The sequence below is a fragment of the Miscanthus floridulus genome, chromosome 11, assembly GCF_019320115.1.
Source record: "Miscanthus floridulus cultivar M001 chromosome 11, ASM1932011v1, whole genome shotgun sequence".
NCBI lineage: Eukaryota > Viridiplantae > Streptophyta > Magnoliopsida > Poales > Poaceae > Miscanthus > Miscanthus floridulus.
The window spans coordinates 49772660-50055489 of NC_089590.1; the positions used below are offsets into that span (position 1 = coordinate 49772660).

The 282830-nt window shown below is 45.9% G+C and overlaps 17 protein-coding genes, 4 long non-coding RNA genes and 14 pseudogenes across 37 annotated transcripts; 29 read left to right on the plus strand and 6 right to left on the minus strand.

Annotated features, from left to right (window-relative positions):
- The first annotated feature begins 15357 nt into the window (after window positions 1–15357).
- LOC136494562 (uncharacterized) lies at window positions 15358–17296 on the plus strand. Its single transcript, XM_066490714.1, has 3 exons — window positions 15358–16478; window positions 16574–16904; window positions 16990–17296. Exons 1-3 carry the CDS (start codon window positions 15432–15434, stop codon window positions 17124–17126), a joined length of 1515 nt encoding a protein of 504 aa, XP_066346811.1. The 5' UTR covers window positions 15358–15431; the 3' UTR covers window positions 17127–17296.
- A 419-nt stretch (window positions 17297–17715) lies between these two features.
- LOC136491917 (uncharacterized) lies at window positions 17716–21420 on the minus strand (annotated as a pseudogene).
- Window positions 21421–22226: 806 nt separating this feature from the next.
- On the plus strand, window positions 22227–25072 carry LOC136491918 (5-formyltetrahydrofolate cyclo-ligase, mitochondrial-like). Its single transcript, XM_066488117.1, has 6 exons — window positions 22227–22533; window positions 23075–23212; window positions 23276–23437; window positions 23632–24587; window positions 24774–24870; window positions 24950–25072. The coding sequence occupies exons 1-4, from the start codon at window positions 22227–22229 to the stop codon at window positions 23724–23726; spliced, it is 702 nt and encodes a 233-aa protein (XP_066344214.1). The 3' UTR covers window positions 23727–24587; window positions 24774–24870; window positions 24950–25072.
- A 25916-nt stretch (window positions 25073–50988) lies between these two features.
- On the plus strand, window positions 50989–58665 carry LOC136490652 (uncharacterized; annotated as a pseudogene).
- An 836-nt stretch (window positions 58666–59501) lies between these two features.
- LOC136491919 (aspartyl protease 37-like) lies at window positions 59502–65710 on the plus strand (annotated as a pseudogene).
- Window positions 65711–66348: 638 nt separating this feature from the next.
- LOC136490654 (gamma-glutamylcyclotransferase 2-3-like) lies at window positions 66349–68252 on the minus strand. The gene is made up of 8 exons (XM_066486861.1): window positions 67946–68252; window positions 67777–67853; window positions 67555–67605; window positions 67132–67188; window positions 67006–67046; window positions 66854–66925; window positions 66656–66735; window positions 66349–66572 (listed from the first exon to the last, which is right to left on the minus strand). The coding sequence occupies exons 1-8, from the start codon at window positions 68055–68057 to the stop codon at window positions 66499–66501; spliced, it is 564 nt and encodes a 187-aa protein (XP_066342958.1). The 5' UTR covers window positions 68058–68252; the 3' UTR covers window positions 66349–66498.
- A 536-nt stretch (window positions 68253–68788) lies between these two features.
- LOC136490658 (F-box protein FBW2-like) lies at window positions 68789–71255 on the minus strand. The gene is made up of 2 exons (XM_066486864.1): window positions 70812–71255; window positions 68789–69549 (listed from the first exon to the last, which is right to left on the minus strand). Exons 1-2 carry the CDS (start codon window positions 71249–71251, stop codon window positions 69030–69032), a joined length of 960 nt encoding a protein of 319 aa, XP_066342961.1. The 5' UTR covers window positions 71252–71255; the 3' UTR covers window positions 68789–69029.
- Window positions 71256–71382: 127 nt separating this feature from the next.
- Window positions 71383–76069, plus strand: LOC136490653 (zeaxanthin epoxidase, chloroplastic-like). Of its 2 annotated transcripts, XM_066486859.1 has the most exons (16): window positions 71383–72062; window positions 72488–72650; window positions 72754–72828; window positions 72909–73009; window positions 73106–73221; window positions 73353–73564; window positions 73653–73744; window positions 73952–74066; window positions 74291–74394; window positions 74573–74618; window positions 74704–74768; window positions 74884–74973; window positions 75060–75114; window positions 75232–75320; window positions 75410–75497; window positions 75649–76069. In XM_066486859.1, the coding sequence occupies exons 1-16, from the start codon at window positions 71563–71565 to the stop codon at window positions 75751–75753; spliced, it is 2016 nt and encodes a 671-aa protein (XP_066342956.1). In that variant the 5' UTR covers window positions 71383–71562; the 3' UTR covers window positions 75754–76069. The 2 variants fall into 2 exon arrangements, with proteins under 2 accessions (XP_066342956.1, XP_066342957.1); XM_066486860.1 differs by lacking the exons at window positions 75410–75497; window positions 75649–76069 and having other exon boundaries at window positions 75205–75303.
- Window positions 76070–76250: 181 nt separating this feature from the next.
- On the plus strand, window positions 76251–77850 carry LOC136490657 (mitochondrial uncoupling protein 3-like). 2 transcript variants are annotated; one of them, XM_066486862.1, is made up of 2 exons: window positions 76251–76943; window positions 77562–77850. In XM_066486862.1, the coding sequence occupies exons 1-2, from the start codon at window positions 76578–76580 to the stop codon at window positions 77610–77612; spliced, it is 417 nt and encodes a 138-aa protein (XP_066342959.1). In that variant the 5' UTR covers window positions 76251–76577; the 3' UTR covers window positions 77613–77850. The 2 variants fall into 2 exon arrangements, with proteins under 2 accessions (XP_066342959.1, XP_066342960.1); XM_066486863.1 differs by lacking the exon at window positions 77562–77850 and adding an exon at window positions 77441–77458.
- A 68-nt stretch (window positions 77851–77918) lies between these two features.
- LOC136490655 (mitochondrial phosphate carrier protein 3, mitochondrial-like) lies at window positions 77919–102187 on the plus strand (annotated as a pseudogene).
- Window positions 83110–83951, plus strand: LOC136491920 (mitochondrial phosphate carrier protein 3, mitochondrial-like). The gene is made up of 2 exons (XM_066488118.1): window positions 83110–83397; window positions 83754–83951. Exons 1-2 carry the CDS (start codon window positions 83110–83112, stop codon window positions 83949–83951), a joined length of 486 nt encoding a protein of 161 aa, XP_066344215.1.
- Window positions 85930–86939, plus strand: LOC136491921 (mitochondrial phosphate carrier protein 3, mitochondrial-like). The gene is made up of 3 exons (XM_066488119.1): window positions 85930–86235; window positions 86574–86706; window positions 86821–86939. The coding sequence occupies exons 1-3, from the start codon at window positions 85930–85932 to the stop codon at window positions 86937–86939; spliced, it is 558 nt and encodes a 185-aa protein (XP_066344216.1).
- Window positions 97002–97834, plus strand: LOC136491922 (mitochondrial phosphate carrier protein 3, mitochondrial-like). The gene is made up of 3 exons (XM_066488120.1): window positions 97002–97298; window positions 97447–97466; window positions 97585–97834. The coding sequence occupies exons 1-3, from the start codon at window positions 97002–97004 to the stop codon at window positions 97832–97834; spliced, it is 567 nt and encodes a 188-aa protein (XP_066344217.1).
- Window positions 102188–104501: 2314 nt separating the features above from the next.
- Window positions 104502–116371, plus strand: LOC136490673 (zeaxanthin epoxidase, chloroplastic-like; annotated as a pseudogene).
- Window positions 116372–118448: 2077 nt separating this feature from the next.
- Window positions 118449–121111, plus strand: LOC136494757 (uncharacterized). The gene is made up of 3 exons (XR_010768694.1): window positions 118449–118612; window positions 118701–118874; window positions 120120–121111. It is a non-coding gene; the product is annotated as an uncharacterized lncRNA (long non-coding RNA).
- Window positions 121112–121431: 320 nt separating this feature from the next.
- LOC136494643 (uncharacterized) lies at window positions 121432–122523 on the plus strand. Of its 6 annotated transcripts, none has more exons than XR_010768650.1 (5): window positions 121432–121527; window positions 121653–121731; window positions 121795–122064; window positions 122198–122397; window positions 122489–122523. It is a non-coding gene; the product is annotated as an uncharacterized lncRNA (long non-coding RNA). The 6 variants fall into 6 exon arrangements; XR_010768649.1 differs by having other exon boundaries at window positions 122480–122494; XR_010768647.1 differs by lacking the exon at window positions 122489–122523 and having other exon boundaries at window positions 121653–121739; window positions 122198–122482.
- Window positions 122524–124841: 2318 nt separating this feature from the next.
- On the plus strand, window positions 124842–129554 carry LOC136491923 (mitochondrial phosphate carrier protein 3, mitochondrial-like; annotated as a pseudogene).
- Window positions 129555–132363: 2809 nt separating this feature from the next.
- Window positions 132364–144325, plus strand: LOC136490674 (zeaxanthin epoxidase, chloroplastic-like; annotated as a pseudogene).
- Window positions 144326–146433: 2108 nt separating this feature from the next.
- LOC136494820 (uncharacterized) lies at window positions 146434–148352 on the plus strand. The gene is made up of 3 exons (XR_010768708.1): window positions 146434–146592; window positions 146681–146854; window positions 148100–148352. It is a non-coding gene; the product is annotated as an uncharacterized lncRNA (long non-coding RNA).
- A 1276-nt stretch (window positions 148353–149628) lies between these two features.
- On the plus strand, window positions 149629–150681 carry LOC136494837 (uncharacterized). 2 transcript variants are annotated; one of them, XR_010768710.1, is made up of 4 exons: window positions 149629–149712; window positions 149776–150044; window positions 150178–150534; window positions 150615–150681. It is a non-coding gene; the product is annotated as an uncharacterized lncRNA (long non-coding RNA). The 2 variants fall into 2 exon arrangements; XR_010768709.1 differs by lacking the exon at window positions 149629–149712 and having other exon boundaries at window positions 149751–150044; window positions 150615–150676.
- Window positions 150682–152825: 2144 nt separating this feature from the next.
- LOC136490667 (mitochondrial phosphate carrier protein 3, mitochondrial-like) lies at window positions 152826–157913 on the plus strand (annotated as a pseudogene).
- A 2428-nt stretch (window positions 157914–160341) lies between these two features.
- Window positions 160342–172320, plus strand: LOC136490659 (zeaxanthin epoxidase, chloroplastic-like; annotated as a pseudogene).
- A 1950-nt stretch (window positions 172321–174270) lies between these two features.
- LOC136490668 (mitochondrial phosphate carrier protein 3, mitochondrial-like) lies at window positions 174271–179362 on the plus strand (annotated as a pseudogene).
- A 2446-nt stretch (window positions 179363–181808) lies between these two features.
- On the plus strand, window positions 181809–188655 carry LOC136490665 (zeaxanthin epoxidase, chloroplastic-like). Of its 5 annotated transcripts, XR_010767836.1 has the most exons (17): window positions 183872–184621; window positions 185007–185169; window positions 185273–185347; window positions 185428–185528; window positions 185625–185740; window positions 185872–186083; window positions 186172–186263; window positions 186455–186569; window positions 186792–186895; window positions 187074–187119; window positions 187205–187269; window positions 187378–187467; window positions 187554–187608; window positions 187726–187814; window positions 187904–187991; window positions 188143–188311; window positions 188388–188655. XR_010767836.1 is itself a non-coding variant. In XM_066486873.1 (16 exons), the coding sequence occupies exons 1-16, from the start codon at window positions 182034–182036 to the stop codon at window positions 188245–188247; spliced, it is 1932 nt and encodes a 643-aa protein (XP_066342970.1). In that variant the 5' UTR covers window positions 181809–182033; the 3' UTR covers window positions 188248–188655. The 5 variants fall into 5 exon arrangements, 4 of the variants coding, with proteins under 4 accessions (XP_066342970.1, XP_066342969.1, XP_066342971.1 ...); XM_066486873.1 differs by lacking the exon at window positions 183872–184621 and adding an exon at window positions 181809–182449 and having other exon boundaries at window positions 188143–188655; XM_066486872.1 differs by having other exon boundaries at window positions 183870–184621; window positions 186172–186260; window positions 188143–188655.
- Window positions 188656–188797: 142 nt separating this feature from the next.
- LOC136490671 (mitochondrial uncoupling protein 3-like) lies at window positions 188798–191366 on the plus strand. Its single transcript, XM_066486876.1, has 2 exons — window positions 188798–189436; window positions 190656–191366. The coding sequence occupies exons 1-2, from the start codon at window positions 189071–189073 to the stop codon at window positions 191190–191192; spliced, it is 903 nt and encodes a 300-aa protein (XP_066342973.1). The 5' UTR covers window positions 188798–189070; the 3' UTR covers window positions 191193–191366.
- A 181-nt stretch (window positions 191367–191547) lies between these two features.
- On the minus strand, window positions 191548–193361 carry LOC136491924 (probable fucosyltransferase 7). The gene is made up of 2 exons (XM_066488121.1): window positions 193193–193361; window positions 191548–193105 (listed from the first exon to the last, which is right to left on the minus strand). Exons 1-2 carry the CDS (start codon window positions 193359–193361, stop codon window positions 191613–191615), a joined length of 1662 nt encoding a protein of 553 aa, XP_066344218.1. The 3' UTR covers window positions 191548–191612.
- Window positions 193362–222753: 29392 nt separating this feature from the next.
- Window positions 222754–224719, minus strand: LOC136490989 (probable fucosyltransferase 7; annotated as a pseudogene).
- Window positions 224720–227345: 2626 nt separating this feature from the next.
- Window positions 227346–229364, plus strand: LOC136490672 (mitochondrial phosphate carrier protein 3, mitochondrial-like; annotated as a pseudogene).
- Window positions 229365–232812: 3448 nt separating this feature from the next.
- Window positions 232813–233723, plus strand: LOC136491926 (mitochondrial phosphate carrier protein 3, mitochondrial-like). Its single transcript, XM_066488122.1, has 3 exons — window positions 232813–233019; window positions 233357–233489; window positions 233605–233723. The coding sequence occupies exons 1-3, from the start codon at window positions 232813–232815 to the stop codon at window positions 233721–233723; spliced, it is 459 nt and encodes a 152-aa protein (XP_066344219.1).
- A 1670-nt stretch (window positions 233724–235393) lies between these two features.
- LOC136491927 (mitochondrial phosphate carrier protein 3, mitochondrial-like) lies at window positions 235394–236399 on the plus strand. The gene is made up of 3 exons (XM_066488123.1): window positions 235394–235696; window positions 236034–236166; window positions 236266–236399. Exons 1-3 carry the CDS (start codon window positions 235394–235396, stop codon window positions 236397–236399), a joined length of 570 nt encoding a protein of 189 aa, XP_066344220.1.
- A 1558-nt stretch (window positions 236400–237957) lies between these two features.
- Window positions 237958–238640, plus strand: LOC136490661 (mitochondrial phosphate carrier protein 3, mitochondrial-like). Its single transcript, XM_066486865.1, has 2 exons — window positions 237958–238383; window positions 238456–238640. The coding sequence occupies exons 1-2, from the start codon at window positions 238081–238083 to the stop codon at window positions 238465–238467; spliced, it is 315 nt and encodes a 104-aa protein (XP_066342962.1). The 5' UTR covers window positions 237958–238080; the 3' UTR covers window positions 238468–238640.
- A 584-nt stretch (window positions 238641–239224) lies between these two features.
- Window positions 239225–245828, plus strand: LOC136490662 (mitochondrial phosphate carrier protein 3, mitochondrial-like; annotated as a pseudogene).
- Window positions 245829–248196: 2368 nt separating this feature from the next.
- Window positions 248197–255135, plus strand: LOC136490664 (zeaxanthin epoxidase, chloroplastic-like). 5 transcript variants are annotated; one of them, XR_010767835.1, is made up of 17 exons: window positions 248200–249170; window positions 251486–251648; window positions 251752–251826; window positions 251907–252007; window positions 252104–252219; window positions 252351–252562; window positions 252651–252742; window positions 252934–253048; window positions 253272–253375; window positions 253554–253599; window positions 253685–253749; window positions 253859–253948; window positions 254035–254089; window positions 254207–254295; window positions 254384–254471; window positions 254623–254791; window positions 254868–255135. XR_010767835.1 is itself a non-coding variant. In XM_066486867.1 (16 exons), the coding sequence occupies exons 1-16, from the start codon at window positions 248662–248664 to the stop codon at window positions 254725–254727; spliced, it is 2022 nt and encodes a 673-aa protein (XP_066342964.1). In that variant the 5' UTR covers window positions 248197–248661; the 3' UTR covers window positions 254728–255135. The 5 variants fall into 5 exon arrangements, 4 of the variants coding, with proteins under 4 accessions (XP_066342964.1, XP_066342963.1, XP_066342966.1 ...); XM_066486867.1 differs by having other exon boundaries at window positions 248197–249170; window positions 252651–252739; window positions 254623–255135; XM_066486866.1 differs by having other exon boundaries at window positions 248201–249170; window positions 254623–255135.
- A 62-nt stretch (window positions 255136–255197) lies between these two features.
- Window positions 255198–257973, plus strand: LOC136490669 (mitochondrial uncoupling protein 3-like). Its single transcript, XM_066486875.1, has 2 exons — window positions 255198–255895; window positions 257174–257973. The coding sequence occupies exons 1-2, from the start codon at window positions 255425–255427 to the stop codon at window positions 257708–257710; spliced, it is 1008 nt and encodes a 335-aa protein (XP_066342972.1). The 5' UTR covers window positions 255198–255424; the 3' UTR covers window positions 257711–257973.
- A 135-nt stretch (window positions 257974–258108) lies between these two features.
- On the minus strand, window positions 258109–261567 carry LOC136490666 (probable fucosyltransferase 7; annotated as a pseudogene).
- Window positions 261568–282830: the final 21263 nt, after the last annotated feature.

Sequence of the window (282830 nt, forward strand, 5' to 3'; positions counted from 1 at the left end):
TGCACTGTTTTGCTCATAGAATCGTCATTTTAGCTCCAAATCAACTCGTTCAAATTGTGTTAGTTTTGTAATTTCATAATCTACATGTTAGTACCACTGTTAATCATGTTTGCAACTTTTAAATTTCATGGTTAGATTTGATTAAATAAATTGCTATAGGAAATCCCGTTTAAATCATAACTTTCGCGTATTAGCTCCGTTTTTCGTGAACTTCGCGTTGCCATGATCATAGCGAGACGTAGATTCTTTTCATAAACATTTTAATTTGTTTTTCTATACTATTGGTGTACTGTTCTAACTATAGTATTGTTTGTTTTGCATGAATGTTCCTGGAATGTTGTATGTTGCTGTGTTGGTCATGTTCAGACGGTGAGGAGAACGTTGGTGACCAGGAGTACTTTGATGACCAGTAGGATCAGCAGGAGTTTGCTAACCAAGGCAAGTATAGCATGGGCCTATCTTGATGTCTTATTCACTTTAATCATTCACTCATGTGCATGTGTCTAACTTTGATAACCATAAGGACATCCTAGTTATTTGATGACATGTTCCCTTGATTCCTTTGGGTTAATTGCATATGGGTAAATTGCTAGCGCTCTAACTGAACATGGTCTATACAATGGTTAATGGTTCTATGGAACTAAAGGTAAAACATGCTTTATAACAACTAATCCATAGGGCAAAGGAGCAAATGACTTTCGATCATGTTGCTCTTGGCCCTCTATAAGGACTTATCTGTCGGCAAAAGCTGGGACTAACAGTGCAACCGTGAGAGTCATATGGCTCTGACTTTAGCTCAGTAATAGGACCTTTTCTAGCTTGTTAGAGGTTACCTTTATGGCACAAAAGGGGCTTGCCATGTTGGGTATAGGGCTGCCTCTGTTCCTATGTGTATAGCCACGATGGATATGTGCCATAGGAAAGGGGGGGTTCCTACATCTGCCTACCGAGGAAACCTAGCAGCCCTAACTTGTTAGAGAAACCTATGAAATGGCTTTATAGTGTACCCTACCCGCTCACCTTGGCAGTGACATGGGAGTAATTAACTCGGGCATATGGGAATCACGACTCACGGTGAATGTGCACCACCTTTGCAGAGGGTTACAAACTATTATAACAGCCGTGCTCACGGTCACGAGCGGCCCAGAAAACTCACAGAATAATTGGTTACTCATTGTGGTTCATTTATGATGGTATACAATGATAATATGATGCAAATGATTCTGATATTTGCTTATGTGGGTTTAAATGGGAGCTTAAGCATAACTTGATTATACTTGATAATAAAATTTGGACTTACTAAAAGTGCTAACTGCAGTAAACCTGTGTCATCCTTTTTGAGCTTCATAACCTCATGTTATCTTGTTAAGTACGGGAAGTACTTACGCTTATTTACTTTCTATATTTGGATAAAAAAATCCCGGATGGGTAATAGATGACAACGTGTATGAGGAGTTTCCTAAGGATTATTAGGCTTGTGGTCAACTAGTTGACCTTCCCTATGATGGAGTTCCACGAGAGAGTTTACATTTTATCTTTCGTTGTGTTGTGTAAGACTATGTGTTGTTATTAATCGTGATGTAAGATACACCGTGATGATACTTTATATGATTTGTCAACTTGTGTGTGTGACTAATCCCTGGGCACACATGAGTTTAGTCCATTCAATTTTATCCTTAAAATTGGGTGTGACAAATTGGTATCAGAGCCGTGTTGACTGTAGGACGCAAGCCTAGTTAGAAATGGTCGTTTTAGCATCTTTGCTCCTCTGGTTTCATGCTTACTGTCTTATTCTTGTTATTTTATTAAAATATTTATGCTTTTCATACCTTAATCTATTATATAAAATTGTTGATTCTAATTCTATCTCACTTTAAATCTATAGATGTCTCATAACCCGAAGACCCCCTGCCTCAGCACTGCAGGCTACCGTGCCTTGTTCACCCCCCGTGCTCCACAGGTGGAGAAGGAGATTGTGATCATCTCCGATGATGAGGAGATGGCTACCTCGACACCTGCACCTGCTCCTGCTCCAGCTGTCGCACCTATCTATCCTACTATAGCTACCCTAGTGGAGTCATCAACTACTTCACCTACACCTGTGCCATCCCTAGCTGTCCCTATGGTGGATGAGGAGATAGGCTAGATGTGCAAGTACTATTTCAAGCTAGCCCCGGAGATGGCCTACTACCACACCCTCCTTACTCATGTGCTGGATGACTACTACCCTGATCTGCATGCCTCCATCAGCTATCATTGTGCAGGGTACCAGCTTCCTTTGGAGGCAACCGTTTAGAAGGTAGAGCTGGTTGTCACTGCTTGGAATGACATAAAGAATGGACATGAGGTGGAGACTGTCCACTGTGCCACTGCCAGAAGGGCCCATGCATTGGATGGCATGGAAGATGCAGCGTAGGACGCCTACATCTACTACCATGGTCATCGTTTTGAGGCCATGAGGGAGGATCATTTTAGGTTCCTTCCTCGCAATGATCATGAGGGTAACTGGCAGGTCTTGGCACCACCAGAGAGTGACCCAACTCTGGAAGCAACAGTGCAGCATGTCCATGACATGCAGGGGGTAGATGAAGTCAAGGGAGAGTTGTGTGCATCACAGAGGGTCGAGAGACGCCTCCAGAAGCAAGTTGATGAACTACGTGTTCAACTTGGGCAGCCACCGATCTACAAGAAGAAGCACCGGTCGTTCACCATGATTGACACCGCCCCATAGGTGTTAGGTGCCTTGTTTAATGTTACAATGTTGTTAGTTCGTAAGTCATGTCTAGTCTTGTTTGGTCTTGTGAACTTTAATGATTAGATGTTTTTAATTGTGAACTTGGATGATTTGGAGTTTGTTTGATTGCTGGAGGTTTGTGGGCATGTCGACAACTTCCCTAGGTTTGAACCTTAAGTTTAGATGATGTTCTTAATGTAGATGTGTTTGTTTTATCTTATCTCTGTTGTGCTGATTTCTGAAGCAGCCTATGTTCTTTATTTTGTATCTCGAAATCTGGGCTGCCATAAATTCTGAATTTTTTGTGGAGATATCTAGACTTCTGTACCTTTCCAATGTCTCTGGAATCACATCAATAGCTGTTCAGGTTTGTGAGATCTAGCTATCACAAGTTGAGGTTTCTGCGCAGACTGGAACCCATAACAGATTCGGTTTAGCTCTATTTTTGACCATGTGTATGTCCGAATCTGTAAAAGTGATCTAAATAAAAGTTGTAGCTGATCTCCTAAGTTTTCCAACCATTCTTGGTACACCTCTGTTGGATCTCTGAAACTCGAGTTATAATAGATTTACTGAACTGTTGTATTTAAATCTTGTCCAGAAAATTTTCAGCATTGTTCCTTATCTTTATAAGCTCTCTATAAATGGGAAATCTCTAAAATTTTGCACATTTGTTGGAAAGCAGATGGCCGCAAGAGGAGGAAGAGTCAGAGGCCGTGGTCGTGGATGTGATGCTCTCATAAGTCCACCACCACCGCCACCAGTGACTATGGAACAATTGATGGGAATACAAGCGCAGTTGATGCAAGCTATGATGTAGTGCTTGGATAACGAACCTACAAGAGGACCACTGCCTATTCAGGTCAGAGATAAGCATGGAGAGTTTATGAAGGGTCACCCACCGGTGTTCACCCATGCCTCAGACCCTATGGAGGCAGATGATTGGTTGCATGCTGTGGAGAAGCAACTTAACATAGCACAATGCAATGATCTTGAGGTGTTGTATGCTTCTGGTCAACTTTAGGGAGCAGCTCAGGATTGGTGGGATTCTTTCCAGTATGGACGCCCCAACAACGCTCCTGCTATCACCTGGCAGGAATTCAAGGATAACTTCTGGTCATATCATATCCCCGATGGACTGGTGGAATTGAAGCAAGAGGAATTCAGATCCCTTAAGCAAGGATCCATGACTGCGGCGGAGTATCATGACAAGTTTGCTCAACTGTCATGCTATGCTCCAAATGATGTAGCTGAGGATAAGGAGAAGCAGCGCCGCTTCCTCAAGGGACTTTATGATGGCCTGTAGCTCCAGCTGATGTCCAACACCTATCTAAACTTTCAGTCTTTGGTGAACCGTGCTATTGTGATTGACGATAAGCGCAAAGAGATGGAAGCCAAGAAGAGGAGACTTCAAGGGCAAGCTTCTAGAAGCAACACCCATCCGTGTGCCTATCCCTAGTAGGGTTTTCAGTAGAGGAATCAAGGATCATCTAACCAAGGAAACCGTGGTCAGTATCCTTAGTGTAATCAATTCCAGCAACGCCCTTAGTTTTAGCAACAGTATGGTAATCAGCGTCCCCTACAACAGACAGGCAATCTAGCAACACGCTAGGGAATGCCCAACAATGCTCCTGTGAAGAGTGGTGCACCCAATAACCCCAATGCATGCTACCGCTGTGGAGAAGTAGGTCACTATGCTCATCAGTGTCCAACGAAGCAGAACTAGCAGGCTCCTTAGAACTAGACTGGCAACTAGAAGTTCAACGCCTGACCACCTCACACTGTGAAGGTGAACTATGTGTCGTCTGATGCAGCTCAGGAGACACCCGAGGTCATGTTGGGTACGTTCAGCGTCAACTCTATCTCTGCTATAGTACTTTTTGATTTCGGTGCTTCGTATTCATTTATTTCCCAAGCTTTTGTTAGAATGAATAGCATACCTTTATGTGCCATGAAAAAACCCATACTAGTAAATTCACCAGGAGGTAGTATGTCCGCTTCTTATTGGAGTCCCTCAACTAGCATTTCCTTAAGGGGGTAGACTTCAAAGTGAAACCTATTGTGTTGAGAACAGCGGGAATTGATCTTATTCTAGGAATGTATTGGATGAAACAACACCGGGCAGTAATTCAGTGTCAGGAGAAATCTGTTGTTGTGACATCACCCAATGGAGATAGAATTTGTGTAGAAGTGGTAGTGCAAGCTCAGCTAACAGCCACTGTGAATCAGTTGGATGGTGATGCCATTGAACAAGATCGTCTTGTGGAGGAGTTCCCGGATGTCTTCCCCGATGACTTGCTAGGTATGCCACCTGACCGAGACATTGAATTCATTATTGAATTATTACCTGGAACTACACCAATAACTAAACGTCCATATAGAATGGGGGTTAATGAATTAGAAGAGCTTAAGAAACAACTAAAAGAGTTGCAAGAAAAAGGTTTCATATGCCCTAGTTCTTCCCCATGGGGGGCACCTGTGATCTTTGTGGATAAGAAGGATGGTAGTCAACGGATGTGTGTGGATTACTGTTCACTTAATGAGGTTACAATCAAGAATAAATACCCTATGCCTAGGATTGATGATTTGTTTGATCAGTTAAGAGGAGCCTATGTGTTCTCCAAGATTGATCTTCGCTCAGGATACCGTCAGCTTAAGATTCAAAACTCGAACATACCCAAGACAGCATTCACTACACGGTATGGCTTGTATGAGTATACCGTTATGTCTTTTGGATTGACCAATGCACCTGCATACTTTATGTATCTGATGAATAAGGTGTTCATGGAGTTTCTTGATAAATTTGTGGTGGTATTCATTGATGACATACTGATATTCTCCAAGACCGAAAAAGAACATGCTGAACATATAAGGTTAGTCTTGCAAAAGCTTAGAGAACATAAGTTGTATGCTAAGCAGAGCAAGTGTGAGTTTTGGTTGAAGGAGGTCTCTTTTCTGGGTCATGTTGTCTCCAATGGTGGAATAGCAGTGGATCCAGGCAAAGTACAAGATGTGTTGAATTGGAAACCACCCACCAATGTAAGTGAGATTCGTAGCTTTTTGGGATTGTCTGGATACTACAGGAGATTCATTGAAGGTTTTCCAAGCTTGCTAAGCCTATGACAGCTCTATTGGAAAAGAATGCTAAATTTGTATGGTCGGATAAATGCCAGGCAAACTTTGATGAGCTAAAGAAGAGATTGACTACAGCTCTAGTATTGATTTTGCCCAACTTAAGCAAGAACTTCTCTATATATTGCGATGCATCCCATTTGGGCCTTGGATGTGCTCTTATGCAAGAAGGAAGAGTGGTGGCATATGCATCTAGACAATTGAGGAAGCATGAGTTGAACTACCCTACTCATGACTTAGAATTGGCAGTTGTGGTTCATGCTTTGAAAATCTGGAGATATTATCTAATTGGGCATAAGAGTGATATCTATACAGATCACAAGAGTTTAAAGTATATTTTTACCCAATCAGATCTGAATCTGAGACAACGTCGTTGGTTAGAATTGATCAAAGACTATGATTTGGAAGTGCATTATCATCTGGGAAAAGCAAATGTCGTAGCTGATGCACTTAGCAGGAAGAGTTATGCTAATGGACTTAAGATGACATTTATGTCAGTAGAGTTGTGTGCCAAAATGGAGTATCTCAACTTGAGTCTTGTCACTAATGTAATGGAATTGGTGATAGAGCCTACATTGGAGCAAGAGATACGCAAAGGTCAATTGGAGGATGAAAAAGTAAAAGAGATAGCGAAGAATGTTGTGCTTGAAAAGGCACTAGGATTCAGGATGGATGAGAATGGTACTCTTTGGTTCGGAAAGAGGATATGTGTACCTGAAGTGAAGGCTATTCGTGATGCAATTCTGCAAGAGGCCCATGAGTGTGCTTATTCTATACATCCCAGAAGTACGAAGATGTATTTGGATCTCAAGGAGAAGTATTGGTGGTATGGTTTGAAGAGAGATGTGGTAGAGTATGTGGCTTTGTGTGACACTTGTCAAAGAGTGAAAGCTGAGCATCAAAGACCTGCAGGATTGCTACAACCAATGAAGATTCCTGAATGGAAATGAGAAGAAGTTAGTATGGATTTTATCGTAGGTTTGCCCCGCACTCAAAGAGGTTATGATTCAATATGGGTAATAGTGGATCGACTCACCAAGGTTGCTCACTTTTTACCAGTCAAGACTACCTATACGGGTGCAAGGCTAGCAGAGTTGTACATGGAAAGAATAGTGTGCTTACATGGTGTTCCCAAGAAAATTGTGTCGGATAGAGGCACTCAGTTTACATTGCAATTCTGGCAGAAAGTACATAGATCTTTGGGGACAAAGTTGAATTTCAGTTCTGCTTACCACCCGTAAACTAATGGACAGACTAAAAGGATCAACCAGATTTTGGAAGATATGTTGAGAGCTTATGCACTACAGTATGGTAATAGCTGGGACAAGAGTTTACCATATGCTGAGTACTTGTACAACAACAGTTACCAGAAGAGTCTCAAGATGGCACCTTTCGAGGCGTTGTATGGACATAAATGTAGAACGCCTTTGTTCTAGAATCAGACTGGTGAAACTCAAGTGTTTGGACACGATATCCTTAGAGACGCACAAGAACAAGTGAGAATGATTAGAGACAACTTGAGAGTGGCTTAGTCCCGACAGAAGAGTTACGCTGATACTCGCCCTTGTACTTGTTCTTGTACTTGTCTTTCTTGGGCTTTGTGCATTGATGTGCTAGATGACCAAGTTCTCCACAATTGTAGCAATCCATCTCCGAGATTGGCTTCCTTCTAGAGCTTGTGAAGAACTTCTTCTTGCCATTGAACTTGATGCCACTCTTGTTGAGCTTCTTTAGCATCTTGGCGGTTGTTTTCACAATGAGAGCAAGGCTTGCATCATCACTTGAGCTCTTATACTCAAGTCTTGCTTTGCCCTTCTCTTGGCTAGCCTTGAATGTCAAGTCTTTGTCTTTCTTCTTGTTAGAGGATGAGCCATCTTGAGGTGTGATGTGCATGTACATCTCATGAGCATTGATCTTTCCTAAGATTTGTGTTGGTATAGCGGTGGAAAGATCACCTTGATGAAGCACGGTCACAATATGCCCATATTTATCAATGGGGAGGACACTCAAGATCTTTTTTACAACATCGGATGGTTGCATTTGAGTGAGTCCAAGCCCATTGACTTCCTCTACAAGAACATTCAAGCATGATTATATTTCATTAGCACATTCTTTAGGAAGCATCTCAAAAGAGTTAAGCTTTTTCATGACAAGATGATAGCGTTCCTCACGCTCACTCTTAGTTCCCTCATGGAGTGCACAAACGTCCGACCATAGTGCATGGGCGTCTTTGTGGTTCCTCACCCTGTTGAACACATCTTTGCAAAGGCCTCTAAAGATGGTGTTTCGAGCCTTTGCATTTTATTTTTCATAATTCACCTCATCGCCTTGTAGGTGTGTAGCATCCTGGGGTTTTGGGAAGCCTTGTGAGGCGGCTCTAAGTATTCTAATATCTAGAGCTTCTAGATACGCCTCCATGTAGATTTTCCAATATGGAAAATCATCCCCCTTAAAGATAGGAGGAGGTCCATCCCCGTGAGACATCTTTCTCTAGGCGGTTAAGCCTAAATACGTGAGCACGAGGCTTCGATACCAATTGAAAGGATCAAGATGCCCAAGAGAGGGGTGAATTGGGCTAATTCTAAATTTTTTTTTATAATAATTAAGTCCTATGGTTAGCTCAATTAACCCCTTATGCCTAGAAAGTGTTTCTATTGATCTATCGCACAAAAGTTTAGCAACCTATGTTCAAATCCTACTCTGACATGGCAATTCTATGAATATAAATGGCAAGAATTGAATTGCTCAAAATAAATGCTCAAAGTAAAGAGAGAAGGAGGAATGCGGCGATGTTTTGCCAAGGTATCGGAGAGTCACCACTCCCCACTAGTCCTCATTAGAGCACCCGCGCAAGGGTGTAGCTCCCCCTTGATCCATGCAAGGATCAAGTGCTCTCTACGGGTTGATTCTTTGACACTCCGTCGTAGTGAATCACCCACAACCGCTCACAACTTGAGTTGGGTCATCCACAAGCTCTGCCGGATGATCACCAAGCTCCCAATCACCACCAAGCCGTCTAGGTGATGGCGATCACCAAAAGTAACAAGCATGAACTCTCACTTGACCACGACAAGCCTAATGAGAAGGGTGGATGCACACTTTGCTACTCTTGATCTCACTAATGAGGGCTCTCTTTGGGATTCTCAAATCTCAATCACCTCACTAGGACCTTACTTTTCTTGGCACTCACAAAGGTGTTTCTTAGCTGTTGGAATGAGCAAAAGTACCCCTATACACGAATGGAGGAAGTATTTATAACCATGGCTGAAAAACGAACCGTTATGTGCCTCTGCGAGGTGACCGGACGCTTCGGTCTGTTCTCCCCGAACTCCAGTGTTTAAGTGGTGACCGGACGCTGGACAGCGTCCGGTCGTGATTTTTCCTCTCTGGAACCTTACTGGAGTCGACCGGACGCTGGGACCAGCGTCCGATCACTTCACCTCTCAGCGTCCGGTTGCACCAGACGATTTCACCTTGATCAAATGAACTGACCGGACTCTGCGCCAGTGTCTGGTCACCTCAGAGCCAGCGTCCGGTCAGTATTTGACCCTCCATTCACTTCCAACTCTCGATCATACGTGAATAAAGTTTGCTCCAATGGATCTAAGGGCTTTTTAGGAGCTATCTAGCGCTAGATTTAGCAAATGTGCACCACACCTAACTCACTAGACTCACCTAGGTCAAGCTACCCGTCCATACCCCCTTAATAGTACGGCCAAAGAAAAAACAAAATCATAAACTACTCTAAATGTCTCATCAATACCAAACGACACTTAGAACTAGTCCATCCTTAACCTTGTCGTCCATCCTTTGAAAACCGAAATGATTTTCATCATAGGGGCATGACCACCATGATAGCCTAATCGATCTCCATTACAATGACCTAGCTTAATTGGCTCTGCAAAACACACGTTAGTCGTAGTAATCACGTATTGTCATTAATCACCGAAACCCAATTAGGGGCCTAGATGCTTTCAGATATATTTCGATCACACAGAGAGCATCTTCTCTTTTGGTCTTACCTTATGAAACAGAAAAATGTTCTACCACTCAAGATGATCCAGAGTAGAAAAAAGTGAAGTCTATCTTTGTTATTTGAAGAAATTTGTAATTGTAAGTAGAAATGAAATTCTGCAAGCAGATATGATGATCACTAAACAACAAAATTATAATCCGGAAAATATTCAGGGAATGACCATTATTTCATATACCTGACTACTTGGCTGTGGGCAGACCATGCTTTAGTTTCTGCTTCTTATGATCGTTGCATGCCAACACTCGACGATTGGTGCATGGATTCAGACGGTGTATCCCCCAAACAAGGTTGGTCCCTGAGATAACAAAAAAAGAAAGGAAAATGTTGGCAGTACTGACAGAGATAACACTGCAGATATCCAAATGTCTAATAATGGCCTATAGTTGCAGTAGTGGCACAAGCAAGTACTATGTAGTAACTCATTATCTTGGAACTTGAGTACTCACTGATTTGCAGGCTAAAAAATTTGACAACAACCATGTTAGCATTTTGTGCCCTTTTCATTTTTTTTCCTACTAAAGACTGCCATTTAATAAATTATTGTCCCCTGTTATAGATATAGTATCATATTTAAAGAAATCTACGATCCAGTATGGCAACAAAAAGGTTCTTTCTTCTTATTTGCAATGACTGAACTTACTGGTTTTACAATTTGAATGCTTGTCTTTACTTACCATCTTCTGCATATTTACCTTCTTCACAGCATCTATTGATTATATGTGATTATTATTTTCCTAAGGTGCTCTCTGAGGTGAACTATGTGCCTGCACTTGCATACACGTGGTCCTAAATCTATACTGAATTGAGATCATTTTCCTCCTTTATATTTCGTTTTGTTTGTGTCTCTGCATACCAATTGCCAGACAGTGAGCAGTGAATGGAGGCATTGATTAAACAGATAGATTGTGTTAAAGAAAAAGAAGCACAACAAAATAAAAAAAATGAGGACTGCTCAAAATCAATAAATCCATGTATTTAGATGGCATAATTCCATGTATTTATAAGTGATCAGTAAGACAACATACATATTTAGTCAACAGGAAAATAACTACTGCAAAGAGCATGCCACATATTATGTTGTAAGGACCAGTATGCACACAAGGCACGCAGAACATATGGTACAAAAGGTCATATCATTTCACCATTACCTAAAGATTTCACCATCACCAAGAATAGATCAATCTGTGTTCTTTTGTATTGTTTCACTTTCACCTTGAACATTCAGCAGGTTGTTTCAGATTTGCACCACATAAAGAGCTAGAATTGTAAAGTCAACTTGATACTGCTGCATTTCACAAGTGGCGAGAAAAATCAGAGACACTGTACCTTTGGATGGCTCGATCAACGAGCTCCTTGATGGCGGCGTCGAGCGCGTCGCGTTGGGCCTTGGGCGCGGGCACCTAGTGTACAGCACTGCTACGCCGATCGAATCTGGAGGAGGTGGCGGTGCGGGCGAGCGCGCGGAGCGAGGACGATGGCGTGGGCGTGAACCTCGGCGGTCCTTCTCCTTGTCGGCAATCCGTCGTCGTGGATTGGGGGCTCAGGGCGGGGCAAGGACAACAGAGCGGGCACGCACGCCGAGGTCGAGCTCTCTGTGGTCGGGCCTTCTCCTTCTCGGCACGGCGTTGCGGCAGCGACATCAGAGAGCGCGGACGTGGTGCTCGACGAAGGCAAGTGCGACGGTGAGAGCGACGACGGGCGAGGTCGAGCTCTGCTTTTCGGCGATTTGTCGTCGAGCCTTCTCCTTCTCGGCGCGGCAGTGGCGTGGGCGAGCGACGGCGAGGGCTGCTTCCTGTGTACTTGATTGGAGCGATGAGAAAGGATGCCGCGGATCTTTTATACGTGAGTGGAGGCGATTTCCTTTGTACATGATTGAATCGGTAGACAAGATATGCGTGATTTCAGGAGGAGATCGTGAGCGCCGGGGAAGAGAGCAGGGAGGAAATCACGCGCGTGCGGGGAAAACGAGCGAGTATCGCACGTCGGTCAACGATTCCCATCGCTAATTTTTATCGCACGTCGGTCGACGATTCCCATCGCTAATTTTTAGTGGTAGAGATTAGCATTTCTTTTCCTGTTTCCTTTTTTTTGCAAGTTGGTTGGTTGTGTGTCGCCAACCATGCCAAATCAAAATGTACGGCCTTTGCGCCCAAATATTAAAATGTACATTTCTTGCGCCCAGATATTTTTCCTAAAAAGATAAGCAATGATACACGATTAATATGTCTCTTAAATTTTGTATTATTTTCTTGATCATGTGATAGATCTCAAATAGAAAAACTTTAAAACAAAAAACTTGTAGGTCTCATCCATAGCTACAATTTTAGTATAAAAAGTATCTTCATTTGACACCTTTGAAGAAAAATATAATTTTCAAGGGGCAGCAAGCTCGGGAGCACGATTAATATGCCACTGAAACTTTATATTATTTTCTTGAGCATTTTAACGACCTCAAATGTAAAATCTCAAAACTACAAACTTGTAGATCTCTTTGACACCATACAAAAAATATACTCCATCCATTCCAAATTATTTCTAGATACATTGCTTTTAGTATGTATCTAGACATAGTGTATATCTATGTGTATAGCAAAAGCTACGTATCTAGAAATATCAAAATGTCTTATAATTTGGGACATATTGAGTACTATTTTTCTAATGCGACAAGCGCTAGTACGCAGTTATTATGCTGCTGAATTTTTTAAAAGCATCTAACATCCTCAAATAAAGAAGCTCAAAACTAGAAAGTTGTACATCTCGTCGAGAGCTATAATTTTTATATAAAAATTATCGTCATTCGACATTATATTGAAGAGTTATGATTTTTCTAAAATAAGTCTCGTCACGTCACTCCTAATAATGGCGCGACAAAACAATACTGTCACGCAAACGGGAGTGGCGTGACAAAGTTTTCCACGTAGAAAACGATGTTGGCCGTGGCAGATCTTGGGACGCCAACGCATGTGGCGCGACAGCGTTATTTGGTCACGCTAGCCGGACTGGCGCGACCAAAAGGGTTAGATCCATAAAAGTTTTTTAGGCACGGTTATTATTATTATTAAAATATATAATAAAAAAGGATTTAAAATATTAAAAAAACCCCTCTATTTCATGTGTTTAGTAGCTGAGTGAGGGGGGGGGGGGGGGGTGTAACTAGGTTTGAGTCCTCCTCCTTTTATTTTAAGTGCATGTTTTCTTTTAAACGAAGAACCTCGGCCCTTATATCTTCAGTGTACTACACATGTCCTCACATGCTCTGGATCTATGATTTCGCGTAGGTTTTTCTAAGTGCGACAATGCACAAACTCAAGCTATGTTTAGACGCACCTAGTTAATAGTTAGCTGCTCAAGTACTCGGGTGGATCTAAACAGACCAAGCTAATTGTTATCTCACTAATACATAAACGATTTTTTAGAAATGACTCTATTAAGAACCGACTCTAAAAATAGTTTTTGAGCTGATCTGCTACTAGAAATCAATTTTAGAGAGAAAAGCTAGAATGTCCAGCCACATGTAGAAATGCCCCCTATTTTTAGAGGCTACTGGAAAGTCCAACTGTCTCTAGAATGAAATTTCTAGAGGAGGCTATTTGTAGAGACGGTTGGAAATTCCACCCGTCTCTAGAATAGATTTCTTAAGACGGTTGGCAATTTGGTTCGGCTCTAAAACTAGATGCAGCACAGTAAAATCTATAACCTTTTCAAATCAAGTCGGATGAAGAAAAACTATATCAAAGTCATAGTACACGAAGAGATCAACAACTTTATAATTGACTACTTTTTCATTTAAAATCATTTAGAGCCAAAAAAAATAGATGAAAAAAAATTCAAAGTTCATATTTTCCTAGAATTTTTCAATGGCCTTAGATGAAGAAACGGCCTACACAAAAGTTGTAGTACTCCAAGAGGTATAGAACTTTTGAGTTTAAACTTTTTTTATTTAAATTCATTTAGGGTCTCAAATATGCACTTTAATATTAAGTAAAGTGATACAAAAGGATTATATCAACCACTTAGTCATAAGTCTCTGAGGTATAGCGGTAGTAAGCAATCATCATGTTCGCTTGATCGTATCAGTCATGATACGGTGTTTTTCTTTCACAACAAAACAGTATCAGCCGGCTTATAAGCCACAGAAACGATCAACTGGTCTTTAGTTTAATCCCCATGGCCGCACATGCACGAAAATCACATGACTTGTGAAACACAGCTCAGGAGATTGGTTGATGTGCTTCTCCTGAGATTTATACTTTCTTTTTGCTATTTCCCTCCCATTTGTAAATTCTATAAAATATAGTTTTAGAGATGGTTGAATACCTGTCTCTAAAAATCATTGATTTCTAAGACATATTTTCAAGGTGGGCCAAGCAGCTACCTAGACAAACCCATTCTAACCACCTTTAAAAAAAGTTTTTCGTAAGTAGTGACTGAGCCCTTAACTAACAACTATCTCACTGGCTATCTCAACTCAACTAATAAATTTTAAGAAGACAATTTTGTCATCGTATCTACCTCTATCCACGTACGCAACCAATAACAAATAAAAATGAAGAGCATTACTGACAAACCGTGGATCCAGCTCGGTACTGTTTGGACTCGAGCTAGTAAATCCAAATAGTACCAAGCAAATGGATCCACATTACAGACGAACTGCTAACTCCATCTCAAAAATAGTAAATCATTTCATAGAATCACAATAAATCAAACTATCTTAAGTTTAACCAACATTAAAAAAAAAGAGTAATAGCATCTATAACACCAAATAATTATATTATAAAAATAGTGACTTCACTCGGCTTCATCTCGCCCTGGTGGACCCTGTACGGGGTTATGTAAGAGCATGTTTTATGGAGCTCCATATGTGGAGCTGTTTTGTCCCCAAACGGTTTACCAAAACAACTTCGGCTCCACCAATGAAGCTATTTATGGAGCTAAAATAAAAAATAATGGCTTCACTAATGAAGTGAAGCCGCCTAGCTGTAAGTAGCTAGGCAGAATTGATCTCGCTGTCACTCTTCCAAATAGACAACCGAATTCCATTTTTGTAATTGACTGGCAAGTGACAATGCAGGGAGTAGGGACACAGGTGAACGTGGATGTAATTATCTCACTGCTCAATGCATACCTGCGTCATGTTTACACCAGGCAGAATGGCTTTGGACGCATTGCAAATTTCGGGACCAGCCGTGTGCTGACAGGTCTCTCTCGTATGAGTTTCGCGTGAATTGTGCACTGCATGCTATTGCTACTGGACAATATGAACTCAGAACGGCACCGAACAGCATGGTACTCCACAGTTTGCGTGCAAAAACCATGAAACGGGTGGATGCATGGTTGAGCCGTTGAGGAAAGCTCCGAGTGCTAGCTGTGCTGCGGTGCTGCCCGACATTAATGGAAGTTAGATCAAGAAAAATATGTCATAGGCGTATGTTCAACGGATGCCAAACTGACAGCTACAAACATTTCCAAAAATTTGAGATTCCAGTCAGGTGCTCAGCTCGTCGATCGCAGCTAGCAACAGCCAGCAAGATGATTCATCATGGCTTACGAAATCTGTTGCCCTCCATAAATCATCCATCACAGGCATGCGCTAGCATTAGCAATACCTTCCCCCGAAACACCAGGGCGACCATCGAATTAAACGCGAGAGCCATTCGAGGATACGAGGAGGCTGCGGCAAGAAGGAACGCGAGGTCCAAGAAACTGCGGCTAGCGATGGCGGACACGCCGTCGACGTCGCCGAAGGCGGCCGCCGCTGCGGAACCGGGGTCCACGTCGACACCGCTGCTGCGGCGGCGGGGCTCGTACGCGCGGTCCATGTCGCACGCGCGCGACGAGCTCAGCAGCTTCCGCTCCGGCCTGCGGTGGATGTGCGTCGACCACTCGGACGCCGCCGCCAGCCCCGCGGTCTCCTGGCTCGTCTTCGCCGCGCTCGGCGTGGCCGTACCGGCCGCCGCGCACGCGGCCACGCCGCGGCGCGCCTACGACACGCAGGTGCAGGTGTCGCTCACGCTCTCCGCCGCGCTCGCCTACGCCACCCTCTACTCCCTCGTCCGGCGCCGAGGCTTGCGCCGGCTGCTCTACCTGGACCGCCTCCGCCACGACTCCCAGGACGTCCGCGCCGGGTACATCGTCCAGCTCGCCGGGTCCTTCCGCCTCCTCGCCTGCTTTGTGCTCCCCTGCTTCCTGGCCGACGCCGCGTACAAGGTCTTCTGGTACTGCGCCAACGCCCCCTTCCCGCTCTGGTGGTCGGCCGCGGCGTGCGCGCTGGAGATGGCGTCGTGGATGTACCGCACCGCCATGTTCTTCATGGCGTGCGTGCTGTTCCGCACCATCTGCTACCTGCAGATCCTTCGCATGACGGGGTTCGCTCGGGACTTCGGCCAGTGCGCCGACGTCGCCGCCGTGCTGAGGCAGCACCGACGCATACGCGTCCAGCTGCAGCGGATCAGCCACCGCTACCGAAGGTTCATACTCTACTCCCTCATCCTCGTCACCGCCAGCCAGTTCACTGCGCTTCTCGCCGCCACCAGACCCCACGCGCAAGTCAACTTCGTCACCGCCGGCGAGCTCGCGGTGAGTACCATTGACGATGCGCCCCTGCATGCTCTGCTCAGAACGATGATCTTTCTTTTATCGTCACATGCTCATCCATGCGCCTGCTGCTGCAGCTCTGCTCCGTGAGCCTCGTCACGGGCCTGCTCGTCTGCCTCCACAGCGCGGCCAAGATCACGCACAAGACGCAGGCGATCACCAGCGTCGCCGCGGCGTGGCACGCCGACGCCACCATCAACAGCCTGGACCGTGACCAGGAGAACCCCAGGACGCCCAGCAAGGCGTGCCTGCAGCAGCACGCGCCCACGAGCCCCTTCCCGATGGCGAACGCGTCGTCCGGCGAAGAGTCCGATGACGACGAGTGGCGGAGCGAGGACAGCGTGGACACCTCAAGGTTCACGTCTTTCCACGCCACCAACGTCTCCTTCCAGAAGAGGCAGGCGCTAGGTAAGCATGCGCACGTGCACGTGCTCTGGCTGTGTTTGTGTTCAGTGTTGGTGACACGCTGTAGCTGATCATGGCGTTTTCGCAGTGACGTACTTGGAGAACAACCGGGCGGGGATCACGGTGTTCGGTTTCGTCGTCGACCGGACATGGCTGCACGCGCTGTTTATGATCGAGTTCTCGCTGGTAATGTGGCTGCTAGGGAAGACGATCGGCATATCTTGATTCTTGAGAAGGAGATGTATTTCCTTGTGATGAATGATACAATCAAGAATTTATCACTCTGCCCTTTACTGTAAACTCGAATTTATCACTCTGCCCTTTACTGTAAAGTTCCAAGTAGATTATGTCATTACGAATGTACAATGGTCCCCAAGAATATCGACTCGAGCAGTTACAAGCGTGACAAAACCTTGGCTTCTGACAATCTGCTTCGTGGTAGCAAACCCAGTAACAAAGAGTGCAGAGAACACAAACAGTTTAACAACAAAGTAGAATGCCCACTGGGATTGGAAAAATATATATAGTGACTGTTTAAAGATAACTGAGACTGATATTTACAGAGTGGTTTTGTTCTCTTCTCTAGCAAAATGACGCAGACTTGACCAGACTTCTTCCATAAAGATAACCTATTCCTAATTTTACTTTATGGAAAAGGAGAATGACAACCAGATGATCCATCACACACCCTTTGCTCCCCCTTCATCCTAATATGCACAAGGGCACATCAAAGGAAGGAACATTGTCCAACAAAACCAACAAAAAACTCAACCCATGTTTGCCAGATCTGCAGAAGAACAAACTAGAACAAATCCATATCATCAGCATCAGCTTCATAATAGTGTTACTGTTATCTGCCTCCTCAGTCCTCACATTAAGATAGTGCATAAAAAATAGAATTGATCCAATTTCCCAACTGTCATGTCCTGATATTAACTGTTGCGTGGCTGACTCAAAGATCTGTGGACAAAACCAACCCGCAGTGGCCTCCGAGGCAGTCCCCCAACGTATGTGAGACTGCGACTTGGTCTTTCCCCATTTCTCCTATAAGCTCTGTCTCTGTGGACAGGATCACTATCATAAGAACCTTCGTCATCACTATCTGAGGATGTGGAGTCACCGAAATCATCTAGAGAGTTGTCGCTGTAAGGATCGCTGATGTCGCTATCTGGATCAATGATGTAGTCCCCCATGATAACAGATCCTGGATTCAAAGCACTGACAATGCTAATTACATCTTGCCTCTCCTTTTCATTTTCAAACTCCTCCCATTCAGCCAAGCGTGCAGGGTCAACTTCACGAGCCTTTGATGAACGATGCTTGGACTTACATGCTTTTTGAGTCTCTTATACGTCCCGACAAATGAGCAATCCTCATGCATACAAGCTCTCCTTTTGCGGTTCAGAAATCGCCGCGCAGACTTACCACTGTCCACCCTTTAACTTCCCCACGGCAGATAGGGCACGCAAGCAGCATTGTCTTTGGCTTCTGGTTACTTGGTTCCACTGCAGTTGAGATTTCGCATGCTGATTTCTCCCTCGAATAAGCATTTTTAAACAGCTCAAGACAATTGGAATGTTTATAATTGGTACCACACATGTATGGTCGACAACCCTTGTTATGAGACGAACAAAGGAGCAGGACAACATCATGAGGGCGTTCCAAGCATATTGAGCATGTGGCATTTTTCCAGTCCTTTTCCTCTGACGTTGATCGCAATTCGTTTTTCCTGCCTGACCTTTTTGTTTTCTTGTAGTTCTTAGGTACAGCATGAGAGGCTGACCTAACATCATGAGCTGCCAGCTTACGCTTTCTTGGACTCCTTGCCATGTCTCCAGAACACTGGGGAAAAAGACCTGGAAGAATGGTATAAAAACTATATTACATTAAGCTAAGATCTTAAGGACAGAAATCTCATTGCATTCTCACAAAACATGTAGGATTAATCCATACTTCTATGCAAATCACATCATAATACAAATGGAGCACTCTTTTGGATGTTTTATGATGTATCGTAGTCTTGTGGCTGTGTAACAAACATGAATCCAAACAAAAATGGTTTTTGCACGCTTGCATGTTTGTATGTGACCAAGGTGAAGGCTGACAAATTATTTTGCAAAATCTAGGTTTTGTTTCTTCACCATTGATTAGCTTAAGGATACCTTTGAGGCTTTGAAAGTTGAAATCATGTGATGTCGAAGATGATTCGGATTGTTTACCCTAGGATATTCCAAGCATAAGTTAACATTTACATAGCATGACAAAAATCAAGTGAAAACTTCAAGTGGTTTGATTTTATCTGCCGTAAGTTCTCCAACTCCATTTACTGAGTATTGCCATATTCAAACTTGTAAAATACTAACGATTCCAAATTTGCACAGATGCCAGATAAGACTATGTTTGCCATTGAGATGACCTTTCAAAACCACTTCTTCCCTTAGTATTGAATGCACCAATTAGTTAAAGCAATTCTTTAGATGCTTACCCGAAAATCTGCTGAAAATAGTGAATGCTCTTAGTATAGTACAGCAACTGCACAGGCCCTTAATAAGGACAGAAAGGAACCTGTGAAGTATTGGGGCTAAGCATCAGAATCCTAAATTTAAATGAGCAGAAATTAAAAACATGCATATCACAATAATTATGGGATCGCCGCAGTTTCAGTACAAGTTACATATAACTATATAAGCATCAAAAGCACAATACATTCAGTGGGCAAATACTAACAGACTGGATATTTTAGTAAAGCAAACAATATCAAACAGCAAAGCATGCTATATATGATTCAGCAAAAGTCAGCAAGAGCAGTTCTGGAAACTAATAACATTTTAGCATACATAACAACTGCACCAGACACTGAAAAATTCTCTGATTTCCAATTTGATATCACACAAAGTTAAAATATCTCACTTATAAATGCAACTCAGGATTGAATAACAAAATTCAACTCATCAACTCTAAATATGTGAGGCATAACCACATAAGGAGGATATTCTTTACAATGAGAACAACGCTGAGGTCAATTTTGTGTGCATACATAAACACAAAAACCAACATGCAAGCAGCAAAGCTAGTGGAAGTGACTTAGTCTATCGTTAGTCACTTATGAGAATTTTGCTAGGCTCCTTGGCATGTATGATTTTAGTCGCATCCAACAAGGTAGAATGTGAATCAAACAATGTCAGAAGTATTTTCTATGTAATTCTATAGAGGAAGCTAAGAACACTAGCCAATGTAAATGTGAAGGACATGGCTTAGTCCAAATGCTGACATCACAAAATTTGGACTTCCGTTTAAGGGGAGTTTGCATCTAAATCTAATAGAACCCTACCAACCAAGCATTCTGCTAAGCTCTACATAATTCAGAGACGGCCATTTGTGTCTCTATAAGAAAATACAGAAACTTTGTGATGGACGTGTGACCATGGGGCGTATATAAGATAGTGTACACAATGATATGGTAACACAGCCACAGCAAGGCGACATTTCTTCCATCACGTTTACATATACTGCAGTTCAAAAACAATAGCAAGCATCCAGCTGATCATGTATTCGGGTGCAGACTTAAGTCTTAACGCAAGGAATGGGGAGCACTGATTAGGTTACACCCCAGGTTTGGAAGACCAAGTCACTACTCGAAATAGAGACTTTGCCGAGTGTAAAATTCTTTGTCGAGTGTCAAAAATCGGACACTCGACAAAGACCTTCTTTGCCGAGTGCTGCACTCGGCAAAGAATTGCACTCGGCAAAGAGTTATTTGCCGAGTGCCGGACACTCGACAAAGAGTTATTTGCCGAGTGCCGGGCACTCGGCAAACAAGGGTATTCGGCAAAGGACTTCTTTGCTGAGTGCCAGTCTCTCGGCAAAATCTCTACACTCGGCATAGGCTGCTCGCGAAACGGCGTTCGGTCATGGCCTTCTTTGCCGAGTGCCTGCTGTTAGGCACTCAGCAAAGATTTAATTTTTTTTTAATTCTTTGCCGAGTGTTTCAGATCTGGCGCTTGGCAAAGAATTTTTTTTTTAAAAAAATACTTTGCCGAGTGCCCCTGGCACAGCACTCGGCAAAGATTTAATTTATTTTTATAATTTCTTTGCCGAGTGCTCTTGTGGATGCACTCGGCGAAGAGGAATTTTTTAAAAAAAAATTTAAAACACTCTTTGCCGAGTGCCTTATGCCTAGCACTCGGCAAAGACACCATTTGCCGAGTGCCATGCCCCGACACTCGGCAAAGTTTTTTTTTTTGTTTTTTTGTTTTTGGCCTCCAATTTTTTTTTGTGTAGCCCTTTTAAAGCACCAGGAACTCCTAGTTACAATTTGGAGATTTTTTTTGGCGTTTTGATATATTTAGTTACTTTATTTCGTTTACTTGAATTTTTTCGAAAAATAAAAATTTGAACTGCACGTGGTACGAATAATGGAGTTTAATGATTCAAAATTTGATAGTCATGTTAGTAAGTGTTGTGAGAGACCGTATCTAGGAACAGACCCAAAATTTCGGACATCTTGTTCACGAAACATGTCCGCGAAATTGCGTGTGAAGTGTTTTTAAATTCTATAAAAAAGTAAACGAAGTCCGAAAATCATGAAACTTGTTAAGATGTCGTGATATCATATATGGAGGCTATGATAAAATTTTCAGAAGATTTCGTACACATTGTCACGTACGATGCTTATAAACCAGGACATCTCTATATGCTATATTAGATATCACATTTGGAGATGTCCTGGTTTGTAAGCATCGTACGTGACAACGTGCACCAAACATTCTCAATTTTTTTCACAACCTCTACATATGATATCACGACATCTCAACAAGTTTCATGATTTTGGGACTTCGTTTGCTTTTTATAGAATTTAAAAATATTTCGCACGTAAGTTCGCGGTCACGTTTCGTGAACAAGATGTCCGAAATTTCGGGTCCGTTCCTTGTTACAGCCTCACACTACACTCACTAACATGACTATCATTTTTCGAATCATTAAATTCCATTATTCGTACCACGGACAGTTCAAATTTATATTTTTCGAAAAAATTCAAGTAAACGAAATAAAGTAACTAAATATATCAAAAGCCACAAAAAAAATCCTCAAATTCTAATTAGGAGTTCCTGGTACTTTAAAAGGGCTGCACAAAAAATTGGGAGACAAAAACTAAAAAATAATAAAAAAACTTTGTCGAATATCGGGACATGGCACTCGGCAAAGGCCCTTTGTCGAATATCGGGACATGGCACTCGACAAAGGGGCCTTTGCCGAGTGCCAAAGATAAGGCACTTAGCAAAGAAGGTTCTGATTTTTTTTTTTAGAAATTTCCTGTTTATGTCGATGACCGGATCGGGGCACTCGGCAAATCCGGCGCTCGGCAAAGGGCGGGTGGGGACACTTAAGCGAGTTCGCCCGGGCACGGTCCAAGCCACACAGAGAGCCCCCGCGCCCGCCAGCCACTCCCCGTGCGCCGCGCCCGCCAGCCACCGGGCCCCGCCGACGCCGCGCGCCGCCCGCCGCAGCCCCTCCCCGCGCCCCAGCCGGATGGAGGCGTCAGCTTCGGCAGAAGGTGGGGGAGGCAGCGCCGCCACGCGGAGCAGCCCGGCGGCCGTGCACGCCACCAACGACGACGCCGCGGCCAGCGAAGGTGATGCCTCGCGACCTGCTTCGAGTGTGTCTGCTTCGATTCCGGTTCTGTAACGCGGTTGTTGGGGGGTGTTGGTCACCACATGTTCGTCGATTTGCCAACTAGGGAGTGCGCTTTGCCCGTGCTACTTTGCTAGCTTTTTACGAAGACACAGACTGGACGCTTAGTAGTTAGGAGTAGAAGGGTTGTGAAAAAATTGTGTAACTTCACGGTAGATTTTACATTTTATTTCAACTTCATGAGACTGTAACGTTGGGGCGTGTCTGAGAACCTGACGCGAAATGCTATTTGATTCCTTACTACAGATAAATGGTGTATTTACAATTAAGATAATGAAAGCGTCAGGGCAGGCACTAGCAAAATTAAAGATTGCTGTGCTCTAACTTTGCTTTTACATTAGTGCAACTAAGTGGACTATACTTTAGAGACCTTAACTAGTATGGAGATGTCTATACTATACTACTGTTACTTTCTGGGACAAAGTTTTCATTGTGTTGTTTGATTTGAGTATTTGGAGGTAAAAAATTTCTTGTTTTTCTAGATCTGGCTATTCAAACTACAATCTTAGATTCCGCTTGGTTCAAAGCAAGCAAACGGTTGTGTGCTTATATAAGCTATCAGCAGTTGCGAGAAGTCGATACATCAAAAATACTAGAAGGGTGTCTATCATCGAATCCTGGTGAGTCCATCTGTAGTTATGCTCGTTACTGATTCTGTCACTAACAATTAGGTTTTCCTTAAGGACAAGAGGAACTGGCAAAGGATCTTTATGTTCCTCGAGTGGAGGATAAGAACAGTAATATGTGGATGCTCAAAATCACCACCATGGATGATTTAGTTAAGAATTCAATGAACATTCTGGAACCATCACCTGTGGATGCTACCGGGAATGATCGTGAAGATGGTATGAAATTTCATTTCCATGTTACTGCAAAAAGCTTTCTCCACATCTATATATATAAGTTACTGCATCGATGGGGTGTTAAAGTTGACATGTATTCACTACCTGCCCTGTCTAATGTATATAAGTTGCTGCATCCATGGGGTGGTTAACTTTACATGTATTCACTACTTCTGATCCTCTTTTTATCCTTGCAGTATTGTCATCATCTTCCCCTGTTGATCTTTTGTTATTGCCTGGTATGTCCTCTATCATTTACTTCATAAATGCTCCGTCACATGAACTGGGGTAGCTTGTCACTCCAATTTTGATGTGAAAGTCCCTCCTTGCGGCAAGGGGATATACAGTGCTATAGAAATGTTCCATTTTTTATTTTTCTGTGTAAGAAATCAAGTATAAAGGTAAGCAAGAGGTATGCTGCAGTTACCAATTCGTTGTCAACTGAACTATCTCTCTGTGTATCATCCCTTTTTGCAGGTTGGGTCCTTCCAATTTGTAATTGGATTGACCCAAACTCCTAAACAATTTCATGCACTATACTAAAATATCCTTTTAGAACTATCTATTTGTCAATTATTCACTATATGTCTGCCTCTTATCCTATTTCTGTTGTATCTCACAGATATTTGTGTTTAAACACATACAAGGAGACGTGTTGTTTACTGAGTAGCAGTACTAGTAGTCAAGTCTTATATTCCATACAGAAAATTCAAGTCACCTTTTGTCAAGTTCTCACTAATGTGTATCCGCTGATTTATAGTAGCAAATAAATGGTCCTTGGAGAAGCATAAAGTACTAGTTACCATAGCAGAAAAAGTTCCTTTTTCGTTTGGTTTCAGAGGTAGCCGATCCGTCCTGTTTGGAAGAAAATTCTCTTTGTCTCGTTGTGAGAACTTCAAAACTTAAAATGGATAATGAACTTTTGCAAAATATTACTTTCAGATTCAAGTAGAATTGCAAGTTAGAGTGACCACTACATGTTACAGAATTGGACATTTCTTTTTCTTGATGTGCCTGTAGCCTGCGCAATAACTTATCCATCTATTTCAGAAAAAGGTGAAGTAATAAGCACGCATTACAAGCTATTTTCTGCTGATATTCGTGACATACCAAAACTGGATTCAGTTATTCGCATGGCTGAAATGGATCCTAGGTAAGCTTCTTTTCTCTTCTGATATGAAAACATGTTGAACTAGAAAATATGCCACACAATATAGGGACACCATCAATTAGGATACATGCATGATGTAGTTTCTATGTCTTTTTAATATAAACCAAGCTTTCAAGTGTTTGATATAACTTTCTGTTGTCATCAGCTTGCCAACCTTTATAATTGCAGAGTGTGTGCTTATTTACCTTGACCCGTCTGCCACTGGTGCTATCGTGAGTTGGGCATCTCAAAGTTCTCCACTGCTGTCTTTTTCTTATATGAGCAGGTCGAATCATTCTCATGGTGTACTATATTTTGCCTCTTAGGTGTAGCCTTTGGAATTGATGGCTAATGTTTTGATGCAGATTCATCCTGATGATGCATTTGGGGAGCAAAGAATTTTTTTAAAAAAAAAATTCAAACTTTGCCGAGTGCTAGCCAGAGGGCACTCGGCAAAGAAATTTTAAAAAAAAAATTCAAACTTTGCCGAGTGACAGCCAGAGGGCACTCGGCAAAGAAATTTTTTTTAAAAAAAAATTCAAACTTTGCCGAGTGACAGCCAGAGGGCACTCGGCAAAGAAATTTTTTTTAAAAAAAAAATTCAAACTTTGCCGAGTGTCAGCCATAGGGCACTCGGCAAAGAATTTTTTTAAAAAAAAATTCAAACTTTGCCGAGTGCCAGCCATAGGGCACTCGGCAAAGAAATTTAAAAAAAAAATCAAACTTTGCCGAGCGCCGGCCAGGGGCACTCGGCAAAGAATTTTTTTTAAAAAAAATAAAAAATCTTTACCGAGTGCCTGTAGGGTTGGCACTCGGCAAAGAGACCGTCAACGGGACCGGTGCCGTGACGGTCGCTTTTCTTTGCCGAGTGCCCGATAAAAGACACTCAGCAAAGAGGACTTTGCCGATCAAATTTTTGCCGTGTGTTCTTTGCCGAGGGCCGCACTCGGCAAAGGCTTTGCCGAGTGCAATTTGGCCTTTGCCGAGTGCCTCAGGCACTCGGCAAAGAACCTGAATCCAGTAGTCTAGTGGACCAACACCTCAGGTCCAGTCGTATATATATCTCAACTGAGATCAATCTTGCTCCCCTAAATAAGGCACTAACTGGACCACATCAAAATGACCAACAAATAGATGGATTCAAGGGCGGATAAAGTATAGAACATGGGCGTACATATCTACAGCCGATTTTTTTTTTTTTTTTGCGTAAAAGGAAAATCGAAGTTACAGGGTGTTATGCATATGAATGTAATGTAATTGGGCAGAACCAGATTCAGATAGCTTACATTAGGGTTTGGGGTGCTCGGTTTTGCATAGCGGGAAGGGAAGGGAATGGCGTACCAGGTGCATACTCGTCGCCGGCGAAGGGCCCGGCGAAGAGGGCGGCACCGCTCGGCTAGCTGTCGCCGCCAGGAGAAAAGCCACGAGAGAGGGAGAGACCAGAGAGGTATGAAAATAGGTAACCGGCGGTGGCCGGTGGAGGCGAATGGGAGGATGTTCCCTGTGGGAGAGATCTAACCTATATAGGCCCAGTAGAGAAGCAACGGGCCTACGGATGAAAACAACCCAGCTCATGGGAATGAATAAGCCCGCATTCTTTTTCTTTCTTCTATTTTTTCTTCTTGTTTTACTCTCTACTTTTAGGGTGTAGCTACTCTCATGTGCGTATCTCAATATTAAGGTGGATATGACCCGATTGAAGTATATATATACCTAGTATGTTATCATACTAGACTATTTGGAGCAATATGTATGTAACTATATAGGATGAAAACAAATTAGAGCAGAGCGGATAATGCCTTTCTCATATCATAATCTGTTTTTCTTTGTCGGAGTCGGATAGGATCAGAACTAGTACGGATATGGAGTGGAAACAGATCGGATACATATTTAAATAGTCGAGTAATATGTGCATACTTAGAGAATCTTATACTTGTCAAAAATATATTAGTAAAGATTTGACAAGTACTAGGCAAAAATCATATATTGCATTCCATGTTGTGGCTATCACACAAACAGAATTAACATTTAACAAGTTATCCTCACTCATAAATGATAAGTTATTAACCATTATATAATTAACAACAAGCAAGATCTCAATTCAAAATTTATAACATCAAACAACGACATCACAAACTAAGAGTTCTCCACTAACACAAACTTTTTTAAATCCCGAATTCCTCTAGGTTTTAGTCTAGAAAGAGAAATTATCAGATATCCTATTCTAAACATCATATAATCCGTTTAGAATTTGCGGGTGGTCCACATCCTCCGGATTTTGCCGATCTCATATCCTATTCCGCATCCGCACATAATCGGATTCGGATTATCTATATCCGCGTGGATATTAAAAGTTCTTCTCCATATCCTTAAAAATAACAAAGTCGTCGACGAGAGTTTCCATCTCTATCTCATTTAAGTTTTCGCATTTAATTTGTGTATCTCTAAGTAAGCTTGCTAGACTAGTTGATAGGATTGGAACCTAAATTGCATAACTCTTTTATGATAGAGATAGCAACATACCTAACAAAACCTTAATTGCACATCTACATAATTGTTTTATTGCATAGGTTTTGACTAGGTGAAATTAGAGGCCATTGTTTTAGAAGTACATTTTTAGAAAGCCTAATTCACCCTCCCCTTCTTAGGCATCATAGCCCCTGCAAATGAGATTGTCCGTAACTTTTGGCGAGCCTAACAACTTCTGCAAGGAACCACTCACCGAGTTGATGGACTTCCTAGTAGGCACGTACCATGCCTTGCTATGGTGACCATGTTATGTGAGTTCATGATGGTTCCTAGCTATACCTACCTCAAGCTTAAGATGCCTTGCCTGAATAAGGTTACAACCATCGGCACCAACTTCTAATGGGTTTACCTCTGTGAGCAAGAATATGTGGCACTTGTGGGCATGATCACTGGCTCCGGTGGCCATGTAGACATCTATCAGGAAGGAGGCGGCAAGGTCCTTTATGTGAAGATAACCAAGACGATTGCCCTTCCCCAGCAGGTTTCCACTAATCGTCAGCCCGATCATGGGCAACGTTCGCCTAACCGAGGTGCTCATGGACGATGGGAGTGGCCTTAACATCCTCTACACCAATACTCTCGATCGAATGAAGATCCCAAGAAGCAAGCTACAGCAAGGCACCTTTTTATGGGGTTGTCCCATGTAAGCAAGCGGTGCCTCTCAGACAGATCTGATTGCTCGTAACTTTTAGTGAGCCTAACAACTTCCGCAAGGAACCACTCACCTTCTAGGTGGTGACTTCTTGAGCATGTACCACGCCTTGCTTGGATGAGTATGTTACGCGGAGTTCATGGTGGTCCCCAACTATACCTACCTCAAGCTCAAGATGCCTGACCCGAACGGGGTTACAACCGTCGGCACTGACTTCTCATGGGTTTACCTCTGTGAGAAGGAGTGTGTGGCACTTGCGGTCGCGATCACTAGTTCTGCCAGCCATGTAGATGTCGATTGGGAAGGAGGTTGCAAGGTCCCATACATGAAGAGAACTAAGTCAGCCACCCTGCCTCGGTAGATTCTCCCGCTTGTCATCGGCCTAATCGTTGGTAATGCACGCCTCACCAAGGTGCTCATGGAGTGTCGTGGCATGATGTCCTACTATCAAGTGCATTTGGTCCTCTGTGCGGGCATGATGCCACAATGCGATGTGTGCATCTGGGCCTTTGTGCAGGTGTGGCTACTAGCGTGCACGCCTGCGCTCAGGAATGGTCCTTGGAGGGTCATCTCAATGCTGTTTGTGGATGGGATTAGGAGGTCTAGTGAGAGCGAGGGTCATAGAGAGGAGGGTGGGAGGGGAGGCAACAACAATGTATTTTCTCTATTGCCTTAGTGAAAGGTCCTAATGGCTAGAGGGATGTGAATAGCCTAATAAAAATTTCTACAACAACACTTAACAAAATGGTTAGACAATTATGAGGCGAAGCAAGTGTTGCACTAGCCTACTCAAAATACAAGCCACCTACCACAATTCTAGTTTAGATAGTGTCTATTCACACAATAGCTATAACACTATCCTATGTTAGTGTGCTCTCAAAGGCTAACTAAAGAGCCACACCAACCAACCAACCAAGCTCTCATAACTAGCTACACTAAAGAGCTTGTCAACTATTTTGCGGTAAAGTAAAGAGAGTGATCAAGAAGGTTATACCACCGTGTAGATGAAGAAATCAATCAATCACAAGGATAAATAACAATGAAGACCAATCACCTTGGAATCAATGATGAACACAATGTTTTTTATCGAGGTTCACTTGCTTGCCGGTAAGCTAGTCCTCATTGTGGCGATTCACTCACTTGGAGGTTCACGCGCTAATTGGCTTCACACGCTGTCGGTGCAGAAAGTGACCAACTAGTAAATATTTGTAGTTTTGTTGTACGTTGTGATCGGAGGTGGCCTAGCACTCAATGACACAGGATTTATACTGGTTCAGGCAACGTGTCCTACGTCCAGTCGGGGTCGGTCGGTGACTTTATTCTTGAGCCTAGGTGCTCAAAGTATGTAGTGGGGGTACAAATGAGAAGGAGGAAGAAGGAGGTGTACAAGAGGTTCGGTCAGCTTCGACCGGAAGGGTCGCGGTCGGAACTTGGCGGTCTTATGGTTGGGAGTGTTGATGTCGATCTAGTGAGTCTGGGCTTGAAGAAGTTGATCTCCCCTGGTTGGAGGGAGCGCATCCCCTTTTATAGATGAAGGGGATGGCTCTTACAGGTGAGAGGGGGAGAGTACAGATATTTCTAAGTCTTGCTGCCTACGGTGATGAAAACTGGATAATGGTTGAAGCCTCCCAATACTGTCGATGTCGCTATAGGATGTTAGATGTGTACGAAAGGTCGAGCTATCTTCTTCAGGAAGGATGACGCCGGTACCTGCATAATACTTCTGGATGCCTAGTGGCATGTGAGGAGCTATGCTATGTTCACCCGGTATGGCAAATCCTGGAGCCCATACCACAATCGGTGTCCAGAGACACATGGAGGGGGCTTACCATATGGGAGTTTCTAGCGGCCCCTATAATACTTTATATCAGGGTGGCTGCAGAGCATTGCCTCGTGTAGGGTATGGTCCCTGGTACAGTGGTATTGACTTGTGAGCCATGCCTTGCCTTTCTCTGCACGCCTTCTGGTTCTTTCCGAGCGGGCGTCCCCGATCGGATGGTCCCTAGTCAGTTCTGGCGCGCCAATCGGAGAATAGCAATGAGCAGGGTTTTCTATGAATCTCGATCGAAGACACGGGGTCGGAGTCAGAGGTGGTCCTTGGATCAGGCTTTCCGAGTGGAGGCCGTGCGGAGGCGGCCAGGGCCTGACGCTAGTGCTCCGATCGGAGAGGCCATTCGGAGCCAGCCTGAGCTAGCGCTCCGATCGAAGAGATGGGCCGAAGGTGGCCTAGGCCTGAGGCGAGTGCTCCGGTCTATTGAGTTTAGACTCTTGGGTCGGTCCAGAAGAAGAAAAGGCCGTTCTTCTGGGCTGAGCCTTGGCGTGAAAGCCGGTCCCCAAGGGACCCCGGGTTAATGAACCCGACAAGAGCCCCCGAGCCTCCGGGCGATTCGGACAGAATCGTCTGGGGGATTTTTGTCTTGCCGGCGGGTGCGCGCGAGCGCACCCGTGGGTGTAGCCCCCGAGCCCTAGGCGGTTCGGGCCGAACCGGTTGGGGGTGTTGTCTCAGTAGGCGTGTATGCATGTTTTTTAGTTTGAGATAGAATTTTGTTTAACCATGGCGTCGGTGTGCAGCCGAGGTGTTTTTAAGCGCGGGGATTGGATTGAGATAGAACTTAATGATCTCGGCGTCGGTGCGCACCGGGGATCGGACGAGGAAGTTTTTAGTTTTTGAAACAAGCCCTAGCGTTGGTGCGCGCCGTGAACGGAAATAACTTAGTTTCGGATACAACAGAGTTCGATCTTTGGCGTCGGTGCGCGCCGTGGGATCGGGTAAGGTGGAGTCACGAGTAGACCCAGGCGTCGGTGCTCGTCGTGGATCGAAAGAGTTAGTTTTAGTTAGTGAAGCCGTCTAAAGCCGTTACGCGAGTTAAGGAGTCATGGTCCCAGGAGCCGTAGCCGGATGTCGCCGATCCCGTTGACGCGAGTTAAGGAGTCGCGGTCCCAAGCCATAGCCAGATGTCGCCTATCCTGTCAACGCGAGTTAAGGAGTCACGGTCCCAAGCCGTAGCCGGATGCCACCTATCCCGTCGACATGAGTTAAGGAGTCACAGTCCCAAGCCGTAGCCGGATGTCGCCTATCCCGTCGACGCGAATTTGGAGTCGCGGTCCCATGGCGTTTAAACCCCTGAGCCTTGTCGGGCCTTCGTGGGGGCTGTGAGTCATTTTTGCGCTACCCCATCCAGTTCCTCACAACCGGAGGGGTTAAGTTTCATCGCCTGTCCCGATCGCTCGGGCTCGAAGACTAGCTCGGTGAGCTCGCTAACAGGTGTGATCGAGTGGAATCCAGGTCTGTCATTCGTGACGGGGTCGGCATAGCCCTCTTGTGGCATTCCACTACTCCTTTACCTATAGTCCGGTAGATGCCTAGGTCGTTCCATAGACCGACCCGGGTGGCTTGACGGCCTCCCCTCGATGGAGATTCTATGGGCTTGCGAGGTTTAGGATCGAACAAGAAGGTTAAGATGACCTGGTTTGCCAGACCGGGCGAAGGCCGCACGGTGCTCATCTACAGTTTTCTCCCCTAGCTCTGTTTGGTTGCTCATGTCAAATAAGGCAAGCCACCGCTTCGTGGTGCAACACAGAGCGTTTTGGTGCATTTCGTTGCACGTACGATGCTTAGTTCCCGAGCCCCCGGGCGGTTCATGCCCTAACCATCCAGGGGGTTCAGGCATATGAGATGAATGCGAGTATGGATCTATGAATGATTTGTAATGAAATAGAGGGGCTTTGATGGTGTTTTACCTTGAAGACTGGAGCGATGGGGTTCGAAGAGCTCCAGTCGGAAACGTCCGTCCAGGACCTGCGCTTGTCAATCGTGGGTTAGCTCTCGTGTGAATAGTTTTGTATTTAATGAACACATGCTTACCTTGATGACCTGAGAGATGGGGTTCGGAGAGCTTCAGTCAGAAATGTTCGATCGGGATCCGTGCTCGTCATTCGAGATGGAGTCGGCATGGCCCGTATGGGGCGCCCCTTCGCTTCCTACCTATATCTCAAGTGTTTATCCTAAGTGAATCGATTGACTCAGGAGGCCGGTTGATCTCTCCTGGGTGACTCGATTGACTTAGGGAGGTCTGGTGGTCTCTTCTGGTGGAGATTCCTCGCTCTTCCTTCCTTCTTTCTCACCGAGAGTGCCTGTACGCTACGGCGGTTCCTTAGTGAGAGGAAGAGTGAGCAAGGGGGAGGACTTACGGATCCTTTTGCAAACCTGGAGCGTGATGTCGGATTGGAGGTAAATGTCGCCCCGGTCTTGGTCGAGCCGGATGCCACGTCGTCGGGAAGTGAGCAGCTTGAGCCTTCGTCGGTTGCACCATCGTCAGATGTCGCCGGGTCGACCCAATAGCATGTAAAGATATAATAGTAGTTAGTAAATATAGGAAGTTTTAAGTTCGTGGGGAAGCCCTCGTGTAAGATGTTTCGTGGTGTGTTTTAATGACTGTAATTGGTTTTTTGTTTTTGTGATGGAGTCGCTCCGTTCGGGAAAGCTTGTTCCCTTTCGTTCCTTAGTTTTCCCTTAGCATAATTTTGTTTTAAATTTCTTTCTATCTTGTACCTATCCGTTTGTTCCATGGGTCACAACTTTGCGAGCCCAGGGCATGGCCCACGAGGCTCGGCCGGTCGTAGCCGTAGGAAAAGGCGGGGTGCGATCAGTCGGAATGTTCTAAAGCAAAGTTACATAAGGTAAAACAAAAGAACGAACTACCCTTCCGTTAGGGACGAAAGGAATTTTTCATGCAACAGTAAACAAAATAGAGAGGTAGTACTCAATATTTGTATATTTATGGAGCCCTCGAGCGACCCGGGTTGAAAGCGTTCGAGCAGGGGCGCTCTTATAGGAGCATGTGCTTTAATCGAAGGTGTTTAGACCGGTTTCTAAGGGGAAAATGATGTAGCTGTTCAATGTTCCAAGTGTTGTTGAGAACATTGCCGTTGTTGTCCTCTAGTCGGTAGGTGCCCGGTCGGATTACTTCGGTTACCGTATAGGGTCCTCCCTAGGGTGGAGAGAGCTTGTGTTTTTCCTTTGTTGATTGGGTCCTTCATAGCACGAGATCACCGACTTTGAGAATCCTTCCTCTGATCTTCCTTTCGTGGTACCTGCGGAGGGTCTATTGATAGCAAGCGGAGCGGATGACGGTTGTCTCATGGGCCTCTTCGAGCAGGTCGACTACGTCTTGTTGAGCTACCGCGGCTCGGTTGCGGTCGAAAGCTTTTACTCTCGGTGCGCCATGGTCGAGGTCGGAGGGCAACACAGCTTCTGCTCCGTAGGCTTGGAAGAAAGGTGTGAATCCCGTGGATCGGTTTGGGGTCGTTCTTAGGCTCTAGAGGATCGCTGGGACCTCTGCAACCTATCACCCCGCGTGTTTGTTGAGTTGGTCGAAGATGCGTGTTTTGAGTCCTTGGAGGACCATGCTGTTGGCGCGTTTGACCTGACCGTTAGTTCGTGGATGTCCGACCGAAGCCCAATCGATTCTGATGCCGTACCCATTGCTGAAGTCTTGGAACTTCTTCCCGGTAAAGTTAGTCCCGTGGTCAGTGATAATACAGTTAGGAACGCTGAATCGGTAGATGATGTCAAGGAAGAATTTGACCGCCTCTTCTGAGCGGAGATTGGTGATGGGCTTGGCCTCTATCCATTTGGTAAACTTGTCGACTACTACGAGTAGGTGAGTAAAACTGCCTGGACCTTTCTTGAGAGGTCCTACCATGTCGAGGCCCTAGACCACGAATGGCCAGGTGATTGGAATGGTTTGGAGCTCTTGTGCTGGCAAATGGGTTTACCGAGCATAGAACTGGCATCCTTCGCACCTGCGAACGACCTCCTCTGCATCTCATAGTACGGTGGGCTAGAAAAAACCTTGGCAAAAGGTTTTTCCGACCAGGGACCTTGGGGCCGCATGATGCTCGTAGATCCTAGAATGGACCTCGAGGAGGATCTGTTTTCCCCGGCTGGCGAGGATGCACTTCATGAGTACTCCTGACGGACTCCATTTGTAGAGTTCATTACCGAGCACGACGAAGGTCTTGGCGCATCGAGGAATTCATCAGGCTTTGGTTCTTTTAGGTGGGAGAACCTCCTCGAGGAGGTAGGCAAGTAGTGGTGCTCGCCAATCGGTTTGATCGAGTGCCAATATAGCGATGTCCGCAGGTGACGTCATTATAGAGGTACTGGGGTCAAAGCCCCCGAGCGCCGGCTAGCTGTCGGGGTGTGTCTGGGTCGAACCTTAGAGGATGCGGGCGAACGGCTCATGGGCGTCATTGATGAAGACTCCGCTCGGGGACAGATCTCGCCTAGCGGCTAGTTTTGCGAGGAAATCGGCGGCGTCGTTGTCCCTTCGAGGGACGTGATGTAGTTCGATTCCCTGGAATTTGTTCTCGATCTTACGCACCTCTTGGCAGTATGCTATCATGAGGGGACTTTTGTAGGAGGATTCCTTCATGACCTGATCAATGACTAGTTTCGAGTCATCGCGGACATAGAGTCACGTAGCGCCGAGCTTGATGGCGATGTGTAGTCCGTTGATAAGGGCCTCATATTCTGTGGTGTTGTTTGAAGCTAAAAAGTGGAGGCGGATGGCGTAGCGGAGCCTACTCCTATCTGGGGAGATCAGAACCACTCCAGCCCCCGAGCCAGGCGCCATTACGGACCCGTCGAAGTACATTGTCTAGTACTCGTGGGAGACATCCTAGGCAGGTAGCTGGACCTTCGTCCATTCGACGACAAAGTCCACGAGAGCCTGAGACTTAATCATGGTACGAGGGGTATACCTGATGTCATGGCCCATGAGTTCAAGGGCCCACTTAGAGATTCGTCTCGCGGTGTCATGATTGTGAATGATGTCTCCGAGTGGGTATGAAGTGACGACTGTGACTTCGTGGTCGGTGAAGTAGTGTAGGAGCTTCCTAGCGGCCATTAACACAGCGTACAGGAGTTTCTGCACCTGGGGGTACCGGACATTAGGGTTGGTAAGCACTTCTCCGACGAAGTATACGGGTCACTGCACTTTGAGCTGGTGTCCCGGTTCCTCCCTCTCTATGACCAGGGCGGCGCTCACCACATGGTTACTTGCCGCGACGTAGATGAGGAGGGGTTCTCCCTGCTTAGGAGCGACGAGGATTGGGGCCATCGTTAGGAATGTTTTGAGGCTTTCGAGAGCCTGCTAGGCTTCCTCAGTTCAGACGAAGGCGTCCATCTTTTTTAGGAGCTTGTAGAGCAGCATCCCCCATTCACCGAGCCAGGAGACGAAGCGGCTTAAGGCAGCCAGGCAACCGGTGAGTCTCTGCACACCCTTGATGTTGCGTATGGGGCCCATGTTGGAGATGGTCATGATCTTTTTGGGGTTGGCTTCGATGCCGTGCTCGGATACAATGTATCCCAACAGTTTCCCCTTTGGAACCCCGAAAACACACTTTTCGGGATTCAGCTTGATGTTGAACCTTCGGATGTTCGTGAACATCGTGGCCCAAGTTTGCGATCAGGTCGCAAGCTTGAGCCATTTTGACCACTATGTCATCAACATAGACGGCGATCGTTGGTCTTGGCCGCTCGGCCTGATCGGGCTGGTTGAGCGGGTCGATTTGGTCGGCAAAGCATTGCTGCATGCACCTTTGGTAGGTGGCGCCAGCGTTCTTTAGGCCGAAAGGCATGGTTACGTAGCAGTACGAACCATATGGGGTGATGAACGAGGTTGTGAGCTGATCAGACTCTTTCATCACGAACTGGTGATAGCTTGAGTAGGCATCCAGAAGGGAGAGGATTTCGCGACCCAAGGTGGAGTCAATTATCTAGTCTATGCATGGTAATGGGAAATGATCCTTTGGGCATGCTTTGTTGAGTCCAGTATAATCGACGCACATTCTCCACTTCCTAGTCTTTTTTCTGACCAGGACAGGATTGGCAAGCCAGTCGGAATGGAAGACCTCCCTGATGAACCCGGTTGCTAGGAGTTTGGCGATTTCCTCGCCTATGGCCCTACGCCTTTCGTTGTCGAAGCGACACAGGCATTGTTTGGTGGGTTTAGAGCCCAGGGTAAGGCATAGTGCATGCTCGGTGACCTCTCAGGGTATCCCTAGTATGTCAGACGGCTGCCATGCGAAGACATTGCGGTTGTCATGCAGGAAGTCGACGAGCTTGCTTTCCTATTTGGCTGGAAGCTGGGTCCCGACCCGAACTATCTTGGTTGGGTTGGTGGAATCGACACCCACCACCTTGGTTTCCTCGAGCGGGTGGAAGGCCGTCGAGGAGGTTGGTTTGTTGCAGTCTAGGACTGCATGGGGTTGACAACTCCCCGAGCTACAGGAGCTCGGACGAGTTGACGACCGTGGTGGCGAGCTCAGTAGTGCTCACGATCACACTCAAAGGCGTGTGAAAAGGTGCTACTCATTGTGATGATACCATTTGGTCCTAGCATCTTCAGCTTGAGGTAGGTGTAGTTGGGGATCGCCATGAATCTTGCATAGCATGGCCGCCCCAAAATGGCGTGGTAGGACCCTAGAAAGTCTACCACTTCAAAGGTGAGGACCTTCGAGCGGAAGTTGGCTCGGCTGCTAAACATGACGAGTAGATCGATCTGTCCGAGCGGGTATGCCTGCGCTCCTGGGATTACCCCATGGAAGGGGGAGCCCGCCAGGCTGGAGCTCTAATCGGGGGATGTGCATGGCATCGAGGGTGTCGACGTATAGGATGTTGAGATCCGCTGCCCCCGTCCATTAGCACCTTGGTGAGGCGCTTCTTGAGGACAATGGGGTCAACGACGAGCGGGTAGCGTCCTGGTCTCGTGACGTAGGAGGGATGGTCCCTCTGATCAACGGTGATTGGGGATTCCAACCAACTAAGAAAAGAGGGGATGGCTGTTTTAGCGGCGCATGCCTCCCTATAGCGTACCTTGTGCTGGCGTTTGGACTAGATGGCGTCGAATCCACCAAAGATCATGATGCACTCCTTGGGTTTAGGGAAACCGTCCCCGTCCTTGCCTGCTAGCGTCGCCCCTCCTGACTGCTGGCTTCTTGCCGTCCCCCTCCTTTGGTGTGCTGGCCTAGTCGGAGGAAATGTTTGAGGAGCTCGCACTCCTTGTAGAGGTGTTTGATGGGATAGGCGTGATTGGGGCATGGACCATCCATGAGTTTGTTGAAGTGGTCAGGCAGTCCCTATTGGGGCTGCCTGGGTGCATGATCAGCTGCAGCGATCAACGCGGTATCGTCCATTCGGTGCCGATCCTTCCTATTCTTTTTGCCCCTCTGAGTGGAGGGGCCTTCGTCTGGATCTGCGTGCTTGGGCTTGCCTTTGTCTCAACCTCCACTGAAGACTGCTCCGACTGCCTCCTCGCCAGAGGCGTGGTTGGTGGCGATGTCGAGCATATCGCGGGTGGTGCGGGGTTTTAGGCAGCCAAGCTTGTGGATCAGGGACTCGTAGTTTGTCCCAGAGAGAAGGCGCTGATGTCGTCTGCGTTGACGACATCAGGGAGGGAGTTACAACATTGGGAAAACCTATGGATGTAATCCCGTAGGGATTCGCTAGGCTCCTACTGCCAGCTCTTGAGGTCCCAGGAGTTTCCTGGGCGGACGTACGTCCCCTAGAAATTCCCGACAAAGACCCTCTTGAGGTCAGTCCAGTCGTGGATACTGTCGTGTGGAAGGAATTCGAGCCATGCCCGAACATGCTCCCCTACGCAAATGGGAAGATATTGGATGATGAAAAAGTCATCATCCACTCCTTCAGCTCGATAGGCGAGCCGGAAGTCTTCAAGCCAAATGCCTGGGTTTGTCTCCATGGTGTATTTGGTGATGTTGGTGGGAGGCCAGAAACACTGCAGAAACGGCGCTCTCTGGATGCGCCAGTTGAAGGCCTGTGGCCCCGGGCCCTCAGGGCTAGGGCTCCGGTCATCTGGTCGGCGATTGTGCCTAGGGCGCATTTCTCCACTTCCCTCGATGATTCGGCCAGGGTCCGTGTTGCCTGCAACCGTATGGTGAACGTTGTTACCGTGCCGGGCTCGACGACGGTTACTAGCGACGCTACGAGCGTCCTAGTGTGGTCGGTGTGGACCAAGCGCCTGGTTGGACCATGGCGCGGCTGCCACTCCCCGAGCCGAGCCTACCGGCTGCGGCGGTGAGCGAACGGATCAATTCGGCTGGCGCGTCCTCATCCCCCCGATGGGGAGAGAGGGCGAGGGTCGGAGTCACGATGCAGGAGCTTTCCGCCTGTTGGACGGCGACGGCCTCTACTAGAACCCTGGAGGTTCTGGTAGACTGCCCGCTCCTGAGGGTCGATGGGCTCGGGAACACCGTGGAGAAGCATTGCTGCATGCAGCGATATTCTGGCTGGCCTGGGTGAATTGTTGGACATCGTTCCCTTCGCTCACGATGTCATGCTGAACCTAACGAGCATGACCCCAGGGTGCCACCCGCCATGCCAGGCGCGTGGGGCGCAACGTGCTGTACCGACGGCGCCGGTGCAGATGGTGGCTGATTCTGTCGTCATTGTCGTAATTCCTTAGCGTGTGCTTGCACACACACAAGGGCTCCCGTACATGGGTCTAGAGGGGTGTGAGTCTGCACAGACTCCACAACCACCGGCGGTTGTCATGGAGCAGTCCACCATAGCGCACTCCCGGGACTGGACAGTGGCGGGGTGCCACGTCACCGATGCTTGAACCGTCGCTCTCGCCATCATCATCCGGAAGTTTGTGAGGAATGGCAGGAACGAAGCCCACTACTCCCACGAACTCGGACATGAGGGGGATGGTGCCAGCATCCTTCGAAGCCCTAAGCGTAGGCATCCGCGGAGGACACAAGGCCATAGGGGAACTGATCGTATGGCGTTTGTGGCGTGGGCGGATACATTTCCTCCGGGTGACTGGTGAGAGATAGTAAATAAAGAGTGAGTAGCACGCATATTACTCACAGTGGGGTTTGAACTAGAGAGTTTGCTTGGAATGAAGCTGCAGATGCCGCGCCGTCGAAGTCGCGTGTCCTGGAGTCGAATGGAGGACGTTCCTTCTATGGGTGCTAGGGTTGCGAGCCTCCTCACGGAGGTGGAGTACACCGAGCTGGTCGGCGACTGAAGTCCAGGCTCCCAAAGTGGAAGGCCTAGAATGGCTTCGAAGATGGGTGGAACCCGCATCCCAGGCAAGCTGAGACTACGGGGAACTCCAGTGAGCTGAAACGAATCATATCATCGGATCCCGCCACGGCAGGAGTGGTGGAAAAATGGGCCATCCAATGACCAAAAGGTGTTGAACATACAACGTCTTCTCCACGGACGGCGCCAACTGTCAGGTGCAGAAAGTGACCAACTAGTAAATATTTGTAGTTTTGTTGTACGTTGTGATCGGAGGTGGCCTAGCACTCAATGAAATAGGATTTATACTAGTTCAGGCAACATGCTCTATGTCTAGTCGGGGTCAGTTGGTGACTTTATTCCTAAGCCCAGGTGATCAAAGTCTGTAGTAGGGGGTACAAACGAAAAGGAGGAAGAAGGGGGTGTACAAGAGGTTCGGTCAGCTTCGACTGGAAGGGTCACGGTTAAAACTTGGCGGTCCTATGGTTGGGAGTGTTGATGTCGATCTAGTGAGTCTAGGCTTGAAGAAGTTGATCTCCCCTGGTTGGAGGGAGTGCATCCCCTTTTATAGATGAAGGGGATGGCTCTTACATGTGAGAGGGGGAGAGTACAGATATTTCTAAGTCTGGCTACCTATGGTGATGAAAACTAGATAATGGTTGAAGCCTCCCAATACTGTCGATGTCGTTGTAGGATGTCAGATGTGTACGGAAGGTCGAGCTATCTTCCTCAGGAAGGATGATGCCGGTACCTACAGAATACTTCTGGATGCCTAGTGGCATGTGAGGAGCTGTGCTATGTTCACCCGGTATGGCAAATCCTAGAGCCCATACCGCAATCAATGTCCAGAGACACGCGGAGGGGCTTACCATATGGGAGTTTCTAGCGGCCCCTACAATACTTTGTGTCAGGGTGGCTGCAGAGCACTGCCTCGTGCAGGGTATGATCCCTGGTATAGTGGTGTTGACTTGTGAGCCATGCCTTGCCTTTGTCCGCACGCCTTCTGGTTCTTTTCGAGCGGGCGTCCCCGGTCGGATGGTCCCTAGTCGGTTCTAGCGCGCCAGTCGGAGAATAGCGATGAGTAGGGTTTTCTATGAATTCCGGTCAGAGACACGGGGTCGGAGTTGGAGGCGGTCCTTAGATCAGGCTATCCGAGTGGAGGCCGTGCGGAGGCGGCCAGGGCCTGACTGCTAGCACTCCGATCGGAGAGGCCATTCGGAGCCAGCCTGAGCCTGAGCTAGCACTCCGGTTGGAGAGATGGGCCGAAGGTGGCCTGGGCCTGAAGCGAGTGCTCCGGTCTATTGAGTTCAGACTCTTGGGCCGGTCTAGAAGAAGAAAAGGCCCGTTCTTCTGGGCCGAGCCTTGGCGTGGAAGCCGGTCCCCGAGGGACCCTAGGTTAATGAACCCGACACACGCCAAACCCTCAATAGGGTGCCGCACAACCAACACAAGATGAGGATCACACAAGCCATGAGCAATCCACTATAGTACCTTTTGGCTCTTCGCCGGGGAAAGGTTAAGAACCCCTCACAATCACCACGATCAGAGTCGGAGACAATCACCACCCTCCGCTCAACTGATCCTCGCTGCTCCAAGCCATCTAGGTTGCGACAACCACCAAGAGTAACAGTGAATCCCGCAGCGAAACACGAACACCAAGTGCTTCTAGATGCAATCTCTCAAGCAATGCACTTGGATTCTCTCCCAATCTCACAAAGATGATGAATCAATGATGGAGGTGAGTGGGAGGGCTTTGGCTAAGCTCACAAGGTTGCTATGTCAATGCAAATGGCCAAAAGTGTGAGCTTCAATCGGACATGGGGCTTAAATAGAAGCCCCCACAAAATAGAGCCGTTATATCCCTTCACTGGGCATAACGCGGGCTGACCGAACGCTCTGGTCAGTTGACCGAATGCTCCGGTCAGTTGACCGGACGCTGAGCCCCCAGCGTCCGGTTGCTCACAGTCTTCCACGTGTCCTGACTTCAACGGTCATCAGTCTTGACCGGACGCTGCGCCTGAGTTGACCGGACACTGAACACCTAGCGTCCGGTCGTTTACAGTAAGGTTCCAAAACCGACTTTTGCCGACCGGACGCGTTCGGTCATGCTCGATCGGACCCTGCCAGCGTCCAGTCACACTGTGACTTCTTACTATGCTGACCGACAACACGACCGGACGTAGCCCTTCAGCGTCCGATTGTTGAGCGACCCAGCGTCCGGTCCTTTGACCGACGCCAGCATCTTTGCGATCAACTCCTTTTCACCTCTAACTTCTTCACCCTTGCTCAAATGTGCCAACCACCAAGTGTATCACCTTAGTGCACATGTGTTAGCTTATTTTCACAAACATTTTCAAGGGTGTTAGCATTCCACTAGATCCTAGATGCATATGCAATGAGTTAGAGCATCTAGTGGCACTTTGATAACCGCATTCCGATACGAGTTTCACCCCTCTTAATAGTACGGCTATCAAACCTAAATATGATCACACTCTCTAAGTGTCTTGATCACCAAAACAAAATAGCTCCTATGGTTTATACCTTTGCCTTGAGCTTTTTATTTTGCTCTTTCTTCTTTCTAAGTTCAAGCACTTGATCATCACCATGGCATCATTATTGTCATGCTATGATCTTCATTTGCTTCACCACTTGGAGTGTGCTACCTATCTCATGATCACTTTGATAAACTAGGTTAGCACTTAGGGTTTTATCAATTCACCAAAACCAAACTAGAGCTTTCACTTAGAAGTGGCCACGAAGCGTCAAAGCAACGTATGTGCAGTGTGATGTGTAGTTCCACAAGGGATAAGGTTAGGGAGCAACCTGAGTGTGTGTGTGTGGAGGGGGGCTTGAGATTCTATGATTTTCATTGGGCCAGGTTTGTTTGAATGGTTTAGATCTAGAGGTATTGCTAAAATTCTGAGTACCTGATAGGTATCTAATATGATTTTTCTCACTTGTACCCTATTTGCATAGACTTGTGGGTGAGTTTTATCACTTGTATGCACACGCATCAGGTAACCTATAGGTCGGACTGTCAAGGTACTGAACCCAAAATATACAGTTTTTTATTCTTATGCCACATAAGACACAATCTAATAAGTTTTCTTCTAAAAGAAAATCTATTCAGCTTTATGTTTCAACAAAAAAAAACATTTCATTGGAAAGCTTCAAGTTGTTGAAAATCCAAAACTTCATGTCTCCTCTTTACTTTTTTACCTTCTTCGCACCCATCGAGTGAAGAGGAGACGTGAAGTTTTTGTTGCTTACCCATCCTTATCGTTTTTGTCTTTTCGCTACTGGTACTCTTTTTTTTCCCTTTTCGCAAACACGCTTGACCGCAGGTACTTCATTAATAGGGAAGTCGCTACTGGTACTTGAAATCAAAGACGGCTCTCGTGTTCCTTGTCAGTTTTTTACTAGACATGCCAACTTTTTACAAGTTACGATGCAACAACGGTTGTTGTCCATATATATATTGCTCAATAATATGTCAAGGATCAGACGGCAATATTAAGAAAAAATCTGTCTTGCATGTCCTTGTAGCAAAGCAACATAGTATCACTGGTTTTATTTATGGAGCCTAGAGAGAAAATAAATTTTATTTCATTGTCTTGTTTTCAATATAAGAGCAACCACGATGTATCAAAAAAACCGTCCATAAGCATTAAAGTATTTCTTACTACCTACCTGAAATATTGTGGGAACAGTCTATAGTGAAACACCAACAAAAGTCATCCATAACACTATGGACTGAGTACAATATTATTCATTCTCTCTCTCCTCTCTCTCACCATCGAGCACTTGGACCTGCTGTAGGACTTGATTTTTTTTGTGTGAACCGACCATTACGAGGTTTGCCATAGCTATTAGTGACTGTTGTGGGATCCAACCATACGGACTAGGTAGTCTAGATACATTGTTGTTGTTCTAACAGTAAACACATTAGTATGCCGGTACAAACATCCTTTTTAAGAAAATATATAGTCATGCTAGGGCCTTTTCATAGTAATATAGCCTATCATCATCATCTAAAGCTAATAAAGCTAGCATATAGAATTTCATTCAACAATATCCTACCGAGAAAACTCGACTACCAAAAATGTACAGCGCGCTGCGCGCCCACTATCGAGAGATTTTTTTTAATTTTAACCCTTTTTTAAATATAATTTTAAATCTAACACTGTCGGGTTTTTTTAAAAAAACTAACACTTTTGGCCGCGCCTATTGTCATGGCGAGGCCAAATGCCTGTGCCACGCCATGCATGGCGGCGCGGCAGAGGCCTTACGTGGCGGCGACCATCACCGCTAACCGCTGACGTGGCAAGGCTCTATCGCGCCACCGATCTTGGTGCGGCAGTGCCGCGCCCTGATCCGTGGCGCGGCAGAGCCCGGTATAACCACCGTCGCTGCCTCTTGCCCGAGCAGTCGGCGTTCCACGACAAACGCAGCAAGGCAGTGTCGCTGCGCCCGCCTTCGCCCACGCCTGCCCGCGGCCGAGGACGCCGTCCGCCGCGGCCGCGTCCACCCATGCCAGCTAGCCCGCCCGTGCCAGCAAGCCAGCCGAGGCAGTAAGCGAGCCACGCCTGTCAGGCCGCCGACCGCCCGATGCAGCCACAGCGTCCGCACGCAGGCACGCCACCCCCTCCGGCCAGAACCTCAGGGTGGCTGCCTTGTGGCCAGATTGCTTGCAAATGGAGCAAAGATTCCTGCCACGGGTCTCATTGAAGTCTCCCCCGCCGTACATGTCTTCGTCGTACCCTCTCATAGCGTCCATGTCCCTCCTTTAGTCGCTTCTTCTTCCTTCTACCCTTCCCTACCTTCATTAGATCTGGATGCGGCACGTAGTCATAACCATTATAAGGTGGCCACTGTGTTGGGTCTAGGTATGGCTCGAAGCTCATCTCCCAAATACTAACGGTGTTCGAACAGAGATACAAGGTTGACATATATGGTAGATCCTCATAGTTGTACCCAGCGAACCCTGCAGGCCATGATCATATGAGAGCAAGGGGCATGCATGATCTGAGGGACGTTGCAACTGCACTCTACCTTCTCAAGATCAACTCGGTAGTTTTCGTCCACCATAACGTTCACCGCCCAAGCTTGTGCCACCCTTGCCCCGTACACTAAAGATATGGCGGCAGGGGTCCATACGGCTCGGCGGTGTGCTGCTTGGCCAATTCCTCGGCCTCCTTCAAATGTTCAGCTCCGGCCTTTCCAAAACGCCCCTGCTTAGCTATATTCCTCTATGCAAGTTTCCACCTCTTCACAAAATATTCGTTGCACTTATGAAAGGAGAACTCAACAATTTCAGACACAGACAACGATCGAACTCCACTGAATACACAGTTGAAGGACTCCGAGGAGTTAGTAGTCATGATGCCATACCTGAAACCCCCCTCGTCATATGCTAACGTCCACTGAGCCTTCTGTTCCATCTGCGCCTCTAACCAGGCCTTTTCCGTTGCATTTACCATCTTGTCTAATTCTCTCTTTGTCTCCTTGAACTCGTGCTCTGTACATACACAACATAGAGCCTTGACTTTGTCACATACCTCCTTTCGCTAACACTGCCAAAAATTTGCGGCAAAGTGTCTCATGCACCATCTATGTACTAGAGGTGGGAACCCATCTATTTGCTCACCTGCAGCATTAAGAAGCCCTACATGACGGTCGGAGATCAAACATATAGTGCGAGTTGGGCCGAGCACTTGGACACGTAGTAGCCGCATGAACCAAGACCACGATTCATTGTTCTCTCCCTCTACCAAAGCAAAAGCCATGGGTACTATCTGGTCCTCAGAATCAACAGCAGTAGCCATCATCAAGGTGCCCCTGTACTTTCCTGTCAAAAAAGTGCCATCAACAAGTATGACTGGCCGACAAAACTAGAATGCATGTTCTGTTTGTGCGAACGACCAGAACACACGATAGAGGACATGCCTCAATAGGTCCCGAAAAAACATCCCTCCGGTGTCGACAAACCATTTCAAGCCTAGGGTTGTAATAATGCATTGCACATAAGATGCGGGGCACCCTGTTGTATGCTTCCTCCCACGTACCCCATCGAATCACGAGAGCAATTTGATTAGCACGCCAAGCCTTTCCGTATGACACATCGTACCTAACGAATTCAGATATGGACTGTTGTAAAGAAGACACCGAGATGTCGTTATTGTCATCAACGAGGCCCAATATACGACGGGCAAGGTAACGTGCAGTGAGCTGCTGATGATTTTCCTTTCCCCTATTGTCTAGGCAAGTGTGGGGTTCAACAACTTTAGTTATCCTCCACTTGCCATCACTCTGTCTCCTTCGTGCATTTAACCTCCATAGACAACTATTTTTGCATATCAAGTGGTACCTCAACTCCTGGTCCAAATGAGTGACGGTGTACGGTCTATGGTGGTACACAGCATAGTCCTAAGGAAGAGTTTCATCTCTGACATTGTGTTGAATATCATCCTCTTTCTAAGGGGTTCTGTCTCATGGTTATACAATGAATTCCTACACATCTAGAGACCGGTATCACAAACTGCCATATCCATCATGTTGACATCCCTATAGTTTGGAACGCTCCTGAAAGGTATGTTCTTGGACTTTAGTTGCTCAAGCTCAGTCGCTGTGTAAGGTGGTGGTGGAACATACTGCTGCACTTCGCTAATTCTGGCCCATGAATCATAGGAGTTATCATCTGTAGCCAAATCTGTGACTAGTCTACCCTGAACATGGACACCATGTAAAACCTCGGTTCGTACTTGTAATGGCATAGTATAAACCGGTACTGGCATGGCATCAGCTAGTGTTGCCACAGCATCTGTACCTCCTTGGTTATCATCAGAATCGTCTGAATCACTGCTAACTATATCACCGATCCTGTCCTCCTCCTCTTCCTGTTTGAACTCATTCACATCAAAGTCATTACTTATACAGCCTACTACAGTTGAATGAAACTGCTCCTGCGTCAACTGACCGTTCAAATCTATGTTATTCTGAGTTGCTTCCCCTTCGACACCTAATTCTTGTCCATTGCCTCTAAAACCATCAATGGATGAGCCATCCTGTGCACCATGGATCCTGTACCCATTCTCCACCACCTCAACCATGGGCACATTAGAACCTTGGAGAACCCTAGTGTAGTGGGACCAGTGAGCAGGGTCGCACAAGGGCATGAGGATATAGTGTGCCCTAGTCTTCCTAGTATCAAACCTCCCCTTGAGTGTGAAATCACTCCCCAAACTTTGTATTTAAATGGACACAAAGGTCATTGAAGCTAGGAGGTTCATTAAACCATTCCAATTCTTCTTCCATATCCTCAAACATACCATCTTCTTGTAGCACCCTGTTTTAAAAACAAAACCAGATACACACTATATGTGAGCCCAGGAAGTCAAATATCACATATAGCCATAAATAAGGATAATATCAAGAGACAATACTTATTACATAACGTATTAGTAAAAGAAAAGTACCCTTAGAGTATAGTCAGCGGAAAGTCGACTCCAATCTTTAGACGAAGACTCCAAATCCACAGAGACGACTGACTGGTTGACCACAAGCCTAACTCCTCCAAACCAGCAATCTGGTACCTATCCGAGATTTTTATCCAAGTATAGAAAAGTAAAACAAGCGTAAGTACATGTCGTACTTAACAATTATATCATGTGGTTCATGAGGCTCAAAAAGGCTGACACTGGTTTAACTACGATTAGCTTTAATAGATCATCTTTTTAAGCAGTTGGGTGGCAAAGAATTTATCATTCCCATAACACATGATTAGGTAAACATGAATAATGTATAGCATAAACTAGTTGATCATTAGTATAATTATCCATTTGTGATCATCTCTATTCCATAAGGGTCCAAGGCCGCTCGTGTCTGTGAGCACGGCTGTTATAACAGTTTTACACTCTATAGAGGTTGTATATGTTCACTATGAGTCGTGATTTACCCTTTCGTCCAAGGTAGCTAATCTCTTGACCCACTTCCAAGGAAGGTCGACAGAGTTCACTATGAAGCCTTTCAAAGGATTCGTCTAACAAGTTAGGGCCTGCTAGGCGTATGTGGCCCATCTCTAAGAGTGGCACGCGTGGGCATCGCAGCACGATACACACTTCCCAGCAGCAAAGGAAACATACCATGCGCCTTAAAGGTAACCACTAACAAGTTAGAAAAGATCCTCATACTGAGCTAAAGCCAGAGCCATATGACCCTCACAGCTATACTGTAAGTCCCAGATGATCGCTTACAGATAAGTCCTTAGGGAGAGGAATCTGAAGCATATAAACACTTCAGCCCCCTGTTTCCATGTTACTAAAAAGTCATGTTTTAATGTTTATTGCATATACCATTAGTCAAGTTACAAGATCATGGTTTTGATTAAGCACTAGCAAAAACTACCCAATGCATTATCCCAAAGGTTTTCAAGGTACAAGTTATCAAATATCTAGGATATCCTATTTGGCAACAAGGTAGACACATGCAATATGAATTAAGTGTTTAAATGTGAATAGGTAACAAGGATGTCCCATGCTATACTTGCCTTACACACCGATCCTTCGGTAAGCTTTATTCTTCGATGTCCTTCTTCTTCTTCTTCTTAGATCATCACGTGTATCTCACCGATTGGACAATCGTAGAACACCACACAAACATTCATACACATACATGCATAGCATACAATTACATCTATATCAGAATAGTACACCAATCATAGAAAAATAGGTAAAAGAGATTGAAACACTGATTCTACGTATTGCTACTGAACACACAGTAGTGAGAGGCACGCTAATCGAAGCTACGGTTCAAAAGTTACAACTACCGAGAGATTTGCCCAATACGTGGAAAAGAAAACTATAGGCTTCATTTATTTTAACTATATAAATCCTATATAAGATATTTTATAAATAATATAGATTAAATTAAGTCAATTTTAGATTTAAACAAAAGTAAATCAAATTATATTTTATGTATAAAACCCAGTTGCATAATCATTAATCAAGATATGATTTAAACTATGATTTTTATGAGATAGTAATGTAGTAAACATCATTACTAATACGTAGATCTCGACGTTATGAAACAAACGCAACTTGAACGGACTATTTCGGAGTTAGAATGAATAAGTTATGATTTAAACAAGTTTTACTTTAATTAAATAATAGATTAAATCTACCCATGAATTTCAAGTGTTGAAAACATGCCTAACAGTTGTATAAACACGTAGATAACGTAAATACGGTCCTAACGCAATTCGAACGGATTAAATCAGACTTAAAACGTAAAAGTTACGCTATGAAATAAGATTCAGTGGCATTTCTGTAAATAACTTGAACTCATTTTTGAATTAAAACAATTAAAATCTGAATTTAAATGAATCGTGGACTGTGTGCACTAATTCTGGAAACTACAGGGTCCTAAACGAATAAAAACAGGGCTAATTTGTATTTATTTTGAACTAAACCAGACTGCGGGTTGATTCTACAAAATAGGAGGGCTTTTCTGCAAAACTGGCATGGCTTGACTGCAGGTTGACTCGGGTGCTGACCAGGCGAACACGTGGCGCGCTTCAGGTTGGCAGCGGTGCACCACGTGGCGTGGGCGCGTGCTGACGCGGCGGGGTGGACCGGGTCCACGGTCCGCGGTGGACCAGTCACTTAATCCAACCGGTATTTCTAATCTTGGCCATCCGTGCTAGATCCGACGGCGAGAAACGCATGGGAGAAACTACGGTGGCGGCACGGCATCACCGGCGAGCTCGCCATGGCTAACGGCGAGGCAGCGCGTCGGTGAACATGGGGGGGGGGGCGTTCTAGACTTCCCTGGAGCAAACCAAACCAACTGGGATGATCTACAAGCGCGCGCGAACATGCTGGGAGGCAAACCGAGGGTCGGGATCACGCCGGAGCGGCGGTCCCGCGGCGACGCCATGGCTGGCGGGTCGACAACTCGCTGCTACGACGTTTTAGCGCGCTATTTTACGAACAGAGGGCATAGGGAGGATGAGTGGCTCACCGAGATTCGTTTGGAGGGGAGCGCAGCGTCCAAGGAGGCTCGGAAGGGGCGATCGACGGCGGCGGCGATCTGAGGACAGAGGGAGGGCACGGGTGAGGTTGAATCCAAGTGAATGAAGGTCAAATCGAAGAATGCGGGGTACCTACGGGTGCGCCGGGTCATGGCGGAGCTTACGGACGTGTCAACGTCGTTGAATCGGCACCAGAGCAGCGGCTATGGGGCGGCGGTGGTGACTGGAGCGGTGAACAGGGGAAGGGGCAGAGGGAAGGGCTCGGCTCGGTCTTTATAGGCGGCGGGGCTGCGGTGTAGAAGGAAGGGGAGCGGGGGCACTAGGCGGATTCGGTCTCTTTCCATGTAAGAGCAACGGCGCGGTGCCCTTCCATTCGGCGTGCGCCATTGCCGGGACGGAGGAAGGAAAGAGGGTCGAGGAAGAAAAGGAAAAGGGCGCTGACGAGTGGGGTCTACAATGCAGTGTGAGGGAAGGGAGAACGGACAGCGCCGCGGAGCAGGCCGGGTGCTAAGCTGCGACGCTGTGGGCGCGAGTGAAGGCCAAAGCGGAGCGGTCCAGCGCGGGATGGGCCGCGCGGAAGCGCGCGCGAAGCGGGCCGGAAGGAGGGAAAGGGAGGCGCAGCTGGGCCGAGGCCGGGAAGAGGAGGGAGGAAAAGGGCCGGCCGAATCCTGTGCTGGGCTGAAAAGGGAAGAAAAGAAGTTTTCCAAAATTAAAATCTTTTGTATTTCTAATCTTCCAATTCTAAGCTAAATTCAAATCAAATTCGAGTATGGTTTCAAATATACTTTCCCATTCAAATAAAAATGGACAATTCTATTAGGCTTTCCAAGATAAACTTTACAACTTTAAAAATACTTTTATTTTCTAATTTTCTTTTCTTTCCTTTCTTTTATTTCAAAGCCATTTTTAATTTCATTTCAAGAGCATTTTAACCATTTTGACTTTTCAATTAAAACCACTCAACCAATAAAATCAAATGCAATGGCATGTATGCATTAAACATGTTGCTACCTTATAATGAATTTTAAATTAATGAAATTTTTTATTTTCCTATATTTCATGTGCACAAAAATTCTAACTTAAATCATTTTAACTCTATTTCAAAAGAGGCAATTTTTATGGTGTTACACTTCTCTCCTAACACTTCATCCGAACAAAACTCTAACACAACAATCCATCTGCAAAACCATTTCAAGAAACTTTATTAAGTCGTCGAAATCATTGTACGTAATGTCCATACTAACATTATTACATTTTTTAACTATAACTATACTAACTAATCAAATATTAACATCTAAACAAGGCTAACTACAACAACTTATTAGACTAAATCCAATGTACAACTAGAGTAAATAACTGTACTAACTAAACTACCTTACTTACTACCTATACTAACTTATTATATTACATATACTAACTAAACTAACTAACTTTACTAACTATATTAGCTATACTTTGATAATTTTACTAACATTATTAACCGTGCTAACTATATTAGTGGAGTACCTCGCTGCAGCACCTAGGCGGGCAGCCGCCCTGAGGTTCTAGCCGGAGGGGGAGGTGCGCCTGCATGCGGGGGCGGTGGCTGCACCGGGCGGCCGGCAGCCTGGCAGGCGCGGCTCGCTTACTGCCTCGGCTGGCTTGCTGGCGCGGGCGGGCTAGCTGGCATGGGCGGACGCGGACGCGGCGGACGGCGTCCTCGGCCACGAGCAGGTGCGGGCGAAGGCGGGCGCGGCGGCACTGCCTTGCTGCGTTTGTCGCGGAACGCCGACTACTCGGGCAAGAGGCAGCGGCGGTGGTTATATCGGGCTCTTGCCGCGCCACGGATCAGGGCGCGACACTGCCGCGCCAAGATCATGGCGCGGCAGAGCCTTGCCACGTCAGCGGTTAGCGGTGATGGTCGCCGCCACGTAAGGCCTCTGCCGCACCGCCATGCATGACGCGGCACAGGTATTTGGCCGCGCCATGGCAATAGGCGCGGCCAAAAGTGTTAGTTTTAAAAAAAACCGACAATGTTAGATTTAAAATTATATTAAAAAAAGATTAAAATTAAAAAAAAATCTATCGAGATGATGAAGAGATAAACCCAAATGGAATGGACCACCAGAGAACCAGCAACCTGACACGAGACTACTACGAGAGGAGGAGGGAGAGAGAGGGCCGGCCCGGACCGGAGGGGCGCTGGAAGCCACAGTTTGCTTTAGGGTTTCTCTCCCCCCACGCCGAGACTACACCACCACACACCGGTGGCACAGAAAATTTCCCAGGGAAGGAAAAATCCCGTCCGAAATCCAGCGCTCCAAATCCGTTCGTCCCCTAGGCGCTCCCCCGAGCCCGTCCCGAATCCCGCAAATCCTCGCTGAAATTCCCCAATCCTCCGTGCTCGCCGCCGCCTCCCTGCGACCGGCCGCCCCGCCTCCTGTCGCAGCCGCTGCCGCGGATTTCCACCCGACGAGGGTTTCGTCTCGCTCTCGCTCTCCCCGCGCTACTGCCGCCACAGATTGGCGCGACCGACCCGTCGTCATCCAGGACCCTTCTTCCGCCCGCGAGGCCGGGGGCCCCCTCCCGCGGAAATTCACTCTCGTCCAGAGGCGGTGGTGCTCTCCTCTTCATCGCCGCCCCCCGCCCCCGCGCTCTGCTGGTACTCGAGTGGCGTGGGGTGGAGATCCACAGGGCGTGGATCGATTCCTCTTCGTTTCTTCGTTCGGTGGTGAGTAACCCTAGCTTGTATTGTTCAAAGGATTTCCTTTGTTTTCATGTACCTAAGTATTTGTTCTCGACGTGATAGCCGGCTAATACAATCTAATCTTTGCATGGCTCTATTAGGTTTTTATCCTTAAGGCGTGGAATATCAATCTATATAGGTGCACGAGGAGTTTATATATCCCCAATTTTTCGGGGGTTCAACTGAACCCCCATGCCCCACGCTAAGTCCGCCCCTGGTGGTGGTGGACTGGATTGGTGGACGCTGCTGATTTTGTCGTGGGCATGGAGCGAAGTGAGCCCTCGTTGAAGCCGGAATGGCTGCTGCGGCCCACAGTACCTGCCACGGCCCATAAGCTGGCCACTTCGCCCCGCGCAGGTGAGCTTGCCATCTAAATCGCTACTGTCTGTTTATTGCTATGGATAGCATTCGTGTGGGATTCATTGCAGTTCACATTTATGGATGTTACGGCGAGAAGTTGCAACGGATAGGCTTATAGTATAGTGACACCGGATAGTATAGTATTACACAGTGGCCGTTATCCCATCGGTGCCTAGATTTATACGTGCCAATTGGTGCCTTTTTTGTGCATGGTAGAAACAAGCTCAATTCTATGTCGAGAATTTGCTACCCCAAATTCCATGCTAGTTTCTTTAAAACAAGCTTTCCATGTACTGTTTTATTCTGTCATTGCGGTATATCAGCAATATTTGCCTGGCAACTGTTCTATTCATTATGCTGCATGTAAATCAGGATGGTTCGTGGCGGTGCACGTTATATTAAAGTTTTGCTAACTATGGTAACTATTGAGGGAAGCTGTTAGGGAGTCATTGCTTTTGATATCACTATCAGCCTTGCCTTGTATATTGTAAAACTGATGTTTCTCAGTTTTTTTTGTGACAATGTAACTGCACTAACTTTTGTGAAGTTTGGGTTTCTTTGTAAGGAAAATTTTCTGTTAGGAGTAGTTTGGGGTCTTCGTTATAATCTTGGAGGTGGTTCCAAGCGTTGTTTTTTCGCTTGTCTGTTAGCCCTGTTTTGGTGATGCTTTTGTGGTCTGGGTAGCGGCAATCCATTGACCTCTTCTTTGGTGTGACGAAGGGTTACTGACAGCTGACACACACGATTTTGCCTCTATGCGGACACACTTGAGCTCCAACCATCAGTGTTGTAAATCACATTAGTAGCCTGCAAGATGATCATCTTGTGCTTTCTGTATTTGGATTTTCTTCATATATTCTTGTCTGTCGTATACTCGTATTATGTAGTGCCCCTTTATACATGCAATTACATTTACTAAGCGAAATCAAGGTTTCATAGGTGGATTAGACATGCCTGCTGGGTTTGCTCAATTACTTTAAAAATACGTTATGGACCAGGTTAGGATGGAGGACCTAGACAGCTTTCAATCAATCATTAAATGCTGGGTGTATGGGTGAGCAGTGCAAGATTAGAAGCTAGGGTGCTTGGTGTAGAGCTGTAGAAATAGAGAAGATTAGGGATTTCCAAGTCTGATGCCTTGATTTTCCACCTGCAATGCAACACTAAGCAAATGGCGAGCATCTGGATTAAACATAAATTGATTACTAAGTAAGCCAGTTCACACCATCTCATGCTTTACACAATTGAGAGCAACTCCAAGAGCCTCTATGTCCAATTCATAGGAATGGAGATCATGGTGAAAAATAGTGGTCCCCAACAGCTTCTTTAGCTAGATCTCCAAATATTGCCATCCTCTCATTTATTGCTAGCCAAAGATGTGGATTAAACATAAATTGATTACTAAGTAAGCCAGTTCACACCATCTCATGCTTTACACAATTGAGAGCAACTCCAAGAGCCTCTATGTCCAATTCATAGGAATGGAGATCATGGTGAAAAATAGTGGTCCCCAACAGCTTCTTTAGCTAGATCTCCAAATATTGCCATCCTCTCATTTATTGCTAGCCAAAGATGTGGATTAAACATAAATTGATTACTAAGTAAGCCAGTTCACACCATCTCATACTTTACACAATTGAGAGCAACACCAAGAGCCTCTATGTCCGATTCATAGGAATGGAGATCTTGGTGAAAAATAGTGGTCCCCAACAGCTTCTTTAGCTAGATCTCCAAATATTGCCATCCTCTCATTTATTGCTAGCCAAAGATGTGGATTAAACATAAATTGATTACTAAGTAAGCCAGTTCACACCATCTCATGCTATACACAATTGAGAGCAACTCCAAGAGCCTCTATGTCCGATTCATAGGAATGGAGATCTTGGTGAAAAATTGTGGTCTCCAACAGCTTCTTTAGCTAGATCTCCAAATATTGTCATCCTCTTATTTATTGCTAGCCAAAGATGGAGAGCGGAGTTGGCTCTCTAGAGTGCGCACAAGATATAGAGAACCTATTGGAGGGTGAAAAGATATAGAGAGCAATTGGTGATCATAGTATAAGGATTATATCTTTATAGAGAACCTATGTGCCTGTACGTTTATTTTTCTGCTTGTGACTTGGCTGCTTATTGGTGATCATAGTATAAGGATTATATCTTTATATTTTTGTGCTGATTAAAAAATAATTCTGCTTATGGAATCTCTTGTCCTTGCGCATAAGAAAAACTCTTTATGTAGTTTATGACATGTCTTTTGTTCTTAACAAGTATTGTTTTCAATGTGACAATGCTGTCTTACCATGTAAACTATTTAGTAGTTTATTAATGCTCAGTTCACAATTTATATTTATGTGCATGAATTGTTCTTTACTTGTCAGTGACACTAATGCACATCATGATACTTCTCTTTGGCATTATGTACTAAGAAGCTCTTTGTTGGATGATTTTAGATGATCACGGCAGGGGTGCTTCATCAAGAAATCGTTCAGCAGGGCGAGATCGTGATCGGAGCTCCCAACAGTCCTCATCTCGGAGAGGTTCAAACTCTAGTGGTTCAAGGCGGAATGATCAAGATGGTACTGGGAAATCAAGAGGCTATGGTAATTTTGGAAAGCACAGCAAGGAAAGGATACAAGAAAAGGACCTGGATTTTCGTGATCGGGAGAGTAGGTTGGTTCAGCCAGATGATCCTTTACGTGATGGGTTTGAGTCCTTTAGCTCATGCAGATCTGAAAAGGACAGGCTGAACCGTACTCGTTCAAAGGTGGCCATATCCAATCGGGCAGTAGGAGTAAGTCTAGACAATGGTAATATATCTAAAAAAGATAATGGTGTCATCTCCTTTGAGAGAGAATTCCCACACCTTGGTTCTGAGGACAAAAATGGAAAGCAAGACATAGGTCGAGTTCCGTCTCCTGGAATTAGCACTCCCAATTCAGAACATACCATTGGTAGTGTCTGATGGCTGGAATTCAGTGCTTGCAGAAGTACCTATGGTAGGGGATCCAAACATTAACTCTGTTTCCTCTTCTTCATCACCCGCTGGTTCTAGTAAACAGATTGAAGTGTCCAACTCTGGGAGTGCGTTAAGCATGGCTGAAACAGTGATGCAGTCGCCGTTAAAGATTTCTACCACACCGCAGGTTGTTAATCAGTATGGGGTTTATGTTTCCCCATTTGCATTTCATTTCTTTTTCTTGTTTTGAATATTGTATTATTGTTTATGGCTTTTTTGTGCCATATTGATTGTTCTTTTTATTCAGTTATCAATTGATGCTCAGAAGATTGAAGAAAGAACTATGAGGCAGTGCATTCTAAGACCCCTTACACCATCATCAAACAAAATATCTGTGAGTACCCTGTTTATTGCCTTTGTCGCAGTGAATGCTTAATATCTGTTGTGCATGCCACTTCATGGATATGTTATAAGCTCATTAGTCTCTTCCATCTTGTTTGATCATTATTATGACCTTTTGAGGAAAGCACAAGCAATTTACGTAGTACAGTAATGTGCAAAGAATTCTTGAACTCTTAACACTTATCTTTTTATTTAGTGAGTTAACCTTTGATATTTATGTCTGTACAGCAGAATATCAAGTTATGTAGTTTACTATCACGTGATCATATTTTGCCTATGCTATTAGTTAACGATCATAGTCAAAATAATAGTGTTTGACCCCTGGCCCATTTGATTGCCTGCTGTATTATTTTTGAACTAAGATTTTCCAATGTATTATTTAATCTTCAGTTCACCCATGACATAGTTGTTGGCAATTACCTTAGGAGCTCTTAGAGCTGTCTTTTTATCAGCCACTTATGCAAATGAAGTTACTGGAGAACTGATTGCTTGGTTGTTTAAACAGACATGTTCGGGATTGGATCTATGTATTTTTCCTGTTTTAAAAATATAAAATCCTGAATATTTTATGACATCTGTTATTTAAATTTGCTAAATTTCATATCAACAATTTTGCGAGGAACATGTTTCATCAATCACTTCTATCAAAATTAGAAAGCTTTTTTGTTTGTTTAGCTGTTGCATTAGGTCATCAAACTGTGTTGAGACTGCTTTGCCAATTTGACTCGGACAATTAAGGATCATAAGGGAAACCAGAAATATACTTTGAAACATGTGTGTTCCTGATTACTGATTAATCACAACTCCCCGATATGTACTCTGTCACAGTCCATCCTGACGTGGACTTCGTTTTGTGCTTGCAACATTTTCATTGGCACCAATTAACTAACATGTGAAAAGTTTGAGTGGTACTTAGTTTTCAGTTGTAGTTGGTACTCTTTTGATTGAAGCAATGCTTTTGTGCTTTGAGCTTAATATTACTATTGTCAGAAGCTGTGATCCATTTCTGCAAGCATTTGATCTCTTGTAACTACTTATTGTTACTATTCCACCTAGTCTAAGCTGGCTATATTCATCTTGTAGCTACTTATTATGACTATTCCACACAGTCTATAGACTATAACTCATCAAAATCTTCTGAAACGAGCTAATTTGGAGCAGGATCCAAGTCTCATGAAAGGAGCTAATTTGAAGCAGGATCTTGTTTCCATACCTTTTTGTGCTATCAATAGTCTGTAGTTGTGGATGCTTTAAGTTGCTGTGCATATTATTAATTTAGTGGGCAACTGAATCACTTGGCTAAATGATTCTGACAAAGAGATTATTAGATCAAATTCTAAATCTAAAGCAGGTGGTCAATATTATTGCTTATCTAAAAACCATCTGTTTATTATTGTATTTCATCATCGGCATTGGAATGTGAATATATTTCAAATCTTCACTCTTGCAGAAGATAGCTATGTTTGGGTGAATATCTGTGTTTCTTTGTTAGTTTCACATATTTGTCAAGTAATGTTCTCTTTCGCTGAATAATGTAATGTTGGTTTGAACTAATTCGCATCAGAGTACTGTGCAGGCATCTAATTCTTTGGATAAGTTATTAAAATCCAAAGGTGCAAGAGCTGGAGAGTCTAATGGTCCTATCAAGGTTGCTCCACAACTGTCAATACAACCATCTAGCAGCTCTGTTCGCACTCCGGCCAAAACTGAGCTCGTAAAGCAATCTCAATCAGGCAGCCTTCAAGTCCTTAGTCGTGAGCAGAATGGTACTGTAAACACTGTTGCCAAAGACAGCACCAGCAATCCTGTGAGCCCTGTTCTGGGTCGATCTTCTTCAATGGAACCTATGAGAAAGTCTATTGTCAACCCAAAGCTTAAGGTTGGCACTAATGGCCATTCTTTGCATCCACTGCAAGGTTCATTTGCTGACAGAAAAGCAAGTGCAAAAGACAAGTACAAATTTTTTGAGTTGTTGCGGAGCAAGTCTGTAAATGGTTCAAGCACTGCTATTGAGTCTCCATCTAGCCTGACCGATGATCAGCAGAACTCTAGTCTGGATTCACCTTTCAAGTTTATTGAAAATGGGAGCAGTTCCTGTGAAGAAGCAAATTCTTGTGAGGGTTCTCAGCGACACTTGTCGGACAATGAGGAAATCATTCCACCTTCAGAATCTCATGATGTTTTAGATGAGGGATCTCTGGGGATTCAAGTTGACGACAGGGATGCCAGCTCTTCACCAGTACTTGGTGACACTGAAGATATAGCTTCTAAGAAGCTCCCGCAAGACAATGTTGATATTGTGCCCATCATACCTTCTTATGTAAATGATGGTTCTGTGATGCCCAATTCTGTTGACGATGAAGCAAGTTTGCTGTTGGAGGAAGCCAATCCTGCTCAAGTGTTACAGCACATTGGAGTAAGGGAGGAGAATCCCTGTCCTGCTCAAGAGTTCGAGTCCATTGGGGCAGGTGGGGAGGAAGAGTTGAACCTCCTGAGATCTATGGGCTGGGATGAGAACGAAGATGTTCAGCCTCTCCAGCAGGAGGAGATTGCTGATTGTGTAAGTGTTTGATACATTCTCTAATCCATCGGCCAAAATTTATTATCATGCCATATTGGTTCCAGAGTTTAGGGATGATGACCAAAATCTATTATTATCCATCGGCCAAAATTTATTGTTATGCCCGAACAATCTCATAGTTGACATGGTACTTGGTAGTGCATATTACTGAAGCGATGATGACTGCAGCTGTAAATCTTACCATTTCCCCCACCTTTTTTTTGTAGCTAAGGCAGAACGCGAGGCTGCAGCAGAAGCTTCAGGAATGCAGGGGCTGATCGCCGATGGAGCAACGCCACTGTGCGTCACCATACTCAGAAGATGCGGGCGTGGAGCTGGGTTTTGGTACCCTCCGGTCAACCAATCAGGGAATGATTGTCTAGCTTAGCAAATGGAGAGTTTTGTTTTTTGTTAATGCTTGTTCAGCATTGTGGGGGGAGGTTTCATGGTAGAGCTGATAATTTTCCCCCATTGAAAAGAGGTTTTAGGGTTTTTCTTCCTCATTTTCCCAGAAGGAATACACCAAATGGAAGTCTTGTCTGGTGTTGGAGGCACATAGGTGTGCGTTGCTCTGAAAGAAGAATAGGTTGTCTTTCTTACTTTTTCGTCGCCATCTTTTTTTTTTGGAAAAAGAAGGGAAAAAAAGAATGATCGAGCTTAACATGAAAAAGGTGCACAGGAATTACCTTATCTTTAATCTTGCTCGCCTTACCTTTTTTTTTAGAAGGATTCATTTTGCTCTCTTTGTATCGACCTCTTCGATTTAGCCCCGTTACCTTAGGTTTAGTTTCGACTTGAAACAAATTTTGTGAAGGCTATAGCTCTAATCTGATGGGTAAGATTAAGCTCTATTTTATTCCTAGTGCGATCTAGACCATTGAACATCTTTCTGGGCGCTTGTACACGTTGTTGCTCTCTGGAAGCCCACGAGCGTGCGCGAGGGCATGTGCCTTTATGGGCAAAAAAAAAAAAAAAAAAAAAAAAAAAAAAAAAATCCCACAAGCCATCACGTTTGTCAATGGCATTCTCGTTATCCAGTCGTGTGTCATAAGATTTTACGGTGACACGGAATCTTACATCATATGTTTTGGGCACCTGCCCCAGCTGGATTACTACGGGGGCCAGCGACGGCACTGATCTACGTAACAGATTCGTAGGACCAGTCGTCACGACAGAAATAATATGAAGTACTCTATTTGTCTGCAGGTAAAATGCTGCTCTCTCACCTACGCCCGTGGACGACTCTCAGAAGAAGAATAGCAGCTCAGAATTGCTCACCGAACCACAGAACAGCTTCGTGATAAGAAGCTCCCATAAAAAGTAGGCCACTCATTGTTCACCTCATTTGCTAAATTTCTGGGAACGTTGATTTGGGGATGTACTCCATGTACGACTGGTTTGTACGTGTGGCAAGTTTTGGCTCCCATAAACCAGTCGTCAATTTCTGATGTTTTGAAAATTGGGTGATTGATGCCTACTGTCCTTATGCCGCTATGGCAGTATTCAGAAAAGGCAGTCATACTCCGATACTCGTACGGATGGCATGACTCGTCGAGTTTAAAATGATGTTTTCAAGTTGATTTGGACGGTTCGGCGTACTACACGGGACAGATGATAATTGTATGATCAGTGCGCCTAATCACCCAGACACCCACAAACAAGTGCTTCTAGAGAGCATGTCACGTTTAAGCATGAAACGTTTTTGCTTCTAGAGAGCACGTGGAAGCAAAAACTTGCAGGAGCGAACGTTGTAAAGTGAAACGTATGGATCAAATTCGTAACAGTTTGGACCTAAAAGGCCATTCTCTCGACCATCATCAAAGGAAGGAGAAGCTTGCCGTGCGATAAAGCAGGCACCTCTAATTAGGTCAAAATCCACATACCAGTCTCCTTCACGTCTGCTTCATCACTGATGGGCTTCCACACCTTCTCTATCGCATCTCTTTCCACTTCTCTGTCCTTGTACTCTTGTTCTCTCTTTCTTGAGAGCTTGTATATATTCTACACTTGTTTACGATGAGACATTGAGACCAGGTAGCCATCGTCATTTATTTGCATAATATGGTGGTCACAGAGACCAAACCTAACTATAACTACCAAATCGTATATATATATATTGATATATTCGTGGTGACAAATATAAGTATGGCACACTCGTCTCACCCAATAGAAGAAGAAGAATTAAGCACACGCACGCTAGCGGCTAGCCTTCTCTTGTTGCTGCCCTTCCAAAGGCTCCAAGCCAAAGGATAGAATAGATGGAGTCAGTAGCACGGCGGCTGCTTCTGCTGGTGGCCGTGGTGGTGGCCGCGGCCAGTGGCGCCACCACGGGCGCCCTGGCCCGCGACCGCGACGCCCACGCCGCACCTCAAGCTCAAGGGCGGCCTGCGCGTGCGCCTGACGCACGTCGACGCGCACGGCAACTACTCGAGGCTGCAGCTGCTGCAGCGGGCGGCGCGCCGCAGCCACCACCGCATGTCGCGGCTCGTCGCGCGTGCCACCAGCGTCAAGGCCGCCGCCGGGGGAGGGGACCTTCAGGTCCCCGTCCACGCGGGCAACGGCGAGTTCCTGATGGACGTGGCGATCGGCACCCCCGCGCTGTCCTACGCGGCCATCGTGGACACCGGCAGCGACCTGGTGTGGACGCAGTGCAAGCCGTGCGTGGAGTGCTTCAAGCAGAGCACGCCGGTGTTCGACCCGTCGTCGTCCTCCACCTACGCGACCCTCCCTTGCTCCAGCTCCTTCTGCGGCGACCTGCCCACCTCCACCTGCACGTCGGCCAACAAGTGCGGCTACACCTACACCTACGGCGACGCGTCGTCGACGCAGGGCGTGCTGGCCAGCGAGACGTTCACGCTGGGCAAGGAGAAGCTGCCCGGCGTGGCGTTCGGCTGTGGCGACACGAACGAGGGCGACGGGTTCACGCAGGGCGCCGGGCTCTTGGGGCTCGGCCGGGGCCCGCTCTCGCTGGTCTCCCAGCTCGGCCTCGACAAGTTCTCCTACTGCCTCACCTCGCTCGACGACGGCGACGGCAAGAGCCCGCTCCTGCTGGGCGGCTCCGTCGCGGCCATCTCGGAGAGCGCGGCCACGGCGCCCGTGCAGAGCACCCCGCTGGTGAAGAACCCGAGCCAGCCGTCCTTCTACTACGTGTCCCTGGCGGGGCTCACCGTGGGGTCTACACGCATCACCCTCCCGGCCTCGGCGTTCGCGATCCAGGACGACGGCACGGGCGGCGTCATCGTGGACTCTGGCACCTCCATCACGTACCTGGAGGTGCAGGGGTACCGCGCGCTGCGTAAGGCGTTCGTGGCGCAGATGGCGCTGCCCACGGTGGACAGCTCCGAGATCGGGCTGGACCTGTGCTTCCAGGGCCCCGCCAAGGGCGTGGACCAGGTGCAGGTGCCCAAGCTGGTGCTCCACTTCGACGGCGGCGCGGACCTCGACCTCCCCGCCGAGAACTACATGGTGCTCGACTCCGCCTCCGGCGCGCTGTGCCTCACGGTGGCGCCGTCGCGGGGGCTCTCCATCATCGGCAACTTCCAGCAGCAGAACTTCCAGTTCGTGTACGACGTGGCCGGGGACACGCTCTCGTTCGCGCCCGTGCAGTGCAACAAGTTGTGATGACGTGCCGCCGTACGTACGTGTATGCGTGTAGGCGATTGTATTTGGAAGGACCGGTTGGTCTTCATGTGACGACGGCCGGGTGGTTACTGGTCAGTGATCAATATATTGACGTGTAGGTATCATGTTCGTGACGCGCTGTTTTTCGCTCTTTTTTTTTTTACACCGCTGGTACAAGAACAATGGGCTCGCTTGCTTTATGCTTTGGTTTGGAATTGCTGGGAAAGTCGGAGAGAGGAGAGCTTCTAGGACGGAGACGGAGACCCATTTGGTCCAGCCAATTGACTTGCGAAATCCCTGCGTTATCAGACAGCCATCAACAGCGTTTAGACCTCGCGAAGGTAGCGTTCTCAGTCTGCTTTGGTTGCTTTCCCAGGCTATCAGGCCAGTCTCAATGGAGAGTTTCATTTCGTTGTTTCCAAAGCTGCCATGTCATATAGAATGAAATAAAACTTGGATAAAACAGCCACTCTCAATAGAAAGTTTCATTCCATAGTTTCATAAACATTTAATTCTACGACTCATAGATAGTTGGTAACCGTGAGAGTTTCATCCCCATGAAACCCAATTCTTCTCTATCTTCATTAAAATGTTGCCATGTCATCAAAAGTGCATATGTGGCAGGCTATTAAATGCAAATGAAACTCTAATAAAACTCTCACTGAGACTGGCCTCACTATCGGCCTCGGAGCTTTACCGCTTCCGAGGTACATCTTCTGGGAGACTATGGACTGGATTGATATGACTCTCAATAATTGCTATAAGAAACTCTTTATATCCTTTGGCGTCGATAGAAATATAGATTTGATGCAAAATATTCCCCTTCAACGGCTTTTTTTAACTAGAACTCCAAATATTCTCGTCGTTTATCCCTGCCTTGTCACTCACAAAACTTTTTTTTCTCCAAGAAAAATAAGAAGTTTCTTAGAGGTAATCTCCTCCAGAATCCCTAAAAGATAAGATATTATACTTCTTTCTATAAGATTTAATGAAAATTAATCAATCTAACATCATTGTTGTGCTTTAGTGTGTGACTCGGTATTTTTTTTTCCTGTAGGATAAAAATGGAGATTGAAAAAGAAAATGGCTAAACCCTACTAAAAATTCTGATTAGCTAAGAGCATAGCAGGAGCTCTCAAATTATGACCCCTACTTTTGTTGAGGGTTCTCCCTCATTTTTTAGGGTGTGATTTTTTGCATCTACTCTAGTAGAAACTCTGAAGCCAAAGCCCTCAAATCCTTTTTATAGACACTAACATAAGGGGGCCCACTTGTCATTCTTTGTTCTTCTCATCCTCAATCGCTCCCGCGACAAGAGATTGTGGCGGCAGGAGGAGTATGGGAACCGCATCTGACGAGTGGAGGCAGAGTTGCCCTCGCCGAGAGGAGTTGAGCAGTGGCTCCCATTGAGAGAGAGGAGCCACACCCTCGTCGGCATAGTGGCCGAGAATCTCGCCGCCCGAGAGAAGAGGAGGTGCAGGCGCGCGGTCGATGTCATCAGCAGAGGACAAGAGGAGGAGCCGCACGTGGGAGGAGCTCGCCGGAGAGGATCTTGCCTAGGAGGAAGAGGAGCCGTGTAACCGGGAGGAGTGGCCAGGACCTCGCCACAGAGGAGAGGAGACACATAGGAGGGAGAGGACGGCCTGGCTAGAGGACCTCGCGCAACCGAGGGAGCTTGCCGAAGAGAGGAGTTGCATAGTGTCTAGACCTCGCCGGGGAGGAAGGGGACGTCGTCGGGAGCGAGAGGCAGGAGTCGCAGGAGGAGGACGTCGTGGCGGTGCAAAAGAAACTGGGGGGGGGGGGGGGGGGGGCGAGAAACAGCGATGTAGAACAGGTAACGCGTGCATGAAAACTACCGAAACAAAAATTTGAGGGCTCCAACAAGCCCCAAGAATAAGGGGTGGGAGGAGGATCTGAGGGCCCTAGTAGAGATTCTGTCGGACCTTATATTTAGTTTTGTGGACTTAAATAGAGGATTCGTTGGAGTTGCTCTAGACCCTGCAGCCTAGAAACTACGTGCTGCGGCCCAGGATTGCCGCCTGCATCCTCAGTTTTTCCATGGTCCAAACGTCGCAAAACCGCTGGCAGTCTGGCACAGCCCATGTTGCTCAGTGCGGTCATGTTGAGAGCCTCCGCGGTCCGCGCATTTCGGCCGTGCATTCTCCACTTTCGTCCTGGTGTTTTCAGCTCGCTTCTCTCTGGGAATTTGGGGAAAATAGCCTGCTGGTCAGTGGTCTCGTGCTCCTGAATCCCCATCAACCCAAAAGCCGAACGTTCTAGCAGTAGCAGAGCATTCAAAAAAAAAGAGGCTCGTGTTCTTTGAGAAATAGCAGCGCGTACGTACGTACACAAAAGAACGCAAAGATGTCATGCCGTGGCCGTGCGATTCAATGCTAACAGCAACCAGCTCGCCTTTGCCGCGCCACCTTTGTGTGGCCGAGGAAACTGGTGCCGTCGTCGCTTGTCTAGCCGGTTCGCTTGAAATTCTGGAGGAATTTAAATGGTTTGAAGAAATGCTGGAGGAATTTGTGAGAGAAAAATATTGTTCCGGATAAAAAAAAAAGAAGCGAATCAAGCCGGCTTAAGGGCACGCGAACACAAAAGAAGCGGATTAATCCATTTTACTGTCAAGCAAAGGACACATGCTGCGCTCGGTCAAGGACCTGTCCTGTGCTCGCCAAGCCAACACAAGATACAGCATAGCCTCAGCCCTCAAACCGCCGCCATGGAGCTGCTGGTGCTCCTGCTCTTCCTCGCCCTCCCCGTCCTCCCGGCGCGCGGCGGCTCGTCGGTGCCTCCGCGGCGGTCGCTCCACCTCGAGCTGGGGCGCGTGGACGCCGCGGCGGCCGCCAACCTCACGGACCACGAGCTCATCCGGCGCGCCGTGCAGCACAGCCTCGACCGCCCGGGGATCGTGGCGCGCTCTGGCGGCGGCGGAGGAGGAGGGGCGGTAGCCGCGGACGGGGCGCGCAAGGCCGTCGCGAGCGAGGCCCCGCTGGTGCCCGGCGGCGGCAAGTACCTGGTCAAGCTCGGGATCGGCACGCCGCAGCACTTCTTCTCGGCGGCCATCGACACGGCCAGCGACCTCGTCTGGTTGCAGTGCCAGCCCTGCGTCAGCTGCTACCGCCAGGTCGACCCGATCTTCAACCCCAAGCTCTCCTCCTCCTACGCCGCCGTGCCATGCAGCAGCGACACCTGCGCACAGCTGGACGGCCACAGGTACCTACTTGTACTCAGCGATGCACTGCACCAAGTTTAATTACTACGTATATACAACCGAGAGACGCAGCAAACGTACTGACACGCAAATGCATGTGCAGATGTGACGAGGACGACGACCAAGCGTGCCAGTACACCTACAAGTACAGCGGGAACGCGGTGACGAAGGGCACCCTGGCCATAGACAAGCTGGCCGTCGGCGGCGACGTGTTACACGCCGTCGTCCTCGGCTGCAGCGACTGCGTTGGGGGCCTCCCGCGCAGGCCTCGGGGCTGGTCGGCCTCGGCCGCGGGCCGCTCTCGCTGGTGTCCCAGCTCTCGGTCCGTCTGTTCACCTGCCACCGCCCATGTCCAGGACACCGGGAAAGCTCGTGCTCGGCGCGCGCGCGCGGACGCCGTCCGGAACGTGTCGGACTGGGTGACCGTCACCATGTCGTCCAGCACGCGGTACCCCGTCCTACTACTACCTCAACTTCGACGGGCTGGCCGTGGGCGACCAGACCCCGGGCACGATCAGGAGGCCAACGTCGCCGCCCACGGGTGGTGGTGGTGGAGGAGGGGGCGGCGGTGGCGGCAACAGCAGCGGCGGCAGCGCAAACGCGTAAGGGATGATAGTGGACGTCGCGTCGACGATCTCGTTCCTGGAGGCGTCGCTGTACGATGAGCTGGCGGACGACCTGGAGGAGGAGATAAGGCTGCCCCGCGCCACGCCGTCGCTCCGCCTGGGTCTGGACCTCTGCTTCATCCTGCCGGAAGGCGTCGGGATAGACCGGGTGTACGTGCCGACGGTGTCGATGTCGTTCGACGGACAGTGGCTGGAGATGGACAGGGACCGGCTGTTCGTGGAGGACGGCAGGATGATGTGCCTAATGATCGGCAGGACGAGCGGGGTGTCCATCCTTGGGAACTTCCAGCAGCAGAACATGCATGTCCTCTACAACCTGCGCCGGGGCAAGATCACCTTCGCCAAGGCCAGCTGCGACTCTTTGCCATAGATAGGCTCCGCATGGACTGGAATCTTGGTCTCATGATCTTGTACTGCGTGCCAGCATTTTACCGAATTTGCACATTGAGAGATTAGATATTTGTCAGAAATTTCTGAAGTGTATATGCAGAAATGTGTGACCATTCACTAACCAGAGTTGAAAAAAGAAGTGAACATCGCTCGAGTAGAAGGACGAGCGGGGTGTCCATCCTTGGGAACTTCCAGCAGCAGAACATGCATGTCCTCTACAACCTGCGCCGGGGCAAGATCACCTTCGCCAAGGCCAGCTGCGACTCTTTGCCATAGATAGGCTCCGCATGGACTGGAATCTTGGTCTCATGATCTTGTACTCCGTGCCAGCATTTTACCGAATTTGCACATTGAGAGATTAGATATTTGTCAGAAATTTCTGAAGTGTATATGCAGAAATGTGTGACCATTCACTAACCAGAGTTGAAAAAGAAGTGAACATCGCTCGAGTAGAAGCTCTAAAACTTGCTGATAAGATTGTGGTCGATTTATGAAATCCGTTTATTAACACTGATAGTGATAAATTGTCCATCGTCTCTTTGGTTCTTTCATGTTTTTCTCTGGTTTGTTGCTCATTGCTAGAAGTATGCAAAGCAAAGGATTGCTCTCCTTCTAGCTCAGAAAAAGTGGAAGGGAAAACCAACACATTTTTGTAAACCACAGGTGCACTGGAATATAGCCATAATGTAGCCACTCAAAAAGCAGCTTACAAGAATATATCGATGTCTGGGCATGAATGAATTCTAACTTTATTCATAAATCTCTACCCTCTAAACAAGGGGTGAATGTGATTTTTTTCACTTAGATAACTCGGTGTCAGAATGCTCACGCACAGCATTCGCCAGTTCTTGGACATGTTGGTCTACAACTCCTGACAAGAAATATTTGAACTTTGTAGTCCATGCCACATATTGTACTATTGTCAATAAAAATTCTATAAAAGAGTAACCTTACCTAATTTGTTTAAGGCATCCTCAAGTTTGAACACATACTCTCTGTTAGGTCCAGATGGGCCTTGAGCAAGGTAAATTTGCCTAAAAACGGCAAGAGTTTTCTTAGGGAACTAAACAGGGCACAAGTTATACCATAAGCTAACAATAGTTTCAGTTGCACAATCTAGTAATGCAAAAATTAATTAATGGGATGTCATACCTGGCCATTTCATCCAGAGGTGCAGGACCAAGATAGTTTTGATTGCTCTCCTTATTCGCGGTGGCGAAGTATCTGTTATCCAAGTACTTATTCAGTTGTCAGTGAAATTTTGGTATGTTGAAATGCTTATTTAAAATTACAGGACCACTTACACCATCACATTTTCGACAGCTGGTACTTTGGGCGATGAATCCTGAAAGTTATTACAACTTAAACTCTGCAGTAGTTACATGTGGAACATTATCGAAAGGGAAATAGATCCAGCCCTCATATCTTACAGTATACAAGTCAAGGTAAACCTTCTCATCATATTGCTTCTCCCTGACTTCAAGATACTGCAATTCAAATCTGAAGATAAATGCCAATAGAAGCAATATAAAGCTGTAAGCAACACAATATCAGTTTGTGCAGAGACTTGCTGCTAGATATACCATCACGTCAACACAGAAAAGTTCATATATACCGAAATTTCATAGGCCCGTTCATGACTTAATCATCATAGTATCTAAATTTAATCAGACTGTAGGAAAGAACATATGAGTTTTGGTCCATCGACCAATATCTACATCTCCATAATGACAAGTAAGCAACACCAGCTTTATCCCAATCATCAAACATCAAACAATTGAGTATCATAATCATGGGACAGTTGTGTGCATTCAGTACTAGTAACATATCTGCCTGGTTTGCAATAAACATACCTCCATAGCTATCTCCTTCTCTTCCTCCTTTATTCTGTAAGCAACTCCCCACTAAAAGATGTAAAATAGACAGATTAGCTCGCAGAATCAACCGCATGAACTGTGAAGGAGTAACATCGACCATGAATTTACTAATCCATTTGGTATGCGCATACTAGTAATCAGGCCGTTCTTAGCAGTTATAATAACAGAGGAGGAGGGTGGACAAGAGAAAGGGCGTACGCAGGTCGCTCCGGGCTGGTGCTCGAGCGTGACGGTCCTTCCGGGGAACTGCGGCGTGCCCCTGTGGTCCGTGCTCCCTGTCCGTCCACCGGCCGCCAAACGAAGGAAGAGTAATTTGAGGGCGCGGCCGTGAAGACGGACGGATTGGAGGCGGGGGTGTGAAGGTTACCCTGGTAGAAGACGCGGCGGTAGTCCCTGACGAAGCCGACGAGGCGGGCGTCGTAGGCGAAGCCTGGGTTCCACATCAGCGAGCCGTACCCGAACACCCAGATCGGAGACATGGCCGCCACGCCTCCTCCCCCCTTCTCCCGGCGTCTCCTTTCCCTCCGGTGGAATCGAGGATGGTTTGCGCAAAGCGCACGGCCACGGGGAAGGGCGGCGAGAAGGCCCCACCCTCCTCTGGTTGGTGCGTGCGCGAGTAGCAGCAGGCAGCCGGAACCGGAAGGCAGGCAGGCGAATCACGCAGAAATCGAGAGGCAGACGACAACTTGCTAGTCATCATATTCTCTATTTTATTTATTCCCTTTTTTATTTTGTCCCAATGTGACAAGTGGCTAGAAATGATTTTTTTTTTGTTGTTGCTCACGTTTGTGTTACGGCATGATCTGCTCGCACCTCGTGGATTTGTACCTACTAAAATCCATTTTTTTCAAGCAGATACGCAGGTAAACAATCCATAAACCACTCATCAGTACAGCTTCCTCATGAAAAATGCCATCAGGCACAAGACAGAAACACAGGAGACAGATGCTGCTGGTGAGAAACACAACCAAGTAGTAAGTGAAGAATGCACAAGAACTATAAGTATTTGAATAGATGTTTCAGATGACAAGTAGTAAGCGAATTGGTACAAGAAAGTTATGCACAATGTGAAGAATGTGCTACCAAGTAGTAAGCCAAGAACAGAATTCAGTAGACAGTGTCATCAATTCCCGGCAAAACATATTTGAATAGATGTTTCAGATGACAAAAGCTACCACAAGAGCATTCAGAAATTGTCTCATGTCAGCAACCACCTTTATTTTCTCCAGTACCCCTATATTTTACTCGTCTACTCTTAACTAAAGCTTATTTACTTCTCTGCATAAGCATAAGCAGAATCACTATAACGTAGGGTATGTATTAGCAATGGTCATGAAGGATAGACATGCCGGCAGGCAACAAACAACAATACTGAAACCACCTCAGAATCATCGACTGAAACCTGAATTGATCACAACTTCAACCCCCCCTGAAGTTCTGAACAGACTCTGTCAATCATCACTATCAGTATCATCGACCTCGTAGTCACCGCCACTGCTTGAGTCGGTACCGTACTCAGGCTCCCATGGCTCCCTGAATGACTGGAGCGCGCAGCACCTCTCCTCGATGTCGCCTTCAAGCCGGACGTTCCAGCAGCCAAGTATGTCCAGGGTCCGCAGCAGCTGACACTTGGTAAGAATGGCGTTGAGCCCAAGGTCACTGAACAGGCCATAGGCAAGCTCAAGTTGTTCTAGCATTGGCATGGTGTTCGCGACTGCCAGTGCCTCTTCTTCAACCACCTTATTAGCTGCTGTGTTGAAACCCTGAGGAAGGTCTGGAGGGGGCATGTTCCTCTTCAGCTGAACGAGCAACGTGCAGTGCCGGCCTAGTGCCTCGATTCCTTTGGGAGTGATATTCAGGCAGTTACTGATGTCCAGCACATTAAGTACAGGAAGGCATTCTGCATGCTTCTCCACGGCTTGATCAGTGATCTCGCTCATTGGGATCTGGAGGACATTGAGCAACTTACCCCTGTTCAACAGCAGCAAACACCAAACATTATATTGTTGAAACTATGTCAGATTCAGATACCATATTAACAGAGTACAAAGAACTAAAAAAATTAATAGCTATAAGTAACTAAATGCACATGAATAGAGAAAACACGGTATCACAAAAGCAGTGTTTTCTGGCAAGTTCATATCCTAGTATATGATGATAAGATATCCTATAGTCATTATTCTAAAGTCCTTAGTGAAGCAGCACCGCCATAAGCAAGACATAGATCAAGTAATACGTATCATCAATCAAGAAGTGAAGATGTTGGAAAGCATTGTCATGTTAAGAGGCCTATGGAAAGCCAGAGCTTCAGCCAGCATGCCTAGTTTGGTTCTCAGCTTCACTTAAAGAAACAACAACATGATTTGGTATTAAAGCTGAAAAATGTCAGATAATAAGTTTCACAGAGGACAGAGTAACATAGGCCGCATTACATTGAGACCATAAAAATCTTCACTAAACGCAAGGTGATGTGAACATACAGATCAGTGTGGATCATAAATATCCAAGATAGCAGCTGCCAAATTAATAAATATGAGCTACAACCACCAAATTTTGTCCATTAAATGAATCTTTATATGAATCAAATTTTACAGTGTGACGCTCAAAACGGACAATGTCCGGTAACAGGATCGTAGCAAATAGCCAAATAGCCGCAGGGAGTGATGAATTCTACCCATCACTAGTAGTAGGCAGTAAACATCAGAATCGGCAACACTTAAAGCTTTCATAAGAGATGTTTCTACTGAGGGGGTGTTTGGATCCAGCTACTAAAATTTAAAAGATGTGTCGGGAGGATGTTGCATGGGGTGTTTGATACTAATAAAAAATAAATTACATAATCCATTAGTACTCCACGAGACGAATTGTTTAAGCCTAATTAATCCATCATTAGCGCATGTTACTGTAGCAAAACATTGTCAAATCATGGGCTAATTAGGCTCAAAAGATTCGTCTAGCAAATTAGTCGCAAACTATGTAATTAATTTTGTAATTAGTCTATATTTAATACTTCATACATGTGTCCAAATATCCGATAGGACAGCGACTAAAATTTAGGAGGGACAACCAAACACCCCCTAGATGTGATGTCAGTGTGGTTCACTCGTGTCAGGTGAATAGACAGTGATTAGTGAAAGAATTTCAATGTTCAAGTGGCAGGGGGCTGAATGTCAACACAGCATTCTAGTGAACTTTCTCAAGCCAAGAGCGAACATCTCAGGCACGCAGCACACCAAGGGTCAGAACGGGCTGCGACGTAGGTGAGCGCGGCGTGCCCAACGCGGTAGGCAGAGAGCCTCCGAAGCGTGCCCTGCGCACGGGCGACGAGTCGGCGAACGGCGGCGTCGGCCCTGGCGCGCCAGTTGACGCGGCGGCACCAGGCCTCGATGTCCACGTCCCCCCACATGTCCGGCGACGCCACGGCCTGCGTCCACGCCCTGCAAACCTGCGCCGCGCCCCGCGCCACGTCGTCCGCGGCGACACGCCCGCGGAGCAACAGCGCCAGGATCTCCGGGCTCACCGCCTCCGTCCACCTCCACTCGTACACCACCACCACCTCCTCCTCCTCGTCGCCACCCGCGTCTCCTTCCCCGTCGCCGCGAGGCCTCGCCCTTCCTGCACTAGAGGCCGAAAGCGAGACCGACCGCACGCTCCACTCAGCTGCAAATTCCATTCTTCTCCGGCACCGGCCCTGCCACCCCCATAAAATTCGCTATCTTGGCAGGCGCGTCCATTGAAGCACCCTTCTGAAGTTCTGATCTAGAGCTTCACAGAGACAACGAGCTTCCTCTTCCAGTTCCCAGCTCTCCTGTCAGCCCGAGAACCAATGCCAAATCGAAAACACACTCAAGCCTCGAGTTAGCAGAGTCCTCAGCTGAGGTTTGACTCCAGCTATTGCCTCACTGACTGACCGCCGATAAAGTAGTAGCAGTGTAGCACAGCATACCAGCTGCTCACTCATAGCAAAGCTTGCATACCACGACCATGCTGAGCACAGCGCGGGCATCGCCGAAGGCGATCTCCCTCCCCTCCTCTCGGGCCTCTCAGACGGCGATCCGGCTCCACCCCTTCTCCAGCCGCAACCGAGCGCTCCGCCTTCTCGCGCTTCCCTCCCCGTCCGCGCCGCGGGAGAGGCATAGGCGTAGGCCCGGCGTTCCTCCTGCCCGCGCGGGGCTCGTCGCCACCGCGGCAATGCCGGCGGCGGCCGAGCCCAAGAAGGCGCGCGTCCTGGTGGCCGGCGGCGGCATCGGCGGCCTGGTCTTCGCGCTCGCCGCCAAGCGGAAGGGGTTCGAGGTGCTGGTGTTGGAGCGGGACATGAGCGCCGTCCGCGGGGAAGGGAGGTACCGCGGCCCGATCCAGCTGCAGAGCAACGCGCTCGCCGCGCTCGAGGCCGTCGACGCCGCCGCGGCCGACGAGATCATGGACGCCGGCTGCGTCACGGGGGACCGCGTCAACGGCATCGTCGACGGCGTCTCTGGCTCCTGGTAAGGGAGGCAGTGGGGGTCGTTCCCTCGCCAGAGGAAAATTCTTGCACCAAGTCACCGTGAATTTGTTTGTTTTTTATGCTACCTGGAGAAAATTTTGACTTCCTTTGGCCGGTGCTAGTGGAATTTAGTGCCACAAGGGTTCATTTGTCTGCAGTGTTGGCAGTTAGTACGAACCAATTGGTGGTTGGCTAGTCGTTATGCTCGCCTGTTTCAGTTGATTGTAGTAGATACTATCGTTAACACGCAAGTCTCTTATTACTACTAGATCTAAAGATATATATAGCTGCCGAAATTTTCTTGGTGCTTATTTTACAGCTTCTGTTTGCAAATTTCCATGGCGTGTCTCTTTTTTTGCGTGGTTAGCTTTAAGATAGATATTCCTTTGCTGGAGGCAGCCATTTGACAGTGCCAATTGGATTCAGGTACATCAAGTTTGATCCGTTTACTCCTGCAGCTGAGCGGGGGCTCCCAGTCACAAGGGTCATTAGCCGCATGACTCTGCAACAAACCCTTGCTCGAGCAGTCGGCGATGATGCTATATTGAATGGAAGCCATGTAGTCGATTTTATAGATGATGGCAGTAAGGTGAATGAGCAAATATGTTTTTGTGGCCATGCCAACTTAAATCTGGCTGCAAGAGTTGCCATTGCCTGTCTCTAAACTTGCAGTGTTTGTCGGTTGGGAGTAGGTTACTGCCATATTGGAGGACGGTAGAAAATTTGAAGGTGACCTTTTGGTTGGTGCCGATGGAATATGGTCAAAGGTAATACAATTAATTCTCCTTTTGGTCAGAAACAAGCACAAACGGAACCTGATTTGCTTGAAGTTTCCTTTTCTGTATAGGTGAGGAAGACACTATTCGGGCATTCAGACGCCACCTATTCAGGTTACACTTGCTACACTGGAATTGCAGATTTTGTGCCACCTGATATCGATACAGTTGGGTATGTTACATGGATCATGGAATGATGGGTGTGATTTTCAGATTAACTGAAATTTCGTTGTGCCATGACCATGTCCTCCATTTTCCTCTGTTGAAGGTACCGAGTATTTCTTGGTCACAAACAATACTTCGTCTCTTCAGATGTCGGTGCTGGTAAAATGCAATGGTATGCTTTTCACAATGAAGAGGCTGGTGGCACTGACCCTGAAAATGGTGAGTCCTTACAGAAGTTTTCATGCTTAATTCTTGAAATAGATACTGCCTCATTGTAGGTTGTGATCAAAATGAGAACAATACTTCTGATATGCCCCACACAAGCTTTATCATCTGCTTAATGTTAACAGGCAAAAAGAAAAGATTGCTTGAGATATTTGACGGATGGTGTGACAATGTCGTTGATTTGATAAATGCAACTGATGAAGAAGCGGTTCTTCGCCGGGATATATACGACCGCCCACCTACTATTAATTGGGGGAAAGGTCGTGTCACCTTGCTTGGTGATTCTGTGCATGCTATGCAGCCAAATCTGGGTCAAGGTGGCTGCATGACTATTGAGGTATGCAATTTCTTAGCCTACCATGGATATGATCTGGTGTTGATATCTATTACGTAACACAATAACCACCTTGTATTTGTTTCCATAGGATGGTTACCAGCTGGCTGTAGAGCTAGAGAATGCCTGGCAAGAGAGTGTCAAGACTGAAACTCCTATGGACATAGTTTCCTCCTTGAGGTGGTAAGTTTTTCTAGCATGTTTAGTAGTATAAAGATAGTGTTTCTTGAAACATCCACTGGATTTTATTTGAATGCTTGAATTGGCTCCAACTTCAAAGCAATCCTGTTCTTGCATGGATTTTAAACTGCATGGATTTTAAACTCTGGTCCATACTATATAGTAAGTTGGCTGAAAAGCAAAATATTCGCTTGCATATTGGGCCTGCAGTTATGAGAAAGAGAGAAGGCTGCGTGTTGCTATTATACATGGACTGGCAAGAATGGCAGCAATCATGGCTACCACCTATAGACCATATTTGGGTGTTGGTCTAGGACCTTTATCGGTATGTGATAAACACACACATTTTTTTTGTTATTCAATGCACAGATCTCATTCTCTTTTCAGCAACATTTAAATTAAAGTATGTCACCATCAATTTTATTGGATTTCTGAAATAAGGTTCAGAAATCGGAACTGTATTATCTCATTACCATCCTCCTAAGAGCATTACTGAAGAACTCTATACTGAAACTACTTGAACTGCATACTAAAATTATTTACCTGTAGTTTTTGACCAAGTTGCGGATACCACACCCTGGAAGAGTTGGTGGAAGATTCTTCATCAAGTATGGAATGCCTGCGATGCTGAGCTGGGTGCTTGGTGGCAACAGGTGCATACCAAAATAATTAATTACTGTCATGTGTTCCCATTTCAAGCACATATGCAAGTAATAGGTTTCCATTAGTTTAAATGTCCCACGCAAAGAAATAAACACCACACAGGCTCTCTTAGTTCCCAATTACCATATCCGTACTCATCATGCAAATGGAACTTTTCATTGTGTACAGCTCAAAGCTAGAAGGAAGACCTTTAAGCTGCCGACTTTCCGACAAGGTACGTTGTCATAGACTCATAGTAACCGTGAATTTGATTTAGTACCAGCATTTAATATTTACTGACATCTAGCATCATTCTGAAGGCAAATGACCAGCTTTATCGATGGTTTGACGATGATGACGCGCTGGAACAAGCTATGGGTGGAGAGTACGTTCTTTGTTTCTTCTTTAATTTCATTTCATTTTGTTAAACAAGTGTTTGATTTATTACTTTATTTCAGTACTTTTGAACAAAAAATAATAATTCATAAAACTATTTGCAGATGGTACCTCTTCCCAACAAGTGAAGGAAACAGCAATAGCTTGCAGCCCATTCGTTTAATTAGGGACGAGCAGAGGTCACTCTCTGTTGGGTATGCCTAAATAACAAATTCATTTCTGCCCTAATTGCACTCAATCGAGGCTTTATGGAACTAAACAAATGAATTTTGTTTTGCAGAAGCCGGTTAGATCCTAATGACTCAGATTCTTCCCTATCATTGTCGTTTCCACAGGTTAGTTAATCAAAATGATAACAGGGTTTTAACAAACTTCTCATGTGTTGCATTGTACAAGGCCTTCTATTCATAAACTGCTTGTACCAGTCTTCAGTTTTCTGAACTTCATTGCAGATATCAGAAAGGCATGCTACTATCACTTGCAAGAATAAGGCTTTCTATCTGACTGATCTTGGGAGTGAACATGGTACCTGGATTACTGAGTAAGCCCTGAAAGAACCATGGTTCTATGCCCTTCCTTGAGAATTTCAGTAGCAAGATTTTACTCACTGATCTTCATGTGATTGTCCAGCAATGAAGGTAGACGTTACCGCGTGCCACCAAACTTTCCAGTTCGTTTCCGTCCCTCCGATGTCATTGAGTTTGGTTCCGATAAGAAGGTAGCTATATTACCGTCCTTTGCCTTTCATTTTTTCTTCACATTTGGTTTGCTCCTCTTATTTAGCCAATTGTTCATCTTATGGCGTTCATCCCTGAATTTCTGTGAAACCTTTTCTTCTGAATTATGATCAACTTGTGCAAAACCTACAGGCTATGTTCCGGGTGAAGGTGCTGAACACGCTCCCTTACGAATCCGCAAGAAGTGGGAAGCGGCAGGGGCAGCAGCAGCAACAGCAAGTCCTTCAGGCAGCATGAATGGAGACACCAGTCAGTCAGTCACCACTCCTATCATCAGCCACACTGTACTGTACAGCATCCGGTAAGGACACGACTCTGCATCACAGAAAGGATATAGGAGATACGTCAAAGCAGATGTTATTTTTGCATCCATGCAGATGCCAAACAGGATTTTGAATACTACTAGCACCTAACGGATTGAAACGATGAGATTGCAGTTCTACGAGAAGAACTGAGTTGTACAATAGGGATAGGCAATTTAGCTATTGTCGGACTGTGTACATTGTTGTTGTTGTACCATCACCGAAAATATTGTAGACCAAGAAGCCATATTGTAGTTACGGCACGATCACAGTAACACTTTGATCATGTGATATAGTGTATAGTTATTTAGCTCAGAGTCAGATAAGATATGATTTGTTCTTCCACCAGCGCCAGCTCCTCGAACTGCTAAAGTTTCGTTGAAATTTATGCAAATTGAAAAAAAAAAATCCTAATTTCAGGATCCATATGAAATTTCTACATTCCAAACGTTTTGGAGGGGGTGGGCGGTTGCCTGCGAGGTTGCAGCTGCAACCTGCAAGATGCGCCCCCGGGCACCCCGCGCGGCATTTTGAACTACGAAATCACCCACCGGGAGTCAGGGGCCATCGCCGTGCGTCAGGGGCCGCCGCCGCGCCTTCCCGTCGTCCGGCATCGGCCGCCACCGCGCCTTCCCGTCCTCCGGCATGGCCGCATGGGGAGTCCGTTGGATCACTTTTGCTCGGTCCAGATTGACACAGATTGGGCTTTTAGAAAACGCAGGCCACGCAGACCACTAGCTTCCCTAGTCCCAGGCCGATATGGCAGCCCACGCCGAGGCCGGCGGCGGCGGCCGCGGGACCCTTGCCAAGGTCTCCCTCTCGTCGGTCTCGGCCGCCATGGCGGAGGCCTCCACCTACCCCTTAGACGCAGTCAAGACGCGCCTCCAGCTCCACCGCAGCCCCGGCGGTGCGGGCGGGCGCGGCGTAATCCGGGTCGCGGCCGAGCTCGTCCGCGATGGCGGGGCTTACCGGGGCTTCTCCCCCGCCGTCCTCCGCCACCTGATGTACACCCCGCTGCGCATCGTGGGGTACGAGCATCTCCGGTCCACCGTCGCTAGCGAGGGGCGGGAGGTTGGCCTTTTTGAGAAGGCGCTCGCTGGGGGACTCTCCGGCGTTGCCGCGCAGGTAAAATTTTCTTAGGCACAAGTAACCTTTTGTTTTGCTTGTTTTTTTTGTTAGACCAGCGCCCAATTAAGCAACCGATTGATGTACATGCAAATACAGTGGTTACGAATGTGACTCGTGAATACCAAATCTGTAAGTCGACATGAGATTTGCAGCTAGGTTGTGACTCGTCATTCTCACAGTGTAATTAGTGCGAAATTTAGAACTTATTTTGTGCTAGGTTGGCAAAATGTTGATCCAGACCATACTTGATGTATATTTCGACTTATGAATTTACTCTTTTGTTGGTTTACCTATTAAATTGCACATGGCCAAGCATCTTAGCCAAAAATGAGAGACACTTTTAACTGATTTGTCATCAATTCATCATCAGTCTCAATATTTAAGTAGTGTGGTGGATGATAAAGCAACACAGCTTTTTTCTTCTTTTTTTTTTTTTTGCTTTTTTTGGGTTCAATTGTTTCATGGCATGATGAACCAATGGCTTCATTGAGCAGCAGCAACAGTGAGACGCCACTTCAGTATATGCTCAAATTATATCACTGTCTATCTGTGATTCTATTCTTCACCTCCATAGCATGACCATTTGCTTCCAACACATCTGATCTTCCTTAACAGTTGCCAGTTGCTGATAGGGCCATAGTGGCAAAAAATACTTATCTGAAATGATATCCTTGTCCACTGCTGACAAGGTGCTGGTGAATTACCAGATCTAGATCATCTATGAGCATTTGGTGCTTATAACTATCTAATATCACGTATTTTCTTTACACATAATTATCTCTTGTTGTGTTTAACTTATGTACCTACATGCTAAGACATGCATTTTCATGCACATAGTTCTTCTTGAAATCACACAATGTTTTTCAAGATTTTATGTGTGCGTATATTAATTTATCTCGTTATAAAAGCCCGCCCCTCTCTGGTGGCGCAGAGGGGGGGGGGGGGGGGGGGGGTTGTCCGCAGCCACCGGATGTCTCCCTCCCTGGAGCGAGTGGCGGCGGGCCTCTCGCCGCACTCGCTCGCGCTGCCCCGATGAGCGTCCATCCGACCGAGCCCCCAGGCTTAGCTGCGTCCCTAGCCGTAAGGAAATCGCTCGAACTGAACCCTGAGCCTGCCCCGGCACCATGGCGGTCTCCGAGAGCTCGCGGAATGCGCTGCTCCCTAGCTTCCTTTATGCGGCCCCGGGCTTTGGTGTTTTGTTGAAAGAGCAAGGGCCCAAGGGCTTTTTCAGGGGCTGGGTACCTACCCTACTTGGATACAGTGCTCAGGGAGCATGCAAGTTCGGTTTCTATGAGTTCTTCAAGAAGTATTACTCGGACATTGCTGGCCCTGAGTATGCCGCCAAGTAGAAGACTTTGATTTACCTTGCGGGTTCCGCTTCGGCTGAAGTGATTGCAGATATTGCCCTCTGCCCCATGGAAGTTGCTAAGGTCCGTGTGCAGACGCAGCCTGGCTTTGCAAGAGGTTTATCAGATGGCCTTCCAAAGTTTGTGAAAGCTGAAGGCTATTCTGGGTGAGTTGAGGTTTGCCTACTTTATTTCTGTATATCCATGTCTTCACTTTTTTCTAACACTGTCAAATTTTCCAAACTGTATAAAGGAATTGTTCCACTCTGGGGCCGACAAATTCCTTGTAAGTACCTACTTCCTGCTTGTTGTCAACTGTCACATAAATTTGAATCGCTTTCCTTTCTACTTTTTTACTATACTATGTTTGTGCCCCTTAAGAATCAACTGTTGAAATAAATGGTATGTAAGCTTTGAAAAAGTAGATTTTGTATTGCTAAGATGATCAAACTTATCTTGTTTTTCAAAAGGGTTGCCACTCTAGCGTTAAGCATGTTTTGTGATTGTAATCTCAACTATGATGTTAATGATGCAATGAAATAAATGGATGGTATCTTCTTTAGTATTGGTGATGCAACTTCACTCATGCTACGTGATTCGTGTACATATTTAACTCACCGAGTGTGCAACAAATTTAGTGTTGTAGAATTCATGGAACGGCTATGGATACTAGTCTTAGTTCTCACTGATGACAATCTTCATTATTATTTATACTTGTTGATATCTTTGTTTTTTTATTAGCACAAAAATTAGTTTTGCTAGAATATTAGTTCTGGTGCACATAGTTCCTCTTGAAATCGTATAATGATTTTCAAGATTTTATGTGTGCATATATTGATATTCCACGCTGCTTGAGTCATCTCCACTGTGACATGGACCTAGACTCCAATGAGATGGTGTATATTTCTTAATTACTAAATGGATTTTATGCTTTCAGAGACACACTGACCATCAGCTTTGAAAATGGTGCCCTTTCTTACTCATCATAAGTCTTATAATCTCACTTGTTGACATTTCGTTTTCTTATTATGGTGTAAATGTTAGTTTTACTAGAATGTAGTTCTGGTGCGCATAGTTCTTCTTGAGATCTTGTAATGATTTCCAAGATTTTATGTGTGCATATAAAGATATTTCCACACTGCTTGAGTCATCTCCATTATAACTGGACCTAGACTCCAATGAGATGGTGTATATTGGTTAGTTGCTCAAAGGATTTTCATGCATTTGAAATCATTGACTATCAGCTGTAAATAATAATATCATTTCTTTAGGATGACAAGTCTTGTTGGCACTCAATTGTTTATATCTCTTTTTAATTATGTATAAAATATGGTCGCTATAATATTAATTTTGACGGATAGTTCTTGAAATTGTGTATGGTTTCAAGAATTTTTGTGTGCGGTTAAATTATCCGCACTGCTTGTGTTTTCTCTGCCATTCTAGAGCTGGACTCCTTTTTTTTTGAAACCAGAGCTAGACTCCAATTTTGTGTACATTAAAAAACATATCAGGTTAATGTTGTAGAGGATAGAGGATTTGACACTAATTAATTTTAAATTTGTGTATTTGATAATCATCTATGAGCATTTGGTGCTTATAACTATCTAATGTCACGTATTTTCTTTACACATAATTATCTCTTGTTGTGTTTAACTTATGTACCTGCATGCTAAGACATGCATTTTCATGCACATAGTTCTTCTTGAAATCACACTATGATTTTCAAGATTTTATGTGTGCATATATTAATCTATCTCGTTGTAAAAGCCCGCCCCTCTCTGGTGGCGCAGAGGGGGGGGGGGGGGGTTGCCCTAATAACCCGAGCAGCCACCGGATGTCTCCCTCCCTGGAGCGAGTGGCAGCGGGCCTCACGCCCACACGTACAAACGCCGCACTCGCTCGCGCTGCCTCGATGAGCGTCCATCCGACCGAGCCCCCAGGCTTAGCCGCGTCCCTAGCCGTAAGGAAATCGCTCGAACTGAACCCTGATCCTGCCCCGGCGCCATGGCTGTCTCCGAGAGCTCGCTGAATGCGCTGCTCCCTAGCTTCCTTTATGCGGCCCCGGCCACTGCCCCCCCCTTTGCGGCCGCCGTCGCTAGCGTGGGTGGCCAAACGGTCGCCGCGCCATCTGCGGCGGCGGCAGCGGCGGCACGGCCCGCTAGTTGGGCGCGGGCGCCGAGCGAGCCGGGCCGGAGGATTGAGATGTACTCGCCGGCATTCTACGCGGCGTGCACGGCCGGCGGCGTCGCCAGCTGCGGGCTCACGCACATGACCGTCACGCCCCTGGACCTCGTCAAGTGCAACATGCAGTTGAGCGTCTCGATGCTGGCTTGATTTGGATAGATGAGTTATTTACGCGAGGTGTCCCATTTCAATTGGTAGGACTATTCGTGATGCGATCTCTGTTGTTAGAGTTATTAGGCGGTTGTTTGATGCCGGCACATCATTCTTGAACCAGGCAACCAGCTGCTACCGTACGTAATGCTCTATAAATATGGTATCACATTTTCATTGTAGTAGCCTGCACTGAAAGGGGTAAACCTCACAATGATTACATTCCTGCTTCTTGTTTATGTTCATTTTCAATGAATAGTTGTCGTTATGAACTGATTGCTAATGAAAACTTTTATTGTCTGATTTCTCAGATCGATCCAGCCAAGTACAAGAGTATCTCATCTGGTTTTGGTGTTTTGTTGAAATAGCAAGGGCCCAAGGGCTTTTTCAGGGGCTGGGTACCTACCCTACTTGGATACAGTGCTCAGGGAGCATGCAAGTTCGGTTTCTATGAGTTCTTCAAGAATTATTACTCGAACATTGCTGGCCCTGAGTATGCCGCCAAGTAGAAGACTTTGATTTTACCTTGCGGGTTCCGCTTCGGCTGAAGTGATTGCAGATATTGCCCTCTGCCCCCTGGAAGCTGTTAAGGTCCGTGTGCAGACGCAACCTAGCTTTGCAAGAGGTTTATCAGATGGCCTTCCAAAGTTTGTGGAAGCTGAAGGCTATTCTGGGTGAGTTGAGGTTGCCTACTTTATTTCTGTATATCCATGTCTTCACTTTTTTGTAACACTGTCAAATTTTCCAGACTGTATAAAGGAATTGTTCCACTCTGGGGCCGACAAATTCCTTGTAAGTACCTACTTCCTCCTTGTCAACTGTCACATAAATTTGAATCGCTTTCCTTTCTACTTTTTTACTATACTATGTTTGTGCCCCTTAAGAATCAACTGTTGAAATAAATGGTATGTAAGCTTTGAAAAAGTAGATTTTGTATTGCTAAGATGATCAAACTTATCTTGTTCTTCAAAAGGGTTGCCACTCTAGCATTAAGCATGTTTTGTGATTGTAATCTCAACTATGATGTTAATGATGCAATGAAATAAATGGATGGTATCTTCTTTAGTATTGGTGATGCAACTTCACTCATGCTACGTGATTCGTGTACATATTTAACTCACCGAGTGTGCAACAAATTTAGTGTTGTAGAATTCATGGAACGGCTATGGATACTGGTCTTAGTTCTCACTGATGACAATCTTCATTATCATTTATACTTGTTGATATCTTTGTTTTTTTATTAGCACAAAAATTAGTTTTGCTAGAATATTAGTTCTGGTGCACATAGTTCTTCTTGAAATCGTATAATGATTTTCAAGATTTTATGTGTGCATATATTGATATTCCACGCTGCTTGAGTCATCTCCACTGTGACATGGACCTAGACTCCAATGAGATGGTGTATATTTCTTAATTACTAAATGGATTTTATGCTTTCGTAGTCACACTGACCATCAGATTTGAAAATGGTGCCCTTTCTTACTCATCATAAGTCTTATAATCTCACTTGTTGACATTTCGTTTTCTTATTATGGTGTAAATGTTGGTTTTACTATAATGTAGTTCTGGTGCACATAGTTCTTCTTGAGATTTTGTAACGATTTCCAAGATTTTATGTGTGCATATAAAGATATTTCCACACTGCTTGAGTCATCTCCATTATAACTGGACCTAGACTCCAATGAGATGGTGTATATTGGTTAGATGCTCAAAGGATTTTCATGCATTTTAAATCATTGACTATCAGCTGTAAATAATAATATCATTTCTTTAGGATGACAAGTCTTGTTGGCACTCAATTGTTTGTCTCTTTTTAATTATGTATAAAATATGGTCGCTATAATATTAATTTCGACGGATAGTTCTTGAAATTGTGTATGGTTTCAAGAATTTTTGTGTGCAGTTAAATTATCCGCAGTGCTTGTGTTTTCTCTGCCATTCTAGAGCTGGACTCTTTTTTTTTGAAACCAGAGCTAGACTCCAATTTTGTGTACATTAAAAAACATATCAGGTTAATGTTGTAGAGGATAGAGGATTTGACACTAATTAATTTTAAATTTGTGTATTTGATAATCATCTATGAGCATTTGGTGCTTATAACTATCTAATATCACGTATTTTCTTTACACATAATTATCTCTTGTTGTGTTTAACTTATGTACCTGCATGCTAAGACATGCTTTTTCATGCGCATAGTTCTTGAAATCACACTATGATTTTCAAGATTTTATGTGTTCGTATATTAATTTATCTCGTTATAAAAGCCTGCCCCTCTCTGGTGGCGTAGATGGGTGGGTTGCCCGCAGCCACCGGATGTCTCCCTCCCTGGAACGAGTGGCGCCGGGCCTCACGCCCGCACGTACAAACGCCGCGCTCGCTCGTGCTGCCCCGATGAGCGTCCATCCGACCGAGCCCCCAGGCTTAGCTGCGTCCTTAGCCGTAAGGAAATCGCTCGAACTGAACCCTGAGCCTGCCCCGGCGCCATGGCGGTCTCCGAGAGCTCACGGAATGCGCTGCTCCCTAGCTTCCTTTATGCTGCCCAGGCCACTGCGTCCCACTTTGCTGCCGTCGCCGCTAGCGTGGGCGGGCAAACGGTCGCCGCACCACCTGCGGCGGTAGCGGTGGCGGCGCGGCCCGCTAGTTGGGCGCGGGCGCCGAGCGAGCCGGCTCGGAGGATTGAGATGTACTCGCCGGCATTCTACGCGGCGTGCACGGCCGACGGCGTCGCTAGCAGTGGGCTCACGCACATGACCTTCACACCCCTGGACCTCGTTAAGTGCAACATGTAGGTGAGCGTCTCGATGCTGGTATGATTTGGATAGATGAGTTATTTACGCGAGGTGTCCCATTTCGATTGGTAGGACTATTCGTGATGCGATCTCTGTTGTTAGAGTTATTAGACGGTTGTTTGATGCCGGTACATCATTCTCGAACCAGGCAACCAGCTGCTACCGTACGTAATGCTCTATAAATATGGTATCACGTTTTCATTGTCGTAGTAGCCTGCACTGAAAGGGGTAAACCTCACAATGATTACATTCATGCTTCTTGTTTATGTTCATTTTTAATGAATAGTTGTCGTTATGAACTGATTGCTAATGAAAACTTTTATTGTCCGATTTCTCAGATCGATCCAGCCAAGTACAAGAGTATCTCATCTGGTTTTGGTGTTTTGTTCAAAGAGCAAGGGCCCAAGGGCTTTTTCAGGGGCTGGGTACCTACCCTACTTGGATACAGTGCTCAGGGAGCCTGCAAGTTCGGTTTCTATGAGTTCTTCAAAAAGTATTACTCGGACATTGCTGGCCCTGAGTATGCCGCCAAGTAGAAGACTTTGATTTACCTTGCGGATTCCGCTTCGGCTAAAGTGATTGCAAATATTGCCCTCTGCCCCATGGAAGCTGTTAAGGTCCGAGTGCAGACGCAGCCTGGCTTTGCAAGAGGTTTATCAGATGGCCTACCAAAGTTTGTGAAAGCTGAAGGCTATTCTGGGTGAGTTGAGGTTTGCCTACTTTATTTCTGTATATCCATGTCTTCACCTTTTTGTAACACTGTCAAATTTTCCAGACTGTATAAAGGAATTGTTCCACTTTGGGGCCGACAAATTCCTTGTAAGTACCTACTTCCTGCTTGTTGTCAACTGTCACATAAATTTGAATCGCTTTCCTTTCTACTTTTTTACTATACTATGTTTGTGCCCCTTAAGAATCAACTGTTGAAATAAATGGTATGTAAGCTTTGAAAAAGTAGATTTTCTATTGCTAAGATGATCAAACTTATCTTGTTTTTCAAAAGGATTGCCACTCTAGCGTTAAGCATGTTTTGTGATTGTAATCTCAACTATGATGTTAATGATGCAATGAAATAAATGGATGGTATCTTCTTTAGTATTGGTGATGCAACTTCACTCATGCTACGTGATCGTGTACATATTTAACTCACCGAGTGTGCAACAAATTTAGTGTTGTAGAATTCATGGAACGGCTATGGATATTGGTCTCAATTCTCACCGATGACAATCTTCATTATCATTTATACGATATCTTTGTTTTTTTATTAGCACAAAAATTAGTTTTGCTAGAATATTTGTTCTGGTGCACATAGTTCTTGAAATCGTATAATGATTTTCAAGATTTTATGTGTGCATATATTGATATTCCACGCTGCTTGAGTCATCTCCACTGTGACATGGACCTAGACTCCAATGAGATGGTGTATATTTCTTAATTACTAAATGGATTTTATGCTTTCGGAGTCACACTGACCATCAGCTTTGAAAATGGTGCCCTTTCTTACTCATCATAAGTCTTATAATCTCACTTGTTGACATTTCGTTTTCTTATTATGGTGTAAATGTTAGTTTTACTAGAATGTAGTTCTGGTGCACATAGTTCTTCTTGAGATCTTGTAAGGATTTCCAAGATTTTATGTGTGCATATAAAGATATTTCCACACTGCTTGAGTCATCTCCATTATAACTGGACCGAGACTCCAATGAGATGGTGTATATTGGTTAGTTGCTCAAAGGATTTTCATGCATTTGAAATCATTGAATATCAGTTGTAAATAATAATATCATTTCTTTAGGATGACAAGTCTTGTTGGCACTCAATTGTTTATCTCTCTTTTTAATTATGTATAAAATATGGTCGCGATAATATTAATTTCGACGGATAGTTCTTGAAATTGTGTATGGTTTCAAGAATTTTTGTGTGCGGTTAAATTATCCGCACTGTTTGTGTTTTCTCTGCCATTCTAGAGTTGGACTCCTTTTTTTTGAAACAGAGCTAGACTCAAATTTTGTGTACATTAAAAAACATATCAGGTTAATGTTGTAGAGGATAGAGGATTTGACACTAATTAATTTTAAATTTGTGTATTTGATAATCATCTATGAGCATTTGGTGCTTATAACTATCCTATATCACGTATTTTCTTTACACATAATTATCTCTTGTTGTGTTTAACTTATGTACCTGCATGCTAAGACATGCATTTTCATGCACATAGTTCTTCTTGAAGTCACACTACGATTTTCAAGATTTTATGTGTGCGTATATTAATTTATCTCGTTATAAAAGCCCGCCCCTCTCTGGTGGCGCAGGGGGGGGGGGGGGGTTTGCCCGCAGCCACCGGATGTCTCCCTCCCTTGAGCAAGTGGTGGCGGGCCTCACGCCCGCACGTACAAACGCCGCGCTCGCTCGCGCTGCCCCGATGAGCGTCCATCCGACCGAGCCCCCAGGCTTAGCAGCGTCCCTAGCCGTAAGGAAATCGCTCGAACTAAACCCTGAGCCTGCCTCGGCGCCATGGCGGTCTCCGAGAGCTCCCTGAATGCATTGCTACCTAGCTTCCTTTATACGGCCCTGGCCACTGCCTCCCCCTTTGCTGCCGCCGCCGCTAGCGTGGGCGGGCAAACGGTCGCCGCGCCATCTGCTGCGACGGCGGCGGCGGCACGGCCCGCTAGTTGGGCACGGGCGCCGAGCGAGCCGGGCCGGAGGATTGAGATGTACTCGCCGCCATTCTACGCGGCGTGCATGGCCGGCGGTGTCTCCAACTGTGGGCTCACGCACATGACAGTCACGCCCCTGGACCTCGTCAAGTGCAACATGCAGGTGAGCGTCTCGATGCTGGCTTGATTTGGATAGATGAGTTATTTACGCGAGGTGTCCCATTTCGATTGGTAGGACGATTCGTGATGCGATCTCTGTTGTTAGAGTTATTAGACGGTTGTTTGATGCCGGTACATCATTCTCGAACCAGGCAACCAGCTGCTACCGTATGTAATGCTCTATAAATATTTTATCACATTTTCATTGTCGTAGTAGCCCGCACTGATAGGGGTAAACCTCACAATGATTACATTCCTGCTTCTTGTTTATGTTCATTTTCAATGAATAGTTGTCGTTATGAACTGATTGCTAATGAAAACTTTTATTGTCCGATTTCTCAGATCGATCCAGCCAAGTACAAGAGGATCTCATCTGGTTTTGGTGTTTTGTTGAAAGAGCAAGGGCCCAAGGGCTTTTTTAGGGGCTGGGTACCTACCCCACTTGGATACAGTGCTCAGGGAGCATGCAAGTTCGGTTTCTATGAGTTCTTCAAGAAGTATTACTCGGACATTGCTGGCCCTGAGCATGCCGCGAAGTAGAAGACTTTGATTTACCTGACGGGTTCCGCTTCGGCTGAAGTGATTGCAGATATTGCCCTCTGCCCCATGGAAGCTGCTAAGGTCCGTGTGCAGACGCAGCCTGGCTTTGCAAGAGGTTTATCAGATGGCCTACCAAAGTTTGTGAAAGCTGAAGGCTATTCTGGGTGAGTTGAGATTTGCCTACTTTATTTCTGTATATCCATGTCTTCACTTTTTTGTAACACTGTCAAATTTTCCAGACTGTATAAAGGAATTGTTCCACTCTGGGGCCGACAGATTCCTTGTAAGTACCTACTTCCTGCTTGTTGTCAACTATCACATAAATTTGAATCGCTTTCCTTTCTACTTTTTTACTATACTATGTTTGTGCCCCTTAAGAATCAACTGTTGAAATAAATGGTATGTAAGCTTTGAAAAAGTAGATTTTGTATTGCTAAGATGATCAAACTTATCTTGTTTTTCAAAAGGGTTGCCACTCTAGCGTTAAGCATGTTTTGTGATTGTAATCTCAACTATGATGTTAATGATGCAATGAAATAAATGGATGGTATCTTCTTTAGTATTGGTGATGCAACTTCACTCATGCTACGTGATTCGTGTGCATATTTAACTCACAGAGTGTGCAACAAATTTACTGTTGTAGAATTCATGGAACGACTATGGATACTGGTCTCAGTTCTCACTGATGACAATCTTCATTATCATTTATACGATATCTTTGTTTTTTTATTAGCACAAAAATTAGTTTTGCTAGAATATTAGTTCTGGTGCACATAGTTCTTCTTGAAATCGTATAATGATTTTCAAGATTTGATGTGTGCATATATTGATATTCCACGCTGCTTGAGTCATCTCCACTGTGACATGGACCTAGACTCCAATGAGATGGTGTATATTTCTTAATTACTAAATGGATTTTATGCTTTCGTAGTCACAATGACCATCAGCTTTGAAAATGGTGCCCTTTCTTACTCATCATAAGTCTTATAATCTCACTTGTTGACATTTCGTTTTCTTATTATGGTGTAAATGTTAGTTTTACTAGAATGTAGTTCTGGTGCACATAGTTCTTCTTGAGATCTTGTAATGATTTCCAAGATTTTATGTGTGCATATAAAGATATTTCCACACTATTTGAGTCATCTCCATTATAACTGGACCTAGACTCCAATGAGATGGTGTATATTGGTTTGTTGCTCAAAGGATTTTCATGCATTTGAAATCATTGACTATCAGCTGTAAATAATAATATCATTTCTTTAGGATGACAAGTCTTGTTGGCACTCAATTGTTTATATCTCTTTTAAATTATGTATAAAATATGGTCGCTATAATATTAATTTTGACGGATAGTTCTTGAAATTGTGTATGGTTTCAAGAATTTTTGTGTGCGGTTAAATTATCCGCACTGCTTGTGTTTTCTCTGCCATTCTAGAGCTGGACTCCTTTTTTTTTGAAACCAGAGCTAGACTCCAATTTTGTGTACATTAAAAAACATATCAGGTTAATGTTGCAGAGGATAGAGGATTTTGTTAGAGGGAATGAAGCTCACTCTATTCCTGGGGGCAACAGCCCAAACATGTACATAAGTTGGGCATATATGCATCTAAGCCCTTATACAAAGAGGAAAATATGCTATACACCATATATATCTAACACCCCCCCTCAAACTCAGGGTGAATCACAAAACACTGAGTTTGGAGAGAAAGAAACGATGTTGAACTCGCGTCTGCGACTTGGTGAAGAAATCAGCCACCTGGAGCTCGGAGGGCACATAGCGAAGAGCAATGACATCATCCTGCACCTGAGCCCGAGTGTAATATGCATCAACTCCAATATGCTTGGTGAGCTCATGCTTCACAGGATCACGAGCTATATTGATAGCACTGGTACTGTCAGACAGAAGAGGAGTGGGCATAGAAACTGAAACACCGAAATCCTCAAGTAACCATCGAAGCCAAGTAACCTCTGCTGTCGCAAGAGCTATAGCTCGCAACTCGGCCTCTGCACTCGAACGAGAGACCGCGGTCTGCTTCTTTGTCTTCCAAGCAATGAGAGAGCCACCAAGAAAAATACAATAGGCAGAAAGAGAGTGACGGTCAGAGTCACTAGCCCAAGTAGCATCAGAGTAGGCTTGGAGTTGAAAAGAGCTAGAACGCGGGAAGAACAGACGACGAGTAATGGTCCCACGAAGATAACGCAAGACACGAAGGAGATGGCTATAATGGACATGGGTGGGAGAAGAAACAAATTGACTAAGAATGTGCACAGCATATGAGATATCAGGACGGGTCACAGCTAGATAGACAAGACTCCCAACAATATGACGATACCGAGTGGGATCGGTGAGAGGTTTACCATCAGTAGCACGGAGCTGAAGATTAAGCTCGATGGGAGTCTCAACAGTGCGATGATCAGTGAGGCAAGAGCGAGCAAGAAGATCCTGAATGTATTTTTCTTGGGATAAGTAAATGCCATCAGAGGTGGAAGAGACCTCAATCCCAAGGAAATAACGAAGAGGACCAAGATCAGACATAAGAAACTGCTCGCTGAGGCGTGCCTTGACAAAGGCAATATACTCAGAATCATCACCAGTGATAATCATATCATCAACATAAAGAAGAAGAAGAGTGCGACCACGAGAGGATGTGTGAATAAACAAGGCAGGGTCATGATTGCTTGGAGAAAAACCAGCAGCAATGATCACAGAGGCAAAGCGCTGAAACCAAGCACGAGGAGCTTGTTTCAGACCATAAAGAGAGCGACGAAGACGACAAACCATGCCCTCAGGAACAAGATACCCAGGAGGTGGTCGCATGTAGACCTCCTCACGGAGTTCACCATTAAGAAAGGCATTTTTGACATCAAGTTGAGAAATGGACCAAGCACGAACAGAGGCCACAGCAAGGAGAGTGCGAACAGTGGTCATGTGAGCCACAGGAGCAAATGTCTCATCATAATCACGACCATACTCTTGCTGAAAACCACGAGCAACAAGACGAGCCTTATAACGCTCGAGAGAGCCATCAGAGCGAGTCTTGATCTTATAAACCCACTTGCACGTGATGGGACGAGCATGAGAAGGAAGAGGGACAAGGTCCCAAGTGCCAGTGCGCTCAAGAGCAGCAATCTCCTCAGCCATGGCTAGTTGCCATTCAGGATGACAAATGGCATCATGGTATGTGGCCGGCTCAGAAAAGACAGTGCCAGCAAAACCATACCTATCAAGAGGCTTCAGCGAGCTACGATCGCGAAGATTATAATGAGAGGAGGGCTGAGATAAAGAATCGTCAACCGAAGATGGCTCAGCAGGAGAGGAGACATCAGAAGGCAACTCAACAGGAGGCGAGGAATCCAGGAGCCGACGACTGTAGGTGTGAATTACGGGAGGTTTGGAATCATAAATGGACCGAGGAGCATGTGAAGACGACTCAGAGGGCAGCGGAGGAGAAGGTGGAGGAGGTGAAGATGGTTTAGGAGGTGGAGATGGTGACGGAGGAAGAAGCACAGTGGAGATAGGTGTATCAGGAAAAGTCAAGAAGGACAGAGGCTCAACAACGGCCTGAGGAGAAACATCAGAGGAGGGCCAAGGATAGAAGGAACGAGACTCATCAAAAGTAACATCCCGAGAGATCCGCATACGACGAGCAGTCGGGTCCCAACAGCGATAGCCCTTGTGCTCAGCACTATAGCCTAAGAAAACACACTCAACAGATTGATGTGTGAGTTTAGTGCGTTCACGAGGAGCAAGAAGAACATAGCACAGACATCCAAAAAGGCGAAGACTAGAGTAATCAGGTGGATGTCCAAAAAGGCGCTCATATGGGATGCCACCTTTAAGAGCAGATGAGGGTTGAATGTTGGTTAAATAGCTGGCAGTGGAGATTGCTTCAGCCCAGAAATGAGGTGGGACCGAGGAAGCAATCATAAGAGCACGAGCAGTTTCAAGAAGGTGACGATGTTTACGCTCAGCAACACCATTCTGAGCGTGCGCACCAGGACAAGAAAATTGTGAGAGAGTCCCTTGCTCAGAAAGAAATTGGCGAAGAGCACCCGAAAGATATTCCCCGGCAGAGTCAGCCCGAAAAACACGAATAGGAACATCAAAATGAGTGCGAATCATCCGAGCAAAAGTTTTATATATGGATAACACCTCATTACGATGTTTCATGAAATACACCCATGTGAAGCGAGAGAAATCATCGATAAATATGACATAATATTGATGACCCCCTTTTGAAACAAAAGGTGCAGGACCCCATACATCTGAATGAACAAGATCAAAAGGACGTTGTGACATAGACCCACTAGAGGGATATGGAAGCTGGATCTGTTTGCCAAGCTTACAGCCCTGACACTGATCTAAAGAAACATCACCAGAGACATTTCCTAGAACACCACGACGGACAAGAGCGGATAAGCGGGAACCACATAGATGTCCCAGGCGATGATGCCACTGAGCAAAAGAGGAAGAAGCCGATGCAGGAGAAGCAGAGCTCACAAGACCGGCAGAGGCAGCGGAAGGAAGACGAAGCCAATCGAGTTCCCAGAGATGCGGAGAATCACGGCGGCGAGGGCCAGTACCAACTAGGAGACCCGTGCTGAGATCCTGTACACAACAAGTGTCAGAATCAAAAATAACACGACAACCATGATCAGTGAGCTGACCAGCAGAAATAAGTTGCATGGTCAAATCAGGAACATAAGAAACATTAGGAACATGAAATGAAGAAGAAGAAAGAGTGCCCCGACCAACAACCGAAAGAGATGAGCCATCAGCAGTTTGAACAGTGAGAGGAATGGAAGGAGAGCAAATAGAAGAAAGAGAGGTACTATCAGGTGTCATATGAAAAGAAGCACCAGAATCAAGAATCCATGGCAAGATACCTGAAGTGGATGGTGGTCTCTCAATAAAAGACTGAGAAGTAGCAGCAGAGAGTACTGGGGCAGGAGTGACAGAACCAGCAGCTCCAGTAGTGACAGAACCAGAGGCTCCAGTAGGTGGAGGAATAGGTGGAGGAACAGCAAGACGACGAAGTAACATGAGTATCTCCTGCTGTGCATCAGGATGCTGAGACTGAGCATGTGAGGAACGCCCACCTCGGCGAGACTGAGACTGAGCCTGCCTCTTCTTCTTGTAACAATGATCCTCATCATGTCCATCTCTGCCACAGTGCTTACAATGAAGGCCACCTGAGTTGCGAGTCCCCGAGGCACCAGAGGCTGCTGAAGCAGGCACTTTGGGAGGAGAACCAAGAATTCCAGACCGAGCAGCCAAGACTGAGGAGGACGTCGACTGAAGTAGACCAGCAGAACGAAGGCGAGTCTCCTCATTACGAACAGCAGCAAGAGCCTCCATCAAAGACACGCACGGCTCACGAGCAAGTAATTGAGCACGAAGGGGCTCAAACTCAGCACGCAGACGAGTCAGGAAATCATAGGTGCGACGAAGCTCGAGGTGGCTCTGTTGCTTCCTGCAGGAGTCACAAGTGTCCGGGGACAACTGGGGACTAAGAGTGTCAAGCTCACGCCATATTGCAGATAGCTGTCGAAAGAAATCCTCAACTGAACTGTCACCCTGCTGCAACAGTTGTTCTTGACGTAGGGCGGCAATATAAGTGGACTGACCAGAGGGCTCATAGCGCTGACGAAGAACAGCCCACATCTGAGCAGCATGATCAAGCCGAATAACCTCTCCTGCCAGATGCTTTTCCATACTAGCAACAAGAACAGCCCCAGCACGAGCATCTTCATCCAACCAAGTCCGATAAGCCCGAAAATGAGACATGTAAGAGGCCATATCATCATCATAAGCTTCGCGCAACTTCTTTTGTTCCTCTTCAGAATTTTCTGGAGGAATCACCGGCTGCACTGGACGATCAGGCAATGCTGGACAAGGTAGCTCACCACTAAGAAACTCCCAGAGTCGGAGACCACGCATATGCCACCGCATATGTGGAACCCAGTCATGATAATTGGTGCCATCGAAAATCACTGGACAACGCGGGATTTGCGCGCCTCCAGAGGGAGGAACAGGAGGAGATGCCATCTTTCTTTCTCCAGAAAAGCAGAAAAACAGCAGCAGCCGAATGGACGACAGAGCAGAGCAGAGCAGCAGAGGTGGATTTAGCAGAGCAGAGCAGCAGAGCAGAGCAGAAGGAGGCGGAGGCGAAGCCGAAGCCGACGCGGATGCCGGTGTCCAGGTAGCGCTGGTGGTTCCCGGAGAGCGTGCCTGGGACGTGGATGGGCTCGTTGCAGTCCCGGCAGAAGAGCACCCGGTCCTCCACGCAGAAGATGAACGCCGCTTTCTCCTGGCAGCCTGGCGGAGAGCACCTCGAGCGGGAGGCGCTGGTGCTTGCTGGCGAGCTTGTTGGCGGCGTGGATCTCGACGTCACAGCGCGCGCACCGCGCAGCTTCGTCGGCGCAGCACACCACCGTGGCAGCCGCGCCCTCGCACGCGTCGAGCAGAGCAGAGCAGAACAGCAGAGGATGCGAGAGGGGCGCGAGCTGCGCGGGAAAACAAGCGCGCGCGCGGAAAGAGCGGAGCAAGGGCGCGCGCGGGAACGGAGGAAGTTCGACGACGGGGCAGACGACGGGGCCGCGCCGGCCGCAGAAGGCGCGCGATGGCGGGACCGCGCCCGGCCGCGGAGAGTACGCGACGGCGGGGCCACGCCCAGCTACGGAGCGTGCAACGGGAAGAGCACGCGAGGGAGAGAGCCGACGGGCGACGGAGCTCCAGGCAAGCGCAACGGAAAGAGCGCGCGAGGGAGCGAGGTAAAACCCTAGACACTAGGCTCTGGTACCATGTTAGAGGGAATGAAGCTCACTCTATTCCTGGGGGCAACAGCCCAAACATGTACATAAGTTGGGCATATATGCATCTAAGCCCTTATACAAAGAGGAAAATATGCTATACACCATATATATCTAACAGACACTAATTAATTTTAAATTTGTGTATTTGATAATCATCTATGAGCATTTGGTGCTTATAAATATCTAATATCACGTATTTTCTTTACACATAATTATCTCTTGTTGTGTTTAACTTATGTACCTGCATGCTAAGACATGCATTTTCATGCACATAGTTCTTCTTGAAATCACACTATGATTTTCAAGATTTTATGTGTGCGTATATTAATTTATCTCGTTATAAAAGCCCGCCCCTCTCTGGTGGCGCAGAGGGGGGGGGGGGGGGGGGGGGTTGCCCGCAGCCACCGGATGTCTCTCTCCCTAGAGCGAGTGGCGGCGGGCCTCACGCCCGCACGTACAAACGCCGCGCTCGCCCGTGCTGCCCCGATGAGCGTCCATCCGACCGAGCCCCTAGGCTTAGTCGCGTCCCTAGCCGTAAGGAAATCGCTCGAACTGAACCCTGGGCCTGCCTCGGCGCCAAGGCGGTCTCCGAGTGCTCACGGAATGCGCTGCTCCCTAGCTTCCTTTATGCGGCCCCGGCCACTGCCTCCCCCTTTGGTGCCGCCGCCGCTAGCGTGGGCGGGCAAACGGTCGCTGCGCCATCTGCGGCGGTGGTGCGGCCCGCTAGTTGGGCGCGGGCGCCGACCGAGGCGGGCCGGAGGATTGAGATGTACTCGTCGGCATTCTACGCGGCGTGCACGACCGGTGGCGTCGCCAGCTGCGGGCTCACGCACATGACCTTCACGCCCTTTGACCTCGTCAAGTGCAACATGCAGGTGAGCGTCTCGATGCTGGCTTGATTTGGATAGATGAGTTATTTACGCGAGGTGTCCCATTTCGATTGGTGGGACTATTCGTGATGCGATCTCTGTTGTTAGAGTTATTAGACGATTGTTTGATGTCGATACATCATTCTCGAACTAGGCAACCAGCTGCTACCGTACGTAATGCTCTATAAATATGGTATCACATTTTCATTGTCGTAGTATCCTGCACTGATAGGGGTAAACCTCACAATGATTACATTCCTGCTTCTTGTTTATGTTCATTTTCAATGAATAGTTGTCGTTATGAACTGATTGCTGATGAAAACTTTTATTGTCTGATTTCTCATATCGATCCAGCCAAGTACAAGAGTATCTCATCTGGTTTTGGTGTTTTGTTGAAAGTGCAAGGGCCCAAGGGCTTTTTCAGGCGCTGGGTACCTACCCTACTTGGATATAGTGCTCAGAGAGCATGCAAGTTTGGTTTCTATGAGTTCTTCAAGAAGTATTACTCGGACATTGCTGGCCCTGAGTATGCCGCCAAGTAGAAGAATTTGATTTACCTTGCGGGTTCCGCTTCGGCTGAAGTGACTGCAGACATTGCCCTCTGCCCCATGGAAGCTGTTAAGGTCCGTGTGCAGACGCAGCCTGGCTTTGCAAGAGGTTTATCAGATAGCCTTCCAAAGTTTGTGAAAGCTGAAGGCTATTCTGGGTGAGATGAGGTTTGCCTACTTTATTTCTGTATATTCATGTCTTCACTTTTTTGTAACACTGTCAAATTTTCCAGACTGTATAAAGGAATTGTTCCACTCTGGGGCCGACAAATTCCTTGTAAGTACCTACTTCCTGCTTGTTGTCAACTGTCACATAAATTTGAATCGCTTTCCTTTCTACTTTTTTACTATACTATGTTTGTGCCCCTTAAGAATCAACTGTTGAAATAAATGGTATGTAAGCTTTGAAAAGTAGATTTTGTATTGCTAAGATGATCAAACTTAACTTGTTTTTCAAAAGGGTTGCCACTCTAGCGTTAAGCATGTTTTGTGATTGTAGTCTCAACTATGATGTTAATGATGCAATGAAATAAATGGATGGTATCTTCTTTAGTATTGGTGATGCAACTTCACTCATGCTACGTGATTCGTGTGCATATTTAACTCACCGAGTGTGCAACAAATTTAGTGTTGTAGAATTCATGGAACGGCTATGGATACTGGTCTCAGTCCTCACTGATGACAATCTTCATTATCATTTATACTTGTTGATATCTTTGTTTTTTTATTAGCACAAAAATTAGTTTTGCTAGAATATTAGTTCTGGTGCACATAGTTCTTCTTGAAATCGTATAATGATTTTCAAGATTTTATGTGTGCATATATTGATATTCCACGCTGCTTGAGTCATCTCCACTGTGACATGGACCTAGACTCCAATGAGATGGTGTATATTTCTTAATTACTAAATGGATTTTATGCTTTCGTAGTCACAATGACCATCAGCTTTGAAAATGGTGCCCTTTCTTACTCATCATAAGTCTTATAATCTCACTTGTTGACATTTCGTTTTCTTATTATGGTGTAAATGTTAGTTTTACTAGAATGTAGTTCTGGTGCACATAGTTCTTCTTGAGATCTTGTAATGATTTCCAAGATTTTATGTGTGCATATAAAGATATTTCCACACTGTTTGAGTCATCTCCATTATAACTGGACCTAGACTCCAATGAGATGGTGTATATTGGTTTGTTGCTCAAAGGATTTTCATGCATTTGAAATCATTGACTATCAGCTGTAAATAATAATATCATTTCTTTAGGATGACAAGTCTTGTTGGCACTCAATTGTTTATATCTCTTTTTAATTATGTATAAAATATGGTCGCTATAATATTAATTTTGACGGATAGTTCTTGAAATTGTGTATGGTTTCAAGAATTTTTGTGTGCGGTTAAATTATCCGCACTGCTTGTGTTTTCTCTGCCATTCTAGAGCTGGACTCCTTTTTTTTTGATACCAGAGCTAGACTCCAATTTTGTGTACATTAAAAAACATATCAGGTTAATGTTGTAGAGGATAGAGGATTTGACACTAATTAATTTTAAATTTGTGTATTTGATAATCATCTATGAGCATTTGGTGCTTATAACTATCTAATGTCACGTATTTTCTTTACACATAATTATCTCTTGTTGTGTTTAACTTATGTACCTGCATGCTAAGACATGCATTTTCATGCACATAGTTCTTCTTGAAATCACACTATGATTTTCAAGATTTTATGTGTGCATATATTAATCTATCTCATTGTAAAAGCCCGCCCCTCTCTGGTGGCGCAGAGGGGGGGGGGGGGGGGGGGTGCCCTAATAACCCGGGCAGCCACTGGATGTCTCCCTCCCTGGAGCGAGTGGCGGCGGGCCTCACGCCCACACGTACAAACGTCGCGCTCGCTCGCGCTGCCCCGATGAGCGTCCATCCGACCGAGCCCCCAGGCTTAGCCGCGTCCCTAGCCGTAAGGAAATCGCTCGAACTAAACCCTGAGCCTGCCCCGGCGCCATGGCGGTCTACGAGAGCTCGCTGAATGCGCTGCTCCCTAGCTTCCTTTATGCGGCCCCGGCCACTGCCTCCCCCTTTGCTGCCGCCGCCGCTAGCGTGGGCGGGCAAACAGTCACCGCGCCATCTGCAGCGGTGGCGCGTCCCGCTAGTTGGGCGTGGGCGCCGAGCGAGCCAGGCCGGAGGATTGAGATGTACTCGCCGGCATTCTACGCGGCGTGCACGGCCGGCGGCGTCGCCAGCTGCGGGCTCACGCACATGACCGTCACGCCCCTGGACCTCGTCAAGTGCAACATGCAGGTGAGCGTCTCGATGCTGGCTTGATTTGGATAGATGAGTTATTTACGCGAGGTGTCCCATTTCGATTGGTAGGACTATTCGTGATGCGATCTCTGTTGTTAGAGTTATTAGACGGTTGTTTGATGCCGGTACATCATTCTCGAACCAGGCAACCAGCTGCTACTGTACGTAATGCTCTATAAATATGTTATCACATTTTCATTGTCGTGGTAGCCTGCACTGAAAGGGGTAAACCTCACAATGATTACATTCCTGCTTCATGTTTATGTTCATTTTCAATGAATAGTTGTCGTTATGAACTGATTGCTAATGAAAACTTTTATTGTCTGATTTCTCATATCGATCCAGCCAAGTACAAGAGTATCTCATCTGGTTTTGGTGTTTTGTTGAAAGAGCAAGGGCCCAAGGGCTTTTTCAGGGGCTGGGTACCTACCCTACTTGGATACAGTGCTCAGGGAGCATGCAAGTTCGGTTTCTATGAGTTCTTCAAGAAGTATTACTCGGACATTGCTGGCCCTGAGTATGCCGCCAAGTAGAAGAATTTGATTTACCTTGCGGGTTCCGCTTCGGCTGAAGTGATTGCAGATATTGCCCTCTGCCCCATGGAAGCTGTTAAGGTCCGAGTGCAGACGCAGCCTGGCTTTGCAAGAGGTTTATCAGATGGCCTACCAAAGTTTGTGAAAGCTGAAGGCTATTTTGGGTGAGTTGAGATTTGCCTACTTTATTTCTGTATATCCATGTCTTCACTTTTTTGTAACACTGTCAAATTTTCCTGACTGTATAAAGGAATTGTTCCACTCTGGGGCCGACAGATTCCTTGTAAGTACCTACTTCCTGCTTGTTGTCAACTGTCACATAAATTTGAATCGCTTTCCTTTCTACTTTTTTACTATACTATGTTTGTGCCCCTTAAGAATCAACTGTTGAAATAAATGGTATGTAAGCTTTGAAAAAGTAGATTTTGTATTGCTAAGATGATCAAACTTATCTTGTTTTTCAAAAGGGTTGCCACTCTAGCGTTAAGCATGTTTTTTTTTCTCGAACATGCAGGAGAACTGCGTATCTTTATATTAAGAAGAAAAAAAAGGGGGGCAAGAGCCCTTACAACACACACTCACACTCCTAAGCTCTTAGACAACCACCCGCGCCTTTTACTAATATAGGAAACGACTTCACCTCCACAAAAGGATCCTACTGGCTATCTACAGGCTCAAGAGATGGGAAGGAGCTTCCCTGAGCCTTTGCAAGCTTCCAGAAACGCTGTTCCTCACTTGCGAGCAGCAATGCTCCAGCCAGGCTAGGAGTCCCATCGAAAACACACCAGTTGCGATGGTTCCAAATTGTCCATGCACCAAGGATGATAAGCGAGTTGAGTCCTTTTTTGTGTGAACCATCCATTCTAGACTCTGCTTTGGCCCACCAATCATCGAAGGAGGGTTCATCTTGTGGCGAAAGGGCCTGTAGACCCACTCTTCGCAGCAAAACAAACCAAAATTCGCGTGCAAACACACATGAGACTAGTAGATGATTGATAGTTTCTTCTTCTTGTTCACAGTGGGGGCAGCGAGCAGGATGTGGGAGACCTCGGCGTTAAGCATGTTTTGTGATTGTAATCTCAACTATGATGTTAATGATGCAATGAAATAAATGGATGGTATCTTCTTTAGTATTGGTGATGCAACTTCACTCATGCTACGTGATTCGTGTACATATTTAACTCACCGAGTGTGCAACAAATTTAGTGTTGTAGAATTCATGGAACGGCTATGGATACTGGTCTCAGTTCTCACTGATGACAATCTTCATTATCATTTATACTTGTTGATATCTTTGTTTTTTTATTAGCACAAAAATTAGTTTAGCTAGAATATTAGTTCTGGTGCACATAGTTCTTCTTGAAATCGTATAATGATTTTCAAGATTTTATGTGTGCATATATTGATATCCCACGCTGCTTGAGTCATCTCCACTGTGACATGGACCTAGACTCCAATGAGATGGTGTATATTTCTTAATTACTAAATGGATTTTATGCTTTCGGAGTCACACTGATCATCAGCTTTGAAAATGGTGCCCTTTCTTACTCATCATAAGTCTTATAATCTCACTTGTTGACATTTCGTTTTCTTATTATGGTGTAAATGTTAGTTTTACTAGAATGTAGTTCTGGTGCACATAGTTCTTCTTGAGATCTTGTAATGATTTCCAAGATTTTATGTGTGCATATAAAGATATTTCCACACTGCTTGAGTCATCTCCATTATAACTGGACCTAGACTCCAATGAGATGGTGTATATTGGTTAGTTGCTGAAAGGATTTTCATGCATTTGAAATCATTGACTATCAGCTGTAAATAATAATATCATTTCTTTAGGATGACAAGTCTTGTTGGCACTCAATTGTTTATATCTCTTTTTAATTATGTATAAAATATGGTCGCTATAATATTAATTTCGACGGATAGTTCTTGAAATTGTGTATGGTTTCAAGAATTTTTGTGTGCAGTTAAATTATCCGCACTGCTTGTGTTTTCTCTGCCATTCTAGAGCGGGGCTCCTTTTTTTTTGAAACCAGAGCTAGACTCCAATTTTGTGTACATTAAAAAACATATCAGGTTAATGTTGTAGAGGATAGAGGATTTGACACTAATTAATTTTAAATTTGTGTATTTGATAATCATCTATGAGCATTTGGTGCTTATAACTATCTAATATCACGTATTTTCTTTACACATAATTATCTCTTGTTGTGTTTAACTTATGTACCTGCATGCTAAGACATGCATTTTCATGCACATAGTTCTTCTTGAAATCACACTATGATTTTCAAGATTTTATGTGTGCGTATATTAATTTACCACACTGCTTGAGCTATCTCTGTTGCTATGGAGCTAGACTCCAATGAAGTGGTGTACATTAGTTCATTAATCAAATGCTTACAGCTAGTACTCCCCGAGTGCATACCCCCCAAAGGGAAAACGTGACCATACTGCACACATGATTCTTGGGTACTGGTTGTTGTGGATGCCTCTATGCTCATAATGATATTATTTAGTCTGCTTGTCTCAATTATAGTGGGAACTAAACTCTAATTACTTGTGGGGAATGGACATGGGAATTTTTATTATTAGGCCCCTATTTTGCTTGCGTTGCTACATCAATGACTATAACATATTAGATTTCCTTCACGGTGTACTGTGTGAAGTAATTTTGGAACATATGAGCTTGCTTTCTACCAAGTTTTATTCTTTTATTTTGCTTTGATATTTAACCTGAAGGACTGTCCAGCATCTTATGGTTTTACAGTGGCGGATCTAGAAATCGATCACGAGGGGGGGCTAAACTATATTACACAGAGATGAATATCAAAATTCTATATTAGTGTCATACTAACATTTAACAAAGCATAAACGCTACACAAGTGCAAACATATAACAAATATATTATAGTATGAACACAAAAATAAATAACACTTTTTTTCTTAATTATTAATGACCTAGAAAAACCATTTGGTATTCATGAAGCATGAAGGTATTCACAGTGAGTCAAGTGCAGCAGACAACAAAAATAGTGGAGAGCTCAGGCTTTCAAGCTTGAGAGGAGCCAATCGATGCTCGATGTCCAGTGCCTGCTAGTTGCAGAGGGCTGCTACCTGTACGGTGCATGTCTGGGCTGTTGTTGGGCTATATCTAAAGAGGCGTATTCAGTGTTTTTCTGAGCTCGCCCCGGGCTGCAGCCCACCCAGCCCGGGGTGCACATCCGCCTCTAGTTTTACTAAATGCAGACACTATGATGAAATTTGCCTCTTTCGAGACTGTTGTTGAGATGATCTACGAGTATGCCATCCCTGCCCCCAAAAACGAATGCAGCAAGAATCTCCAGCTTGGAGTGAGCTTTGCTGGTGGCTACATCGCTGGGGTGTTCTGTGCAATTGTTTCTCACCCAGCTGACAACCTTGTTTCCTTAACAATGCCAAGGGGGCAACTGTCGGCGATGTATGTTTTCTAGACAATTAGATATTATTTTCTTTGTTTACCTTGTTTTTTGCACTTACCATTTGTGTAATGCTTGCTCAGGCTGTGAAGAAGATTGGTCTAGTGGGGCTATTTACGCGTGGGCTCCCGTTGCGTATCGTGATGATTGGTACCCTCACCAGTGCCCAGTGGGGTATCTATGATGCTTTTAAAGTCATGGTTGGACTGTAAGTGTTTCTATTTGCTTGATACTGGTCCCTTGTCAACATTAACCTGTTGGATTTTTGTTCATTATCACTTAATGGGGGCTATTTTTCAATCCTCCAGGCCGACTACTGGAAGCGCTGCTCCAACACCTGCTGCCACTAAGGCCAGATTCCACACAGCCAAACTTCAGACAAAAACCGGCGCTACCCTTGATGACCAAATAGCTCCTCTTTCTTAGGAGCAATTCTTTTATTCTTTTAGGAACTCTAAAATGATAAATCTCAGATGAGTCTCAAGCTCATCCATGCTAATTAGAATGCAAGAAATTTAGGAAGATGTTCACTAGATAATCAAATGGTTCACGATGCCTGGAAACCATGGCATCTTCATCAATGCTAAATAGAATAAAAAAAATAGGAACAGGTTTACTAGATAATCAAGTGCCTCGTGATAACTGGAAACCATGGCATCCTTTTTTTAAATTTATGATTGTGGAAGTACATAACTATATACTCGCCCATGGGCCATGGTTAAAGCTAATATTTTGCTGGTTCGATTTGTGTAATTTTCCCCGGTATATTTTTGGGCGTAAATGAGAGCATGTCTGTGACAGAGCGTGAAGTTCTTGCTGTCTAATATATGCTGCCTGTTCATTGCTGTTGCTGGCAACATCCTTTCTTGTGTACTGAACAAACCTATTCCTCCTGCCTTTTTGTTTGGACTATGCCTATGCTTTGTCATCGATGTCAAGCAGATTTATGAAGGTCTTAAGAATTAAGATGGTATTGCACTATTGATGCAAGTCTTTTTTTTGCTGTTTTTAGATCATGACGAGGAAAGTTCAAGTTCTCATTGTAAATATCTTCGAATGGTCGCTCTCAGCAACCGAGTCCAACAGGGCTTCAGAGTGGGCGAAAGATAAAGATCAAAGCTCGCCTATGACGTAACAACTTGCCACGTCTCCGTGCGTGCTTCTCTAGTTGTAAGGCCGATCTTTTGTGGAAGCTCGATGCTACATAAATGTTTGTGGCAGTTAAAAGCATCTCTCAGTGAGGCTCTTTAGAACGCAGAAATTTTATCGAAATTCTATAGAAATTTAACAGGAATTAGTTTATTTTTCACACGAAAAGCGCAAGAACAATAAAAAGAATTCACGTTCTAAAGGGGGGCTAAAGGTTGCATGAAAATTTTGGTAGGGTTTCAGTTTCTTTGGAAAACTGTCTCTTTCGATAAATGCTTGAAGCTACTGTAAGATTTTGCTGTTTCTCGAGAACAAAAAAAACTTTGGTTGGTTTGAATTTGTGTTTCCTATCGTTAACTATTTTTCTCTTTTACGTCCGAGAAAACGAATCTAGAAACTCAACCAAATAGGATATAACAATCTCTAGCAAAATCTCTACTCCATCTTCAAAAACCAGCGACTCTAAAAAAGTCACAATCTCTATTGTGCTCAATTGCTCGTGCGACCCTAACTTCCATCCCGGACCCCATTGGAGAAGAAGATAAGGGTAAAGGTTAGGGTTCTAGTTCTACTCGGCGGACCTAAAAGAGGGTTTGGGAGAGGCGGCTGCGACACAGTGGTGACCCGGCGGTGCAGTGAGGTGGCAAGGACATTGCCAAAGCCGTGGGTGGCAGGAGGATTGGCTGGGATGGTAGACAAGGATGGCGATGGCCACGTCGCTCCTCGAGTGGTTAGAGGAGAGCAAGTGCTTATGGGATGTCGGGGTCGAGGTGGCGGCAACAAGAGCTGTCGGTCGCCAGTGGAGGGAGGGAAAGGGTCTGCAAGACAGTTGAGGCGCCTAGAGGCCTCGAGACCAGTCGCGGATGACGAGAGCACTGGCGAGTCGGCGAGGGCAAGGGCACCGTTGCGGAGGAAGACAAGGTTGCACGCTTTTCAATCGCACTACCAATCACGCCTTAACCTAGCCCCTCAAAAATCCCATTAAGTTCTCGCTCCAATGGACCCTATCAAGGTCCTTAAACTCCTACCTAAAAGAAAGGCATGATCTAATATTGCATTAGCTCGTACTCAACCAGTCACTACTTACCAATTTTACATAGTAACCTATAGTACCACTCACTAAGGTTCTGACTGATTGTTTGCATTAGTCTGTATCCAGGCTTGTGCAGTGCAGTTTGTCCATGTTTGATTATTTGCATAGGCTCTTTTGCAGACTTACACAATGCTCAAAGCATGTCAATACATTGTTAACTAGTATGCTACTTTTTTTATTAGATTATGTAGATTTGATAAGCCAATAATATCTCTTCTCTTCTCTACACCTAAAAAACACTAAAGTAATCATCTACCTGGTGATAAAAAAAAACATATACACTCCGGTCACAAGGACTACCAAATACGTGTACTATCCGGCCACGTTCCTGGCTGACGCGTGCGTTCGATATGGTCATCTCACATTAATGTGTTATACTCAAACGAGCTTTAAATATTGTAAAGATCGGGCCGCAAAATTTTGGCTGAAACTAACTGAAAAACACTGTTCTGGCTGAATTGTTGTGAGAGAAAAATATTGTTCCGGCTGAAAAAAGAAACCGAACAAGACGAACGTGGCCCTTATATGCACGACGACACTTCCAACACGATTACGTTTCAACATAGCCAGGACAAGATGTGGTAGAATAAGTAGTATAATGAACACGGTTGTTAAGGTATGAAATAAGATCGTTTGAATTCCATATCGAAACTTGAATACTTGGTCAACAATGATAATTGCGTAAAAATAGATTGTTGCAAACATTCAAAACATAAATTATCATGATATTATTTCGTTCCCATACAACGTACGGCTATGATTCTAGTAAAAAAATAAAATAGTTCTAAAACGTGTTATAATTTGAAACGGAGTTACTTAACCCGTGTAGCCCTGTGCTACCTACTGTTGCAGGTGTGGTACAGAGTTGCCGCCACAACGTGTCCGCAGAGGATGGTGAGGACATGGCAAGATAAAATCCTGGTCCCGCGAGAATGAGATCCGTTCTTCCAAATGGGATCAGGTGATTGGCTCTAGTTCGTCCTCCCCTCAGCACCACCAGTCCACCAGTCCCGTCCAGCCCCCCTCTGCTCCTCCTTTCACGGCCTCAGCCCAATGGCAAAGTTCTAGAACCAGAGTTGCACGGGCAGCACGGCATAACACCTCCTCCCTCCACCGATCCAGTTCCACTCGCCCAACGTCTTCTCCTTCGCAAAGCAAAGCTTCCTGTTCAGCTCAGCTGCGGCCTGCGGGTCGCCGTGCTCGCGCGCCCATGGCGCTGCTATCCGCCACTTCACCCGCAAAGGCGCACTTCTCGGCGCTCCTCTTCTGCCACGACGAGCCGCAGCAGCACCAGCACCAGCACGCGCTCCCGGCGCCGCACCCGCAGTGCTTCGGCGGCGGCAAGGCGCAGCGGAAGAAGCCCCGGGTGCTGGTGGCTGGCGGCGGCATCGGCGGGCTGGTGTTCGCGCTGGCGGCGCGGCGCAAGGGGTACGACGTGACGGTGTTCGAGCGCGACATGAGCGCGGTGCGCGGGGAAGGGCAGTACCGCGGGCCCATCCAGGTCCAGAGCAACGCGCTGGCCGCGCTGGAGGCCATCGACATGTCCGTCGCCGAGGAGGTCATGCGCGTCGGCTGCGTCACCGGCGACCGCATCAACGGCCTCGTCGACGGCATGTCCGGCTCCTGGTACGCCCATCCATTCCTCCTTCGTTTCCTCCTGCAACTTGCCCTCTAGTATGTCTCGGATTCGGATGGCTTGCCCTGTTTCTGCGTGCGCTGTGCTCGCACCGCTACGCTATTGGAAACGTGGTACTCCAACTTCGATGATCCTGACCAGATTATACGCACGAGCATGCCGCGCAGCGAAAAATCAATTCGCGGCCGCGGCAATCTCATCCGACCACGTCACCTGTGCCAGCATGCTTGCTCAGGCCAATAATGGTCAACCAGCAACCAGGGCCAGGGAGGAAGCGCCGTGCCGCCCACGGCGGGAGGGGCGAGCCGACGCGACCCGCCCCGCCCCACCCGACGGGACCAAACCATCGAGTTGCCTGCTTCCGGCTAGTTGCCGTAGGAGTATGGGACTATGGAGCATGGCGCGCCCTGGTCGCCTGGCCTAAGGATGGCAACGGATGTACTCGTGGAGTATTGTGAGAACGTTCTCTTCTCCGCTATAGAGAATCAATCCTTTTTCTGTCTCCGTTAACTGTCTCGGGTATAGATTCTTGTCCATCTCTGTACTCGTCGGACATAGGTCGGGTAACAGATACCCGACAGATACTGCATACCTGATAAACAAGGATACTTAGGGTTGCAGTTTTGCAATCGGAGACGTTTCTTCTTCACCCAGGTATAAGTGTCGGAATCTCGGAGATAACGAGAAGAAGGAACGAGGTTGCGAGGAGGACGAGCAAAGGTGGCAGAAAGACTGAACTGAGGAAGCGAGGAGCACGAGCGCTCGTGAGATAGACGTGCTTGTGCTGCTGGTAGAGATGGTGAGGAAAAATTGAACTATAGTTCCTAGAACACACAAACCATATATATATATATATATATATATATATATATATATATATATATATATATATATATATGATTATTTAGATTTGAGTCAAAATACCTATGTTGAGCTTTTTTTTGATCAAATACTCGCATAACAGCTCAAATAGTTGGGTTCCCAACGGGTAACGGGAACGGGTAAATAGGGAACGTTCTCGTACTCGCTATACCCGTCGAGGATACATTCTTCTCCATTTAGATACTCACATGTAAAAATATGATCATATCTCATTTTCAAATGGATTAAATACCCATCCATTATCAGGTATGGAGGCCCGTTGCCATCTGTAGCCTGGCCTGGTCGGCCGGTAAAATGGTGCCCGTTTCGTTTTCTATCCGGGGCACCCCACCTCGCGTGGTCTGCGCCGCGCGGCAGGCAACCCACGGCCGCCACGTCCAACCGACCGCCCAACCGCACCGAGGCAAAGCTTCCACCAATCCATCACTCCCTCCTTCCTTCCTGCACTAGAGGCCGAAAGCTAGACCGACCGCACGCTCCACTCAGCTGCAAATTCCATTCTTCTCCAGCACCGGCCCTGCCACCCCCATAAAATTCGCTATCTTGGCAGGCGCGTCCATTGAAGCACCCTTCTGAACTTCTGATCTAGAGCTTCACAGAGACAACGAGCTTCCTCTTCCAGTTCCCAGCTCTCCTGTCAGCCCGAGAACCAATGCCAAATCGAAAACACACAAGTCTCGAGCTAGCAGAGTCCTCAGCTGAGGTTTGACTCCAGCTATTGCCTCGCTGACTGACCGCCGATAAAGTAATAGCAGTGTAGCACAGCATACCAGCTGCTCACTCATAGCAAAGCTTGCATACCACGACCATGCTGAGCACAGCGCGGGCATCGCCGAAGGCGATCTCCCTCCCCTCCTCTCGGGCCTCTCAGACGGCGATCCGGCTCCACCCCTTCTCCAGCCGCAACCGAGCGCTCCGCCTTCTCGCGCTTCCCTCCCCGTCCGCGCCGCGGGAGAGGCGTAGGCGTAGGCCCGGCGTTCCTCCTGCCCGCGCGGGGCTTGTCGCCACCGCGGCAATGCCGGCGGCGGCCGAGCCCAAGAAGGCGCGCGTCCTGGTGGCCGGCGGCGGCATCGGCGGCCTGGTCTTCGCGCTCGCCGCCAAGCGGAAGGGGTTCGAGGTGCTGGTGTTGGAGCGGGACATGAGCGCCGTCCGCGGGGAAGGGAGGTACCGCGGCCCGATCCAGCTGCAGAGCAACGCGCTCGCCGCGCTCGAGGCGGCCGACGAGATCATGGACGCCGGCTGCGTCACGGGGGACCGCGTCAACGGCATCGTCGACGGCGTCTCTGGCTCCTGGTAAGGGAGGCAGTGGGGGTCGTTCCCGCGCCAGAGCAAAATTCTTGCACCAAGTCACCGTGAATTTGTTTGTTTTTTATGCTACCTGGAGAAAATTTTGACTTCCTTTGGCCGGTGCTAGTGGAATTTAGTGCCACAAGGGTTCATTTGTCTGCAGTGTTGGCAGTTAGTACGAACCAATTGGTGGTTGACTAGTCGTTATGCTGGCCTGTTTCAGTTGATTGTAGTAGATACTATCGTTAACACGCAAGTCTCTTAGTACTACTAGATCTAAAGATATATATAGCTGCCGAAATTTTCTTGGTGCTTATTTTACAGCTTCTGTTTGCAAATTTCCATGGCGTGTCTCTTTTTTTGCGTGGTTAGCTTTAAGATAGATATTCCTTTGCTGGAGGCAGCCATTTGACAGTGCCAATTCGATTCAGGTACATCAAGTTTGATACGTTTACTCCTGCAGCTGAGCGGGGGCTCCCAGTCACAAGGGTCATTAGCTGCATGACTCTGCAACAAACCCTTGCTCGAGCAGTCGGCGATGATGCTATATTGAATGGAAGCCATGTAGTCGATTTTATAGATGATGGCAGTAAGGTGAATGAGCAAATATGTTTTTGTGGCCATGCCAACTTAAATCTGGCTGCAAGAGTTGCCATTGCCTGTCTCTAAACTTGCAGTGTTTGTCGGTTGGGAGTAGGTTACTGCCATATTGGAGGACGGTAGAAAATTTGAAGGTGACCTTTTGGTTGGTGCCGATGGAATATGGTCAAAGGTAATAGAATTAATTCTCCTTTTGGTCAGAAACAAGCACAAACGGAATCTGATTTGCTTGAAGTTTCCTTTTCTGGATAGGTGAGGAAGACACTATTCAGGTTACACTTGCTACACTGGAATTGCAGATTTTGTGCCACCTGATATCGATACAGTTGGGTATGTTACATGGATCATGGAATGATGGGTGTGATTTTCAGATTGACTGAAATTTCGTTGTGCCATGACCATGTCCTCCATTTTCCTCTGTTGAAGGTACCGAGTATTTCTTGGTCACAAACAATACTTCGTCTCTTCAGATGTCGGTGCTGGTAAAATGCAATGGTATGCTTTTCACAATGAAGAGGCTGGTGGCACTGACCCTGAAAATGGTGGGTCCTTACAGAAGTTTTCATGCTTAATTCTTGAAATAGATACTGCCTCATTGTAGGTTGTGATCAAAATGAGAACAATACTTCTGATATGCCCCACACAAGCTTTATCATCTGCTTAATGTTAACAGGCAAAAAGAAAAGATTGCTTGAGATATTTGACGGATGGTGTGACAATGTCGTTGATTTGATAAATGCAACTGATGAAGAAGCGGTTCTTTGCCGGGATATATACGACCGCCCACCTACTATTAATTGGGGGAAAGGTCGTGTCACCTTGCTTGGTGATTCTGTGCATGCTATGCAGCCAAATCTGGGTCAAGGTGGCTGCATGGCTATTGAGGTATGCAATTTCTTAGCCTACCATGGATATGTTCTGGTGTTGATATCTATTACGTAACACAATAACCACCTTGTATTTGTTTCCGTAGGATGGTTACCAGCTGGCTGTAGAGCTAGAGAATGCCTAGCAAGAGAGTGTCAAGACTGAAACTCCTATGGACATAGTTTCCTCCTTGAGGTGGTAAGTTTTTCTAGCATGTTTAGTAGTATAAAGATAGTGTTTCTTGAAACATCCACTGGATTTTATTTGAATGCTTGAATTGGCTCCAACTTCAAAGCAATCCTGTTCTTGCATGGATTTTAAACTCTGGTCCATACTATATAGTAAGTTGGCTGAAAAGCAAAATACTCGTTTGCATATTGGGCCTGCAGTTATGAGAAAGAGAGAAGGTGATGTAGACTAGGCCCGATCTTCCGAAAGGTATGATAGCGTCGATTGGTGAAGACTCGACGTTCACGATCTAGGCTTCGAACCAAGATTGATTCGGACCCCCGCAACCATTACACCACTGCTCCGTTGGTTATCAACCACGCGAACGCGGTTGACCTCGCCGAGAAGGCTTTCCTGCAAGCGAATCGAGATTACAAGCAAGAACGGGATGAACGCAATCTGAAATTGCAAATAAATATGAGGCTTATAAAATCAAGGAGTTCAAGTCTTTATTCGAAAGGACTAATCGCCACAGGCGAACAAGATCAAGAACTGGGCCCTGGTTCACAGCAAGCGGCCTTGGCGGCGACAGTTGCAGCAAAACGACGTCTGTTTCACGAGGAAATCAAGAACTAAACAAAACCCAAACCCTAAGGAGAGCGACGGCTGGTATTTATAGAGTCTTGGGCGTCACCCCCCCTGGACGCGGCCCCTAATGGGCCCAAACACGATACACGGTCCAACGGACCAAAAGACGGTGTCGCAGCACCCTGACAGATTCTGGACGCTGACTTGTTTTGACGATTCCCGTTGATTCCGAAGGCCTTTTGACGTGAAACCAATTGGGTTGGTTTCCTTATCCAATTAGCCTTCCATCCATATGTGGATCGTCGAAAACGGAGTCCCGATGCGTCCTGGGTGACCAGTTTAAGGCAGACTGGTCCTGGAGCCCGAACCGGACTCGAACTTGAGTTGGATTCGGCTTCCACCACGAAAAAGATGAATTGAACGCTCATGCTGGACCTCCTCCTCTATTTGGCTTGTATGCAATGAAGTAGTGATGTACTCATCATCCTTCCTTTCTTGAATTGAAGTCGTCCTCGACTGAAGTAGATCGTCTCCTCCATTGGATGACAGCAACGATGGTTCCGGAAGAAGACGTTCATCTTGGCGCCCCATCCTTCGCAAAGGCGGCTACCATGGTGGCTTCCCTATTGGGAATTCATCCTCCTTCTCCTGTAAAAGGTTAGTACCAACAAGAGGCATAGCACTAGGAGTAGGATCAAGTGGACATATCGGTGATGTACAAGTTAGAGCATAACATGGTTCATCATGATCAACAAGAACAGATTTAAGAGCAAATAAAACTTCTTTCATGTTACTTGATGGTTCATTTGTTGGTTTGCTAAAGTCTTTATCATGGCCTTTCTTTTTCTTTTCAGCAAGTTCCTTTTCATATTGCACAATTTCAGCAGGTGATAAAGGAAGTAAAGCAATGGTCTTTCCTTTAAACATAAAAGTATATCTATTTTGCCTACCATGATGTACAACATTATTATCATATTGCCAAGGGCGGCCTAATAAAAGTGAACAAGCTTGCATAGGCACGACATCAAAATCAGCATAATCATGGTATGACCCGATAGAAAATTGCACACGAGCAGATTGTGTTACCTTTGCCTTACCACTATTGTTGAACCACTGAACATGGTATGAATGTGGAAGAGCACGTGTAGATAAACCAAGAGTCTTGACAAGCTCAGAACTTACTAAATTATTGCTGCTCCCTCCATCAATTATAGCACGAACACGGAAATTATTGACAGTGAGGAATATTTGAAACAAATTATGACGTTGTAGCTTGTCTACTGGCTCAACTTGTGTACTCAAAACACGTTGAACAAGGATTGATTTGTAGTCTTTAGTGCATGCCACACTATCAATTACCTCATCAGGATCTTGAGCACTATCCGCAAATTTATCTGCATAAAGATCAGTTGCAAGTGCAAATTCATTCTCTTCATCACTAGCACTAGCATACCCACTATCATCAGTAGCAATATATGCGCGTTTGCTGGGGCATTCTTTAGCAATATGTCCCATGCCCTTGCAGCGGTGGCACACAACTTTAGAAGAGCTGCTAGAGGAAGGTGTAGCAGATCCACTGGAAGAAGGTGTGATAGGAGAATTCTTCTTTACAGACGCTGGTGATGTCTGCACATTAGAAAATTTACTCACCTTGGTTGGACGTGAAGGAATGGATGGAGTCGCGGATGGAGTCGTGGATCGCCTAGGTTGTCGTCCATGTACTTCTCTTTCAGCTTTAATAGCATAATGATATAATTGGGAAAATCTAGTCCATTCTTTATAGTCAAGAACATCCAGTATTTCACGATGTAAACCTCTAAAAAATCTAGAACACTTATCCATATCGTCCTCTTGTATGTTACTACGTGCTAGACCAATTAAAAGCTCCTGATAATATTCCTCAACAGTTTTACTACCTTGATTTAAACGTTGCAGTTTTAATCGAAGATCACGCTGATAGTATGGAGGAACAAATCTTGATTTCATTCGTCGTTTAAGTACAGTCCAGGTTTGAGGTATTTGAGCATTAGCATTAGCATTATTGTAAATATTATTCCACCAGAAAAGAGCAAAACTAGTAAACTCACTAGTAGCAAGTCTAACTCTATATTTTTCAGGTACTTGATGGGAGCTAAATTTTTGATGTACAGCCATCTCCCAATCTAAATATGCTTCAGGATCAGCAGAACCAGAAAAATGTGGTATCTTAAACTTGGTTTTAGAGAAAAGATCATTATTACCTTGGTTGTTACCTCCCATACCGCGTCGGTTAAAGTTCAACCGATTACGGTTACGTGCATCCTCAGCACGTCGTTGAGCTTCAGCTTCAGCCTCCGTGTCGCCATCGTCCTCCTCAGAGAGATCATCATCATCATCTTCAGGACGTGGTTCCGGATGTCGTTGTTCAACATCTTCAATCCTTTTGGCCAAATTGGTGATTTGTTGAAGGATCTCATTGAACTTGTCATCAAGAACGGCACGGAGCTCATTCTTAGGAACACAGTCATTGAAATCCATAGGTGCGTCCTCGTTTCCTTGGCCGCTGCCTCCAGCTTTTCCTGACATGGTTAGTAGAAAGAAAAAGACAACACAAATAGTATTATCCCTACCAACTACTTAGGTTGTGGACAAGGAAAAATAAGGCACTCAACTCTCAAACGTCTTACCACGGTCTTACAAGTGTTCTTACCAAAGCAACAGGCGGTGCAATCGATCGGTGACCGTGATACTGTTGTAGCTTGAATGTAACAGTTGCAAAGCGAACCTGTACTTGGTTAGAAGAAAGTAGAGCTTGGACAGGCACAATATAGTAGCAAGGAATAACAAAATTCACAACTGAATAGCAAAGCGGAATAAGTAGCCCAAGTACTTGTCTTAGTTGCTGGCCTACTCACGTTCCAAGTACCAGATGTATCAAGTGATGTGGACAGCAAGAATATGATTAGGAACAAGGTAGAAATCAGCACACGTAAATACAGCTCAAATGGCGCTCGCTATGTGCTCCTCTAGATATTGTTTCTCTTTTGTCCCTCTCTTTTTTTCTATTTTTTGGGCTGTCGTTGTTTTTTTGGGAAATTTCGACTTTTTTATTTTATTTTTTTGATATTTTTCCTTTACTTAGGAGCACAAAAAAAGTAACCACAGAAAATATGAACTCAAACAAGTGTAAGACGTGGCCTGTGGAATTTTCAGAAAACTGGATGAAAATCGACAAAAACCTTGTGACCATGAAACGAGGATCTTGTGACCACTTTTTTGATCAATCTAAAAATTCCGAACCCCGACAATGCGGGGATGGACGGATCTGAAATTTTTTTCTGATCGATTTGCATATATGGAACGTCGAAAACGGAGTTCGTATGCGAAAACTAGACCAGTTTTAAGAACGGATTCCGAATTAGAGGACAAAACGTGAACAATATGCGCAAAATTGGTCACGACAGCAAGGATTTGATGAAAACAGTGAAGACAAGTGTAACAAGTAAGATGGCGTGGACTAGGGTTTGATGAATACAAAGGAATCACAGCAATACTTGAAGGTGTTCACGGATTATGATGAAATACAAAGGGAAAAACACAAACTGGACTTAAAAACGATCTAAAATCAGTAACAAGAACTTGACCTAGGGCACAAACTTAACAATGCAAATCAGAGATGAACTTGCACGGCACAATGAGGCTATAGGACAGGGAATATGTGACGATGTATTTTTTTTTGGCTTTTTTGTGGACTATAGGTAATGCAAAAACAGTAATAATCTAAAGAGGAAACAAAGTTATACCTAACGGACAACAAGGTCTCTGATACCACTTGATATAGACTAGGCCCGATCTTCCGAAAGGTATGATAGCGTCGATCGGTGGAGACTCGACGTTCACGATCTAGGGTTCGAACCAAGATTGATTCGGACCCCCGCAACCATTACACCACTGCTCCGTTGGTTATCAACCACGCGAACGCGATTGACCTCGCCGAGAAGGCTTTCCTGCAAGCGAATCGAGAACACAAGCAAGAACGGGATGAACGCAATCTGAAATTGCAAATAAATATGAGGCTTATGAAATCAAGAAGGAGTTCACGTCTTTATTCGAAAGGACTAATCGCCACAGGCGAACAAGATCAAGAACTAGGGCCCTGGTTCACAGCAAGCGGCCTTGGCGGCGACAGTTGCAGCAAAACGACGTCTGTTTCACGAGGAAATCAAGAACTAAACAAAACCCAAACCCTAAGGAGAGCGACGGCTGGTATTTATAGAGTCTTGGGCGTCACCCCCCTGGACGCGGCCCCTAATGGGCCCAAACACGATACACGGTCCAACGGACTAAAAGACGGTGTCGCAGCACCCTGACAGATTCTGGACGCTGACTTGTTTCGACGATTCCCGTTGATTCCGAAGGCCTTTTGACGTGAAACCAATTGGGTTAGTTTCCTTATCCAATTAGCTTTCCATCCATATGTGGATCGTCGAAAACGGAGTCCGGATGCGTCCTGGGTGACCAGTTTAAGGCAGACTGGTCCTGGAGCCCGAACCGGACTCGAACTTGAGTTGGATTCGGCTTCCACCACGAAAAAGATGAATTGGACGTCCATGCTGGACCTCCTCCTCTACTTGGCTTGTATGCGATGAAGTAGTGATGTCCTCATCAGAAGGCTGCGTGTTGCTATTATTCATGGACTGGCAAGAATGGCAGCAATCATGGCTACCACCTATAGACCATATTTGGGTGTTGGTCTAGGACCTTTATCGGTATGTGATAAACACACACATTTTTTTTGTTATTCAATGCACAGATCTCATTCTCTTTTCAGCAACATTTAAATTAAAGTATGTCACCATCAATTTTATTGGATTTCTGAAATAAGGTTCAGAAATCGGAACTGTATTATCTCATTACCATCCTCCTAAGAGCATTACTGAAGAACTCTATACTGAAACTACTTGAACTGCATACTAAAATTATTTACCTGTAGTTTTTGACCAAGTTGCGGATACCACACCCTGGAAGAGTTGGTGGAAGATTCTTCATCAAGTATGGAATGCCTGCGATGCTGAGCTGGGTGCTTGGTGGCAACAGGTGCATACCAAAATAATTAATTACGGTCATGTGTTCCCATTTCAAGCACATATGCAAGTAATAGGTTTCCATTAGTTTAAATGTCCCACGCAAAGAAATAAACACCACACAGGCTCTCTTAGTTCCCAATTACCATATCCGTACTCATCATGCAAATGGAACTTTTCATTGTGTACAGCTCAAAGCTAGAAGGAAGACCTTTAAGCTGCCGACTTTCCGACAAGGTACGTTGTCATAGACTCATAGTAACCGTGAATTTGATTTAGTACCAGCATTTAATATTTACTGACATCTAGCATCATTCTGAAGGCAAATGACCAGCTTTATCGATGGTTTGACGATGATGACGCGCTGGAACAAGCTATGGGTGGAGAGTACGTTCTTTGTTTCTTCTTTAATTTCATTTCATTTTGTTAAACAAGTGTTTGATTTATTACTTTTTTTCAGTAGTTTTGAACAAAAAATAATAATTCATAAAACTATTTGCAGATGGTACCTCTTCCCAACAAGTGAAGGAAACAGCAATAGCTTGCAGCCCATTCTTTTAATTAGGGACGAGCAGAGGTCACTCTCTGTTGGGTATGCCTAAATAGCAAATTCATTTCTGCCCTAATTGCACTCAATCGAGGCTTTATGGAACTAAACAAATGAATTTTGTTTTGCAGAAGCCGGTTAGATCCTAATGACTCAGATTCTTCCCTATCATTGTCGTTTCCACAGGTTAGTTAATCAAAATGATAACAGGGTTTTAACAAACTTCTCATGTGTTGCATTGTACAAGGCCTTCTATTCATAAACTGCTTGTACCAGTCTTCAGTTTTCTGAACTTCATTGCAGATATCAGAAAGGCATGCTACTATCACATGCAAGAATAAGGCTTTCTATCTGACTGATCTTGGGAGTGAACATGGTACCTGGATTACCGAGTAAGCCCTGAAAGAACCATGGTTCTATGCCCTTCCTTGAGAATTTCAGTAGCAAGATTTTACTCATTGATCTTCATGTGATTGTCCAGCAATGAAGGTAGACGTTACCGCGTGCCACCAAACTTTCCAGTTCGTTTCCGTCCCTCCGATGTCATTGAGTTTGGTTCCGATAAGAAGGTAGCTATATTACCGTCCTTTGCCTTTCATTTTTTCTTCACATTTGGTTTGCTCCTCTTATTTAGCCAATTGTTCATCTTATGGCGTTCATCCCTGAATTTCAGTGAAACCTTTTCTTCTGAATTATGATCAACTTGTGCAAAACCTACAGGCTATGTTCCGGATGAAGGTGCTGAACACGCTCCCTTATGAATCCGCAAGAAGTGGGAAGCAGCAGGGGCAGCAGCAGCAACAGCAAGTCCTTCAGGCAGCATGAATGGAGACACCAGTCAGTCAGTCACCACTCCTATCATCAGCCACACTGTACTGTACAGCATCCGGTAAGGACACGACTCTGCATCACAGAAAGAATATAGGAGATACGTCAAAGCAGATGTTATTTTTGCATCCATGCAGATGCCAAACAGGATTTTGAATACTACTAGCACCTAACGGATTGAAACGATGAGATTGCAGTTCTACGAGAAGAACTGAGTTGTACAATAGGGATAGGCAATTTAGCTATTGTCGGACTGTGTACATTGTTGTTGTTGTACCATCACCGAAAATATTGTAGACCAAGAAGCCATATTGTAATTTCGGCACGAGCACAGTAACACTTTGATCATGTGATATAGTGTATAGTTATTTAGCTCAGAGTCAGATAAGATATGATTTGTTCTTCCACCAGCGCCAGCTCCTCGAACAAAGTTTCGTTGAAATTTATGCAAATTGAAAAAAAAAATCCTAATTTCAGGATCCATATGAAATTTCTACATTAACCCAAACAAGCCGGACATGACTCCAAGAAGGAGACGCCGTCCACGTCGCCCGATTTTTTTTGGCCGTCCGATCCTCGATCGTGTGGCTCAGATCTCTTGAAGCTGATTCTCGTCCGGAGCAGCTTCCCGTCGTCCTCTCCACCTTATTCGAATTCTTCGCGCTCTTATTTACCTTATACGGCTTCTTCTCAGAATCCAGCGAAACGAATATAATACCCAGCTTCGGATTTCCCTTCCCCAAACTTCTGCTTCGTCTCCCCCTTCCTCGCTCTCTCTCGTCCGCTCCCTCCCTCTCCCGATCCCCCTTCCTCGCTCTCTCTCGTCCGCTCCCTCCCTCTCCCGATCTCTCCCGACGCGCGGCCAGGGCGGCCACCGGCGGCAGCAGCGCGGCGAGGCTGCGGTCGCCCTCGTCCTCCTCCTCCACCTCCCCACGACGTGCCGCCCGGCCAAGTGCCGCTGGCTCGCCGCGTTGCCAGGCCGCGCTGCCGCTCCCCGGCCTCTGCCGCGGCACCGCGCGTAGCCGGCGGCGGTGGCTGTCCCCGCCCACGGGGCAGCGTGACCGGGCCCTGCCGGTGGCTGCCCCCCGGCGCCGCATCCTCCTCTAGCCCGCGGCCGTTCGTGTGCTACAGGAAACCCTAGGTCGGGAGCTCCTAGCGCCGAACCCCGCGCCCGACTCCTCTCTCTCGCACGCCGAACCCGCCCCCGGCTCCTTTCTCTCCCTATGGCGTGTGCAGCTAGCTGAGGTCCTCATATGGCTGTATTTCGAATTTATGCCTGTTTTTTTTTAAGATGTACCTCGATTTGTTTCTTGCAGGTTCTGCGCGGCCGACTGAGGCGGCGGTGGAGGCAGACCGGCCATGCCCCAGCGCGGCGCGCGGGCCCCCGCCGCGACAGGACGGCCGCCGGCAAGCTCAAACCCTAGGTTCCCTCTCTTTAACTCTCCTCTTGCATGATTTTTCGCTGCATGTGACATTTGGAGCTGGGAATCTTGGTCAAAGGAGACAAATGAGCAAGGCAAGGTCATTTTCAGCCTAGATCTATTGTTGTCTCCTTGTCTTACCAAGCTGCATGCTACTAACGATTGTTTTGCGTTCTGTAGGCTGTGGCCTGATCGGTTCTGTTGGATTTTGAGAGCGGGCAATTATTGTGCCATACATCTGAGCATGTGACCTTCTACCCTGTAGTCCTGGTGGTTTCTGGTTCAGTGTTTGCATTTTGGTCACCTTCAATGATGGATACACTTTTCTCTTCCTGCTACGTTTTACTTTGAGGGAATGGGGTACTGCAGTGATGATTATTGTAGTGTTTGATGCAATGATCATGGGCTATCTTTCCGTAGTCTACATCTCCTCCTTCTTTTTCATAACTAATAAGGCTATGCTCATGGGCTATGATGATTCTTCCTTCGTTTTACATCTCTCTGCTATGTCCATAACTCAGGCAATGATCATGGGCTGTAAAATTCTATTTTTTGGCCAGCTGTTCCGTGGTGATTAAAGCCACGGTGGTTGTTCCTGTTTTTTATGCATCTCTTCCTACCTGTTCGAATTTGTGTTGTTTGGAGACACCAGTGAGGGGTAATTTTTATTGGCTATCGAGTCACATACTATTCTGTGGTAATTGAGGCGATGGTGGTGGTTCCTGTTTTTTTATGCATCTCTTCCTACCTGTTCAAATTTGTGTTGTTTGAAGACACCAGTGAGGGGTAATTTTTAGTGCCTATCCAGTATCTCTTAGTTATGAAATCGCAGCTTCTGATAACGCTGCCTGCTCATGATTGCCTTTCGTTTTCCGCTCATGCTTGCTTATGATCATTGTCTGTCATATCGATACACACATTTGTGCAATCTGAGCTTCTGTTATTTACTGCCTGTGAACTGATACATATATTCTTGGTCTTTCTAGCCTTATGATCCTTGCTTGTGATCGTCACTTTCTGACGTCAAGTTATATGTTGTTGGCTCTGAGCACATGCCCTATTCCCAATGATTACATCGTCAAGATTTTGGTTCTCCTGTTCCTTCGAATTTTCGATACATCTTAGTTATTGCACTGGTGTTATGTGAACTCAAGTGGGGTGCATGCGTGCCTGAAGAAGAAGGACAGCAAAGGTCATTGTTTTCTTGCTTTGGAAGTTCATCTAATCTTAAGTTTATTTCCAATCTGGTCTAATTTATTTATTCCTGTAAACCGCGTCAGCTTCTAGGGTAGAAGCACCATCCACGTCGCCCTAAATTGTCCCAGCCGTCCAATCTCCTCCACCGATGGCTCAGCTTGTCCCCGCCAGATTTTTTTGAAGCGGCTTCTGACCGGATTCTCTTCGAAGCGGCTGGCTTCTCCTCTGCTCTGTCTCGCTTCTCCGGCTGCCAAAAGGTGATAACACTCTGTTTAGTTCTGTTACTGCTCCTATATGCACCGATATGGCATTCTCTGTTTATATGTGCCCATGGTTCGGTGTATGTGTTAAATTTATAGACGATACAAAGATATATTGTGACGAGGGCTTCATAGTACAGTGTGCATGCTACTAAAAAAACTCTCATTCTAGATGACAAAACAGGTACTTCATATCCTTGAAAGATTATTCTATGACTACCTTTAGTGCCTTGCGGCTAAACCAAATCAGGTTCCAGCTTTTTGAAAACAAGGTGGTGGTGGAGGTTTTCCCAGTAGCAAAGTGAAAATCCTTAAATGAAACGTGTATGACCTGGAATGTGACAGACCTAAATAATTTTTCGCATTTTATAGTTTCTACTAATACTGATTTCATATGATATGTGGTTTGATGTATGCCTTCCATCAGCTTTGTATATTAGTTAGCTGGTATACTTACTACTGCATTCTTCAAATTAAATGTAAGCTGCGTACTATTACACAAGGTTCGATCTGTTCCTGGATTTCAATTTTATAGCATAGAAAAGCTATGAGTTCCGAACGAACTAGGCCTGAATATTTTTCTCGTGTTTTGTGGGTGGCTGAGGGGTTTAGGCAGCAAAGAAGTAACTTCCATACATTGGTAACATCTACCTGATAATGTTTGTTCCTTTCTTGAGAAGATTCTAGGTTTTCTCTACTTATTAGTTTTTACCTTCTTAAGTCACACAGCTTGTCCCTTTGCAAATTATTATGGAGTTGGGTCACTTGCGGGACCGTCATATCTAGATCATAATATAATTTTCCTCCTGCTATTGTATTCCCTGTGGATGTGACCTGTACATGATCTATATCTGCAGAGTATCTCATTTATCGGCTTTGTGGACATTGATTCTGTTTTTTTGGGGGGGGTTCTTATTGTAGTGGTGGCTTTTTTTACAAAAAAAAAAAAAAAACTGAGCATACCGGTTTAGGATTGAGCACTATTGCCTTTCAAACCTTACGGATTACATTTGTTACGTAACTAATAGGCCGTTGCCTAATTCAAAATTTTGTTGTACAGCCTGTAGCATGATTTCTTTTATTAGTCTAAACTTCGCTCATGAAAGGCAACATTCAGGTGCTTTGTATTTCCTACTGTTTTTGTAGCCTGCTAATAACCACTTTGGTTGTTAACCATCCTTCAATCTGGCCACCATCACCATTCCTTCCTGCTGATCCATTTGTTCTCATGCCTATGATCAGATTCTTCGTACCCATGCTGATCTGCACTACCCAGCTATGATCAAGGTCTTGTGAGAGGCTCGACATTTTCCATCTGTTCTGATTCTGATGTCTTGATACTCCAAGACCTTGAACAAATGATGATTCATGTGTTTTTTAGGCCTCTAAAATTTTTAGAGCTTCCCTTTGCAATCTTCTTAGTCTATGATCTGGCCCTTTGTATTGATTTTACTTTGATTTTCGTCATTTTGTTTAAGAGAAATCGATAACTGGTTTCGATCTACGCGCCATTATCATTCCTTCCTACTGATCCATTTGTTGTTATGCCTATGATGTAATCGTTCGTACCCATTTATGATCTACAATATAAGACAATGATCAAGATCTTGTGAGAGACTCGACATTTTTCATCTATTCTAATGTCTAGATACTCCAAGATCTTCATCACGCGATGATTGATATATTTCTGAGGCCTCTAAATTTTTTAAAGGTTTCCTTTGCGATCTTCTTTGCCTATGATCTCGGGCCTTTGCCTTGCAGTCTTCTGTGTTTGGTATACAACAGATCATGCTCTTTCTACGTTCTGCCGAGGTTTTAAGATATATTGCCATTCCTGTTGTCAAGTCTGGGAAACAAAACTCACCTATGTGGTTAGTAGTAGAATGTCTGCAAACCTTCTACCGCAATTGTTAGCTTGTTCCTTCTTTCTATCTTTGTTTTAATAATTTTCCCTTTGTTCCCAGTTTTTCGCATTGGTGTTTGACATAGCACATATGACAAAGCTTCGGACTCTGATGCCTCCTATTTGTTTACTATGCTACAGCTACAGCCAAAATCATGAATTGGCTGCTTCTAGCCTTTCACTGTATGCTGTGGACACGTCTATCTTTCGGAGGTTGATTTAGGTTTTGACTGTACTACAAAAATAGTCAGTGACCCAAATAATGATCTTATTCAACTAACTTTAGTTTATTTGTGGTCTTATGCTTCTTTCAACTGACATATATCATACATCATCTATGTGAATTCTATAAAATTATAGTATAACATGGATTAATTTTTTTAATCTTAGCACCTGCAATGAACTATGAGTTTATGCAGGTTGACAACTTAATATCGACTAGGCTTCTCCAACTGTGTTTTGATCCACGAAAAAAAAGCGAAACCTATTGCCATGTAGTGGAGTTTAGGATGGCTGTCATGCCAACCTAATGCCGCTTGCTGCTTCCTGTTGATCTGGATCATTCAAACCCAGCTACATCGCCTTTTAATTAAGATTTGCAGACTTTGAAACATGTTCTGAAGTTTTTTTTTTCCTAAACAGACTCGGGCAGCGCCTGTGTATTTTTGTTTCCCAACTAATAGTGCTATTTCTCCTTCAATCTGATTCTGCACATCATTAGCTGGTTACAGAGACTGTTTCCCTCAGGTAAAATTTGTCATGTTTGTAATTGGTAGTTAGCACAGGCCTTGGTTCTTCTTATGTTGCTAATTTACTCTTGTTTCTCTCTCTCTTTGCTGATTACCTGGCTATGGGGTGCTTCTGATGCTTAGATCGTCTATGCATTGTGATGGTCTGTAAAGACTCAGGCATACAATCCTATGGGATATAATCTATGAAGGCTTAAACATGGTTGCCCTGTCAGACTGCCATCTGCCTACATTTATGACTGATGTGATATTCCTTTGCTTCAAGTTCTGTAGGCTGCCGGTAGATATGTAGTTGCTGGACCACCTGCCAGAAAAGAAGAGATCAGCATGTGTGCTGCCATTTCACCGATTGCTGCTGTAGCAACATCTCGATATTCTAACTTCCCTTTCTTACTTTGGTCCGTTTGCTTGATTCCCATTACCTGTCCACATCTCCTTTTTATTTGTTTTGCAAGGATGTACTGGTCCAGGTCCATGTTTGGGGTCTTGCTTATACTATACCACACCATGTAGCTGTGATATTGCCTAGGCAAAGGTTAGACACCTCCCTATCCACTTTGCCATCTCATCCTCTTTGTTTGACCCCTTTAGTATTATATTATGGTTTGCTCGATTATAGCTGTGTTTGCTTGGTATTGCACTAAACCTCTTGTTGGGTTTACTTTCAGCCTGCACATGTACAACGTGAACGCCAATGCAGCCGGCTAACTTGGTAAGCTCTCCTGTTCCTTTTGTTTAGTCCGATGTCCAAATTATGCATGTCCAGTTAGTAGAGACTATTTTATTTGGCCTTGCCATGTAGCGATGAAATAGTAATTTCCTACCGATTCAATCATCACCTAGGATTCCGAAACGATCTGTTGTTTTGGTGAGTCTTTTTTTTACAGTTTATTTTACATTTCGATTCATGCATCTGTGACATTTATTTATGCTCGAGTTAACCTCTTCAGCCATATCAGGTTACTGCCTGTTTTTAGACTGCTTTTACTTGCCTTCTCAATGCGCACATATGCCTCCAGGACCTGGTAAATTTCTGAAGTGTCAAACTGAATCTCCTTATGCCTCACAAACCACAGAGAGCTAACAAAACCAAATCTGCATACAGATTCATCCACCTAGGAAGCTTTTGTCTCCACAGATAGTGACCTCTGAGACCGAGAAGCGAGATGCTAGCAAGGTCATCACCGAGTGCTTGACCTACAATGTTTAATTACCTGAAATTGTCACCGTGTCTATAAAATATGTGTCATGAACCCTAATGTATAAAGCTTGCAAGTGTCGTCAACTGTTATGTTAGCTCTACAGACCGGACCTGTGCATCTAAGGTGCACCATTACCACGCTTAGCACATCTATGTAAAATATATGTACATACCATCCTCATGCTACGACCATGAGTAATTGTCGTGTCGGTTACTAAAAATTAGATGATTGTTTAATCCTGCGCTGCATCTTTGGTTGGATAACCGACGCGCGCAATGGCGCGCGCAACATACTAGTTCCAAACGTTTTGGAGGGGGTGGGCGGTTGCCTGAGAGGTTGCAGCTGCAACCTGCAAGATGCGCCCCCGGGCACCCCGCGCGGCATTTTGAACTACGAAATCACCCACCGGGAGTCAGGGGCCATCGCCGTGCGTCAGGGGCCGCCGCCGCGCCTTCCCGTCGTCCGGCATCGGCCGCCACCGCGCCTTCCCGTCCTCCGGCATGGCCGCATGGGGAGTCCGTTGGATCACTTTTGCTCGGTCCAGATTGACACAGATTGGGCTTTTAGAAAACGCAGGCCACGCAGACCACTAGCTTCCCTAGTCCCAGGCCGAGATGGCAGCCCACGCCGAGGCTGGCGGCGGCGGCCGCGGGACCCTTGCCAAGGTCTCCCTCTCGTCGGTCTCGGCCGCCATGGCGGAGGCCACCACCTACCCCTTAGACGCAGTCAAGACGCGCCTCCAGCTCCACCGCAGCCCCGGCGGTGCGGGCGGGCGCGGCGTAATCCGGATCGCGGCCGAGCTCGTCCGCGATGGCGGGGCTTACCGGGGCTTCTCCCCCGCCGTCCTCCCGCATCGTGGGGTACGAGCATCTCCGGTCCACCGTCGCTAGCGAGGGGCGGGAGGTTGGCCTTTTTGAGAAGGCGCTCGCTGGGGGACTCTCCGGCGTTGCCGCGCACGTAAAATTTTCTTAGGCACAAGTAACCTTTTGTTTTGCTTGTTTTTTTTTGTTAGACCGGCGCCCAATTAAGCAACCGATTGATGTACATGCAATGGTTACGAATGTGACTCGTGAATACCAAATCTGTAAGTCGACATGAGATTTGCAGCTAGGTTGTGACTCGTCATTCTCACAGTGTAATTAGTGCGAAATTTAGAACTTATTTGGGCTAGGTTGGCAAAATGTTGATCCAGACCATACTTGATGTATATTTCGACTTATGAATTTACTCTTTTGTTGGTTTACCTATTAAATTGCACATGGGCAAGCATCTTAGCCAAAAATGAGAGACACTTTTAACTGATTTGTCATCAATTCATCATCAGTCTCAATATTTAAGTAGTGTGGTGGATGATAAAGCAACACACAGTTTTTTTTTTTTTTTTTTTTTTTTTTTTTTTTTTTTTTTTTTGCTTTTTTTGGGTTCAATTGTTTCATGGCATGATGAACCAATGGCTTCATTGAGCAGCAGCAACAGTGAGACGCCACTTCAGTATATGCTCAAATTATATCACTGTCTATCTGTGATTCTATTCTTCACGTCCATAGCATGACCATTTGCTTCCAACACATCTGATCTTCCTTAACAGTTGCCAGTTGCTGATAGGGCCATAGTGGCAAAAAATACTTATCTGAAATGATATCCTTGTCCACTGCTGACAAGGTGCTGGTGAAATACCAGATCTAGATCATCTATGAGCATTTGGTGCTTATAACTATCTAATATCACGTATTTTCTTTACACATAATTATCTCTTGTTGTGTTTAACTTATGTACCTGCATGCTAAGACATGCATTTTCATGCACATAGTTCTTCTTGAAATCACACTATGATTTTCAAGATTTTATGTGTGCGTATATTAATTTATCTTGTTATAAAGCCCGCCCCTCTCTGGTGGCGCAGAGGGGGGGGGGGGGGGGGGGTTGTCCGCAGCCACCGGATGTCTCCCTCCCTGGAGCGAGGGGCGGTGGGCCTCACGCCCACACGTACAAACGCCGCGCTCGCTCGCGCTGCCTCGATGAGCGTCCATCCGACCGAGCCCCTAGGCTTAGCCGCGTCCCTAGCCGTAAGGAAATCGCTCGAACTGAACCCTGAGCCTGCCCCGGCGCCATGGCGGTCTCCGAGAGCTCGCTGAATGCGCTGCTCCCTAGCTTCCTTTATGCGGCCCCGGCCACTGCCTCCCCCTTTGCGGCCGCCATCGCTAGCGTGGGCGGGCAAACGGTCGCCGCGCCATCTGCGGCGGCGGCGGCGGTGGCGCGGCCCGCTAGTTGGGCGCAGGCGCCGAGCGAGCCGGGCCGGAGGATTGAGATGTACTCGCCGGCATTCTACGCGGCGTGCACGGCCGGCGGCGTCGCCAGCTGCGGGCTCACGCACATGACCGTCACGCCCCTGGACCTCGTCAAGTGCAACATGCTGGTGAGCGTCTCGATGCTGGCTTGATTTGGATAGATGAGTTATTTACGCGAGGTGTCCCATTTGGATTGGTAGGACTATTCGTGATGCGATCTCTGTTGTTAGAGTTATTAGACGGTTGTTTGATGCTGGTACATCATTCTCGAACCAGGCAACCAGCTGCTACCGTACGTAATGCTCTATAAATATGGTATCACATTTTCATTGTCGTAGTAGCCTGCACTGAAAGGGGTAAACCTCACAATGATTACATTCCTGCTTCTTGTTTATGTTCATTTTCAATGAATAGTTGTCGTTATGAACTGATTGCTAATGAAAACTTTTATTGTCTGATCTCTCAGATCGATCCAGCCAAGTACAAGAGTATCTCATCTGGTTTTGGTGTTTTGTTGAAAGAGCAAGGGCCCAAGGGCTTTTTCAGGGGCTGGGTACCTACCCTACTTGGATACAGTGCTCAGGGAGCATGCAAGTTCGGTTTCTATGAGTTGTTCAAGAAGTATTACTCGGACATTGCTGGCCCTGAGTATGCCGCCAAGTAGAAGACTTTGATTTACCTTGCGGGTTCCGCTTCGGCTGAAGTGATTGCAGATATTGCCCTCTGCCCCATGGAAGCTGTTAAGGTCCGTGTGCAGACGCAGCCTGGCTTTGCAAGAGGTTTATCAGATGGCCTTCCAAAGTTTGTGAAAGCTGACGGCTATTCTGGGTGAGTTGAGGTTGCCTACTTTATTTCTGTATATCCATGTCTTCACTTTTTTGTAACACTGTCAAATTTTCCAGACTGTATAAAGGAATTGTTCCACTCTGGGGCCGACAAATTCCTTGTAAGTACCTACTTCCTGCTTGTTGTCAACTGTCACATAAATTTGAATCGCTTTCCTTTCTACTTTTTTACTATACTATGTTTGTGCCCCTTAAGAATCAACTGTTGAAATAAATGGTATGTAAGCTTTGAAAAAGTAGATTTTGTATTGCTAAGATGATCAAACTTATCTTGTTTTTCAAAAGGGTTGCCACTCTAGCGTTAAGCATGTTTTTTTTTCTCGAACACGCAGGGGAACTGCGTATCTTTATATTAAGAAGAAAAAAAGGGGGGGGGGGGCAAGAGCCCTTACAACACACACTCACACTCCTAAGCTCTTAGACAAACACACGCGCCTTTTACTAATATAGGAAACGACTTCACCTCCACAAAAGGATCCTTCTGGCTATCTATAGGCTCAAGAGAAGGGAAGGAGCTTCCCTGAGCCTTTGCAAGCTTCCAGAAACGTTGTTCCTCACTTGCGAGCAGCAATGCTCCAGCCAGGCTAGGAGGAGTCCTATCGAAAACACACCGGTTGCGATGGTTCCAAATTGTCCATGCACCAAGGATGATAAGCGAGTTGAGTCCTTTTTTGTGTGAACCATCCATTCTAGACTCTGCTTTGGCCCACCAATCATCGAAGGAGGGTTCATCTTGTGGCGAAAGGGCCTGTAGACCCACTCTTCACAGCAAAACACACCAAAATTCGCGTGCAAACACACATGAGACTAGTAGATGATTGATAGTTTCTTCTTCTTGTTCACAGTGGGGGCAGCGAGCAGGATGTGGGAGACCTCGGCGTTAAGCATGTTTTGTGATTGTAATCTCAACTATGATGTTAATGATGCAATGAAATAAATGGATGGTATCTTCTTTAGTATTCTTGATGCAACTTCACTCATGCTACGTGATTCGTGTACATATTTAACTCACCGAGTGTGCAACAAATTTAGTGTTGTAGAATTCATGGAACGGCTATGGATACTGGTCTCAGTTCTCACTGATGACAATCTTCATTATCATTTATACTTGTTGATATCTTTGTTTTTTTATTAGCACAAAAATTAGTTTAGCTAGAATATTAGTTCTGGTGCACATAGTTCTTCTTGAAATCGTATAATGATTTTCAAGATTTTATGTGTGCATATATTGATATCCCACGCTGCTTGAGTCATCACCACTGTGACATGGACCTAGACTCCAATGAGATGGTGTATATTTCTTAATTACTAAATGGATTTTATGCTTTCGGAGTCACACTGATCATCAGCTTTGAAAATGGTGCCCTTTCTTACTCATCATAAGTCTTATAATCTCACTTGTTGACATTTCGTTTTCTTATTATGGTGTAAATGTTAGTTTTACTAGAATGTAGTTCTGGTGCACATAGTTCTTCTTGAGATCTTGTAATGATTTCCAAGATTTTATGTGTGCATATAAAGATATTTCCACACTGCTTGAGTCATCTCCATTATAACTGGACCTAGACTCCAATGAGATGGTGTATATTGGTTAGTTGCTCAAAGGATTTTCATGCATTTGAAATCATTGACTATCAGTTGTAAATAATAATATCATTTCTTTAGGATAACAAGTCTTGTTGGCACTCAATTGTTTATATCTCTTTTTAATTATGTATAAAATATGGTCGCTATAATATTAATTTCGACGGATAGTTCTTGAAATTGTGTATGGTTTCAAGAATTTTTGTGTGCAGTTAAATTATCCGCACTGCTTGTGTTTTCTCTGCCATTCTAGAGCAGGACTCCTTTTTTTTGAAACCAGAGCTAGACTCCAATTTTGTGTACATTAAAAAACATATCAGGTTAATGTTGTAGAGGATAGAGGATTTGACACTAATTAATTTTAAATTTGTGTATTTGATAATCATCTATGAGCATTTGGTGCTTATAACTATCTAATATCACGTATTTTCTTTACACATAATTATCTCTTGTTGTGTTTAACTTATGTACCTGCATGCTAAGACATGCATTTTCATGCACATAGTTCTTCTTGAAATCACACTGATTTTCAAGATTTTATGTGTGCGTATATTAATTTACCACACTGCTTGAGCTATCTCTGTTGCTATGGAGCTAGACTCCAATGAAGTGGTGTACATTAGTTCATTAATCAAATGCTTACAGCTAGTACTCCCCGAGTGCATACCCCCCAAAGGGAAAACGTGACCATACTGCACACATGATTCTTGGGTACTGGTTGTTGTGGATGCCTCTATGCTCATAATGATATTATTTAGTCTGCTTGTCTCAATTATAGTGGGAACTAAACTCTAATTACTTGTGGGGAATGGACATGGGAATTTCTATTATTAGGCCCCTATTTTGCTTGCGTTGCTACATCAATGACTATAACATATTAGATTTCCTTCACGGTGTACTGTGTGAAGTAATTTTGGAACATATGAGCTTGCTTTCTACCAAGTTTTATTCTTTTATTTTGCTTTGATATTTAACCTGAAGGACTGTCCAGCATCTTATGGTTTTACAGTGGCGGATCTAGAAATCGATCACGAGGGGGGCTAAACTATATTACACAGAGATGAATATCAAAATTCTATATTAGTGTCATACTAACATTTAACAAAGCATAAACGCTACACAAGTGCAAACATGTAACAAATATATTATAGTATGAACACAAAAATAAATAACACTTTTTTTCTTAATTATTAATGACCTAGAAAAACCATTTGGTATTCATGAAGCATGAAGATATTCACAGTGAGTCAAGTGCAGCAGACAACAAAAATAGTGGAGAGCTCAGGCTTTCAAGCTTGAGAGGAGCCAATCGATGCTCGATGTCCAGTGCCTGCTAGTTGCAGAGGGCTGCTACCTGTACGGTGCATGTCTGGGCTGTTGTTGGGCTATATCTAAAGAGGCGTATTCAGTGTTTTTCTGAGCTCGCCCCGGGCTGCAGCCCACCCAGCCCGGGGTGCACATCCGCCTCTAGTTTTACTAAATGCAGACACTATGATGAAATTTGCCTCTTTCGAGACTGTTGTTGAGATGATCTACGAGTATGCCATCCCTGCCCCCAAAAACGAATGCAGCAAGAATCTCCAGCTTGGAGTGAGCTTTGCTGGTGGCTACATCGCTGGGGTGTTCTGTGCAATTGTTTCTCACCCAGCTGACAACCTTGTTTCCTTAACAATGCCAAGGGGGCAACGGTCGGCGATGTGTGTTTTCTAGACAATTAGATATTATTTTCTTTGTTTACCTTGTTTTTTGCACTTACCATTTGTGTAATGCTTGCTCAGGCTGTGAAGAAGATTGGTCTAGTGGGGCTATTTACGCGTGGGCTCCCGTTGCGTATCGTGATGATTGGTACCCTCACCGGTGCCCAGTGGGGTATCTATGATGCTTTTAAAGTCATGGTTGGACTGTAAGTATTTCTATTTGCTTGATACTGGTCCCTTGTCAACATTAACCTGTTGGATTTTTGTTCATTATCACTTAATGGGGGCTATTTTTCAATCCTCCAGGCCGACTACTGGAGGCGCTGCTCCAACACCTGCTGCCACTAAGGCCAGATTCCACACAGCCAAACTTCAGACAAAACTGGCGCTACCCTTGATGACCAAATAGCTCCTCTTTCTTAGGAGCAATTCTTTTATTCTTTTAGGAACTCTAAAATGATAAATCTCAGATGAGTCTCAAGCTCATCCATGCTAATTAGAATGCAAGAAATTTAGGAAGATGTTCACTAGATAATCAAGTGGTTCACGATGCCTGGAAACCATGGCATCTTCATCAATGCTAAATAGAATACAAACAAAATTAGGAACAGGTTTACTTGATAATCGAGTGCCTCATGATAACTGGAAACCATGGCATCCTTTTTTAAAATTTATGATTGTGGAAGTACATAACTATATACTCGCCCATGGGCCATGGTTAAAGCTAATATTTTGCTGGTTCGATTTGTCTAATTTTCCCCGGTATATTTTTGGGCAAGTAAATGAGAGCATGTCTGTGACAGAGCGTGAAGTTCTTGCTGTCTAATATATGCTGCCTGTTCATTGCTGTTGCTGGCAACATCCTTTCTTGTGTACTGAACAAACCTATTCTTCCTGCCTTTTTGTTTGGACTATGCCTATGCTTTGTCATATATGTCAAGCAGATTTATTGAGGGCTTAAGAATTAAGATGGTATTGCACTATTGCTGCAAGTCTTTATTTTTTTGCTGTTTTTAGATCATGACGAGGAAAGTTCAAGTTCTCATTGTAAATATCTTCGAACGGTCGCTCTCAGCAACCGACTCCAACAGGGCTTCAGAGTGGGCGAAAGATAAAGATCAAAGCTCGCCTATGACGTAACAACTTGCCACGTCTCCGCGCGTGCTTCTCTAGTTGTATGGCCGATCTTTTATGGAAGCTCAACGCTACATAAATGTTTGTGACAGTTAAAAGCATCTCTCAGTGAGGCTCTTTAGAACACAGAAATTGTATAGAAATTTAACAGGAATTGGTTTATTTTTCACACAAAAAATGCAGGAACAATAAAAAGGATTCACGTTCTAAAGGGGGCCTAAAGGTTGCATGAAAATTTTGGTAGGGTTTCAGTATCTTTGGAAAACTGTCTCTTTCGAGAAATGTCACTTGAAATGCTAGAAGCTACTGTAAGATTTTGCTGTTTCTCGAGAACAAAAAAACTTTGGTTGGTTTGAATTTGTGTTTCCTATCGTTAACTATTTTTCTCTTTTACGTCCGAGAAAACGAATCTAGAAACTCAACCAAATAGGATATAACAATCTCTAGCAAAATCTCTACTCCATCTTCAAAAATAAGCGACTCTAAAAAAGTCACAATCTCTATTGTGCTCAATTGCTCGTGCGGCCCTAACTTCCATCCCGGACCCCATTGGAGAAAGATAAGGGTAAAGGTTAGGGTTCTAGTTCTACTCGGCGGACCTAAAAGAGGGTTTGGGAGAGGCGGCTGCGACACAGTGGTGACCCGGCGGTACAGTGAGGTGGCAAGGACACTGCCAAAGCCGCGGGTGGCAGGAGGATTGGCTTGGGACGGTAGACAAGGCTGGCGATGGCAGCGTCGCTCCTCGACTGGTTTAGAGGAGAGCAAGCGCTTATGGGATGTCGGGGTCGAGGTGGCGGCAACAAGAGCTGTCGGTCGCTAGTGGAGGGAAGGAAAGGGTCTGCGAGACAGTTGAGGCGCCTAGAGGCCTCGAGACCAGTCGCAGATGACGAGAGCACTGGCGAGGGCGGCGAGGGCAAGGGCACCGCTGCGTAGGAAGACAAGGTTGCACGCTTCTCAATCGCACTACCAATCACGCCTTAACCTAGCCCCTAAAAAATCCCATTAAGTTCTCGCTCCAATGGACCCTATCAAGGTCCTTAAAACTCCTACCTAAAGAACGGCATGATCTAAGATTGCACTAGCTAGTACTCAACCGGTCACTACTTACCAATTTTACATAGTAACCTATAGTACCACTCACTAAGGTTCTGACCGATTGTTTGCATTAGTCTGTATTCAGGCTTGTGCAGTGCAGTTTGTTCATGTTTGGTTATTTGCATAGGCTCTTTTGCAGACTTACACAATGCTCAAAGCATGTCAATACATTGTTAACTAGTATGCTACTTTTTTTTATTAGATTATGTAGATTTGATAAGCCAATAATATCTCTTCTCTTCTCTACACCTAAAAAACACTAAAGTAATCATCTACCTGGTGATAAAAAAAAACATATACACTCCGGTCACAAGGACTACCAAATACGTGTACTATCCGGCCACGTTCCTGGCTGACGCGTGCGTTCGATATGGTCATCTCACATTAATGTGTTATACTCAAACGAGCTTTAAATATGTAAAGATCGGGCCGCAAATTTTGGCTGAAACTAACTGAAAAACACTGTTCTGGCTGAATTGTTGTGAGAGAAAATATGTTCCGGCTGAAAAAAGAAACCGAACAAGACGAACGTGGCCCTTATTATGCACGACGACACTTCCAACACGATTACGTTTCAACATAGCCAGGACAAGATGTGGTAGAATAAGTAGTATAATGAACACGGTTGTTAAGGTATGAAATAAGATCGTTTGAATTCCATATCGAAACTTGAATACTTGGTCAACAATGATAATTGCGTAAAATAGATTGTTGCAAACATTCAAAACATAAATTATCATGATATTATTTCGTTCCCATACAACGTACGGCCTATGATTCTAGTAAAAAATAAAATAGTTCTAAAACGTGTTATAATTTGAAACGGAGTTACTTAACCCGTGTAGCCCTGTGCTACCTACTGTTGCAGTGTGGTACAGAGTTGCCGCCACAACGTTGTCCGCAGAGGATGGTGAGGACATGGCAAGATAAAATCCTGGTCCCGCGAGAATGAGATCCGTTCTTCCAAATGGGATCAGGTGATTGGCTCTAGTTCGTCCTCCCCTCAGCACCACCAGTCCACCAGTCCCGTCCAGCCCCCCTCTGCTCCTCCTTTCACGGCCTCAGCCCAATGGCAAAGTTCTAGAACCAGAGTTGCACGGGCAGCACGGCATAACACCTCCTCCCTCCACCGATCCAGTTCCACTCGCCCAACGTCTTCTCCTTCGCAAAGCAAAGCTTCCTGTTCAGCTCAGCTGCGGCCTGCGGGTCGCCGTGCTCGCGCGCCCATGGCGCTGCTATCCGCCACTTCACCCCGCAAAGGCGCACTTCTCGGCGCTCCTCTTCTGCCACGACGAGCCGCAGCAGCACCAGCACCAGCACGCGCTCCCGGCGCCGCACCCGCAGTGCTTCGGCGGCGGCAAGGCCAGGCAGCGGGCACGGGGCAGGTGCGCGGCGGCGTCAATGCGGCCTCCCGACGCGGCCGTCGCTCCCGCACCCGCGCCCGCGGTCGGCGAGGCGCGGCGGAAGAAGCCCCGGGTTGCTGGTGGCCGGCGGCGGCATCGGCGGGCTGGTGTTCGCGCTGGCGGCGCGGCGCAAGGGGTACGACGTGACGGTGTTCGAGCGCGACATGAGCGCGGTGCGCGGGGAAGGGCAGTACCGCGGGGCCCATCCAGGTCCAGAGCAACGCGCTGGCCGCGCTGGAGGCCATCGACATGTCCGTCGCCGAGGAGGTCATGCGCGTCGGCTGCGTCACCGGCGACCGCATCAACGGCCTCGTCGACGGCATGTCCGGCTCCTGGTACGCCCATCCATTCCTCCTTCGTTTCCTCCTGCAACTTGCCCTCTAGTATGTCTCGGATTCGGATGGCTTGCCTGTTTCTGCGTGCGCTGTGCTCGCACCGCCTACGCTATTGGAAACGTGGTACTCCAACTTCGATGATCCTGACCAGATTATACGCACGAGCATGCCGCGCAGCGAAAAATCAATTCGCGGCCGCTGGCAATCTCATCCGACCACGTCACCTGTGCCAGCATGCTTGCTCAGGCCAATAATGGTCAACCAGCAAACCAGGGCCAGGGAGGAAGCGCCGTGCCGCCCACGGCGGGAGGGGCGAGCCGACGCGACCCGCCCCGCCCCACCCGACGGACCAAACCATCGAGTTGCCTGCTTCCGGCTAGTTGCCGTAGGAGTATGGGACTATGGAGCATGGCGCGCCCTGGTTCGCCTGGCCTAAGGATGGCAACGGATGTACTCGTGGAGTATTGTCAGAACGTTCTCTTCTCCGCTACAGAGAATCAATCATTTCTCTGTCTCCGTTAACTGTCTCGGGTATAGATTCTTGTCCATCTCTGTACCCGTCGGACATAGGTCGGGTAACAGATACCCGACAGATACTGCATACCTGATAAACAAGGATACTAGGGTTGCAGTTTTGCAATCGGAGACGTTTCTCTCTTCACCCAGGTATAAGTGTCGGAGGTCTCGGAGATAACGAGAAGAAGGAACGAGGTTGCGAGGAGGACGAGCAAAGGTGGCAGAAAGACTGAACTGAGGAAGCGAGGAGCACTGAGCGCTCGTGAGATAGACGTGCTTGTGCTGCTGGTAGAGATGGTGAGGAAAAATTGAACTATAGTTCCTAGAACACACAAACCATATATATATATATATATATATAGATATATATATATATATATTATATATATATATATATGATTATTTAGATTTGAGTCAAAATACCTATGTTGAGCTTTTTTTGATCAAATACTCGCATAACAGGCTCAAATAGTTGGGTTCCCAACGGGTAACGGAACGGGTAAATAGGGAACGTTCTCGTACTCGCTATACCCGTCGAGGATACATTCTTCTCCATTTAGATACTCACATGTAAAAATATGATCATATCTCATTTTCAAATGGATTAAATAACCCATCCATTATCAGGTATGGAGGCCCGTTGCCATCTGTAGCCTGGCCTGGTCGGCCGGTAAAATGGTGCCCGTTTCGTTTTCTATCCGGGGCACCCCACCTCGCGTGGTCTGCGCCGCGCGGCAGGCAACCCACGGCCGCCACGTCCAACCGACCGCCCAACCGCACCGAGGCAAAGCTTCCACCAATCCACCACTCCCTCCTTCCTTCCTGCACTAGAGGCCGAAAGCTAGACCGACCGCACGCTCCACTCAGCTGCAAATTCCATTCTTCTCCGGCACCGGCCCTGCCACCCCCATAAATTCGCTATCTTGGCAGGCGCGTCCATTGAAGCACCCTTCTGAACTTCTGATCTAGAGCTTCACAGAGACAACGAGCTTCCTCTTCCAGTTCCAGCTCTCCTGTCAGCCCGAGAACCAATGCCAAATCGAAAACACACAAGTCTCGAGCTAGCAGAGTCCTCAGCTGAGGTTTTGACTTCCAGCTATTGCCTCGCTGACTGACCGCCGATAAAGTAGTAGCAGTGTAGCACAGCATACCAGCTGCTCACTCATAGCAAAAGCTTGCATACCACGACCATGCTGAGCACAGCGCGGGCATCGCCGAAGGCGATCTCCCTCCCCTCCTCTCGGGCCTCTCAGACGGCGATCCGGCTCCACCCCTTCTCCAGCCGCAACCGAGCGCTCCGCCTTCTCGCGCTTCCCTCCCCGTCCGCGCCGCGGGAGAGGCGTAGGCGTAGGCCCGGCGTTCCTCCTGCCCGCGCGGGGCTCGTCGCCACCCGCGGCAATGCCGGCGGCGGCCGAGCCCAAGAAGGCGCGCGTCCTGGTGGCCGGCGGCGGCATCGGCGGCCCTGGTCTTCGCGCCCTCGCCGCCAAGCGGAAGGGGTTCGAGGTGCTGGTGTTGGAGCGGGACATGAGCGCCCGTCCGCGGGGAAGGGAGTGGTACCCGCCGGCCCGATCCAGCTGCAGAGCAACGCGCTCGCCGCGCTCTGAGGCCGTCGACGCCCGCCGCGGCCGACGAGATCATGGACGCCGGCTGCGTCACGGGGGACCGGTCAACGCATCGTCGACGGCGGTCCTCTGGCTCCTGGTAAGGGAGGCAGTGGGGGTCGTTCCCGCGCCAGAGCAAATTCTTGCACCAAGTCACCGTGAATTTGTTTTGTTTTTTATGCTACCTGGAGAAAATTTTGACTTCCTTGGCCGGTGCTAGTGGAATTTAGTGCCACAAGGGTTCATTTGTCTGCAGTGTTGGCAGTTAGTACGAACCAATTGGTGGTTGGCTAGTCGTTATGCTGGCCTGTTTCAGTTGATTGTAGTAGATACTATCGTTAACACGCAAGTCTCTTAGTACTACTAGATCTAAAGATATATATAGCTGCCGAAATTTTCTTGGTGCTTATTTTACAGCTTCTGTTTGCAAATTTCCATGGCGTGTCTCTTTTTTTGCGTGGTTAGCTTTAAGATAGATATTCCTTTGCTGGAGGCAGCCATTTGACAGTGCCAATTCGATTCAGGTACATCAAGTTTGATACGTTTACTCCTGCAGCTGAGCGGGGGCTCCCAGTCACAAGGGTCATTAGCTGCATGACTCTGCAACAAACCCTTGCTCGAGCAGTCGGCGATGATGCTATATTGAATGGAAGCCATGTAGTCGATTTTATAGATGATGGCAGTAAGGTGAATGAGCAAATATGTTTTGTGGCCATGCCAACTTAAATCTGGCTGCAAGAGTTGCCATTGCCTGTCTCTAAACTTGCAGTGTTTGTCGGTTGGGAGTAGGTTACTGCCATATTGGAGGACGGTAGAAAATTTGAAGGTGGACCTTTTGGTTGGTGCCGATGGAATATGGTCAAAGGTAATAGAATTAATTCTCCTTTTGGTCAGAAACAAGCACAAACGGAACCTGATTTGCTTGAAGTTTCCTTTTCTGGATAGGTGAGGAAGACACTATTCAGGTTACACTTGCTACACTGGAATTGCAGATTTTGTGCCACCTGATATCGATACAGTTGGGTATGTTACATGGATCATGGAATGATGGGTGTGATTTTCAGATTGACTGAAATTTCGTTGTGCCATGACCATGTCCTCCATTTCCTCTGTTGAAGGTACCGAGTATTTCTTGGTCACAAACAATACTTTGTCTCTTCAGATGTCGGTGCTGGTAAAATGCAATGGTATGCTTTTCACAATGAAGAGGCTTGGTGGCACTGACCCTGAAAATGGTGGGTCCTTACAGAAGTTTTCATGCTTAATTCTTGAAATAGATACTGCCTCATTGTAGGTTGTGATCAAAATGAGAACAATACTTCTGATATGCCCCACACAGCTTTATCATCTGCTAATGTTAACAGGCAAAAAGAAAAGATTGCTTGAGATATTTGACGGATGGTGTGACAATGTCGTTGATTTGATAAATGCAACTGATGAAGAAGCGGTTCTTTGCCGGGATATATACGACCGCCCACCTACTATTAATTGGGGGAAAGGTCGTGTCACCTTGCTTGGTGATTCTGTGCATGCTATGCAGCCAAATCTGGGTCAAGGTGGCTGCATGCTATTGAGGTATGCAATTTCTTAGCCTACCATGGATATGTTCTGGTGTTGATATCTATTACGTAAACACAATAACCACCTTGTATTTGTTTCCGTAGGATGGTTACCAGCTGGCTGTAGAGCTAGAGAATGCCTAGCAAGAGAGTGTCAAGACTGAAACTCCTATGGACATAGTTTCCTCCTTGAGGTGGTAAGTTTTTCTAGCATGTTTAGTAGTATAAAGATAGTGTTTCTTGAAACATTCCACTGGATTTTATTTGAATGCTTGAATTGGCTCCAACTTCAAAGCAATCCTGTTCTTGCATGGATTTTAAACTCTGGTCCATACTATATAGTAAGTTGGCTGAAAAGCAAAATACTCGTTTGCATATTGGGCCTGCAGTTATGAGAAAGAGAGAAGGTGATGTAGACTAGGCCCGATCTTCCGAAAGGTATGATAGCGTCGATTGGTGAAGACTCGACGTTCACGATCTAGGCTTCGAACCAAGATTGATTCGGACCCCCGCAACCATTACACCACTGCTCCGTTGGTTATCAACCACTGCGAACGCGGTTGACCTCGCCGAGAAGGCTTTCCTGCAAGCGAATCGAGATTACAAGCAAGAACGGGATGAACGCAATCTGAAATTGCAAATAAATATGAGGCTTATAAAATCAAGAGAGTTCAAGTCTTTATTCGAAAGGACTAATCGCCACAGGCGAACAAGATCAAGAACTGGGCCCTGGTTCACAGCAAGCGGCCTTGGCGGCGACAGTTGCAGCAAAACGACGTCTGTTTCACGAGGAAATCAAGAACTAAACAAAACCCAAACCCTAAGGAGAGCGACGGCTGGTATTTATAGAGTCTTGGGCGTCACCCCCCCTGGACGCGGCCCCTAATGGGCCCAAACACGATACACGGTCCAACGGACCAAAAGACGGTGTCGCAGCACCCTGACAGATTCTGGACGCTGACTTGTTTTGACGATTCCCGTTGATTCCGAAGGCCTTTTGACGTGAAACCAATTGGGTTGGTTTCCTTATCCAATTAGCTTTCCATCCATATGTGGATCGTCGAAAACGGAGTCCCGATGCATCCTGGGTGACCAGTTTAAGGCAGACTGGTCCTGGAGCCCGAAACCGGACTCGAACTTGAGTTGGACTTCGGCTTCCACCACGAAAAAGATGAATTGGAACGCTCATGCTGGACCTCCTCCTCTATTTGGCTTGTATGCAATGAAGTAGTGATGTACTCATCATCCTTCCTTTCTTGAATTGAAGTCGTCCTCGACTGAAGTAGATCGTCTCCTCCATTGGATGACAGCAACGATGGTTCCGGAAGAAGACGTTCATCTTGGCGCCCCATCCTTCGCAAAGGCGGCTACCATGGTGGCTTCCCCTATTGGGAATTCATCCTCCTTCTCCTGTAAAAGGTTAGTACCAACAAGAGGCATAGCACTAGGAGTAGGATCAAGTGGACATATCGGTGATGTACAAGTTAGAGCATAACATGGTTCATCATGATCAACAAGAACAGATTTAAGAGCAAATAAAACTTCTTTCATGTTACTTGATGGTTCATTTGTTGGTTTGCTAAAGTCTTTATCATGGCCTTTCTTTTTTTTTTCAGCAAGTTCCTTTTCATATTGCACAATTTCAGCAGGTGATAAAGGAAGTAAAGCAATGGTCTTTCCTTTAAACATAAAAGTATATCTATTTTGCCTACCATGATGTACAACATTATTATCATATTGCCAAGGGCGGCCTAATAAAAGTGAACAAGCTTGCATAGGCACGACATCAAAATCAGCATAATCATGGTATGACCCGATAGAAAATTGCATACGAGCAGATTGTGTTACCTTTGCCTTACCACTATTGTTGAACCACTGAACATGGTATGAATGTGGAAGAGCACGTGTAGATAAACCAAGAGTCTTGACAAGCTCAGAACTTACTAAATTATTGCTGCTCCCTCCATCAATTATAGCACGAACACGGAAATTATTGACAGTGAGGAATATTTGAAACAAATTATGACGTTGTAGCTTGTCTACTGGCTCAACTTGTGTACTCAAAACACGCTGAACAAGGATTGATTTGTAGTCTTTAGTGCATGCCACACTATCAATTACCTCATCAGGATCTTAGCACTATCCGCAAATTTATCTGCATAAAGATCAGTTGCAAGTGCAAATTCATTCTCTTCATCACTAGCACTAGCATACCCACCTATCATCAGTAGCAATATATGCGCGTTTGCTGGGGCATTCTTTAGCAATATGTCCCATGCCCTTGCAGCGGTGGCACACAACTTTAGAAGAGCTGCTAGAGGAAGGTGTAGCAGATCCACTGGAAGAAGGTGTGATAGGAGAATTCTTCTTTACAGACGCTGGTGATGTCTGCACATTAGAAAATTTACTCACCTCTGGTTGGACGTGAAGGAATGGATGGAGTCGCGGATGGAGTCGTGGATCGCCTAGGTTGTCGTCCCTGTACTTCTCTTTCAGCTTTAATAGCATAATGATATAATTGGGAAAATCTAGTCCATTCTTTATAGTCAAGAACATCCATGTATTTCACGATGTAAACCTCTAAAAAATCTAGAACACTAATCCATATCGTCCTCTTGTATGTTACTACGTGCTAGACCAATTAAAAGCTCCTGATAATATTCCTCAACAGTTTTACTACCTTGATTTAAACGTTGTAGTTTTAATCGTAGATCACGCTGATAGTATGGAGGAACAAATCTTGATTTCATTCGTCGTTTAAGTACAGTCCAGGTTTGAGGTATTTGAGCATTAGCATTAGTATTATTGTAAATATTATTCCACCAGAAAAGAGCAAAACTAGTAAACTCACTAGTAGCAAGTCTAACTCTATATTTTCAGGTACTTGATGGGAGCTAAATTTTTGATGTACAGCCATCTCCCAATCTAAATATGCTTCAGGATCAGCAGAACCAGAAAAATGTGGTATCTTAAACTTGGTTTTAGAGAAAAGATCATTATTACCTTGGTTGTTACCCTCCCATACCGCGTCGGTTAAAGTTCAACCGATTACGGTTACGTGCATCCTCAGCACGTCGTTGAGCTTCAGCTTCAGCCTCCGTGTCGCCATCGTCCTCCTCAGAGAGATCATCATCATCATCTTCAGGACGTGGTTCCGGATGTCGTTGTTCAACATCTTCAATCCTTTTGGCCAAATTGGTGATTTGTTGAAGGATCTCATTGAACTTGTCATCAAGAACGGCACGGAGCTCATTCTTAGGAACACAGTCATTGAAATCCATAGGTGCGTCCTCGTTTCCTTGGCCGCTGCCTCCGGCTTTTCCTGACATGGTTAGTAGAAAGAAAAAGACAACACAAATAGTATTATCCCTACCAACTACTTAGGTTGTGGACAAGGAAAAATAAGGCACTCAACTCTCAAACGTCTTACCACGGTCTTACAAGTGTTCTTACCAAAGCAACAGGCGGTGCAATCGATCGGTGACTGTGATACTGTTGTAGCTTGAATGTAACAGTTGCAAAGCGAACCTGTACTTGGTTAGAAGAAAGTAGAGCTTGGACAGGCACAATATAGTAGCAAGGAATAACAAAATTCACAACTGAATAGCAAAGCTGAATAAGTAGCCCAAGTACTTGTCTTAGTTGCTGGCCTACTCACGTTCCAAGTACCAGATGTATCAAGTGATGTGGACAGCAAGAATATGATTAGGAACAAGGTAGAAATCAGCACACGTAAATACAGCTCAAATGGCGCTCGCTATGTGCTCCTCTAGATATTGTTTCTCTTTTGTCCCTCTCTTTTTTTCTATTTTTTGGGCTGTCGTTGTTTTTTTGGGAAATTTCGACTTTTTTATTTTATTTTTTGATATTTTTCCTTTACTTAGGAGCACAAAAGAAGTAACCACAGAAAATATGAACTCAAACAAGTGTAAGACGTGGCCTGTGGAATTTTCAGAAAACTGGATGAAAATCGACAAAAACCTTGTGACCATGAAACGAGGATCTTGTGACCACTTTTTTGATCAATCTAAAAATTCCGAACCCCGACAATGCGGGGATGGACGGATACTGAAATTTTTTTTCTGATCGATTTGCATATATGGAACGTCGAAAACGGAGTTCGTATGCGAAACTAGACCAGTTTTAAGAACGGACTCCGAATTAGAGGACAAAACGTGAACAATATGCGCAAAATTGGTCACGACAGCAAGGATTTGATGAAAACAGTGAAGACAAGTGTAACAAGTAAGATGGCGTGGACTAGGGTTTGATGAATACAAAGGAATCACAGCAATACTTGAAGGTGTTCACGGATTATGATGAAATACAAAGGGGAAAAAACACAAACTGGACTTAAAAACGATCTAAAATCAGTAGTAACAAGAACTTGACCTAGGGCACAAACTTAACAATGCAAATCAGAGATGAACTTGCACGGCACAATGAGGCTATAGGACAGGGAATATGTGACGATGTATTTTTTTTTTGGCTTTTTTGTGGACTATAGGTAATGCAAAAACAGTAATAATCTAAAGAGGAAAAGTTATACCCTAACGGACAACAAGGTCTCTGATACCACTTGATATAGACTAGGCCCGATCTTCCGAAAGGTATGATAGCGTCGATCGGTGGAGACTCGACGTTCACGATCTAGGGTTCGAACCAAGATTTGATTCGGACCCCCGCAACCATTACACCACTGCTCCGTTGGTTATCAACCACGCGAACGCGATTGACCTCGCCGAGAAGGCTTTCCTGCAAGCGAATCGAGAACACAAGCAAGAACGGGATGAACGCAATCTGAAATTGCAAATAAATATGAGGGCTTATGAAATCAAGAAGGAGTTCAGTCTTTATTCGAAAGGACTAATCGCCACAGGCGAACAAGATCAAGACTAGGGCCCTGGTTCACAGCAAGCTGGCCTTGGCTAGGCGAAGTTGCAGCAAAACGACGTCTGTTTCACGAGGAAATCAGAACTAAACAAAACCCAAACCCTAAGGAGAGCGACGGCTGGTATTTATAGAGTCTTGGGCGTCCCCCCCTGGACGCTGGCCTCCTAATGGGCCCAACACGATACACGGTCCAACGGACTAAAAGACGGTGTCGCCGCAGCCCTGACAGATTCTGGACGCGACTGGTTTCGACGATTCCAGTTGATTCCGAAGTGCCTTTTGACGTGAAACCAATTGGGTTAGTTTCCTTATCCAATTAGCTTTCCATCCATATGTGGATCGTCGAAAACGGAGTCCGGATGCGTCCTGGGTGACCAGTTTAAGGCAGACTGGTCCTGGAGCCCGAACCGGACTCGAACTTGAGTTGGATTCGGCTTCCACCACGAAAAAGATGAATTGGACGTCCATGCTGGACCTCCTCCTCTACTTGGCTTGTATGCGATGAAGTAGTGATGTCCTCATCAGAAGGCTGCGTGTTGCTATTATTCATGGACTGGCAAGAATGGCAGCAATCATGGCTACCACCTATAGACCATATTTGGGTGTTGGTCTAGGACCTTTATCGGTATGTGATAAACACACACATTTTTTTTGTTATTCAATGCACAGATCTCATTCTCTTTTCAGCAACATTTAAATTAAGTATGTCACCATCAATTTTATTGGATTTCTGAAATAAGGTTCAGAAATAACTGTTATCTCATTACCATCCTCCTAAGAGCATTACTGAAGCTCTATATGAAACTACTACGAACTGCATACTAAAATTATTTACCTGTAGTTTTTGACCAAGTTGCGGATACCACCTGGAAGAGTGGTGGAAGATTCTTCATCAAGTATGGAATGCCTGCGATGCTGAGCTGGGTGCTTGGTGGCACAACAGGTGCATACCCAAAATAATTAATTACTGTCATGTGTTCCCCACAAGCACATATGCCGTAATAGGTTTCATTAGTTTAAATGTCCCACGCAAGAAATAAACACACACAGGCTCTCTTAGTTCCCAATTACCATATCCGTACTCATCATGCAAATGGAACTTTCATTGTGTCAAGCTCAAGCTAGAAGGAAGACCTTTAAGCTGCCGACTTTCCGACAAGGTACGTTGTCATAGACTCATAGTAACCGTGAATTTGATTTAGTACCAGCATTTAATATTTACTGACATCTAGCATCATTCTGAAGGCAAATGACCAGCTTTATCGATGGTTTGACGATGATGACGCGCTGGAACAAGCTATGGGTGGAGAGTACGTTCTTTGTTTCTTCTTTAATTTCATTTCATTTTGTTAAACAAGTGTTTGATTTATTACTTTTTTTTCAGTAGTTTTGAACACAAAAAATAATAATTCATAAAACTATTTGCAGATGGTACCTCTTCCCAACAAGTGAAGGAAACAGCAATAGCTTGCAGCCCATTCTTTTAATTAGGGACGAGCAGAGGTCACTCTCTGTTGGGTATGCCTAAATAGCAAATTCATTTCTGCCCTAATTGCACTCAATCGAGGCTTTATGGAACTAAACAAATGAATTTTGTTTTGCAGAAGCCGGTTAGATCCTAATGACTCAGATTCTTCCCTATCATTGTCGTTTCCACAGGTTAGTTAATCAAAATGATAACAGGGTTTTAACAAACTTCTCATGTGTTGCATTGTACAAGGCCTTCTATTCATAAACTGCTTGTACCAGTCTTCAGTTTTCTGAACTTCATTGCAGATATCAGAAAGGCATGCTACTATCACATGCAAGAATAAGGCTTTCTATCTGACTGATCTTGGGAGTGAACATGGTACCTGGATTACCGAGTAAGCCCTGAAAGAACCATGGTTCTATGCCCTTCCTTGAGAATTTCAGTAGCAAGATTTTACTCATTGATCTTCATGTGATTGTCCAGCAATGAAGGTAGACGTTACCGCGTGCCACCAAACTTTCCAGTTCGTTTCCGTCCCTCCGATGTCATTGAGTTTGGTTCCGATAAGAAGGTAGCTATATTACCGTCCTTTGCCTTTCATTTTTTCTTCACATTTGGTTTGCTCCTCTTATTTAGCCAATTGTTCATCTTATGGCGTTCATCCCTGAATTTCAGTGAAACCTTTTCTTCTGAATTATGAACAACTTGTGCAAAACCTACAGGCTATGTTCCGGATGAAGGTGCTGAACACGCTCCCTTATGAATCCGCAAGAAGTGGGAAGCAGCAGGGGCAGCAGCAGCAACAGCAAGTCCTTCAGGCAGCATGAATGGAGACACCAGTCAGTCAGTCACCACTCCTATCATCAGCCACACTGTACTGTACAGCATCCGGTAAGGACACGACTCTGCATCACAGAAAGAATATAGGAGATACGTCAAAGCAGATGTTATTTTTGCATCCATGCAGATGCCAAACAGGATTTTGAATACTACTAGCACCTAACGGATTGAAACGATGAGATTGCAGTTCTACGAGAAGAACTGAGTTGTACAATAGGGATAGGCAATTTAGCTATTGTCGGACTGTGTACATTGTTGTTGTTGTACCATCACCGAAAATATTGTAGACCAAGAAGCCATATTGTAATTTCGGCACGAGCACAGTAACACTTTGATCATGTGATAGTGTATATAGTTATTTAGCTCAGAGTCAGATAAGATATGATTTGTTCTTCCACCAGCGCCAGCTCCTCGAACAAAGTTCGTTGAAATTTATGCAAATTGAAAAAAAAAATCCTAATTTCAGGATCCATATGAAATTTCTACATTAACCAAACAAGCCGGACATGACTCCAGAAGGAGACGCCGTCCACGTCGCCCGATTTTTTTGGCCGTCCGATCCTCGATCGTGTGGCTCAGATCTCTTGAAGCTGATTCTCGTCCGGAGCAGCTTCCCGTCGTCTCTCCACCTTATTCGAATTCGCGCTCTTATTTACCTTATACGGCTTCTTCTCAGAATCCAGCGAACGAAATATAATACCAGCTTCGGATTTCCCTTCCCCAAACTCTGCTTGCGTCTTCCCCTCGCTAGCTCTCGTACGAGAACTACAAGAGACAGCAGACCAATCGACCGAGAGATATAAGAGGGTAAGAGCAAGCAAGAGAAAGAGAGAGAAAGTGAAGCGCTGCGGACAGGGCGCTGGCCACCGGCGGAAGCAGCGGGCGAGGGCGGTCGCCCTAGTCCTCCTCCTCCACCTCCCCACGACGTGCCGCCCGGCCAAGTGCCGCTGGCTCGCCGCGTTGCCAGGCCGCGCTGCCGCTCCCCGGCCTCTGCCGCGGCACCGCGCGTAGCCGGCGGCGGTGGCTGTCCCCGCCCACGGGGCAGCGTGACCGGGCCCTGCCGGTGGCTGCCCCCCGGCGCCGCATCCTCCTCTAGCCCGCGGCCGTTCGTGTGCTACAGGAAACCCTAGGTCGGGAGCTCCTAGCGCCGAACCCCGCGCCCGACTCCTCTCTCTCGCACGCCGAACCCGCCCCCGGCTCCTTTCTCTCCCTATGGCGTGTGCAGCTAGCTGAGGTCCTCATATGGCTGTATTTCGAATTTATGCCTGTTTTTTTTAAGATGTACCTCGATTTGTTTCTTGCAGGTTCTGCGCGCCGACTGAGGCGGCGGTGGAGGCAGACCGGCCATGCCCCAGCGCGGCGCGCGGGCCCCGCCGCGACAGGACGGCCGCCGGCAAGCTCAAACCCTAGGTTCCCTCTCTTTAACTCTCCTCTTGCATGATTTTTCGCTGCATGTGACATTTGGAGCTGGGAATCTTGGTCAAAGGAGACAAATGAGCAAGGCAAGGTCATTTTCAGCCTAGATCTATTGTTGTCTCCTTGTCTTACCAAGCTGCATGCTACTAACGATTGTTTTGCGTTCTGTAGGCTGTGGCCTGATCGGTTCTGTTGGATTTTGAGAGCGGGCAATTATTGTGCCATACATCTGAGCATGTGACCTTCTACCCTGTAGTCCTGGTGGTTTCTGGTTCAGTGTTTGCATTTTGGTCACCTTCAATGATGGATACACTTTTCTCTTCCTGCTACGTTTTACTTTGAGGGAATGGGGTACTGCAGTGATGATTATTGTAGTGTTTGATGCAATGATCATGGGCTATCTTTCCGTAGTCTACATCTCCTCCTTCTTTTTCATAACTAATAAGGCTATGCTCATGGGCTATGATGATTCTTCCTTCGTTTTACATCTCTCTGCTATGTCCATAACTCAGGCAATGATCATGGGCTGTAAAATTCTATTTTTTGGCCAGCTGTTCCGTGGTGATTAAAGCCACGGTGGGTGTTCCTGTTTTTTATGCATCTCTTCCTACCTGTTCGAATTTGTGTTGTTTGGAGACACCAGTGAGGGGTAATTTTTATTGGCTATCGAGTCACATACTATTCTGTGGTAATTGAGGGCGATGGTGGTGGTTCCTGTTTTTTTATGCATCTCTTCCTACCTGTTCAAATTTGTGTGTTTGAAGACACCAGTGAGGGGTAATTTTTAGTGCCTATCCAGTATCTCTTAGTTATGAAATCGCAGCTTCTGATAACGCTGCCTGCTCATGATTGCCTTTCGTTTTCCGCTCATGCTTGCTTATGATCATTGTCTGTCATATCGATACACACATTTGTGCAATCTGAGCTTCTGTTATTTACTGCCTGTGAACTGATACATATATTCTTGGTCTTTCTAGCCTTATGATCCTTGCTTGTGATCGTCACTTTTCTGACGTCAAGTTATATGTTGTTGGCTCTGAGCACATGCCCTATTCCCAATGATTACATCGTCAAGATTTTGGTTCTCCTGTTCCTTCGAATTTTCGATACATCTTAGTTATTGCACTGGTGTTATGTGAACTCAAGTGGGGTGCATGCGTGCCTGAAGAAGAAGGACAGCAAAGGTCATTGTTTTCTTGCTTTGGAAGTTCATCTAATCTTAAGTTTATTTCCAATCTGGTCTAATTTATTTATTCCTGTAAACCGCGTCAGCTTCTAGGGTAGAAGCACCATCCACGTCGCCCTAAATTGTCCCAGCCGTCCAATCTCCTCCACCGATGGCTCAGCTTGTCCCCGCCAGATTTTTTTGAAGCGGCTTCTGACCGGATTCTCTTCGAAGCGGCTGGCTTCTCCTCTGCTCTGTCTCGCTTCTCCGGCTGCCAAAAGGTGATAACACTCTGTTTAGTTCTGTTACTGCTCCTATATGCACCGATATGGCATTCTCTGTTTATATGTGCCCATGGTTCGGTGTATGTGTTAAATTTATAGACGATACAAAGATATATGTGACGAGGGCTTCATAGTACAGTGTGCATGCTACTAAAAAAAACTCTCATTCTAGATGACAAAACAGGTACTTCATATCCTTGAAAGATTATTCTATGACTACCTTTAGTGCCTTGCGGCTAAACCAAAATCAGGTTCCAGCTTTTGAAAACAAGGTGGTGGTGGAGGTTTTCCCAGTAGCAAAGTGAAAATCCTTAAATGAAACGTGTATGACCTGGAATGTGACAGACCTAAATAATTTTTTCGCATTTTATAGTTCTACTAATACTGATTTCATATGATATGTGGTTTGATGTATGCCTTCCATCAGCTTTGTATATTAGTTAGCTGGTATACTTACTACTGCATTCTTCAAATTAAATGTAAGCTGCGTACTATTACACAAGGTTCGATCTGTTCCTGGATTTCAATTTTATAGCATAGAAAGCTATGAGTTCCGAACGAACTAGGCCTGAATATTTTTCTCGTGTTTTGTGGGTGGCTGAGGGGTTTAGGCAGCAAAGAAGTAACCTTCCATACATTGGTAACATCTACCTGATAATGTTTGTTCCTTTCTTGAGAAGATTCTAGGTTTTCTCTACTTATTAGTTTTTACCTTCTTAAGTCACACAGCTTGTCCCTTTGCAAATTATTATGGAGTTGGGTCACTTGCGGGACCGTCATATCTAGATCATAATATAATTTTCCTCCTGCTATTGTATTCCCTGTGGATGTGACCTGTACATGATCTATATCTGCAGAGTATCTCATTTATCGGCTTTGTGGACATTGATTCTGTTTTTTTGGGGGGGTTCTTATTGTAGTGGTGGCTTTTTTTACAAAAAAAAAAAAAAAAACTGAGCATACCGGTTTAGGATTGAGCACTATTGCCTTTCAAACCTTACGGATTACATTTGTTACGTAACTAATAGGCCGTTGCCTAATTCAAAATTTTGTTGTACAGCCTGTAGCATGATTTCTTTTATTAGTCTAAACTTCGCTCATGAAAGGCAACATTCAGGTGCTTTGTATTTCCTACTGTTTTTGTAGCCTGCTAATAACCACTTTGGTTGTTAACCATCCTTCAATCTGGCCACCATCACCATTCCTTCCTGCTGATCCATTTGTTCTCATGCCTATGATCAGATTCTTCGTACCCATGCTGATCTGCACTACCCAGCTATGATCAAGGTCTTGTGAGAGGCTCGACATTTTCCATCTGTTCTGATTCTGATGTCTTGATACTCCAAGACCTTGAACAAATGATGATTCATGTGTTTTTTAGGCCTCTAAAATTTTTAGAGCTTCCCTTTGCAATCTTCTTAGTCTATGATCTGGCCCTTTGTATTGATTTTACTTTGATTTTCGTCATTTTGTTTAAGAGAAATCGATAACTGGTTTCGATCTACGCGCCATTATCATTCCTTCCTACTGATCCATTTGTTGTTATGCCTATGATGTAATCGTTCGTACCCATTTATGATCTACAATATAAGACAATGATCAAGATCTTGTGAGAGACTCGACATTTTTCATCTATTCTAATGTCTAGATACTCCAAGATCTTCATCACGCGATGATTGATATATTTCTGAGGCCTCTAAATTTTTTAAAGGTTTCCTTTGCGATCTTCTTTGCCTATGATCTCGGGCCTTTGCCTTGCAGTCTTCTGTGTTTGGTATACAACAGATCATGCTCTTTCTACGTTCTGCCGAGGTTTTAAGATATATTGCCATTCCTGTTGTCAAGTCTGGGAAACAAAACTCACCTATGTGGTTAGTAGTAGAATGTCTGCAAACCTTCTACCGCAATTGTTAGCTTGTTCCTTCTTTCTATCTTTGTTTTAATAATTTTCCCTTTGTTCCCAGTTTTTCGCATTGGGTGTTTGACATAGCACATATGACAAAGCTTCGGACTCTGATGCCTCCTATTTGTTTACTATGCTACAGCTACAGCCAAAATCATGAATTGGCTGCTTCTAGCCTTTCACTGTATGCTGTGGACACGTCTATCTTTCGGAGGTTGATTTAGGTTTTGACTGTACTACAAAAATAGTCAGTGACCCAAATAATGATCTTATTCAACTAACTTTAGTTTATTTGTGGTCTTATGCTTCTTTCAACTGACATATATCATACATCATCTATGTGAATTCTATAAAATTATAGTATAACATGGATTAATTTTTTTAATCTTAGCACCTGCAATGAACTATGAGTTTATGCAGGTTGACAACTTAATATCGACTAGGCTTCTCCAACTGTGTTTTGATCCACGAAAAAAAAAGCGAAACCTATTGCCATGTAGTGGAGTTTAGGATGGCTGTCATGCCAACCTAATGCCGCTTGCTGCTTCCTGTTGATCTGGATCATTCAAACCCAGCTACATCGCCTTTTAATTAAGATTTGCAGACTTTGAAACATGTTCTGAAGTTTTTTTTTTCCTAAACAGACTCGGGCAGCGCCTTGTATTTTTGTTTCCCAACTAATAGTGCTATTTCTCCTTCAATCTGATTCTGCACATCATTAGCTGGTTACAGAGACTGTTTCCCCTCAGGTAAAATTTGTCATGTTTGTAATTGGTAGTTAGCACAGGCCTTGGTTCTTCTTATGTTGCTATTTACTCTTGTTTCTCTCTCTCTTTGCTGATTACCTGGCTATGGGGTGCTTCTGATGCTTAGATCGTCTATGCATTGTGATGGTCTGTAAAGACTCAGGCATACAATCCTATGGGATATAATCTATGAAGGCTTAAACATGGTTGCCCTGTCAGACTGCCATCTGCCTACATTTATGACTGATGTGATATTCCTTTGCTTCAAGTTCTGTAGGCTGCCGGTAGATATGTAGTTGCTGGACCACCTGCCAGAAAAGAAGAGATCAGCATGTGTGCTGCCATTTCACCGATTGCTGCTGTAGCAACATCTCGATATTCTAACTTCCCTTTCTTACTTTGGTCCGTTGCTTGATTCCCATTACCTGTCCACATCTCCTTTTTATTTGTTTTGCAAGGATGTACTGGTCCAGGTCCATGTTTGGGGTCTTGCTTATACTATACCACACCATGTAGCTGTGATATTGCCTAGGCAAAGGTTAGACACCTCCCTATCCACTTTGCCATCTCATCCTCTTTGTTTGACCCCTTTAGTATTATATTATGGTTTGCTCGATTATAGCTGTGTTTGCTTGGTATTGCACTAAACCTCTTGTTGGGTTTACTTTCAGCCTGCACATGTACAACGTGAACGCCAATGCAGCCGGCTAACTTGGTAAGCTCTCCTGTTCCTTTTGTTTAGTCCGATGTCCAAATTATGCATGTCCAGTTAGTAGAGACTATTTTATTTGGCCTTGCCATGTAGCGATGAAATAGTAATTTCCTACCGATTCAATCATCACCTAGGATTCCGAAACGATCTGTTGTTTTGGTGAGTCTTTTTTTTACAGTTTATTTTACATTTCGATTCATGCATCTGTGACATTTATTTATGCTCGAGTTAACCTCTTCAGCCATATCAGGTTACTGCCTGTTTTTAGACTGCTTTTACTTGCCTTCTCAATGCGCACATATGCCTCCAGGACCTGGTAAATTTCTGAAGTGTCAAACTGAATCTCCTTATGCCTCACAAACCACAGAGAGCTAACAAAACCAAATCTGCATACAGATTCATCCACCTAGGAAGCTTTTGTCTCCACAGATAGTGACCTCTGAGACCGAGAAGCGAGATGCTAGCAAGGTCATCACCGAGTGCTTGACCTACAATGTTTAATTACCTGAAATTGTCACCGTGTCTATAAAATATGTGTCATGAACCCTAATGTATAAAGCTTGCAAGTGTCGTCAACTGTTATGTTAGCTCTACAGACCGGACCTGTGCATCTAAGGTGCACCATTACCACGCTTAGCACATCTATGTAAAATATATGTACATACCATCCTCATGCTACGACCATGAGTAATTGTCGTGTCGGTTACTAAAAATTAGATGATTGTTTAATCCTGCGCTGCATCTTTGGTTGGATAACCGACGCGCGCAATGGCGCGCGCAACATACTAGTTCCAAACGTTTTGGAGGGGGTGGGCGGTTGCCTGAGAGGTTGCAGCTGCAACCTGCAAGATGCGCCCCGGGCACCCCCGCGCGGCATTTTGAACTACGAAATCACCCACCGGGAGTCAGGGGCCATCGCCGTGCGTCAGGGGCCGCCGCCGCGCCTTCCCGTCGTCCGGCATCGGCCGCCACCGCGCCTTCCCGTCCTCTCGGCATGGCCGCATGGGGAGTCCGTTGGATCACTTTTGCTCGGTCCAGATTGACACAGATTGGGCTTTTAGAAAACGCAGGCCACGCAGACCACTAGCTTCCCTAGTCCCAGGCCGAGATGGCAGCCCACGCCGAGGCTGGCGGCGGCGGCCGCGGGACCCTTGCCAAGGTCTCCCTCTCGTCGGTTCTCGGCCGCCATGGCGGAGGCCACCACCTACCCCTTAGACGCAGTCAAGACGCGCCTCCAGCTCCACCGCAGCCCCGGCGGTGCGGGCGGGCGCGGCGTAATCCGGATCGCGGCCGAGCTCGTCCGCGATGGCGGGGCTTACCGGGGCTTCTCCCCCGCCGTCCTCCCGCATCGTGGGGTACGAGCATCTCCGGTCCACCGTCGCTAGCGAGGGGCGGGAGGTTGGCCTTTTTGAGAAGGCGCTCGCTGGGGGACTCTCCGGCGTTGCCGCGCACGTAAAATTTTCTTAGGCACAAGTAACCTTTTGTTTTGCTTGTTTTTTTTTGTTAGACCGGCGCCCAATTAAGCAACCGATTGATGTACATGCAATGGTTACGAATGTGACTCGTGAATACCAAATCTGTAAGTCGACATGAGATTTGCAGCTAGGTTGTGACTCGTCATTCTCACAGTGTAATTAGTGCGAAATTTAGAACTTATTTTGGGCTAGGTTGGCAAAATGTTGATCCAGACCATACTTGATGTATATTTCGACTTATGAATTTACTCTTTTGTTGGTTTACCTATTAAATTGCACATGGGCAAGCATCTTAGCCAAAAATGAGAGACACTTTTAACTGATTTGTCATCAATTCATCATCAGTCTCAATATTTAAGTAGTGTGGTGGATGATAAAGCAACACACAGTTTTTTTTTTTTTTTTTTTTTTTTTTTTTTTTTTTTGCTTTTTTTGGGTTCAATTGTTTCATGGCATGATGAACCAATGGCTTCATTGAGCAGCAGCAACAGTGAGACGCCACTTCAGTATATGCTCAAATTATATCACTGTCTATCTGTGATTCTATTCTTCACGTCCATAGCATGACCATTTGCTTCCAACACATCTGATCTTCCTTAACAGTTGCCAGTTGCTGATAGGGCCATAGTGGCAAAAAATACTTATCTGAAATGATATCCTTGTCCACTGCTGACAAGGTGCTGGTGAAATACCAGATCTAGATCATCTATGAGCATTTGGTGCTTATAACTATCTAATATCACGTATTTTCTTTACACATAATTATCTCTTGTTGTGTTTAACTTATGTACCTGCATGCTAAGACATGCATTTTCATGCACATAGTTCTTCTTGAAATCACACTATGATTTTCAAGATTTTATGTGTGCGTATATTAATTTATCTTGTTATAAAAGCCCGCCCCTCTCTGGTGGCGCAGAGGGGGGGGGGGGGGGGGGGGGGGGGTTGTCCGCAGCCACCGGATGTCTCCCTCCCTGGAGCGAGGGGCGGTGGGCCTCACGCCCACACGTACAAACGCCGCGCTCGCTCGCGCTGCCTCGATGAGCGTCCATCCGACCGAGCCCCTAGGCTTAGCCGCGTCCCTAGCCGTAAGGAAATCGCTCGAACTGAACCCTGAGCCTGCCCCGGCGCCATGGCGGTCTCCGAGAGCTCGCTGAATGCGCTGCTCCCTAGCTTCCTTTATGCGGCCCCGGCCACTGCCTCCCCCTTTGCGGCCGCCATCGCTAGCGTGGGCGGGCAAACGGTCGCCGCGCCATCTGCGGCGGCGGCGGCGGTGGCGCGGCCCGCTAGTTGGGCGCAGGCGCCGAGCGAGCCGGGCCGGAGGATTGAGATGTACTCGCCGGCATTCTACGCGGCGTGCACGGCCGGCGGCGTCGCCAGCTGCGGGCTCACGCACATGACCGTCACGCCCCTGGACCTCGTCAAGTGCAACATGCTGGTGAGCGTCTCGATGCTGGCTTGATTTGGATAGATGAGTTATTTACGCGAGGTGTCCCATTTGGATTGGTAGGACTATTCGTGATGCGATCTCTGTTGTTAGAGTTATTAGACGGTTGTTTGATGCTGGTACATCATTCTCGAACCAGGCAACCAGCTGCTACCGTACGTAATGCTCTATAAATATGGTATCACATTTTCATTGTCGTAGTAGCCTGCACTGAAAGGGGTAAACCTCACAATGATTACATTCCTGCTTCTTGTTTATGTTCATTTTCAATGAATAGTTGTCGTTATGAACTGATTGCTAATGAAAACTTTTATTGTCTGATCTCTCAGATCGATCCAGCCAAGTACAAGAGTATCTCATCTGGTTTTGGTGTTTTGTTGAAAGAGCAAGGGCCCAAGGGCTTTTTCAGGGGCTGGGTACCTACCCTACTTGGATACAGTGCTCAGGGAGCATGCAAGTTCGGTTTCTATGAGTTGTTCAAGAAGTATTACTCGGACATTGCTGGCCCTGAGTATGCCGCCAAGTAGAAGACTTTGATTTACCTTGCGGGTTCCGCTTCGGCTGAAGTGATTGCAGATATTGCCCTCTGCCCCATGGAAGCTGTTAAGGTCCGTGTGCAGACGCAGCCTGGCTTTGCAAGAGGTTTATCAGATGGCCTTCCAAAGTTTGTGAAAGCTGACGGCTATTCTGGGTGAGTTGAGGTTGCCTACTTTATTTCTGTATATCCATGTCTTCACTTTTTTGTAACACTGTCAAATTTTCCAGACTGTATAAAGGAATTGTTCCACTCTGGGGCCGACAAATTCCTTGTAAGTACCTACTTCCTGCTTGTTGTCAACTGTCACATAAATTTGAATCGCTTTCCTTTCTACTTTTTTACTATACTATGTTTGTGCCCCTTAAGAATCAACTGTTGAAATAAATGGTATGTAAGCTTTGAAAAGTAGATTTTGTATTGCTAAGATGATCAAACTTATCTTGTTTTCAAAAGGGTTGCCACTCTAGCGTTAAGCATGTTTTTTTTTCTCGAACACGCAGGGGAACTGCGTATCTTTATATTAAGAAGAAAAAAAGGGGGGGGGGGGGCAAGAGCCCTTACAACACACACTCACACTCCTAAGCTCTTAGACAAACACACGCGCCTTTTACTAATATAGGAAACGACTTCACCTCCACAAAAGGATCCTTCTGGCTATCTATAGGCTCAAGAGAAGGGAAGGAGCTTCCCTGAGCCTTTGCAAGCTTCCAGAAACGTTGTTCCTCACTTGCGAGCAGCAATGCTCCAGCCAGGCTAGGAGGAGTCCTATCGAAAACACACCGGTTGCGATGGTTCCAAATTGTCCATGCACCAAGGATGATAAGCGAGTTGAGTCCTTTTTTGTGTGAACCATCCATTCTAGACTCTGCTTTGGCCCACCAATCATCGAAGGAGGGTTCATCTTGTGGCGAAAGGGCCTGTAGACCCACTCTTCACAGCAAAACACACCAAAATTCGCGTGCAAACACACATGAGACTAGTAGATGATTGATAGTTTCTTCTTCTTGTTCACAGTGGGGGCAGCGAGCAGGATGTGGGAGACCTCGGCGTTAAGCATGTTTTGTGATTGTAATCTCAACTATGATGTTAATGATGCAATGAAATAAATGGATGGTATCTTCTTTAGTATTCTTGATGCAACTTCACTCATGCTACGTGATTCGTGTACATATTTAACTCACCGAGTGTGCAACAAATTTAGTGTTGTAGAATTCATGGAACGGCTATGGATACTGGTCTCAGTTCTCACTGATGACAATCTTCATTATCATTTATACTTGTTGATATCTTTGTTTTTTATTAGCACAAAAATTAGTTTAGCTAGAATATTAGTTCTGGTGCACATAGTTCTTCTTGAAATCGTATAATGATTTTCAAGATTTTATGTGTGCATATATTGATATCCCACGCTGCTTGAGTCATCACCACTGTGACATGGACCTAGACTCCAATGAGATGGTGTATATTTCTTAATTACTAAATGGATTTTATGCTTTCGGAGTCACACTGATCATCAGCTTTGAAAATGGTGCCCTTTCTTACTCATCATAAGTCTTATAATCTCACTTGTTGACATTTCGTTTTCTTATTATGGTGTAAATGTTAGTTTTACTAGAATGTAGTTCTGGTGCACATAGTTCTTCTTGAGATCTTGTAATGATTTCCAAGATTTTATGTGTGCATATAAAGATATTTCCACACTGCTTGAGTCATCTCCATTATAACTGGACCTAGACTCCAATGAGATGGTGTATATTGGTTAGTTGCTCAAAGGATTTTCATGCATTTGAAATCATTGACTATCAGTTGTAAATAATAATATCATTTCTTTAGGATAACAAGTCTTGTTGGCACTCAATTGTTTATATCTCTTTTTAATTATGTATAAAATATGGTCGCTATAATATTAATTTCGACGGATAGTTCTTGAAATTGTGTATGGTTTCAAGAATTTTTGTGTGCAGTTAAATTATCCGCACTGCTTGTGTTTTCTCTGCCATTCTAGAGCAGGACTCCTTTTTTTTGAAACCAGAGCTAGACTCCAATTTTGTGTACATTAAAAAACATATCAGGTTAATGTTGTAGAGGATAGAGGATTTGACACTAATTAATTTTAAATTTGTGTATTTGATAATCATCTATGAGCATTTGGTGCTTATAACTATCTAATATCACGTATTTTCTTTACACATAATTATCTCTTGTTGTGTTTAACTTATGTACCTGCATGCTAAGACATGCATTTTCATGCACATAGTTCTTCTTGAAATCACACTGATTTTCAAGATTTTATGTGTGCGTATATTAATTTACCACACTGCTTGAGCTATCTCTGTTGCTATGGAGCTAGACTCCAATGAAGTGGTGTACATTAGTTCATTAATCAAATGCTTACAGCTAGTACTCCCCGAGTGCATACCCCCCAAAGGGAAAACGTGACCATACTGCACACATGATTCTTGGGTACTGGTTGTTGTGGATGCCTCTATGCTCATAATGATATTATTTAGTCTGCTTGTCTCAATTATAGTGGGAACTAAACTCTAATTACTTGTGGGGAATGGACATGGGAATTTCTATTATTAGGCCCCTATTTTGCTTGCGTTGCTACATCAATGACTATAACATATTAGATTTCCTTCACGGTGTACTGTGTGAAGTAATTTTGGAACATATGAGCTTGCTTTCTACCAAGTTTTATTCTTTTATTTTGCTTTGATATTTAACCTGAAGGACTGTCCAGCATCTTATGGTTTTACAGTGGCGGATCTAGAAATCGATCACGAGGGGGGCTAAACTATATTACACAGAGATGAATATCAAAATTCTATATTAGTGTCATACTAACATTTAACAAAGCATAAACGCTACACAAGTGCAAACATGTAACAAATATATTATAGTATGAACACAAAAATAAATAACACTTTTTTTCTTAATTATTAATGACCTAGAAAAACCATTTGGTATTCATGAAGCATGAAGATATTCACAGTGAGTCAAGTGCAGCAGACAACAAAAATAGTGGAGAGCTCAGGCTTTCAAGCTTGAGAGGAGCCAATCGATGCTCGATGTCCAGTGCCTGCTAGTTGCAGAGGGCTGCTACCTGTACGGTGCATGTCTGGGCTGTTGTTGGGCTATATCTAAAGAGGCGTATTCAGTGTTTTTCTGAGCTCGCCCCGGGCTGCAGCCCACCCAGCCCGGGGTGCACATCCGCCTCTAGTTTTACTAAATGCAGACACTATGATGAAATTTGCCTCTTTCGAGACTGTTGTTGAGATGATCTACGAGTATGCCATCCCTGCCCCCAAAAACGAATGCAGCAAGAATCTCCAGCTTGGAGTGAGCTTTGCTGGTGGCTACATCGCTGGGGTGTTCTGTGCAATTGTTTCTCACCCAGCTGACAACCTTGTTTCCTTAACAATGCCAAGGGGGCAACGGTCGGCGATGTGTGTTTTCTAGACAATTAGATATTATTTTCTTTGTTTACCTTGTTTTTTGCACTTACCATTTGTGTAATGCTTGCTCAGGCTGTGAAGAAGATTGGTCTAGTGGGGCTATTTACGCGTGGGCTCCCGTTGCGTATCGTGATGATTGGTACCCTCACCGGTGCCCAGTGGGGTATCTATGATGCTTTTAAAGTCATGGTTGGACTGTAAGTATTTCTATTTGCTTGATACTGGTCCCTTGTCAACATTAACCTGTTGGATTTTTGTTCATTATCACTTAATGGGGGCTATTTTTCAATCCTCCAGGCCGACTACTGGAGGCGCTGCTCCAACACCTGCTGCCACTAAGGCCAGATTCCACACAGCCAAACTTCAGACAAAAACTGGCGCTACCCTTGATGACCAAATAGCTCCTCTTTCTTAGGAGCAATTCTTTTATTCTTTTAGGAACTCTAAAATGATAAATCTCAGATGAGTCTCAAGCTCATCCATGCTAATTAGAATGCAAGAAATTTAGGAAGATGTTCACTAGATAATCAAGTGGTTCACGATGCCTGGAAACCATGGCATCTTCATCAATGCTAAATAGAATACAAACAAAATTAGGAACAGGTTTACTTGATAATCGAGTGCCTCATGATAACTGGAAACCATGGCATCCTTTTTTAAAATTTATGATTGTGGAAGTACATAACTATATACTCGCCCATGGGCCATGGTTAAAGCTAATATTTTGCTGGTTCGATTTGTCTAATTTTCCCCGGTATATTTTTGGGCAAGTAAATGAGAGCATGTCTGTGACAGAGCGTGAAGTTCTTGCTGTCTAATATATGCTGCCTGTTCATTGCTGTTGCTGGCAACATCCTTTCTTGTGTACTGAACAAACCTATTCTTCCTGCCTTTTTGTTTGGACTATGCCTATGCTTTGTCATATATGTCAAGCAGATTTATTGAGGGCTTAAGAATTAAGATGGTATTGCACTATTGCTGCAAGTCTTTATTTTTTTGCTGTTTTTAGATCATGACGAGGAAAGTTCAAGTTCTCATTGTAAATATCTTCGAACGGTCGCTCTCAGCAACCGACTCCAACAGGGCTTCAGAGTGGGCGAAAGATAAAGATCAAAGCTCGCCTATGACGTAACAACTTGCCACGTCTCCGCGCGTGCTTCTCTAGTTGTATGGCCGATCTTTTATGGAAGCTCAACGCTACATAAATGTTTGTGACAGTTAAAAGCATCTCTCAGTGAGGCTCTTTAGAACACAGAAATTGTATAGAAATTTAACAGGAATTGGTTTATTTTTCACACAAAAAATGCAGGAACAATAAAAAGGATTCACGTTCTAAAGGGGGCCTAAAGGTTGCATGAAAATTTTGGTAGGGTTTCAGTATCTTTGGAAAACTGTCTCTTTCGAGAAATGTCACTTGAAATGCTAGAAGCTACTGTAAGATTTTGCTGTTTCTCGAGAACAAAAAAAACTTTGGTTGGTTTGAATTTGTGTTTCCTATCGTTAACTATTTTTCTCTTTTACGTCCGAGAAAACGAATCTAGAAACTCAACCAAATAGGATATAACAATCTCTAGCAAAATCTCTACTCCATCTTCAAAAATAAGCGACTCTAAAAAAGTCACAATCTCTATTGTGCTCAATTGCTCGTGCGGCCCTAACTTCCATCCCGGACCCCATTGGAGAAAGATAAGGGTAAAGGTTAGGGTTCTAGTTCTACTCGGCGGACCTAAAAGAGGGTTTGGGAGAGGCGGCTGCGACACAGTGGTGACCCGGCGGTACAGTGAGGTGGCAAGGACACTGCCAAAGCCGCGGGTGGCAGGAGGATTGGCTGGGACGGTAGACAAGGCTGGCGATGGCAGCGTCGCTCCTCGACTGGTTAGAGGAGAGCAAGCGCTTATGGGATGTCGGGGTCGAGGTGGCGGCAACAAGAGCTGTCGGTCGCTAGTGGAGGGAAGGAAAGGGTCTGCGAGACAGTTGAGGCGCCTAGAGGCCTCGAGACCAGTCGCAGATGACGAGAGCACTGGCGAGGCGGCGAGGGCAAGGGCACCGCTGCGTAGGAAGACAAGGTTGCACGCTTCTCAATCGCACTACCAATCACGCCTTAACCTAGCCCCTAAAAAATCCCATTAAGTTCTCGCTCCAATGGACCCTATCAAGGTCCTTAAACTCCTACCTAAAAGAACGGCATGATCTAAGATTGCACTAGCTAGTACTCAACCGGTCACTACTTACCAATTTTACATAGTAACCTATAGTACCACTCACTAAGGTTCTGACCGATTGTTTGCATTAGTCTGTATTCAGGCTTGTGCAGTGCAGTTTGTTCATGTTTGGTTATTTGCATAGGCTCTTTTGCAGACTTACACAATGCTCAAAGCATGTCAATACATTGTTAACTAGTATGCTACTTTTTTTATTAGATTATGTAGATTTGATAAGCCAATAATATCTCTTCTCTTCTCTACACCTAAAAAACACTAAAGTAATCATCTACCTGGTGATAAAAAAAAACATATACACTCCGGTCACAAGGACTACCAAATACGTGTACTATCCGGCCACGTTCCTGGCTGACGCGTGCGTTCGATATGGTCATCTCACATTAATGTGTTATACTCAAACGAGCTTTAAATATTGTAAAGATCGGGCCGCAAAATTTTGGCTGAAACTAACTGAAAAACACTGTTCTGGCTGAATTGTTGTGAGAGAAAAATATTGTTCCGGCTGAAAAAAGAAACCGAACAAGACGAACGTGGCCCTTATATGCACGACGACACTTCCAACACGATTACGTTTCAACATAGCCAGGACAAGATGTGGTAGAATAAGTAGTATAATGAACACGGTTGTTAAGGTATGAAATAAGATCGTTTGAATTCCATATCGAAACTTGAATACTTGGTCAACAATGATAATTGCGTAAAAATAGATTGTTGCAAACATTCAAAACATAAATTATCATGATATTATTTCGTTCCCATACAACGTACGGCTATGATTCTAGTAAAAAATAAAATAGTTCTAAAACGTGTTATAATTTGAAACGGAGTTACTTAACCCGTGTAGCCCTGTGCTACCTACTGTTGCAGGTGTGGTACAGAGTTGCCGCCACAACGTGTCCGCAGAGGATGGTGAGGACATGGCAAGATAAAATCCTGGTCCCGCGAGAATGAGATCCGTTCTTCCAAATGGGATCAGGTGATTGGCTCTAGTTCGTCCTCCCCTCAGCACCACCAGTCCACCAGTCCCGTCCAGCCCCCCTCTGCTCCTCCTTTCACGGCCTCAGCCCAATGGCAAAGTTCTAGAACCAGAGTTGCACGGGCAGCACGGCATAACACCTCCTCCCTCCACCGATCCAGTTCCACTCGCCCAACGTCTTCTCCTTCGCAAAGCAAAGCTTCCTGTTCAGCTCAGCTGCGGCCTGCGGGTCGCCGTGCTCGCGCGCCCATGGCGCTGCTATCCGCCACTTCACCCGCAAAGGCGCACTTCTCGGCGCTCCTCTTCTGCCACGACGAGCCGCAGCAGCACCAGCACCAGCACGCGCTCCCGGCGCCGCACCCGCAGTGCTTCGGCGGCGGCAAGGCCAGGCAGCGGGCACGGGGCAGGTGCGCGGCGGCGTCAATGCGGCCTCCCGACGCGGCCGTCGCTCCCGCACCCGCGCCCGCGGTCGGCGAGGCGCGGCGGAAGAAGCCCCGGGTGCTGGTGGCCGGCGGCGGCATCGGCGGGCTGGTGTTCGCGCTGGCGGCGCGGCGCAAGGGGTACGACGTGACGGTGTTCGAGCGCGACATGAGCGCGGTGCGCGGGGAAGGGCAGTACCGCGGGCCCATCCAGGTCCAGAGCAACGCGCTGGCCGCGCTGGAGGCCATCGACATGTCCGTCGCCGAGGAGGTCATGCGCGTCGGCTGCGTCACCGGCGACCGCATCAACGGCCTCGTCGACGGCATGTCCGGCTCCTGGTACGCCCATCCATTCCTCCTTCGTTTCCTCCTGCAACTTGCCCTCTAGTATGTCTCGGATTCGGATGGCTTGCCCTGTTTCTGCGTGCGCTGTGCTCGCACCGCTACGCTATTGGAAACGTGGTACTCCAACTTCGATGATCCTGACCAGATTATACGCACGAGCATGCCGCGCAGCGAAAAATCAATTCGCGGCCGCGGCAATCTCATCCGACCACGTCACCTGTGCCAGCATGCTTGCTCAGGCCAATAATGGTCAACCAGCAACCAGGGCCAGGGAGGAAGCGCCGTGCCGCCCACGGCGGGAGGGGCGAGCCGACGCGACCCGCCCCGCCCCACCCGACGGGACCAAACCATCGAGTTGCCTGCTTCCGGCTAGTTGCCGTAGGAGTATGGGACTATGGAGCATGGCGCGCCCTGGTCGCCTGGCCTAAGGATGGCAACGGATGTACTCGTGGAGTATTGTCAGAACGTTCTCTTCTCCGCTACAGAGAATCAATCATTTCTCTGTCTCCGTTAACTGTCTCGGGTATAGATTCTTGTCCATCTCTGTACCCGTCGGACATAGGTCGGGTAACAGATACCCGACAGATACTGCATACCTGATAAACAAGGATACTTAGGGTTGCAGTTTTGCAATCGGAGACGTTTCTTCTTCACCCAGGTATAAGTGTCGGAGTCTCGGAGATAACGAGAAGAAGGAACGAGGTTGCGAGGAGGACGAGCAAAGGTGGCAGAAAGACTGAACTGAGGAAGCGAGGAGCACGAGCGCTCGTGAGATAGACGTGCTTGTGCTGCTGGTAGAGATGGTGAGGAAAAATTGAACTATAGTTCCTAGAACACACAAACCATATATATATATATATATATATATATATATATATATATATATATATATATATATATATATATGATTATTTAGATTTGAGTCAAAATACCTATGTTGAGCTTTTTTTGATCAAATACTCGCATAACAGCTCAAATAGTTGGGTTCCCAACGGGTAACGGGAACGGGTAAATAGGGAACGTTCTCGTACTCGCTATACCCGTCGAGGATACATTCTTCTCCATTTAGATACTCACATGTAAAAATATGATCATATCTCATTTTCAAATGGATTAAATACCCATCCATTATCAGGTATGGAGGCCCGTTGCCATCTGTAGCCTGGCCTGGTCGGCCGGTAAAATGGTGCCCGTTTCGTTTTCTATCCGGGGCACCCCACCTCGCGTGGTCTGCGCCGCGCGGCAGGCAACCCACGGCCGCCACGTCCAACCGACCGCCCAACCGCACCGAGGCAAAGCTTCCACCAATCCACCACTCCCTCCTTCCTTCCTGCACTAGAGGCCGAAAGCTAGACCGACCGCACGCTCCACTCAGCTGCAAATTCCATTCTTCTCCGGCACCGGCCCTGCCACCCCCATAAAATTCGCTATCTTGGCAGGCGCGTCCATTGAAGCACCCTTCTGAACTTCTGATCTAGAGCTTCACAGAGACAACGAGCTTCCTCTTCCAGTTCCCAGCTCTCCTGTCAGCCCGAGAACCAATGCCAAATCGAAAACACACAAGTCTCGAGCTAGCAGAGTCCTCAGCTGAGGTTTGACTCCAGCTATTGCCTCGCTGACTGACCGCCGATAAAGTAGTAGCAGTGTAGCACAGCATACCAGCTGCTCACTCATAGCAAAGCTTGCATACCACGACCATGCTGAGCACAGCGCGGGCATCGCCGAAGGCGATCTCCCTCCCCTCCTCTCGGGCCTCTCAGACGGCGATCCGGCTCCACCCCTTCTCCAGCCGCAACCGAGCGCTCCGCCTTCTCGCGCTTCCCTCCCCGTCCGCGCCGCGGGAGAGGCGTAGGCGTAGGCCCGGCGTTCCTCCTGCCCGCGCGGGGCTCGTCGCCACCGCGGCAATGCCGGCGGCGGCCGAGCCCAAGAAGGCGCGCGTCCTGGTGGCCGGCGGCGGCATCGGCGGCCTGGTCTTCGCGCTCGCCGCCAAGCGGAAGGGGTTCGAGGTGCTGGTGTTGGAGCGGGACATGAGCGCCGTCCGCGGGGAAGGGAGGTACCGCGGCCCGATCCAGCTGCAGAGCAACGCGCTCGCCGCGCTCGAGGCCGTCGACGCCGCCGCGGCCGACGAGATCATGGACGCCGGCTGCGTCACGGGGGACCGCGTCAACGGCATCGTCGACGGCGTCTCTGGCTCCTGGTAAGGGAGGCAGTGGGGGTCGTTCCCGCGCCAGAGCAAAATTCTTGCACCAAGTCACCGTGAATTTGTTTGTTTTTTATGCTACCTGGAGAAAATTTTGACTTCCTTTGGCCGGTGCTAGTGGAATTTAGTGCCACAAGGGTTCATTTGTCTGCAGTGTTGGCAGTTAGTACGAACCAATTGGTGGTTGGCTAGTCGTTATGCTGGCCTGTTTCAGTTGATTGTAGTAGATACTATCGTTAACACGCAAGTCTCTTAGTACTACTAGATCTAAAGATATATATAGCTGCCGAAATTTTCTTGGTGCTTATTTTACAGCTTCTGTTTGCAAATTTCCATGGCGTGTCTCTTTTTTTGCGTGGTTAGCTTTAAGATAGATATTCCTTTGCTGGAGGCAGCCATTTGACAGTGCCAATTCGATTCAGGTACATCAAGTTTGATACGTTTACTCCTGCAGCTGAGCGGGGGCTCCCAGTCACAAGGGTCATTAGCTGCATGACTCTGCAACAAACCCTTGCTCGAGCAGTCGGCGATGATGCTATATTGAATGGAAGCCATGTAGTCGATTTTATAGATGATGGCAGTAAGGTGAATGAGCAAATATGTTTTTGTGGCCATGCCAACTTAAATCTGGCTGCAAGAGTTGCCATTGCCTGTCTCTAAACTTGCAGTGTTTGTCGGTTGGGAGTAGGTTACTGCCATATTGGAGGACGGTAGAAAATTTGAAGGTGACCTTTTGGTTGGTGCCGATGGAATATGGTCAAAGGTAATAGAATTAATTCTCCTTTTGGTCAGAAACAAGCACAAACGGAACCTGATTTGCTTGAAGTTTCCTTTTCTGGATAGGTGAGGAAGACACTATTCAGGTTACACTTGCTACACTGGAATTGCAGATTTTGTGCCACCTGATATCGATACAGTTGGGTATGTTACATGGATCATGGAATGATGGGTGTGATTTTCAGATTGACTGAAATTTCGTTGTGCCATGACCATGTCCTCCATTTTCCTCTGTTGAAGGTACCGAGTATTTCTTGGTCACAAACAATACTTTGTCTCTTCAGATGTCGGTGCTGGTAAAATGCAATGGTATGCTTTTCACAATGAAGAGGCTGGTGGCACTGACCCTGAAAATGGTGGGTCCTTACAGAAGTTTTCATGCTTAATTCTTGAAATAGATACTGCCTCATTGTAGGTTGTGATCAAAATGAGAACAATACTTCTGATATGCCCCACACAAGCTTTATCATCTGCTTAATGTTAACAGGCAAAAAGAAAAGATTGCTTGAGATATTTGACGGATGGTGTGACAATGTCGTTGATTTGATAAATGCAACTGATGAAGAAGCGGTTCTTTGCCGGGATATATACGACCGCCCACCTACTATTAATTGGGGGAAAGGTCGTGTCACCTTGCTTGGTGATTCTGTGCATGCTATGCAGCCAAATCTGGGTCAAGGTGGCTGCATGGCTATTGAGGTATGCAATTTCTTAGCCTACCATGGATATGTTCTGGTGTTGATATCTATTACGTAACACAATAACCACCTTGTATTTGTTTCCGTAGGATGGTTACCAGCTGGCTGTAGAGCTAGAGAATGCCTAGCAAGAGAGTGTCAAGACTGAAACTCCTATGGACATAGTTTCCTCCTTGAGGTGGTAAGTTTTTCTAGCATGTTTAGTAGTATAAAGATAGTGTTTCTTGAAACATCCACTGGATTTTATTTGAATGCTTGAATTGGCTCCAACTTCAAAGCAATCCTGTTCTTGCATGGATTTTAAACTCTGGTCCATACTATATAGTAAGTTGGCTGAAAAGCAAAATACTCGTTTGCATATTGGGCCTGCAGTTATGAGAAAGAGAGAAGGTGATGTAGACTAGGCCCGATCTTCCGAAAGGTATGATAGCGTCGATTGGTGAAGACTCGACGTTCACGATCTAGGCTTCGAACCAAGATTGATTCGGACCCCCGCAACCATTACACCACTGCTCCGTTGGTTATCAACCACGCGAACGCGGTTGACCTCGCCGAGAAGGCTTTCCTGCAAGCGAATCGAGATTACAAGCAAGAACGGGATGAACGCAATCTGAAATTGCAAATAAATATGAGGCTTATAAAATCAAGGAGTTCAAGTCTTTATTCGAAAGGACTAATCGCCACAGGCGAACAAGATCAAGAACTGGGCCCTGGTTCACAGCAAGCGGCCTTGGCGGCGACAGTTGCAGCAAAACGACGTCTGTTTCACGAGGAAATCAAGAACTAAACAAAACCCAAACCCTAAGGAGAGCGACGGCTGGTATTTATAGAGTCTTGGGCGTCACCCCCCCTGGACGCGGCCCCTAATGGGCCCAAACACGATACACGGTCCAACGGACCAAAAGACGGTGTCGCAGCACCCTGACAGATTCTGGACGCTGACTTGTTTTGACGATTCCCGTTGATTCCGAAGGCCTTTTGACGTGAAACCAATTGGGTTGGTTTCCTTATCCAATTAGCCTTCCATCCATATGTGGATCGTCGAAAACGGAGTCCCGATGCATCCTGGGTGACCAGTTTAAGGCAGACTGGTCCTGGAGCCCGAACCGGACTCGAACTTGAGTTGGATTCGGCTTCCACCACGAAAAAGATGAATTGAACGCTCATGCTGGACCTCCTCCTCTATTTGGCTTGTATGCAATGAAGTAGTGATGTACTCATCATCCTTCCTTTCTTGAATTGAAGTCGTCCTCGACTGAAGTAGATCGTCTCCTCCATTGGATGACAGCAACGATGGTTCCGGAAGAAGACGTTCATCTTGGCGCCCCATCCTTCGCAAAGGCGGCTGCCATGGTGGCTTCCCTATTGGGAATTCATCCTCCTTCTCCTGTAAAAGGTTAGTACCAACAAGAGGCATAGCACTAGGAGTAGGATCAAGTGGACATATCGGTGATGTACAAGTTAGAGCATAACATGGTTCATCATGATCAACAAGAACAGATTTAAGAGCAAATAAAACTTCTTTCATGTTACTTGATGGTTCATTTGTTGGTTTGCTAAAGTCTTTATCATGGCCTTTCTTTTTCTTTTCAGCAAGTTCCTTTTCATATTGCACAATTTCAGCAGGTGATAAAGGAAGTAAAGCAATGGTCTTTCCTTTAAACATAAAAGTATATCTATTTTGCCTACCATGATGTACAACATTATTATCATATTGCCAAGGGCGGCCTAATAAAAGTGAACAAGCTTGCATAGGCACGACATCAAAATCAGCATAATCATGGTATGACCCGATAGAAAATTGCATACGAGCAGATTGTGTTACCTTTGCCTTACCACTATTGTTGAACCACTGAACATGGTATGAATGTGGAAGAGCACGTGTAGATAAACCAAGAGTCTTGACAAGCTCAGAACTTACTAAATTATTGCTGCTCCCTCCATCAATTATAGCACGAACACGGAAATTATTGACAATGAGGAATATTTGAAACAAATTATGACGTTGTAGCTTGTCTACTGGCTCAACTTGTGTACTCAAAACACGTTGAACAAGGATTGATTTGTAGTCTTTAGTGCATGCCACACTATCAATTACCTCATCAGGATCTTGAGCACTATCCGCAAATTTATCTGCATAAAGATCAGTTGCAAGTGCAAATTCATTCTCTTCATCACTAGCACTAGCATACCCACTATCATCAGTAGCAATATATGCGCGTTTGCTGGGGCATTCTTTAGCAATATGTCCCATGCCCTTGCAGCGGTGGCACACAACTTTAGAAGAGCTGCTAGAGGAAGGTGTAGCAGATCCACTGGAAGAAGGTGTGATAGGAGAATTCTTCTTTACAGACGCTGGTGATGTCTGCACATTAGAAAATTTACTCACCTTGGTTGGACGTGAAGGAATGGATGGAGTCGCGGATGGAGTCGTGGATCGCCTAGGTTGTCGTCCATGTACTTCTCTTTCAGCTTTAATAGCATAATGATATAATTGGGAAAATCTAGTCCATTCTTTATAGTCAAGAACATCCTAGTATTTCACGATGTAAACCTCTAAAAAATCTAGAACACTAATCCATATCGTCCTCTTGTATGTTACTACGTGCTAGACCAATTAAAAGCTCCTGATAATATTCCTCAACAGTTTTACTACCTTGATTTAAACGTTGTAGTTTTAATCGTAGATCACGCTGATAGTATGGAGGAACAAATCTTGATTTCATTCGTCGTTTAAGTACAGTCCAGGTTTGAGGTATTTGAGCATTAGCATTAGTATTATTGTAAATATTATTCCACCAGAAAAGAGCAAAACTAGTAAACTCACTAGTAGCAAGTCTAACTCTATATTTTTCAGGTACTTGATGGGAGCTAAATTTTTGATGTACAGCCATCTCCCAATCTAAATATGCTTCAGGATCAGCAGAACCAGAAAAATGTGGTATCTTAAACTTGGTTTTAGAGAAAAGATCATTATTACCTTGGTTGTTACCTCCCATACCGCGTCGGTTAAAGTTCAACCGATTACGGTTACGTGCATCCTCAGCACGTCGTTGAGCTTCAGCTTCAGCCTCCGTGTCGCCATCGTCCTCCTCAGAGAGATCATCATCATCATCTTCAGGACGTGGTTCCGGATGTCGTTGTTCAACATCTTCAATCCTTTTGGCCAAATTGGTGATTTGTTGAAGGATCTCATTGAACTTGTCATCAAGAACGGCACGGAGCTCATTCTTAGGAACACAGTCATTGAAATCCATAGGTGCGTCCTCGTTTCCTTGGCCGCTGCCTCCGGCTTTTCCTGACATGGTTAGTAGAAAGAAAAAGACAACACAAATAGTATTATCCCTACCAACTACTTAGGTTGTGGACAAGGAAAAATAAGGCACTCAACTCTCAAACGTCTTACCACGGTCTTACAAGTGTTCTTACCAAAGCAACAGGCGGTGCAATCGATCGGTGACTGTGATACTGTTGTAGCTTGAATGTAACAGTTGCAAAGCGAACCTGTACTTGGTTAGAAGAAAGTAGAGCTTGGACAGGCACAATATAGTAGCAAGGAATAACAAAATTCACAACTGAATAGCAAAGCTGAATAAGTAGCCCAAGTACTTGTCTTAGTTGCTGGCCTACTCACGTTCCAAGTACCAGATGTATCAAGTGATGTGGACAGCAAGAATATGATTAGGAACAAGGTAGAAATCAGCACACGTAAATACAGCTCAAATGGCGCTCGCTATGTGCTCCTCTAGATATTGTTTCTCTTTTGTCCCTCTCTTTTTTTCTATTTTTTGGGCTGTCGTTGTTTTTTTGGGAAATTTCGACTTTTTTATTTTATTTTTTTGATATTTTTCCTTTACTTAGGAGCACAAAAGAAGTAACCACAGAAAATATGAACTCAAACAAGTGTAAGACGTGGCCTGTGGAATTTTCAGAAAACTGGATGAAAATCGACAAAAACCTTGTGACCATGAAACGAGGATCTTGTGACCACTTTTTTGATCAATCTAAAAATTCCGAACCCCGACAATGCGGGGATGGACGGATCTGAAATTTTTTTCTGATCGATTTGCATATATGGAACGTCGAAAACGGAGTTCGTATGCGAAAACTAGACCAGTTTTAAGAACGGACTCCGAATTAGAGGACAAAACGTGAACAATATGCGCAAAATTGGTCACGACAGCAAGGATTTGATGAAAACAGTGAAGACAAGTGTAACAAGTAAGATGGCGTGGACTAGGGTTTGATGAATACAAAGGAATCACAGCAATACTTGAAGGTGTTCACGGATTATGATGAAATACAAAGGGAAAAACACAAACTGGACTTAAAAACGATCTAAAATCAGTAACAAGAACTTGACCTAGGGCACAAACTTAACAATGCAAATCAGAGATGAACTTGCACGGCACAATGAGGCTATAGGACAGGGAATATGTGACGATGTATTTTTTTTTGGCTTTTTTGTGGACTATAGGTAATGCAAAAACAGTAATAATCTAAAGAGGAAAAGTTATACCTAACGGACAACAAGGTCTCTGATACCACTTGATATAGACTAGGCCCGATCTTCCGAAAGGTATGATAGCGTCGATCGGTGGAGACTCGACGTTCACGATCTAGGGTTCGAACCAAGATTGATTCGGACCCCCGCAACCATTACACCACTGCTCCGTTGGTTATCAACCACGCGAACGCGATTGACCTCGCCGAGAAGGCTTTCCTGCAAGCGAATCGAGAACACAAGCAAGAACGGGATGAACGCAATCTGAAATTGCAAATAAATATGAGGCTTATGAAATCAAGAAGGAGTTCACGTCTTTATTCGAAAGGACTAATCGCCACAGGCGAACAAGATCAAGAACTAGGGCCCTGGTTCACAGCAAGCGGCCTTGGCGGCGACAGTTGCAGCAAAACGACGTCTGTTTCACGAGGAAATCAAGAACTAAACAAAACCCAAACCCTAAGGAGAGCGACGGCTGGTATTTATAGAGTCTTGGGCGTCACCCCCCTGGACGCGGCCCCTAATGGGCCCAAACACGATACACGGTCCAACGGACTAAAAGACGGTGTCGCAGCACCCTGACAGATTCTGGACGCTGACTTGTTTCGACGATTCCCGTTGATTCCGAAGGCCTTTTGACGTGAAACCAATTGGGTTAGTTTCCTTATCCAATTAGCTTTCCATCCATATGTGGATCGTCGAAAACGGAGTCCGGATGCGTCCTGGGTGACCAGTTTAAGGCAGACTGGTCCTGGAGCCCGAACCGGACTCGAACTTGAGTTGGATTCGGCTTCCACCACGAAAAAGATGAATTGGACGTCCATGCTGGACCTCCTCCTCTACTTGGCTTGTATGCGATGAAGTAGTGATGTCCTCATCAGAAGGCTGCGTGTTGCTATTATTCATGGACTGGCAAGAATGGCAGCAATCATGGCTACCACCTATAGACCATATTTGGGTGTTGGTCTAGGACCTTTATCGGTATGTGATAAACACACACATTTTTTTTGTTATTCAATGCACAGATCTCATTCTCTTTTCAGCAACATTTAAATTAAAGTATGTCACCATCAATTTTATTGGATTTCTGAAATAAGGTTCAGAAATCGGAACTGTATTATCTCATTACCATCCTCCTAAGAGCATTACTGAAGAACTCTATACTGAAACTACTTGAACTGCATACTAAAATTATTTACCTGTAGTTTTTGACCAAGTTGCGGATACCACACCCTGGAAGAGTTGGTGGAAGATTCTTCATCAAGTATGGAATGCCTGCGATGCTGAGCTGGGTGCTTGGTGGCAACAGGTGCATACCAAAATAATTAATTACGGTCATGTGTTCCCATTTCAAGCACATATGCAAGTAATAGGTTTCCATTAGTTTAAATGTCCCACGCAAAGAAATAAACACCACACAGGCTCTCTTAGTTCCCAATTACCATATCCGTACTCATCATGCAAATGGAACTTTTCATTGTGTACAGCTCAAAGCTAGAAGGAAGACCTTTAAGCTGCCGACTTTCCGACAAGGTACGTTGTCATAGACTCATAGTAACCGTGAATTTGATTTAGTACCAGCATTTAATATTTACTGACATCTAGCATCATTCTGAAGGCAAATGACCAGCTTTATCGATGGTTTGACGATGATGACGCGCTGGAACAAGCTATGGGTGGAGAGTACGTTCTTTGTTTCTTCTTTAATTTCATTTCATTTTGTTAAACAAGTGTTTGATTTATTACTTTTTTTCAGTAGTTTTGAACAAAAAATAATAATTCATAAAACTATTTGCAGATGGTACCTCTTCCCAACAAGTGAAGGAAACAGCAATAGCTTGCAGCCCATTCTTTTAATTAGGGACGAGCAGAGGTCACTCTCTGTTGGGTATGCCTAAATAGCAAATTCATTTCTGCCCTAATTGCACTCAATCGAGGCTTTATGGAACTAAACAAATGAATTTTGTTTTGCAGAAGCCGGTTAGATCCTAATGACTCAGATTCTTCCCTATCATTGTCGTTTCCACAGGTTAGTTAATCAAAATGATAACAGGGTTTTAACAAACTTCTCATGTGTTGCATTGTACAAGGCCTTCTATTCATAAACTGCTTGTACCAGTCTTCAGTTTTCTGAACTTCATTGCAGATATCAGAAAGGCATGCTACTATCACATGCAAGAATAAGGCTTTCTATCTGACTGATCTTGGGAGTGAACATGGTACCTGGATTACCGAGTAAGCCCTGAAAGAACCATGGTTCTATGCCCTTCCTTGAGAATTTCAGTAGCAAGATTTTACTCATTGATCTTCATGTGATTGTCCAGCAATGAAGGTAGACGTTACCGCGTGCCACCAAACTTTCCAGTTCGTTTCCGTCCCTCCGATGTCATTGAGTTTGGTTCCGATAAGAAGGTAGCTATATTACCGTCCTTTGCCTTTCATTTTTTCTTCACATTTGGTTTGCTCCTCTTATTTAGCCAATTGTTCATCTTATGGCGTTCATCCCTGAATTTCAGTGAAACCTTTTCTTCTGAATTATGATCAACTTGTGCAAAACCTACAGGCTATGTTCCGGATGAAGGTGCTGAACACGCTCCCTTATGAATCCGCAAGAAGTGGGAAGCAGCAGGGGCAGCAGCAGCAACAGCAAGTCCTTCAGGCAGCATGAATGGAGACACCAGTCAGTCAGTCACCACTCCTATCATCAGCCACACTGTACTGTACAGCATCCGGTAAGGACACGACTCTGCATCACAGAAAGAATATAGGAGATACGTCAAAGCAGATGTTATTTTTGCATCCATGCAGATGCCAAACAGGATTTTGAATACTACTAGCACCTAACGGATTGAAACGATGAGATTGCAGTTCTACGAGAAGAACTGAGTTGTACAATAGGGATAGGCAATTTAGCTATTGTCGGACTGTGTACATTGTTGTTGTTGTACCATCACCGAAAATATTGTAGACCAAGAAGCCATATTGTAATTTCGGCACGAGCACAGTAACACTTTGATCATGTGATATAGTGTATAGTTATTTAGCTCAGAGTCAGATAAGATATGATTTGTTCTTCCACCAGCGCCAGCTCCTCGAACAAAGTTTCGTTGAAATTTATGCAAATTGAAAAAAAAAATCCTAATTTCAGGATCCATATGAAATTTCTACATTCCAAACGTTTTGGAGGGGGTGGGCGGTTGCCTGAGAGGTTGCAGCTGCAACCTGCAAGATGCGCCCCCGGGCACCCCGCGCGGCATTTTGAACTACGAAATCACCCACCGGGAGTCAGGGGCCATCGCCGTGCGTCAGGGGCCGCCGCCGCGCCTTCCCGTCGTCCGGCATCGGCCGCCACCGCGCCTTCCCGTCCTCCGGCATGGCCGCATGGGGAGTCCGTTGGATCACTTTTGCTCGGTCCAGATTGACACAGATTGGGCTTTTAGAAAACGCAGGCCACGCAGACCACTAGCTTCCCTAGTCCCAGGCCGAGATGGCAGCCCACGCCGAGGCTGGCGGCGGCGGCCGCGGGACCCTTGCCAAGGTCTCCCTCTCGTCGGTCTCGGCCGCCATGGCGGAGGCCACCACCTACCCCTTAGACGCAGTCAAGACGCGCCTCCAGCTCCACCGCAGCCCCGGCGGTGCGGGCGGGCGCGGCGTAATCCGGATCGCGGCCGAGCTCGTCCGCGATGGCGGGGCTTACCGGGGCTTCTCCCCCGCCGTCCTCCCGCATCGTGGGGTACGAGCATCTCCGGTCCACCGTCGCTAGCGAGGGGCGGGAGGTTGGCCTTTTTGAGAAGGCGCTCGCTGGGGGACTCTCCGGCGTTGCCGCGCAGGTAAAATTTTCTTAGGCACAAGTAACCTTTTGTTTTGCTTGTTTTTTTTTGTTAGACCGGCGCCCAATTAAGCAACCGATTGATGTACATGCAATGGTTACGAATGTGACTCGTGAATACCAAATCTGTAAGTCGACATGAGATTTGCAGCTAGGTTGTGACTCGTCATTCTCACAGTGTAATTAGTGCGAAATTTAGAACTTATTTTGGGCTAGGTTGGCAAAATGTTGATCCAGACCATACTTGATGTATATTTCGACTTATGAATTTACTCTTTTGTTGGTTTACCTATTAAATTGCACATGGGCAAGCATCTTAGCCAAAAATGAGAGACACTTTTAACTGATTTGTCATCAATTCATCATCAGTCTCAATATTTAAGTAGTGTGGTGGATGATAAAGCAACACACAGTTTTTTTTTTTTTTTTTTTTTTTTTTTTTTTTTTTTTGCTTTTTTTGGGTTCAATTGTTTCATGGCATGATGAACCAATGGCTTCATTGAGCAGCAGCAACAGTGAGACGCCACTTCAGTATATGCTCAAATTATATCACTGTCTATCTGTGATTCTATTCTTCACGTCCATAGCATGACCATTTGCTTCCAACACATCTGATCTTCCTTAACAGTTGCCAGTTGCTGATAGGGCCATAGTGGCAAAAAATACTTATCTGAAATGATATCCTTGTCCACTGCTGACAAGGTGCTGGTGAAATACCAGATCTAGATCATCTATGAGCATTTGGTGCTTATAACTATCTAATATCACGTATTTTCTTTACACATAATTATCTCTTGTTGTGTTTAACTTATGTACCTGCATGCTAAGACATGCATTTTCATGCACATAGTTCTTCTTGAAATCACACTATGATTTTCAAGATTTTATGTGTGCGTATATTAATTTATCTTGTTATAAAAGCCCGCCCCTCTCTGGTGGCGCAGAGGGGGGGGGGGGGGGGGGGGGGGGGGGGGGGGTTGTCCGCAGCCACCGGATGTCTCCCTCCCTGGAGCGAGGGGCGGTGGGCCTCACGCCCACACGTACAAACGCCGCGCTCGCTCGCGCTGCCTCGATGAGCGTCCATCCGACCGAGCCCCTAGGCTTAGCCGCGTCCCTAGCCGTAAGGAAATCGCTCGAACTGAACCCTGAGCCTGCCCCGGCGCCATGGCGGTCTCCGAGAGCTCGCTGAATGCGCTGCTCCCTAGCTTCCTTTATGCGGCCCCGGCCACTGCCTCCCCCTTTGCGGCCGCCATCGCTAGCGTGGGCGGGCAAACGGTCGCCGCGCCATCTGCGGCGGCGGCGGCGGTGGCGCGGCCCGCTAGTTGGGCGCAGGCGCCGAGCGAGCCGGGCCGGAGGATTGAGATGTACTCGCCGGCATTCTACGCGGCGTGCACGGCCGGCGACGTCGCCAGCTGCGGGCTCACGCACATGACCGTCACGCCCCTGGACCTCGTCAAGTGCAACATGCTGGTGAGCGTCTCGATGCTGGCTTGATTTGGATAGATGAGTTATTTACGCGAGGTGTCCCATTTGGATTGGTAGGACTATTCGTGATGCGATCTCTGTTGTTAGAGTTATTAGACGGTTGTTTGATGCTGGTACATCATTCTCGAACCAGGCAACCAGCTGCTACCGTACGTAATGCTCTATAAATATGGTATCACATTTTCATTGTCGTAGTAGCCTGCACTGAAAGGGGTAAACCTCACAATGATTACATTCCTGCTTCTTGTTTATGTTCATTTTCAATGAATAGTTGTCGTTATGAACTGATTGCTAATGAAAACTTTTATTGTCTGATCTCTCAGATCGATCCAGCCAAGTACAAGAGTATCTCATCTGGTTTTGGTGTTTTGTTGAAAGAGCAAGGGCCCAAGGGCTTTTTCAGGGGCTGGGTACCTACCCTACTTGGATACAGTGCTCAGGGAGCATGCAAGTTCGGTTTCTATGAGTTGTTCAAGAAGTATTACTCGGACATTGCTGGCCCTGAGTATGCCGCCAAGTAGAAGACTTTGATTTACCTTGCGGGTTCCGCTTCGGCTGAAGTGATTGCAGATATTGCCCTCTGCCCCATGGAAGCTGTTAAGGTCCGTGTGCAGACGCAGCCTGGCTTTGCAAGAGGTTTATCAGATGGCCTTCCAAAGTTTGTGAAAGCTGACGGCTATTCTGGGTGAGTTGAGGTTGCCTACTTTATTTCTGTATATCCATGTCTTCACTTTTTTGTAACACTGTCAAATTTTCCAGACTGTATAAAGGAATTGTTCCACTCTGGGGCCGACAAATTCCTTGTAAGTACCTACTTCCTGCTTGTTGTCAACTGTCACATAAATTTGAATCGCTTTCCTTTCTACTTTTTTACTATACTATGTTTGTGCCCCTTAAGAATCAACTGTTGAAATAAATGGTATGTAAGCTTTGAAAAAGTAGATTTTGTATTGCTAAGATGATCAAACTTATCTTGTTTTTCAAAAGGGTTGCCACTCTAGCGTTAAGCATGTTTTTTTTTTTCTCGAACACGCAGGGGAACTGCGTATCTTTATATTAAGAAGAAAAAAAGGGGGGGGGGGGCAAGAGCCCTTACAACACACACTCACACTCCTAAGCTCTTAGACAAACACACGCGCCTTTTACTAATATAGGAAACGACTTCACCTCCACAAAAGGATCCTACTGGCTATCTATAGGCTCAAGAGAAGGGAAGGAGCTTCCCTGAGCCTTTGCAAGCTTCCAGAAACGTTGTTCCTCACTTGCGAGCAGCAATGCTCCAGCCAGGCTAGGAGGAGTCCTATCGAAAACACACCGGTTGCGATGGTTCCAAATTGTCCATGCACCAAGGATGATAAGCGAGTTGAGTCCTTTTTTGTGTGAACCATCCATTCTAGACTCTGCTTTGGCCCACCAATCATCGAAGGAGGGTTCATCTTGTGGCGAAAGGGCCTGTAGACCCACTCTTCACAGCAAAACACACCAAAATTCGCGTGCAAACACACATGAGACTAGTAGATGATTGATAGTTTCTTCTTCTTGTTCACAGTGGGGGCAGCGAGCAGGATGTGGGAGACCTCGGCGTTAAGCATGTTTTGTGATTGTAATCTCAACTATGATGTTAATGATGCAATGAAATAAATGGATGGTATCTTCTTTAGTATTCTTGATGCAACTTCACTCATGCTACGTGATTCGTGTACATATTTAACTCACCGAGTGTGCAACAAATTTAGTGTTGTAGAATTCATGGAACGGCTATGGATACTGGTCTCAGTTCTCACTGATGACAATCTTCATTATCATTTATACTTGTTGATATCTTTGTTTTTTTATTAGCACAAAAATTAGTTTAGCTAGAATATTAGTTCTGGTGCACATAGTTCTTCTTGAAATCGTATAATGATTTTCAAGATTTTATGTGTGCATATATTGATATCCCACGCTGCTTGAGTCATCACCACTGTGACATGGACCTAGACTCCAATGAGATGGTGTATATTTCTTAATTACTAAATGGATTTTATGCTTTCGGAGTCACACTGATCATCAGCTTTGAAAATGGTGCCCTTTCTTACTCATCATAAGTCTTATAATCTCACTTGTTGACATTTCGTTTTCTTATTATGGTGTAAATGTTAGTTTTACTAGAATGTAGTTCTGGTGCACATAGTTCTTCTTGAGATCTTGTAATGATTTCCAAGATTTTATGTGTGCATATAAAGATATTTCCACACTGCTTGAGTCATCTCCATTATAACTGGACCTAGACTCCAATGAGATGGTGTATATTGGTTAGTTGCTCAAAGGATTTTCATGCATTTGAAATCATTGACTATCAGTTGTAAATAATAATATCATTTCTTTAGGATAACAAGTCTTGTTGGCACTCAATTGTTTATATCTCTTTTTAATTATGTATAAAATATGGTCGCTATAATATTAATTTCGACGGATAGTTCTTGAAATTGTGTATGGTTTCAAGAATTTTTGTGTGCAGTTAAATTATCCGCACTGCTTGTGTTTTCTCTGCCATTCTAGAGCAGGACTCCTTTTTTTTGAAACCAGAGCTAGACTCCAATTTTGTGTACATTAAAAAACATATCAGGTTAATGTTGTAGAGGATAGAGGATTTGACACTAATTAATTTTAAATTTGTGTATTTGATAATCATCTATGAGCATTTGGTGCTTATAACTATCTAATATCACGTATTTTCTTTACACATAATTATCTCTTGTTGTGTTTAACTTATGTACCTGCATGCTAAGACATGCATTTTCATGCACATAGTTCTTCTTGAAATCACACTGATTTTCAAGATTTTATGTGTGCGTATATTAATTTACCACACTGCTTGAGCTATCTCTGTTGCTATGGAGCTAGACTCCAATGAAGTGGTGTACATTAGTTCATTAATCAAATGCTTACAGCTAGTACTCCCCGAGTGCATACCCCCCAAAGGGAAAACGTGACCATACTGCACACATGATTCTTGGGTACTGGTTGTTGTGGATGCCTCTATGCTCATAATGATATTATTTAGTCTGCTTGTCTCAATTATAGTGGGAACTAAACTCTAATTACTTGTGGGGAATGGACATGGGAATTTCTATTATTAGGCCCCTATTTTGCTTGCGTTGCTACATCAATGACTATAACATATTAGATTTCCTTCACGGTGTACTGTGTGAAGTAATTTTGGAACATATGAGCTTGCTTTCTACCAAGTTTTATTCTTTTATTTTGCTTTGATATTTAACCTGAAGGACTGTCCAGCATCTTATGGTTTTACAGTGGCGGATCTAGAAATCGATCACGAGGGGGGCTAAACTATATTACACAGAGATGAATATCAAAATTCTATATTAGTGTCATACTAACATTTAACAAAGCATAAACGCTACACAAGTGCAAACATGTAACAAATATATTATAGTATGAACACAAAAATAAATAACACTTTTTTTCTTAATTATTAATGACCTAGAAAAACCATTTGGTATTCATGAAGCATGAAGATATTCACAGTGAGTCAAGTGCAGCAGACAACAAAAATAGTGGAGAGCTCAGGCTTTCAAGCTTGAGAGGAGCCAATCGATGCTCGATGTCCAGTGCCTGCTAGTTGCAGAGGGCTGCTACCTGTACGGTGCATGTCTGGGCTGTTGTTGGGCTATATCTAAAGAGGCGTATTCAGTGTTTTTCTGAGCTCGCCCCGGGCTGCAGCCCACCCAGCCCGGGGTGCACATCCGCCTCTAGTTTTACTAAATGCAGACACTATGATGAAATTTGCCTCTTTCGAGACTGTTGTTGAGATGATCTACGAGTATGCCATCCCTGCCCCCAAAAACGAATGCAGCAAGAATCTCCAGCTTGGAGTGAGCTTTGCTGGTGGCTACATCGCTGGGGTGTTCTGTGCAATTGTTTCTCACCCAGCTGACAACCTTGTTTCCTTAACAATGCCAAGGGGGCAACGGTCGGCGATGTGTGTTTTCTAGACAATTAGATATTATTTTCTTTGTTTACCTTGTTTTTTGCACTTACCATTTGTGTAATGCTTGCTCAGGCTGTGAAGAAGATTGGTCTAGTGGGGCTATTTACGCGTGGGCTCCCGTTGCGTATCGTGATGATTGGTACCCTCACCGGTGCCCAGTGGGGTATCTATGATGCTTTTAAAGTCATGGTTGGACTGTAAGTATTTCTATTTGCTTGATACTGGTCCCTTGTCAACATTAACCTGTTGGATTTTTGTTCATTATCACTTAATGGGGGCTATTTTTCAATCCTCCAGGCCGACTACTGGAGGCGCTGCTCCAACACCTGCTGCCACTAAGGCCAGATTCCACACAGCCAAACTTCAGACAAAAACTGGCGCTACCCTTGATGACCAAATAGCTCCTCTTTCTTAGGAGCAATTCTTTTATTCTTTTAGGAACTCTAAAATGATAAATCTCAGATGAGTCTCAAGCTCATCCATGCTAATTAGAATGCAAGAAATTTAGGAAGATGTTCACTAGATAATCAAGTGGTTCACGATGCCTGGAAACCATGGCATCTTCATCAATGCTAAATAGAATACAAACAAAATTAGGAACAGGTTTACTTGATAATCGAGTGCCTCATGATAACTGGAAACCATGGCATCCTTTTTTAAAATTTATGATTGTGGAAGTACATAACTATATACTCGCCCATGGGCCATGGTTAAAGCTAATATTTTGCTGGTTCGATTTGTCTAATTTTCCCCGGTATATTTTTGGGCAAGTAAATGAGAGCATGTCTGTGACAGAGCGTGAAGTTCTTGCTGTCTAATATATGCTGCCTGTTCATTGCTGTTGCTGGCAACATCCTTTCTTGTGTACTGAACAAACCTATTCTTCCTGCCTTTTTGTTTGGACTATGCCTATGCTTTGTCATATATGTCAAGCAGATTTATTGAGGGCTTAAGAATTAAGATGGTATTGCACTATTGCTGCAAGTCTTTATTTTTTTGCTGTTTTTAGATCATGACGAGGAAAGTTCAAGTTCTCATTGTAAATATCTTCGAACGGTCGCTCTCAGCAACCGACTCCAACAGGGCTTCAGAGTGGGCGAAAGATAAAGATCAAAGCTCGCCTATGACGTAACAACTTGCCACGTCTCCGCGCGTGCTTCTCTAGTTGTATGGCCGATCTTTTATGGAAGCTCAACGCTACATAAATGTTTGTGACAGTTAAAAGCATCTCTCAGTGAGGCTCTTTAGAACACAGAAATTGTATAGAAATTTAACAGGAATTGGTTTATTTTTCACACAAAAAATGCAGGAACAATAAAAAGGATTCACGTTCTAAAGGGGGCCTAAAGGTTGCATGAAAATTTTGGTAGGGTTTCAGTATCTTTGGAAAACTGTCTCTTTCGAGAAATGTCACTTGAAATGCTAGAAGCTACTGTAAGATTTTGCTGTTTCTCGAGAACAAAAAAAACTTTGGTTGGTTTGAATTTGTGTTTCCTATCGTTAACTATTTTTCTCTTTTACGTCCGAGAAAACGAATCTAGAAACTCAACCAAATAGGATATAACAATCTCTAGCAAAATCTCTACTCCATCTTCAAAAATAAGCGACTCTAAAAAAGTCACAATCTCTATTGTGCTCAATTGCTCGTGCGGCCCTAACTTCCATCCCGGACCCCATTGGAGAAAGATAAGGGTAAAGGTTAGGGTTCTAGTTCTACTCGGCGGACCTAAAAGAGGGTTTGGGAGAGGCGGCTGCGACACAGTGGTGACCCGGCGGTACAGTGAGGTGGCAAGGACACTGCCAAAGCCGCGGGTGGCAGGAGGATTGGCTGGGACGGTAGACAAGGCTGGCGATGGCAGCGTCGCTCCTCGACTGGTTAGAGGAGAGCAAGCGCTTATGGGATGTCGGGGTCGAGGTGGCGGCAACAAGAGCTGTCGGTCGCTAGTGGAGGGAAGGAAAGGGTCTGCGAGACAGTTGAGGCGCCTAGAGGCCTCGAGACCAGTCGCAGATGACGAGAGCACTGGCGAGGCGGCGAGGGCAAGGGCACCGCTGCGTAGGAAGACAAGGTTGCACGCTTCTCAATCGCACTACCAATCACGCCTTAACCTAGCCCCTAAAAAATCCCATTAAGTTCTCGCTCCAATGGACCCTATCAAGGTCCTTAAACTCCTACCTAAAAGAACGGCATGATCTAAGATTGCACTAGCTAGTACTCAACCGGTCACTACTTACCAATTTTACATAGTAACCTATAGTACCACTCACTAAGGTTCTGACCGATTGTTTGCATTAGTCTGTATTCAGGCTTGTGCAGTGCAGTTTGTTCATGTTTGGTTATTTGCATAGGCTCTTTTGCAGACTTACACAATGCTCAAAGCATGTCAATACATTGTTAACTAGTATGCTACTTTTTTTATTAGATTATGTAGATTTGATAAGCCAATAATATCTCTTCTCTTCTCTACACCTAAAAAACACTAAAGTAATCATCTACCTGGTGATAAAAAAAAACATATACACTCCGGTCACAAGGACTACCAAATACGTGTACTATCCGGCCACGTTCCTGGCTGACGCGTGCGTTCGATATGGTCATCTCACATTAATGTGTTATACTCAAACGAGCTTTAAATATTGTAAAGATCGGGCCGCAAAATTTTGGCTGAAACTAACTGAAAAACACTGTTCTGGCTGAATTGTTGTGAGAGAAAAATATTGTTCCGGCTGAAAAAAGAAACCGAACAAGACGAACGTGGCCCTTATATGCACGACGACACTTCCAACACGATTACGTTTCAACATAGCCAGGACAAGATGTGGTAGAATAAGTAGTATAATGAACACGGTTGTTAAGGTATGAAATAAGATCGTTTGAATTCCATATCGAAACTTGAATACTTGGTCAACAATGATAATTGCGTAAAAATAGATTGTTGCAAACATTCAAAACATAAATTATCATGATATTATTTCGTTCCCATACAACGTACGGCTATGATTCTAGTAAAAAAATAAAATAGTTCTAAAACGTGTTATAATTTGAAACGGAGTTACTTAACCCGTGTAGCCCTGTGCTACCTACTGTTGCAGGTGTGGTACAGAGTTGCCGCCACAACGTGTCCGCAGAGGATGGTGAGGACATGGCAAGATAAAATCCTGGTCCCGCGAGAATGAGATCCGTTCTTCCAAATGGGATCAGGTGATTGGCTCTAGTTCGTCCTCCCCTCAGCACCACCAGTCCACCAGTCCCGTCCAGCCCCCCTCTGCTCCTCCTTTCACGGCCTCAGCCCAATGGCAAAGTTCTAGAACCAGAGTTGCACGGGCAGCACGGCATAACACCTCCTCCCTCCACCGATCCAGTTCCACTCGCCCAACGTCTTCTCCTTCGCAAAGCAAAGCTTCCTGTTCAGCTCAGCTGCGGCCTGCGGGTCGCCGTGCTCGCGCGCCCATGGCGCTGCTATCCGCCACTTCACCCGCAAAGGCGCACTTCTCGGCGCTCCTCTTCTGCCACGACGAGCCGCAGCAGCACCAGCACCAGCACGCGCTCCCGGCGCCGCACCCGCAGTGCTTCGGCGGCGGCAAGGCGCAGCGGAAGAAGCCCCGGGTGCTGGTGGCTGGCGGCGGCATCGGCGGGCTGGTGTTCGCGCTGGCGGCGCGGCGCAAGGGGTACGACGTGACGGTGTTCGAGCGCGACATGAGCGCGGTGCGCGGGGAAGGGCAGTACCGCGGGCCCATCCAGGTCCAGAGCAACGCGCTGGCCGCGCTGGAGGCCATCGACATGTCCGTCGCCGAGGAGGTCATGCGCGTCGGCTGCGTCACCGGCGACCGCATCAACGGCCTCGTCGACGGCATGTCCGGCTCCTGGTACGCCCATCCATTCCTCCTTCGTTTCCTCCTGCAACTTGCCCTCTAGTATGTCTCGGATTCGGATGGCTTGCCCTGTTTCTGCGTGCGCTGTGCTCGCACCGCTACGCTATTGGAAACGTGGTACTCCAACTTCGATTATCCTGACCAGATTATACGCACGAGCATGCCGCGCAGCGAAAAATCAATTCGCTGCCGCGGCAATCTCATCCGACCACGTCACCTGTGCCAGCATGCTTGCTCAGGCCAATAATGGTCAACCAGCAACCAGGGCCAGGGAGGAAGCGCCGTGCCGCCCACGGCGGGAGGGGCGAGCCGACGCGACCCGCCCCGCCCCACCCGACGGGACCAAACCATCGAGTTGCCTGCTTCCGGCTAGTTGCCGTAGGAGTATGGGACTATGGAGCATGGCGCGCCCTGGTCGCCTGGCCTAAGGATGGCAACGGATGTACTCGCGGAGTATTGTCAGAACGTTCTCTTCTCCGCTACAGAGAATCAATCCTTTCTCTGTCTCCGTTAACTGTCTCGGGTATAGATTCTTGTCCATCTCTGTACCCGTCGGACATAGGTCGGGTAACAGATACCCGACACATACTGCATACCTGATAAACAAGGATACTTAGGGTTGCAGTTTTGCAATCGGAGACGTTTCTTCTTCACCCAGGTATAAGTGTCGGAGTCTCGGAGATGACGAGAAGAAGGAACGAGGTTGCGAGGAGGACGAGCAAAGGTGGCAGAAAGACTGAACTGAGGAAGCGAGGAGCACGAGCGCTCGTGAGATAGACGTGCTTGTGCTGCTGGTAGAGATGGTGAGGAAAAATTGAACTATAGTTCCTAGAACACACAAACCATATATATATATATATATATATATATATATATATATATATATATATGATTATTTAGATTTGAGTCAAAATACCTATGTTGAGCTTTTTTTGATCAAATACTCGCATAACAGCTCAAATAGTTGGGTTCCCAACAGGTAACGGGGACGGGTAAATAGGGAACGTTCTCGTACTCGCTATACCCGTCGAGGATACATTCTTCTCCATTTAGATACTCACATGTAAAAATATGATCATATCTCATTTTCAAATGGATTAAATACCCATCGATTATCAGGTATGGAGGCCCGTTGCCATCTGTAGCCTGGCCTGGTCGGCCGGTAAAATGGTGCCCGTTTCGTTTTCTATCCGGGGCACCCCACCTCGCGTGGTCTGCGCCGCGCGGCAGGCAACCCACGGCCGCCACGTCCAACCGACCGCCCAACCGCACCGAGGCAAAGCTTCCACCAATCCATCACTCCCTCCTTCCTTCCTGCACTAGAGGCCGAAAGCTAGACCGACCGCACGCTCCACTCAGCTGCAAATTCCATTCTTCTCCAGCACCGGCCCTGCCACCCCCATAAAATTCGCTATCTTGGCAGGCGCGTCCATTGAAGCACCCTTCTGAACTTCTGATCTAGAGCTTCACAGAGACAACGAGCTTCCTCTTCCAGTTCCCAGCTCTCCTGTCAGCCCGAGAACCAATGCCAAATCGAAAACACACAAGTCTCGAGCTAGCAGAGTCCTCAGCTGAGGTTTGACTCCAGCTATTGCCTCGCTGACTGACCGCCGATAAAGTAATAGCAGTGTAGCACAGCATACCAGCTGCTCACTCATAGCAAAGCTTGCATACCACGACCATGCTGAGCACAGCGCGGGCATCGCCGAAGGCGATCTCCCTCCCCTCCTCTCGGGCCTCTCAGACGGCGATCCGGCTCCACCCCTTCTCCAGCCGCAACCGAGCGCTCCGCCTTCTCGCGCTTCCCTCCCCGTCCGCGCCGCGGGAGAGGCGTAGGCGTAGGCCCGGCGTTCCTCCTGCCCGCGCGGGGCTTGTCGCCACCGCGGCAATGCCGGCGGCGGCCGAGCCCAAGAAGGCGCGCGTCCTGGTGGCCGGCGGCGGCATCGGCGGCCTGGTCTTCGCGCTCGCCGCCAAGCGGAAGGGGTTCGAGGTGCTGGTGTTGGAGCGGGACATGAGCGCCGTCCGCGGGGAAGGGAGGTACCGCGGCCCGATCCAGCTGCAGAGCAACGCGCTCGCCGCGCTCGAGGCGGCCGACGAGATCATGGACGCCGGCTGCGTCACGGGGGACCGCGTCAACGGCATCGTCGACGGCGTCTCTGGCTCCTGGTAAGGGAGGCAGTGGGGGTCGTTCCGGCGCCAGAGCAAAATTCTTGCACCAAGTCACCGTGAATTTGTTTGTTTTTGACGCTACCTGGAGAAAATTTTGACTTCCTTTGGCCGGTGCTAGTGGAATTTAGTGCCACAAGGGTTCATTTGTCTGCAGTGTTGGCAGTTAGTACGAACCAATTGGTGGTTGGCTAGTCGTTATGCTCGCCTGTTTCAGTTGATTGTAGTAGATACTATCGTTATAGCTGCCGAAATTTTCTTGGTGCTTATTTTACAGCTTTTGTTTGCAAATTTCCATGGCGTGTCTCTTTTTTTTGCGTGGTTAGCTTTAAGATAGATATTCCTTTGCTGGAGGCAGCCATTTGACAGTGCCAATTGGATTCAGGTACATCAAGTTTGATACGTTTACTCCTGCAGCTGAGCGGGGCCTCCCAGTCACAAGGGTCATTAGCCGCATGACTCTGCAACAAATCCTTGCTCGAGCAGTCGGCGATGATGCTATATTGAATGGAAGCCATGTAGTCGATTTTATAGATGATGGCAGTAAGGTGAATGAGCAAATATGTTTTTGTGGCCATGCCAACTTAAATCTGGCTGCAAGAGTTGCCATTGCCTGTCTCTAAACTTGCAGTGTTTGTCGGTTGGGAGTAGGTTACTGCCATATTGGAGGACGGTAGAAAATTTGAAGGTGACCTTTTGGTTGGTGCCGATGGAATATGGTCAAAGGTAATACAATTAATTCTCCTTTTGGTCAGAAACAAGCACAAACGGAACCTGATTTGCTTGAAGTTTCCTTTTCTGGATAGGTGAGGAAGACACTATTCGGGCATTCAGACGCCACCTATTCAGGTTACACTTGCTACACTGGAATTGCAGATTTTGTGCCACCTGATATCGATACAGTTGGGTATGTTACATGGATCATGGAATGATGGGTGTGATTTTCAGATTGACTGAAATTTCATTGTGCCATGACCATGTCCTCCATTTTCCTCTGTTGAAGGTACCGAGTATTTCTTGGTCACAAACAATACTTCGTCTCTTCAGATGTCGGTGCTGGTAAAATGCAATGGTATGCTTTTCACAATGAAGAGGCTGGTGGCACTGACCCTGAAAATGGTGAGTCCTTACAGAAGTTTTCATGCTTAATTCGTGAAATAGATACTGCCTCATTGTAGGTTGTGATCAAAATGAGAACAATACTTCTGATGTGCCCCACACAAGCTTTATCATCGGCTTAATGTTAACAGGCAAAAAGAAAAGATTGCTTGAGATATTTGACGGATGGTGTGACAATGTCGTTGATTTGATAAATGCAACTGATGAAGATGCAGTTCTTCGCCGGGATATATACGACCGCCCACCTACTATTAATTGGGGGAAAGGTCGTGTCACCTTGCTTGGTGATTCTGTGCATGCTATGCAGCCAAATCTGGGTCAAGGTGGCTGCATGGCTATTGAGGTATGCAATTTCTTAGCCTACCATGGATATGTTCTGGTGTTGATATCTATTACGTAACACAATAACCACCTTGTATTTGTTTCCATAGGATGGTTACCAGCTGGCTGTAGAGCTAGAGAATGCCTGGCAAGAGAGTGTCAAGACTGAAACTCCTATGGACATAGTTTCCTCCTTGAGGTGGTAAGTTTTTCTAGCATGTTTAGTAGTATAAAGATAGTGTTTCTTGAAACATCCACTGGATTTTATTTGAATGCTTGAATTGGCTCCAACTTCAAAGCAATCCTGTTCTTGCATGGATTTTAAACTCTGGTCCATACTATATAGTAAGTTGGCTGAAAAGCAAAATACTCGTTTGCATATTGGGCCTGCAGTTATGAGAAAGAGAGAAGGCTGCGTGTTGCTATTATACATGGACTGGCAAGAATGGCAGCAATCATGGCTACCACCTATAGACCATATTTGGGTGTTGGTCTAGGACCTTTATCGGTATGTGATAAACACACATTTTTTTTGTTATTCAATGCACAGATCTCATTCTCTTTTCAGCAAGATTTAAATTAAAGTATGTCACCATCAATTTTATTGGATTTCTGAAATAAGGTTCAGAAATCGGAACTGTATTATCTCATTACCATCCTCCTAAGAGCATTACTGAAGAACTCTATACTGAAACTACTTGAACTGCATACTAAAATTATTTACCTGTAGTTTTTGACCAAGTTGCGGATACCACACCCTGGAAGAGTTGGTGGAAGATTCTTCATCAAGTATGGAATGCCTGCGATGCTGAGCTGGGTGCTTGGTGGCAACAGGTGCATACCAAAATAATTAATTACTGTCATGTGTTCCCATTTCAAGCACATATGCAAGTAATAGCTTTCCATTAGTTTAAATGTCCCACGCAAAGAAATAAACACCACACAGGCTCTCTTAGTTCCCAATTACCATATCCGTAATCATCATGCAAATGGAACTTTTCATTGTGTACAGCTCAAAGCTAGAAGGAAGACCTTTAAGCTGCCGACTTTCCGACAAGGTACGTTGTCATGGACTCATAGTAACCGTGAATTTGATTTAGTACGAGCATTTAATATTTACTGACATCTAGCATCATTCTGAAGGCAAATGACCAGCTTTATCGATGGTTTGAGGATGATGACGCGCTGGAACAAGCTATGGGTGGAGAGTACGCTCTTTGTTTCTTCTTTAATTTCATTTTAAACAAGTGTTTGATTTATTACTTTATTTCAGTACTTTTGAACAAAAAAAAAATCATTCATAAAACTATTTGCAGATGGTACCTCTTCCCAACAAGTGAAGGAAACAGCAATAGCTTGCAGCCCATTCGTTTAATTAGGGACGAGCAGAGGTCACTCTCTGTTGGGTATGCCTAAATAGCAAATTCATTTCTGCCCTAATTGCACTCAATCGAGGCTTTATGGAACTAAACAAATGAATTTTGTTTTGCAGAAGCCGGTCAGATCCTAATGACTCAGATTCTTCCCTATCATTGTCGTTTCCACAGGTTAGTTAATCAAAATGATAACAGGGTTTTAACAAACTTCTCATGTGTTGCATTGTACAAGGCCTTCTATTCATAAACTGCTTGTACCAGTCTTCAGTTTTCTGAACTTCATTGCAGATATCAGAAAGGCATGCTACTATCACATGCAAGAATAAGGCTTTCTATCTGACTGATCTTGGGAGTGAACATGGTACCTGGATTACCGAGTAAGCCCTGAAAGAACCATGGTTCTATGCCCTTCCTTGAGAATTTCAGTAGCAAGATTTTACTCACTGATCGTCATGTGATTGTCCAGCAATGAAGGTAGACGTTACCGCGTGCCACCAAACTTTCCAGTTCGTTTCCGTCCCTCCGATGTCATTGAGTTTGGTTCCGATAAGAGGGTAGCTATATTACCGTCCTTTGCCTTTCATTTTTTCTTCACATTTGGTTTGCTCCTCTTATTTAGCCAATTGTTCATCTTATGGCGTTCATCCCTGAATTTCTGTGAAACCTTTTCTTCTGAATTATGATCAACTTGTGCAAAACATACAGGCTATGTTCCGGGTGAAGGTGCTGAACACGCTCCCTTATGAATCCGCAAGAAGTGGGAAGCAGCAGGGGCAGCAGCAGCAACAGCAAGTCCTTCAGGCAGCATGAATGGAGACACCAGTCAGTCAGTCACCACTCCTATCATCAGCCACACTGTACTGTACAGCATCCGGTAAGGACACGACTCTGCATCACAGAAAGGATATAAGAGACACGTCAAAGCAGATGTTATTTTTGCATCCATGCAGATGCCAAACAGGATTTTGAATACTACTAGCACCTAACGGATTGAAACGATGAGATTGCAGTTCTACGAGAAGAACTGAGTTGTACAATAGGGATAGGCAATTTAGCTATTGTCGGACTGTGTACATTGTTGTTGTTGTACCATCACCGAAAATATTGTAGACCAAGAAGCCATATTGTAATTACGGCACGAGCACAGTAACACTTTGATCATGTGATATAGTGTATAGTTATTTAGCTCAGAGTCAGATAAGATATGATTTGTTCTTCCACCAGCGCCAGCTCCTCGAACTGCTAAAGTTTCGTTGAAATTTATGCAAATTGAAAAAAAAAATCCTAATTTCAGGACCCATATGAAATTTCTACATTCCAAACGTTTTGGAGGGGGTGGGCGGTTGCCTGCGAGGTTGCAGCTGCAACCTGCAAGATGCGCCCCCGGGCACCCCGCGCGGCATTTTGAACTACGAAATCACCCACCGGGAGTCAGGGGCCATCGCCGTGCGTCAGGGGCCGCCGCCGCGCCTTCCCGTCGTCCGGCATCGGCCGCCACCGCGCCTTCCCGTCCTCCGGCATGGCCGCATGGGGAGTCCGTTGGATCACTTTTGCTCGGTCCAGATTGACACAGATTGGGCTTTTAGAAAACGCAGGCCACGCAGACCACTAGCTTCCCTAGTCCCAGGCCGATATGGCAGCCCACGCCGAGGCCGGCGGCGGCGGCCGCGGGACCCTTGCCAAGGTCTCCCTCTCGTCGGTCTCGGCCGCCATGGCGGAGGCCTCCACCTACCCCTTAGATGCAGTCAAGACGCGCCTCCAGCTCCACCGCAGCCCCGGCGGTGCGGGCGGGCGCGGCGTAATCCGGGTCGCGGCCGAGCTCGTCCGCGATGGCGGGGCTTACCGGGGCTTCTCCCCCGCCGTCCTCCGCCATCTGATGTACACCCCGCTGCGCATCGTGGGGTACGAGCATCTCCGGTCCACCCTCGCTAGCGAGGGGCGGGAGGTTGGCCTTTTTGAGAAGGCGCTCGCTGGGGGACTCTCCGGCGTTGCCGCGCAGGTAAAATTTTCTTAGGCACAAGTAACCTTTTGTTTTGCTTGTTTTTTTTTTGTTAGACCAGCGCCCAATTAAGCAACCGATTGATGTACATGCAAATACAGTGGTTACGAATGTGACTCGTCATTCTCACAGTGTAATTAGTGCGAAATTTAGAACTTATTTTGGGCTAGGTTAGCAAAATGTTGATCCAGACCATACTTGATGTATATTTCGACTTATGAATTTACTCTTTTGTTGGTCTACCTATTAAATTGCACATGGCCAAGCATCTTAGCCAAAAATGAGAGACACTTTTAACTGATCTGTCATCAATTCATCATCAGTCTCAATATTTAAGTAGTGTGGTGGATGATAAAGCAACACACAACTTTTTCTTTTTCTTTTTTGCTTTTTTTGGGTTCAATTGTTTCATGGCATGATGAACCAATGGCTTCATTGAGCAGCAGCAACAGTGAGACGCCACTTCAGTATATGCTCAAATTATATCACTGTCTATCTGTGATTCTATTCTTCACCTCCATAGCATGACCATTTGCTTCCAACACATCTCTTCCTTAACAGTTGCCAGTTGCTGATAGGCCCATAGTGGCAAAAAAATACTTATCTGAAATGATATCCTTGTCCACTGCTGACAAGGTGCTGGTGAACTACCAGATCTAGATCAAAACGTGTAAATAGCACTAAGGGGTGTCAGGAACTCAGGATCCAGATCTAGACTTAAGCTATGCACCGACATGACTCATACCTACCGTTGGATGGGATGATACTGGAGCAGCTGGTGACACCCATTTTGGTGAGTGAATATGATTACACAAAATACAGAAAGATGGCTTGACTAACACTTTTGTTCAGACATACTAGGTTTACAAATGAACAAGGAAATCAAATTAGACATCCTAAAATAGGTCCTATATGTGGGGATCTGTCTTTCGATTGATTGAGAACAGATAGGACTGCAGATCAGCATATCCACAAGTCATCTATGCTTGATTAGTCTTTTTCACAGAGTTCCTTGCAAGCTACTGGGTCAATCAGCATATTCAATTTTTGCAATGGTAAAATGGTACTGTATTAGTAGAAGGTGATGCTCTAAAGTCAATATTGCATGGTATTGATGTTCCCAAATTAATTCCTTTTTTATGTTTGAAGTAACTATTTCTTAGCCCATTGAATTGCTATGTAACACCGGAAGTAATTTTGTTCCTGCTTTGCAGTGCAGGTGGTGTCAAGCCCTGCTGACCTCATGAAGGTAAGGATGCAAGCAGACAGCAGGATATTGAGCCAAGGCATTCAACCACGGTACACTGGAATCGCAGATGCTTTCACTAAAATCATACGAGCGGAGGGCTTTCGGGGACTTTGGAAGGGGGTTGTTCCAAATGCACAGAGGGCATTTCTTGTCAACATGGGTGAATTGACATGCTACGATCAGGCAAAGCGTCTCATCATTCGCAAGCAGATTTGCGATGACAATCTTTATGCTCACACATTGGCCTCTGTCGCGTCGGGGCTGTCTGCGACAACCTTGAGCTGCCCAGCGGATGTAATCAAAACAAGGATGATGAACCAAGGGAAGGAGGGTAAAGCTATGTACAGGAGTTCTTACGATTGCTTGGTCAAGACTGTCAGACATGAGGGCGTAACGGCACTGTGGAAGGGTTTCTTGCCTACATGGGCAAGGCTTGGCCCATGGCAGTTCGTGTTCTGGGTTTCCTACGAGAAACTGCGCCAAGCATCAGGTATTTCATCATTTTGATAATGGAGGGTGTGTTCCATTCGAGAGGCTTTTAGATTACAGAAATGTTCATTTCTGCAACTTCATTGTGGCTTCATATAGGGATAGAACCCTTTTTTATGTTCATTTACTTGACCGTGGGCTTTTATCCTTTGTTGTTTCTAAGGGAAAACACAGATGAAGTTGGTATGCCTCACATTGTAATTTGACAATATACAAGACTCACTCCACAGAAAACTGAACACTCTCATCCATGCTCCCTTGTTCCCTAACAAAATTGCTTGCCCAAGCTATATTTGTGACTTGTTGGCTCACGTGAGAAGTTATATATGTCGTCCAAAATTTGTCATCAATAAGTCTTTATTCAGAACTTTTTAATCACAGTATAAGGAGGAAAAAAAGATTTGAATATGTGATTTATACGAACTAAATAATAGTAGCTCATGACTGCAGCAACTGGACGCCCTGTGGGAAGTCCTCGCAGTGCCGGATGTGCCGGACCTTCCTGCCGGTGTCACCACTGGCCTTCGCCCGGCAGTCGTAGTTGGGCGGCGAGTGAAAACACGGCTCAATTGTGGGGGCCAGTCGGCACGGCGTGTCGGGCGCCTTTCCATGGTTAGGGGGCATAAGCACCCACGGTCTCAGCCCGGCCAGCCCCTGGCTGACGTACCCGAACGTCGAAACGCCGGTGGTGACCAGCACGTCCGCGAAGCTGAGTAGCACCATCTCCGCGAGCGCCTTCTGGTCCTGCTGCCGGTCACCGAAGCGTTGCTCGCCCAGATGCGTCGGCTGGAACACGCTCACCACCTCCCCGCCTGCCACGCCGCCGTGCTCGTGGTACAGTTCCCCGAGCTTTTCAGAGTACTCGTTGTATAGGGAAACGACGACCACCGCCTTGCGTTTGGCCGGCGCCTGGGTGCCGGAGCCCACGGCGGTGGTGTTGGCTCTGGTGGGCACACTGACGCCGGGCAGGATGTTCTCGTGCTGCGCGCAACTGAGGATCTGGCCGTAGAGCTCGTCGGTGGAGATGGGCGCCCACTTGAACACGCGCACCTGGATGCCGACGCGCTCGTCCGCCTGGGCGAAGTAGGAGGAACCGTGGTACCGCGTCACCATGCCCCACACCGTGTTCCTGGGGTGGAAGAGGTAGCGGCCGAGGTGGTGGAACACGGCGTCGCGACGCGGGAACATGCGCGCGAGCTCCCGCTCGTGCCGCTGGATCAGGAACAGCGCCGGCACGAAGTAGTTGTCCGCCTGGAACACGAGCCAGGGCACGCGCGCCAGCTCGGCCTGCACGTCGTCGCAGAAGAAGAGCTTGTCCTGGGCGTAGTAGTTGTGCAGCAGGTGCACGTACAGCCACGGCGCCCCGCCGAGCGCCTCCCCACGTCTCAGCGTGTTCCCGAGGCTCTCGTTGGTGCGGATGCCGAGCCCCTCGTGGCCAGGGAGGTCTTTCTCCGGCAGGATCCACGTGGACCCCGGGAAAGGCTCGCAGAAGAGGCCGTCCAGGTCGTGGCGGCTGCCGCTGTGGAGGAGCAGCACGCGGTCGGTGAGCAGCGCGTAGAGGAAGCCGGAGGCGATGGAGAGGATGCGGTTGCCGAGGCCGGCGTTCGGTGTCCACACCAGGTAGTTGCACCGCGCGCCAGAGGGGTCAGCACCGTCGCCGGCGGAGGCGTTGGGAGAGGCGGCGCGTAGGCGTTCGACGGCGCGCGCGTAGGCGGGGGTGCCCGGGGCGCAGAGGCGGTGGAGGGACTCGTACCGGCGGAGGCCGGAGACGAGGTGCGGTGAGAGCGCGTGCAGCGACGCCTGGCGGTAGAGCGAGGCTCGGTACCGGCTCAGGCAGGAACTGTCGTCGAAGTCCGGCGAGAGGAGACCGCCCAGGAGCCGGTCGCCGGGGTTCGGCACCGTCGCCAACGGGATGCCGCCCTTCTCAGACACTGCCGCGCACAAAGAAAACTAGTCGCTTGTTATTACGGAAAAAGGAATAACTATAGTGACACTGACGGAACTGTTCGAGAACATACTGGCGCTCATGACGACGCGGACTCCGGCCGAGACCCATGTCTGGGCGTCTCTGGAAGGCGTCCACCGGGTCTCGAAGAGGATGGCGGCCGTGAGAAGGACGGCCGCCACGCTCGCCGCGCCCACCAGCAGCGTCGGGATCTTGCCGCCGAGCTGCCACCGTGCCACCATGCTGCCACGAATGGGCCTCTGGTCGTCCACCAGGAGGAACGTGTGGCTCCGGCAGTTCCGAGCTTACTGCCGCGGCGAGCAGCCAAGCCATTAGCTTGCTAATTATTGAAGTGCGACGACGACGACGACTGTAGTTTGCAGCTTCATGACGCAAGGTGGTGCCGCACGCAGCACGCTGGAGTGAAACAGGGGAGCGTAGCAGGGTTGCAGGGTCAATGCTTCGATCGTGGCAAAGCCGGTGGAACTACAGGCCTAGACTGTAAAGTTACGCTATCTGAGCGTAATTTTAGCAGCTTGCCGAATCGGCAAAGAAACACGTAAACCATTTCCTCGTCTTTCACCCTGTTCGCTCGTTTTCGTGGCTTATAAGTCGGCTGATGCTATTTTACTGTGAAAGAAAAACACTATATCATTGGTGATAAGCATGGCTGATACGATAAGCGAACAGGACGATCATAGTTGTATGTCTCGTTCATATTGTCAAACCTCGAGAGACTTGAAACCTTAAATGAGGGCAAGATCTCGACGAATCTTCTTCGCTCGTGAACAATGCACCTTGACTGAACTTTCACTGCCCAGCCTTGCATAGTTGCATACCAAATGCTTGGTGAAGCATAAAGATGGGCGTGATTCGTTTTAGCCCATATATCGGTCCATCGAACCGAGCCGATACCTAGATATCAGCTCAGGGTCAAGCAGTTCAGTCCACCCCTTCCCTTCGTCCGGCAGCGGCGGCGGCGCCGGCCCTGTCACCCGAGCCTTGTGCCGTCCCGTTCCGGCATTCCTCTCCCGAATTCCCCGAGGCGAGGACGACCCTCCGCACAAGCCTTCACCGTTCGCGCTCACTCCGTCTTGGGATGGCGCCGTCAGACGGCGGCACGGTCATCTGCACAGCCAACAACCACTGCTCTGCGATGGCATCGATCGGCACCGCGCAGTTCCCCCACACCTCGGCGCGCGCCGCGCGAGGCGGCCACGACGCACCGGACGCCGGCGACAACGACCCTCCCCTGCCGGCGCCGCGTCCTGCGCGTCGCTTTCATGCACCCAGAGCACAGCAGCCGCGGCACCAGCGCCGTCACCAACGGCAACAGGAACGCCAACGAGGCGCCGAGCCTCGGCGTGAAACTGCTCTTCTCCGTGGACGTGCGGCGGCGCGCGTGAAGCCCGAGCTTCCCCGGGGCTACTACGGCAACGGCATCGTGCATCGTGCTCGGGGTGCTCTGAGTCCACGGCGGCCCAGCTGACCTCTTCATCCTCCTCGGCCGCGCGCTACGGGGTACGGCTGGCGCAGGAGGCCAAGGAGTGCGTGGACGATGACTACGTCCGCTCCATGGCGGACCTCGTGTCCTGGAGGAGCGGCCCGGCGCCCGGCCGGACCTGGCGGCGATCCTGGTGATCTCGGTGTGGACGCGGTGGACCTCGGCTCTGGGAAGGCCGCGCACATGGGCCCGGTCACTAGCGAGAATGCGAGATCCGTCCATCCCCTCCCTCTTCTTCTACTCGTACCTCTCCCATGGCAAAGCTTCGTTGCTTGCTTTGCCTAGCAAGCTGCGACCTGGGTCAGCAGCTAATAGAAATTGAGCAACCGATGCTCCTATACTAATTAGATAGATCGATAGTTCTGCTACAGTTCGCTCCATGGATCAACCGTCCCCAACTTTAGTGAAGCAGCAACAAGCAGGTTAGCATAATCTGGCATATCAGCATATTTTACATTGTGCACATCGGCAGATCGGTTCTAGCGATCTTACTTTCTTGTTCATGATCCGGACATACAACCCGTGCTCGTACAAATTACAAAATCTAATTCTAAGACATATTGAAACACATGACACGATCACTGCATAAATCTCTGACTCGTAAGTCGTTTAGGTGACTGCGATGTGCATTCGATTGTAATGTATGGACATCGTTACGAGTAAAACAAAAATCCGATGTTTAGTCTTCTTAGAGAATCCTCGCCATTGCCAAAATGAAGATACGAGAAATAACACAAGATACACTATCATCAAAGTCAAAGACGACATCGAATATCTAATACCTCATCAGGAGATCTGTTCGAGCGTTCATGGAACACAAGGGAAGTGTTGCAACCGCTGGTGCGATGTTCTTAGCCTAACCACACGTCAAGCTTCTTATATATCGTTAGAAGACCCAAATTGTACGAAGGCCCAAATTGTCCTCGTCGAGACCGACGAGAGGATCATCAGTTTCCTCGCCTCATTCATATGGAAAGCTTTTTTTTAGACGCATTCATATGGAAAGCTTATTGTGCAATGGTGGACTATCTGACATGGCCGACCAAAATACTGATCTCTCCGTCCTTAAATACAGTGCATTGTGACTTCTAAAATTTGTACTAAAATATAGTGCATTCTACCTATGTCAATGTCTAGATTTGGCAAAGTTTATTGAAAAGAAAACCATAATTTGAGGAGAAACACCTTAATTGGTATCAATCTATGAGCACATGAATCATTTGAGGATTCCCTTTGTCCTAAAATTTTTGGAATGTACTATATTACAGGACAGATGGAGTAGACCCGTTGAACTGAGAAAGATCATGGATGGTTTGTCTGGGGTCGCGGATCATTTGACGGGGCACAACCAACACCCCAAGAGGCCACCCGATATGATTCTGGATGACTCTCACCGATTTGGATGGAGTTTGTAGTTATGGCTTTTTAAGGATGTGGTAAAATTGTTGGGCACCATGGACCGTCCGTTAGGTCGGGCGTCAGATCGGTGAATGGTCAGTCTGGACTTAGCAAACATAGTGTAAGTGTTGGTTCGCATGGACTATCTGTCTGGTTAATAGTGTATGTTTTAACTGGGTTTTTGCAATGGTAATTAAAAAACCCTAAAACTACATAGAACATCTATGTGAAGGATTGCATGTACGCATCCCCAAGATCTATTCAAGCATGACACTAATGTTTTGGCACATCCATGAGAAACCTTCGAAGCACTTCAAATCCCTATGCCACACCTCCACCCCCTCCACTAGAATAGGAGTGCCCGATCTTTTTTTTTTTTGGAAACGGAACCGGCAGGAGAGCTGTCTATTGTATTAAAAAGAAGGAGCCTAGAAAGGCACAATACAACCATATACAGAAATGTACAAAATGAAGCCACAACTCCAGAGCCCCCATCTTAAAAGCAGCTTACATCAAGCGTGCAAAAGTAAGTTAGAAACGTGTTTTGCTCCCGCCATTGTCCATAGACTCGCCTGATCATTGATTTTCTAGAGAAGCCGCGTTGACACGGATTCCTTGCCCTAAAAAATTCTTGCATTTCTTTCCTTCCACACCTCCCAACAAACGTGAATGATGATTGAGCGAAGACCTCGTTGAAATGGACCGTGACGCCTAAGAGGGGAGTGAATTAGGCAACTTAAAAATCTAACTCTAAACTATGGTCTCTTTTTCTAACCTTAGCAAAACCTATGCAAAAAGATAAACTATCTAAATGTGCAATTACGGTTTTGCTAGTGTTGCTATCTCTACCGCAAAATGAGTTATGCAAACAATGTAAATGCGGAAGCTAAAGAGTAAGGTAAAGATATGTAAACTCCCGTCGACGACTCCGGTATTTTTACCGAGGTATCAAGAAGCGCACAAGCTTTCCCCTAGTCCTCGTTGGAGCACCTCACAAGGAATCCCCCGCAAGGGCCAAGCTCCTAGTCGGGTAACTCCATGGATAGCCGTTGGGGATGAAACTCAGCTTTCTGCTACTGACCGAACGCTGATCACGTCCTGACTGGACGCGTCCGGTCGTCCCGACCGTTGGAGCGCCCACGTTGATCAGACTCGGCTCAGAGTCTGGTCATCATCGACCAGACACGTCTGATCACGCTGGCGCCGCTTTGGAACCTCTCTGGACTCGATCGGACGCTGCACTTCATGTGTCCGGTTCTCCAGTCTGCTGCGTCCAGTCACGCTGAAAACACTGCCGTGATGATGAACAGTGTCACCGGTGCGTCCGGTCACTGCTTCGCTCAGCATCCGGTCACAGCCTGTTGTTGCCTGGCACCTGATCGGACGCGTCCGGTCACTCATAGGGCCACGTCCGGTCACCTCTGCCGGCCTCATTTCTTCGCGATCTTGCGTCCGGCTTGTGTCGGTGCAGAAAGTGACCAACTAGTAAATATTTGTAGTTTTGCTATACGTTGTGATCGGAGGTGGCCTAGCACTCAATGACATAGGATTTATACTGGTTCAGGCAACATGCCCTACGTCCAGTCGGGGTCGGTCGACAACTTTATTCCTGAGCCTAGGTGCTCGAAGTCTGTAGTGGAGGTACAAACGAGAAAGAGAAAGGAGGGGGTGTACAAGAGGTTCGGTCGGCTCCGACCGGAAGGGTCGTGATCGGAACTGGGTGGTCTTGCGGTTGGGAGTGTTGATGTCGATCTAGTGAGTCTGAGCTTCAAGAAGTCGATCTCCTCTGGTTGGAGGGAGCGCATCCCCTTTTATAGATGAAGGGGATGGCTCTTACAGGTGAGAGGGGGAGAGTACAGATATTTCTAAGTCTTGCTGCCTACGGTGATGAAAACTGGATAATTGTTGAAGCCCCCCAATACTATCGATGTCGCTGTAGGATGTCAGATGTGTACGGAAGGTCGAGCTATCTTCTTCAGGAAGGATGACGCCGGTACCTGCAGAATACTTCTGGATGCCTAGTGGCATGTGAGGAGCTGTGCTATGTTCACCTAGTATGGCAAATCCTGGAGCCCATACCGCAATCGGTGTCTAGAGACACGTGGAGGGGGCTTACCATATGGGAGTTTCTAGTGGCCCCTACAATACTTTATGTCAGGGTGGCTATAGAGCACTGTTTTGTGCAGGGTATGGTCCCTGGTACAGTGATGTTGACTTGTGAGCCATGCCTTGCCTTTCTCTACACGTCTTCTGGTTCTTTCCGAGCGGGCGTCCCCAGTCGGATGGTCCCCAGTCGGTTCTGGCACGCCAGTCGAAGAATAGTGATGGCGGTGTTTTTCTATGAATCCCGGTCGGAGACACGGGGTCAGAGTCGGAGGCAGTCCTCGGGTCAGGCTTTCTAAGCGGAGGCCATGCAGAGGCAGCCGGGGCCTGACGCTAACGCTCCGATCGGAGAGGCCATTCGGAGCTGGCCTAAGCCTGAGCTAGTGCTCCGGTCAGAGAGATGGGCCGAAGGTGGCCTGGGCCTGAAGCGAGTGCTCCGGTCTGTTGGTTTTAGACTTTTGGGCCGGTCCAGAAGAAAGAAAGGCCGTTTTTCTAGGCCAAGCCCTGGCATGGAAGCTAGTCCCCGAGGGACCCTGGGTTTATGAACCCGACAGGAGCCCCCGAGCCCTCGGGCGATTCGGGTAGAATCGTCCAGGGGATTTTTGTCTTGCTGGTGGGTGCGCGCGAGTGCACCCACGGGTGTAGCCCCCGAGCCCCCGGGTGGTTCAGGCAGAACCGGCTAGGGGGGTCTTTGTGTTGTGTCTATGGGTGTGCGTGTTTTGAGTTTTAAGACGTGATTTTGTTTAACCATGGTGTCGTTGTGCAGCCGAGGTGTTTTTAAGCGCGGGGATTGGATTGAGACAGAACCTATTGATCCCAGCGTCGGTGCGCGCCGGGGATTGGACGAAGAAGTTTTTAGTTTTTGAAACAAGCCCCGACGTCGGTGCGCGCCGTGAATGGAAAAAACTTAGTTTTGGATGCAACAGAGTTCGATCTTTGGCGTCGGTGCGCGCCATGGGATCGGGTAAGGTGGAGTCGTGAGTAGACCCAGGCGTCGGTGCTCACCGTGGATCGAAAGAGTTAGTTTTAGTTAGTGAAGCCGTCTGAAGCCGTTACACGAGTTAAGGAGTCATGGTCCCAAGCCATAGCCAGATGTCACCTATCCCGTCGATGCGAATTAAGGAGTCGCGGTCCCAAGCCGTAGCCGGATGTCACCTATGACGTCGATGCGAATTAAGGAGTCACGGTCCCAAGCCATAGCCGGATGTCACCTATCCCGTCGACGCGAGTGTGGAGTCGCGGTCCCATGGCATTTAAACCATCGATGGAGATTCTATGGGCTTGGTGAGAGGTTCAGGATCGAACAAGAAGGTTGAGATGACCCGGTTTGCCAGACCGGGCGAAGGCCGCGCGGTGCTCATCTATGGTTTTCTCCCCTGGCTCTGTTTGGTTGCTCATGTCGAATGAGGCAAGCCACCGCTTCGTGGGGCAACACAGAGCGTTTTGGTGCATTTCGCTGCACGTGCGATGCTTAGTTCCCGAGCCCCCGGGCGGTTCATGCCCTAACCGTCCGAGGGGTTCAGGTGTATGAGATGAATGCGCATATGGATGTATGAATGATTTGTAATGAAATAGAGGGGCTTTGATGGTGTTTTACCTTGAAGACTGGAGCAACAGGGTTCGAAGAGCTCTAGTCAGAAACGCCCGTCTGAGACCTGCGCTTGTCAATCGTGGGTTAGCTCTCGTGTGAACAGTTTTGTATTTAATGAACACATGTTTACCTTGATGACCTGAGAGACGAGGTTCGGAGAGCTTCAGTCAGAAATGTCCGACTGGGACCCATGCTCGTCATTCGAGATGGAGTCGGCATGGCCCGCATGGGGCGCCCCTTCGCTTCCTACCTGTATCTCAGGTGCTTATCCTGAGTGAATCGATCGACTTAGGAGGCCGGTTGATCTTTCCTGGGTGACTCAATCGACTCAGGGAGGTCTAGTGGTCTCTTATGGTGAAGATTCCTCGCTCTTCCTTCTTCTTTCTCACCGAGAGTGCCTGTACGCTGCGGCGGTTCCTAAGTGAGAGGAAGAGTGAGCTAGGGGGAGGACTTACGTATCCTTTTGCAAACCCAGAGCATGATGTCAGATTGGAGGTGAATGTCGCCCCGGTCTTGGCCGAGCCAGATGCCGCATCGTCGGGAAGTGAGCAGCTCGAGCCTTCGTCGGTTGCACCATCGTCGGATGTCGTAGGGTCGGCCTAGTAGCATGTAAAAATATAATAGTAGTTAGCAAATGTAGGAAGTATTAAGTTCATGGGGAAGCCCCTGTGTAAGACGTTTCGTGTTTGTTTTAATGACTACAATCGGTTTTTGTTTTTGTGATGGAGTTGCTCTGTTCGGGGAAGCTTGTTCCCTTTCGTTCCTTAGTTCTCCCTTAGCATAATTTTGTTTTAAATTTCTTTCTATCTCGTACCTGCCCGTTTGTTCCGTAGGTCACAACTTTGTGAGCCCGAGGCGTGGCCCGCGAGGCTCGGACGGTTGTAGCCGTAGGAAAAGGCAGGGTGCGATTAGTCGGAATGTTCTAAAGCAAAGTTACGTAAGGTAAAACAAAGGAATAAACTACCCCTCTCTAGGGTAGGAAGGAATTTCTCCATACAAAAGCAAAAGAGTACTTGAGGTAAAAACAACAACAAAGGGGTAGTAGAGCCCCCTAGTGGAGCCCCCAAGCACCTCGAGCCGAAAAGTGTTCGGGTCAGGGTGCTCTTATAAGAGCGTTCGCTAAGTAAGGTAAGACTGAAACTTAGGAAAAGAAGAAAAGACATAGCTATTCCAAGGTCCACGGAGAGGGCATCGTCGTCGTCGTCCTTTAGTCGGTGCTTCCCCGTCTTCTTCCTCCTTTGGCCTGCCAACCTACCTCAGCAGGCGCTTGAGAAGCTAGCAGTCCTTATAGAGATGGTTGATGTGATAGTTGTGGTTGGTGCACGGGCTCTCCATGAGCTCATGAAAGTGGCCCGGAGGGTCCTGCTGGGGCTGAGTGCCCGTGTAATCTGCCGCAGCAGCCAACGCGGAGTTGGCCGGTCGGCGGCGATCCTTTCTGTTCTTCTTTCCCCTCTGTGTGGAGGGGCTTTTGTCTTGATCCTAGCGCTTGGCCTTGCCTTTGTTGCGGCCCCTGTTGAAGCACGGCAGAAAAGGCGCTTGCGGGGGGTGTTGGACAAAGGTCTGTGGTTCCAGGCTATCAGGGCTGGGACTTCGACTGACACTACACGCGTCTTGGTTTGGCCCAAGCCACGCATAGATAGGTGGTCGGCATGGGGTGGCCGTCTGAAGGGTCGAGATGGCGACTAGAGGGGGGGTGAATAGTCTTTTCTAAAACTTAATTGTGTCGGCTAATCGATACAAATGTGGAATTTAAACTAACGGTCTAGCCAAGACTACACCCCACTATATATGTTCACTAGCACCTTGCAAAGATAACAATTAAGCAACAAAGGTGCTGGGCTAGCTAGAGCTCTCCTAAATAATTCTAGGAGCAAGGTTACACAAACCTATGCCACTAGTACTTTAAGCGACAAGGGAGCTCCTACACATGCTAGTAAGCAAAAGCACAAAGCTAACTAAGCTCACTAGCAATGCTCAATAACAAGGCAACCAATGCCTAATTAGAGAGCGCAAATACTTAGCTACATAAACTAAGTAATGTGACTAACAAGGTTACACAAACCAAATTAGCCACGCAAGGGAGCTACTTCTATGCTACTCAAGCATGAAGGTAACTAGCAAGCTACACAAGCTAACTAATTACAAAAGCAACAACCCAAGCTTAATGTATATGAAAGTAAACGCAAGCTTGTGTAACGGGGATGCAAACCAATGGGAAGAACAAGGTTGACACGATGATTTTTCTCCCGAGGTTCACGTGTTTGCCAACACGCTAGTCCCCGTTGTGTCGACCGCTCACTTGGTGGTTCGGCGGCTAATTAGCATCACCCGCTAAGCCCGCACATCGGGCGCCGCAAGAACCTACCCCTTGAGTGAGGGTAGCTCAATGACACGCTTTACTAGAGTTGCTCTTCGCGGCTCCCACGAGGCGAGCACAATGCCCCTCACAAGCACTTCTCCGGAGCGCTGCACAAGCTTCTTGCGCGCTTCGACGGAGACCACCACCAAGCCATCTAGGAGGTGGCAACCTCCAAGAGTAACAAGCACCACCGGCTTGCAACTCGATCACCTAGTGCCACTCGATGCAACCTCACGATGCAATCGCACTAGAATCGCTCACTCACACAATCGAATGATCACTATCAAGTATATGTGTGATGGAGGGCTCCCAAGCACTCACAAGCATGGACACTAAGTCCCTTGAGGTGCTCCACCCCAGCCATGGCTGAGGGCCACTTCTATTTATAGCCCCAAGGGCTAAACTAGCCGTTACCCCTTCACTGGGCAACGGTCGGGCCGACCGGACGCTCCAGTCGAGTTGACCGGACGCTGGACCTCAGCGTCCGGTCGCTCGCAGACGACCACGTGTCCCGATTCCAATGGTCATTTGACTTGACCGGATGCAGCAGCACTCAACTGACCGGACGCTGAACCCCCAACGTCCGGTCATTTCTAGTAAGCTCCCGAGCATGACCGGACGCGTCCGGTCGAACGCGATCGGACGCAGCCAGCGTCCGGTCACATTCTAGCTACTGCTACACTCCACGTCAGTGCGACCGGACGCAGCCTGCCAGCGTCCGGTGCATTCAGATCCAGCGTCCGGTTAGTTGACCGATGCCAGCATCTTCTCCATTCTCTTCACCCTTGCTCAAGTGTGCTAACCACAAGAATTTGCATCCGGCGCAATAGAAAATAGGCATTCCATTTTCCCAAAAGCGCCGAATCTGTAAATGTGCCAACACCACCAAGTGTACACCACTATGTGTATGTGTGTTAGCATTTTCACAATCATTTCCCAAAGGATGTTAGCCACTCAACTTGCCACGCCACTCGATCCTAGCGACAATGCAAAGTTAGATCACTCGAGTGGCACTAGATGACCGATATGCAAACAAGTTTGCCCCTCTTGATAGTATGGCCATCTATCCTAAACCCGGTCATAAACTTCTCTACACACCTATGACCGGTAAAATGAAATGCCCTAGGTTATACCTTTGCCTTGCGCATTCCATTCCATCTCCTTCAATGTCGATGCAACACATGCACCAACACGATCAACAATGATATGATCCACTTCATATCATCACATGATCATATTAGTTCATCGATCTTGACTCTACTTGCTCTTCACCGTTGCCATCGTCCATCGGTGCCAAGTCTTGCTCAAGCTTCACCACCACGCGGTCCATCACTCCAAAGCCTTCGACTTGCCCTTCACGCTTGCAACAGGTCCATCAAGCCAAGTCTTGTCTTGATCTTCTCCACCTTGATCACATGACTCAATGTCATGTCTCATGTGCATTTAAGCTCCTTCATCATCACATGTGTGAGCTTTGCAACATCTCCAAGCCATTTTCACCTTCATGGCATATGTTGCTCACACACATGTACCTGTGAACTAATCACCTATGTATCTCACATAAACACAATTAGTCCACCTAAGTTGTCACTCAATTACCAAAACCAAACAAGGACCTTTCAATCTCCCCCTTTTTGGTAATTGATGACAACTCTACAAAGATATGGAAATTAAGCTCTTTTGGATTCATGTTGCTTGCCCAAGCAATTTTACCATGTAAATGATTTTGGACAAGTACCACAAACCCGAAATGATAGTATTAGCTCCCCCTACATATGTGCTAGAGTATTTAATTTGAAGCTTGCACATATGCATAGATTGAAATTGTGGGAGAGTAAATACTACAAAATGATGCTAAGGTGTATAGAATAAACCTTTGAAGCGTGTACCAATCGGAGTTGCACCTTTAAGTTCATCCTTAGCACCATGGTTAGCTAGATATCACTTGATAATAAAACACTAGATACCTTGTGAGATCAACATTAAAAGCAAGGTACTAGCATTACTTAAAAAGCATACCAAGTGTCTAGCTATCATCCTATGCACGCTAGTTATCAAATCATCATCCAAGTTCTACAACTAGCATACACCACACAAGCATGCATATTGAATTTAAAAGCTTTATGCAATGCAAGCAAGCACATGATTATGCACATATCAAATGCAATCAATCAAAGTTCATGAGCTTGCTCCCCCTACTTGTGTGCTTCTCTTGTCCAAGAATTTTGATCCTTCTCTTTTCTCTAATGTTGCTCCCTCTTTGTCCATGTCCATGTTCAACCTTCTATTTCTTTTGTATCTCATCTCTCCCATTGTACAATCTCACTCCCATTCAATCAAGCTTCATATCTTTGTACAATCTCTCCCCCTTTGTCATCAATTTCCATAAAAGGTGTGTTTCTTATTGATGCAAAGGTATGCTCTTTGGGGTAGATGGTTGAGACTTGCATTTTTGATGGACATTACTTGAATATTGGAATGACACCACAAGTAGATACCATTTAGAATTTGCAACTTGTACTACTTGTATCTTATCATTCTTATGCATGGGTCATCCATTTTATTTCACTTAAGCTCTTGTAGGTGAGGGATGCATTCTTCATTTGATGATCACTTAAAGTTGAGGATCACTTGTGGAACCATCATCTTGCATGATTGATACTATGTATAGATACCACTTGTAGGAAGTGAATATCATTTGAAAGAATCTTCTAGTATGGAACCACTTATTTGATTTATCAATAAAGACCATTTCTCGAACATTTGTTATCTTCATGAGTACCACTTATAAGATATCACTTGTGAGTTGAAACATACAAACTAGATATCCATTTGCATTGTTGTCTTGTGCTTGTACTCTTATCATTATCATGAGCTTCTATGATTGACTTGAACTAAATTGTTTTGCCTAAGCTTCCAAGTCTGGTTTGAATCAATGACAAGCTTCTTCACACCTCTTACAAGGGTTATCTTGCCAATGTTGTACTTGTCACTTGTTAGCAATTTGAATTAAGTCAAGTACTTGGGTTCACTAGCTCATGAACAAATTCATGTACTAACCACTAGATCAAGTAATCATTCAAACAATAGTGGTAGGCTATGAATTTCAAACATTTCATTTATAATGCATGATCCTATGAAGTATGTACTATATGCACTAACCGCATACTAGTAAGGGATGAAATGATCATGCACATTACAATGATACCTTTGCTATGTTGGAGTAGAGGATAGTCACATAGATTCCAATTCATTACTCCAATAGCAATGTAAAGTCCAATTAAAAGCTTGGTGAAGACCAATAGATACCAATTTGAATTCCATTCTTCACCCATATGAAATGAATACCACTTATGATTAAGTGCACTTTCTTGTTGTGGTTGACTTGCTTTCTCTTTTGATGTTTGCTTTCATGAGAGAACTATTTGAAATACCACTTGAAATAACTATCTCTCTTTTGGGTGTTGCTTGCTTTTCTTGATCAACCATTTTGATTTCTTCAACTAAGCATCTTAAATGTTCCTCGGATCACCACTTCCATGTTAGCCTTCCAAGTACCACACTTGGTTTACCTACACATAGGCGGCAAGCCCCTACACTAGGGAGAAGTGATCTCTCTCCAAGAACCATTGTTGACACTCACTTGAATTAACTTGATTGATTGATCCAAGTGATGGACTTATCTTGATGAGTAAACTTGATTCCTTCTTTAAGTCCTTTTCTTTCTACTTGTTTAAGTCCTTTTCTTTCTACCAAATGATCTCCAATCTCAACTAGAACTTAAACTTCATCTTCATCTTAAGTTTGATCTTGATCTTCTAATTTGAGTACCAAATATGTGCAAAATACACTCCACAATCAAATGGCCTTGTACTCTTTTGTTTACCATGTTACTAGATCATCTGAAAACCAAACTTAGGTGCCTCAAACACCTGTAAACATGTTTCCAACTTGAGGACCTTTCAATCAAAGTGACTCTAGATCAATTCAATACTTGTTACTTTTATGGCAGATTCTGTACTCTCCAAAGAACTAAGCATATTTCTCAAAGTACAAATCCAAATACCATGAAATTTGGTGGAGATGAGATTTACTAAGTTATCTAGCAGACATAAAAATTTTAGCTTCATTTGATCTCATATGGACTGCTAAATTTTAATTCTTCCACCACTGCTACATGCTAAAACTGCTGCACTATAGCTGACAAGAACCACTCCAAAACCGAAGCATTTCTTATCTAATTTCCATGAAATTTCTACAGCATCTCATACCATAAATCTAGAGCATGTACACCAATTTTCAAGCCAATCCAATAAGATTTGATCACTCAAACATGGCTGTGATCACAGCTAGCTCAGATTTTGAATATAGGACAGATTTCAAGCAATTGAGCTATACTTCATCAAATATGAATCAAACTTGATACTAATTTGTTTGAATACTTCCATAAGACATATATCCATTCAAATCACTTACTAAATGTCATCTTATGAATTTATCCAACACAAATCAATCCAAACTTGATTACTAAGCAATTATCCATTCAAACATCTCATAGCAAGCAACATTACATATTTATCTAATTCAATCAACTCATATGCACCCAAATGAAATGATCAACTAGAGATATACCTTGGTTAGCTCATGATCATCCAACTAGCAAGCTTCAACTCAATCATTTGCAAGTCATCAAATATTCCAATAAATCACCACAACTTGAAATTTACACTTGTATGTTGTAGCATATTTGGACTTCACTTAATTTGTCATGGCATTAGGATTGCATGTGCACTAAGCTTCATATCTTGATTCAATATATGATGATCACTATGAAGATAATTGAATCAAGCCTCCAATGCCAATGGTACCTACACACATTCATCCACTTTTTGATGGTACCCAAACAACTTTGGGTCCTCTCAAGTTAGGAGCAACATACTTAGGCAATGCCTTAGTATGAATAGCGGGATGTTTTGCAATTGCAACCAATAAGGTACCATTGCCATCCTTTCTAAGCATATCATGATTATCAATTGAAATAGGCTTAGAAATTTTACCTAGGGGACATGATTGTGCCATGTGTCCCCTTTCCCGGCATGAGTAGCACTTTCTCTTTGCTTGAGCCTTCTCTTCTTTGCTCATGTGGTGCTTCTCATTGCCTTGCCTCTCATGGATTGCTTGAGCCTTCTTCTCAAGCTTGTTAGGACACTTAGAGGCAAAGTGTCCCATACTTCCACACTTGAAGCACTTGATGTGAGCATAGACTTTCTTCTCATCTTCATTCTTGCTCATCATCTTGGCATCTTGAGTTTGCATTGGATGCCTTGCCTTTCCACCCCTTCTTGTTTTCTTCTTCTTGATCATCAAATCATCACCATCATGTTGGTTGATCTTGATTTGCTCTTGGGGTGTCTTCTCTTGCTCAACTTGTGGCTTTGGTTGAGGCTTCACTTGTTGCTTCACCAATTCCTTGGTTGGGCATATCGAGGTAAGATGACCCCAAGTGCCGCACTTGAAGCACTTGACATGCTTTAGCCTCTCTTCTTCTTTCTTCAACTTGAGCTTCTCGATGTTAGGGCAACCATTTGCAAAGTGTCCCGCTTCATGACATCGGTAGCACATGGTGTGAGAGAGCTTTCTTTGATGTAGCTTCTTTATCTTTCTTTCTCTCTTTCTTTCACCCTTTGTCATCTTCTTTTTGAAGCCAAGGCCACACTTGTCACCATAGTTTCTTTGAGTTTTCAACATATGCTCAAAGGTGACTTTTGAGTTGTAGCACCTCTCTAACTTGTTGCTCAATTTCTTCACTTCATTTTTGAGCTCATTGTTCTCCTTCAAAATGTTAGTCTCACAAGACATAGAAGTAGAACAAGCATCTATATGTGAAGAGCATGGCATATCTAATAAATCATCACAAGAGGTGGATACATGCTTCTTGCCTACATCACAAGGGTTAGCAACAACATGTGATTGATCATTTGACCCATGTGATGAGCTCTCATTATTTTTAAGTTTCTTTGTAAATATTTTAATGAGAGAAGCTTGTTTTTCTAATAATTCATCATGAGATGCAAGTAGTGTCTCATGATTCAATTTAAGCTCATCAAGTGAAGATTTATAAGCATTATTTAATTTCTTATGTTCTTCATAAGAGTTCTTTAGAAATGAGTTTTCATTTTCTAATTTCAATGTTTTAGCTTTCTCATTTTCTAAAGACATGGTCATGCTAGCAAGTCTACTAACAAGCTCATCATATGAATCAACATGATCAACCACATCATCATTTGATACCTTAGTGTCACCTTGTGACATGAAGCAATGTGGTGATGTGGTTGTTGGGCTTGTAGTAGCATCATCATGGCTTGAGCATGAACCATCATCACCATCAAGTGTGCATGGGGTAGCATCATCACTTGCAACACTTGTGGCATCATCATCAACCTTGTCAAGTGAACTTGTAGTGGATTGATCATCATCATCCTCACTTGACAATGAGGTGGAGCAATCTTCCACAATCACTAAATTGTGGTTATGCTCAACACACTCATGTGCCTCCTCCTTGAGCTCATCATCATCATCATCATCGGAGACCGTCCCATACTTCTCATTGAGATAACTCCAAATCTCATGGGCGGTCTTCATGTCCATGATCTCTCCAAATATGCAATCATGCAAAGATCTATACATGATGTTAGTAGCATGGATGTCGAGATCTAGGCATTTCTCTTATGCTTGAGTTAGATTATCTTCATCTAACACATAAGAAAAGCCTACATCTACCATCCACCACATTTGAGGGCATACATACTTAAAATTACATATCATCCAATTTTTCCATCGTGCAAAGTGTGTGCCATCAAAAATGTATGGACAATCATCTAGCTCATTAGACGCCATCCTCTCGGGTCGGTGAAGACCACAAATGAGAGACCGGGCTCTGATACCACTTGAAGGGTCGAGATGGCAACTAGAGGAGGGGTGAATAGTCTTTTCTAAAACTTAATTGTGTCGGCTAACCGATACAAATGCGGAATTTAAACTAACGGTCTAGCCAAGACTACACCCCACTATATATGTTCACTAGCACCTTTGCAAAGATAACAATTAAGCAACAAAGGTGCCGGACTAGCTAGAGCTCTCCTAAACAATTCTAGGAGCAAGGTTACACAAACCTATGCCACTAGTACTTTAAGCGACAAGGGAGCTCCTACACATGCTAGTAAGCAAAAGCACAAAGCTAACTAAGCTCACTAGCAATGCTCAATAACAAGGCAACCAATGCCTAATTAGAGAGCGCAAATACTTAGCTACACAAACTAAGTAATGTGACTAACAAGGTTACTACAAACCAAATTAGCCATGCAAGGGAGCTACTTCTATGCTACTCAAGCAATGAAGGTAACTAGCAAGCTACACAAGCTAACTAATTACAAAAGCAACTACACAAGCTTAATGTATATGAAAGTAAATGCAAGCTTGTGTAACGGGGATGCAAACCAATGGGAAGAACAAGGTTGACACGATGATTTTTCTCCCGAGGTTCACGTGTTTGCCAACACGCTAGTCCCCGTTGTGTCGACCGCTCACTTGGTGGTTCGGCGGCTAATTAGCATCACCCGCTAAGCCCGCACAGTCGGGCGCCGCAAGAACCTACCCCTTGAGTGAGGGTAGCTCAATGACACGCTTTACTAGAGTTGCTCTTCGCGGCTCCCACGAGGGCGAGCACAATGCCCCTCACAAGCACTTCTCCGGAGCGCTGCACAAGCTTCTTGCGCGCTTCGACGGAGACCACCACCAAGCCATCTAGGAGGTGGCAACCTCCAAGAGTAACAAGCACCACCGGCTTGCAACTCGATCACCTAGTGCCACTCGATGCAACCTCACGATGCAATCGCACTAGAATCGCTCACTCACACAATCGAATGATCACTATCAAGTATATGTGTGATGGAGGGCTCCCAAGCACTCACAAGCATGGACACTAAGTCCCTTGAGGTGCTCCACCCTAGCCATGGCTGAGGGCCACTTCTATTTATAGCCCCAAGGGCTAAACTAGCCGTTACCCCTTCACTGGGCAACGGTCGGGCCGACCGGACGCTCCGGTCGAGATGACCAGACGCTGGACCTCAGCGTCCGGTCGCTCGTAGACGACCATGTGTCCCGATTCCAACGGTCATTTGACTTGACCAGACGCAGCAGCACTCAACTGACCGAACGCTGAACCCCCAGCGTCCGGTCGTTTCCAGTAAGCTCCCGAGCATGACCGGACGCGTCCGGTCGAACGCGATCGGACGCAGCCAGCGTCCGGTCACATTCCAGCTACTGCTACACTCCACGTCAGTGCGACCGGACGTAGCCTACCAGCGTCCAGTGCATTCAGATCCAGCGTCCGGTCAGTTGACCGACGCCAGCATCTTCTCCATTCTCTTCACCCTTGCTCAAGTGTGCTAACCACAAGAATTTGCATCCGGCGCAATAGAAAATAGGCATTCCATTTTCCCGAAAGCGCCAAATCTGTAAATGTGCCAACACCACCAAGTGTACACCACCATGTGTATGTGTGTTAGCATTTTCACAATCATTTCCCAAAGGATGTTAGCCACTCAACTTGCCACGCCACTCGATCCTAGCGACAATGCAAAGTTAGATCACTCGAGTGGCACTAGATGACCGATATGCAAACAAGTTTGCCCCTCTTGATAGTACGGCCATCTATCCTAAACCCGGTCATAAACTTCTCTACACACCTATGATCGGTGAAATGAAATGCCCTAGGTTATACCTTTGCCTTGCGCATTCCATTCCATCTCCTTCAATGTCGATGCAACACATGCACCAACATGATCAACAATGATATGATCCACTTCATATCATCACATGATCATATTGGTTCATCGATCTTGACTCTACTTGCTCTTCACCGTTGCCATCGTCCATCGGTGCCAAGTCTTGCTCAAGCTTCACCTGCCACACGGTCCATCACTCCAAAGCCTTCGACTTGCCCTTCACGCTTGCAACCGGTCCATCAAACCAAGTCTTGTCTTGATCTTCTCCACCTTGATCACATGACTCAATGTCATGTCTCATGTGCATTTAATCTCCTTCATCATCACATGTGTGAGCTTTGCAACATCTCCAAGCCATTTTCACCTTCATGGCATATGTTGCTCACACACATGTACCTGTGGACTAATCACCTGTGTATCTCATATAAACACAATTAGTCCACCTAAGTTGTCACTCAATTACCAAAACCAAACAAGGACCTTTCACCGTCAAGTCAAGATGAGGTGCGGTTGCGGCTTCTTGTGCCGCAATCGGTGGTTGTGGCGATGACAGGGTGTAGTGCCCCATCTGCTGCGTCCTTGTTCCCCGGACGGGGAGCGAGGTCACGAGTCGGCGTCGTGATACGAAGCACTCCGCTTGTTGAACGATGGCGGTCTCCAATAGTGCCCGGAGGTTCTGGTGGATTGCTCCTCCACGAGGGTCGTTCGGCTCGGGCAGGTCACGCAGGAGCATTGCCATGGCGGCAACGTTCTGGCTGGCCCAAGCGAACTATGGGGGTTGGTCCCCTGAACCGAAGCATTGCGCTGGGGCTGACAGGCGCGACCCTGATCACCGCCTACCGGTCCATGCGCATAGGGCGCAGCGTGGTGCGCCGGGCGCGGTGGTGCAGTTGGCGGCTGATGTGGCCACTATCGTCGTAGATCCTCCTCGTGCTCATGTGTGAGCTTGGGGGTCTCCGCGTGAGGACCTAGCGGGGCGTGGGTCCGGTAGGACTCCATTACCCCTAGCGATCGTTCCGAGGCATCCGCCGTAGCGTACTCCTAGGACCAACGGTGGCTAGGCGCCACATCGCCGATGCTAGAGCCGTCACTTCTGACGTCATCATCCATGATGTCGAGGAAATAGGTGGGAGCATAGCTCGCCATCCCCATGAACTTAGACGTGAGAGGGTGCAGTGCCAGCACCTTTTGGAGTCCCCGGGCATAACCGGCCATAGGGGAACCGGCCATATGGCGGAGCAGGGTTTGAGCAGAGAGTTTGCTCGAAATGAAGCACAGATGCTGCGCCGTTGAAGTCACGCGTCCCGGAGTCGATGGAGGATGTCCCTCCGACGGGTGCTAGGTCGTGAGCCTCCTCGCAGAGGTGAAGTACGCCGAGCCGGTTGGCAACGAAGTCCAAGCTCCCAAAGCGGAAGACCTAGGACGGCTCAAAGATGGGTGGAACCCCCATCTCGGCAGGCGAGAGTGCAGGGAACTCCAGCGAGCCAAAGCGAATCGTATCGCCCGAGCCCGCCACGGCGGGAGTGGTGGAAAAATGGGCCATCCGATGACCAAAAGAGTATTGAACGTACAACGTCTTCCCCACGGACAGCGCCAACTGTCGGTGCAGAAAGTGACCAACTAGTAAATATTTGTAGTTTTGCTGTACGTTGTGATCGGAGGTGGCCTAGCACTCAATGACATAGGATTTATACTAGTTCAGGCAATGTACCCTACGTCCAGTCGGGGTCGGTCGGCGACTTTATTCCTGAGCCCAGGTGCTCGAAGTCTATAGTGGGGGTACAAACGAGAAGGAGAAAGGAGGGGGTGTACAAGAGGTTCGGTCGGCTCCGACCGGAAGGGTCGCGGTCGGAACTAGGTGGTCTTGTGGTTGGGAGTGTTGATGTCGATCTAGTGAGTCTGAGCTTCAAGAAGTTGATCTCCTCTGGTTGGAGGGAGCGCATCCCCTTTTATAGATAAAGGGGATGGCTCTTACAGGTGAGAGGGGGAGAGTATAGATATTTCTAAGTCTTGCTGCCTACGGTGATGAAAACTGGATAATGGTTGAAGCCCCCCAATACTGTCGATGTCGCTGTAGGATGTCAGATGTGTACGGAAGGTCGAGCTATCTTCTTTAGGAAGGATGATGCCGGTACCTGTAGAATACTTCTGAATGCCTAGTGGCATGTGAGGAGCTGTGCTATGTTCACCCGGTATGACAAATCCTGGAGCCCATACCGCAATCGGTGTCCAGAGACATGCAGAGGGGGCTTACCATATGGGAGTTTCTAGTGGCCCCTACAATACTTTGTGTCAGGGTGGCTGCAGAGCACTATTTCATGCAGGGTATGGTCCCTGTTACAGTGGTGTTGACTTGTGAGCCATGCCTTGCCTTTCTCTGCACATCTTCTGGTTCTTTCTGAGCGGGCGTCCCTAGTCGGATGGTCCCCAGTCAGTTCTAGCGCGCCAGTCGGAGAATAGTGATGGTGGTGTTTTTCTATGAATCCCGGTCGGAGACATGGGGTCAGAGTCAGAGGCGGTCCTTGGGTCAGGCTTTTCGAGCGGAAGCCGTGTGGAGGCAGCCAGGGCCTGACGCTAGTGCTCCGATTGGAGAGGCCATTCGGAGCTGGCCTGAGGCTAAGCTAGTGCTCCGGTGGAAGAGATGGGCCGAAGGCGGCCTGGGCCTAAAGCGAGTGCTCCGGTCTATTGATTTTAGACTTTCGGGCCGGTCTAGGAGAAAGAAAGGCCATTTTCCTAGGCCGAGCCCTGGCGTGGAAGCCAGTCCCCGAGGGACCTTAGGTTTATGAACCCGACAGCTTGGTTCCAATCTTCGTGCTTGGACTTTGCTTGACCTTGTATGTCTTCTATGCATCTTCACATGTCTTTCTTGAGGTGTTGATCATCGGATCATCACATCGTCATCGCTCAAGTCACGTCTTGCACCCTATTGAACTACAAAACAATTACTTGCAAATTCATTAGTCCAATTTGGTCGTGTTGGTCATCAAACACCAAAATCCAAAGTAAACGGGCTTAGGGTCCATTTTTCTTACAATCTCCTCATTTTTTGTGATTGATAACAACACGACCAAAACAAGCAAATAATATTTTTTTTGGAATTTAAAAACAATTTACTTGCTAGGATACAATGCAAAAGGCAAGGATATATGATGCTTAAAGACACCATATGAAAACATCTTTGGAAACTTATCTTGCCCTTGCAAATGTCCTTATGTGGCATTATGAATTTAAGCCTCCCCCTAACTCCATAATCCACTATCCTCCCTTTCTCAGACCATTACCACTTGTAAATTATTATGATCGGGCTTGCTTTTGGTCCTACAAATTCTTCCCCTTTGGAATCAATCACCGAAAAGGAAGACATTAGTAGCACAAAGGAGGGTCAAACTTTGTGATCCTTTGTATGTGGAGTGGAATAGGTCACAAAATTTGACTCTCACATTACATAGACTAAGCTCCCCCTAAATATATGTATACATATGATGGAGAATGTAGTTTATGCATAATTGGCAAATTAATGCTCAAGGGAGTTTAATCTATATAATACATGGAGAAAGCATATAAATATCAAAGTAAAATCAACATGATGATATCGGTTTAGAAATACCACATGTGAAAACCAATTTGATTTATACCACTCGCAATAGGTGATGGATATTCGAAGTATGATGCTTAACTCCGGAGACTCCATTTTCCTTGCAATGAGACTACTACACACATGATAAGCTTAAAAAGGTGTTAGTTTCAAAGCATCCAACTTATAGAGTAACCTTCCCTAAATTTATGTACACAAGTATGGAATACTTGTAGGAGACATGCACATTGATTTTAGAATAAAAAAAATACCACTTGAAAGATGACATCACATGAATGTGAGAATCATTTTTGAAAGTAATATTCAGGAGAAATTATCTAAAATTTAGACTTTGGCACATATTAGATGAACAATTATAAAACAAGCTATATGCCATACTCTAAACAATTTAAACCATGTAGGTTTGCTCTAAGGGTTAAGAGTAAAATCATGTAAGCCTACCATAAGATATACCTAGTGTATGCAAGACAAAATATTTAAGCATGCAAATGCAAACCTAGTCATGAAAAGGAACTAAATGCTAATTGAGATTGCAAGAAATTAAATCTAGTTATCTAACATGGGGAGGGGAATTTGGGTACATAGTGTTCAATAACCCACTTGGCAATTGACATGATCCAATATGATGCACCCCATGTAATGCACCCAAAACTATACCAAGTCTCCAAATTACCCAAAGTCCATCGGACTTCTCACTTCCCTTTCAGGATCCAAACCATCTTGGTGCTCTTCATGTTAGAAATGATCTCCTTTAGCACCCAAACACATTTGACCCCATTGTTGGCTTGCTTGTTCACCTTGATGACCACCACCTTGTCATTTTTCTTCTTCTTCAAGAGATAAGGTGTGGAGGCCTTTTTGTCCACCTTGTTGGTGTAGGTGTCGGAGAGCTTGCTTGTTTTCTTTTTGTTTTTCTCTTTCTTCTTAGCTTCTCCCCCATTCTTCACTTTGCACTCATAGGACTTGTGGCCTTCCTTGTGGCACACGTAGCAAACCATGATTTGTCCTTCATCAAGCTTCTTCACTCCCTTAACGGTGTTATCTTAATGAAGTTGGGCTTGCTCCATTTTGCCTTTTACTTGAGTCAAGTCTTTGGTAAGGCGAGCCACTTCTTGCTTGAGTTGCTCATTCTCCATTGTGACATCTTGTGTGCATGTATCTACAATAATTTTCTCAACACAAACTTGGTTGTACAAGGATGAGTCTAAACATAAATCATTGCAAAAAGTAGATGCATCCTTTTTAGGCATGTTAAAGATAGAACTTTTCTTTTTAGGAGCCTCCGTGGGGGTAGAACCGACGATTTCAAGATTAGCAACTTTATTAGTTAGCTCATCACAATGTTTGCACATAGTTTCCATTTTAGCAAGCAAACTTTTATAAGCATCTTGTGAGTTAGCTAACTTTTTCTTTAATTTTTCATTTTTCTTTACAAGTTGCTCATCATTGATTGTGCAATTATTTGTGTTTGCAGTATCCTCAAGTTGCTCAATTTTAATAGATAGCTCCATATTAAGATTGGCAAAAGTTTCATATTGTTCAAGCAAAGTAGCATAAGTTTGTTGTGAGCTATCTAGTTTTTTTTTAATTTTTCAAGCTTCTTTTGTTGACTAGTGCAAACTTTAGCAAAGTTAAGATTTTCTTGCATAATTTCATTATAAGAAGGTAGCTCATCATCACTATCACTATTATTGTCACTATCACTAGGGACAGACTTTTTGTTACCTTGTGCCATAAGGCACACACGTGAGGTGCTTGATGATAAATGCTTGTGCCCTCACCTCTTGTGATGATCTTCTTCTTCACTTGAAGAATCATCCCATGACCTTATTGGTGTGAGGGCTTTGTCCTTGTACGTCTTTTTCTTTGTCTTGGGTGTGGGCTTATTTGGACAAACTTCCACAAAGTGCTCCAACTCACCGCATCCATAGCATCCTTTCTTTCTTTGCTCATTTCTTTGATTGGTGAAGATGAAATCTTGAATTTGGATGGGCACACCCTTGACATTGAGCCTTTAGATCATCTTCTCCACCTTGTTGATAAGTTTGATTGATTCTTCATCAAGGTCGGAGGTAGAGGAGAAAGATTGATCATCATCACTTGATTTTTCATCATCATCATCCTCATCTTCTTCTTCATCTTCGCTTGAGGAGCTTGAGCTTGTCTCAACTTGCTTGCCCTTCATCTTCTTTTTCTCACTACATATGAGAGCTTTGCCTTTGCTTGATGAAGAAGCTTCTTCTTGACCCATCTTGCGTGACATTTCAAATGCCACTATCTTGCCAATAACTATGGCCGGGGTCTTGGTGCTCAAGTCCTCCAAGTTGCGAAGGATGGTGATGATGCTTGCATATTTCTTTTGTGGTAGCACGGAGATGATCTTCCTCACGATATCCGCATCATCTAGCTTCGTTAATCCTATTGAATGGAGCTCATTGATAATCAGATTTAAACAAGAATACATATCACAAACAAGCTCATCATCATTCATTTTAAAGGAATCATAATTTTGTTTAGCTAGACAATGTTTTTGCTCACAGACATTAGTTGTGCCGTCATGGAGCTCTTAAAGTTTGAACCAAATTTCATGTGCCGTATTTAAAGTGAACACTTGGTTAAACACATCTATGCTAAAAGATTCAAACAAACAATTTTTAGCTCTAGCATTGAAATGAATTTCTTTTTCTTCACTCTTTGTGGGTTTATCGAGAAGCACATAAGCTTCCCCCTAGTCCTCGTTGGAGCCCCTCACAAGGAATCCCTCGCAAGGGCCAAGGCCTCCCCCATACGCAAGTGGGTCTCCGGTGTACCTTCCGATAAGCCTCTCTCGAACCGCTCTCCGCCGTCTTCACTATCAAGCTTCCAACCGAAACGCCACGGCCATGTTCCCTCTAGTACACGGTGGCGGCCACACCACAAACGCGGTTTGTGTGATCTCGCAAGACTACAAGCCCCTTCGATTGTACAACAATGGTGCGCACAAGCACCGAGTGGTAAGAGGTATGCAAACCTCACTAAACACTAGGCCTAAACCTAGAGCAAGCGTATAAGCAGTGGTCTAATTAACCTAAGCACTCGCAAAGCACCTACGCTAATCACCTAATGAATCACTAAGCACTATGCAAGTGGAGATCACTAAAACGGTGTATCAACACCCTTGGTATCTTTCTTCAGCTCCACAATGCTCAAATGGCTGGTTGGGGGTCTATTTATAAGCCCCACTGAGAAAGTAGCCGTTGAGGACGAAACCTAGCTTTCTGCTACTGATCGGTCGCTCATCACGTCCTGACCAAACGCGTTTGGTCGTTCCAACCGTTGGAGCGCGCATGTTGATCGGACTTGGCTCAGAGTCCAGTCATCATCGACCAAACACGTCCGATCACGCTGGCGTCGCTCTGGAACCTCTCTAGACTCGATCGGACACTGCACTTCATGTGTCCGGTCGTTCAGTCTGCTGCATCCAGTCATGCTGAAAACACTGTCGTGACAATGAACAGTGTCACCGGTGTGTCCGGTCATTGCTTCGCTCAGCGTTCGGTCATAGCCTGTTGTTGCCTGGCACCTGATCGGACGCGTCCGGACCCTCATAGGGCCACGTCTGGTCACCTCTGTCGGGCTCATTTCTTCACGATCTTCCATCTGGGTTGGTTTCAATCTTCGTGCTTGGACTTTGCTTGACCTTGTATGTCTTCTATGCATCTTCACATGTCTTTCTTGAGGTGTTGATCATGGGATCATCACGTTGCCTTCGTCCAAGTCACGTCTTGCACCCTATTGAACTACAAAACAATTACTTGCAAATTCATTAGTCCAATTTAGTCATGTTGGTCATCAAACACCAAAATCCAAAGTAAATGGGCCTAGGGTCCATTTTCCTTACACTCGTCTCGCCGTCGAAGGTGTACAATCCATGTTGTCCCACCAAGTGTGTACTGAGTCTCCTAGGACCCAGGCCATAGGTCACAGCTGCTCATTACCTAACCAAATTGCAATGTCCTCCCAGATACGCCTAGTATAGCGACAGTCTTGGAATAGGTGGATGCCGGATTCCTAATTGCGCCTGCATATGGGGCACACTCCATTGTCCGGCCATCTCCACGCTTCCAACCTATCCGCCGTCCAGATTCTGTTTTGGATGGCCAGCCATGCAAAGAACTTGCATTTTTGCGGTGCCCAGACTTTCCAGATGAGCTATTTGAAATTTGCCATTGTTGCTCCAATGAATTGCGCGTGGTAGGCCGATCCTGTTGTGAATTTTCCATCCGGGTTAAATTTCTAAACGATGCTATCCTACCTGTCTGAATGTAGCTGGATGTGACTAAGAGTGTTCCAAAGCTGGACATACTCCACGAAGTGCTGGGAGGTGAAGCTTGCATGTTGTAGGTCTATGTCCCTAATTCACGCTCTGTTTTGCATACCCTTATTGAGTGACTTGTTTTTGTTTTTTGAAATTCAGAAGGTATTTGGCGCTAAGTCTTGGGGCCTTTGACCTTGGAGCCAGGCGCTACTCCAGAAAGATGCTCTCATGCCATCTCCAATTGTGATTGAATTGCTGCAGCAAATAATAGCCTATCAGTGGTGTCACACATTGTATCCGGGTTGTTCAACGTCCTTCCTTCTTCCTCCCATTCTTTCCATAGCCATCTGAGACGTAGTGCTCTTGCAAATTTTCAAAGATGAAGAATGCCTAGACCCCCAGATTCAGTTGGTCTTGTGGACCATGGCCAATTCACTTTGCATTTCCCTCCAGTTAACTTCTTGGATCTAGCCCAGAGGAACCGCTTTCTGAGGTTGTCAACTTCCTTCAACGTGGCTTTAGGAGCTCTTAGTGATGTGAGGCAATATACAGCTTGTGAGGTGAGTACGACTTTGACCAAAGTGGACCTTCCTGTATGATTAATATTCTTTCTATTCCAAACAGTGAGCTTGCTCACAACTTTATTAACAAGAGGCTGAAAGTCAATCCTCCGCAATTTGGTGCTTGATAGAGGTAGACCCAAGTATTTAGTTGGTAAATGCGCTCGTCTTGTAGGGAAATCACGCAGGACCTCATCTAGATTGACGCCTTGACATCTTATGGGGATGACAGATGACTTCTGAAAATTTATTTTGAGTCCTGACGCTTCGCCGAACTTGGAAAGAATATTAGCGAGCGCAGTGGCATCCTTTTATATAGCTTGACGAAGATTGTTGTATCATCCGCATATATGGATGTCCGCATGACAGACTATTTTCCCCTGAATTTTGTCAAATGTCGTTCTTTTGTCTCAAGGTCTAGGATTTTTTGCAATGGGTCGATGGCAATGACAAATAGCAATGGTGAAAGAGGATCGCCCTGGCGCAATCCCCGGCCATGTTTGATTGGTGCATTAGGGACACCATTTAGCAGGATTCGAGAAGATGACGTTGACAACAGGGCAGCCACCCACTCTCCATTTTCGAGGGAAGCCAAGCCTGCTCATCATGGTGAGTAAGTACTCCCAACGGACTGAGTCAAAAGCCTTTGAGATGTCGAGCTTGAAAAAACAGGGCAGGTGTCTTGGATCTATGGAATCGATGCACAACACATTGAACAGACATGAAGTTGTCATGGATGCTTCTTTTTTTAATTAAGGCGCTCTGGCTCTTGGAGATCAAATTGCTCATGTGGGGTGCCAGGCACATTGCCATGACCTTTGCAATGATCTTCGCGAAGGAGTGGATTAAGCTTATGGGCCTGAAATCAGAGATCGATTCAGCCCCGTCCTTTTTTTGGAATGAGCACAATGTATGCTGTGTTGAGAATAGCTAAATTGGAGGTGCGCAGCCGGTGGAAAGTATATCCCAACATTCTTTGAAAAAAAGGCATGTGAAGCTATCCGGACCAGGCGCCTTATCAGAAGGCATCTGATTTATGGCACACTTGATCTCGGATTCTATGAAGTCGTCGGCAAACATGTCAAGATTATGTGGCAAAATTTGCAACCGCTCCCAATTTAAATTAGTTTGTCTTTGCGGCGCACGCTTCATAATATTTTGGAAATGTTCCTGGACCACCGTAGCTTTGTTTTAACTGGAGTTTTGCAATGGTAATTGAAAAACAATAAAACTGCATAGAACATCTATGAGAAGGATTGCATGTACCCATCCCTAAGATCTATTCAAGAATGACACTAATGTTTTGGCACATCCATGAGAAACCTTCGAAGCACTTCAAATCCCCATGCCACACCTCCACCCCCTCTACTGGAATAGGAGTACCCGATCTTTCGCATGTGAAGATAACTCTTGGACTCCAAGTAAGATGGAGGTCCAATCCATATCAAGATTTAGTCCATCTTGGATCAGACTCTAGGAGCGAATCACACTAAAACGAATGCTTAGGTTGTATACGGACTACGAGTTTGACATTATACAAATGCACAGAAAGCTAGGAGTTAAGCTTTCCAACGCCACTCATCCCACATCAAAAATCCCTTTAGAGTTAACAGAAATCGTCAAACAAGTTGGCGTCCAAAATCTGTCATGGTGTTATGCCACTGTCTTTCAAGCTGTTGGGTTGCGTATCATGTTGTAGTTCGTTAGGGACGCGTTAAGAGGTCCTTGGACACCACTTAGACTATATATTCAGTGGTCATCATCCAAATTGGGATTTGAATTTTGCTTAGATTAATATGTTATCAAATAGTTTCGTTGTCCATCGGTCTGTGAGACCCCAACTTGTAAGTTCCATCTATATTAATTAGCAATATTTCTAGATTGTGTGCTTCCTTTGTTCTTGATTTGTAGGCAAGGATTAGCTATCGTGGCGAGGTCAACCTGGCAGTGCACGATTGCTACTTAGAGAAGTGGTGTTGCGGTTGTTGGGTTCGAGTCTTTGCATCGGAAGTTAGATCGTGTGTGTCAAATTTCCTACCAACCATGACTTACCTTCACCTAACAGAAGATTGGACACTCCCACTCCCATCACCCTCCTTCATTTCCGATGCTCTACACCTTGCCATCCCAACATGTCTTCTTGTCTAGTTGCTCTTTACCCGTTGTTTTAGCTAGAAAGTTTTGCATACTGACGTTTATAAAGGGGAAACAACCAAATGGAACATGTTGATTTCAACGATCTAGATTTAAATTTGGAAGTGACCTGGAAGAGTAATAGGCTTCGACGGCCAGCATTTTGACCAAATCAAAAAAATCGTACCAACATTTGATGTTTTATGTGATATTGCTCCATTGATTCCTAGTGCACATGTGTGAAAAGTATGAAAGTTTGAGGACAATGCAACAAGTACCGTCCATTTTTTTCTTCACAAGAAGATATCACAAGTGGAAATAAATGTGGTCATGTCATGTCTAAAAACAATGCGATGGAGTGGTATGGGCAGACCTAATATCAAATCACCAGTGATGGCTCATGATTTCTTTTAGAAGACTTGAGACATCGATGGTTGTTGGCACGATGAAAGGATGGTCAGTGGCTGCTTGATGAGGCAATAATGGTGCTCCAATAGGCATGAGTAGCATTGTGATGGATCCAACTATCGCACTATTCGTTTGGACTGGTTTGGCTTATAAGTCATGGCTGAAAGTACTGTTGACTGGTTTGGTGTGAGAGAAAAATATTGTTCGTTGGCTGATAAGCCATGACTTATAAGTCGATACGAGCAAGCGAACAGGCTGTATGTTTTTAAATCTTATCACAAAAAAAACTATGTTTTAGATATTATCACAAAAAAAAACTGTGTTTTAGATCAAAAAGGCAATTATGAATCCGCAATCGAATGTACAAAATGTTCTAAAATTTTAATTTAGAAGAAGGTTAAGAAATTGAACAAATTCTGAGTGACTTAGGCTGTGATTTTCTTAAGTACCGGAGCACACCAAAACGAAAATAAATACTACCTTCATTTTGGCCGGCGCGCGGCATCAACATAAATCGCATAACCGTGTGATTGGGGTGGGAAAAAAAGGAAGACACAAGAGAGACGATAATAGGTTTAAGCCAAGGTCTTGATCAGCAATAGCTAGAAGTTTGTGCCTATAAGTGTAACAGAAAGGCATGGAGTAAGAACCCATATAATGAGACAACTTAAAGAAACAAAAACTGTTGACAAAAACTATTTTTTAGTGTAAAAATACAAATGGTATAGTAGAAAATGTAGCTTCCCACGCCATTTGCGTGGGTCAGCTGACTTAATTGTTTTTTTACAGTAACCTCTCTTAGATTGAAATGCTGTATTTATTCTCACAATTAATCATAATATAACGAGAAAACTGGTGGGTGCCTGGTGGCTTCCTAACCGCCGATGTGACAGCAGTTCATCATTCCACCAACTGCACACCCCGCGGGAAGTCGTCGCAGTGTCGGATGTGCCGCACCCTCCTGCCGGCGTCACCTTTTGCTTTGGCCCGGCAATCGTAGTCCAGCGGCGCATGGAAGCACGGCTCGATGGTAGCGGCGCGCCGGCACGGCGTGTCGGCGGGCGCCTTCTTGTCGACGGGGCTCGTAAGCACCCAAGGTCTCAGCCCCGCGAGCCCCTGCCCGACGTACCCAAACGTCGAGACGGCGGAGGTGACCACCGCGTCCGAGAAGCTGAGCAGCACCATCTCCGCCAGCGCCTTCTGGTTGTGCTGCTGCTCGCCGGAGCGCTGCGAGCCCAGGTGCGTGGGCTGGTACACGCTCACCGCCTCCCCGCCCGCCGCTCCGTGCTCGTGGTACAGGTCCCTGAGCTTCTCGGAGTACTCGCCGTGCAGGGACACGACGAGCACGGCCTTCTGTTTCCCAGGCTGGCCGCCGGCGGTGCTGCCGCCTTTGGCCGCCGCGGGAACGCCGCCGGCAGCACCGGGCAGGATGTCCTCGCGCTGCGTGCAGTTGAGGATCTGGCCGAAGAGGTCGTCGGTGGAGATGGGCGCCCAGTAGAACCTGCGCACCTGGATGCCCACGCGCTCGTCCGCCTTGGCGAAGTAGGAGTCGTCGTGGTACCGGGTCACCATGCTCCACACCGTGTTGCTCGGGTGGAACAGGTAGCGGCCGAGGTGGTGGAACACGACGTCGCGGCGCGGGAACATGCGCGCCAGCTCAGCCTCGTGCCGTGGCATCAGGAACAAGCCCGGCACGAAGTAGTTGTCCGACCGGAACACGAGCCACGGCACGGTCCCCAGCTTGGCCTGCACGTCGTCGCAGAAGAACTGCTGGTCGCGGTTGTCCTTGGTGTAGTCGTGCCGCATGTGCACGTACAGCCACGGCGCCACGCCGGGATCCTCGCCGCGCCGCAGCACGGAGCCCAGGTGTCGTGGTGCCACCAGTCGGTGAGCTTCTCGATGCCGCGGATAGGGAAGTCGTCCTTGTTGTCTTTGTCCGCCGCCGGCAGGATCCACGTGGAGCCCGGGAACGGCTCGCAGAAGAGGCCGTGGAGGTCGTCGCCGACTGCTGTGGAGGAGCAGGACGGGTCGGTGAGCAGCGCGTAGAGGAGGTCGAGGTGATGGACAGGATGCGGTTGCCGAGGCCCCTCGATCGGGTGTCCACACGGCGTAGCTGCACGATGATCCGGAGGCGGCGGCGGAGGACGACGAAGTAGCAAAGGAGGCGTTCGCGCGCAGGAGCTCGACGGCGCGCGCGTAGGCTGGAGTGCCGGGGCCGCAGCGGCGTGTGCATATGCAACGACTCGTAGCGGCGCAGAGCGGAGACAAGGTAGGAGGAACGGCGTGCCAGTGGACGGCCGGCGGTACAGCGCTGCTGCTGGTGTAGCGGCTGTGAGGCAGGAGCTTTCGTCGAAGTCCGGCGAGAGGAGGCCGCCCAGCAGCACGGTTTCGCTGGGACCGGCAACCGTCGCCAATGGACCAAGACCCGGTGCCTTGGTCGGACAATGCCATGCAATGCATGCAGAAAATTAAAGCAGGTGCTCCCCTTAAATTATTTCGTGCACATGTATATTATTGTTGACAGGGATACGATTATAGAAATGATTAGCACCAACTGCTTGTCATGTGGTTGCATGCTAATAGTAAGCTAGCGAGCCATCATGTGCATGCATGCATGACACCGTGGGAGAGTACGTACGTACCGGCTTTGAGGACGACGCGTACTCCGGCCGAGACCCAGGTACTGTTGGCGCCCGAGGGCGTCACCCGGAAGCCGAAGAGGACGACGGCCAGGAGCAGGGGCAAACACGGTCACCGCGATCACAAGAACCGTCGTCGGCCGCGCGGCCGCCTGACACCACCGCCGTCGCGCCGCCAATCCACGCCACGGTGACGAGTGAGACCTCATGACCTTCTTCTGATCCATCACTCGATTGGCTGCCTAGGACTAGACAGGAAACGAAACTTTGCTGCCTACGTCGCCAGCTGCGGGCTCACGCACATGACCGTCACGCCCCTGGACCTCGTCAAGTGCAACATGCTGGTGAGCGTCTCGATGCTGGCTTGATTTGGATAGATGAGTTATTTACGCGAGGTGTCCCATTTCGATTGGTAGGACTATTCGTGATGCGATCTCTGTTGTTAGAGTTATTAGACGGTTGTTTGATGCTGGTACATCATTCTCGAACCAGGCAACCAGCTGCTACCGTACGTAATGCTCTATAAATATGGTATCACATTTTCATTGTCGTAGTAGCCTGCACTGAAAGGGGTAAACCTCACAATGATTACATTCCTGCTTCTTGTTTATGTTCATTTTCAATGAATAGTTGTCGTTATGAACTGATTGCTAATGAAAACTTTTATTGTCTGATTTCTCAGATCGATCCAGCCAAGTACAAGAGTATCTCATCTGGTTTTGGTGTTTTGTTGAAAGAGCAAGGGCCCAAGGGCTTTTTCGGGGGATGGGTACCTACCCTACTTGGATACAGTGCTCAGGGAGCATGCAAGTTCGGTTTCTATGAGTTGTTCAAGAAGTATTACTCGGACATTGCTGGCCCTGAGTATGCCGCCAAGTAGAAGACTTTGATTTACCATGCGGGTTCCGCTTCGGCTGAAGTGATTGCAGATATTGCCCTCTGCCCCATGGAAGCTGTTAAGGTCCGTGTGCAGACGCAGCCTGGCTTTGCAAGAGGTTTATCAGATGGCCTTCCAAAGTTTGTGAAAGCTGAAGGCTATTTTGGGTGAGTTGAGGTTTGCCTACTTTATTTCTGTATATCCATGTCTTCACTTTTTTGTAACACTGTCAAATTTTCCAGACTGTATAAAGGAATTGTTCCACTCTGGGGCCGACAAATTCCTTGTAGTACCTACTTCCTGCTTGTTGTCAACTGTCACATAAATTTGAATCGCTTTCCTTTCTACTTTTTACTATACTATGTTTGTGCCCCTTAAGAATCAACTGTTGAAATAAATGGTATGTAAGCTTTGAAAAAGTAGATTTTGTATTGCTAAGATGATCAAACTTATCTTGTTTTTCAAAAGGGTTGCCACTCTAGCGTTAAGCATGTTTTGTGATTGTAATCTCAACTATGATGTTAATGATGCAATGAAATAAATGGATGGTATCTTCTTTAGTATTGGTGATGCAACTTCACTCATCTACGTGATTTCGTGTACATGATTTAATTCACCGAGTGTGCAACAAATTTAGTGTTGTAGAATTCATGGAACGGCTATGGATACTGGTCTCAGTTCTCACTGATGACAATCTTCATTATCATTTATACTTGTTGATATCTTTGTTTTTTATTAGCACAAAAATTAGTTTTGCTAGAATATTAGTTCTGGTGCACATAGTTCTTCTTGAAATCGTATAATGATTTTCAAGATTTTATGTGTGCATATAGATATTCCACGCTGCTTGAGTCATCTCCACTGTGACATGGACCTAGACTCCAATGAGATGGTGTATATTTCTTAATTACTAAATGGATTTTATGCTTTCGGAGTCACACTGACCATCAGCTTTGAAAATGGTGCCCTTTCTTACTCATCATAAGTCTTATAATCTCACTTGTTGACATTTCGTTTTCTTATTATGGTGTAAATGTTAGTTTTACTAGAATGTAGTTCTGGTGCACATAGTTCTTCTTGAGATCTTGTAATGATTTCCAAGATTTTATGTGTGCATATAAAGATATTTCCACACTGCTTGAGTCATCTCCATTATAACTGGACCTAGACTCCAATGAGATGGTGTATATTGGTTAGTGCTCAAAGGATTTTCATGCATTTGAAATCATTGACTATCAGCTGTAAATAATAATATCATTTCTTTAGGATAACAAGTCTTGTTGGCACTCAATTGTTTATATCTCTTTTAATTATGTATAAAATATGGTCGTATAATATTAATTTCGACGGATAGTTCTTGAAATTGTGTATGGTTTCAAGAATTTTTGTGTGGTTAAATTATCGCGCCTGTTGTGTTTTCTCTGCCATTCTAGAGCTGGACTCCTTTTTTTTGAAACCAGAGCTAGACTCCAATTTTGTGTACATTAAAAAACATATCAGGTTAATGTTGTAGAGGATAGAGGATTTGACACTAATTAATTTTAAATTTGTATTTGATAATCATCTATGAGCATTTGGTGCTTATAACTATCCAATATCACGTATTTTCTTTACACATAATTATCTCTTGTTGTGTTTAACTTATGTACCTGCATGCTAAGACATGCATTTTCATGCACATAGTTCTTCTTGAATTCACACTATGATTTTCAAGATTTTATGTGTGCGTATATTAATTTATCTCGTTATAAAAAGCCCGCCCCTCTGGTGGCGCAGGGGGGGGGGGGGGTTGTCCGCAGCCACCGGATGTCTCCCTCCCTGGAGCGAGGGGCGGTGGGCCTCACGCCCACACGTACAAACGCCGCGCTCGCTCGCGCTGCCTCGATGAGCGTCCATCCGACCGAGCCCCCAGGCTTAGCCGCGTCCCTAGCCGTAAGGAAATCGCTCGAACTGAACCCTGAGCCTGCCCCGGCACCATGGCGGTCTCCGAGAGCTCGCTGAAATGCGCTGCTCCCTAGCTTCCTTTATGCGGCCCCGGCCACTGCCTCCCCCTTTGCGGCCGCCATCCGATAGCGTGGGCGGGCAAACGGCGCGCGCCGCGCCATGCGGCGGGGCGGCGGCACGGCCCGCTAGTTGGGCGCGGCGCCGAGCAAGCCGGGCCGGAGGATTGAGATGTACTCGCCGGCATTCTACGCGGCGTGCACGGTCGGCGGCGTCGCCAGCTGCGGGCTCACGCACATGACCGTCACGCCCCTGGACCTCGTCAAGTGCAACATGCAGGTGAGCGTCTCGATGCTGGCTTGATTTGGATAGATGAGTTATTTACGCGAGGTGTCCCATTTCGATTGGTAGGACTATTCGTGATGCGATCTCTGTTGTTAGAGTTATTAGACGGTTGTTTGATGCTGGTACATCATTCTCGAACCAGGCAACCAGCTGCTACCGTACGTAATGCTCTATAAATATGGTATCACATTTTCATTGTCGTAGTAGCCTGCACTGAAAGGGGTAAACCTCACAATGATTACATTCCTGCTTCTTGTTTATGTTCATTTTCAATGAATAGTTGTCGTTATGAACTGATTGCTAATGAAAACTTTTATTGTCTGATTTCTCAGATCGATCCAGCCAAGTACAAGAGTATCTCATCTGGTTTTGGTGTTTTGTTGAAAGAGCAAGGGCCCAAGGGCTTTTTCAGGGGCTGGGTACCTACCCTACTTGGATACAGTGCTCAGGGAGCCTGCAAGTTCGGTTTCTATGAGTTATTCAAGAAGTATTACTCGGACATTGCTGGCCCTGAGTATGCCGCCAAGTAGAAGACTTTGATTTACCTTGCGGGTTCCGCTTCGGCTAATGTGATTGCAGATATTGCCCTCTGCCCCATGGAAGCTGTTAAGGTCCGTGTGCAGACGCAGCCTGGCTTTGCAAGAGGTTTATCAGATGGCCTTCCAAAGTTTGTGAAAGCTGAAGGCTATTCTGGGTGAGTTGAGGTTTGCCTACTTTATTTCTGTATATCCATGTCTTCACTTTTTTGTAACACTATCAAATTTTTCAGACTGTATAAAGGAATTGTTCCACTCTGGGGCCAACAAATTCCTTGTAAGTACCTACTTCCTGCTTGTTGTCAACTGTCACATAAATTTGAATCGCTTTCCTTTCTACCTTTTTACTATACTATGTTTGTGCCCCTTAAGAATCAACTGTTGAAATAAATGGTATGTAAGCTTTGAAAAATTAGATTTTGTATTGCTAAGATGATCAAACTTATCTTGTTTTTCAAAAGGGTTGCCACTCTAGCGTTAGTGTTGTAGAATTCATGGAACGGCTATGGATACTGGTCTCAGTTCTCACTGATGACAATCTTCATTATCATTTATACTTGTTGATATCTTTGTTTTTTTATTAGCACAAAAATTAGTTTTGCTAGAATATTAGTTCTGGTGCACATAGTTCTTCTTGAAATCGTATAATGATTTTCAAGATTTTATGTGTGCATATATTGATATTCCACGCTGCTTGAGTCATCTCCACTGTGACATGGACCTAGACTCCAATGAGATGGTGTATATTTCTTAATTACTAAATGGATTTTATGCTTTCGGAGTCACACTGACCATCAGCTTTGAAAATGGTGCCCTTTCTTACTCATCATAAGTCTTATAATCTCACTTGTTGACATTTCGTTTTCTTATTATGGTGTAAATGTTAGTTTTACTAGAATGTAGTTCTGGTGCACATAGTTCTTCTTGAGATCTTGTAATGATTTCCAAGATTTTATGTGTGCATATAAAGATATTTCCACACTGCTTGAGTCATCTCCATTATAACTGGACCTAGACTCCAATGAGATGGTGTATATTGGTTAGTTGCTCAAAGGATTTTCATGCATTTGAAATCATTGACTATCAGCTGTAAATAATAATATCATTTCTTTAGGATAACAAGTCTTGTTGGCACTCAATTGTTTATATCTCTTTTTAATTATGTATAAAATATGGTCGTCGCTATAATATTAATTTCGACGGATAGTTCTTGAAATTGTGTATGGTTTCAAGAATTTTTGTGTGCAGTTAAATTATCCGCACTGCTTGTGTTTCTCTGCCATTCTAGAGCGGGACTCCTTTTTTTGAAACCAGAGCTAGACTCCAATTTTGTGTACATTAAAAAACATATCAGGTTAATGTTGTAGAGGATAGAGGATTTGACACTAATTAATTTTAAATTTGTGTATTTGATAATCATCTATGAGCATTTGGTGCTTATAAATATCTAATATCATGTATTTTCTTTACACATAATTATCTCTTGTTGTGTTTAACTTATGTACCTACATGCTAAGACATGCATTTTCATGCACATAGTTCTTCTTGAAATCACACTATGATTTTCAAGATTTTATGTGTGCGTATATTAATTTATCTCGTTATAAAAGCCCGCCCCTCTCTGGTGGCGCAGAGGGGGGGGGGGGGTTGTCCGCAGCCACCGGATGTCTCCCTCCCTGGAGCGAGGGGCGGTGGGCCTCACGCCCACACGTACAAACGCCGCGCTCGCTCGCGCTGCCTCGATGAGCGTCCATCCGACCGAGCCCCCAGGCTTAGCCGCGTCCCTAGCCGTAAGGAAATCGCTCGAACTGAACCCTGAGCCTGCCCCGGCGCCATGGCGGTCTCCGAGAGCTCGCTGAATGCGCTGCTCCCTAGCTTCCTTTATGCGGCCCGGCCACTGCCTCCCCCTTTGCGGCCGCCATCGCTAGCATGGGCGGGCAAACATCGCCGCGCCATCTGCGGCGGCGGCGGCGGCACGGCCCGCTAGTTGGGCGCGGGCGCCGAGCAAGCCGGGCCGGAGGATTGAGATGTACTCGCCGGCATTCTACGCGGCGTGCACGGTCGGCGGCGTCGCCAGCTGCGGGCTCACGCACATGACCGTCACGCCCCTGGACCTCGTCAAGTGCAACATGCAGGTGAGCGTCTCGATGCTGGCTTGATTTGGATAGATGAGTTATTTACGCGAGGTGTCCCATTTCGATTCGTAGGACTATTCGTGATGCGATCTCTGTTGTTAGAGTTATTAGACGGTTGTTTGATGCTGGTACATCATTCTCGAACCAGGCAACCAGCTGCTACCGTACGTAATGCTCTATAAATATGGTATCACATTTTCATTGTCGTAGTAGCCTGCACTGAAAGGGGTAAACCTCACAATGATTACATTCCTGCTTCTTGTTTATGTTCATTTTCAATGAATAGTTGTCGTTATGAACTGATTGCTAATGAAAACTTTTATTGTCTGATTTCTCAGATCGATCCAGCCAAGTACAAGAGTATCTCATCTGGTTTTGGTGTTTTGGTTGAAAGAGCAAGGGCCCAAGGGCTTTTTCAGGGGCTGGGTACCTACCCTACTTGGATACAGTGCTCAGGGAGCCTGCAAGTTCGGTTTCTATGAGTTATTCAAGAAGTATTACTCGACATTGCTGGCCCTGAGTATGCCACCAAGTAGAAGACTTTGATTTACCTTGCGGGTTCCGCTTCGGCTAATGTGATTGCAGATATTGCCCTCTGCCCCATGGAAGCTGTTACAGGTCCGTGTGGCAGACGCAGCCTGGCTTTGCAAGAGGTTTATCAGATGGCCTTCCAAGTTTGTGAAAGCTGAAGGCTATTCTGGGTGAGTTGAGGTTTGCCTACTTTATTTCTGTATATCCATGTCTTCACTTTTTTTGTAACACTATCAAATTTTTCAGACTGTATAAAGGAATTGTTCCACTCTGGGGCCAACAAATTCCTTGTAAGTACCTACTTCCTGCTTGTTGTCAACTGTCACATAAATTTGAATCGCTTTCCTTTCTACCTTTTTACTATACTATGTTTGTGCCCCTTAAGAATCAACTGTTGAAATAAATGGTATGTAAGCTTTGAAAAATTAGATTTTGTATTGCTAAGATGATCAAACTTATCTTGTTTTTCAAAAGGGTTGCCACTCTAGCGTTAGTGTTGTAGAATTCATGGAACGGCTATGGATACTGGTCTCAGTTCTCACTGATGACAATCTTCATTATCATTTATACTTGTTGATATCTTTGTTTTTTTATTAGCACAAAAATTAGTTTTGCTAGAATATTAGTTCTGGTGCACATAGTTCTTCTTGAAATCGTATAATGATTTTCAAGATTTTATGTGTGCATATATTGATATTCCACGCTGCTTGAGTCATCTCCACTGTGACATGGACCTAGACTCCCAATGAGATGGTGTATATTTCTTAATTACTAAATGGATTTATGCTTTCGGAGTCACACTGACCATCAGCTTTGAAAATGGTGCCCTTTCTTACTCATCATAAGTCTTATAATCTCACTTGTTGACATTTCGTTTTCTTATTATGGTGTAAATGTTAGTTTTACTAGAATGTAGTTCTGGTGCACATAGTTCTTCTTGAGATCTTGTAATGATTCCAAGATTTTATGTGTGCATATAAAGATATTTCCACACTGCTTGAGTCATCTCCATTATAACTGGACCTAGACTCCAATGAGATGGTGTATATTGGTTAGTTGCTCAAAGGATTTTCATGCATTTGAAATCATTGACTATCAGCTGTAAATAATAATATCATTTCTTTAGGATAACAAGTCTTGTTGGCACTCAATTGTTTATATCTCTTTTTAATTATGTATAAAATATGGTCGCTATAATATTAATTTCGACGGATAGTTCTTGAAATTGTGTATGGTTTCAAGAATTTTTGTGTGCAGTTAAATTATCCGCACTGCTTGTGTTTTCTCTGCCATTCTAGAGCGGGACTCCTTTTTTTGAAACCAGAGCTAGACTCCAATTTTTGTGTACATTAAAAAACATATCAGGTTAATGTTGTAGAGGATAGAGGATTTGACACTAATTAATTTTAAATTTGTGTATTTGATAATCATCTATGAGCATTTGGTGCTTATAATATCTAATATCATGTATTTTCTTTACACATAATTATCTCTTGTTGTGTTTAACTTATGTACCTACATGCTAAGACATGCATTTTCATGCACATAGTTCTTCTTGAATTCACACTATGATTTTCAAGATTTTATGTGTGCGTATATTAATTTATCTCGTTATAAAAAGCCCGCCCCTCTCTGGTGGCGCAGAGGCGGGGGGGGGGGGGGGGGGGGGGGGGTTTGTCCGCAGCCACGGATGTCTCCTCCCTGGAGCGAGGGCGGTGGGCCTCACGCCCACACACGTACAAACGCCGCGCTCGCTTGCGCTGCCTCGATGAGCGTCCATCCGACCGAGCCCCCAGGCTTAGCCGTGTCCCTAGCCGTAAGGAAATCGCTCGAACTGAACCCTGAGCCTGCCCCGGCGCCATGGCGGTCTCCGAGAGCTCGTGATGCGCTGCTCCCTAGCTTCCTTTATGCGGCCCCCCGGCCACTGCCTCCCCTTTGCGGCCGCCATCGCTAGCATGGGCGGGCAAACGGTCGCCGCGCCATCTGCGGCGGCGGCGGCGGCACGGCCCGCTAGTTGGGCGCGGGCGCCGAGCAAGCCGGGCCGGAGGATTGAGATGTACTCGCCGGCATTCTACGCGGCGTGCACGGTCGGCGGCGTCGCCAGCTGCGGGCTCACGCACATGACCGTCACGCCCCTGGACCTCGTCAAGTGCAACATGCAGGTGAGCGTCTCGATGCTGGCTTGATTTGGATAGATGAGTTATTTACGCGAGGTGTCCCATTTCGATTCGTAGGACTATTCGTGATGCGATCTCTGTTGTTAGAGTTATTAGACGGTTGTTTGATGCTGGTACATCATTCTCGAACCAGGCAACCAGCTGCTACCGTACGTAATGCTCTATAAATATGGTATCACATTTTCATTGTCGTAGTAGCCTGCACTGAAAGGGGGTAAACCTCACATGATTACATTCCTGCTTCTTGTTTATGTTCATTTCAATGAATAGTTGTCGTTATGAACTGATTGCTAATGAAAACTTTTATTGTCTGATTTCTCAGATCGATCCAGCCAAGTACAAGAGTATCTCATCTGGTTTTGGTGTTTTGTTGAAAGAGCAAGGGCCCAAGGGCTTTTTCAGGGGCTGGGTACCTACCCTACTTGGATACAGTGCTCAGGGAGCATGCAAGTTCGGTTTTCTATGAGTTATTCAAGAAGTATTACTCGGACATTGCTGGCCCTGAGTATGCCGCCAAGTAGAAGACTTTGATTTACCTTGCGGGTTCCGCTTCGGCTGAAGTGATTGCAGATATTGCCCTCTGCCCCATGGAAGCTGTTAAGGTCCGTGTGCAGACGCAGCCTGGCTTTGCAAGAGGTTTATCAGATGGCCTTCCAAAGTTTGTGAAAGCTGAAGGCTATTCTGGGTGAGTTGAGGTTGCCTACTTTATTTCTGTATATCCATGTCTTCACTTTTTTCTAACACTGTCAAATTTTCCAGACTGTATAAAGGAATTGTTCCACTCTGGGGCCAACAAATTCCTTGTAAGTACCTACTTCCTGCTTGTTGTCAACTGTCACATAAATTTGAATCGCTTCCTTTCTACCTTTTACTATACTATGTTTGTGCCCCTTAAGAATCAACTGTTGAAATAAATGGTATGTAAGCTTTGAAAAATTAGATTTTGTATTGCTAAGATGATCAAACTATCTTGTTTTTCAAAAGGGTTGCCACTCTAGCGTTAGTGTTGTAGAATTCATGGAACGGCTATGGATACTGGTCTCAGTTCTCACTGATGACAATCTTCATTATCATTTATACTTGTTGATATCTTTGTTTTTTTATTAGCACAAAAATTAGTTTTGCTAGAATATTAGTTCTGGTGCACATAGTTCTTCTTGAAATCGTATAATGATTTTCAAGATTTTATGTGTGCATATATTGATATTCCACGCTGCTTGAGTCATCTCCACTGTGACATGGACCTAGACTCCAATGAGATGGTGTATATTTCTTAATTACTAAATGGATTTATGCTTTCGGAGTCACACTGACCATCAGCTTTGAAAATGGTGCCCTTTCTTACTCATCATAAGTCTTATAATCTCACTTGTTGACATTTCGTTTTCTTATTATGGTGTAAATGTTAGTTTTACTAGAATGTAGTTCTGGTGCACATAGTTCTTCTTGAGATCTTGTAATGATTTCCAAGATTTTATGTGTGCATATAAAGATATTTCCACACTGCTTGAGTCATCTCCATTATAACTGGACCTAGACTCCAATGAGATGGTGTATATTGGTTAGTTGCTCAAAGGATTTCATGCATTTGAAATCATTGACTATCAGCTGTAAATAATAATATCATTTCTTTAGGATAACAAGTCTTGTTGGCACTCAATTGTTTATATCTCTTTTTAATTATGTATAAAATATGGTCGCTATAATATTAATTTCGACGGATAGTTCTTGAAATTGTGTATGGTTTCAAGAATTTTTGTGTGCAGTTAAATTATCCGCACTGCTTGTGTTTTCTCTGCCATTCTAGAGCGGGACTCCTTTTTTTGAAACCAGAGCTAGACTCCAATTTTGTGTACGTTAAAAAACATATCAGGTTAATGTTGTAGAGGATAGAGGATTTGACACTAATTAATTTTAAATTTGTGTATTTGATAATCATCTATGAGCATTTGGTGCTTATAAATATCTAATATCATGTATTTTCTTTACACATAATTATCTCTTGTTGTGTTTAACTTATGTACCTACATGCTAAGACATGCATTTTCATGCACATAGTTCTTCTTGAATTCACACTATGATTTTCAAGATTTTATGTGTGCGTATATTAATTTATCTCGTTATAAAAAACCCGCCCCTCTCTGGTGGCGCAGAGGGGGGGGGGGGGGGGGGTTGTCCGCAGCCACCGGATGTCTCCCTCCCTGGAGCGAGGGGCGGTGGGCCTCACGCCCACACGTACAAACGCCGCGCTCGCTCGCGCTGCCTCGATGAGCGTCCATCCGACCGAGCCCCCAGGCTTAGCCGCGTCCCTAGCCGTAAGGAAATCGCTCGAACTGAACCCTGAGCCTGCCCCGGCGCCATGGCGGTCTCCGAGAGCTCGCTGAATGCGCTGCTCCCTAGCTTCCTTTATGCGGCCCCGGCCACTGCCTCCCCCTTTGCGGCCGCCATCGCTAGCATGGGCGGGCAAACAGTCGCCGCGCCATCTGCGGCGGCGGCGGCGGCACGGCCCGCTAGTTGGGCGCGGGCGCCGAGCAAGCCGGGCCGGAGGATTGAGATGTACTCGCCGGCATTCTACGCGGCGTGCACGGTCGGCGGCGGCGCCAGCTGCGGGCTCACGCACATGACCGTCACGCCCCTGGACCTCGTCAAGTGCAACATGCAGGTGAGCGTCTCGATGCTGGCTTGATTTGGATAGATGAGTTATTTACGCGAGGTGTCCCATTTCGATTCGTAGGACTATTCGTGATGCGATCTCTGTTGTTAGAGTTATTAGACGGTTGTTTGATGCTGGTACATCATTCTCGAACCAGGCAACCAGCTGCTACCGTACGTAATGCTCTATAAATATGGTATCACATTTTCATTGTCGTAGTAGCCTGCACTGAAAGGGGTAAACCTCACAATGATTACATTCCTGCTTCTTGTTTATGTTCATTTTCAATGAATAGTTGTCGTTATGAACTGATTGCTAATGAAAACTTTATTGTCTGATTTCTCAGATCGATCCAGCCAAGTACAAGAGTATCTCATCTGGTTTTGGTGTTTTGTTGAAAGAGCAAGGGCCCAAGGGCTTTTTCAGGGGCTGGGTACCTACCCTACTTGGATACAGTGCTCAGGGAGCCTGCAAGTTCGGTTTCTATGAGTTATTCAAGAAGTATTACTCGGACATTGCTGGCCCTGAGTATGCCACCAAGTAGAAGACTTTGATTTACCTTGCGGGTTCCGCTTCAGCTAATGTGATTGCAGATATTGCCCTCTGCCCCATGGAAGCTGTTAAGGTCCGTGTGCAGACGCAGCCTGGCTTTGCAAGAGGTTTATCAGATGGCCTTCCAAAGTTTGTGAAAGCTGAAGGCTATTCTGGGTGAGTTGAGGTTTGCCTACTTTATTTCTGTATATCCATGTCTTCACTTTTTTGTAACACTATCAAATTTTTCAGACTGTATAAAGGAATTGTTCCACTCTGGGGCCAACAAATTCCTTGTAAGTACCTACTTCTTGCTTGTTGTCAACTGTCACATAAATTTGAATCGCTTTCCTTTCTACCTTTTTACTATACTATGTTTGTGCCCCTTAAGAATCAACTGTTGAAATAAATGGTATGTAAGCTTTGAAAAATTAGATTTTGTATTGCTAAGATGATCAAACTTATCTTGTTTTTCAAAAGGGTTGCCACTCTAGCGTTAGTGTTGTAGAATTCATGGAACGGCTATGGATACTGGTCTCAGTTCTCACTGATGACAATCTTCATTATCATTTATACTTGTTGATATCTTTGTTTTTTTATTAGCACAAAAATTAGTTTTGCTAGAATATTAGTTCTGGTGCACATAGTTCTTCTTGAAATCGTATAATGATTTTCAAGATTTTATGTGTGCATATATTGATATTCCACGCTGCTTGAGTCATCTCCACTGTGACATGGACCTAGACTCCAATGAGATGGTGTATATTTCTTAATTACTAAATGGATTTTATGCTTTCGGAGTCACACTGACCATCAGCTTTGAAAATGGTGCCCTTTCTTACTCATCATAAGTCTTATAATCTCACTTGTTGACATTTCGTTTTCTTATTATGGTGTAAATGTTAGTTTTACTAGAATGTAGTTCTGGTGCACATAGTTCTTCTTGAGATCTTGTAATGATTTCCAAGATTTTATGTGTGCATATAAAGATATTTCCACACTGCTTGAGTCATCTCCATTATAACTGGACCTAGACTCCAATGAGATGGTGTATATTGGTTAGTTGCTCAAAGGATTTTCATGCATTTGAAATCATTGACTATCAGCTGTAAATAATAATATCATTTCTTTAGGATAACAAGTCTTGTTGGCACTCAATTGTTTATATCTCTTTTTAATTATGTATAAAATATGGTCGCTATAATATTAATTTCGACGGATAGTTCTTGAAATTGTGTATGGTTTCAAGAATTTTTGTGTGCAGTTAAATTATCCGCACTGCTTTTGTTTTCTCTGCCATTCTAGAGCGGGACTCCTTTTTTTTGAAACCAGAGCTAGACTCCAATTTTGTGTACATTAAAAAACATATCAGGTTAATGTTGTAGAGGATAGAGGATTTGACACTAATTAATTTTAAATTTGTGTATTTGATAATCATCTATGAGCATTTGGTGCTTATAAATATCTAATATCATGTATTTTCTTTACACATAATTATCTCTTGTTGTGTTTAACTTATGTACCTACATGCTAAGACATGCATTTTCATGCACATAGTTCTTCTTGAAATCACACTATGATTTTCAATATTTTATGTGTGCGTATATTAATTTATCTCGTTATAAAAGCCCGCCCCTCTCTGGTGGCGCAGAGGCGGGGGGGGGGGGGGGGGGGGTTGTCCGCAGCCACCGGATGTCTCCCTCCCTGGAGCGAGGCGCGGTGGGCCTCACGCCCACACGTACAAACGCCGCGCTCGCTCGCGCTGCCTCGATGAGCGTCCATCCGACCGAGCCCCCAGGCTTAGCCGCGTCCCTAGCCGTAAGGAAATCGCTCGAACTGAACCCTGAGCCTGCCCCGGCGCCATGGCGGTCTCCGAGAGCTCGCTGAATGCGCTGCTCCCTAGCTTCCTTTATGCGGCCCCGGCCACTGCCTCCCCCTTTGCGGCCGCCATCGCTAGCATGGGCGGGCAAACAGTCGCCGCGCCATCTGCGGCGGCGGCGGCGGCACGGCCCGCTAGTTGGGCGCGGGCGCCGAGCAAGCCGGGCCGGAGGATTGAGATGTACTCGCCGGCATTCTACGCGGCGTGCACGGTCGGCGGCGTCGCCAGCTGCGGGCTCACGCACATGACCGTCACGCCCCTGGACCTCGTCAAGTGCAACATGCAGGTGAGCGTCTCGATGCTGGCTTGATTTGGATAGATGAGTTATTTACGCGAGGTGTCCCATTTCGATTCGTAGGACTATTCGTGATGCGATCTCTGTTGTTAGAGTTATTAGACGGTTGTTTGATGCTGGTACATCATTCTCGAACCAGGCAACCAGCTGCTACCGTACGTAATGCTCTATAAATATGGTATCACATTTTCATTGTCGTAGTAGCCTGCACTGAAAGGGGTAAACCTCACAATGATTACATTCCTGCTTCTTGTTTATGTTCATTTTCAATGAATAGTTGTCGTTATGAACTGATTGCTAATGAAAACTTTTATTGTCTGATTTCTCAGATCGATCCAGCCAAGTACAAGAGTATCTCATCTGGTTTTGGTGTTTTGTTGAAAGAGCAAGGGCCCAAGGGCTTTTTCAGGGGCTGGGTACCTACCCTACTTGGATACAGTGCTCAGGGAGCCTGCAAGTTCGGTTTCTATGAGTTATTCAAGAAGTATTACTCGGACATTGCTGGCCCTGAGTATGCCACCAAGTAGAAGACTTTGATTTACCTTGCGGGTTCCGCTTCGGCTAATGTGATTGCAGATATTGCCCTCTGCCCCATGGAAGCTGTTAAGGTCCGTGTGCAGACGCAGCCTGGCTTTGCAAGAGGTTTATCAGATGGCCTTCCAAAGTTTGTGAAAGCTGAAGGCTATTCTGGGTGAGTTGAGGTTTGCCTACTTTATTTCTGTATATCCATGTCTTCACTTTTTTGTAACACTATCAAATTTTTCAGACTGTATAAAGGAATTGTTCCACTCTGGGGCCAACAAATTCCTTGTAAGTACCTACTTCCTGCTTGTTGTCAACTGTCACATAAATTTGAATCGCTTTCCTTTCTACCTTTTTACTATACTATGTTTGTGCCCCTTAAGAATCAACTGTTGAAATAAATGGTATGTAAGCTTTGAAAAATTAGATTTTGTATTGCTAAGATGATCAAACTTATCTTGTTTTTCAAAAGGGTTGCCACTCTAGCGTTAGTGTTGTAGAATTCATGGAACGGCTATGGATACTGGTCTCAGTTCTCACTGATGACAATCTTCATTATCATTTATACTTGTTGATATCTTTGTTTTTTTATTAGCACAAAAATTAGTTTTGCTAGAATATTAGTTCTGGTGCACATAGTTCTTCTTGAAATCGTATAATGATTTTCAAGATTTTATGTGTGCATATATTGATATTCCACGCTGCTTGAGTCATCTCCACTGTGACATGGACCTAGACTCCAATGAGATGGTGTATATTTCTTAATTACTAAATGGATTTTATGCTTTCGGAGTCACACTGACCATCAGCTTTGAAAATGGTGCCCTTTCTTACTCATCATAAGTCTTATAATCTCACTTGTTGACATTTCGTTTTCTTATTATGGTGTAAATGTTAGTTTTACTAGAATGTAGTTCTGGTGCACATAGTTCTTCTTGAGATCTTGTAATGATTTCCAAGATTTTATGTGTGCATATAAAGATATTTCCACACTGCTTGAGTCATCTCCATTATAACTGGACCTAGACTCCAATGAGATGGTGTATATTGGTTAGTTGCTCAAAGGATTTTCATGCATTTGAAATCATTGACTATCAGCTGTAAATAATAATATCATTTCTTTAGGATAACAAGTCTTGTTGGCACTCAATTGTTTATATCTCTTTTTAATTATGTATAAAATATGGTCGCTATAATATTAATTTCGACGGATAGTTCTTGAAATTGTGTATGGTTTCAAGAATTTTTGTGTGCAGTTAAATTATCCGCACTGCTTTTGTTTTCTCTGCCATTCTAGAGCGGGACTCCTTTTTTTTGAAACCAGAGCTAGACTCCAATTTTGTGTACATTAAAAAACATATCAGGTTAATGTTGTAGAGGATAGAGGATTTGACACTAATTAATTTTAAATTTGTGTATTTGATAATCATCTATGAGCATTTGGTGCTTATAAATATCTAATATCATGTATTTTCTTTACACATAATTATCTCTTGTTGTGTTTAACTTATGTACCTACATGCTAAGACATGCATTTTCATGCACATAGTTCTTCTTGAAATCACACTATGATTTTCAATATTTTATGTGTGCGTATATTAATTTATCTCGTTATAAAAGCCCGCCCCTCTCTGGTGGCGCAGAGGCGGGGGGGGGTTGTCCGCAGCCACCGGATGTCTCCCTCCCTGGAGCGAGGGGCGGTGGGCCTCACGCCCACACGTACAAACGCCGCGCTCGCTTGCGCTGCCTCGATGAGCGTCCATCCGACCGAGCCCCCAGGCTTAGCCGTGTCCCTAGCCGTAAGGAAATCGCTCGAACTGAACCCTGAGCTTGCCCCGGCGCCATGGCGGTCTCCGAGAGCTCGCTGAATGCGCTGCTCCCTAGCTTCCTTTATGCGGCCCCGGCCACTGCCTCCCCCTTTGCGGCCGCCATCGCTAGCATGGGCGGGCAAACAGTCGCCGCGCCATCTGCGGCGGCGGCGGCGGCACGGCCCGCTAGTTGGGCGCGGGCGCCGAGCAAGCCGGGCCGGAGGATTGAGATGTACTCGCCGGCATTCTACGCGGCGTGCACGGTCGGCGGCGTCGCCAGCTGCGGGCTCACGCACATGACCGTCACGCCCCTGGACCTCGTCAAGTGCAACATGCAGGTGAGCGTCTCGATGCTGGCTTGATTTGGATAGATGAGTTATTTACGCGAGGTGTCCCATTTCGATTCGTAGGACTATTCGTGATGCGATCTCTGTTGTTAGAGTTATTAGACGGTTGTTTGATGCTGGTACATCATTCTCGAACCAGGCAACCAGCTGCTACCGTACGTAATGCTCTATAAATATGGTATCACATTTTCATTGTCGTAGTAGCCTGCACTGAAAGGGGTAAACCTCACAATGATTACATTCCTGCTTCTTGTTTATGTTCATTTTCAATGAATAGTTGTCGTTATGAACTGATTGCTAATGAAAACTTTTATTGTCTGATTTCTCAGATCGATCCAGCCAAGTACAAGAGTATCTCATCTGGTTTTGGTGTTTTGTTGAAAGAGCAAGGGCCCAAGGGCTTTTTTAGGGGCTGGGTACCTACCCTACTTGGATACAGTGCTCAGGGAGCATGCAAGTTCGGTTTCTATGAGTTCTTCAAGAAGTATTACTCGGACATTGCTGGCCCTGAGTATGCCGCCATGTAGAAGACTTTGATTTACCTTGCGGGTTCCGCTTCGGCTGAAGTGATTGCAGATATTGCCCTCTGCCCCATGGAAGCTGTTAAGGTCCGTGTGCAGACGCAGCCTGGCTTTGCAAGAGGTTTATCAGATGGCCTTCCAAAGTTTGTGAAAGCTGAAGGCTATTCTGGGTGAGTTGAGGTTGCCTACTTTATTTCTGTATATCCATGTCTTCACTTTTTTCTAACACTGTCAAATTTTCCAGACTGTATAAAGGAATTGTTCCACTATGGGGCTGACAAATTCCTTGTAAGTACCTACTTCCTGCTTGTTGTCAACTGTCACATAAATTTGAATCGCTTTCCTTTCTACTTTTTTACTATACTATGTTTGTGCCCCTTAAGAATCAACTGTTGAACTAAATGGTATGTAAGCTTTGAAAAAGTAGATTTTGTATTGCTAAGATGATCAAACTTATCTTGTTTTTCAAAAGGGTTGCCACTCTAGCGTTAAGCATGTTTTTTTTTTCTCGAACACGCAGGGGAACTGCGTATCTTTATATTAAGAAGAAAAAAAAGGGGGGGGGGGGGGGCAAGAGCCCTTACAACACACACTCCTAAGCTCTTAGACAAACACACGCGCCTTTTACTAATATAGGAAACGACTTCACCTCCACAAAAGGATCCTACTGGCTATCTATAGGCTCAAGAGAAGGGAAGGAGCTTCCCTGAGCCTTTGCAAGCTTCCAGAAACGTTGTTCCTCACTTGCGAGCAGCAATGCTCCAGCCAGGCTAGGAGGAGTCCTATCGAAAACACACCGGTTGCGATGGTTCCAAATTGTCCATGCACCAAAGATGATAAGCGAGTTGAGTCCTTTTTTGTGTGAACCATCCATTCTAGACTCTGCTTTGGCCCACCAATCATCGAAGGAGGGTTCATCTTGTGGCGAAAGGGCCTGTAGACCCACTCTTCACAGCAAAACACACCAAAATTCGCGTGCAAACACACATGAGACTAGTAGATGATTGATAGTTTCTTCTTCTTGTTCACAGTGGGGGCAGCGAGCAGGATGTGGGAGACCTCGGCGTTAAGCATGTTTTGTGATTGTAATCTCAACTATGATGTTAATGATGCAATGAAATAAATGGATGGTATCTTCTTTAGTATTGGTGATGCAACTTCACTCATGCTACGTGATTCGTGTACATATTTAACTCACCGAGTGTGCAACAAATTTAGTGTTGTAGAATTCATGGAACGGCTATGGATACTGGTCTCAGTTCTCACTGATGACAATCTTCATTATCATTTATACTTGTTGATATCTTTGTTTTTTTATTAGCACAAAAATTAGTTTAGCTAGAATATTAGTTCTGGTGCACATAGTTCTTCTTGAAATCGTATAATGATTTTCAAGATTTTATGTGTGCATATATTGATATCCCACGCTGCTTGAGTCATCTCCACCCACGCTGCTTGAGTCATCTCCACTGTGACATGGACCTAGACTCCAATGAGATGGTGTATATTTCTTAATTACTAAATGGATTTTATGCTTTCGGAGTCACACTGACCATCAGCTTTGAAAATGGTGCCCTTTCTTACTCATCATAAGTCTTATAATCTCACTTGTTGACATTTCGTTTTCTTATTATGGTGTAAATGTTAGTTTTACTAGAATGTAGTTCTGGTGCACATAGTTCTTCTTGAGATCTTGTAATGATTTCCAAGATTTTATGTGTGCATATAAAGATATTTCCACACTGCTTGAGTCATCTCCATTATAACTGGACCTAGACTCCAATGAGATGGTGTATATTGGTTAGTTGCTCAAAGGATTTTCATGCATTTGAAATCATTGACTATCAGCTGTAAATAATAATATCATTTCTTTAGGATAACAAGTCTTGTTGGCACTCAATTGTTTATATCTCTTTTTAATTATGTATAAAATATGGTCGCTATAATATTAATTTCGACGGATAGTTCTTGAAATTGTGTATGGTTTCAAGAATTTTTGTGTGCAGTTAAATTATCCGCACTGCTTGTGTTTTCTCTGCCATTCTAGAGCAGGACTCCTTTTTTTTGAAACCAGAGCTAGACTCCAATTTTGTGTACATTAAAAAACATATTATCAGGTTAATGTTGTAGAGGATAGAGGATTTGACACTAATTAATTTTAAATTTGTGTATTTGATAATCATCTATGAGCATTTGGTGCTTATAACTATCTAATATCACGTATTTTCTTTACACATAATTATCTCTTGTTGTGTTTAACTTATGTACCTGCATGCTAAGACATGCATTTTCATGCACATAGTTCTTCTTGAAATCACACTATGATTTTCAAGATTTTATGTGTGCGTATATTAATTTACCACACTGCTTGAGCTATCTCTGTTGCTATGGAGCTAGACTCCAATGAAGTGGTGTACATTAGTTCATTAATCAAATGCTTACAGCTAGTACTCCCCGAGTGCATACCCCCCAAAGGGAAAACGTGACCATACTGCACACATGATTCTTGGGTACTGGTTGTTGTGGATGCCTCTATGCTCATAATGATATTATTTAGTCTGCTTGTCTCAATTATAGTGGGAACTAAACTCTAATTACTTGTGGGGAATGGACATGGGAATTTTTATTATTAGGCCCCTATTTTGCTTGCGTTGCTATATCAATGACTATAACATATTAGATTTCCTTCACGGTGTACTGTGTGAAGTAATTTTGGAACATATGAGCTTGCTTTCTACCAAGTTTTATTCTTTTATTTTGCTTTGATATTTAACCTGAAGGACTGTCCAGCATCTTATGGTTTTACAGTGGCGGATCTAGAAATCGATCACGAGGGGGGCTAAACTATATTACACAGAGATGAATATCAAAATTCTATATTAGTGTCATACTAACATTTAACAAAGCATAAACGCTACACAAGTGCAAACATGTAACAAATATATTATAGTATGAACACAAAAATAAATAACACTTTTTTTCTTAATTATTAATGACCTAGAAAAACCATTTGGTATTCATGAAGCATGAAGATATTCACAGTGAGTCAAGTGCAGCAGACAACAAAAATAGTGGAGAGCTCAGGCTTTCAAGCTTGAGAGGAGCCAATCGATGCTCGATGTCCAGTGCCTGCTAGTTGCAGAGGGCTGCTACCTGTACGGTGCATGTCTGGGCTGTTGTTGGGCTATATCTAAAGAGGCGTATTCAGTGTTTTTCTGAGCTCGCCCCGGGCTGCAGCCCACCCAGCCCGGGGTGCACATCCGCCTCTAGTTTTACTAAATGCAGACACTATGATGAAATTTGCCTCTTTCGAGACTGTTGTTGAGATGATCTACGAGTATGCCATTCCTGCCCCCAAAAACGAATGCAGCAAGAATCTCCAGCTTGGAGTGAGCTTTGCTGGTGGCTACATCGCTGGGGTGTTCTGTGCAATTGTTTCTCACCCAGCTGACAACCTTGTTTCCTTAACAATGCCAAGGGGGCAACGGTCGGCGATGTATGTTTTCTAGACAATTAGATATTATTTTCTTTGTTTACCTTGTTTTTTGCACTTACCATTTGTGTAATGCTTGCTCAGGCTGTGAAGAAGATTGGTCTAGTGGGGCTATTTACGCGTGGGCTCCCGTTGCGTATCGTGATGATTGGTACCCTCACCAGTGCCCAGTGGGGTATCTATGATGCTTTTAAAGTCATGGTTGGACTGTAAGTATTTCTATTTGCTTGATACTGGTCCCTTGTCAACATTAACCTGTTGGATTTTTGTTCATTATCACTTAATGGGGGCTATTTTTCAATCCTCCAGGCCGACTACTGGAGGCGCTGCTCCAACACCTGCTGCCACTAAGGCCAGATTCCACACAGCCAAACTTCAGACAAAAACTGGCGCTACCCTTGATGACCAAATAGCTCCTCTTTCTTAGGAGCAATTCTTTTATTCTTTTAGGAACTCTAAAATGATAAATCTCAGATGAGTCTCAAGCTCATCCATGCTAATTGGAATGCAAGAAATTTAGGAAGATGTTCACTAGATAATCAAGTGGTTCACGATGCCTGGAAACCCTGGCATCTTCATCAATGCTAAATAGAATACAAACAAAATTAGGAACAGGTTTACTTGATAATCAAGTGCCTCATGATAACTGGAAACCATGGCATCCTTTTTTAAAATTTATGATTGTGGAAGTACATAACTATATACTCGCCCATGGGCCATGGTTAAAGCTAATATTTTGCTGGTTCGATTTGTCTAATTTTCCCCGGTATATTTTTGGGCAAGTAAATGAGAGCATGTCTGTGACAGAGCGTGAAGTTCTTGCTGTCTAATATATGCTGCCTGTTCATTGCTGTTGCTGGCAACATCCTTTCTTGTGTACTGAACAAACCTATTCCTCCTGCCTTTTTGTTTGGACTATGCCTATGCTTTGTCATCGATGTCAAGCAGATTTATGAAGGTCTTAAGAATTAAGATGGTATTGCACTATTGCTGCAAGTCTTTTTTTTTGCTGTTTTTAGATCATGACGAGGAAAGTTAAGTTCTCATTGTAAATACCTTCGAACGGTCGCTCTCAGCAACCGAGTCCAACAGGGCTTCAGAGTGGGCGAAAGATAAAGATCAAAGCTCGCCTATGACGTAACAACTTGCCACGTCTCCGCGCGTGCTTCTCTAGTTGTATGGCCGATCTTTTGTGGAAGCTCAATGCTACATAAATGTTTGTGGTAGTTAAAAGCATCTCTCAGTGAGGCTCTTTAGAACGCAGAAATTTTATCGAAATTCTATAGAAATTTAACAGGAATTAGTTTATTTTTCACACGAAAAGCGCAGGAACAATAAAAAGAATTCATGTTCTAAAGGGGGCCTAAAGGTTGCATGAAAATTTTGGTAGGGTTTCAGTTTCTTTGGAAAACTGTCTCTTTCGAGAAATGTCACTAAAGCTACTGTAAGATTTTGCTGTTTCTCGAGAACAAAAAAACTTTGGTTGGTTTGAATTTGTGTTTCCTATCGTTAACTATTTTTCTCTTTTACGTCCAAGAAAACGAATCTAGAAACTCAACCAAATAGGATATAACAATCTCTAGCAAAATCTCTACTCCATCTCCAAAAACCAGCGACTCTAAAAAAGTCACAATCTCTATTGTGCTCAATTGCTCGTGCGACCCTAACTTCCATCCCGGACCCCATTGGAGAAGAAGATAAGGGTAAAGGTTAGGATTCTAGTTCTACTCGGCTGACCTAAAAGAGGGTTTGTGAGAGGCGGCTGCGACACAGTGGTGACCCGGCGGTGCAGTGAGGTGGCAAGGACACTGCCAAAGCCGTGGGTGGTAGGAGGATTGGCTGGGACGGTAGACAAGGCTGGCGATGGCCGCGTCACTCCTCGAGTGGTTAGAGGAGAGCAAGTGCTTATGGGATGTCGGGGTCGAGGTGGCGGCAACAAGAGCTGTCGGTCGCCAGTGGAGGGAGGGAAAGGGTCTACGAGACAGTTGAGGCGCCTAGAGGCCTCGAGACCAGTCGCGGATGACGAGAGCATTGGCGAGTCGCCGAGGGCAAGAGCACCGCTGCGGAGGAAGACAAGATTGCACGCTTCTCAATCGCACTACCAATCACGCCTTAACCTAGCCCCTCAAAAATCCCATTAAGTTCTCGCTCCAATGGACCCTATCAAGGTCCTTAAACTCCTACCTAAAAGAAAGGCATGATCTAAGATTGCACTAGCTAGTACTCAACCAGTCACTACTTACCAATTTTACATAGTAACCTATAGTACCACTCACTAAGGTTCAGACTGATTGTTTGCATTAGTCTGTATCCAGGCTTGTGCAGTACAGTTTGTCCATGTTTGATTATTTGCATAGCCTCTTTTGCATACTTACACAATGCTCAAAGCATGTCAATACATTGTTAACTAGTATGCTACTTTTTTATTAGATTATGTAGATTTGATAAGCCAATAATATCTCTTCTCTTCTCTACACCTAAAAAAGCACTAAAGTAATCATCTACCCGATGATAAAAAAAATGTATACAATCCGGTCACAAAGACTACCAAATACGTGTACTATCTGGCCATGTTCCTGGCTGACGCGTGCGTTCGATATGGTCATCTCACGTTAATGTGTTATACTCAAACGAGCTTTAAATATTGTAAAGATCTTCAGCCTGTTGCTTATCAGCCATGATACAGTATTTTTCTCTCACAACAAATCAGCACCAGCCAAACTTATCAGCCCAGAAACCAATCAGCAAACAGACTGCTTATATGCAGGACGACACTTCCAACACGATTACGTTTCAACATAGCCAGGACAAGATGTGGTAGAATAAGTAGTATAATGAACACGGTTGTTAAGGTATGATATAAGATCGTTTCAATTCCATATCGAAACTTGAATACTTGGTCAACAACGATGGCTCTGTTCGTTTATCTTATAATTCGTACTTTTTAACTTGCTTTTTCAGTCGAAACAATATTTTTCTCTCACAACCAATCAGCTGGAACAGCGTTTCGGTTTGTTTTTCCAGCGAAGCGAACGGGGCCGATAATTGCGTAAAAATAGATTGTTGTGAACATTCAAAACAAAAATTATCGTGATATTATTTCGTTCCCATACAACGTACGGGTATGATTCTAGTAAAAAATAAAAGAGTTCTAAAACATGTTATAATTTGAAACGGAGTTACTTAACCCGTGTAGCCCTGTGCTACCTACAGTTGCACGGTGTGGTACAGAGTTGCCGCCGCAACGTGTCCGCAGAGGATGGTGAGGACATGGCAAGATAAAATCCTGGTCCCGCAAGATCCGTTCTTCCAAATGCGATCAGGTGATTGGCTCTAGTTCCTCCTCCCCTCAGCACCAGTGCACCACCAGTCCCCTCCAGCTCCCCTCTGGCTCTGCTCCTCCTTTCACAGCCTCAGCCCAATGGCAAAGTTCTAGAACCAGAGTTGCACGGGCAGCACGGCATAACACCTCCTCCCTCCACCGATCCAGTTCCACTCGCCCAACATCTTCTCCTTCGCAAAGCAAAGCTTCCTGTTCAGCTCAGCTGCGGCCTGCGGGTCACCGTGCTCGCGCGCCCATGGCGCTGCTATCCGCCACTTCACCCGCAAAGGCGCACTTCTCGGCGCTCCTCTTCTGCCACGACGAGCCGCAGCAGCACCAGCACCAGCACGCGCTCCCGGCGCCGCACCCGCAGTGCTTCGGCGGCGGCAAGGCCAGGCAGCGGGCACGGGGCAGGTGCGCGGCGGCGTCAATGCGGCCTCCCGACGCGGCCGTCGCTCCCGCACCCGCGCCCGCGGTCGGCGAGGCGCGGCGGAAGAAGCCCCGGGTGCTGGTGGCCGGCGGCGGCATCGGCGGGCTAGTGTTCGCGCTGGCGGCGCGGCGCAAGGGGTACGACGTGACGGTGTTCGAGCGCGACATGAGCGCGGTGCGCGGGGAAGGGCAGTACCGCGGGCCCATCCAGGTCCAGAGCAACGCGCTGGCCGCGCTGGAGGCCATCGACATGTCCGTCGCCGAGGAGGTCATGCGCGTCGGCTGCGTCACCGGCGACCGCATCAACGGCCTCGTCGACGGCATGTCCGGCTCCTGGTACGCCCATCCATTCCTCCTGCAACTTGCCCTCTAGTATGTCTCGGATTCGGATGGCTTGCCCTGTTTCTGCGTGCGCTGTGCTCGCGCGTCTTTGCATCTGCCGCCCTAGCGAGCGCCGTCTGGTGCGCACCGGCACCGCTACGCTATTGGAAACGTGGTACTCCAAATTCGATTATCCTGACCAGATTATACGCACGAGCATGCCGCGCAGCAAAAAATCAATTCGCTGCCGCGGCAATCTCATCCGACCACGTCACCTGTGCCAGCACGCTGCCGACCTCGGCACGATCGCCGCACCACGTTGGGCTTGTTTGGTTGCAGCCATGAATCTTTTGCCTGAAGAAAGATGCTGCCTATATGTTGCCTGCAAATCCATTCGATTTTCGCATGAGTGACTGTTTGGTTGAAGCTACTGCCTGGAAAAAAAAGAGTTGTGGCCCCTGGAGAGTTTTTACGGTGATTAAAGTCCAGGCAACTGCAAGCAGCAGTCAGGCAGTCGATTTTGGTTGCCTGGGGAAGAAGCATCTGCCTTACCCAAGCTGCTGCCCAGGGCTTCAACCAAACACCTTTCGGGCGGATCACAGGCAACAGATTTTCCAGGCAAAAGTGACTCAGGGCTGCATCCAAACAGACCCCATGTGGTGCGCGCGGCGCACAAGGCCGATAATGGTCAACCAGCAACCAGGGCCAGGAAGGAAGCGCCGTGCCGCCCACGGCGGGAGGGGCGAGCCGACGCGCCCCGCCCCGCCCCGCCCCACCCGAGTACCCGACGGGACCAAACCATCGAGTTGCCTGCTTCCTGCTAGTTGCCGTAGGAGCATGGGACTACGGAGCATGGCGCGCCCTGGTCGCCTGGCCTGGTCGGCCGGTAAAATGGGGCCCGTTTCGTTTTCTATCCGGGGTACCCCACCTCGCGTGGTCTGCGCCGCGCGGCAGGCAACCCACGGCCGCCACGTCCAACCGACCGCCCAACCGCACCGAGGCAAAGCTTCCACCAATCCACCACCCCCTCCTTCCTTCCTGCACTAGAGGCCGAAAGCGAGACCGACCGCACGCTCCACTTAGCTGCAAATTCCATTCTTCTCCGGCACCGGCCCTGCCACCCCCATAAAATTCGCTATCTTGGCAGGCGCGTCCATTGAAGCACCCTTCTGAAGTTCTGATCTAGAGCTTCACAGAGACAGCGAGCTTCCTCTTCCAGTTCCCAGCTCTCCTGTCAGCCCGAGAACCAATGCCAAATCGAAAACACACAAGTCTCGAGCTAGCAGAGTCCTCAGCTGAGGTTTGACTCCAGCTATTGCCTCACTGACTGACCGCCGATAAAGTAGTAGCAGTGTAGCACAGCATACCAGCTGCTCACTCATAGCAAAGCTTGCATACCACGACCATGCTGAGCACAGCGCGGGCATCGCCGAAGGCGATCTCCCTCCCCTCCTCTCGGGCCTCTCAGACGGCGATCCGGCTCCACCCCTTCTCCAGCCGCAACCGAGCGCTCCGCCTTCTCGCGCTTCCCTCCCCGTCCGCGCCGCGGGAGAGGCGTAGGCGTAGGCCCGGCGTTCCTCCTGCCCGCGCGGGGCTCGTCGCCACCGCGGCAATGCCGGCGGCGGCCGAGCCCAAGAAGGCGCGCGTCCTGGTGGCCGGCGGCGGCATCGGCGGCCTGGTCTTCGCGCTCGCTGCCAAGCGGAAGGGGTTCGAGGTGCTGGTGTTGGAGCGGGACATGAGCGCCGTCCGCGGGGAAGGGAGGTACCGCGGCCCGATCCAGCTGCAGAGCAACGCGCTCGCCGCGCTCGAGGCCGTCGACGCCGCCGCGGCCGACGAGATCATGGACGCCGGCTGCGTCACGGGGGACCGCGTCAACGGCATCGTCGACGGCGTCTCTGGCTCCTGGTAAGGGAGGCAGTGGGGGTCGTTCCCGCGCCAGAGCAAAATTCTTGCACCAAGTCACCGTGAATTTGTTTGTTTTTTATGCTACCTGGAGAAAATTTTGACTTCCTTTGGCCGGTGCTAGTGGAATTTAGTGCCACAAGGGTTCATTTGTCTGCAGTGTTGGCAGTTAGTACGAACCAATTGGTGGTTGGCTAGTCGTTATGCTCGCCTGTTTCAGTTGATTGTAGTAGATACTATCGTTAACACGCAAGTCTCTTATTACTACTAGATCTAAAGATATATATAGCTGCCGAAATTTTCTTGGTGCTTATTTTACAGCTTTTGTTTGCAAATTTCCATGGCGTGTCTCTTTTTTTGCGTGGTTAGCTTTAAGATAGATATTCCATTGCTGGAGGCAGCCATTTGACAGTGCCAATTGGATTCAGGTACATCAAGTTTGATACGTTTACTCCTGCAGCTGAGCGGGGGCTCCCAGTCACAAGGGTCATTAGCCGCATGACTCTGCAACAAACCCTTGCTCGAGCAGTCGGCGATGATGCTATATTGAATGGAAGCCATGTAGTCGATTTTATAGATGATGGCAGTAAGGTGAATGAGCAAATATGTTTTTGTGGCCATGCCAACTTAAATCTGGCTGCAAGAGTTGCCATTGCCTGTCTCTAAACTTGCAGTGTTTGTCGGTTGGGAGTAGGTTACTGCCATATTGGAGGACGGTAGAAAATTTGAAGGTGACCTTTTGGTTGGTGCCGATGGAATATGGTCAAAGGTAATAGAATTAATTCTCCTTTTGGTCAGAAACAAGCACAAACGGAACCTGATTTGCATGAAGTTTCCTTTTCTGGATAGGTGAGGAAGACACTATTCGGGCATTCAGACGCCACCTATTCAGGTTACACTTGCTACACTGGAATTGCAGATTTTGTGCCACCTGATATCGATACAGTTGGGTATGTTACATGGATCATGGAATGATGGGTGTGATTTTCAGATTGACTGAAATTTCGTTGTGCCATGACCATGTCCTCCATTTTCCTCTGTTGAAGGTACCGAGTATTTCTTGGTCACAAACAATACTTCGTCTCTTCAGATGTCGGTGCTGGTAAAATGCAATGGTATGCTTTTCACAATGAAGAGGCTGGTGGCACTGACCCTGAAAATGGTGAGTCCTTACAGAAGTTTTCATGCTTAATTCGTGAAATAGATACTGCCTCATTGTAGGTTGTGATCAAAATGAGAACAATACTTCTGATATGCCCCACACAAGCTTTATCATCTGCTTAATGTTAACAGGCAAAAAGAAAAGATTGCTTGAGATATTTGACGGATGGTGTGACAATGTCGTTGATTTGATAAATGCAACTGATGAAGAAGCGGTTCTTCGCCGGGATATATACGACCGCCCACCTACTATTAATTGGGGGAAAGGTCGTGTCACCTTGCTTGGTGATTCTGTGCATGCTATGCAGCCAAATCTGGGTCAAGGTGGCTGCATGGCTATTGAGGTATGCAATTTCTTAGCCTACCATGGATATGTTCTGGTGTTGATATCTATTACGTAACACAATAACCACCTTGTATTTGTTTCCATAGGATGGTTACCAGCTGGCTGTAGAGCTAGAGAATGCCTGGCAAGAGAGTGTCAAGACTGAAACTCCTATGGACATAGTTTCCTCCTTGAGGTGGTAAGTTTTTCTAGCATGTTTAGTAGTATAAAGATAGTGTTTCTTGAAACATCCACTGGATTTTATTTGAATGCTTGAATTGGCTCCAACTTCAAAGCAATCCTGTTCTTGCATGGATTTTAAACTCTGGTCCATACTATATAGTAAGTTGGCTGAAAAGCAAAATACTCGTTTGCATATTGGGCCTGCAGTTATGAGAAAGAGAGAAGGCTGCGTGTTGCTATTATACATGGACTGGCAAGAATGGCAGCAATCATGGCTACCACGTATAGACCATATTTGGGTGTTGGTCTAGGACCTTTATCGGTATGTGATAAACACACTTTTTTTTTTGTTATTCAATGCACAGATCTCATTCTCTTTTCAGCAAGATTTAAATTAAAGTATGTCACCATCAATTTTATTGGATTTCTGAAATAAGGTTCAGAAATCGGAACTGTATTATCTCATTACCATCCTCCTAAGAGCATTACTGAAGAACTCTATACTGAAACTACTTGAACTGCATACTAAAATTATTTACCTGTAGTTTTTGACCAAGTTGCGGATACCACACCCCGGAAGAGTTGGTGGAAGATTCTTCATCAAGTATGGAATGCCTGCGATGCTGAGCTGGGTGCTTGGTGGCAACAGGTGCATACCAAAATAATTAATTACTGTCATGTGTTCCCATTTCAAGCACATATGCAAGTAATAGGTTTCCATTAGTTTAAATGTCCCACGCAAAGAAATAAACACCACACAGGCTCTCTTAGTTCCCAATTACCATATCCGTACTCATCATGCAAATGGAACTTTTCATTGTGTACAGCTCAAAGCTAGAAGGAAGACCTTTAAGCTGCCGACTTTCCGACAAGGTACGTTGTCATAGACTCATAGTAACCGTGAATTTGATTTAGTACCAGCATTTAATATTTACTGACATCTAGCATCATTCTGAAGGCAAATGACCAGCTTTATCGATGGTTTGAGGATGATGACGCGCTGGAACAAGCTATGGGTGGAGAGTATGCTCTTTGTTTCTTCTTTAATTTCATTTTAAACAAGTGTTTGATTTATTACTTTATTTCAGTACTTTTGAACAAAAAAAAAAATCATTCATAAAACTATTTGCAGATGGTACCTCTTCCCAACAAGTGAAGGAAACAGCAATAGCTTGCAGCCCATTCGTTTAATTAGGGACGAGCAGAGGTCACTCTCTGTTGGGTATGCCTAAATAGCAAATTCATTTCTGCCCTAATTGCACTCAATCGAGGCTTTATGGGACTAAACAAATGAATTTTGTTTTGCAGAAGCCGGTCAGATCCTAATGACTCAGATTCTTCCCTATCATTGTCGTTTCCACAGGTTAGTTAATCAAAATGATAACAGGGTTTTAACAAACTTCTCATGTGTTGCATTGTACAAGGCCTTCTATTCATAAACTGCTTGTACCAGTCTTCAGTTTTCTGAACTTCATTGCAGATATCAGAAAGGCATGCTACTATCACATGCAAGAATAAGGCTTTCTATCTGACTGATCTTGGGAGTGAACATGGTACCTGGATTACCGAGTAAGCCCTGAAGAACCATGGTTCTATGCCCTTCCTTGAGAATTTCAGTAGCAAGATTTTACTCACTGATCGTCATGTGATTGTCCAGCAATGAAGGTAGACGTTACCGTGTGCCACCAAACTTTCCAGTTCGTTTCCGTCCCTCCGATGTCATTGAGTTTGGTTCCGATAAGAGGGTAGCTATATTACCGTCCTTTGCCTTTCATTTTTTCTTCACATTTGGTTTGCTCCTCTTATTTAGCCAATTGTTCATCTTATGGCGTTCATCCCTGAATTTCTGTGAAACCTTTTCTTCTGAATTATGATCAACTTGTGCAAAACATACAGGCTATGTTCCGGGTGAAGGTGCTGAACACGCTTCCTTATGAATCCGCAAGAAGTGGGAAGCAGCAGGGGCAGCAGCAGCAACAGCAAGTCCTTCAGGCAGCATGAATGGAGACACCAGTCAGTCAGTCACCACTCCTATCATCAGCCACACTGTACTGTACAGCATCCGGTAAGGACACGACTCTGCATCACAGAAAGGATATAGGAGACACGTCAAAGCAGATGTTATTTTTGCATCCATGCAGATGCCAAACAGGATTTTGAATACTACTAGCACCTAACGGATTGAAACGATGAGATTGCAGTTCTACGAGAAGAACTGAGTTGTACAATAGGGATAGGCAATTTAGCTATTGTCGGACTGTGTACATTGTTGTTGTTGTACCATCACCGAAAATATTGTAGACCAAGAAGCCATATTGTAATTACGGCACGAGCACAGTAACACTTTGATCATGTGATATAGTGTATAGTTATTTAGCTCAGAGTCAGATAAGATATGATTTGTTCTTCCACCAGCGCCAGCTAAAGTTTCGTTGAAATTTATGCAAATTGAAAAAAATCATAATTTCAGGATCCATATGAAATTTCTACATTCCAAACGTTTTGGAGGGGGTAGGCGGTTGCCTGCGAGGTTGCAGCTGCAAGAGATGCGCCCCCGGGCACCCCGCGCGGCATTTTGAACTACGAAATCACCCACAGGGAGTCAGGGGCCATCGCCGTGCGTCAGGGGCCGCCGCCGCGCCTTCCCGTCGTCCGGCATCGGCCGCCACCTCGCCTTCCCGTCCTCCGGCATGGCCGCATGGGGAGTCCGTTGGATCACTTTTGCTCGGTCCAGATTGACTCAGATTGGGCTTTTAGAAAACGCAGGCCACGCAGACCACTAGCTTCCCTAGTCCAGGCCGATATGGCAGCCCATGCCGAGGCCGGCGGCGGCGGGCGCGGGACCCTTGCCAAGGTCTCCCTCTCGTCGGTCTCGGCCGCCATGGCGGAGGCCTCCACCTACCCCTTAGACGCAGTCAAGACGCGCCTCCAGCTCCACCGCAGCCCCGGCGGTGCGGGCGGGCGCGGCGTAATCCGGGTCGCGGCCGAGCTCGTCCGCGATGGCGGGGCTTACCGGGGCTTCTCCCCCGCCGTCCTCCGCCATCTGATGTACACCCCGCTGCGCATCGTGGGGTACGAGCATCTCCGGTCCACCCTCGCTAGCGAGGGGCGGGAGGTTGGCCTTTTTGAGAAGGCGCTCGCTGGGGGACTCTCCGGCGTTGCCGCGCAGGTAAATTTTTCTTAGGCACAAGTAACCTTTTGTTTTGCTTGTTTTTTTTTTTGTTAGACCAGCGCCCAATTAAGCAACCGATTGATGTACATGCAAATACAGTGGTTACGAATGTGACTCGTGAATACCAAATCTGTAAGTCGACATGAGATTTGCAGCTAGGCTGTGACTCGTCATTCTCACAGTGTAATTAGTGCGAAATTTAGAACTTATTTTGGGCTAGGTTGGCAAAATGTTGATCCAGACCATACTTGATGTATATTTCGACTTATGAATTTACTCTTTTGTTGGTTTACCTATTAAATTGCACATGGCCAAGCATCTTAGCCAAAAATGAGAGACACTTTTAACTGATCTGTCATCAATTCATCATCAGTCTCAATATTTAAGTAGTGTGGTGGATGATAAAGCAACACACAGCTTTTTTCTTTTTTTCTTTTTTTTGCTTTTTTTGGGTTCAATTGTTTCATGGCATGATGAACCAATGGCTTCATTGAGCAGCAGCAACAGTGAGACGCCACTTCAGTATATGCTCAAATTATATCACTGTCTATCTGTGATTCTATTCTTCACCTCCATAGCATGACCATTTGCTTCCAACACATCTGATCTTCCTTAACAGTTGCCAGTTGCTGATAGGGCCATAGTGGCAAAAAATACTTATCTGAAATGATATCCTTGTCCACTTCTGACAAGGTGCTGGTGAACTACCAGATCTAGATCAAACGTGTAAATAGCACTAAGGGGTGTCAGGAACTCAGGATCCAGATCTAGACTTAAGCTATGCACCGACATGACTCATACCTACCGTTGGATGGGATGATACTGGAGCAGCTGGTGACACCCATTTTGGTGAGTGAATATGATTACACAAAATACAGAAAGATGGCTTGATTAACACTTTTGTTCAGACATACTAGGTTTACAAATGAACAAGGAAATCAAATTAGACATCCTAAAATAGGTCCTATATGTGGGGATCTGTCTTTCGATTGATTGAGGACAGATAGGACTGCAGATCAGCATATCCACAAGTCATCTATGCTTGATTAGCCTTTTTCACAGAGTTCCTTGCAAGCTACTGGGTCAATCAGCATATTCAATTTTTGCAATGGTAAAATGGTACTGTATTAGTAGAAGGTGATGCTCTAAAGTCAATATTGCATGGTATTGATGTTCCCAAATTAATTCCTTTTTTATGTTTGAAGTAACTATTTCTTAGCCCATTGAATTGCTATGTAACACCGGAAGTAATTTTGTTCCTGCTTTGCAGTGCAGGTGGTGTCAAGCCCTGCTGACCTCATGAAGGTAAGGATGCAAGCAGACAGCAGGATATTGAGCCAAGGCATTCAACCACGGTACACTGGAATCGCAGATGCTTTCACTAAAATCATACGAGCGGAGGGCTTTCGGGGACTTTGGAAGGGGGTTGTTCCAAATGCACAGAGGGCATTTCTTGTCAACATGGGTGAATTGACATGCTACGATCAGGCAAAGCGTCTCCTCATTCGCAAGCAGATTTGCGATGACAATCTTTATGCTCACACATTGGCCTCTGTCGCGTCGGGGCTGTCTGCGACAACCTTGAGCTGCCCAGCAGATGTAATCAAAACAAGGATGATGAACCAAGGGAAGGAGGGTAAAGCTATGTACAGGAGTTCTTACGATTGCTTGGTCAAGACTGTCAGACATGAGGGTGTAACGGCACTGTGGAAGGGTTTCTTGCCTACATGGGCAAGGCTTGGCCCATGGCAGTTTGTGTTCTGGGTTTCCTACGAGAAACTGCGCCAAGCATCAGGTATTTCATCATTTTGATAATGGAGGGTGTGTTCCATTCGAGAGGCTTTTAGATTACAGAAATGTTCATTTCTGCAACTTCATTGTGGCTTCATACAGGGATAGAACCCTTTTTATGTTCATTTACTTGACCGTGGGCTTTTATCCTTTGTTGTTTCCAAGGGAAAACACAGATGAAGTTGGTATGCCTCACATTGTAATTTGACAATATACAAGACTCACTCCACAGAAAACTGAACACTCTCATCCATGCTCCCTTGTTCCCTAACAAAATTGCTTGCCCAAGCTATATTTGTGACTTGTTGGCTCACGTGAGAAGTTATATATGTCGTCCAAAATTTGTCATCAATAAGTCTTTATTCAGAACTTTTTAATCACAGTATAAGGAGGAAAAAAAGATTTGAATATGTGATGTATACGAACTAAATAATAGTAGCTCATGACTGCAGCAACTGGACGCCCTGTGGGAAGTCCTCGCAGTGCCGGATGTGCCGGACCATCCTGCCGGTGTCACCACTGGCCTTCGCCCGGCAGTCGTAGTTGGGCGGCGAGTGAAAACACGGCTCAATTGTGGGGGCCAGTCGGCACTGCGTGTCGGGCGCCTTTCCATGGTTAGGGGGCATAAGCACCCACGGTCTCAGCCCGGCCAGCCCCTGGCTGACGTACCCGAACGTCGAAACGCCGGTGGTGACCAGCACGTCCGCGAAGCTGAGTAGCACCATCTCCGCGAGCGCCTTCTGGTCCTGCTGCCGGTCACCGAAGCGTTGCTCGCCCAGATGCGTCGGCTGGAACACGCTCACCGCCTCCCCGCCTGCCACCCCGCCGTGCTCGTGGTAAAGTTCCCCGAGCTTTTCAGAGTACTCGTTGTATAGGGAAACGACGACCACCGCCTTGCGTTTGGCCGGCGCCTGGGTGCCGGAGCCCACGGCGGTGGTGTTGGCTCTGGTGGGCACACTGACGCCGGGCAGGATGTTCTCGTGCTGCGCGCAACTGAGGATCTGGCCGTAGAGCTCGTCGGTGGAGATGGGCGCCCACTTGAACACGCGCACCTGGATGCCGACGCGCTCGTCCGCCTGGGCGAAGTAGGAGGAACCGTGGGTACCGCGTCACCATGCCCCACACCGTGTTCCTGGGGTGGAAGAGGTAGCGGCCGAGGTGGTGGAACACGGCGTCGCGACGCGGGAACATGCGCGCGAGCTCCCGCTCGTGCCGCTGGATCAGGAACAGCGCCGGCACGAAGTAGTTGTCCGCCTGGAACACGAGCCAGGGCACGCGCGCCAGCTCGGCCTGCACGTCGTCGCAGAAGAAGAGCTTGTCCTGGGCGTAGTAGTTGTGCAGCAGGTGCACGTACAGCCACGGCGCCCCGCCGAGCGCCTCCCCACGTCTCAGCGTGTTCCCGAGGCTCTCGTTGGTGCGGATGCCGAGCCCCTCGTGGCCGGGGAGGTCTTTCTCCGGCAGGATCCACGTGGACCCCGGGAAAGGCTCGCAGAAGAGGCCGTCCAGGTCGTGGCGGCTGCCGCTGTGGAGGAGCAGCACGCGGTCGGTGAGCAGCGCGTAGAGGAAGCCGGAGGCGATGGAGAGGATGCGGTTGCCGAGGCCGGCGTTCGGTGTCCACACCAGGTAGTTGCACCGCGCGCCAGAGGGGTCAGCACCGTCGCCGGCGGAGGCGTTGGGAGAGGCGGCGCGTAGGCGTTCGACGGCGCGCGCGTAGGCGGGGGTGCCCGGGGCGCAGAGGCGGTGGAGGGACTCGTACCGGCGGAGGGCGGAGACGAGGTGCGGTGAGAGCGCTTGCAGCGACGCCTGGCGGTAGAGCGAGGTTCGGTACCGGCTCAGGCAGGAACTGTCGTCGAAGTCCGGCGAGAGGAGACCGCCCAGGAGCCGGTCGCCGGGGTTCGGCACCGTCGCCAACGGGATGCCGCCCTTCTCAGACACTGCCGCGCACAAAGAAAGCTAGTCGCTTGTTATTACGGAAAAAGGAATAACTATAGTGACACTGACGGGACTGTTCGAGAACATACTGGCGCTCATGACGACGCGGACTCCGGCCGAGACCCATGTCTGGGCGTCTCTGGAAGGCGTCCACCGGGTCTCGAAGAGGATGGCGGCCGTGAGAAGGACGGCCGCCACGCTCGCCGCGGCCACCAGCAGCGTCGGGATCTTGCCGCCGAGCTGCCACCGTGCCACCATGCTGCCACGAATGGGCCTCTGGTCGTCCACCAGGAGGAACGTGTGGCTCCGGCAGTTCCGAGCTTACTGCCGCGGCGAGCAGCCAAGCCATTAGCTTGCTAATTATTGAAGTGCGACGACGACGACGACTGTAGTTTGCAGCTTCATGACGCAAGGTGGTGCCGCACGCAGCACGCTGGAGTGAAACAGGGGAGCGTAGCAGGGTTGCAGGGTCAATGCTTCGATCGTGGCAAAGCCGGTGGAACTACAGGCCTAGACTGTAAAGTTACGCTATCTGAGCGTAATTTTAGCAGCTTGCCGAATCGGCAAAGAAACACGTAAACCATTTCCTCGTCTTATCATCATAGTTCTATGTCTCGTCCAAATTGTCAAACCTCGAGAGACTTGAAACCTTGAAAATGAGGGCAAGATCTCGACGAATCTTCTTCGCTTTTGAACAATGCACCTTGACTGAACTTTCACTGCCCAGCCTTGCATAGTTGCATACCAAATGCTTGGTGAAGCATAAAGATGGGCATGATTCGTTTTAGCCCATATATCGGTCCATCGAACCGAACCTATACCTAGATAGCAGCTCAGGGTCAAGCAGTTCAGTCCACCCCTTCCCTTCGTCCGGCAGCGGCGGCGGCGCCGGCCCTGTCACCCGAGCCTTGTGCCGTCCCGTTCCGGCATTCCTCGCCCGAATTCCCCGAGGCGAGGACGACCCTCCGCACAAGCCTTCACCGTTCGCGCCCACTCCGTCTTGGGATGGCGCCGTCAGACGGCGGCACGGTCATCTGCACAGCCAACAACCACTGCTCTGCGATGGCATCGATCGGCACCGCGCAGTTCCCCCACACCTCGGCGCGCGCCGCGCGAGGCGGCCACGACGCACCGGACGCCGGCGACAACGACCCTCCCCTGCCGGCGCCGCGTCCTGCGCGTCGCTTTCATGCACCCAGAGCACAGCAGCCGCGGCACCAGCGCCGTCACCAACGGCAACAGGAACGCCAACGAGGCGCCGAGCCTCGGCGTGAAACTGCTCTTCTCCGTGGACGTGCGGCGGCGCGCGTGAAGCCCGAGCTTCCCCGGGGCTACTACGGCAACGGCATCGTGCATCGTGCTCGGGGTGCTCTGAGTCCACGGCGGCCCAGCTGACCTCTTCATCCTCCTCGGCCGCGCGCTACGGGGTACGGCTGGCGCAGGAGGCCAAGGAGTGCGTGGACGATGACTACGTCCGCTCCATGGCGGACCTCGTGTCCTGGAGGAGCGGCCCGGCGCCCGGCCGGACCTGGCGGCGATCCTGGTGATCTCGGTGTGGACGCGGTGGACCTCGGCTCTGGGAAGGCCGCGCACATGGGCCCGGTCACTAGCGAGAATGCGAGATCCGTCCATCCCCTCCCTCTTCTTCTACTCGTACCTCTCCCATGGCAAAGCTTCGTTGCTTGCTTTGCCTAGCAAGCTGCGACCTGGGTCAGCAGCTAATAGAAATTGAGCAACCGATGCTCCTATACTAATTAGATAGATCGATAGTTCTGCTACAGTTCGCTCCATGGATCAACCGTCCCCAACTTTAGTGAAGCAGCAACAAGCAGGTTAGCATAATCTGGCATATCAGCATATTTTACATTGTGCACATCGGCAGATCGGTTCTAGCGATCTTACTTTCTTGTTCATGATCCGGACATACAACCCGTGCTCGTACAAATTACAAAATCTAATTCTAAGACATATTGAAACATATGACACGATCACTGCATAAATCTCTGACTCGTAAGTCGTTTAGGTGACTGCGATGTGCATTCGATTGTAATGTATGGACATCGTTACGAGTAAAACAAAAATCCGATGTTTAGTCTTCTTAGAGAATCCTCGCCATTGCCAAAATGAAGATACGAGAAATAACACAAGATACACTATCATCAAAGTCAAAGACGACATCGAATATCTAATACCTCATCAGGAGATCTGTTCTAGCGTTCATGGAACACAAGGGAAGTGTTGCAACCGCTGGTGCGATGTTCTTAGCCTAACCACACGTCAAGCTTCTTATATATCGTTAGAAGACCCAAATTGTACGAAGGCCCAAATTGTCCTCGTCAAGACCGACGAGAGGATCATCAGTTTCCTCGCCTCATTCATATGGAAAGCTTTTTTTAGACGCATTCATATGGAAAGCTTATTGTGCAATGGTGGACTATCTGACATGGCCGACCAAAATACTGATCTCTCCGTCCTTAAATACAGTGCATTGTGACTTCTAAAATTTGTACTAAAATATAGTGCATTCTACCTATGTCAATGTCTAGATTTGGCAAAGTTTATTGAAAAGAAAACCATAATTTGAGGAGAAACACCTTAATTGGTATCAATCTATGAGCACATGAATCATTTGAGGATTCCCTTTGTCCTAAAATTTTTGGAATGTACTATATTACAGGACAGATGGAGTAGACCCGTTGAACTGAGAGAGATCATGGATGGTTTGTCTGGGGTCGCGGATCATTTGACGGGGCACAACCAACACCCCAAGAGGCCACCCGATATGATTCTGGATGACTCTCACCGATTTGGATGGAGTTTGTAGTTATGGCTTTTTAAGGATGTGGTAAAATTGTTGGGCACCATGGACCGTCCGTTAGGTCGGGCGTCAGATCGGTGAATGGTCAGTCTGGACTTAGCAAACATAGTGTAAGTGTTGGTTCGCATGGACTATCTGTCTGGTTAATAGTGTATGTTTTAACTGGGTTTTTGCAATGGTAATTAAAAAACCCTAAAACTACATAGAACATCTATGTGAAGGATTGCATGTACGCATCCCCAAGATCTATTCAAGCATGACACTAATGTTTTGGCACATCCATGAGAAACCTTCGAAGCACTTCAAATCCCTATGCCACACCTCCACCCCCTCCACTAGAATAGGAGTGCCTGATCTTTTTTTTTTTTTGGAAACGGAACCGGCAGGAGAGCTGTCTATTGTATTAAAAAGAAGGAGCCTAGAAAGGCACAATACAACCATATACAGAAATGTACAAAATGAAGCCACAACTCCAGAGCCCCCATCTTAAAAGCAGCTTACATCAAGCGTGCAAAAGTAAGTTAGAAACGTGTTTTGCTCCCGCCATTGTCCATAGACTCGCCTGATCATTGATTTTCTAGAGAAGCCGCGTTGACACGGATTCCTTGCCCTAAAAAATTCTTGCATTTCTTTCCTTCCACACCTCCCAACAAACGTGAATGATGATTGAGCGAAGACCTCGTTGAAATGGACCGTGACGCCTAAGAGGGGAGTGAATTAGGCAACTTAAAAATCTAACTTTAAACTATGGTCTCTTTTTCTAACCTTAGCAAAACCTATGCAAAAAGATAAACTATCTAAATGTGCAATTACGGTTTTGCTAGTGTTGCTATCTCTACCGCAAAATGAGTTATGCAAACAATGTAAATGCGGAAGCTAAAGAGTAAGGTAGAGATATGTAAACTCCCATCGACGACTCCGGTATTTTTACCGAGGTATCAAGAAGCGCACAAGCTTTCCCCTAGTCTTCGTTGGAGCACCTCACAAGAAATCCCCCGCAAGGGCCAAGCTCCTGGTCGGGTAACTCCATGGATAGCCGTTGGGGATGAAACTCAGCTTTCTGCTACTGACCGAACGCTGATCACGTCCTGACTGGACGCGTCCGGTCGTCCCGACCGTTGGAGCGCCCACGTTGATCAGACTCGGCTCAGAGTCCGGTCATCATCGACCGGACACGTCTGATCACGCTGGTGCCGCTTTGGAACCTCTCTGGACTCGATCGGACGCTGCACTTCATGTGTCCGGTTCTCCAGTCTGCTGCGTCCAGTCACGCTGAAAACACTACCGTGATGATGAACAGTGTCACCGGTGCGTCCGGTCACTGCTTCGCTCAGCATCCGGTCACAGCCTGTTGTTGCCTGGCACCTGATCGGACGCGTCCAGTCACTCATAGGGCCACGTCCGGTCACCTCTGCCGGCCTCATTTCTTCGCGATCTTGCGTCCGGCTTGTGTCGGTGCAGAAAGTGACCAACTAGTAAATATTTGTAGTTTTGCTATACGTTGTGATCGGAGGTGGCCTAGCACTCAATGACACAGGATTTATACTGGTTCAGGCAACATGCCCTACGTCCAGTCGGGGTCGGTCGACGACTTTATTCCTGAGCCCAGGTGCTCGAAGTCTGTAGTGGAGGTACAAACGAGAAAGAGAAAGGAGGGGGTGTACAAGAGGTTCGGTCGGCTCCGACCGGAAGGGTCGTGATCGGAACTGGGTGGTCTTGCGGTTGGGAGTATTGATGTCGATCTAGTGAGTCTGAGCTTCAAGAAGTCGATCTCCTCTGGTTGGAGGGAGCGCATCCCCTTTTATAGATGAAGGGGATGGCTCTTACAGGTGAGAGGGGGAGAGTACAGATATTTCTAAGTCTTGCTGCCTACGGTGATGAAAACTGGATAATTGTTGAAGCCCCCCAATACTGTCGATGTCGCTGTAGGATGTCAGATGTGTACGGAAGGTCGAGCTATCTTCTTCAGGAAGGATGACGCCGGTACCTGCAGAATACTTCTGGATGCCTAGTGGCATGTGAGGAGCTGTGCTATGTTCACCCAGTATGGCAAATCCTGGAGCCCATACCGCAATCGGTGTCTAGAGACACATGGAGGGGGCTTACCATATGGGAGTTTCTAGTGGCCCCTACAATACTTTATGTCAGGGTGGCTATAGAGCACTGTTTCGTGCAGGGTATGGTCCCTGGTACAGTGGTGTTGACTTGTGAGCCATGCCTTGCCTTTCTCTACACGTCTTCTGGTTCTTTCCGAGCGGGCGTCCCTAGTCGGTTCTGGCACGCCAGTCGAAGAATAGTGATGGCGGTGTTTTTCTATGAATCCTGGTCGGAGACACGAGGTCGGAGTCAGAGGCGGTCCTCGGGTCAGGCTTTCTAAGCGGAGGCCGTGCAGAGGCAGCCGGGGCCTGACGCTAACGCTCCGATCGGAGAGGTCGTTCGGAGCTGGCCTAAGCCTGAGCTAGTGCTCCGGTTAGAGAGATGGGCCGAAGGTGGCCTGGGCCTGAAGCGAGTGCTCCGGTCTGTTGGTTTTAGACTTTCGGGCCGGTCCAGAAGAAAGAAAGGCCGTTTTTCTAGGCCAAGCCCTGGCGTGGAAGCTGGTCCCCAAGGGACCCTGGGTTTATGAACCCGACAGGAGCCCCCGAGCCCTCGGGCGATTCGGGCAGAATCGTCCGGGGGATTTTTGTCTTGCTGGTGGGTGCGCGCGAGTGCACCCGCGGGTGTAGCCCCCGAGCCCCCGGGTGGTTCAGGCGGAACCGGCTAGGGGGTCTTTGTGTTGTGTCTATGGGTGTGCATGTTTTGAGTTTTAAGACGTGATTTTGTTTAACCATGGTGTCGTTGTGCAGCCGAGGTGTTTTTAAGCGTAGGGATTGGATTGAGACAGAACCTATTGATCCCAGCGTCGGTGCGCGCCGGGGATTGGATGAAGAAGTTTTTAGTTTTTGAAACAAGCCCCGACGTCGGTGCGCGCCGTGAACGGAAAAAACTTAGTTTTGGATGCAACAGAGTTCGATCTTTGGCGTCGGTGCGCGCCGTGGGATCGGGTAAGGTGGAGTCGTGAGTAGACCTAGGCGTCGGTGCTCACCGTGGATCGAAAGAGTTAGTTTTAGTTAGTGAAGCCGTCTGAAGCCGTTACACGAGTTAAGGAGTCATGGTCCCAAGCCATAGCCAGATGTCACCTATCCCGTCGATGCGAATTAAGGAGTCGCGGTCCCAAGCCGTAGCCAGATGTCACCTATGCCGTCGATGCGAATTAAGGAGTCACGGTCCCAAGCCATAGCCGGATGTCACCTATCCCGTCGACGCGAGTACGGAGTCATGGTCCCATGGCATTTAAACCGTCGATGGAGATTCTATGGGCTTGGTGAGAGGTTTAGGATCGAACAAGAAGGTTGAGATGACCCGGTTTGCCAGACCGGGCGAAGGCCGCGCGGTGCTCATCTATGGTTTTCTCCCCTGGCTCTGTTTGGTTGCTCATGTCGAATGAGGCAAGCCACCGCTTCGTGGGGCAACACGGAGCGTTTTGGTGCATTTCGCTGCACGTGCGATGCTTAGTTCCCGAGCCCCCGGGCGGTTCATGCCCTAACCGTCCGGAGGGTTCAGGTGTATGAGATGAATGCGCGTGTGGATGTATGAATGATTTGTAATGAAATAGAGGGGCTTTGATGGTGTTTTACCTTGAAGACTGGAGCAACAGGGTTCGAAGAGCTCTAGTCAGAAACGCCCGTCTGAGACCTGCGCTTGTCAATCGTGGGTTAGCTCTCGTGTGAACAGTTTTGTATTTAATGAACACATGCTTACCTTGATGACCTGAGAGACGAGGTTCGGAGAGCTTTAGTTAGAAATGTCCGACTAGGACCCGTGCTCGTCATTCGAGATGGAGTTGGCATGGCCCGCATGGGGCGCCCCTTCGCTTCCTACCTGTATCTCAGGTGCTTATCCTGAGTGAATCGATCGACTTAGGAGGCCAGTTGATCTCTCCTGGGTGACTCAATCGACTCAGGGAGGTCTAGTGGTCTCTTATGGTGAAGATTCCTCGCTCTTCCTTCTTCTTTCTCACCGAGAGTGCCTGTACGCTGCGGCGGTTCCTAAGTGAGAGGAAGAGTGAGCTAGGGGGAGGACTTACGTATCCTTTTGCAAACCTAGAGCGTGATGTCAGATTGGAGGTGAATGTCGCCCCGGTCTTGGCCGAGCCAGATGCCACATCGTCGGGAAGTGAGCAGCTCGAGCCTTCGTCGGTTGCACCGTCGTCGGATGTCGTAGGGTCGGCCCAGTAGCATGTAAAAATATAATAGTAGTTAGCAAATGTAGGAAGTTTTAAGTTCATGGGGAAGCCCCCGTGTAAGACGTTTCGTGTGTGTTTTAATGACTACAATCGGTTTTTGTTTTTGTGATGGAGTTGCTCCGTTCGGGGAAGCTTGTTCCCTTTCGTTCCTTAGTTCTCCCTTAGCATAATTTTGTTTTAAATTTCTTTCTATCTCGTACCTGCCCGTTTGTTCCGTAGGTCGCAACTTTGTGAGCCCGAGGCGTGGCCCGCGAGGCTCGGACGGTCGTAGCCGTAGGAAAAGGCAGGGTGCGATTAGTCGGAATGTTCTAAAGCAAAGTTACGTAAGGTAAAACAAAGGAATAAACTACCCCTCTCTAGGGTAGGAAGGAATTTCTCCATACAAAAGCAAAAGAGTACTTGAGGTAAAAACAACAACAAAGGGGTAGTAGAGCCCCCTAGTGGAGCCCCCAAGCACCTCGAGCCGAAAAGTGTTCGGGTCAGGGTGCTCTTATAGGAGCGTTCGCTAAGTAAGGTAAGACTGAAACTTAGGAAAAGAAGAAAAGACATAGCTATTCCAAGGTCCACGGAGAGGGCATCGTCGTCGTCGTCCTTTAGTCGGTGCTTCCCCGTCTTCTTCCTCCTTTGGCCTGCCAGCCTACCTCAGCAGGCGCTTGAGAAGCTGGCAGTCCTTATAGAGATGGTTGATGGGATAGTTGTGGTTGGTGCACGGGCTCTCCATGAGCTCATGAAAGTGGCCCGGAGGGTCCTGCTGGGGCTGAGTGCCCGCGTAATCTGCCGCAGCAGCCAACGCGGAGTTGGCCGGTCGGCAGCGATCCTTTCTGTTCTTCTTTCCCCTCTGTGTGGAGGGGCTTTCATCTTGATCCTAGCGCTTGGCCTTGCCTTTGTTGCGGCCCCTGTTGAAGCACGGCAGAAAAGGCGCTTGCTGGGGTGTTGGACAAAGGTCTGTGGTTCCAGGCTATCAGGGCTGGGACTTCGACCGACACTACACGCGTCTTGGTTTGGCCCAAGCCGCGCATAGATAGGTGGTTGGCATGGGGTGGCCGTCTGAAGGGTCGAGATGGCGACTAGAGGGGGGTGAATAGTCTTTTCTAAAACTTAATTGTGTCGGCTAACCGATACAAATGTGGAATTTAAACTAACGGTCTAGCCAAGACTACACCCCACTATATATGTTCACTAGCACCTTGCAAAGATAACAATTAAGCAACAAAGGTGCTGGGCTAGCTAGAGCTCTCCTAAACAATTCTAGGAGCAAGGTTACACAAACCTATGCCACTAGTACTTTAAGCGACAAGGGAGCTCCTACACATGCTAGTAAGCAAAAGCACAAAGCTAACTAAGCTCACTAGCAATGCTCAATAACAAGGCAACCAATGCCTAATTAGAGAGCGCAAATACTTAGCTACACAAACTAAGTAATGTGACTAACAAGGTTACACAAACCAAATTAGCCACGCACGGGAGCAACTTCTGTGCTACTCAAGCATGAAGGTAACTAGCAAGCTACACAAGCTAACTAATTACAAAAGCAACAACACAAGCTTAATGTATATGAAAGTAAACGCAAGCTTGTGTAACGGGGATGCAAACCAATGGGAAGAACAAGGTTGACACGATGATTTTTCTCTTGAGGTTCACGTGTTTGCCAACACGCTAGTCCCCGTTGTGTCGACCGCTCACTTGGTAGTTCGGTGGCTAATTAGCATTACCCGCTAAGCCCGCACATCGGGCGCCGCAAGAACCTACCCCTTGAGTGAGGGTAGCTCAATGACATGCTTTACTAGAGTTGCTCTTCGCGGCTCCCGCGAGGCGAGCACAATGCCCCTCACAAGCACTTCTCCGGAGCGTCGCACAAGCTTCTTGCGCGCTTAGACGGAGACCACCACCAAGCCGTCTAGGAGGTGGCAACCTCCAAGAGTAACAAGCACCACCGGCTTGCAACTCGATCACCTAGTGCCACTCGATGCAACCTCATGATGCAATCGCACTAGAATCGCTTACTCACACAATCGAATGATCACTATCAAGTATATGTGTGATGGAGGGCTCCCAAGCACTCACAAGCATGGACACTAAGTCCCTTGAGGTGCTCCACCCCAGCCATGGCTGAGGGCCACTTCTATTTATAGCCCCAAGGGCTAAACTAGCCGTTACCCCTTCACTGGGCAACGGTCGGGCTGACCGGACGCTCCGGTCGAGTTGACCGGACGCTGGACCTCAGCATCCGGTCGCTCGCAGACGACCACGTGTCTCGATTCCAACGGTCATTTGACTTGACCGGACGCAGCATCACTCAACTAACCGGACGCTGAACCCCCAGCGTCCGGTCATTTCCAGTAAGCTCCCGAGCATGACCGGACGCGTCTGGTCGAACGCGATCGGACGCAGCCAGCGTCCGGTCACATTCCAGCTACTGCTACACTCCACGTCAGTGCGACCGGACGCAGCCTACCAGCGTCCGGTGCATTCAGATCCAGCGTCCGGTCAGTTGACCGATGCCAGCATCTTCTCCATTCTCTTCACCCTTGCTCAAGTGTGCTAACCACAAGAATTTGCATCCGGCGCAATAGAAAATAGGCATTCCATTTTCCCGAAAGCGCCGAATCTGTAAATGTGCCAACACCACCAAGTGTACACCACCATGTGTATGTGTGTTAGCATTTTCACAATCATTTCCCAAAGGATGTTAGCCACTCAACTTGCCACGCCACTCGATCCTAGCGACAATGCAAAGTTAGATCACTCGAGTGGCACTAGATGACCGATATGCAAACAAGTTTGCCCCTCTTGATAGTATGGCCATCTATCCTAAACCCGGTCATAAACTTCTCTACACACCTATGACCGGTGAAATGAAATGCCCTAGGTTATACCTTTGCCTTGCGCATTCCATTCCATCTCCTTCAATGTCGATGCAACACATGCACCAACACGATCAACAATGATATGATCCACTTCATATCATCACATGATCATATTGGTTCATCGATCTTGACTCTACTTGCTCTTCACCGTTGCCATCGTCCATCGGCGCCAAGTCTTGCTCAAGCTTCACCACCACGCGGTCCATCACTCCAAAGCCTTCGACTTGCCCTTCACGCTTGCAACCGGTCCATCAAGCTAAGTCTTGTCTTGATCTTCTCCACCTTGATCACATGACTCAATGTCATGTCTCATGTGCATTTAAGCTCCTTCATCATCACATGTGTGAGCTTTGCAACATCTCCAAGCCATTTTCACCTTCATGGCATATGTTGCTCACACACATGTACCTGTGGACTAATCACCTGTGTATCTCATATAAACACAATTAGTCCACCTAAGTTGTCACTCAATTACCAAAACCAAACAAGGACCTTTCAATCTCCCCCTTTTTGGTAATTGATGACAACTCTACAAAGATATGGAAATTAAGCTCTTTTGGATTCATGTTGCTTGCCCAAGCAATTTTACCATGTAAATGATTTTGGACAAGTACCACAAACCCGAAATGATAGTATTAGCTCCCCCTACATATGTGCTAGAGTATTTAATTTGAAGCTTGCACATATGCATAGATTGAAATTGTGGGAGAGTAAATACTACAAAATGATGCTAAGGTGTATAGAATAAACCTTTGAAGCGTGTACCAATCGGAGTTGCACCTTTAAGTTCATCCTTAGCACCATGGTTAGCTAGATATCACTTGATAATAAAACACTAGATACCTTGTGAGATCAACATTAAAAGCAAGGTACTAGCATTACTTAAAAAGCATACCAAGTGTCTAGCTATCATCCTATGCACACTAGTTATCAAATCATCATCCAAGTTCTACAACTAGCATACACCACACAAGCATGCATATTGAATTTAAAAGCTTTATGCAATGCAAGCAAGCACATGATTATGCACATATCAAATGCAATCAATCAAAGTTCATGAGCTTGCTCCCCCTACTTGTGTGCTTCTTTTGTCCAAGAATTTTGATCCTTCTCTTTTCTCTAATGTTGCTCCCTCTTTGTCCATGTCCATGTCCAACCTTCTATTTCTTTTGTATCTCATCTCTCCCATTGTACAATCTCACTCCCATTCAATCAAGCTTCATATCTTTGTACAATCTCTCCCCCTTTGTCATCAATTTCCATAAAAGGTGTGTTTCTTATTGATGCAAAGGTATGCTCTTTGGGGTAGATGGTTGAGACTTGCATTTTTGATGGACATTACTTGAATATTAGAATGACACCACAAGTAGATACCATTTAGAATTTGCAACTTGTACTACTTGTATCTTATCATTCTTATGCATGGGTCATCCATTTTATTTCACTTAAGCTCTTGTAGGTGAGGGATGCATTCTTCATTTGATGATCACTTAAAGTTGAGGATCACTTGTGAAACCATCATCTTGCATGATTGATACTATGTATAGATACCACTTGTAGGAAGTGAATATCATTTGAAAGAATCTTCTAGTATGGAACCACTTATTTGATTTATCAATAAAGACCATTTCTTGAACATTTGTTATCTTCATGAGTACCACTTATAAGATATCACTTGTGAGTTGAAATATATAAACTAGATATCCATTTGCATTGTTGTCTTGTGCTTGTACTCTTATCATTATCATGGGCTTCTATGATTGACTTGAACTAAATTGTTTTGCCTAAGCTTCCAAGTCTGGTTTGAATCAATGACAAGCTTCTTTACACCTCTTACAAGGGTTATCTTGCCAATGTTGTACTTGTCACTTGTTAGCAATCCGAATTAAGTCAAGTACTTGGGTTCACTAGCTCATGAACAAATTCATGTACTAACCACTAGATCAAGTAATCATTCAAACAATAGTGGTAGGCTATGAATTTCAAACATTTCATTTGTAATGCATGATCCTATGAAGTATGTACTATATGCACTAACCGCATACTAGTAAGGGATGAAATGATCATGCACATTACAATGATACCTTTGCTATGTTGGAGTAGAGGATAGTCACATAGATTCCAATTCATTACTCCAATAGCAATGTAAAGTCCAATTAAAAGTTTGGTGAAGACCAATAGATACCAATTTGAATTCCATTCTTCACCCATATGAAATGAATACCACTTATGATTAAGTGCACTTTCTTGTTGTGGTTGACTTGCTTTCTCTTTTGATGTTTGCTTTCATGAGAGAACTATTTGAAATACCACTTGAAATAACTATCTCTCTTTTGGGTGTTGCTTGCTTTTCTTGATCAACCCTTTTGATTTCTTCAACTAAGCATCTTAAATGTTCCTCGGATCACCACTTCCATGTTAGCCTTCCAAGTACCACACTTGGTTTACCTACACATAGGCGGCAAGCCCCTACAATAGGGAGAAGTGATCTCTCTCCAAGAACCATTGTTGACACTCACTTGAATTAACTTGATTGATTGATCCAAGTGATGGACTTATCTTGATGAGTAAACTTGATTCCTTCTTTAAGTCCTTTTCTTTCTACTTGTTTAAGTCCTTTTCTTTCTACCAAATGATCTCCAATCTCAACTAGAACTTAAACTTCATCTTCATCTTGAGTTTGATCTTGATCTTCTAATTTGAGTACCAAATATGTGCAAAATACACTCCACAATCAAATGGCCTTGTACTCTTTTGTTTACCATGTTACTAGATCATCTGAAAACCAAACTTAGGTGCCTCAAACACCTGTAAACATGTTTCCAACTTGAGGACCTTTCAATCAAAGTGACTCTAGATCAATCCAATACTTATCACTTTTATGGCAGATTCTGTACTCTCCAAAGAACTAAGCATATTTCTCAAAGTACAAATCCAAATACCATGAAATTTGGTGGAGATGAGCTTCACTAAGTTATCTAGCAGCCATAAAAATTTTAGCTTCATTTGATCTCATATGGACTGCTAAATTTTAATTCTTCCACCACTGCTACATGCTGAAAACTGCTGCACTATAGCTGACAAGAACCACTCCAAAACCGAAGCATTTCGTATCTAATTTCCATGAAATTTCTACAGCATCTCATACCATAAATCTAGAGCATGTACACCAATTTTCAAGCCAATCCAATAAGATTTGATCACTCAAACATGGCTGTGATCACAGCTAGCTCAGATTTTAAATATAGGACAGATTTCAAGTAATTGAGCTATACTTCATCAAATATGAATCAAACTTGATACTAATTTGTTTGAATACTTCCATAAGACATATATCCATTCAAATCACTTACTAAATGTCATCTTATGAATTTATCCAACACAAATCAATCCAAACTTGATTACTAAGCAATTATCCATTCAAACATCTCATAGCAAACAATATTACATATTTATCTAATTCAATCAACTCATATGTACCCAAATAAATGATCAACTAGAGATATACCTTGGTTAGCTCATGATCATCCAACTAGCAAGCTTCAACTCAATCATTTGCAAGTCATCAAATATTCCAATAAATCACCACAACTTGAAATTTACACTTGTATGTTGTAGCATATTTGGACTTCACTTAATTTGTCATGGCATTAGGATTGCATGTGCACTAAGCTTCATATCTTGATTCAATATATGATGATCACTATGAAGATAATTGAATCAAGCCTCCAATGCCAATGGTACCTACACACATTCATCCACTTTTTGATGGTACCCAAACAACTTTGGGTCCTCTCAAGTTAGGAGCAACATACTTAGGCAATGCCTTAGTATGAATAGCGGGATGTTTTGCAATTGCAACCAATGAGGTACCATTGCCATCCTTTCTAAGCATATCATGATTATCAATTAAAATAGGCTTAGAAATTTTACCTAGGGGACATGATTGTGCCATGTGTCCTCTTTCCTGGCATGAGTAGCACTTTCTCTTTGCTTGAGCCTTCTCTTCTTTGCTCATGTGGTGCTTCTCATTGCCTTGCCTCTCATAGATTGCTTGAGCCTTCTTCTCAAGCTTGTTAGGACACTTAGAGGCAAAGTGTCCCGTACTTCCACACTTGAAGCACTTGATGTGAGCATAGACTTTCTTCTCATCTTCATTCTTGCTCATCATCTTGGCATCTTGAGTTTGCATTGGATGCCTTGCCTTTCCACCCCTTCTTGTTTTCTTCTTCTTGATCATCAAATCATCACCATCATGTTGGTTGATCTTGATTTGCTCTTGGGGTGTCTTCTCTTGCTCAACTTGTGGTTTTGGTTGAGGCTTCACTTGTTGCTTCACCAATTCCTTGGTTGGGCATATCGAGGTAAGATGACCCCAAGTGCCGCACTTGAAGCACTTGACATGCTTTAGCCTCTCTTCTTCTTTCTTCAACTTGAGCTTCTTGATGTTAGGGCAACCATTTGCAAAGTGTCCCGCTTCATGACATCGGTAGCACATGGTGTGAGAGAGCTTTCTTTGATGTAGCTTCTTTATCTTTCTTTCTCTCTTTCTTTCACCCTTTGTCATCTTCTTTTTGAAGCCAAGGCCACACTTGTCACCATAGTTTCTTTGAGTTTTCAACATATGCTCAAAGGTGACTTTTGAGTTGTAGCACCTCTCTAACTTGTTGCTCAATTTCTTCACTTCATTTTTGAGCTCATTGTTCTCCTTCAAAATGTTAGTCTCACAAGACATAGAAGTAGAACAAGCATCTATATGTGAAGAGCATGGCATATCTAATAAATCATCACAAGAGGTGGATACATGCTTCTTGCCTACATCACAAGGGTTAGCAACAACATGTGATTGATCATTTGACTCATGTGATGAGCTCTCATTATTTTTAAGTTTCTTTGTAAATATTTTAATGAGAGAAGCTTGTTTTTCTAATAATTCATCATGAGATGCAAGTAGTGTCTCATGATTCAATTTAAGCTCATCAAGTGAAGATTTATAAGCATTATTTAATTTCTTATGTTCTTCACAAGAGTTCTTTAGAAATGAGTTTTCATTTTCTAATTTCAATGTTTTAGCTTTCTCATTTTCTAAAGACATGGTCATGCTAGCAAGTCTACTAACAAGCTCATCATATGAATCAACATGATCAACCACATCATCATTTGATACCTTAGTGTCACCTTGTGACATGAAGCAATGTGGTGATGTGGTTGTTGGGCTTGTAGTAGCATCATCATGGCTTGAGCATGAACCATCATCACCATCAAGTGTGCATGGGGTAGCATCATCACTTGCAACACTTGTGGCATCATCATCAACCTTGTCAAGTGAACTTGTAGTGGATTGATCATCATCATCCTCACTTGACAATGAGGTGGAGCAATCTTCCACAATCACCAAATTGTGGTCATGCTCAACACACTCATGTGCCTCCTCCTTGAGCTCATCATCATCATCATCATCGAAGACCGTCCCATACTTCTCATTGAGATAACTCCAAATCTCATGGGCGGTCTTCATGTCCATGATCTCTCCAAATATGCAATCATGCAAAGATCTATACATGATGTTAGTAGCATGGATGTCGAGATCTAGGCATTTCTCTTGTGCTTGAGTTAGATTATCTTCATCTAACACATAAGAAAAGCCTACATCTACCATCCACCACATTTGAGGGCATACATACTTAAAATTACATATCATCCAATTTTTCCATCGTGCAAAGTGTGTGCCATCAAAAATGTATGGACAATCATCTAGCTCATTAGACGCCATCCTCTCGGGTCGGTGAAGACCACAAATGAGAGACCGGGCTCTGATACCACTTGAAGGGTCGAGATGACAACTAGAGGGGGGGTGAATAGTCTTTTCTAAAACTTAATTGTGTCGGCTAACCGATACAAATGCGGAATTTAAACTAACGGTCTAGCCAAGACTACACCCCACTATATATGTTCACTAGCACCTTGCAAAGATAACAATTAAGCAACAAAGGTGCCGGGCTAGCTAGAGCTCTCCTAAACAATTCTAGGAGCAAGGTTACACAAACCTATGCCACTAGTACTTTAAGCGACAAGGGAGCTCCTACACATGCTAGTAAGCAAAAGCACAAAGCTAACTAAGCTCACTAGCAATGCTCAATAACAAGGCAACCAATGCCTAATTAGAGAGCGCAAATACTTAGCTACACAAACTAAGTAATGTGACTAACAAGGTTACACAAACCAAATTAGCCACGCAAGGGAGCTACTTCTATGCTACTCAAGCATAAAGGTAACTAGCAAGCTACACAAGCTAACTAATTACAAAAGCAACAACACAAGCTTAATGTATATGAAAGTAAATGCAAGCTTGTGTAACGGGGATGCAAACCAATGGGAAGAACAAGGTTGACACGATGATTTTTCTCCCGAGGTTCACGTGTTTGCCAACACGCTAGTCCCCGTTGTGTCGACCGCTCACTTGGTGGTTCGGCGGCTAATTAGCATCACCCGCTAAGCCCGCACATCGGGCGCCGCAAGAACCTACCCCTTGAGTGAGGGTAGCTCAATGACACGCTTTACTAGAGTTGCTCTTCGCGGCTCCCGCGAGGCGAGCACAATGCCCCTCACAAGCACTTCTCCGGAGCGCCGCACAAGCTTCTTGCGCGCTTTGATGGAGACCACCACCAAGCCGTCTAGGAGGTGGCAACCTCCAAGAGTAACAAGCACCACCGGCTTGCAACTCGATCACCTAGTGCCACTCGATGTAACCTCACGATGCAATCGCACTAGAATCGCTCACTCACACAATCGAATGATCACTATCAAGTATATGTATGATGGAGGGCTCCCAAGCACTCACAAGCATGGACACTAAGTCCCTTGAGGTGCTCCACCCTAGCCATGGCCGAGGGCCACTTCTATTTATAGCCCCAAGGGCTAAACTAGCCATTACGCCTTCACTGGGCAACGGTCGGGCCGACCGGACGCTCCGGTCGAGTTGACCGGACGCTGGACCTCAGTGTCCGGTCACTCGCAGACGACCACGTGTCCCGATTCCAATAGTCATTTGACTTGATCGGACGCAGTAGCACTCAACTGACCAGACGCTGAACCCCCAGCGTCCGGTCGTTTCCAGTAAGCTCCCGAGCATGACCAGACACGTCCGGTCGAACGCGATCGGACACAGCCAGCGTCCGGTCACATTCCAGCTACTGCTACACTCCACGTCAGTGCGACCGGACGTAGCCTGCTAGTGTCTGGTGCATTCAAATCCAGCGTCTGGTCAGTTGATCGATGCCAGCATCTTCTCCATTCTCTTCACCCTTGCTCAAGTGTGCTAACCACAAGAATTTGCATCCGGCGCAATAGAAAATAGGCATTCCATTTTCCCGAAAACGCCGAATCTGTAAATGTGCCAACACCACCAAGTGTACACCACCATGTGTATGTGTGTTAGCATTTTCACAATCATTTCCCAAAGGATGTTAGCCACTCAACTTGCCACGCCACTCAATCCTAGCGACAATGCAAAGTTAGATCACTCGAGTGGCACTAGATGGCCGATATACAAACAAGTTTGCCCCTCTTGATAGTACGGCCATCTATCCTAAACCCGGTCATAAACTTCTCTACACACCTATGACCGGTGAAATGAAATGCCCTAGGTTATACCTTTGCCTTGCGCATTCCATTCCATCTCCTTCAATGTCGATGCAACACATGCACCAACATGATCAATAATGATATGATCCACTTCATATCATCACATGATCATATTGGTTCATCGATCTTGACTCTACTTGCTCTTCACCGTTGCCATCGTCCATCGGCGCCAAGTCTTGCTCAAGCTTCACCGCCACGCGGTCCATCACTCCAAAGCCTTCGACTTGCCCTTCACGCTTGCAACTGGTCTATCAAGCCAAGTCTTGTCTTGATCTTCTCCACCTTGATCACATGACTCAATGTCATGTCTCATGTGCATTTAAGCTCCTTCATCATCACATGTGTGAGCTTTGCAACATCTCCAAGCCATTTTCACCTTCATGGCATATGTTGCTCACACACATGTACCTGTGGACTAATCACCTGTGTATCTCATATAAACACAATTAGTCCACCTAAGTTGTCACTCAATTACCAAAACCAAACAAGGACCTTTCACCGTCAAGTCAAGACGAGGTGTGGTTGCGGCTTCTTGTGCCGCAATCGGTGGTTGTGGCGATGACAGGGTGTAGTGCCCCATCTGCTGCGTCCTTGTTCCCTGGACGGGGAGCGAGGTCGCGAGTCGGCGTCATGATACGGAGCACTCCGCTTGTTGAACGATGGCGGTCTCCAACAGTGCCCGGAGGTTCTGGTGGATTGCTCCTCCACGAGGGTCGTTCGGCTCGGGCAGGTCACGCAGGAGCATTGCCATGGCGGCAACGTTCTGGCTGGCCCAAGCGAACTATGGGGGTTGGTCCCCTGAACCGGAGCATTGCGCTGGGGCTGACGGGCGCGACCCTGATCACCGCCTACTGGTCCATGCACACAGGGCGCAGCGTGGTGCGCCGGGCGCGGTGGTGTAGTTGGCGGCTGATGTGGCCACTATCGTCGTAGATCCTCCCCGAGCTCATGTGTGAGCTTGGGGGTCTCCGCATGAGGACCCAGCGGGGTGTGGGTCCAATAGGACTCCGTTACCCCTAGCGATCGTTCCGAGGCATCCGCCGTAGCGTACTCCTAGGACCAACGGTGGCTAGGCGCCACATCGCCGATGCTAGAGCCGTCACTTCTGACGTCATCATCCATGATGTCGAGGAAATAGGTGGGAGCATAGCTCACCATCCCCATGAACTTAGACGTGAGAGGGTGCAGTGCCAGCACCTTTTGGAGTCCCCGGGCGTAACCGGCCATAGGGGAACCGGCCGTATGGCGGAGCAGGGTTTGAGCAGAGAGTTTGCTCGAAATGAAGCATAGATGCTGCGCCGTTGAAGTCACGCGTCCCGGAGTCGATGGAGGATGTCCCTCCGACGGGTGCTAGGTCGTGAGCCTCCTCGCGAAGGTGAAGTATGCCGAGCCGGTTGGCGACGAAGTCCAAGCTCCTAAAGCGGAAGACCTAGGATGGCTCAAAGATGGGTGGAACCCCCATCTCGGTAGGCGAGAGTGCAGGGAACTCCAGCGAGCCGAAGCGAATCGTATCGCCCGAGCCCGCCACGGCGGGAGTGGTGGAAAAATGGGCCATCCGATGACCAAAAGAGTATTGAACGTACAACGTCTTCCCCATGGACAGCGCCAATTGTCGGTGCAGAAAGTGACCAACTAGTAAATATTTGTAGTTTTGTTGTACGTTGTGATCGGAGGTGGCCTAGCACTCAATGACATAGGATTTATACTAGTTCAGGCAATGTGCCCTACGTCCAGTCGGGGTCGGTCGGTGACTTTATTCCTGAGCCCAGGTGCTCGAAGTCTATAGTGGGGGTACAAACGAGAAGGAGAAAGGAGGGGGTGTACAAGAGGTTCGGTCGGCTCCGACCGGAAGGGTCGCGGTCGGAACTGGGTGGTCTTGTGGTTGGGAGTGTTGATGTCGATCTAGTGAGTCTGAGCTTCAAGAAGTTGATCTCCTCTGGTTGGAGGGAGCGCGTCCCCTTTTATAGATAAAGGGGATGGCTCTTACAGGTGAGAGGGGGAGAGTATAGATATTTCTAAGTCTTGCTGCCTACGATGATGAAAATTGGATAATGGTTGAAGCCCCCCAATACTGTCGATGTCGCTGTAGGATGTCAGATGTGTACGGAAGGTCGAGCTATCTTCTTCAGGAAGGATGATGCCGGTACCTGTAGAATACTTCTGAATGCCTAGTGGCATGTGAGGAGCTGTGCTATGTTCACCCGGTATGGCAAATCCTGGAGCCCATACCGCAATCGGTGTCCAGAGACACGCAGAGGGGGCTTACCATATGGGAGTTTCTAGTGGCCCCTACAATACTTTGTGTCAGGGTGGCTGCAGAGCACTGTTTCGTGCAGGGTATGGTCCCTGTTACAGTGGTGTTGACTTGTGAGCCATGCCTTGCCTTTCTCTGCACATCTTCTGGTTCTTTCTGAGTGGGCGTCCCTAGTCGGATGGTCCCCAGTCAGTTCTAGCACGCTAGTCGGAGAATAGTGATGGTGGTGTTTTTCTATGAATCCTAGTCGGAGACATGGGGTCAGAGTCAGAGGTGGTCCTTGGGTCAGGCTTTTCAAGCGGAAGCCATGTGGAGGCAGCCAGGGCCTGACGCTAGCGCTCCGATCGGAGAGGCCGTTCGGAGCTGGCCTGAGGCTGAGCTAGTGCTCCGGTGGAAGAGATGGGCCAAAGGCGGCCTGGGCCTGAAGCGAGTGCTCCGGTCTATTGATTTTAGACTTTCGGGCCGGTCTAGAAGAAAGAAAGGCTATTTTCCTAGGCCGAGCCCTGGCGTGGAAGCCAGTCCCCGAGGGACCTTAGGTTTATGAACCCGACAGCTTGGTTCCAATCTTCGTGCTTGGACTTTGCTTGACCTTGTATGTCTTCTATGCATCTTCACATGTCTTTCTTGAGGTGTTGATCATCGGATCATCACATCGTCATCGCTCAAGTCACGTCTTGCACCCTATTGAACTACAAAACAATTACTTGCAAATTCATTAGTCCAATTTGGTCATGTTGGTCATCAAACACCAAAATCCAAAGTAAACGGGCTTAGGGTCCATTTTTCTTACAATCTCCTCATTTTTTGTGATTGATAACAACACGACCAAAACAAGCAAATAATATTTTTTTGGAATTTAAAAACAATTTACTTGCTAGGATACAATGCAAAAGGCAAGGATATATGATGCTTAAAGACACCATATGAAAACATCTTTGGAAACTTATCTTGCCCTTGCAAATGTCCTTATGTGGCATTACGAATTTAAGCCTCCTCCTAACTCCATAATCCACTATCCTCCCTTTCTCGGACCATTACCACTTGTAAATTATTATGATCGGGCTTGCTTTTGGTCCTACAAATTCTTCCCCTTTGGAATCAATCACCGAAAAGGAAGACATTAGTAGCACAAAGGAGGGTCAAACTTTGTGATCCTTTGTATGTGGAGTGGAATAGGTCACAAAATTTGACTCTCACATTACATAGACTAAGCTCCCCCTAAATATATGTATACATATGATGGAGAATGTAGTTTATGCATAATTGGCAAATTAATGCTCAAGGGAGTTTAATCTATATAATACATGGAGAAAGCATATAAATATCAAAGTGAAATCAACATGATGATATCGGTTTAGAAATACCACATGTGAAAACCAATTTGATTTATACCACTCGCAATAGGTGATGGATATTTGAAGTATGATGCTTAACTCCGGAGACTCCATTTTCCTTGCAATGAGACTACTACACACATGATAAGCTTAAAAAGGTGTTAGTTTCAAAGCATCCAACTTATAGAGTAACCTTCCCTAAATTTATGTACACAAGTATGGAATACTTGTAGGAGACATGCACATTGATTTTAGAATAAAAAAAATACCACTTGAAAGATGACATCACATGAATGTGAGAATCATTTTTGAAAGTAATATTCGGGAGAAATTATCTAAAATTTAGACTTTGGCACATATTAGATGAACAATTATAAAACAAGCTATATGCCATGCTCTAAACAATTTAAACCATGTAGGTTTGCTCTAAGGGTTAAGAGTAAAATCATGTAAGCCTACCATAAGATATACCTAGTGTATGCAAGACAAAATATTTAAGCATGCAAATGCAAACCTAGGCATGAAAAGGAACTAAATGCTAATTGAGATTGCAAGAAATTAAATCTAGTTATCTAACATGGGGAGGGGAATTTGGGTACATAGTGTTCAATAACCCACTTGGCAATTGACATGATCCAATATGATGCACCCCATGTAATGCACCCAAAACTATACCAAGTCTCCAAATTACCCAAAGTACATCGGACTTCTCACTTCCTTTTCAGGATCCAAACCTTCTTGGTGCTCTTCATGTTAGAAATGATCTCCTTTAGCACCCAAACACATTTGACCCCATTGTTGGCTTGCTTGTTCACCTTGATGACCACCACCTTATCATTTTTCTTCTTCTTCAAGAGATAAGGTGTGGAGGCCTTTTTGTCCACCTTGTTGGTGTAGGTGTTGGAGAGCTTGCTTGTTTTCTTTTTGTTTTTCTCTTTCTTCTTAGCTTCTCCCCCATTCTTCACTTTGCACTCATAGGACTTGTGGCCTTCCTTGTGGCACACGTAGCAAACCATGATTTGTCCTTCATCAAGCTTCTTCACTCCCTTAACGGTGTTATCTTAATGAAGTTGGGCTTGCTCCATTTTGCCTTTTACTTGAGTCAAGTCTTTGGTAAGGCGAGCCACTTCTTGCTTGAGTTGCTCATTCTCCATTGTGATATCTTGTGTGCATGTATCTACAACAATTTTCTCAACACAAACTTGGTTGCACAAGGATGAGTCTAAACATAAATCATTGCAAGAAGTAGATGCATCCTTTTTAGGCATGTTAAAGATAGAACTTTTCTTTTTAGGAGCCTCCATGGGGGTAGAACCGACGATTTCAAGATTAGCAACTTTATTAGTTAGCTCATCACAATGTTTGCACATAGTTTCCATTTTAGCAAGCAAACTTTTATAAGCATCTTGTGAGTTAGCTAACTTTTTCTTTAATTTTTCATTTTTCTTTACAAGTTGCTCATCATTGATTGTGCAATTATTTGTGTTTGCAGTATCCTCAAGTTGCTCAATTTTAATAGATAGCTCCATATTAAGATTGGCAAAAGTTTCATATTGTTCAAGCAAAGTAGCATAAGTTTGTTGTGAGCTATCTAGTTTTTTTTTTAATTTTCAAGCTTCTTTTGTTGACTAGTGCAAACTTTAGCAAAGTTAAGATTTTCTTGCATAATTTCATCATAAGAAGGTAGCTCATCATCACTATCACTATTATTGTCACTATCACTAGGGACAGACTTTTTGTTACCTTGTGCCATAAGGCACACACGTGAGGTGCTTGATGATAAATGCTTGTGTCCTCACCTCTTGTGATGATCTTCTTCTTCACTTGAAGAATCATCCCATGACCTTATTGGTGTGAGGGCTTTGTCCTTGTACGTCTTTTTCTTTGTCTTGAGTGTGGGCTTGTTTGGACAAACTTCCACAAAGTGCTCCAACTCACTGCATCCATAGCATCCTTTCTTTCTTTGCTCATTTCTTTGATTGGTGAAGATGAAATCTTGAATTTGGATGG

Coding starts and splice junctions, on each gene's coding strand:
- LOC136491918 (XM_066488117.1), top strand. CDS start 22,227: ATGACCGGATCGGGGCACTCGGCAAATCCGGCGCTCGGCAAAGGGCGG. Junction 22,534..23,074: donor CGACGCCGCGGCCAGCGAAG/GTGATGCCTCGC, acceptor TTGTTTTTCTAG/ATCTGGCTATTCAAACTACA. Junction 23,213..23,275: donor GTGTCTATCATCGAATCCTG/GTGAGTCCATCT, acceptor GTTTTCCTTAAG/GACAAGAGGAACTGGCAAAG.
- LOC136490661 (XM_066486865.1), top strand. CDS start 238,081: ATGGCGGTCTCCGAGAGCTCGCTGAATGCGCTGCTCCCTAGCTTCCTT.
- LOC136490671 (XM_066486876.1), top strand. CDS start 189,071: ATGGCAGCCCACGCCGAGGCCGGCGGCGGCGGCCGCGGGACCCTTGCC. Junction 189,437..190,655: donor TCTCCGGCGTTGCCGCGCAG/GTAAAATTTTCT, acceptor TTTGCAGTGCAG/GTGGTGTCAAGCCCTGCTGA.
- LOC136494562 (XM_066490714.1), top strand. CDS start 15,432: ATGATTCATCATGGCTTACGAAATCTGTTGCCCTCCATAAATCATCCA. Junction 16,479..16,573: donor TCACCGCCGGCGAGCTCGCG/GTGAGTACCATT, acceptor CTGCTGCTGCAG/CTCTGCTCCGTGAGCCTCGT. Junction 16,905..16,989: donor CCAGAAGAGGCAGGCGCTAG/GTAAGCATGCGC, acceptor GCGTTTTCGCAG/TGACGTACTTGGAGAACAAC.
- LOC136490653 (XM_066486859.1), top strand. CDS start 71,563: ATGCTGAGCACAGCGCGGGCATCGCCGAAGGCGATCTCCCTCCCCTCC. Junction 73,565..73,652: donor GTGGCTGCATGACTATTGAG/GTATGCAATTTC, acceptor TTGTTTCCATAG/GATGGTTACCAGCTGGCTGT. Junction 74,067..74,290: donor TTGGTCTAGGACCTTTATCG/GTATGTGATAAA, acceptor ATTTACCTGTAG/TTTTTGACCAAGTTGCGGAT.
- LOC136490664 (XM_066486866.1), top strand. CDS start 248,662: ATGGCGCTGCTATCCGCCACTTCACCCGCAAAGGCGCACTTCTCGGCG. Junction 249,171..251,485: donor GACGGCATGTCCGGCTCCTG/GTACGCCCATCC, acceptor AATTGGATTCAG/GTACATCAAGTTTGATACGT. Junction 252,008..252,103: donor CCTGATATCGATACAGTTGG/GTATGTTACATG, acceptor CCTCTGTTGAAG/GTACCGAGTATTTCTTGGTC.
- LOC136490669 (XM_066486875.1), top strand. CDS start 255,425: ATGGGGAGTCCGTTGGATCACTTTTGCTCGGTCCAGATTGACTCAGAT. Junction 255,896..257,173: donor TCTCCGGCGTTGCCGCGCAG/GTAAATTTTTCT, acceptor TTTGCAGTGCAG/GTGGTGTCAAGCCCTGCTGA.
- LOC136490654 (XM_066486861.1), bottom strand. CDS start 68,057: ATGTCTCCGATCTGGGTGTTCGGGTACGGCTCGCTGATGTGGAACCCA. Junction 67,189..67,554: donor AGAAGGAGATAGCTATGGAG/GTATGTTTATTG, acceptor TTTGAATTGCAG/TATCTTGAAGTCAGGGAGAA. Junction 66,573..66,655: donor GGATGCCTTAAACAAATTAG/GTAAGGTTACTC, acceptor ATTTCTTGTCAG/GAGTTGTAGACCAACATGTC.
- LOC136490658 (XM_066486864.1), bottom strand. CDS start 71,251: ATGGAATTTGCAGCTGAGTGGAGCGTGCGGTCGGTCTCGCTTTCGGCC. Junction 69,550..70,811: donor GCAGCCCGTTCTGACCCTTG/GTGTGCTGCGTG, acceptor GCTGTTGAACAG/GGGTAAGTTGCTCAATGTCC.
- LOC136490665 (XM_066486871.1), top strand. CDS start 184,137: ATGCTGAGCACAGCGCGGGCATCGCCGAAGGCGATCTCCCTCCCCTCC. Junction 186,264..186,454: donor ATAGTTTCCTCCTTGAGGTG/GTAAGTTTTTCT, acceptor TTGGGCCTGCAG/TTATGAGAAAGAGAGAAGGC. Junction 186,570..186,791: donor TTGGTCTAGGACCTTTATCG/GTATGTGATAAA, acceptor ATTTACCTGTAG/TTTTTGACCAAGTTGCGGAT.
- LOC136490657 (XM_066486862.1), top strand. CDS start 76,578: ATGGCAGCCCACGCCGAGGCCGGCGGCGGCGGCCGCGGGACCCTTGCC. Junction 76,944..77,561: donor TCTCCGGCGTTGCCGCGCAG/GTAAAATTTTCT, acceptor CTTCCTTAACAG/TTGCCAGTTGCTGATAGGGC.
- LOC136491927 (XM_066488123.1), top strand. CDS start 235,394: ATGGCGGTCTCCGAGAGCTCGCTGAATGCGCTGCTCCCTAGCTTCCTT. Junction 235,697..236,033: donor TCGTCAAGTGCAACATGCAG/GTGAGCGTCTCG, acceptor CTGATTTCTCAG/ATCGATCCAGCCAAGTACAA. Junction 236,167..236,265: donor TCAGGGAGCCTGCAAGTTCG/GTTTCTATGAGT, acceptor GTTCCGCTTCAG/CTAATGTGATTGCAGATATT.
- LOC136491922 (XM_066488120.1), top strand. CDS start 97,002: ATGGCGGTCTACGAGAGCTCGCTGAATGCGCTGCTCCCTAGCTTCCTT. Junction 97,299..97,446: donor TCGTCAAGTGCAACATGCAG/GTGAGCGTCTCG, acceptor TTCTCGAACCAG/GCAACCAGCTGCTACTGTAC. Junction 97,467..97,584: donor GCAACCAGCTGCTACTGTAC/GTAATGCTCTAT, acceptor TTCAATGAATAG/TTGTCGTTATGAACTGATTG.
- LOC136491926 (XM_066488122.1), top strand. CDS start 232,813: ATGGGCGGGCAAACGGTCGCCGCGCCATCTGCGGCGGCGGCGGCGGCA. Junction 233,020..233,356: donor TCGTCAAGTGCAACATGCAG/GTGAGCGTCTCG, acceptor CTGATTTCTCAG/ATCGATCCAGCCAAGTACAA. Junction 233,490..233,604: donor TCAGGGAGCATGCAAGTTCG/GTTTTCTATGAG, acceptor AAGTGATTGCAG/ATATTGCCCTCTGCCCCATG.
- LOC136491921 (XM_066488119.1), top strand. CDS start 85,930: ATGGCGGTCTCCGAGAGCTCCCTGAATGCATTGCTACCTAGCTTCCTT. Junction 86,236..86,573: donor TCGTCAAGTGCAACATGCAG/GTGAGCGTCTCG, acceptor CCGATTTCTCAG/ATCGATCCAGCCAAGTACAA. Junction 86,707..86,820: donor TCAGGGAGCATGCAAGTTCG/GTTTCTATGAGT, acceptor AAGTGATTGCAG/ATATTGCCCTCTGCCCCATG.
- LOC136491924 (XM_066488121.1), bottom strand. CDS start 193,361: ATGGTGGCACGGTGGCAGCTCGGCGGCAAGATCCCGACGCTGCTGGTG. Junction 193,106..193,192: donor CCGCGTCGTCATGAGCGCCA/GTATGTTCTCGA, acceptor TGTGCGCGGCAG/TGTCTGAGAAGGGCGGCATC.
- LOC136491920 (XM_066488118.1), top strand. CDS start 83,110: ATGGCGGTCTCCGAGAGCTCACGGAATGCGCTGCTCCCTAGCTTCCTT. Junction 83,398..83,753: donor CCTTCACACCCCTGGACCTC/GTTAAGTGCAAC, acceptor CCGATTTCTCAG/ATCGATCCAGCCAAGTACAA.